The sequence below is a fragment of the Gambusia affinis genome, linkage group LG13 (assembly GCF_019740435.1).
Source record: "Gambusia affinis linkage group LG13, SWU_Gaff_1.0, whole genome shotgun sequence".
Taxonomy (NCBI): Eukaryota; Metazoa; Chordata; class Actinopteri; order Cyprinodontiformes; family Poeciliidae; genus Gambusia; species Gambusia affinis.
In genome coordinates this window covers 19,984,631-20,261,547 of record NC_057880.1, presented here as the reverse complement: position 1 = coordinate 20,261,547, position 276,917 = coordinate 19,984,631, and the positions used below count along the sequence as shown (strand labels likewise).

General features: G+C 38.9%; 9 protein-coding genes and 1 long non-coding RNA gene across 19 annotated transcripts; 4 read left to right on the top strand and 6 right to left on the bottom strand.

The window, feature by feature from the left end:
- The first annotated feature begins 27,426 nt into the window (after window positions 1-27,426).
- On the top strand, window positions 27,427-30,282 carry irf2bp2a (interferon regulatory factor 2 binding protein 2a). The gene is made up of 2 exons (XM_044136608.1): window positions 27,427-28,955; window positions 29,163-30,282. Exons 1-2 carry the CDS (start codon window positions 28,130-28,132, stop codon window positions 29,873-29,875), a joined length of 1,539 nt encoding a protein of 512 aa, XP_043992543.1. The 5' UTR covers window positions 27,427-28,129; the 3' UTR covers window positions 29,876-30,282.
- An 84,242-nt stretch (window positions 30,283-114,524) lies between these two features.
- LOC122842153 (interferon-induced, double-stranded RNA-activated protein kinase-like) lies at window positions 114,525-140,458 on the bottom strand. 4 transcript variants are annotated; one of them, XM_044135770.1, is made up of 20 exons: window positions 140,228-140,432; window positions 136,733-136,862; window positions 136,338-136,396; window positions 136,135-136,251; window positions 135,900-136,032; window positions 135,749-135,816; window positions 135,052-135,201; window positions 134,818-134,950; window positions 134,667-134,734; window positions 134,481-134,571; window positions 133,937-133,986; window positions 133,005-133,071; window positions 132,359-132,414; window positions 132,139-132,258; window positions 131,902-132,024; window positions 131,617-131,812; window positions 131,156-131,290; window positions 130,764-130,862; window positions 130,563-130,625; window positions 114,525-114,660 (listed from the first exon to the last, which is right to left on the bottom strand). In XM_044135770.1, exons 1-20 carry the CDS (start codon window positions 140,332-140,334, stop codon window positions 114,616-114,618), a joined length of 2,010 nt encoding a protein of 669 aa, XP_043991705.1. In that variant the 5' UTR covers window positions 140,335-140,432; the 3' UTR covers window positions 114,525-114,615. The 4 variants fall into 4 exon arrangements, with proteins under 4 accessions (XP_043991705.1, XP_043991703.1, XP_043991704.1 ...); XM_044135768.1 differs by lacking the exon at window positions 114,525-114,660 and adding an exon at window positions 126,203-130,459 and having other exon boundaries at window positions 140,228-140,458; XM_044135769.1 differs by lacking the exons at window positions 114,525-114,660; window positions 140,228-140,432 and adding exons at window positions 126,203-130,459; window positions 138,163-138,515.
- LOC122842158 lies at window positions 114,647-117,098 on the top strand. 2 transcript variants are annotated; one of them, XR_006372501.1, is made up of 3 exons: window positions 114,647-114,866; window positions 116,789-116,831; window positions 116,965-117,098. It is a non-coding gene; the product is annotated as an uncharacterized LOC122842158 (long non-coding RNA). The 2 variants fall into 2 exon arrangements; XR_006372500.1 differs by having other exon boundaries at window positions 114,647-115,165.
- A 5,960-nt stretch (window positions 140,459-146,418) lies between the features above and the next one.
- LOC122842156 (interferon-induced, double-stranded RNA-activated protein kinase-like) lies at window positions 146,419-155,024 on the bottom strand. The gene is made up of 19 exons (XM_044135775.1): window positions 154,593-155,024; window positions 153,294-153,423; window positions 153,057-153,199; window positions 152,861-152,984; window positions 151,837-151,895; window positions 151,263-151,412; window positions 151,028-151,160; window positions 150,883-150,944; window positions 150,696-150,786; window positions 150,166-150,215; window positions 149,546-149,612; window positions 149,030-149,085; window positions 148,810-148,929; window positions 148,573-148,695; window positions 148,289-148,484; window positions 147,538-147,672; window positions 147,014-147,112; window positions 146,795-146,857; window positions 146,419-146,680 (listed from the first exon to the last, which is right to left on the bottom strand). The coding sequence occupies exons 1-19, from the start codon at window positions 154,709-154,711 to the stop codon at window positions 146,567-146,569; spliced, it is 2,034 nt and encodes a 677-aa protein (XP_043991710.1). The 5' UTR covers window positions 154,712-155,024; the 3' UTR covers window positions 146,419-146,566.
- An 800-nt stretch (window positions 155,025-155,824) lies between these two features.
- Window positions 155,825-166,989, bottom strand: eif2ak2 (eukaryotic translation initiation factor 2-alpha kinase 2). 3 transcript variants are annotated; one of them, XM_044135772.1, is made up of 19 exons: window positions 166,749-166,989; window positions 165,660-165,786; window positions 165,434-165,576; window positions 165,220-165,343; window positions 165,044-165,108; window positions 164,358-164,507; window positions 164,135-164,267; window positions 163,419-163,474; window positions 162,905-162,995; window positions 162,242-162,273; window positions 162,123-162,165; window positions 161,963-162,036; window positions 161,712-161,840; window positions 161,448-161,576; window positions 161,155-161,371; window positions 160,425-160,568; window positions 160,231-160,332; window positions 159,864-159,926; window positions 155,825-158,954 (listed from the first exon to the last, which is right to left on the bottom strand). In XM_044135772.1, the coding sequence occupies exons 1-19, from the start codon at window positions 166,853-166,855 to the stop codon at window positions 158,814-158,816; spliced, it is 2,070 nt and encodes a 689-aa protein (XP_043991707.1). In that variant the 5' UTR covers window positions 166,856-166,989; the 3' UTR covers window positions 155,825-158,813. The 3 variants fall into 3 exon arrangements, with proteins under 3 accessions (XP_043991707.1, XP_043991708.1, XP_043991709.1); XM_044135773.1 differs by having other exon boundaries at window positions 161,712-161,834; XM_044135774.1 differs by having other exon boundaries at window positions 161,712-161,831.
- A 184-nt stretch (window positions 166,990-167,173) lies between these two features.
- Window positions 167,174-170,682, bottom strand: gpatch11 (G patch domain containing 11). Its single transcript, XM_044135777.1, has 8 exons — window positions 170,440-170,682; window positions 169,554-169,780; window positions 169,427-169,468; window positions 169,225-169,345; window positions 169,042-169,132; window positions 168,231-168,338; window positions 168,018-168,099; window positions 167,174-167,943 (listed from the first exon to the last, which is right to left on the bottom strand). Exons 1-8 carry the CDS (start codon window positions 170,637-170,639, stop codon window positions 167,888-167,890), a joined length of 927 nt encoding a protein of 308 aa, XP_043991712.1. The 5' UTR covers window positions 170,640-170,682; the 3' UTR covers window positions 167,174-167,887.
- Window positions 170,683-170,773: 91 nt separating this feature from the next.
- On the top strand, window positions 170,774-195,028 carry LOC122842152 (HEAT repeat-containing protein 5B-like). The gene is given in 36 exon segments (XM_044135767.1): window positions 170,774-170,845; window positions 172,625-172,778; window positions 172,865-173,076; window positions 173,610-173,718; window positions 173,812-173,961; window positions 174,727-174,898; window positions 174,979-175,136; window positions 175,390-175,684; window positions 178,107-178,262; window positions 178,346-178,596; window positions 178,678-178,789; window positions 178,875-179,027; window positions 179,684-179,783; window positions 179,861-179,970; window positions 180,059-180,222; window positions 181,345-181,520; window positions 181,648-181,753; window positions 181,828-182,018; window positions 182,761-182,920; window positions 183,017-183,206; window positions 184,637-184,806; window positions 184,893-185,040; window positions 185,464-185,643; window positions 185,727-185,981; window positions 187,108-187,289; window positions 187,389-187,457; window positions 187,567-187,781; window positions 187,783-187,934; window positions 188,403-188,639; window positions 188,759-188,886; window positions 189,631-189,775; window positions 189,856-190,128; window positions 190,204-190,428; window positions 191,400-191,551; window positions 192,147-192,360; window positions 193,993-195,028. Coding segments are annotated over 35 exon segments (6,144 nt in total). The 5' UTR covers window positions 170,774-170,845; window positions 172,625-172,652; the 3' UTR covers window positions 194,301-195,028.
- A 788-nt stretch (window positions 195,029-195,816) lies between these two features.
- On the top strand, window positions 195,817-225,777 carry LOC122842457 (striatin-like). 4 transcript variants are annotated; one of them, XM_044136360.1, is made up of 17 exons: window positions 195,818-196,227; window positions 209,513-209,616; window positions 211,493-211,566; window positions 214,288-214,366; window positions 215,314-215,478; window positions 216,759-216,888; window positions 216,978-217,149; window positions 218,114-218,224; window positions 219,613-219,756; window positions 219,843-219,979; window positions 220,270-220,445; window positions 221,690-221,737; window positions 221,831-221,952; window positions 222,038-222,205; window positions 222,301-222,441; window positions 223,351-223,539; window positions 224,288-225,777. In XM_044136360.1, the coding sequence occupies exons 1-17, from the start codon at window positions 196,015-196,017 to the stop codon at window positions 224,455-224,457; spliced, it is 2,343 nt and encodes a 780-aa protein (XP_043992295.1). In that variant the 5' UTR covers window positions 195,818-196,014; the 3' UTR covers window positions 224,458-225,777. The 4 variants fall into 4 exon arrangements, with proteins under 4 accessions (XP_043992297.1, XP_043992296.1, XP_043992295.1 ...); XM_044136359.1 differs by having other exon boundaries at window positions 221,687-221,737; XM_044136362.1 differs by lacking the exon at window positions 218,114-218,224 and having other exon boundaries at window positions 195,817-196,227.
- Window positions 225,778-227,043: 1,266 nt separating this feature from the next.
- vit (vitrin) lies at window positions 227,044-260,482 on the bottom strand. Its single transcript, XM_044136897.1, has 20 exons — window positions 260,367-260,482; window positions 253,707-253,794; window positions 253,416-253,481; window positions 251,655-251,811; window positions 251,445-251,578; window positions 251,283-251,360; window positions 250,632-250,820; window positions 250,123-250,167; window positions 249,422-249,460; window positions 249,276-249,326; window positions 247,610-247,672; window positions 242,830-242,904; window positions 242,625-242,690; window positions 242,129-242,191; window positions 234,703-234,765; window positions 233,375-233,422; window positions 232,846-232,914; window positions 231,133-231,280; window positions 230,945-231,048; window positions 227,044-229,254 (listed from the first exon to the last, which is right to left on the bottom strand). Exons 2-20 carry the CDS (start codon window positions 253,735-253,737, stop codon window positions 229,076-229,078), a joined length of 1,668 nt encoding a protein of 555 aa, XP_043992832.1. The 5' UTR covers window positions 253,738-253,794; window positions 260,367-260,482; the 3' UTR covers window positions 227,044-229,075.
- A 2,568-nt stretch (window positions 260,483-263,050) lies between these two features.
- Window positions 263,051-270,235, bottom strand: LOC122842477 (visual pigment-like receptor peropsin). The gene is made up of 6 exons (XM_044136399.1): window positions 270,097-270,235; window positions 268,588-268,793; window positions 266,026-266,125; window positions 264,608-264,712; window positions 263,591-263,814; window positions 263,051-263,509 (listed from the first exon to the last, which is right to left on the bottom strand). Exons 1-6 carry the CDS (start codon window positions 270,233-270,235, stop codon window positions 263,051-263,053), a joined length of 1,233 nt encoding a protein of 410 aa, XP_043992334.1.
- Window positions 270,236-276,917: the final 6,682 nt, after the last annotated feature.

Genomic DNA, 276,917 nt, shown 5'->3' with positions numbered 1-276,917 from the left:
AGGAGGTTTTCCCAGCATTGAGCGGGGCCAGGAAAGAGGACTAATGATGTAATTCCCTCAGAGATGACATTAAAATGTCAAAGTGCCGCAGCTGACATCATCCATTTAGCACACATTTTCCTACAACATCTATTTGTCTTCCGCTGCTCCTCTAGCAGAAGCTGGAGCTCCCCGCCCAGCTCTGTGCCTCCAGGCTCTGCTGAGGTGCGCTGCCAGACAAACGGAGGACAGACTACAATCAGACTGTGTCTTCCCCTGCAGCTACGAATGCCTCGCTCAAGAGGACTGTGTTCTCAACATGATATGCGTGTCACGTTGTATTTCCCCATCCTGTTTTAAGGCTTCATCTGACGATAATTTATCTTGTCTTCAAACGCAGGTGTGTTGTCTTTATATCTCTCCAAAGTCATTTTAATCATAGTTATTATCATAGATCATAAATGTAACAGAGTCAAAATGTAATACTTTTCCAGACTAAAACTTCTACGGTGTCTGGGTTTTTACAGCAATTTAAAAAAAATTTAAAACACAAATTCATAATTCATTTAAGACAGATATTATACCGAGATCAGAGCCTGCAAAAAAGATGGACGGATGGATGGATGGATGGATGGATGAACAGTAAGATTGATAAATAAATGAGGACTGTAAATCAAAATTTTTTAGTCTCCATTTTGATCACCAGAATATCTAAATCAAATTCCACTCCTGCCCAAACTGAGTTGGACCCCCTGCAGAACCAAGAGTCCATCTATTATAAATGTTCGTAAAGCAGATCTTTTTGTTCGGGATAAAAAATAATATAAATAAAAGTCCTGAATCATATTTCTAGGAGGGGGAATCTTGACATCTCTCTATTCTTCGGCCCAGTGAGTGGGCAGGCGTAGGTGTCAATAATAGATGCTGGGAGGGAGAGTGAGTAGACGTGAACGGGAAGCAAAGCAGGGGGCTGCGCCTCACTCAATAATGAATCAATTGATCCCCCTGAAGATGATGGATCAGGTTGCCATGACGACGGAGGCAGTGTTAACCAGACCGTGGAGAGGAAGGCTTTACTTCCTAGACACATGCAGTCAGCGTGACGTGTTGAACTTGGCAATAAATGTACAGCGATGATCGAAAGCAGAATGTTTTTTTTTCTTCTTCTTTTAAACGTGAAAACAGAAATGATTACGGGGTGGATTAATGCAGCCAGATGGCTCTCCTCTGCATGTAGCGCAATACCTCCGTAGGATCAGCAACACATGACATCATTCTTTCTGATTTCACCCTGAAACACAGATGTCAAGATGTTGCAGGTGCATGAGATCATGCTGGCAATCATCCCCGCTTTGATTAATCTGAGCGCTCGCACTTTGATGGATGCCTCTGCTCTGAGCTGAATACACATGTGGATTTTTTATTTTGCATGTTGAGCCCTGTGCTTTGAAAAAAGGAAGGTGGTGGTGGGGGGAAAAAACAAAACAAAACAAAACAAAACAACATCAACAACAAAACAAATATGTTTACCGTGTCTGCATGTGTGCGTTCTGTTACCGCAGCAACGCGGCTGATGCTGGGTCCAGCTGGGACCACGTTGCCAAGTAACAGCTGAGTTATGGTAGCGAGGGAGAGAGTGGGTGGAGGGGCTGAGGGAGGTCTACAAAGGAGGCGGCTAGCAACAAAGACTGGAAGCATAAGAGGGGAAACATCTCTTAGGGTTGTGAAAAACAACTCTTCCTTAGGTTGAGACTTTTCGTTTTTTAATAAAAGAGACTGCGTCTTTTACTGCCAGGGAATACGGATACAAAGCAGCTTTGGAGTTTGGGAAAGGCACAAAAGCAAAAAGTCCAAAGCTAGTTTCACAATCAGACAGTTCTTTGGCCTCTGAAGGGGATAGTTGGGGATTTTTGAAGCGAGGTTCTGTTGAAAAGTTAGTTGATTTCTTGCCCGCGCTACATAACTGTCTTGGCATCTCTAGCATAAATTCAGATCAGTTGTTGCAAAGTGGAATATCCTACCAAATAAAATCTGAAAAATGTCAAAGCAGTTTCTGCAAATGCTATTTTTATTTTCTTTTATTTCATTTTCTTACTTGGGGTAGCCAATGGTCACGTACACAGAAAATGGAGGTGGGAGGTGATGCACAACATGTACTGAGAATAAAACAATTTCTTGTCAGAATGTCTGCCTCGTAGGAAGTAAAAAATACTATTTATTAAAACTGCTACGATATATATATTTCAACCAAATTATCCCAGATTACCATGTGGCTAACACAAATAGCTTGTCTGAGTGTGCTCAAAACCAAAGTAGACCATGACAATCACAGACATTGAATATTGTCGCATTTGCAGCCAATAAATTTGACACAGGAAATGGCGGTAGGAAGCAGTGCGTCTTCAGTTCCTGTGTCAATAAATGTCAGCATCTCTGCCCATCAATTACAACATGGAAGAACACTGACACTGAAAAGATTGTTACTATCACCAGGGAGAGAATTAAAATGTGCAGGATGCCGCCCCTCGAGGACCGACTTTGGGTCCCGCAGCTTATGACATTTTTGAGATTTTGTTTGTAAGACAGCAGAAGTCTGTTTGGTCACGACCTACTTAGCGCTAGCTGTTAACATTAGCCTCTAGGACAAACTAGTCTATGCTAGTCTATGCTATAAATGCTACAGATTTTAAAATGCAAAAAACAAAAATAAAAAACAGGTCAAGTGAACAGTATTTTATTGATTTTTAAACTATTGAACATTTAAACAGGATAGATATGATCTCAGTCTGTGTTTCACACAGGAAGATTTTTTGTGGCGCACCACCTCCGACCTCTATTTCCTCTGTAGATAATTGTTTTGTTTTTTTTTTGTATGAAATTGCCCAATTCAAAATTTTATTTGGCTTAAAATAGTTTTGAATGAACCACAATTTTTGTTAGAGTTGTTTTAACCTTAGAAGTTAGATTCAGTTCGATTAATCTGTATTTAGACAAAATAACAGACCAAAATAGTTAACTACTATAGGTAGGATATTAAATGCTCATAACCTTTCAACAATACTTCATTTTTAAAAATTCTGGACTATTTATTTAATGTGGAGACATTGGTTCATTCTTTTATTCCACATTTCAGAAGTGAAACTCCCTGACTGATGAGTCAATGTCTCTGGCATATTTACACACAGACATGAATACTGTGACGCCTTACAGAAACCGAGGCGGGGAACAGGTAGGTGGTTTGAATGTTTAATGGTTTGTGATGCCAGCAGCTGGTCGTGCTTTTCCAACTTCCATTAATATCTTTCCAGAGACAAGCTATGCTCATTAAGGCCTTGTTTTTATGACACACGATGGAAAACAAAGTGGTTCAACCATCAATCCGCTCTGCCAGATTATAAATCATCACCAGCCTCAGATTTTGTCCTCATCGTCTCATCTCCAGTTACGTTGTTTTGGACATATTTGTTTTTGTCTCAGGTCTGCTCGTTAGGAAGACACTCTTTTTTTTTTTTTTGTCTGTCCTCGACTGAGCAGGTTGATTCGTCGCCATGGAAACCAAACTTGAATTCCCTCAGTGCTTCATTTGGGACTAATTGTCATCTCTGAGCAAACACACTTTTCTTGCACTCAGTACAGTAAAATTCAGCTTTTGCGTTTGCTCTTTGTTAAGATACTCTCATGGTTTGCTACTTGTCAACAATAAACCATCGTCCTTAATAAGAGTGAATAAAATCACATGTAAACTTTTAATTATTCTTTTAATATTTGATGCTTTTTTTCTTCCAGTAATACTCTGTATTTCACTCCATCTATATTCCCATAAACTTTGATGAACTTTCCTGTCTATAGTGGAGAAATGCATCCTCAGATCATGATGCTGCCACCACCATGTACCACCACTGTGTTAACTTTGAACACATAGGTTGAAGCATAAAAAATTGACCATGTCTGAGTACATTTTTTTGTACTCAGGCTCGTAGAAAACTTATAGCCAAAAATAGCTAAATTTGTGTTGAATACAAATTCACTGCACCCATTTTTTAGATTTTTGCTTGTAAAAACTTTCCTTCCAGGTTCCAGTTATGCAGTACTTAAAGTTTTATAATATTTTGTGGTACTATTACATCTTTTTTAGGTAACTGGCTGGCTATGACTGCATTACACAGCAGTTATAATCTCACAAACACAAATACTCTTGAAAAACGGTTGTAATATGCTTCTTTAGGACACTAGTCACATAAAATGTTTGACTTGTATCACTAAAATTCATACAATAACTGCATTTAATTATAGTTATTGAAATATGTTTATTGAACAATGGACGAAAGCAGTAAAAATAACAATCCCAACAATACAGTTTCATGAGGTTAATTAATTAGAATTTATTGTGACGACAAGAAATCAAAAATCTTCTCATAAGAAAATTATCACGATAACTGGTAAATGACACAATAAATGCCTGCCACTAGTTGGTGTATCACATAAAATCCTTGTTGAGAACATCTGGATTTGTGCAGCCGGGACTTATAGGTGGAGAAGGAGGCCCGAGACGAGAAACAAAAACAACAGAGCCAACGTGGCTCCACACTTTATATAACAGGCTGCCTGTGGCAATTGTGCAATGCGGTGCAGTTGTCTGGGCTGATGTAAACAGAGCCTTAGTGCCTCTGGAGGCTAAGCCATGTGCCTTGATGCAGCAGTTATGGGCACATGCCCTACTTTCATAAATCAGAGCTGGAAAAAAAAAGAAAAAAAAGGAAAGGAAACGGCGTGTTGGGAAGAGGAGGGGGGATGCCGAGTGAGGAGCGAGCAAGCGAGGGAGGCGGTGATGGCGGGGGGTGGAAAGAGGCTGAACAAGGCTCATATTGATGTTCCAAACACAGCTGCAAGCGTCAGCTGACTGGCTGGCCTGGAAGCGGCCCCAAGCCCTGCCTCCTGCCTTTATCAGCTTACACTGCGACCTTTCTCTCTCCGTTGGAATAGATCCCCTCCACCCCCACCCTTTAAACTTGATGCCCTGACCCCCCCGCCAGCCCAAAGCAGGGCCTTCTACATGTTGTCCACGTGGCTTCGAATGAGTCCGGGCCTCGTCTGTCCTCTCTGACATCTGACTTCTAACCAGGGGGTGCTGGGTTGGGCTGAGTTGGGTTGAGGGGGAATATCTGCAGGCTTCCAGCAACACTAGCTCTCTTTTTGGCTCATCAGCACTTTCGTTTGTCTCACACGGCTTGGTTTTCAGGCCTCGCCCCGCGCTCTTACACAACCCCACCATGAAGTCACTGTTCCTCCTCACGTCCGCACCACCCGATGGCGGAGGATAAAGAGGGGAGACGACGGGTGAAAATGTTTGGGGCAGTGCTGCCAGATTAAACAGTTGTTAAAATGTGGGCCGCTTTTCACAAAATGTGGAGGGTTTATAGAAAGTGTTCAAAGGAAAATTTGTTCAAAATAGATGCCATTGTTTGGCAGAAATCTTTCAATAAAATGCTGTGTTATTACACTTATTGTCAGGGGCTGTCCCAGCTTGTTTGGTGCCCTGGGCAAACAACATCCAGCACCCCTTCCTGCTTTTCAACTGACCATAACACATCATTTAAATTTATTCGTCAGTGCAACACTCTAAATGTCTTTTAATATCTTATTTAACAAACGTGGAAGTGTGATGCAGCAGAGGTTTATCTGAAGCAGAGAATAAAGAAGCTGTGGTCATTTTTACAGTGCTGAAAGTGCAAGGAACTATATGCAATCTATATGATATTGGCAAATATTGGATATAACACCAGTATTATTATCAGTGATCAAGCCAAATTTCCTTATCGACATCCCTATTTAATAGGCTATAAATTTTTTTCCAAGAAGTAGCCTAAAGCAATAGAGTAAAGCAAGCTAGCATAACTTGTGAAGTGATTAACATTGCATAGAGCAATCAACACCTCTTCCAGCTAATGGCTATTTAGTTCGGTTCAAACTGCATCACAAGATCATTGCCTTTAGTAATTATAGTTTTACTTTCCCATGTTTTTGTTTAGTTTTAGAAGAATTATAATCTAAAATAATATACAATATATCTTGCTAAAAACCAAATATGTTATCTCAAACAGCTAAACGCAAACAACAAAGCTTCTGCCGTCCCATATGAAATGCCACCCTGGGCTACCGCCCATCTCAGAAACCTCTACCGCTTATCTTATTAGTTCATTTGTTTTGAAATCTCTAGAATCTGGTGAAGGTGACATCATCAATGACTAGTTATTGGTTAATCAAGTATCACTTTGTAGTATTAATGTAAAACAGAAATGCCAGGGCAACAACATCATTTAAAATTACAAGGCGCCACAAAAAAACTCAAGTTTTATTGTGTTCGGAGTCAATCCTAACGAAAATATAATATAATATCCAATATAATAAAGGACAACCAAAACTGTCTTTATATATGGCTGCATTTCTCAGCTACATACACATATATAGCTGCATTTTGTGCTTAAGTGTGCGGAGAACTTTGCTGAAATTCTGCTTAAATTGAAAAAACACAATTTTGTAATTACAGTGTTTCATTAAATCAGAAACTGGATTAAAATCACATAAGAATAAGTTTGTTCACACAATAAGCCAATAAAAAATATGTTGCATCATCATCCTCCTACCACTTCCTGTTGTCCTTTTTGTCGTTTCCACCAGTAGTAATATCCAGTTGTTCATGATCACATCACTTGTGTGATGCAAAAAATGTGTTTAAATTGCAAATACACTAATTTGGATACAGCCAAAAACTTCATCTCATTTCCATGCTTCCATTAATCAAATTTATTTTTGTAATTTCAATTTGCTAAATTATGTGGTGAATGGAAAGTCAGCTTATGACTATATCTCATGCTGTTAACATGAATTTCATTAGTGGTTGAGGTTTGGGCTGTTTTCCTTGGAACTGGGGGAGTTTTATGTTGTGTTTAGGCTTTAAACTGTCAGTCAGACCTGGCAACCCTGGCTCCTGATACTTTGCAGATACTTGTCGGTTCAGCAGGTCAGGCGAAGTCCTCCTGTGTCGGATTTCTGCAGAGGCAGAGGTAGACGTAAAAGAAGGGGATTCGGATGCCACGCTTAAGCTGACGAGTCAAGTTTGGACATATTTGGAGAGACGTTATGTGAGACGGCTGATGTTAGCGAGAGTTCAGGGGGAGTTTGAAGCAGCAGCTGTTGTCAGGAGTTTGTCCCTGAGGGGCAGTAATCAGCAGAGTCAACTGTCAATCACAGATCTGCACGGCCTCGTGGGCTTTTTCTCAGAAACACGCCTCCTCCGTGCTCTCACACAGCACACCTCCCCTTGATGACGCTCCTCAAGTGTTGCTGGATAGTGTTTCTATGGAAGCTGTCCACCCACACACACTCACACACCCGCACACACACGCCCCCCCCTCCCAACTGTTTGCAGGAAACACTCATCCTTCTCTGGAGATGTCGCTCGCGGCGGCCCATGCACTCATAAATCCTCAGCTCTTTTCTGGGAAATGAAGGGCTTGAAAGATACATGCATACACAGTCACACTGGAAAAGGGTGGAAGGAGGGGTGCAAAAACACAAGTTACCAAGTATATCTCCATCGCCATTCTGACATTGAGGAGGTCAGATTGAATGTCTGCCTTCTCCTGGAGGAAAATAGGGAGGATATTCTTCACGGTGCGAGGATCCAAGGAACTGCGGTCTCCGAGCAGGCCTCAGCAATTGCCAAAAATTACGGGAATGAGATGTGTTTGGCATCTGAGGACAAAGACAGACAAACATTTAATAGCAGCCGTTGCCGGTTTCAAATGTCCATCAGTTCCTGTGCAGACAATGAAAGCCAGCTGTTCATGCAGCTTTGAACTGCAGCTGTCTGCTGCTAGCATGTTGCTTAAAGGTGACCTAATATGCTTCCTTGAATAGTCTAGGCTATGTTTATTGGCTATGCAAAACATGTTCATTACATTTCTTGCACAAAATCAGATTAAAATTTTTTTATTGAAATTTAATTCTAGTCTGTTCTGCCTATTTTGAGCTCCTTTCAGAATGAACAGTTTTAGGGCCTTTCGTCATTTTAAATCCAAATAATCTATTGGTTTTTTTTATTAAAAGTGTCTTCCAACTCAACATTTACACTCAAACATGAAAGTGACTCAAACAGATGTGCAATTACACAACTATACATCGTTGAATAGCATTAGTAGAGCCTCCTGCACAACCGAGAATGCAGCAAATGGTTTCTGGATGCTAAGTGAACAACAAAACACTTGCCTTTTCCAGCAGCCATTGTACATGCAGCGGTAAAATCAGTTTACCAAAAGTGATCGAATTCTTCTTTGGTTGCTAGGTGACGGGCTGATCATCTGCCAATGCGTTGGGATTGTCAGATGATTTGTGACATTACATTCGGAAGGTTTTTGAAACAGCTAATTTTCCACACCAGAAAATGTCTGGGTGGTTTTTTTTCCAATAACTTTGGCTGTTTTTAGAAGAAGTGGAGACCCAAGTGGAAGTACAAAAACAAGCAAAGTGTGAATTGATCGATGTGTGTTCAATCACTGGTTTTGTCAGCAGTGGATAAAGAACCGCTGCAAGATAGTTGTGCAAAGCATTCAAATGTGAGCGGGTGGACTCAGGTCATAGAGACACATGAGTAGGTGGTGAGTCAGATGCTCCTGATTTAGAAACCCTCGAGCCAGAGGCAGCGATGAGTAGAGGTGGCAAAAATGGCTGCGACTCTGAGGCTACAGCGAGGTGTAGCGGTTTGAGGCTCAGAAAATTACAGACAGAGGATGAACGACAGATCTGGGAAGGACATATTCGTAGAAAAAAATTGTTTTTGATTGAGAACTGAGAGAGGAATTAGGAAAATAAATTAAATCATTTCTCCTGTTCGTGATTAAATTACCCGTTGTGTCCTTTCCTCCCACAAATTCCTTTCTATGGGTCTCACTACTGGATCCTTGGAGAACATCTCTTTCATCAACTTTGCTGCTTCTTTGATCATCCTACAGACGATGCGTCATCGGACCTTGGTTGATTTTCCCAAGCAGCACAGCTCAGTTACTTAAAGGGAAGCTTATTAGCATATCACAAAGCGCAGACGTGACTCTGCAAATAAAAGAACACATTAAATCCCCCAATCCTTCAGTTATTCCTATAATGTAAGAGAGAGCAGGTACAACCGAGTCACAGTTTTTACTTGCACATCTGATTTTGTATTCAGCTTGGGAAATTAACATTTTAACAGGCCTTACTCAAGTACTTCCACTTGTACTTTAAAAAATGTTTTTGGTTTTTGGTTGCTTGCACAAACATTGAGAAGTAGCCTCACAATAGCTTTTAAAATCATAGAGCTTGACGTGTCGCCATTTTGTACCTTTATTGTCATTTCGTTGAGTATGACATCTGAGCCAAGTTGGATGTGTGTACCACCTCTTAAAACTTGAAGTAATTTTTAAAGCCCTCAGTGATGTCCTAACACTTCCTTCATCTTGTTCTCGTCTCGTCTTAAAGATTATTTTGTTATTAGACACTTAGATATTTTCTGTGTCTCGTCAGACCTGTCATGTTTTGATGGTATATTTCCGTTTTCATCAGAGGTATCACAGCTGAAGCATCAAACATCAGCTACTGATGAAGCAAACTGTCGAAACATGGCAGGTGTGTCTGAAGAGACATAGAAAAATAACTAAGTCTCTCATTGCAAAATAATCTATATTATATATATAGACACAATGAATTTTATCGATAGATTATGATCTTGTCAACCCTGATTGCTCAACAACTTGAAATCTGATTCATGGAAGCCGGCATCCATTATTACTTCCATAAATTTTATAAAGCTGTGTGACATCTATGTTTCTCTTTTGTGCACGCAGGTTGCTTTGTGGTCATAAACCCTTTGCAAAGAAGTTTGATTGCGGTTGCATGTTATTAGTAGTATAAGTGATTTTGTCAAAATATCAAACTTGACAATCAAAATCGGGTCTTTTGAAACCTTGTTTGATATTTCAATAAAATGACTTTAAACCATGTACAGCAGTTTGGTGGTTTTAAAGTTGCACTTTCACACCCTAAAACCTCAATATATCTTGGTACCAATAACTGGCCCACATGTACCCTCAACCGTGTCTTGAAGATGTAATTTTAAGTGATTTAAATAAATATTTTGTACCAACAGCATAATTATTATATTCTCTTATGCTTATGTAAATCAAATTCTCCAATCAAGGGTCAGAACCACATTGGATGTGCATATGTTGTAAAACATGTCAGAAAATATGTGATTGAATTAATTATAGATTAATTTTTTGCATTCTTATGAGTTTAGTGGATATTTTTGTAGAGCATGTCTAAAATCTTTGAAAGAAAACAAAGTTTTGGATGTTGACACACCTAGCCACAATGCTACCTGACATGCTAATGGCTGGTTTTTCCTGTAAGAAGGAAAGAGAAAAAGTCAAATAAATCAAAACTAGAATTTGAATTATTTTAGGGTTAATATTGCCATCTTTCAGTTAATAGGTACATTTTCTGCACAAAAATGTTGAAAATAGTAAAGAGTTTTAAAGGTGTGTGTGTGTGCCACTTTAAGTTGATATTTGTTTTCATTTTGACTGTATGAAATATACCAGGGTGTACTTGCTAATTTATTGTGAAGGAACGCAAAACCTGTTTTGAGGGAATGCAATATTTATTGCGAGGGAATGCAATAAGCGCAATGGGAAAAGAAAAATCCCATGTCTCCTATAGGGCTCCGCATATTAATACTAAATATTAAAATGGGCAGTTGTGAGCGTTTTTAAAGCGGTTCTCAAGCATATGCAAATTTCAAGCTATTTAAAGATGATTGTGATTCCTAACCTCCATAAATAATGGGAGTTTATGTTTATTTAATTTTTGCACTGCCACCGAGACATTTGAGAGATTTTGTCGTGCTTTCTTGTGTTCTTCTTCATCTCTACAAATGACTGTACCACAAAAAGAAAGCAAACTGAGACACAGTGGTTAACTATATGAGTATGAAGCAGAAGTAGGAAGAGGAAAATTGGGTACGGATTGGAAAGTTAACCCAGAGATGTCAGGAGTGCCTCGTCAGCAGATTCTCAGCTCTACAAGACGAGACTCCTCAGTTATTCTGATTGCGCACACTGAGTCTCACATTGCCAGAAAGATAATAACATCCTTCGCAAATAAGCATCATGCATTTGCCTGCAACTTGATCTGCAAAACAACAAAGCGCATGTCGACTGCTGCCGCTGAGCTTTGATATTGAAGACGCCATTATGAGGCTGTGTTTTTTGGGTGAAGATGAGTCAGCATTATTCTGCAGGTATTTGACAGCAGGAAGGTTGTGGGTTTATCTTCTCTTGTGCAAGCTTTGTGTGGAGAAGACTTTCCCTGAATAATGGATCTGTTCATTGTTGCCGACTCTGCCTCTCTCTCTCTCTCTCTAGGTTTATGCATGCATGAGTAAAATCTTATGTGTGCTTGGGTGCTGCAGTGCAGTGCAGCGTAGAGGGAGCCATTGACGAACACAAAGAATGTGTGAATATATGCGTGCATGCGTCAGCCGCTGACTTTGTGTTCATTCCGCAGTAAATTGATCTGCCTGCTCACTAGACTGGATGGAAAAGGGCCCGAGGGCGAGCGGTGCATCAGCAGATGGGAGAGCCCGCTGTGTTGCCATCACACGGCATTCCTGCTCACTGGGCATGCTCAGAAAGCCACGCCCCACGCACCAGCAACCCCCATTCCTCCCAGGGCCTGTTTGAACCAGTCAGTCAGAGGTGGCAGTGGCTTTTTCTTCTCTTTCTCTTGCTCTTTTTTTTTTTTCTTCCATTTGACCTTCAGAATCAGGCAATGGGAACAGTAGGTTGACAGGAGAGGAAGGGAGGAGGGCTGTTTTTCTCAAAGCTCTTTGGGTAGCAGAGCTGATATGTCACTCATGATTTCCACTCTGTGCTTCGCCTCCGTCACATGCACTGCAGTTACCCAACAGAGGAGATAACGCCCGTTTGATGATTAACGACCTGATAGAGAATCCTCCTTTTATCTCCTATGAAATCATACTTTACTATAGGCAAATGTTAAATAGGGAACATGTGTTGTGTTTACTCAAACAGGCAAATAATGAGGAAGTGAAATCATTTTAGTCACTCTATGCTGCGCTTACGTAATCTCAAGGTTGTTGCGATGTGACCAAGAAAAGGGAATTCAAATCATTTTAGCGGAAGTTTCACACAAACTGCACTTTCAAAGGTGACATCCTACACTAAAAAAGGCGCAAATGTTAGCAGAAGGCTCGCTTTCGAAACTAACAGCTAGCATGTCACATGTTCCCCGAGCTCATTCACAGTGTTATATTTACACGCTTGTTGTTTAAAGACTGAAACCCAGCTATGGTTGGGCCTTGCAAAAACATTTATCCCTTATAGCTTTTTCACATTTTGTCACAATACAACCAAAGCATCTGTGGATTTTATTTCTGTTTTTTGTGACAGCTTGTGCACAGTGTAAATTATGAAGTATAAAGAGAGAAAAAAAAAACAGTAAAAAGTATAAATCCAGCTGTTCTCTGAGGGCCTCAGAGTTTTGCTGGAGAACATTAGAGAACAAATGGCTTCATGAAGACCAAGAAAAAGAGTTTAAAACACAGTTTGGTGATAAACTGATATCCAAAACATGTTTTAAAGCACCATTCAATCTGTCCATGAAGTAGGATATTAAATCAGAAAAGTAGTAAAGAGGCTAATTGTGGCAGGAGCTGCACATGGGAAAATTGATTAACAGGATAAGTATTTGTCATCGACTCCTAAAATTTTGCTTTTATGGGCGAGAGGCAGGACAAAATCTGACCTTTCTGGCCACCCTGGACACGTCCTCAAGAAAAACTTGAAAGGTTAACGAGGTTAACCTTCCAGCAAGACATCGACACAAAACTACAGCCACAGTTACAATTGATACCAAAGTGTATTTTAGTGTCAAAGTCCAGACCTAAATACAAGTTAGAATCTATGACAAGTGTTGAAAATTGTTGTTCACAGACATTCTCCATTCATTATGAAAGCTTCAGCTTCTAGTAGAGTCCCACCCAAACAACTCGCAGCTGTAACTACACCACCAATGTCAGTCTATCACATCTCTAAGCTACACTAGATTTCAAAATGTGACAAAATGGGAAATGGTTGTAGAGGGATGCATATTCTTGCAACACACTTTAAAACCACTGCAGGTAAACATCACAGTATGATTGCAGTTTATGGTTGGCATCATTTTGTGGCTTCTCGCTCTACTGTTGCTTCACATATCATCACCATTTTTCGGTGCACGCTGCCTGCTGACGATGCAGAGATCTGAATCACAGACTGCATTCCTCCATGAGTCACACGGCACTCTGCAAACAAAAAGTCTGAGTTTTTTTTTTCTCTCTCCCTCTCTTTCTCAAATCTAAGTCCTACAAGCCTTCACACATTCTTTGTTTTGCCACCGCGTTCTGCACCTTGTCTGCCTTTCCCCGTCGTCCGCTCTCTTCTCTGACTTGCATGACCGGCTTCCTGTTTGTGTCAGGCCAGCATCAAGCCAATCAGCTGTGAAGGCTGTGATCCTCCTTGTAGCTATTTACTACCCTGCGGTCTGTTTTAAAAAAAGCGGTAAGCAAGTTGTGCTTTGGTGCAGGCTGCTGAGTAAGCAGACATGTAGCGCTCCAATCCGTCCACAGCTGACCGACCTACATGTACACGTCAACCGTTGTACTTTTTAAGAGGCGGCTAGTGTTTGTTTTTCAGTTGTTGAAACTTTTGCGAGTTAGTCATTTGTTGTTTTTTTTCCCCCCCTTCTTGTGCTTCTCACAGCACAGCAGGATCTGCACGCTGACATTTTTTTTGTTTGAAGGCTGGAATGTGCTGGTTTGAAGATAACAAAGCAGCATGGGGCGGTTGTGTGTAAACTTTGGATGAGGTCACGCTCCGCCAACACAGCACACTGTGAGATGAGAGGGGATTTTGTTCTGGATTCTCCCCTGCTGGTGTCATACCTTTTTGCTCTGTCAGCATGCAGTTGTAGCTTATCAAAACACCAAGAATGTATCTTATTGTAATTCCTCAATTAAGTGAAACGCCTGAGAAACAACATGAAGTGGACCGTAAGGAATTAGGTGTGGACTGGTATGAAACTCTTGCTGTTTCACCTTTGGGTGAAAATTTTACGCCATTTAAGCAAAAAAAAAAAAAGTTAACTAAAATGTCAAGAATTTTCCAATTCCTTTCACTCGAGCAAAATGTAACAACTGTTTTCTCTGTTGTTAGAGAACATAACGCAATACACAAAAAAATACCATCCATTGTCCTGATCTTCATAGGGCAACAAGTCCAGTAGCTAGCCTGCAGTCTGCTGCTTTACAGAGCTAGCAGCTTGTACCTTCAAAATAGGTACAAGGTGTACTCACATAAATACTAGCTGGTATAGTCGCTGATATACCCAAAGATATACTCACAGGTGTACTCACAGCTACTCACAGAAATAGTAGCTTGTGTACTGACAAAAATACTAGCCCTATACTCATGTATTCTTGAAGAAATACTATCAGATGTACTTGTTGGTAAACTCCAAGTATACCTGCTTTACTTTATGTAAACTACTGACTCCAGTACTTTCTCTGGCATCTCATTAACATGCATTTCAAGCCAAAAAATTGGATAACTGGAAATATTTGTGGATTTGAAGGTGTAACTGCCTAAAACTGTGGTGTATCTTAAAACTGGGAACCAGTCCATGCATGTACAGAATTTTTCTGTTTAGATATCCAGCTGTTGCCAGATTTCTCGCCGAGTCCAAGCTGTTAGACGGGGAGAAAATATAATCAGGGCTTTGCTGGGGCATTTGAGTTCACAGCGGGCATTACGTGAGGACTAATGCCTAATTCAGCCCCGGCTCTGGCAAATATGCCTGACATTCAGTGTTTACACCGCTCAATGAAAGCTCCCAGTCAGACGGCCCAATAACTTGGCCTGGAATTAGATTCAGGAAGTCATGAGATTTCCAGGTGGCCCGGCTTTCCTAGAATTGTTAAGCAGGGATTTTCAAAGCTTTGACAACACACATTACACTGAAGAGGTCCCTACCCCCTCCTTCCAGTAAGGAATTACATCAGTTGACTTCCAGCACTTGGCAAAACAAATACTGAACATTTTTACATTTTAAACAAAGAGAATGCAAGCGGTTAAATTTTTCAAGAGGAAAAACATTAGAGAGAAAGGGGCTCTACTACGCTTTCATTTGGTAAAGCATGAATAATGAATCTGTCCTGAACTCCTGCTGAACCTTCCGCACCAGCACCAGTCCAGAAATCCGCACCACATGACATCCAACACATACACACACACACGCGCACACACACACACACGCACGCACCCGTTGACCTGTGCAAATTCCCCGAACATGCGAGGCAGCCCTCTACGTGAATCATTATACTGTGCGGCACCTGGCTGCAGTTAGACCAGGGACGTTTTTTTCTTTGATAAACCTGACGACTGTTGGGAAAGGAGAGAGGACGCAGCCAGCCAAGGCGGAAAGATAAACAGAAACTGGTACGGCGGGCGGTTAAAGCTCCCGCCCTTTTTACCAGCTCAACTGTGTGCGTGTGTGTGTTGTTCAATGTTTAACCCTTGTGTCAACAGTGCGCATGTGTCACAACAGCATTGCTGTGAGGCGCTGGTCTTGTGAGAGGTTTCATAATGGGAGCGTAGCTCTGAATTGTTTTGTTGCTGGAGGAGGGAGTCCTGCAGAGAGGTGCAGAATGAAAATGTTTCGTGTTCCTGCATGTTGGGAGCTAATGAGCTGAAAGGTGATGTGCTGAACGTGTTCAGACGGTGAATGCATCAACCTGCTCGCCCACAAATGAGCCACCCCGACTCCTTCCGCTTTTTCTTTTCTTTCTTTTTTTCTTTTGTGAGGCTGTAAATTAGGGGTGTCAAACTCATTCTTATTTTGGGCCATATCAATGTCTCCAAGGGCCAGTTGTAGCAGAATGTATTGGTAAAACCCCGTAAGAACCTGTTAAAAATACTAATAAGCAGCTGTGTCTGCATCTTTTTAAAATTAAATAATATTGAAACAGATCACTTCCTCCAAGACTTTGTGATTTTGTGATTCGTCTACAGTCACAATTACTGTTTTTTGGAACTAATTTAGAAATTAGTTCCACAAAAAAAAAAGAAACGATATTTGCGCTTTTGTATGACGATAAATGTGAGATCAACTAAGACTCAGACGGCAGCAGTAGAAGTAAGAAATACTGCCACCTGCAGGTGGAGGTTAGCATTATTAAAACCGATATTTTTGACAATTTTTGCGGCAAATTTGCAATAAACTCACAATTACGCATTAGCGTGCAAAATTGCACGAAACTCCGTCATCGTGGAGTTGCGATAAACGGCAGAAACTGAATACTTTAATTTGTTAGTAAACCGATAAAACCTGCGTTGATTTTATTGATAAAACAATATTTAAGCACACAAATGCCGTCCTTAAGGTTCTATTTATGCGTCCCACCTAAAGAGTTTAGGCGGCCGGATTGAGTTTGTCATGTGCAGTAAATGGATAACATTGCAAGAGTCATGTGAGAGATCCCATTCTTGAGCTTTAAACTTATGGTTTGGCATTGTCGAGTGGAGAGATTTCATCATGGAGAGCACACGCCCTCACAGAGGAAGCGTGATTTGATCTCCTTTTTTAGATGAACAAATAAAAGTGTTTTGAAGACGTGGGGAGGAGCAGGGCCCGTTGCTGTCCTCCAGGGCAGCCCTGGGTGTAGCTAGACTTGTCAGTTGGTTTGAGAGCGTTTCCTCTCCAAGGCTGTCTGGCTCCTCCCTCCCATTGTGTGTTGCAACGCACCACTGCAAAAACAGAAAACCTCACCAAGTTTTTCTGGACGAGATTCTAACGTGGATATTTTAGTACTCTTGAAATAAGACAAAACTACCTCACAAGGAACATTTCAGAAAGCAACAGGAGCTTACTTTAAGTCAATTATTTCTTAATATTGGTGAAAAAGTATTAGCTATAATACTCTTCCATGTGGAAAAATGTCTTGTACCATTGGTAGATTATAACTCGTATTTTTTCATCAATATCAATTCTTGCTGCAAAGCTACTTGTAAGTTAGTTTTGTCCTATTTTTAGTAACTAAAAATATATCCACTAGAAACTGAACCAAAAATACTCGGTGAGATCTTTTTTCTGTTTTTGCAGTGTGTGTACGTAGGTGAACTTTATCCCTCTTTGCGGAGAGGAAGATCTTTCGAACGATTTGCATGGCGCAAGATCGGGTTACGTGTTTTGTGCTGAACAAAGCAGATCTCATTGCCGGGAGAAAAGAAAGGAGTGAGGTCAACCTTTGTGTGTGTTAAAAACAGCCACTGCACAAACCTGTACGGCAACTACAGAACTACCCTTACATGCAAAAGACATTACCATGACAAACTGGAGTCACACAGATAACATTCGCCACACCCAAATCGCCCTTCGGACAGGGAGGCTTGCAGTCGTTACAAATTTGCACAACACAAACACGCGGGGTCCGTATCGCCTTATCAGGCTCCTCCAAGGGCACTGAACTTTCCCACAGTTCTCTCGCTCCCTCTGCTCTTTCCTTTTTGCATCCCTCTGAGACATTATTGTTGCTTCAAGGCCCTAACATTTGGCCCGTGTGCTTCCCACACCGCCGCTGCAGTCGAACCTGTTGTAGTGACTAAACCATCCGCCATGTGCCTCTCAGGAAAAATATTTGTCATTCTCTAGTCCACAAAACCAGTTTGTCGTGGAAGTTTACAGCAGTAGTGAACGTGTCAGTCCTAAAAGGGGAAGTGTCTATTTTGCTTCTTGCAAAAACCTGGGCTTCAATACAAAAGTATCAGCAGTTTTGTTTTTAACAGACTCATCGAAGCGTACCGGTTTACGATGTTTTTCTTAGAAATGATAAAAAAAGCCAAATTAGCATTAGCTTGAAGGATTTCAGAGTCAACGTAACAATATCTAATGGGTGTCAGTTTGCAGCTTTACTTTCGTCTGCGTGTTTTCCAGTTCATTGTGTTGAATCCTACCTGCTTCCTCATGTCAGTTGACATTCGGTTCCCATTTCTCAAAATAAAAGTTAGCCATGACTCGCTCGGCCTCTTCATTTAGTCTCAGCATGACACCACAACATCTGAATTGTTTGTATCGGTGCAACAGGTTAGGTCAGTGCTTTTTAGGAATGCTGCAGTGCAAGAATAATATTTTTTTACTAGATTGCAAAGCCTTATCGCATTGGGACTCCAGTTTTACCGTCACAGTTTGTCACGTCACACCCATACATTTCAATGTGATACGTAATTATATAATTACATAATGATACGGGGAGTGAAATGTAAATTCCTTGATTCAGTTTATTGAATTTTACTTAATTTTTTTTCTGATAAACAAGTCAATATTTAAATATTGCCACAGATTAATTTCTTTAATTTTCCTGGCTGTAGATGTTAGTAGTGTTAAGACATTTTCCGCTTAGAGTATTACTAAACATTTAGGCATATTTGGTATTTGAATTATTAAATGAACCATTATAAGCTTCAAGTGTTCGCTGACTTTAGCTATTCCCGGATGGCTGTGGTTCCTAACCCCGGCAAATCTTTGGTGTCCATTTTATTCAAGGTGCTTGTCTAAATCTAGTCTATCTGATCGTCTTCCATATTTTTTCTGTGCCTACAAGGTGGAAACAGTATCTCTTATGTCTCTATTTAACAATGTCTTCCTTCTTTTCCATTGTGAAATTGTTTTCTTGACAGCAATTTTCAGAGTTGTCAAGAAAATTTGTAATTCAGTACGCTTATCTCTGTGTTTAGAAAATCGAAGCGTTTTAAGGCCTATTTTTCTGTATTGGATCAGTATTGGCCGATGCTAAACCTCAGATATTTGTATCAGCATACCATGTTGTAACGTGACCAAATGTGGAAAATTTCAAAAGGCGGGAATAGTTTCACAAAGCTCTATAGTTTAGATGAAAATATGAAAATCCTGGCAAGAGCTACAGCAATTTATGCACTCCAAGGACAGAGTCAAAGTTGAACAAAAGTATGGAACTATGACCAATTTGTCTTAGCTCTCCTCAACTTCACATCTACTCAGCAGCACTTATCATCAGCGCTCCATTTTCTATTTTAGACCGTCACGGCCTAGCGTTTCTCTGACGTGTTGCTTTGAAGTTAGATGAAGGGAAGGTGAGACATCATGCGCTCAGATGCCCCACAGACGTTGCGGTTTCAGGGAGTTTATCACCCAGACAGGGAGACGGCGTTCGCGTCCTGCCCCCTTTACATCCTCCACTGCGGCAGGAGACTGAACGTGACAAACAGTCCTCGGCAGCTGCTCAGGGAGCCAGGCCCTGCAAATACCGCAGGCCTGATAATGACTTCCACGCCGTCGTGACAACTTGCACTTTTATGGGAAAGGCGAGGAAGGACGCTTCTGGCACGCTCGCAGCACCGTAGGCTGGAACATTGTCTACAAACCAGACAATCAAAGAGAGGAGGGCAGGAAAGCATCTGTGGAATCTGTGACGCCAACCTCTGCTGATTGATGATCTCTGCTGAGGAGGAGAATGAATTTAGAAGTAAATTGCAGGAAAACCAAAGCTGTACCGCTCTTCAAATCCAACCACAACATCTGTAAGCGATGTGCTACAGTTGCATTATCCACGCTCTTCCTTTATTTTCCCTATGCAGAAGGAGAAGCGACATGCCACCTCTGATCAATTCCCCACAAAGAGAGGCCAGATGAAGTTTTCCAATTAGGCCAGCCTTCGCTATTCTTAGTCTTCCTCACAATCACACATCATGCTATTTGTAATCGCTAAAGCCTTTTGCTTTCAAGGCACCAGAAAAGCAGCTGCCTTTGATCTTCTTCCAATAGTGGCAGCCTAGAAATATCTCCTAAATAAAGGACCTATAAATACACAACTACACAATGAAGGTTTCTAAAAATCTGGCAGTGAAAGACGAAAATATAAAGCAGTTATGTTCCACCTTGATAAAAAGACAAGAAAGGACAGCAACGCAGAGAAGATGACACCCACACTTGAATATATTATGCGGCCTGAAAGCTGAGCCTCCGTTCTGTGGTAACTGCGGCACCGACGGGATGTCAGAGTCCATTTCCAAGCAAAGGAGCTCCAAAATAGACAGGAGATACTGTGAGGGATAGGCGTACTTTGGGAAAGTTTTATTTTGGCTCACAGGAGGAAGTTACATAACCAAGAAAATAAAACTCACTCTTCTGGAATCAATGGAAAGTGTAAGGAAAAAGCTCTGTATTCAGCCAGGAGAAACAATGAGGACACCCCATTAAATATTCAGTTCTTTATTGGGAAATGTTAACATATTGGTATGTAATTCCATGTTTTTAGCTATGAAAATGAAATGGTTGTTGTTAAACAACAAAAAATGAAGCTTGTGTTAGTCACATCGCAACAGAAATGAGCAGAAATAGGAGAAAAAGTAAGGCCTACCCTATAAACTAGCGCTACCTACTTTAGCTGAGAGATCTTTGACTATAACCATCTCCTCTCTTACCCAACTTGCTTGTAGTCACAATCTGTGCTTGATTTTCCATGTCTTAGTTCACAGCCAGTCCTTGGTGGATTTATTGTTTAGTTTTTTTTTTTTTTCACATTTTTCACAGACGGTTTCACATATTCTTGAAGCAACCTCTGAAACAATTCATGCCAGATTCTTTGAAAGAGAGCGTCTGCTACAAATCATGACACGTTCACCTCTGTGCTTCACAGTTACTTTCCTGGTACGTAATATTTATTTCCTGTGAGAAATCTCTTCTGGTGTTTAGACTCATATTTCCAAAGAATATTATTGCAGACATCCTGATCTTTCTCTATGGTATCTCTGACAAATATTAGTGTGGCTTTCATCTTTTTCCAGAAAACAAACACTTCCTCTTTCTTTCTCTAATTGCATAGCTATGAATTTTCATATCAACATTAGCACAAGGTTGCTGTAGGCCATGCAATGACATATTAGCATTTTTGCAGACTTCTTTTATCATGTTGCGATCTGCTCTCAGGGAAACCTTGATGCATCATTAGATGTGGGCATATTAGCGGTTGTTTTTTATGCAGAGCTGAGTAGTAGTTTGTTACATTTACTCTAATTACACTTTGGGGTGAAAAATGTATTTTTAAGAGTGATTTTACTACTCTGTACAATTTACTTCTACTTGAGTAATTTTATTATGAAGTACTGTTGTTCTACTCACTGTGACTAACTCCACTAAAGTCACCAGACAAGTTTCATAAGTTTTAGATTGAAAGAATTTGATTTTGAAAAACAACAAAAAGGCTTGATTTTGTTATTTTGTAATTATTTATATTACTTTCTTTCACTTTAATCTTTAAAATACCAACATATCCACAAAACTTTGTATTGTGATCTGTTTGATTATGTCATTTTTAAACGTTAAATGATTTATGTTTTGATTAGCTACTCCATACTTGAGGAGCCATTTTACCAAATGCTTTTTCTTAAATCTTACTTGAGTACAGTGACCCACCTCTTTTTGTGTCAAAGACAGGGTGGCCCATGCTAGTGGTGCTTTTTTTTTTTTTTTTTTTTTTTTTTTTTTGCACATGGCTGGTGAAGTATTTATTTAACATACAAACACACATAAAGTCCCCTTGAAGCCTGCAAGAGCAAACCAGGTGCAGAGGGAGCACTTCAGTCTTACTGCAGGAGTGGATGTGGGTGACGCCACTACCCTGCTGGAAACTATAAATGTGTTTGTGTGCATGAGGCGTTATGCAGCAGAGTCACATTTTCACCATATTCTCTGAGCCAGTCACACAGCCAGCGCAGCATTCTGAACACAACAGCTGTGACTCAGGATCCAAACCTCCTTTTAAGGGCAACAACTAGAGAGAGAAGTGATAATGCAGCAGATGATTTGGACAGGGAGGTTGTTTACATCAACGCCTGGTTGTGACTGAAAATATCTGGGGGTTTTCCGCCGGACGGGAAGCTATGACGACAGCTAGCTGTACGTGAAAGCTTACTTCAGCTCAAACCTCAGTGCTTTCTGTTCCTGGTTGTCAAACTGAGTCGACACAGCAGCAAGCCACTGAAACTACCTTCTGTTTAAAAATGGAAGTGAAAACAATGATGTTCATTTACATTTTTTTTTCTTTCTGCGGGGATTTTTCCTCTCCTCCCTCCCCCTCGGTGCTGCACCTTTCATCGAGTCGTCTGTCCCCAGCAGAGGCGGGCAGATTAAAAGGATGTGTTACCATCTTGTTTTTTTTTTTTTTTTTCTAAATGGATACACATGTGGCACATCTGGGTCCAGGCCTGACTCATTACTCTCCTTCTTTATGCTCGGTTCTCTGCAGCCATGGCAACTGCTGCATGTTTGGCAGAAAGCTTTTGAAGGCAGTGGAAAAAGAGAGCGATAGAGAGGAGGGAGGGGGGGGGGGAAGAGAGGGAGAGCTCTCAGTAGTTGGCCTACATCCAGTGTAATCATGCCATGGAGCTGAAATGAGGCCTTTGGCAGCACACCAGGTTTCTGAGAACAAAGATGTGAGCTTCTAATGTTGGCGGTGGGGCCTGCTTGGCATCCTTTGCCATTTCCCAGCAGCCCTTGCCTTGGCCGGCTGCCAGCCACCACCCCCCTCCTTCCCTGTTGGGACTGCAAAGAGGATCAGAATAAAGAGAGAGACTTGTTTTTCACTCGCCTCTTGCTCTGGCCAATGACATCACCTCTGCAGCCTCCAGCCCCCAGATTCCAGCCGCCCAGCACATTTTTCCCCTCTTGCCGTCTACCCTCCATCTTATTTCAAATCCACCATTTCAGACTTTTATTAAAACTGACGCCTTAAATTACGCTTTTTGCTGTTGCAACACTGTCCATATGCTGCACATAATTTCTGCTGTCATAATGTGAAATTGATCAGAAAATCAATGAGAAGTATCCAGACTATACACTGACAACAAGACGGAAGAAAGCTCATTATCTAATAGCTATCTCCTCAAATTAAAATCAGTACTCTAATCCTTCTAGCGCAAGCGAGCAGCTAAAAATAGCACCACTACTAGGATATATACGGCAGCTAGTCTAGTCGATAATAACCATGGCTAATTCTAACACACAAAACGATGTGAATTAAGCAAACATTTACTGCAATATAAGTACTTCATGCCCATAATTAAGCACAGTGGAGGGTCTGTGATGCTGTTGTCCTGTTTCTCTTCCAAAGTTACAGGAAATCTTGCATATAAGAACTGTGTGAAGTGAGCAAATATGTGAATTGGCAAATTGGTGCATTGCTTAGCCTATATCACACTATACTTTCATTAGGGCCGATGTAAGGTATGGTAGAGGGCCTGTGATGCTGTGATGACCCCCAGAAAATTTTCATAGGGGTGGCGAGACCAGACTGGCAAAAAATTTAGTGAGGCCCAGCTAAAAAAATAAAAAATATTTATTTATTTGTTTTTTTATTTGGGTTTTACATTGGGGCCATGGTCCCCTCCTGTCCCTTCCTTGGGGACACCACTGTGGTTTGTTGCCAAAGCAAAAAAAAAATCCTTGTTGCATATTGAAACTGTGGCGTAAGATAACTATTTCTTCTACTCAATATGCATGTTTTAACCTTTGCCACAATATCTGTACGTCATATTCACTGTGAAGCATGGTGGAGGATGTGTGATGCTCTGTATTTAGAATGCATATTCTCAGGGAAATGTCATTATTAGAAAGTGCGATGTGTACTCTTGTCCTGTTCTAGCCTCCCTCCAGGTTGGCACAGACGGTTACAGTTTAATCTGCTTACCTCAGTAGTTAATGTGAAAAAAAAAAAAGGTTAAATACCGCACATGTTGGCTGGGTCAAACAAAGAAACAAAGAAACAAACAAAAAAAAATCCAGACCTGAGCTGAAGTGGAAAACTTCACAAAGAATTTACAACGCCTTCCCGGCGCGGTATAACATTTCAGAAAGTGTTGAGACAAAAATAACGTCATCTCATCCTGCCCACGGTGCTGTCACATGCTGGGTATTCCCCTGGCCATCACCTACTGCTCAGGTTTTATTTAGCTCCCACATGTCTCGATCTACAGTCACAAAACGAAGCTAGAGAATGAATTATACAGCCGCTCCATCTGGTTTAGTGGAGGCTCTCATCAGATGGTCACCAGTTGGGTCGCACTGTTCTGGTTTTACTGTATACACGGTTTACATCGCCAGTCAGGGCCATCTGGTCATGTTTGGCTTCCTCCCAGACCTTTGCTGCCTCTGTGATTTATAACAACATTCTTCTTCTTCTATTTTCTAATAATAATAATAATAAAAAATCAGGTCATTTAGATTTAAATGAATTCCCGCATGCCTCTGTCTTGCGTAATAGCTGCTTGGCCCTGCAGCTATTTGCTTACACAAACGTCGACTGAGTGGAAAAGCAAAAAGGATCAAAGCAATAGGCAACAGTTTTCCACCAGTCTCAAGGAAAGACTTTTGTTTATTTTGTCCCTTGCAACAGCTATTTCCCAACCGCGCCGTAAAGGCCCAGCACCACATTCTTTTGTTGCTCACCCAGCGAGGACAGGGAGTTGAGAGAAAGCGGAGATGGAAACATAGCAGTTTACAATTAAACAAAAACTTGTGACAGTTGTGTACAGGGGAATATAACTTCCCTGTGCTCGGTGCAGATAGATCAGGAGCAAAAGTGTCTTACTTTGTTTACGGAAAGCCTTTGAAGAAGGGCCCCATGCCACAGTGCATGATCATGGCCGCAGGCAGGGAGCCAAATGGCCTCATGTTCTGTGTAGATGGGTGAGGCGGATGAGGGTACGTGACTAAACATCTTGCTTCCTCTTTCCAATGTCACATGGACTTGCACAAACATATCCTGCTTTGTGTCTGCAGGTTTCAGACGCATTGCCTCACCCATAGCCCGAGGCTAAGCTGCAACGAGCTGGAATGAGCCCAGATAAGAGACGGCGAGCGAGAAAGAGAGAGAGAGAGCGAGAAAGAGAGGGAGAGGAATCTGAACTGCTGGGACACTCCTCCGGTTCAAACCTACACTTTTACTTCAGGGGATTTTGGCTGGGGTTTTGGTGTCTAACTTGTTTCATGTGACATTTTTCCCCTCCTTTATGTAAAACAGCACAACTGTGAAGCAATTCATCTAAATAAACCTTTCAGGCACATAAATTTGGGAGAAAAACTGACTACTGCTTTAACAAAAACAATAATAGAAGCAGGAGATGATGAATTTCTTGTCTAAATATGAGTCACCTTTGGATTGGGAGGACTGATTCCAAAAAAGATTAGTTAAGAAAATTCGAGGCTAAAGGTTACAAGTTGTTAATATCTTACTGGCATTTTAATTTAGCATAAATAATAATTAATTGGTCTGGGAAACATAGCTTTAAAACATTCCCAGTCAAATTTAGAACATGATTATTTAAAAAAATAGATCTTTTACTAACTGTACTTATAGGCTAAATAAAATGAGATACTTTTTGGATTCAGAACAAAGAAAAAACATATTTTTTTTACATTAAGAAAAGTAAGATGATTTTAAATATATAAAGATTTTATATTTGTGAAAATTGAAGAAAAGAAAGTGCATAGTTTTTCTTATTTTATTCAATTGTTGCCATTCCATTGTGGGTTTTATTTCATGAAAACCCATAAAAACGGATGACATTTTGTTACCTTTATGTATTTATATCTATACATGTTGGGTTTAGTGAGTTTTTTGTTGTTCTTTTTGTTCTAGTTGATGGATTTGCGATTATTCTACAATCTCCATTCTGCCCCAACTTCTGCTGTTTGGGGCAGAAGTTTCCAGAATCCTTGTTGATAAAATAAACACACCCAAACTTCAGTTTGTTATCTGTGATTTACTCCCTGTGAGGGCCGACAAAACAGCGCTGGATCATCTAAAGATGAATCAGCTCCTGCTTTTTTCAGAAAGAAAAACATGGGAAAATTTGCTTTTGACCATTTTGAGGGATGGATTGATATTCATTCCACCATTCAAAAGTGTAAAATGTTTATGAATGGACATTTGATGAGTTTCAAAACCCCAAAATAGAAAAATCCTGCCAGTTTTTATAACTTAGATTATGTTTTAAGTTTCACCCCTTTAACATTTTTCTGTAAATGAGGAAACATAAATTATTTCAGGAACTTAATTTTTAAAATAAACCAGCTGTTCTCATTTATTATCTGCAGCAAAAGATCTTTGGATTCATCTCAAAGTTATTTTAGTGTTCTCCAGAGCAAAACTGTTTGTTTTAACATTCAACCAACAGCAACAGCCTTTAATATCGGTAACATGTCTCACTTCTCAGGGTGCCATTCTGTCTGGGGGCAACAAAGGAATTAAAGGGGAAAAATATCAAGTTGGGTACCAAATGATTTTTCCTGTTGCTTATTTTGGTGTGCAGTCAAAATATATGAGGACAAACTATAACCATGCAACATAGCTGGACCATCAACCTGGCATAATTCGTATTGCTGCAAAGCTTAAGAGATATTTTTTATTGTTTTTATGGAATCTGGACTGCATTAGATCGTCTCTAGTTCAAAATATAAAATGTTACAAATCTGAACTGGATTGTTCTACACTAAAGAATGATTCTTTCAAGCACAATACACAATTGAGATTTAGGTAAGCTTTTATTGTGAAACAACAGCAACAATAAGAAAAGAAGCATTTCATCGTGTTTTTGGCACCTTACATTGAGCCCAGTATGAAATCCAGAATATATAGCTGTGTCCAACATGAATTAAGTTATTTTACGGTGGTTGTAGACTTTTTCTATAGCTGGTTTCAATTTGTGAAAAATAATTTCACTATATATTAATCCAAATATATGTGTGGTGGGGGAGGACCACCACTGCATGCAACTGTTTTGAACTTCCCACTAACTCCAAAAGAAATATGCCAAGGTGGCTGCATGCTAAAGTAAGATATTAACTGCTTACAATCTCTTAACAGAACCTCGCTTCAAAAACTCAGAACTATCCCTTTAATATGTGGGCAGAGTGAGAGTATACTCATGCCGCAACCCCAGTCCATTCAGGTTTACAACACACTGGCTGGAAATCCCCACCTCATGACAAGAACTTCCTGGTTACTGCCTAACGGAGGCGCTTACTTTCCCCCCCTTTTTTATTATTAACACAAGACTAGGTCAGTACTGTCTGCAAAAATGAGCGGTTAAAAACATACGGGTTGTAAAATCTTTCTAATAATCCTAATAATAAGCCCTTTAAATTTACGCTGCTGGAACACAAACGTAGAGTGGAAAAAAAAGTGCACACGTTTTTTTTTTCTCTTGCCATTGGATTACAGTAGCTCGGTTGTTTTCCTTAGGGTCGACCCACCTCATTCATTGCACAGCAGTTGTAGTAGCAGCTCATTGCGTAGAGGCGCTGTGCATTGAGAAAAACAAGCTGCAGCACTTTACAGCCTCCACCGGATAAAGCTCTGAATTCAGGACAAAGCGTATCCCTCTTTGGTATTTTTTTCAAACATCAAAAACGAGTAGGAAAAAAAAATTGTTTTTCCTGTACACTTTCTTCCTATTTAGTAATAATTCTAATAATAACCTGTGGGATTATTTCTCTACGAGTTGGAGGTAGTGAGTTTATTTATTTATTTTTACTATTTATTTATTTTTGGCTGAGGCTCAAGTGATTAAATAAGAAATAAAAAAAAAGTGACAGAGGCTGCAGTACAGTGGGGTAGAGGTAGGGTCGGGGGGATCTGTCGAAGAAATCAAGTCAATAGAAACTGAAGTGGAAGCAGGCGTTTAGCCGTGGTGACGTCGCTGCTCCACATTGAGCCAGTAGTAGAGAGTCAGTGGAGATAGATAGAGGAGCGCCGGAGTAAAGTACACACCGACATGAACTTCTCCCTCTAAAACTTCAGCCTTGTTGCTCTAAAAGCCGAGAGAGGACCAGCTTTTTTTTCTTATATCTTTGTTTTTTTTAATTCGCCTCTTTATTTTTGAACGGGGAGCTCAGAGGAGAGGCACATTTTTGGGGGTTTATTTCTGTTTTTTCTTTCCTTCTGGGAGTGCGTCGACGACGAGCAGCCATGTCGTCCGCGGCGGTCGCTGCTTCTTCCAGGAGGCAGTCGTGTTATTTATGCGACCTGCCCCGCATGCCTTGGGCCATGATCTGGGATTTTACCGAACCCGTCTGCAGGGGATGCGTCAACTACGAGGGAGCCGACCGCATTGAGTTTGTCATCGAGACGGCCCGCCAGCTGAAGCGGGCTCACGGCTTCCAGGAGGGGAGGTCTCCCGGGCCGGGGAAGGCGCAGCTCTCCGGGAAGGAGATCCAGGCGATCAACCACCCATCAGCGGGGGACACCGGTTCGCGGCCACCGCAGCCCCTGGACCGCTACCCGCTGTCCTCCGACCGCCCGCCCAGGCTGGGGCCAGAGTACCAGTCTGGCCGGCAGGCGAACGGCATTCCGGTCCCTAACGGATTTCCCAAGCCCGACGAGCCGCCGGAGCTGAACCGCCAGAGCCCCAACCCGCGCAGGAATAACACGGTTCCGCCGAACCTAGTGCCTTTGGTGAACGGGGGCATGACCCCGGTGCACCCAGTCAACGGCAGACCGGGACAGATGGGGCTCACCTCCGCGCTGGCGGGCGGTAGTCCCGCCGATCTGGGCAAGAGACCCGCGTCGGTGTCCAGCACCGAGCACGACAGAGAGGGGAAGGAGAAACACAGACCGGACAGCCTAACGCAGGAAATCTCCGAGAGCCACAAGAGCCGAGAGCAGGACTGGGGCAAGGGGAAGACTGTGAGGGACCTGATGGCTCTGCACACCTTCGACAGCAGGTTCAAGAAGGAACATGTGGCCATGGCACCAAGAATGAACTACGAGCCCTGCACCCCCCCATCCAAGTCAGGTAAAGCATTTTTCAGGGTGTAAGCACAGGATTAGACTGGCTTTGTTATTATGGAAGACATGTGGTGGGTATAATGGAAGACTGTGCTTTTGTTGTGTAGCTTGTGGTGCAGCAGAAATGCACATTTCTCCTTTGCTAGACTGAATTCTTAGTTTAAGTCTGATCTGTGCAGCTCAATTGTTTTCTTTAACCCTTTCCCACCTCCAGACAGAGGAAAGCACCCCCGCTTGAAGAGAAAAGCATCGCCAGAACCAGACGGAGAGAGCACAGCCCCCAAGCTCAATGGGGATGGACAGCAGTGGTTACCACCGCCCGCCGAGGGACCCAAAATGCCTCCAGTTCCCCCACCAGGCTTCACATCTCCCCCCTCCACGATATCCCCTCACCCCCGCACCACCCCACCTGAGGCCCAGAACGGCCAGTCCCCCATGGCGGCGCTCATCATGGCGGCAGACAACGCGGGTGGGAACAGTTCCCCCAAGGACGGTAACCAGGTCCACTCCACCACCCGGAGGAACAGCAGCAGCCCGCTGTCGCCGTCCTCCATGAACCAGAGGAGGCTGACGCAGAGAGAGGCGTCTGGTGCGGGCACCCCACAGGTGCCAGGCATGGACCAGGTGCACCCCCAAAGCATTCCAGACTCCTCGGTACCGGGCAGCATACCGCTGTGCTGCACGCTGTGCCACGAGCGTTTGGAGGACACACACTTTGTTCAGTGCCCGTCCGTGCCCTCTCACAAGTTCTGCTTCCCGTGCTCGAGGGAAAGCATTAAGCAGCAAGGTGCCACTGGTGAAGTGTACTGTCCAAGCGGAGAGAAATGTCCCCTGGTTGGCTCCAACGTACCGTGGGCTTTCATGCAGGGGGAAATCGCCACCATCCTTGCAGGAGATGTCAAAGTAAAAAAGGAGAGGGACCCTTGATTTTGTCTGAACACTTCTTCTGGGGAGGGGAGGCAAAAATCTGAGTATAAATATATAAATATCACATGCATACCATTCAAAACAAACTAACGGACTTGTACATATTGGACCCAAGGGAAGAGTATACTTCGTAAACATGGTTGTATAATTTTTGATTTTTGAATACATTGTGTTTCTATATTTTTGAAGATAAAGGTATGTACTCATCATAATGAACTACGTTCCTCTTTGTTGATGTTTAACAAAAATTCTTGATGTACTTCTAGGTCTGGTGGCAGTTCCTGTTTAACGTAGAATGTGACTAATGCTACTCTACGAGCACTTGGCAAAACTAAAATGCTTTTAGCTGTACTTGTATGCACTTGTTTAAAAAAAATTGCCAAATACAATTTCTCATCTTGTATGAACTGATTGTCTGAGCTTGCTTCATTTGCGTTATACACTGGGCTGTGGACAGAGAGGACGAGGAGACGGAGAGGGGGGAGGACAGGTGGGTGGACTTGGAGGTGGTGTTGGTGGTGGGGGGGGAGTCGGGACTCTCGGGTCTGACGTGCAGGCTTGTTTTGGCGGCTCGACTTACACTGCACAACATAAGTAGGCGTCCGGTTGGATGACGGGTTCTCTGCACACATTGCTTTTCGTGATTCACGCAGACAAAAACAAGACTCATTGTCCTAAGTTTGCTCCAGTTTTTTTTTTTTTCATGCACCACTGTGATTGATTGCAGAGCACAGAAACAGGTGCCAAGTCATGTTCAGTCAGCTGGGATCTGTTGAGTCAGTAACGAGAAAGTGCATGACCGCCAACATGGCAGGATAACTGTGTTGAGCACCAATTTTGGACGTTTGCTGAAAGATTCTTAGTGTTTACCTCATATTTTCAAGGAAGCATAACGCCACTGCTTTCATGGGTGTATTTATTTAATGCAAAACAGTCAATGTGGATAGTTTCATTCACTAAAATAAAAAGTCTACAATCATTGAAGCCAGTTTGGGTAGATTTGCACTTCAGCAAAACTGAGTGTGATTTGTTAAGTGCGTTGTGCAACTACGATTTATACTACCGCTGATAATGTTGCAACAAGATGCCAAACTCTAGGAACAGCATGCCTTTTTTTGAGTAAACAATAAACCACCCCTGCTGCCTTAGATGCAAACCCCACTCTGAATCTCTAAACACAAATCATTCTGCCGTGAAATGCAGATAAAAAGCGGTGGCTCTACATCTGCAGTGGCAAGCAGGCATTCAAACTCGTCTCTACAAGCAACATTGGACATGCGGGGTGACAAAATGGAGCTTTTTTTTTTCTCCCCTTTGCTCTGGGGAAGCAATCTTAGACAAAGCACTTCTGTGTAGCCAATGCTGAAATCATGGAGACTGATACCTATCAGATAGCAGCACTCTGTAAAGGAGGCAGTTGCGTAATTATTACCACACGTAATCTTCCTTATGTTTAGCAAAGTAGTTCCCTGATTTGCAGGACTAATATGCACCCATACCAACCTCATTTTTTTATTGCTTTAATATTTTGGCTGCCATTTAATCGATGAAATCTGAATATTTCCTGACATGCTTGTTCTGAAGGCTTCTCTGTAAGCTGCATGGTGTCCTGGTGAACTGCTTAATTCGTGGTGTGGACTGAAAACATAGCCTTTGCACCTTATTGCTTATCCAACTTAGCAACTACCGTCCTCTTAACAAGGAAGCATTAAAGGCTGCCACAGATACACAAACAATTCAACCAGTTTTTCCTTAGTTGACATTTTCAAGGCAGTTGTTTGTTTATGCGTCTCTTTCCGTTCTATGGAAAGTTATCTTATCAGTTGGACTTTAAAACCAGGAACACAACCCACTTTGATAAGGGTGACACTTTACTGTGCCAATCTGCAAATCACCACCCACTCTGTATATCACCTCACATGCTGTTACTGATTTGTGTGCTATCCTTTTTTCTAAACTAGTTCAGAGTCTGACCTACCTGTTTGTCATTATATTGCACTAGCCGGCCAAAGTCGACCGGCCGCTTCAGAGAAATAAAGCAGACAAGAGCCAGGTGTGTTTATAACCCGGCTTAAAGTGTGACAGTGAGATATGAGAGGCCGTTTCTGCCCGTGAAGATTTACGTCAGCAGGGTGAATACCTGTTTGCACGGCGGTGATTAAAATAGCCTGTGCTGTATCTAATATAGTAATAACGTGTCCCTGGAAGGAGGGGTGTCATAACACAAAGCTCCTGGGTTGCATAGCTACCAGTACACAACAGATGCTCCGGCACAGCCCGTCGATGCATATCCAGGAAGGAGCAATCAGGAGAGATTTCAGTAAACATCCAGTGTTTGAGGGAACTGGCTACATTAAGTCTGGCTTTAATGTTGAAATAACAAGGCATATCAAGTAAATCATTCCCCTTTTGTCTGTCACTGTACGAGGGCACATTTGTGGTTAATTGTTCATATTGCTTTGTTTCTTTCCTACATCCTTCAGGGATTTTTAAATGTTTAAGCTGCTGCTGAAAGTAGCAAACTTTTTATACGCTCCTGCACTAAAACCTTTTTACCATGTTACCGGGTGCAGCGATTTGCTTCTATGCAGGAATAAAGCTGCATGTAGACGTCAGCTGCTGCCGTCACAACAGTGCAGTTAAACTTTATTGCATTTCCAAACAACAGTATACCACAAAAATATCTAAAGTGCCTGTTTGTGTTGCATTTGTGAGTACGCGTGGGTCGTTATTCACTGTATACTGTGAGTAAGAATACGATATCAGGGTATCTATGCAAAAATTTAAAACAAAATTGTCCAGCTGCTTTATATAAAATGTATATAAACATTATGATCTTAAATAATTATTTGATAAATGAACTTAATTGTTCGCGACCTGCAGGGTGTAACAACACAGATTATTATATCGGACTTACAACCGGAGAAAACTCTGGGATCTGACTGAAAGGATTTGAAACCATTGAGATTGTATCTGAATACTTTAAAGCTGGAACTGTTTAATATCTTGGAAATATCTTGGTGATGATCACCTTTCCTCCCAATCCATGCTAGAGCGTCTCGTTAAATGAATGAGTTTTAGGCCACAGAAACAGGAAGATCGAACAATTATGAAGCTTTGAGATGGTAAACAACCAATGCCTATTCATGAGAAGCCCTCAGTGGGTTTTACATCCACTTTTCTTACTCCAGAGTGGCTGAACACAAAAACAAAAACAGGATTTTAAGTTGCTTGAAACCCTAAATGCTTAAAACCTTGGTATATCTTGATACTGGTAACCTGCATAGTTATCTGCGAGCATCCCTCACTGTGATTTATACTGCCTTTCATCTCGTATTTTCATCTGGTTAGAAGGATTTTCCAAAATGATAAAACATTTTAGAGGTTTTGTAAGAGCACCTGCTTAAAACCTTGGGGTAGCTAGATCCTGGTAAGCAGCAAATGGCTATTTTGAGCGGTCCGCAGTGTGATTTACATTACCTTTGTCTCGTGTTTTCCCTGGAACTCCATTTCTCTCTGCATTTTATTAAAAGGACTTTAAACTGTAGAAGCAATACAACAGAAAACTGTGTCTGTTTAGCAACCGTTTAAAATCTCAGTCTACTTTGATAACCCTATTTGTGACATTTCTTACATGACTTCTGGTAATTTCTCAGGTCTCCTGATGAAAGCACTTAAAAATTAGCAACAGGAGACAATTCAGTTTTCTTTTTTTTTATCCAAACAACAAGGCGAAACAGAAGAATGTGTCTCTCCTTCTGAGACTCCCTCTAACCCCAGACGTTCTTGATCCGGCTGCTGCAACACAAACCCCACCAATCGATTTGTCATAAGAAAACAATTCCTCACAGACTGATTGATTCTCCTGACATAATCCTGAACCAGAGCCTCTCCTAGTAATGGTTAACTCAGCTTGTAGGCTGTTATGTGGTGTTACACAAAGATTTGGTCACATCTCAGAGGTCATAATTGTTGTTTGGAAAGCTCAAGGTACAGTTGTTGCCTCAGTTTTTCCTACAGTTTCATCTCCCATGTATGCAAACACCAATCATGTTTATCCCCTTTGTTAAAAAGCGGCCAACCGTAGCACTAATTCTGACAGCGTATTGGCAGAAAAAGTACGATAAATTTTAATCCTTATGTTACGTTTCAACATGGTCTATAGTGTGTCGGTGGGTGGAGGGGAGCATGAAGCACTCAGTGCAGCCAGCTGTTTCACTAATGAATCTATGTTTAGCACAGTAAATCAAAAGACCCGCTCGTGCTGCAGTAATCCCCCCTGAAAGAGAGCAGATACGCGGACGCGCCAAAAGGAGTATCTGGTCCACATTTCTCCCAGTTGAACCGATCCCGCTCTGTTAATTTTAGACTGGTGTGGAGAGAAAAGGAGGGGGACAGGGGGACAAGGTCACAGCAAATGTTTGTATCGAGGGCACACTGAGCTTTTTCCCCCCTTTCCTTTTCTTCCCTCTCTCTACTTTTTTCATCAATCAAAGCTGGAGTCAGAAGCTGAGGGCTCCTGCGAGACTGGTAATGACGGCTTCTCTCTTCGGCGAGATGGAGCTCCAACCGGCAATTAGGAGGAGCAGGGCTAAATCCGCAGGATGTGTAAAATTTCCCCTCAGATTCTTGGCTCAGTCCGTAAAGGAAGGGAGACGAGGGGGATGAGGGGGTTTACATTCGCCTGGATGTTTACCACGAAGGCCTGCAGAGTTAGGATGATTACAGTGCTGAGTGCCAAATGTGTTTTAACTCTCAAACTCTTGTGTTTTCTCTTCTGTTTAACTGTTTTCCATTTAAAGCAGTGAGTATAAACAAAATAGTTGCCTCTAAGCGTGCCTTGTTTAGCATTTTTGGCATTTTCCTCCCCCTTCTTTAGTTCTTTCTGTGTGTCTTTTTATACACCAATGTGCCATTTTGAGATCCTAATATTTCATTTTTATTCCTTATGATCTAACTTGTGTGTCTGTCTCATCTTTCCTCCCCTTCCTCTTTCTCTTTGACTGGTTGTTACACTCAGCCTGTATTCCCTTCTTTCTGCTGTGAATCGAGTCTGTGAAATGGAAATCAGGACTGAGTCTCCCCCTCTTTCCAGACATCAGAACGAGCCTGTGCCTCCGATGTTTTTCTCAGATCTTGGAGTGCTGCCAAACCTTCTAAGTGGAGCAGGGAGAGAGAGAGCGCAGAGGAAGAAGAGAGCGACAGAATATAGAGGAGGGAGAGGAGGCGTAGAACAAAAAAAGATGAAAGGAAAGAGGATGACAAATGAACAAGGGAAAGAGGCAGCAAGCATGGGACTGATCCAAAAGCATTCGGACCCTGTTTTTATCGTGTTATAGCCGAGCCCAGCACAATCAACACTTCTTTTTTGTGTTTTCTGCTGAGCAACTACTCCTTGCTTCTGGCTCAAGATCAGCTGATAAGATGGCATGCTGCGACTGTGCCAAATACAAAATAGAAAGCAGCAGCGAGTGCAACGCAGGAAAATGTGATGCACATATTCACTTTAACTAATGGCCTCTGCTGGTGCATGCCAGTCAATGTAGTAGGAGTTATATTACCACTTCCAGCTAAAGTTAGACGGAGCTGTCAGAGCGAGATGTGGTATAAGTGAGCATGCCAGCAGCCAGCACAGATTTAATCCCGCCAGCAGGGCATATTCCTTAAGACGGAGTCAGACCCATTGAAAAACACTGGTAAATTTATCCTCGCTGAATGCTTGGCTCAGACGTGTACACTCCGCTCTCAGCTTTGTGCTTATTTTTTTAATGTGTCATGTTGGAAAAAGCATGGCCGCCTGTCCCCGCGCCCCTCTGAGATTATTGTTTAGTCAGCTGAGAGTCTGGATTGGAGGAGATGAGATGTCCTGCGAGGGCCATCTGTGCAGCTGAATAATAGCTCGGAGCCTGAGTGTGCCTGTGTACACAATAACGAGATTAAACAGAGCATTTCAAACAGACTTGGACAGAAATCAAGATAAAGCCGAGGTATGACTGTTTACAGGAACAGGATGCAGGAGAAATGCTTTAGCTGAATATCTGAATTGAAGCTAGCTGCTCTGCATTTGTGTGGACTAATAAATGATTTCACTTCTGGGGCATTTCAGTAGATATGTGGAGTTTTTGCGTTTCTATACATGATTGGATGCCATTCCAAAGGATCAGCTGCTTCCATCCAGATTTTTAGGGTTTATTGATTTGCAAAACAACAAAAGCACCTCATTAAAACACCGGAGTGGTCTAAAGGAGCATTCCAGAGCTTTTGCATTAATAAGTGATTAAAACCTTGGCATACCTTGATGAAAAATAAAACAAATGTCTACTAAATTGAGTAATTTTAATTAGTGGCAAAATTGTGCTTTTCACATTTAGTCACCACAAACACAAATAATTCCCAGCAGCCGAATTCATCTGTCTTGTAAGGGAGGAAAAAGGGTTGCACCTATATATATATATATATATATATATATATATATATATATATATATATATATATATATATATATATATATATATATATATATATATATATGGGTGTTTTTTTTAAAAAGTTATATCTTGTAGCTTTAAAAAAACGTCTGTCACTCCTGTTTTTAGTCTGACATCTTCAGTTTGTAGAAAGTAACATAAAACCGTTGACCTTCAGCAACCCTGGGCTCTCCTCCAGAGATCCTACACTTTGCACTTAAGAGAACCAAACTCAAATATTTTGGCTTTTTTTCTGCTTTGGGAGTACCTTATGTGTACAACTTGCACAAATAAAGCCAAACAAACTTACTGTAGTTTTTTCCCCCCCTCTCTGTCCGTTACATAACTGAGAGTGGGTAGCTATTTCTCCTCTCAGTGCTAATGTTGTTGTCAATCAAAGCTTAGTGGCAGCCGCTGCTCAATCTCCACTCTGAGGCAGAATAAAGCTTTTATCGCCTTTGTTCAGCCTGGCGTGCCAGTCAAAAGAAAGACAAAAAAAAAAGGTAGATTCTGCCATTTTCACCTCCAACTCTCATTCCACCATCTCTCTCTGTTTCTCTTTGTTTTCTCAAAACAATATTCTCAGGAATTGTTTATATTGTCCCCCGGCTGTGGCGCAACTACGTACTTTCTGAAGCGTATGCAGACTCATTATGAACTTTAACTGAAGTGTGGTTAGGTGACAGGGTCCGGGTTGATTACATAATTTACATATGCAACATCTGTTACTAGTAAATCCCAAAAATGCTGACTATGAATATTTTTTGCGCCATCTTTTGGCGCCCCCATATAGGGCATCGCGACGTTTTGCGCCACTGTCTGCCAGCTACGGAGCATTTGAGCTGGAGTTAAGGAGCGAGAGGAGGTCGGGTCAGCAGAGGGGAGAGAACAAGCAGGGCCTCTGTTTGACAGGTGCGCTCTATTATTGGAGCCGCCGACTTCCAGGGTGTTACACAACTGCGTTGCTCTCACAGGTTTATTTAGACTGCCAGCAGAGCCTTCGGAGTATCTGATAACTCGGGCAGAGCTTGTCCCGACAGGTGTCGGAAGGGGATAATGGTACGCTAAATAAGAGAGTGGTTTTTATAGCTCAAGGTTGATGGATTGAAATCTGAGGTGCTTGGAGGCTGGAATTCCTGATTTTAATTTCCTGGTTCTGGCACCAACACAATCCGGGTTATTTGGATCCAGCAGGGACACACTTGTATTTAGCCATCATGACATAAAGTATGCTAATGACAAGTTGCACTTGATATACTGTATACATGTCTGCTGCTCTGTAATGATATAATCACAGAGAAGAAAACAGCAGCTGCTCCCCTCCCTCGTCCTCCTCTTTGGCTGGAATGTGCAGGGGTAGAAAAATGATCCAATGTCATCCGGAGTGATGGAAGCTTCTCCGTTGAGCCAGAGGAAAATGTTCAGGGCTGGGAGCAAGAGCAGAGGAGGGGGCAGAGCGGATATTTCTGGTTGAGTGTGAGTTTGAGTAAGTTTGGGCACAGAGCCAAGCATGCCAATGGAGGGGGAAAAGAAAAGGGGGGACAGGCGGGGGAGAGAGACAGAAAGTCTTTTGGGCTTGCGCACCATCAGCCTCACTAGCACACAGCTGCTTCTGGAAAATTCTGCACCCTGCCCCAGTAAACCACCAGACATGACATGAATAACAAGAATGGCCCCGGCTTCAAACAGTGGCTGCTTTTTGCTTTTTGACATGGGTCTAGCAGACTGGTACAAATGCCCCGGCCTTGCACACAGCGGAAAAATCAACAATGAAGGGGACACTGGGGCACAATGTGGAAATGAAATCCCGGCTTTAGGAGGCTTTGTCTGGACAAGGACATAGTTGACCCTGAGGGCTTTGCAAACGGCCATGCAACAAAATGCCAGCTGATATGTTTTGATGGGGGTTACTTGTTCACCAGCCAGTCACTAATTTGAGAGCAGAAACCCGCCGGATTGCTCTCAGTCAGCATGGAGTGCATAAATGTCAAGTAGAAGAAAAAGGAAATATGGTTTTAGAGCTGTATTTAGAATGTGAAAAGCCATATTTGGGCAAAGTCATCATCTATGCAAAAACTGCTGCTACATGTCAAAACGTTTGTGAAAGTATTCAAAAACTTTTATTCTTTTCCTTTTACTTCATCTGCTACGTGTTATTTTGTGTTTGTTTATTTCAGGGGTCTGCAGCATGTACAACCTGAAGAACTAGTTTACCTCCAAGACAGCCAGGTAAAACTCAATTAAAGCTGCAAATTTCACCTGACATTTAAAAAACCCCCCCAAAAACCATTTGACATTTAGACAAATATTACTTTTGGAAATTTGTGTCCTTTTTAAAGAACCACCATGTTATTTCTACTTTCAATATTTAAAATACAGACAAACATAAAAGAGGATACATATGATTTTTCTGTTGGATGGTAAATGAAAAAAAAAAAAAACAAATAGAAAAGCTAATAAAAAGCTAATTATTTGTACTTTTAGTGGCATTCTTTGCCAAACTCTAGTTCAAATATTGCTGGAAAAAATTTTAAAACTCTGCATTTGTTGTTATCTATATTTATATTCCTCTTTTTTTTAGCCAGAGGAAATTTTCTTATATGCAGCCCCAATCAAAAATATGGTAAGCGAATCTTGTGGACAGTGTGTAAGCACTGTATGATGTTTCTATGCCCAACGGCGACGCAGTTAGTATCTATTCACTAGCTGAGTCACCAGCTACATTTCCATTGACCATATAACTGCACAAATTGGAATTCCGAAAATACATTTGTTTAATGGAAATACGGTAAGTTTTTGAGTTAGGGTACTGTGTTTTTTGTTGTTGTTTTGTTTTTAGCTGTATTGAAATTAGTGTATTTGCACAACTGCAATGGAAAAACATTTTTGCACCACGAGTCAAATGATCAATAACTGGACGTTAATACAGATGGAAAAAAATTAAGAAGACAAAGAGAAGTGGTAGAAGGATGATGACGCTAAATAACTTGTAACGTGAACAAACTTATTCATGTGTGATTTTAATTGCAATAGCAAAATTGTGATTTTCATCAACAAAGTTTTGCACACATTTCTAAAGGAAACACAGCTACTGTTAAATTGGTCAAATTTCAATTGGAAAAGTGAAAACCGAATCCCTGAAATGCAGAAAGAGAGATTACTGAAACCTTGACTCAGTTGTTTCTGGTAGATATCTAACAAAATATGTTCCTGTTTCATTGCTCTGAATGCGTCACCGAGGTCGGCTGAAGACAGCATATGCAACACAAATCTGGCGTCTGAAAGGGCATGTGGCAGCTGGTGTGTGTTGCGATGTTTTTTTTTAAGTTTTTTTACCATCACCAGTCAACACTTGCCCCCAATCTAACCGGCAAAGAACGGAGTGTGAGAGATCTGCTCCACACATGAGATAATGCAGGCCCTTATCCATCCATGAGGCTGTTAACCACAAAGATGGTGTTGACATTTCCCTGCCCAGCCCATGTGAACACACAGTGCCATGCGGGCTGCTCTTAGGCTGTCTGTATCCATGACCGATAAAGGGGTGAGTCAGCCGGTCGTTTATCCTCGTCTCCTCCTCCTCTTCCTCCTCTGCCTGGCAATACATCCCCTTACGCCCCTGTCATCCTCGTTCGCAAGGCCTTATGTGTACATTCAGCACATGGTGGATTGTATAAATAGCAGCGACCGCGTGGCTCGTCGCTGACACCTGACATTTTCATGCCCCAGCAAGCCTCTGATACATTTGGCGCTTGGCATGCATTCTTCTCCCGGGTTTATCCATCTGTTGGTGCACAGCCCAACCCCCTAAGCCAATACTATGTTCCTGTAACGTAACACGAGGCTCGCCTTTCCCTCTATTCATCTCAACATGCAAGCCGCATGGCACAGACTTTACCCCTCCCTCTTCCATGTTTTCCCCTCGCTCTCTCGCTCTCTCTCTCTCTCCCTCTCCCTTTTCCCAACAAATCTACCCCCACTCCGTGCAACAAACACACTTACTCTTTAGCTTTACCATTCAGCCGGCTCGGAGAGCAATAACAACAACAACAAAAAAAAGCGAGATGGGAATTGTACGAAGCTGGGGTGATAGAGCTGGCAAACGACAGAATGTGAGGTTGTGTGCAGCCTGAGATCTTCCTGGCCGCCTGCCAGGTTCCTCCAGCAGAAGCAGAAGCAGCAGCAACGGCGGCGGCACTGCAGCATGTCAATATGGCCGTTGCCAGGGAAACAGGAAGAGCACACACACCAACGCAGTCCAGAGAAAGCCACTGTGAACCCTCTCGCCCCTATATTTCCCATTTGAAAGCACTCGGTTGGAACTGTAGGGCTCTCCAGATCTTCACGAAGAAACCAAAAACTGACTTCTAACCCTGGAGCACGGACATTCGTGATCTGAATTTGACGGCATTCATGAGACATTTCCATTAGTTTTCAGGAGATTTTCCGAAAACTAATGGCTGCAACATGAGAAGGCTCAGCGCCACCATTACAACAAATTACTGCACATAAATCAAGCTAATCTTTTAAAAGCTTATATAATCTTTGAGAGATGTAATTCTGTTTGGATTAAATATGTCCCCTTTGTGGTAAATTTGCTCCTTACACACTTTATTGAGCTGGAAACGGCTCCCTGCGGCAAATGGCTGTGAATTATTACAGGCAGGCCTGAGCTCCTCCGTCAGGCGTTGTGAAAGAATGACCTCTGGTACATCAGGCTGCACTGTGACTCCACAGCAGAGTCGCAACTTGCAACACAAATGACGTTTTCTACTGACCTGAGCCACAATGTATCACAGCAACAACCAGCCAGCCTTGTGCTGCTACAGTAGATGAAAGGCTATTTTATCAGTCTACAACTGGACACTCTTTATCAGACAAAAATAAACTGCAAATATATTTATCTCTCTTGTTTAGTTGCACTTTTTAGTTGTGTTATTTGAACAGTCTGCTTTGTACTCTTTTTCAAACGTATTCTTTCATGTTGAACCTTCAGCATCAGGTTACAACCAAAAAATGTTTTAAGTATTTTATTGCTTTTGCATGTGAAACTATATATTGCTTTCATACTCATGTGGAGACATGGTGCAAAGCTAACATTTATTACCCCCCTAAGCAAACCCTGACAACAGTAAAACAGGACGGTGACCATAAACATACAGCGATACAAGTTAACGGTTTAGATCAGAGCATTTCAATGTTTTGTAATGTGATGGAGTGGAACTGGCTGGCAAGACTTCAATGCTCACTGCCTAAAATAACTGAGCTTTTGAAGAGGAAAGGGGGAAACATTTTGGGCTCTTGATGTGCAAAGCTAGTAGGACATTCTCCAAATGTCTTGCAGCCATAAATACAGCAAAAAGTGATTTTTAAATCACTTAAGGGTGCATTCACACCACTCATGTTTGCTTTAGTCAAACTCCAGTTCATTTGCCTAGAAAGTCCGGTTTGTTTGGGGAGGTGTGAATGTGCAATCGACCAAAAAAAATCAAACTCTGGATACGTGGATGCAAGCAGACCAGAGAGCACTCCAGAAGCAGGAAGTGGACTATAGCGTACGGCATTCTGGGTAAATACATGAGAGTTTTGCGCTAGTGGGAGAAATAGCTTGAAGTTTTTTACTAAAGGCAATGAAGAAATCCTACAACTGCAAAAATCTAATGCTACTCCATTTTTGTTTACATTTTGTGAAGAAGGAAGTTGCGCTCATGTGTTTTTCAGAGATTTTTGTGTCAGAGGTTCTTGGTGCAGTGCCATCACAGGCAAGGAGGGTGAACAGGTTCTTTAAAGTGTTTGGCTCATTTGACACAGTCCAGTGTTGAAAATGTAATAAATGTTGCAATCTTGATCCTCAATCAAGCCAAGTCTGCTGGACTATCAGCTGTGAAAACACTAAAATCTGTGGTTTTAACGACGTTGTACAGAGTGCACAGCTCAATTTTTCTTCTCTTTACACTCATTATTTCCAAAAACTTGATAAAATATCTCCCATATTTGCCTAATTCTTTAAAAATACAACATATTTGATTTTAGACTTTTCCTTTTTCCATTCAGGCAGGGCTTTTTGTGCTGAAGGACAGCTGAAGGACAGCTCTGTCAGTCAGCCACACCTAGCTGGCACTCTTATCCAAGTTTGGCTCCGTCTGTGCTCGTCTCACTGGAGGGGGGAAGGGGTTGTGCCAACTATAGCGCCTCAGTTCTTTTCAGAAGTCTATCTGCTCCTGTGAGAGGTCTAACAGCTGCTGCTGCAGTGTCTGAGCTTGCTCGGGGATGCAGATGAAAGTGCTGATGTGTCCTGTTATTTTAGGTTGCGTGGTGCCCTCGGGGGGCGGGAGGGCCGAGGAATTTTTTTTGGAGGAGACTGGGCAAGAGTGTTTTTGAGGGTGGGATGAGGGTGTGGGGGAGGAGGAGGGTGCATGTTTGCCCACAGGGGATCTTAGCAGAGAGCTTCTCCCAACATGCAACGCGACACTCATTGGCACATGGTGCGTTGGGAATCCTGAAGGACGAGGGAAAGAGGGAGGGAGGGAAGTAGAGAAGGAGGGGTGGAGTTGCTGACAGGGCCACGCTGAGCGACGGGCACAGACACGAGCGCAAAGATGAGACGGTCTCTGATGGTTGGCAGTATTTTTGGCTGCAGAGGGGGGCTGCTGACAGCCTGTCATCCTTAAAGTGCTGCTCAACGATCCACCCTTCACTTTATCTTGAGTTTCAAAGCTCATTCTTGATACTGAAACCAAATCCAGCCGACTCCTATCTTTTGTTTAGCACATTGGCTTCATCAATAGATAGGGTTTGAACTTTAAAGCTGATGTTTTCTGCAGCCATGCAACCTTCAGAAATCCATCATAGCTCCATTTGTGTTGGTACAGTAACAGAAGGAAAACTTAAATCCAGTTCAATTATGTTTCTAAGCTTCTTAAGATGGTTTTGCAATGCTAATTATTGAATTAGTTGTTATTATTCATTAAAACAAAAAAGTAAATATGATGTTGTTTTCTATGAGTTGGTTAGATGCTTTATTGTAAGTTATTCAAAACTATCTGAAAAATCACAACAACATTCTTACTTATTCTTCTTCTTACTTACAGTATATAAGTGAAAAATAACATTAGCGCATTTCTAGAATACAGAAAATCTCCACTGCTAAAAGCTAGAATCCATAAATCCTTGAGTTCCTTTCTAAAAACTTGTATAACTATTCATTTTAATAGTTCAGACGCCAATTGTACCTTAACATGTGTTAATACACACACTGAAAATTGTCTACCACAGAAACTAACACCTGAAATACAGCCAATCAGTGCCAAAGACAATGAATGGTGTTTCTGGATTGGCTGCTTTGCAAAACGTCAGCGAACAGCGTGTCAAGTAGCGATGTATCTGTGAATTTAAGCTTCCGAAGCTGGATTTTCTTTTGGATATTGTAGACAAATCTTTGATCAGGAGGATTTTCCTTGAATAATTTTTAGTTATGTTCCGCAGAAAAATCCTGTGAATATCCAGGAATTCATTGTCATTGTTACAATAAGTAATTCATCATTGTGTATACTTAAACTAATTTTTATGTACGTCTTTCAGGAACATGGGACTACAGATGAAAACTAGCCTTGATGGCTAACTCTGTCATATTATGTGACTCATTTGAAATGAATAAACAAGAATAATGTGATCTGATTTTACTCTGGTAGATGCAGATAGGAATGGAAAGGGATAAATTGTTCCAATTTCATGTTTTGAAACTGTGGTTCACCATAACTCCATGACTGAAGCAAAGTCATGTTTTACTGTTTTTGTGTTCTCCGTTGCTAAACATGAAGATATTTTTCTTCCTGCTTTCTTCTTTAAGCAAAAAGTGACCTCTTCTTCTATTCTTCCACTGTCTTGTTCCTGCGGTTTAAAAATATGATGAAAAGTAAAGAAAAGTAAAAAGAAATGGACTCATTACCTCACAGTATAGTACTGACTTTCAGCACTATGCACGTGTCAGCAGCACTGCTGCATATCAGCAGCTGTTCTGTGCTTGTAATGGTCATGTCAGCAATTACATTACCATTAACTCTCTGCTGGCTGCAAATGTTACCATGGATCTCAGAACAGATGCAACACTTTCATTCCCATTCAGCTCACTGGTGGCTGTAATGTTACAGCCGCCTGTTTTGCAAGGTGTATTAGAGAAATGTGCTAAGTCATTTTCTTAATTACACGTGCCCTTCTGCAAATACGTTGGAAACTGCTTGATTTATTTCGTTGCTGGTAATAACGCTGTCCAGGAATCTCAGTGCTCTATTGTTTTACTTGCTCATGTACAAATGACTCCTGAATGGCTAACAGGGATACTTAGAGGGGCTTCACAAGGCATTTAAATGCTCAGTTTAATGTTATCCTCTCAATCTTTAATTTTTTTATATATGTCCTATCCTAAAGTGAAGAGACAAGTTAAATAAATTTTAGAGAAATCTTACATGTTTTCATCATAGACATTAAAGACTTTACACAAATCCTATTTGGAAAAATATTTCTTCTGTTTTTGGTTCTTATTTCTTAGATTGAATACATTTTTAGATAACCTGACTGAATACAGAAAGCAGTTTTGTAGCAATTGTGAAAAACTAAAAGTTTTCACAAAGGAATTATAAAAATTGGTTATACTTCCTTTGGCAAAAGGAAACGACATCAATCGTCTGTGATAATTGTCCCGCTCTTCTCAGCATAATGCAAAATACAAGCACTGCCTGTTTGACTAACACGAAAATTTGACCTCAATTTATTAAATTGTATATTCTCTAAAAAGTTAAAAAGGTTTTAGATGATTAAATTAAGGGGTAATAATTTGTAGAAAAAAAAAATAGACAGAATAGAAAATTAGCAGTGGACAGAGATCTGTGTGCTGTTGGCAGCTCTACTTCTGCATCTTGATTTATTTTACTCGTCTAAGTGAGAGGAAAAGAGACGGTGAATTCTCACTGATACACCTGCTATCCACAAACGGTAACAATCACCATGGCAACCACGGAGCCTGCATCTCCTGAAATGTGACTTCTACAATGTAAGGAGGCTCTTCAAAATAAGAGCCATCCTTTAAAATGACGTAAATAAATAATAAAACAATTCCAACATTTAAAGTGGTTTTCAAAATAAAGTTTATACAGCCTTTTAGCCGATTCTTTGAAAAGTAGGTTCTACATTCCTAATTAAACACTTTAGGTCCATTACAGGGGTAAATGTTGATCTGTCAAAATAAAGCATAAAGACACTCAAAATAAAAAGTTCAATATTTTAAAGAAGAGATTAGTGTACAAGCAGGTTTCAGATTGTGGTGGAGCTAACCCAGTGAATGGTATGTTAAACTTTCAAAGTAAAGTTTATTCATGCTCTTCAAAATAAAAATCCTTCTGTTCTTAAAAATAATTGTAAATATAAAGAAGGATCTATATTAGTAATTAGCTTCAACACCTAGGAAGAAAATTAATTAATGTGTCTTTCAAAATAAATTGTGTAAAAACTACTCTTCAGGATACCAGTTGGATTATAAGTTATATAGACAGGCTTCAAAATAAAAGCCTCAGTATTTTATAGAGCAAACGGTTTCAACAGTCATTTGATATGGTGAATGGGAAAAGAAAACAGTGATGAAACTGATTTGATATTATTATTATTATTATTATTATTATTATTATTATTATTATTATTATTATTATTATTATTATTATTATTATTATGTTCAAAGTTATGCTCTTCAAAATAGAAGCATAACATTTTTATACTTTAGACTATTTAAATTTTCAGATTTTAAATAAAAAAGGTACACAGTTTTTAAAAAATAAAAATATCAATACAGTAGATTATTGCAAATAGTCTACATAGATGTCAGCCTGATACAAATAAAGTAATTCTGTTTATCTTTCAAAAAATCTTCTTACGCTCTTCAAAGTAATAAAAGTTATATTTTTTATGTTTCAGAAAACCATTTTTATGATTCTGAGAAACACACGTCAAATGGCATCACCATGAACCTCACATTATTTTCCTTTTCCATAGTTTTGGCTGGATCCACATTAGTTTGTGAATAACATGTTTGTTGAGTCAGATGACAAAGCGTGCGATGCCGCATTTATCCTCACAACATTAATCCTTATTTTAATGTATTAAAAGTGGCTTAGTTTGGGAGATCTGAATCGCATGACTGTGTGTAAACAAAGAGCCAAATCAGAGCACTTTGTTATTTTAGCCGCTCATGTGATCAGTGCTACACACCAAAGGTCCGCTGACCGTCTCCCCCGCCCCCGTTCGTCGGCAGACTGACAGAGATAGTCTGTTAGCAGAGAAACAAAGGTCAGATTTCCAGCTCAAAGGACGAATCTTAACCACAGGGAAAAAAATAGGGCTGGAAACAAGCATGCTTTGTTTTCATTTTAACAATCCAGCACTTGTTGTACTGTGAACTGTGATGTCATCATCATGCTTTATCCTCTCTGCGAACCCAAGGGCAACAACTCAGAAATAGTTCTCAGCAGAAGGTGTGCAGTAATTAAAGTGCAGATTTAGATTTTTTGTTGTCACACCCACGCAAGTGTTGCTCACTAAGACGCAGACATATGCGCAAGAAAAACAGAGGTTACTGTTCGCCGGGCTGGTTTTCCCAGAGGGAAGCTACTGGAGCTCCACAAATCTGCGCCATAAGTGTTGTGCTTTCAGAGCATCTGCATGCTTTAAGCCAGAGCCTGAGACAAACAGCAAGGAAACACATAAACGACCCACGGTTAAGTCTGGAAATCAGTGCAACCTTGAAAGCTGCAATGATTCATTCTCACCAGAAACCGTGAACACCTAATGCGACGGATCTTTGATGGTGTAAGTGATGTAATGCTCATGATAAATGTGTCAAGCTTTGGCCTTAGGCTGCTCTGAATGTTCTAGTCCCTGAAGGCTTCATAGGCCAAACGGTCCAAAGCAACCCCATCAATACTCGACCGAGCAAAGCTCCAGATCACCTCAACCGCAGCAATTAATCTTAGTCTCCGAAGCAGGTGACAAGCCTTTATCCAAACAACAAACAATGACGCTCATAGGTGGGGGGCAGATGGTTATTTGGCTGCTCCTCTATCCATCTTTACCTGAGATTAAAAATTCAAACACGCGGGGATCAAAGTGGAATTACCTCGCTAAGCCTGCTGTAACAAAAGGAGAAGTGGGAGATGAAAAGTGGAAAAATTATCTATCTTCTCCCCCTTTGGCAATGTTTGTTAATGTGATTTACACAGAAAAACATGTTGTTTTGGTGACCTTGTTACCATGCGAGTCAGTTTTAATTTACATCACATTTATGGTGGAAGCTGAGGAAAGATGCTGGCAACATCACACGCTCGGTATGAAACTGCAACATCTCCCTGCAGAAGGATTAGCGAGATTATTTTGGGAAACATGATTACTTCCTTCAAAGAAGATAGATGAGAAGATCGAGATTCTCCTGTGCCTTTTGTTGCAGTGAAGCTACTGCTGAAAAAAGGCTAATGTCCTGTTGCATGTGAAGCAACCTCAGAAGCTTTTGGAAACCTTAATCTGTGATCCAGAAACCAGTGGTGATTGAATTTTCCCAGAACCAGGCTCTAAAGCAAAGCTGTTGGCCATTTTGAATTTCACCTGCTTTTAATTTAAGTTGAACAGGGGATCTTGATTATTTTATCTTATTTACCAAAATAAAGGTAAATAAGATACATTATTTTGGTAAGCAATTAAGCAATATTTTAGTTTAATTACTGTAAAGGACTTTGAGATTATAGGCCTGATTATAGTGCTGAAGTCGGACTTTGAGAGAGCAACGCAGAAAAGAATGAGGTCAAACAGCAATAAGCTGAATCAACGCTGTAGCAGACAGTCGACCAAAGTCTCTCTGCACTAATGTGAGAGATGGATACGCGTCTAGTTAAAACGACTGTTTCCACTCATCGCTGCTAAAGGTGACTCCACAATTTGCTGAATCATGGGGTGTGCTTAAATTTTCCACACAAAGCTTTTCCATTTTGACTCCATTTTTGCATATTATCCCAGTGCATAAAAATACACCTGCTTTTGATGTTATTGAGTAATTTGTGTCATTAGGCTATTATTTATGGTGTAATTATGTTTTCATTAAGCAGCGTTTTGCCTCATGTTTGAATTGATACACGCATAATTATTGTACTTTAACCATCAGCTGAAATGCATTAAGCGGAGCGCGTCTTTTTTTATGATTTAAAATTAGGTGCACTGATGACTTTTCCTGCTCCTGATACATTCAAGTACCAAATCTGAGCTGTGTCGTGTCAAACGAAGAATGATGTGACTTTGAAAAGCTGCGTATCAAGGTAGGCTCTGGGATTTGAAGCTTTATGTGAACTGAATTATGTCCTGGGATGAGTAGCCGCCTGACCGGAGGACACTCATAACCCTCTCTGAATAAAAGTGCAGTGGAGCAGAGGTGAAGAATTGCATAACCCGGCGCTGTTTTCTAGATTCTTACCATTTGACCCCATTAAAACGCGATTTGCCGCAATGCATGCAGTGTCTGGAGAACAATCGTTGCAGTGCAGAGTTTCATAAGCTCTGCTTTTCATGAGACTTCTCTGTTCTTACCTCATTCTTGTTTGTGTTTACATAAGCCTGATGCGCAACACTGAATCATCAAACAGCGAGACGAATTAGCCAGAGGCAGAGGTCAGATTGCGCAAAAACAATGACTGAAAGAGTCATCTCCTGACTGTGTCCTAATAACTCCTTCCTGAACAAGTTCCAGTAAGCTTTATCATGACCGAAACTTTTAATTGGCTTTGTCGGCAGCAGCTTTGATCTATCGTCACGAGGGATACGGGTGGTTTACTATGTTTGACCACGGCCGCTGCTGATGAACTTTTAACAGACAGGAAACTGTGGCTGTAATGAAAACACTCTTTCAGCAATATCAGATGGCTTTTTCCCTGCAACTATAAATGGGTTTGTTCCTTGTAAAATCTCAAAACTATGCAGCACTGATTCAATTTGCGCCAGATGAAGTAACTCAAACCAAAAGAAGACAAAACCGCACTGTACTTCTGTGCTTTAAAGCTCCTGCAATAAAACACAACATTAAAGGCAAGTTGTAAATAAAAATCTGAAAAGTGTGGCATGCTGTTGTATTCCTCTGGTATGATATACTTGAATAAACTCCAGAACAAGTAATTGTATTCAGAAGCAATCTAAGCGTGTGTTATTCAATGTTGGCATGAGTCCAACTGTTTTGTCAGTATTAGTCATGTTAACTTTTGCCACTGGCCATGCAAACAGATGAAGGTGATAAGATGACAGGACAATGCAACATTTATCCTTCACTGGAAAACACTTCTGCTGGAAAGCAAAGCACCATGCTGTGGGTACCCTTTTCTTCCACAAGATCTGGGAATATGGTTTGAAAAATTGTATCTATCTATTTTTTGCTTTGAAGAAACCAATAAAGGTCTAATCACAAAGCAGCGGTGCAAAGGTTTACACACAACCAGAAAGAAAATAACTGTTTCCATCTTTAATGTGCAATTCTACCAAAAATACTAACATATTTATTAACGGAAAGTCTGAGCAAAGTTTAACTAATGCTATTTTAATAGTACTAATACTAATACTAATACTTTTTAAAAAAAAATCCCTGTAGACAAAAAGCTGCCTTATTTCAACCCTCCTTTCTAATCCAAAGATATAATAAAGAAGACATAACTAGTACTAAACACTGCAGCTCTTTCAGGACTAATGTTGCTCTAATGGCGGCCATGTCTCTGCATTAGTTTTGAAAAATATTACAATGTACAGAAAACTGATTTTTTTTGGTACCCTTATCCTGACTGATACGTTTGTATAATGACATCCTTAAGTTGCCCATCATCCTTAAGCTCTCACAAAATATTTTACCAAGGTTTGCAAATAAACAAATGCTATTGAAATCCTAATAAGACAGCTGAACTTTAGGGTAAATTTTATTTACTATACTCCATATAGGTGTGTAGCTTAGTGGGGTAAATGCAGAATTATTTTTACAGAATTTTAACAGGTTTGTTGTATTTTGAGTGTCACCAAATCCTACAAACCTGGTATTAGGAAACAACTGAAATGTCATGTTTTTAACCTGCATTAAAAATCTGAAAAATGCTTTGATACAGCAACAAACTCTATAAGATTTTTGTCTCAAAAAAACACATTTTTATGATCCCAAATCGCAGGGATGTCCAGGACACAGTGAAGGATATCGTCCTTGGAAGGTGTCATAACAACCAGGGGATGGAGCTACAGGGGGGCCGCAGACACACCATCTTTCTACCATGAACATGACAAAATACTGTTATGTCAGCGCTCAGAGAAAATAGCAGTATAGAGGAAAATAGAGAGGTGAAACACTGTGTGTAAATGTGTGTGTGTGGGAAGGGGGATTCTGAGATTCTGGCTGCACCTGAGGCATGAAGGAGAATATCATTATTCAGAGCACCACTTTGATGTTGAAACTGGGTGGATCTCAGGGAGCAGGCAATAAGCAGATTTAATTAAACAGCACCAATTCAGCTCAAGTTGCCCCACAGAAAACAAGAGCCCTGAAGAGCCAGTGAATGCCCCATTTAGAGCCGACTGTCCGGAGATAACATCGGATGTAATATGCAGGAGCACACTTCGGCCTCTGTCGCAATTTGTGTATTTTTGAAGTGTGTGAGTGTGAGTCATGAGGTCTCTGTGTCCTACTTTCCGGGCTCCATGGTGTCACTGTGGGCTGGACAGGAGTGACAGATAGAGATGCTCAGAGGCCGGACAAAGACAGGAAAGCCTTGGGGGATCTTATGACAGGTAAACAGAGGAGAGACAAAACTTCATTACAGCTGCAGCAAAACAAAGTGCTCTAAATCTAAAATTAGCACCACAAATCGGCACATCAAACAACATCTGTGCTTTTATGTTTTTGCTCTTCATGTGTCCGCTGTTACAGAGAAATAATACAAAGAAGCACCTTGATTTTTTTTTATTTCTGCCTTGTCCGTCAAGTACGTTTGTGCCTTTTCTCGTATCTACTAAAAGGCAGGAGCGAGGCTCAGAGAGAGAGAGAGAGAGCAGTGATTCTCTAAGACAGTAGCAGTTCAAAGAGACTGTCTGCATAGAGAGAAGCTTCTAATTTTAACTCTGAGACAGAGAGGCTCATGAAACAGCTCTCTGCCTGGCTACAGCTCAATTATTCATCAACACAAGTCTCTCAGCTAAAAAGCCCTCCACGTTATTCATTTTTCCCTACCACTTCTCACATGCTATTTCATTCAGACACAAAGCCAGCCACCTTCGCACAAACCAAACCTATAGTCTATTTAACCTTGAGTTGAGCCAATCCGTGCTTTTCAGAAATCCATTAGTGGTCTGGTGAAGATGTGTCGGAAATAAACGTAATGTGTTGTGAATAAGGATCAGGACTTTTAGAAAATAGTCTGAAGGCAGAAGTTCACGATTGTAAATTTTTATTTTAAATCTACTTCATGAAAATGCCTCCTCACTCCTACTTCCAAAGGAAAAATAAAAAGTTACGCGCACTGCCTTGAAAAAGTATTGAAGTTTATATCATTTTGTCACATTGCAACAACAATCAAAGGCTAATTTACTTTGATAGTGGTAAATAAAGTTCAGTACAACCAACTAAATTCAGAAGTACATAATCTAGCTGTTCTGTGGAAAAATCTCGGTTTGTTAGAGAACATCTATTTTATTTACTCCTCCCATTCCACTAGGGGGCTCTACAGTTTATTTACATTGGTTCAACTGACTTCATGTAAAACCTGCAGCGGACCGGAAGTACGTAGTTCACTCCGCCTTCAGCTGAAGCATGCAAGCAAAATTAACCTTAAAACTATTTCTTACTTAGGTTTTACCACGTGGTGAGTTGATGTTGAATATTGTAAGTTATTGAAAGAAATGTTTCTTTGTTCTACATGCTGTTTTTTGTAAGTTAGCTTTAAGCTAATGACAATGCTAATTAGCTGACATTGTGCTTATGTCAGCTAATTAGCACAATCCTAGATTTTGTTTATTGCACAGTAGAGTTTGATGTTGACGTTTAACATGTTTGTACTGTAAAGTGTTTAAAGGATTTATGTGATTTATAATTTCTTGTTTAAATCAAGCAAAAGAGGTGAAAAATATGCAAATACCGGATCATGAATAGGCAGGGGTTCACCGTAAAACTATAAATACTTTTGCAAGAGGTACGTTTGAACGCTGTTTTGTTGACAACTTCAAATGAATTGTTTTCAGTCTCTCAGGACAGACATCCACACTTGCAGATGAGGACTTTCGTCTATTTGTCCAAAACAATCAATTTGTGATTTGATAAAGCTGCAGGAGCCATCTCAAACAGACCCATATGACCTGAGCTCACTCCACTGTACAAGTTTCACAATGATATATAATGCAGCAACACTCAGGAGGATACAGCTGATCAGCATTTTCTGGACTTAGTGACAGGAAGTCAGCAGATATACCACAAAATATTTCATTATCACAATATTTCAAGCTCAGAAAGCAGCTACGCTTCAAATGTAATTTTCCCTTGCTGTCTTGTTAACTTGACTCAAGCCATGAAGAAACGATAAAGCTAATTCTAATAATCTAACACAACTCACATGGCTGTGACACTCAGAGCAGATGAACAGTGACAGATTCCCGGTCATTAATCTTGATGCACAATCCTTTGAGCGATGTCTTGATGCAACTCTGGGAAATTTTACAACTTTATAGCTTTGGAAGTCACTGGAGGAATTTAACTAAGGACTCAACAGCAGGGATTCAAGAGGATGATTGTTCCTGTAAAGACACCACTTTAAAACTCACCCAGACAGCCTCACAAACTGATGCTGATCTTGCGTTTTCTTGTTGATTAGAGGCTAGAGAGTGAACACAGATAAACATCTGTACCTGCCTGTCTGCTGAACAGTGACAGTGAAGTGAATTTGGAGGAAGTTTCACTGAGACTTTGCTTGAATGCCTTTCATGCTCACCTTGCCAGGAGCCTTTCATTTGTTTTAGCAACAGACAACAAATCAAAGAAAGGGGGTGCATAAATCTGCAGGATCAATAGAGAAAATACAATAACACATCCTCAGTGTTATTGCTCTGCATTAGCCACTTCCCTGAGCATTTGTCATTATGAAAAGTAAGATTTATTATCGATTCTCCTGCCAGAAAAGACACTGCAGCTGAACTTTGTGTTGCGCTTGTTTCAGAGTCGACATCCTGGTCAGATTTAGTCGGGGCTTTGTCTATCTGTGACAGACAGCGGGGGCTGTATATCACGTATAAAGGGAGATAGCGCTGGCTAAAGTCGGCCAGGTGTGGTGCTGTTTGTAGATAAGGCTAAAGAGGATAAGTATAACATCTGCCACGCTGTCTGCAGAGATGGAAGTGATTCCCAAAGTCCATCCTGACTGGATATATGTCGGATTTAGACATGAAATAAAACAGACAAACATCTGAGCTATTTTCTGAAAATCTGCTTTAAACAGTGTTTGTCACAGCTTATCAGCTTAACAGCTGTTGGCTGTAACCCTGTCAAGATTTTGATATCTTAATTTGCTAAGAACCGCAACATCCAAATGTGTAAGAAACTGATAAAATACTAGATGTAAGTAAATAGTCTGGTTTTATTTCATATACATGGAAACAACCATGACCATGCTGAATTATTTCAATACTTTTTAAAAATATAATCTTAAAGGAAGAATAAAAACAACTTGATGTGAAACAACCTGATTACATAAGAGTTCATATCCTTAAATTTGTACATTGTTTTTCATTAAATTTCAGCATTTTATCAGAGCCTATCAACATGACATGGTAATATTTGCAAAAGTTCTTCAGACACTCTTAGATTCTGAGAACATTTCTTGTCCGGATGTGACTTTACAGGTCAGATTTAGTTGTAAATTCCAAATATTTTTCTTCTCTTCAAGTCGATATTCTGCAGATTTGGATGGATGTTTAGACTCGCAATTAGTGGGAGAGTGAGTGAGTGAGTGAGTGAGTAAAGAAATTAAATTCATCCTCATTTTCAGCTTTTGACCAAACAGCTCAAGTATTTTGGCAAAACTGACTGGGATGGAGATCGTTGCATACTTTCATCGACCTTAACACAAAGTCTTGTTCATTTTGAAGAAAATTTATTTTGGGTATGCTGTTCTTTTGATGTGCTGTGATTTTTCTGTGCCAATCTTTGAATTGTCAGACCAAGACATGCTCTTCCTCACTTTTTTGTGATATTTTTCCAATATCAGAATGTTTTCTTTGTAAGGTTTCTGTTTTTCAATTCTTCTTTTAGGCTCAACTTTGGCAGAATATAAGTTTGTTGTTACGTTTGGAACATAACCAGTCCTTGTTGAAAATTTCTGGAAATTTGTTGAAAACATAACATGTTTTCCTCAAGACCTCAGTCAGAAAGTTAAAGACTGGTCCCAAATGAGTCTTCAAATGGATAATGATCCTAGTCTTACAGCCAAATTAGTTGCAATGTTCCCATCCGACTGAGAAGTTATAGTGAGAACTGAAAAGGTGGGAGTTTGATGCGGCCTACAAACTCACACAGTCATATCAGTTCAGTCAGGAGAATTGGGCCAAAATTCCAGCAAACTGTTGTGAGAAGCTTGTGCAGGGACACCCAAAACATTTGACCCAAGCCATATAATTTGAAAAGCAATTCTAGCAATTAACTTGCAGTTACTTATGCAAGCACAGCTAATTTAAAAAGTGTCATGAAGGTGCCTTGGAAATGGCTTCTTAACCCTGAACAAAATATTGTACACACTTCTCATCTGCTGGTAATTTGTTTTGCACTGTGACATGATATGTTATGCTTTGAGAACTTTCAGCCTACTTTTTGTTCTTGTCTGGTGAGTGATCAATGCCTGATTCAAAGCATGTTAATCAAATCTAGTTTAAGATTTAACAAGGGGAGTCGTGGTGTTTTCACACGGGGCCAACTTGTTTTTGAAAAGCTAAACCATAGGTTGAAAACTGCATCTGTATTTCTTCTAATTATCTAGTCATTTGTGTTTTATGATTAGAAACATTTAAGTGAGAAAAAATTTGAAATCTGTAAGAAGGCAAGTATTTTTTCACAGCATTATACATTCTTAATTATGGTAAAATATGTTTTTGCTCGCATTTTGATAAAGATTCTAAATGAATTTTAAAGGACCACAAAGCTTATAGCAGTAACATTTCCACTGTCAAACAGGATGTGGTGATGGGGGTTCAGTAAGATGGTGTCTGTGAACAGAGCCCTTTTTTTCCACAGTGGGAGTAGACTGCAGGACAGAGACAGGGACAGACCACAGGACTGGTTCTCTGGCTGCACGGAAACAAACATGGTTCCCCCGCTTTTCTCAGCTCTTAGCTGTTATCCGCAGCCGTTGGTCTCAAAGTGCTCTGCCAACACCCTTCAGATTCACACATCCATGTCCACCCACTAATTTCTGTTCTCTGACAAGAACATGTAATCTCTCAGACTGCTGACATCATTCGGGCTTGCAGACATTGATGTGTTTTCATGCCTCTCCCTGTTTGCAGTGTTTTAGTTGCTTATCTTGAGTTCTTAAACCCTTATGAATTAGTTTTTTCCTGTAATTCAATGTGAGGGTTTGACAGACACGCAGAAAAGATATCCGAGCAGTGCATCATCTCTTCAGAAGAAGAACGCAGTTCCTGGCAAATTAAGTGTTTGGCTGCAGGCGATGGGGGCAAGAAAACTTCTTTTCTAAAGCCCAAAGACAGTATTAATTATTCACCCTTCTTTGCGCTTGTCTGACATGCTGATCATGACTGGAGGTGTTTACGGCGTGTCTGTAGGGCTGCAGAATAAGCATGACAGGGTTTTTAAAGTCTAATACGTGTGTTGCCAAGAAATTCAAGCCAGCGTGATGCGTATGCTGCCCGCAGGGCTTCCCAATAAATGAGAATAACTCATCTGAAGAAAATGCTCTATATATTCAACCACTCCCATGTGAAGAAAGACAAGGAGATTATCAGGTTCTCTGAAATGGCATCAATGAACATGTCCTCTTAAAATAGGCAGTCCGTACTCAGTATTCAGTAACATTTGAAATGGGTAACAGACAAAGTGTCTTAAACTGAAACCTGTAAAGAGGGTGTTGGCTTTTTTCCTTTGATTACAGGTGGCTCTCTGCCAAAAAAAGCAACCTGAAACTCCCTAGGGCAAAACTTTGAGAGCTCAGTGAGTCTGTTGCAATTCCAGTGAGGTGGGTTTTAGGCCAACTCAAAACAGTCTTCTTTGTTTTGGCAGTGCATAACCTAGAATACCATTGTTTGGTCTTAGCATTAGTAGAGCTTACAACAGCTGTTTGTCAGTGAGTAATGGATAAATGATGATTTCATCTACTTATGTTGAAAGCACCCATGTCCTTCCTGTTCCAGCAGGCCTTTCTGTGGTGTTGAAGTCGAGTCTCAGTGTCAGTGGTCTTGGCGACCCGACGCAGGGAGGGGCGTGCTGTGAAAACTGGCTTCGTGGCGCTTTCCATACTATTTGATTCTAATTATTCCACAGTGAAAAACATTATTTACAAGTAGGAAACATTTAGCAATGTCGCCAATTAGTACAATAGTAGATGCCTCCAAAAATATGCCCAGTGGTCAAACTGTGCAATCATCAGAAAAATAGCCAATAGCTTCAAAACATGTTACTTGCATGATTGTTTTGTAACCACAAGATATTGATACGTTAAAGTCATTAAGCTGATCATGAATTCTATTGAGTACCAACCGCATCACCTAAAAATATTGGAATAGATGACTTTACATTAAATATTGTGAAAATGTAATGAATGCCAAAGTTGAAAAATGTGTCTCAGTTACACCTCTATTGATGCCTACATGTGGTTCAGAGGTAGTTGATTGACTTTTAAAGTGTTTGTTTGGGTCAAATTTGGAACTTTAAGCCAAATTCAAGCTATTTTGGTGGGCTAATTAAAGACAAATACTGGGCAGCCTTAAGAACCCATAACATATATAACCAGATGACCAGTAAATGTACAACACACTATTTCTGAAATGAAGAAATGAAACTGTTGCAATGACCCTGTCAAAGCCCACACCTCAACGTCACTGAATTGCTGTGGTGGGACTTTGAGAGAGATAGCGAAAAACAAATGTCTGAAAGCCTCAACGAACGGAAGCAGTAATGTTACTTCAACGGGTCTAAAAGTCTTCCACAACAATATGAAAGACTGATAAAGTCGAACAGAAAATGTCGACTAAGAGTTAGGACTGGACAATAGATCAATAACATTATATATCATGATAGACATGTGATCAACATCAATAGATAATATGTTTGATAGAATATTCAATCATTTCATTGAACTCTATTCCAGAACTGAATAGCATTGTGGGAGATGTATGCAGAGGAAAGGCTTTCGCTGCTTAACTTCTCTGACCAGCATGGTTGGTGGCATTAATTAACTCACTCACTCTTTGGTTACCTAGCAACTACCTGTTGAGTAACTTATGCATCTACAGTTTATGGTTTTGTGTCATAACTGCTTAAAAATAAACAGTAACGTGCAGTGAAAACTGTGGATAAAACAGGAAGGGCGATGCCACCATTTTGGTAGTATTTCAAATATTTAATACTACCAAAGAACTAATCAATACTTATCGTTACTGACCAGTATAAATTGCTTATATCACCATGCATGTTTCAGCCATGTTGTCCAGCTCACCTCAGAGTTACTGCTAATAAAGATGGTTCCACACGCTACTAAATCATGGGGTGTACTAAGTTTTTCCTATGCCTGCACCTCATATTAACAGAGTGTTCCCCTTGCAGCCCAGGCTGATGTGGCAGTATTATTGATTCAACATTTATCATGTTGTGGTTGCATAACTTTCCCCCTCCTGCTCCACTGTCTTCTAACGGACTCTGAAGCTGTCAAGAAAGCACCACATGGCGTGCTGCACACAGCACATGGTGTCAGTTACAACCGGACAGCACTATCGTTTTCAGCTAACCCGGCGTCTTCCAGGCCAAATCATCAGCATAATGAGAGAAAGCATGCAAAAATGTTGCTGATTTTTATAGCCATGTTGCAGGGAGTCACATGTTTGCAGATTCTGTGTGATTTTAGGTGCCGCTTATACACATGTGACAGTTGTTGTGTGAGTCAGAGGAAGTGGTTAAAACGTGAGAGCTTGTGCCACAGGCTTTAATGACAACACTTTAAGTATTTCTAGAGTTCTGTTTGTTTGTAAGCTAAATGAAAACAAAACTAATGAAAACATGCAGTAATTTAATGCTACAGCATATATATAAGACACAGCACAGTGGATTTCATAAGACGTGCAATATTCACATTTTTTGACAATGCAACAAAATTCAATTTACTTTATTTGGTCTTTAAGTGAAACACAAATACAAAGTAGCAGATAATTGTTATTAAGAGATAGAATACTTTGTGTTTTGAAGAAGAAATTTGATTAGCATCATGCAAATAATTCACAAATCTATCATCAAACACCTTTGAAAATCTTGTTGCACTTTGTAAGTTGGACTTTGATATGGGTTGCTCAAAATGCTTTGATCTCAACCATTTAGAATAGTATATTCTGTTATCCCTGTTCACATTGACGAGCTGCCTCCCCACAGTATGATGTGGTTACCACCATGTTTCACTCAGCCTCATGAGCATTTCTTGTTTTTGCAGTCAAAATGTCCGATTGTGGGTTAATGTGGCCAAAGCATCCCTAAATGACTTGTTATTGTGTCAACAATTACTTTCTTTAGATTCTTTCAGATTTATCTAATACATGATTGATAGTAATCCATCCACCCGAGCTATGGATCTTCATTTTCTAACAAACATTGTATTTATTTTGTGCTGAATTACAGATTGCATTACAGATTTTTTGTGGAAAATGTGAAAAAGTCACTATCTGTCATATGAGATCCAAAAATACTCACTGAAGTTTGTGGTTGTAACAAAATGTGGAAGTATTCAAGGGATGTAAATACTTTGTAAGAAGCTACATGAGGTGAGTTTTATGAGCTCATCTAAGGACAAGTAAAGAGTGAAAGAATTTTCTCGACTCTTGCTAACTATAAACACCAGAGATGAGAGTTTGGCGCACACACACACACACACGCACACACACACAGGGCCTTATTGCAATCAGGACTTGAAAGGCAGGCGCTCAGAGGCGACTGCTGAATACATGATGCGATGCGCGTGTAAATCAAAGCTTGAAAAAAATGCATAATGCATAGTTTGGATAAGATGGACATCATTTGTCTGTGTTCATTTTAAGTCCAAGCACTCAGGGCAATTTAAGCGCTGTGTTTCTCTTCAAAGGAGATCCATTACTTATTGGCAGAAAACCTCAGAGCCAATAAAACGCACTGATGTCCACCTTTATATCCTATTTCCTGTCTAGGCCTCTTTCATGGTTTATACTCGCCTATTAAATTTCAGATCATATTTCAACACAAGGAACTTTTCTGTGGAGCTTCGGTGGAACCTTTAAAAAAAAAAAAATCATTAACAGGATTTGGGGCTGTAGCAGGAATGTTGTGTTGCTTTTAGAGGATAAAAAAAATAAATCAAATAATAGTAACTTGATGTGTCACCTTGGAGATGGCAGCTGACAGCTGTTCCCTGCACAAGCCGCGTTTAATTGGCGGGGAAATTAGCCTGACCTTGACTGCGGCGGCGCGGCGGACGAGCTGCCGCTCTCTGCCACTTCAAATGACATTGTTGTAATTTTCGACAGCAGCAAGCAAACACTCCGAGCATTAATTATATGCTGGAATGTGCTGCGGTGCAGCAGACGAGCACACGTGGTGAATACTTATGTAAGCTGTCGCTCCAGTCTCCATGGCAACGGTGCCTCTTCCGATCTGCCTGGCTCTGAAGTGGGCTGTTTCCATGGAAACGGGGCAGCTGCCTTATATGACGGCTCTCCTGAAATGACTCCTGCTGATAGCGATGGCTCCTCGGAGAGGGAATATGGATGGATGGATGGATGGATGGATGGATGGATGGATGGATGGGTAAATGGATGAGTAGATGAATGGGTGGATGATGGATGGATGTATGGATGGGTGAATTAGCAGACCAACTGATGGATGGATGGATTGATGGATTAGCAGACCAACAGACGGATGGATTTGCAAACCAATAGATCACAGGTGTCAAATTCCAGTCCTGCAGGGTCGGTGTCCTGCAACTTTTAGAGGTGCCTCTGCTGCACCACCTGAATAGAATAATTAGGTCATTAGCGAGGCTCTGGAGAAGTTATGTACACAAGAAGGAGGTAATTAAGCCATTTCATTTCAGTGTTTTGTACCTGGGGCACATCTAAAACTGCAGGACACGGGCCCTTCAGGACTGGAGTTTGACACCCCTGCAGTAGATGAATGAAACGATGTATGGACAAACAAAATTACAAATTAATGGATGAGTTAAATTGACAATTAGACCAATAGATGGATGGATGGTTGGATTGTTGGATGGATGGAAAAAGTAGAAGCTACGTCAACAGCGCCATTGCCCTGCAGCTGCAGTGGTTTTCCCAGCACCATATTGGGAACATTTTGGACCTGACGGGGCGTAGCTCCCCCAGCTCTGAGCCACATCAGTGCTGCGATGATTCATCCGCCTCATGTTGATTCATGTGTCCTAAAAAAACACACTGTGACTGTGCTTTCCACAGAAAAGCTCCTCATGCACCACCATCTGCTGCAACCCTTCATTAAAGAAGAATAAAAAAGACAAGTCAGAGCGATATTGATTCCTGCTTTTACATAATCATTTAGTGAAAGAATATTTTTCTTTGTAACACCTATAATCTCTCAGATCTTGTTGCTAAAGCAGCAAACAGTTTTGAGGTTACAAATGGCTGTTATTCATTATTGTTGTGCAACATCCTCGTATAACCAGATACTCTTCTTGGCGGTCCTAACTGACGTTGGCTCGAACTGCGCTTCCTATTAGCAGTAAAACGGTGCCTTTTTCGGGTTTCGTGGGCGCAGTCTGGAAGTTAGAGAGCGGTTTTAACCCCACAGAGTGTCTCCTGTCTGTGGGGTAATGCAGCCTGCACACAGATTTGCTGGTTGGAGAAAATAGCTCTGACAGTGGCAAGCAGATCAAAGTGATCAGACGAGTAATCCCCTGTGAGTCAGAAGAGAACTAGTGGGGGGGGGAGGCGAGACGTCCCTGCGTATGCGTACGGGGAAGGCCGTAGCATTTATACATATAATATTTTTCCTTTTTGTGCATAATCACAGTTCAGAAGTGTATGATCTTATGATTTTGTTTGTGAGTGTTCAGACAGACAAAATCCTCCTCCAGTGGTTCAGTTTGATCTTCCTGTAAGGTAACTTTGAAGTTAAAGAGTATGTTTTGCTTTGACTGAATCAGAAAATTACCCATTGAGCACTGTAATTTCCCCTCAGCAAGGAGTGCCAGCTGTTGCATATTTAACAGCCACACACTTGCCTCAGACACTTTACTAATTGCTGGATGGCCTTATGTTTCTGAAACTGTAGCTGTATCACTCTTACAAGCAGAGTTATCAAACCGCCGTGACACAGACGTTACTGGTTTGTGGTAATGTGTCATGATGTGGAGTCCCAAGGCTTTAAACGAAAATAAAAAAAGAAACAAAAAGTACAAAACCAACACAGACAAAACGTGCTTCAAGTATGAATTTCTGTTCATAGCAGCTTTCCACATTTTGTCAACCACAAAGATAAACATTTATTTGGATTTTATATTGTAGACCAGCAAAGTGGTGCATAACTATGAAACAAAACAAAATAGTTGACATAGTTTACTTTTTATTTCACAAATCAACATGCTGCCACCACCATGTTGTCCAGAGTGATGAGCTTTTTGCATATGTAGGTAAAGTTGTGTATGTAGGCCAAATGTCATTTTAGAATCGTCTAACCAGAGCATCTTCTTCCACATTTGTTGTTATGACAACGTGATGATGATTCCATGATGGCTGTTGTTTTATTATGGTCTGTTTTAAGTTAATTTTAGAATTAATGTTATGTTTGACATTTTATCTTGCTATGTTATTTTATTGTCTTTTAAATAGCTTTATGTTGTTAAAGGCCCATCTGGGACTGTGGATTGCAAACTAGCTTAGGTTATAAATGTTGTTTTGTTGAGTACTTGTTTATACTTAACACGTGTCCCCATGCAACAAGAAAACAAGAAGAACATTTCCAGGATGAACTGACTCATTTGCCATCGTAAAATGTGGAAAGGCAATCCATTTGTCCTCCTGGGTTAATTAAATTTACATCTATTGTTAAAGTTACTATTTCTACTGGTCCTAAATCAGAGGTCTCACTTTGGTAAATTAAATAATATTTATCAAACAACACTGAAACACAACTAAAGAAACCATCACCACTGAAGGTACTTGCGCATGAATGTGGTTTTTAAAAGATGATAATGACATTCACAGGTGTCCTGATCTAAAACATTTAGAGCAAATCATCTTCTATAAATGCTAAATTTGTAGAGCACGTAATATTTGAGACTAAATTAGACACAGAGGGATTCTATTTACATAGTCGATAACACCTAAAAGCACTGCAGTGGATTTTATTTAGGGATATTGAGGTTAAAAGGGGCTAAATAAAAGTGCAAGATCTACTATTTTTTTCTTTGTGTTTACTGTAAAAAGTTAAAAGGGTGTAAATATGTTTGCATGGCATTACTGCATGTGTTCTGGGGCTTTACATGTTACGGAAATAGTTTTGATATTTTAAAGTGAACAGTGACACAGATATTGTAATTTCTCAAGCCTTTGTTCTTTGGTTTGTTGGTAATGCAGAAATGTCATCAGACTTTCAACGCACTGGAAATTTCACCCAGTGTGCGTGTGTGGTGTGTGTTTGTGTTTGTGTGTGTGAATGTTTGACCTCAGCTCTGAGCATTTTGAGGGAAATGTTTTGGTATGACTCACATTTCCCTCAGTATATTGCGCTCCGTGGGTGTATTTGCCTGCACTCAGCAAATGCTTGTCAGACACCGAGGGCGTTTTAAAGCACAGGTGCAAGTGAAAGTATTATCCATCCAGGCAGCAGAGGTAGAACCGGTCTGAGTAGGATGAGGTGGTTTTTTTCTTCTCTGGGGCTTTCTGCCAAAGAGGAAGTTTTTGTTTTTTTCTGCCCTCAGAGGCGTAGCAGTAAAAATACAGTACAGTTGCACAGATGGCCGTGATGAGTCACATCACGAGGCTTCCTCCTTTTCTGCTGGATAATCCTCATCAATTAGCTCCATTGTCAGCTGGCTTTTCATACTCATAAAAATTGTGCCTGAATGCTCTGCAGCAGTGAATCTAGGCCTGGCTCTTTTGAGTAGCAAGTCAGTCATCGGGGAAAGAAAAGTAGAGGGGTTTTTTTGGCATCGCTTTTTACTCCTCAGCGACTTTGGATGATTTATTTACGAAGCTTGGAGGCATTCAATGCCGTACCCTCCCACCGTGTGCTGTCATGAATAAAGACGTAGTTGCATCATAGTGGTTTTCAGTTCTCTCCAAAGACACACCCAAAAAAGGAGCGTGGGAAAAAAAAAAAAAAAACTGTGCAAGTGGGAAAGGCGGCGAGCAGGCTCTTACCTGTCCCCGTCCTCGTCATTGAAAAACTTTAAGTATTTCAATGAGGTTTTGTTATCTCTGCTGCTGCTTTCATGGTATCAGTGATAGGAACTGGATACAGCCTCATGAGATTTTCTGAGGCGCATTTACTGGAAACACTGTCCCACGCTTGAACAAATACAGACACACAAACAATTAACATGAAAAAAGAAATGTCTGAGTTCAGTGAAGAATAACCGAGCCATGACAGTTTATCGGTTCTTGTATTAAGCTTGACCTTTGAGCCTTTTGTGTGTGTAGAGTGATGTCAAGCACAAAAGGAACAGCAGTAGTAGAAAGCTCTGTGGATCTAGTTCAGTTTAAGGAGAAAGTCGACTATATTTGAACCAAATGTAAATTGGCTTGGATGAAAAAATTTTGGTTTTAAGTGAAAATGGATAAAGACAGGATTTATGGATTTTTGAAGACATCTTGTGTGTGAATGAAAGGGCTGGTTTTCATATTTTTTTCTGCTGTGTGTTGGGTATGCATGTGAAAACACTGTGGGCAACTCTGATGATATTTTGGTAAAATTTCCAAATTCCCAACAATGTTTTAAAGAATCTGTTCAGTATTGTGTCATCCACTTCATAACTCTAAATATTTCAAGTGTTAAATTACAGATAATCAAATTAAGTCCAGATTCCATTAAATAGGAATAAGTGAATCAGATTCCAACTTCAGACGGATCTCCCCAGACTGAAGTGTGTGTTTGGATCTCATTTCACGGATACCTTTTTCTTGGGGGGCTCCTGCCACCCTCTCTCAGAATTATGCCCTGGGCACGAACCATGTCAAGAACCAACTCTGCAAACTCTCCAAGTCAGGTCAAAATAAGTTTCAGTGCTGATACGACTAAACCTCTGTTGACTTTTGAATTCGTCTTAACTTCTCTGAGGTAGCTGGAATAAAGTTTAAGAAGCTGAGGCCAAATACCAAAAGAACAAGCCTACAGCAGTTTCTTTTCTCTTAGCTCATACTTAGAGCTCAGAGTATTAGTAAGTCTTGTTGGAGGGAGGGAGTGTGTAATGCAGTGTGACTTATAGTCTGTCTCGATGTGATGTTGCAGTGGAATCTGTGAATGGTGTGAGCGCATGTGTTGTTGTGTTGTGATTAACACTTACATCATGAGGTAGGTGTGTGACAGAGAAACGCTTCGCTCAACAAGAAATGAGGACACTGCTTCTGTTCGCTACTGAAAGTGGGGCAGCTTCAAAAAACTTACCACATAAGTAAAGGGGAGGTGGATGAACGACGTGTTTTTGTCTAATCCTCCTCTAGCATTAAACAGGATTTCAATTTAAAGAAACTTCTTGGTTGCTGCTGCACTTTCTAAAACAGGCCTTGAAAATAATTTGCAGAACAGTGGCACCGTAGCAGAAATTTTGAGGGCTGTTTCTGTTGATTCAGGGGAAAATCCATTTTACAAGACGCGCAGCCAGCCAAGTGCTCAATTAGTGTTGTAAAAAGAGGGGGGGAAAAAAAATCTTGTTGAAGCAGAGTTGAAATTAAATTTTGTGAATCCTGCCAACTTCTGACACAAGGCAATCAATGACTTCACCGACATATCAAGCTGTGTCATAAATTAAAGTGTTTCGTTACCTACAACCTTGATCTGCCAGAGTGAGGCAATTTCCCCATCTTTGCTGTTACAGACGAGCTGCGACGCTACAGCTGTACTCCTGCGGATATTCAAATAATTGCCCTCTGTGCGGCGTGAGAGAATGAATTTGAATAATGTATTGCGACGGGAGTAAGGCCACTGAGGTCGTAAATTCTGCTGCTAAATCAGCTCAGCCAGGGGAGAGAAGGGCGGCACAGAGGGTTGTTTATAAAATGCCCTTGGAAAAATGAGTCTAATCCCCAGCCAAACCGTAAGCCATGGGGACAGCATTAGATAACCCGCAAGCTGCAGAGTAATGGGAGTAATGAGAGAGATGGAGAAGCAGCGCCAAGACAGAGAGAATACATCCATTTGTTGGCTGGATGCTCTGATTGCTCAGACCATTTGAGACAAACTGGAGCCTGACACAGTGCTGGAGTCCATTTCGTCTGATCAGCAGCAATAAGCACTTTCCACAGCCAGTGAGTGCTCCAGACTGCCCACAGCCATACATTATGCACATGGTGTAAACACTTAAATTATCTCTGCTTGTCTGGCATAAAAATTAGGAACCAGAAATACCACATTTTAAGATCCAACGCAATCGCAAAGGGGACCTATTGTGTAAAATTCACACAAATATTCAGACATTTTTGTATTTCCATTTGGGTCTCTGTTGATTCCAAATCACAGCCCAATTGCCAGGTATTTTTTGATAACAAGTTCATGTCTTTGGTGTCTGGAAAATGAGATGTTTCAAAAACCTCGGGAGCTGCCCCATTACCTAGTAACCCCAGTCCAACCTAACCCTGTCACCTAGCAACCCAAGCTGAACTGCAGCACATTTGATCAGTTGGTTTAACTGCTGTATGTGCTGTTCAATGGCCGCTGGAAAAGACAGGTGTTTTGTTGATGACTTACCATTTAGAAACCACTTGTACTTTTACTGGTTCAGCTTCTGCATTTCAAAGATGTATGGTTGTACAATTGCGCATGTGTTTGCAGCCATTTTTACGGGTGAGTGTAAACATTGAGTTGGAGGTCGTGGCCAAAAGGAGTTTATTTGGATTTAAAGTGACAAGAGGAGACTAAAAGAGTTCATTCTGAAAGGAGATGAAAATAGGCAGCACAGACCAGACTAAAATCTCATTATATAAGAATAATTTTGTGCAAAAATGTAATGAACACATTACTTTAATCTGTTCAGGGAAACATAATATGTCACCTTTAAATCTACTGTTCTGGACCAATGTTAAAAAACAAAAAGAATCTAATCTAAAATGTCTATAATCCAGGAAGAATGATTACTGACTGCATGTTTCAGGACAGAGACTCTCCACCTTTGTTTTCACACTGCAACCAGCGTTAACACCTTAGTGAGTGTCAGCAGTGATGTGGATGATTAATATGTGTGGGAATGTGACTGAGGGTGGAGATAAATCCAGGTTTGGCTGCCGTCACTGTTTTGGTTGAAATTAAGTACAACACAAATGCACTGGCTCCTCCAACACAAGACGGTGCACGCAGTCTCTTCACACAGACACACACATTGGTCTAGCAGGCTTAGGGCTCAGATTCCCCAGCTTCCCTTGATGTCTCATTAGCAGCAAAAACAGGCTTCCTCCTGTTAAGCCAGAAAAATGAGATGTGTTGGGGGTGTAGGCGTGTGTGCGTGCGTGTGTATGTGTGTGTGAATGCTTTGTTAGGGTGAAGGTGGGGTTTCCTGAAGGGTACTTTAGCAGAGCGCAGGTGAGCCATGGAGCATGCTGTCTAGCATGCTGGCTTGGTGACTGCAGTGTTATTGCCTCCAGAAGTGTTCCTGTAAATGAGGACTGCCTGCCTCCATTCCCCTCAGCCTTCCTCTGGCAGCCCATCCCATAAAGCTTGGGTGACAGAGCAGGTAATAAACGGATTGAACACAATGAGTCAGCACTTTAGCCTCCATTTAATTTCATCTGAATGCAGCGCTGACCCACTCCTCCCACTCGTCTTATCCCTTAAAGGGATAGGTCAGGATTTTTGTCGTGAGGTATACGTTAGCAGGTTCCAAGGAGTTAATACCTTACTTATAGGAGCTAATGCTCCTAGGCGGTCCTGGAGGCTGAAGTTAAGGGCAGATGTTGGAGGGGCAAATACCAAATCAGACTTTTACCACAGTGAAACTTTATATTAACGTTTAACATTGTGTCACAGCTTCTTTATGTGGTTATTTACAAAGACAATGATGATTTAGAGGCTGTGCAGCACTTCCATTCTTCCCATGTGAAAGACTGACTAATAACCAAATATGTAAAACTTCAAAAAATAACTATTTAAAAGCTAAGAGGTTTAAAAGCTAAGAGTTCACTAAACTGTTGTAACATTTTTGCTTTTTACAACCAGGCCAATCCAAATTAATTGGTACTGAAATCCAAAACTAACAACTTATACAAAAGGGTTTGATGCCAAAGTGGATTATAACCAGCTTGAAAAAACTCCAGTCAACAAAACATAATTGCACTTTATGCAAACGTTGATGTCAGAACTTTTAACCCATCGTCCCATTTGCCTTGGTTGGTCATTTAAACAGAAATGCTTGATTAATCATGCAAGAAGTGGAGGTTGGAGGCAAAGTACCATAATGATCTACTTATGTCAAACACATCCAAAAATATGTTTAAAACATTAAAAATAGCAGAAGGGTTTAAATTAAACAATTATGCATATTGATTTTGAAAAACATAATAGCATTTTTTCAAATCTTCATTGTTGTAAGATCATGTAAGTTTTTCTTATATTGACGAAGACACAAAATTATGTATTGTTGGTTAGCTCAGTTGGTAGGAGCATGGTCTTCATAAAGCCGAGGTGATGGGTTCAATCCCCACACTGACCAACTGAAATAAAAAGTCTTAATAAAATGAACTCTTCAAACTAGCAGGAGGCTGTATATTTAACCATTATGCACATTAATTTTGAAAAACATTAGAATATAAGCTCTTTACTCAAATCTTCATTGTGGTAAGATCATGTAAGTGTTTCTGATATTGATGAAAACTTAACATTATGTATGGCTGGTTAGCTCAACTGGTCAGAGCCTCTTTCTAAGAATGCCATGCGTTCAATCCCCACATTGGCCAATTGAAACATAAAGTCTTTCATAAGGTCAACTCTTCAAAATAGCAGGAAACTTTAAATCAAACCATAATTCATGTTGATTTTGAAAAACTTTAGAATTGGCTCTGAAATAAAATCAACACTTCAAAATAAAATATTGCTTGAAAATACACCTTTAAGCATATTGATTTTGAAAAACATAAAAGCAATTTTTCAAATCTTCATTGTTGTAAGATCATGTAAGTTTTTCTTATATTGACAAAGACGCAAAATTATCTATGGCTGGTTAGCTCAGTTGGTCGGAGCATGGTGCTAATAACGCCAAGGTCATGGGTTCAACCCCATGCTGTGCAATTGAAACATAAAGTCTTCAAAAAAAAAAATCAGCCTTTCAAAATCACAGGAGGTGTTAAATTAAACCATTCTGCATGTTGATTTTGAAACACATTCGAATTTAACCGCTATTATCAAGATAATTTAAGTTTTTCTTATATTTCGTACAACTCTTCAGAAATTCAACACTTAAATAGGTTGACATACAATTTTTTTTCCCATAAAATTAGCTAATGTTCATGTGACATTATTAATCTCATGTTACATTACGCAGATCTCTGCCTACACCGATGAAGATCTTCACTTTTCCTTATGTAGTTACCTAGTTTTTGATTAATTTAACTTAGACAATCAAGATTTTTAACGACTTGAGGGGAATCAAAGTCCCAGTTGATCCATGAACATTGCAAAAATAATAAATCTACAGAGTAAAGCTACACATACAATGGTAAACACCGCAAAATGGCTGCATATCCAAAGCAAGACACAAATGTGAAAACTATGAAAACACCTAAAATGCAATACAGTTGATACATTTTCTTTCATAAGTGAAGGCACATGGCAATAAAAGAAAAATATCCCAGCAGCTAAAATAATTATTGATTTCCTTCCAGAAATTTCCTGTTTTTGAGACTGGAGTTGTCTTAAGAAGGTGGGAGTGCTATTGTATTCTGAGACAAGCCAGTAGCTTCAACCTATCCTGGATTCAGACTAAATAAAGACACCAAAAGAGTCATCTACTGCAAGTAATATATTAGGTTTAAGAATATAACAGAACCTCACTTCAAATTTACAGAACTATCCCTTTAAGCCTCCCCATTCCACCATGTTTCCCTCTCCTTGCAGCAGACTAAACCTCTCTCCATCCCCTGAGTTAGAACGGGAGATTTTAAATCTGTGGAGATAAGTCAGCCTCACACCCATGCTCAGCCAGTGTCTCCAGCTGGAAGTGAGCGGTAAATCAAAAGTGTGTGCTTCCACCGTATCCTTCCTTTATTATTTTTGGTGTGCAGCCTCCTAAACTTGGTCCTGCTGACAGTGAGTGTTGGTGTTGGAGAGGACAGGAGGAGGAAGAGGCAGGGGCTAAAGTGGGAATGTAGGCCACACATTCCTTTCTTAGGAGCTGTCTCAACACAAGCAAACATTGCTGCCCAACCACACCGAAATTCCACGTAGTTTCTTTGAGTTTTCTTCTTGCTTCACACAAATTTCCCGGCTGTGCATGACTTGCTGCAAACACATTTTTCTGAAACCGATTTGTTTCCTTCTGTTAAACAAACCCATATTTTCTCTTTGTGCTACGTCAGAATAATTATATTTGTTCTCTTTCTGTCATCCAGTAAAGTACATACTTGGATAAAGGGGTTTAAAATGTGTTATAACTCTACATCACATAAGATTCTTTGTCATCTGTTGCCTCAAAATGGGTTATCCTGGCATACTTTCTCTTTTTTCTGTACTCTATATGTGCAATGTCCTCCAAAGGACTTATGCCAATATCCTGGCCTTGTCTTTCCTTCATCTCATTCTGCTTTTTTCTTTCCTTCAATTGCCTTTCTCTCTCTTTCTTTCCTCTTTCTTCTTATTTTTATCTCCTTGCCTTTGTTTCTTATGCAGCTGCAGTACAATAACGGTGTTTGAGTGCAATATTCCAGACAGGACTTTGGTTTAAATAAGCACCCCCAAGGCCATGTAATAACCCAACAACCCCCTCCGTCCCGGTCTCCTTGTCAGTCCCTCAGCGCTCAGGCCCGGTCCATAACACGATCCTCCTCACACACACACACGCACACGCCCACCATCAGCCGCTCATTGAGCCAACCAGCCAGGCAGCCAAACCACCATAGGAAAAATACAGAGCATGGAACTGTGATTCACAGTCCTGATATAGAATATCACCTCCTCCCTTTTCCCTGCTCCAACAGCTGGTTTCCTGGAAGCTAGTTTTTGTGGTGTGAGTTCAGCGAGGGGAAAGGCGGGGGTAATCAAGGAGGCCCTCCTTCACAAGCCTTTTTCTACCTCCCCAAAATGTCTGCTCCAGTCTTTACTGGCAGCTTTTGTTTATGTAAATGCAAGAACAAGAACGGTTGCTAAACATGGCTTGACATAATTTAGGTTATCTTCTAATGACATCAGTCAAGGTCATGGTTTTCACATGCCGAAGGTCCCCTCGTGTTTGGGGGGTGAAAAGGTTGAAGCGGAGGAGGGACTGCTTCTTCCCACTGCTGTCAAAGTTAGATTAAAGATTCCCCGGAGAAAGAACTAAACCTGCAGATGGCTTTACAGTTGATGACTGAAGAAACACTATTAAAAATCATGACACTAATCTTTACAAAATACAAGCAGAATTAGACTGCTTTGCAAAGGAAATTTTAACACTTCAAAATTTACCACATTTTGTTATGTTACAGCAGCAAACTTTAAAATCTTTTGCTGGGATTCAGTGTAGTGGACCAAAACAAATTAGTGCATGCTGTTAGATCATCAGAAAAATGTTTCAAGTTCTTTGAAATACTCCAACTTGTGTTAAGTCTCTTTTACTGTGATGCCTATAAATAAAATCCAGTGCAACAATGTCTATTAGTAAGTGAAGTTCAACTGAGTGAAGTTTAATCTCAGCCTTGATAAAGCTGGTCTGTAAAGGCCTCTGAGAGTTGTTAGAAAACACTTGTGGAAAAACAGCATCATGAAGACCAAAATACACGCTAAATGAGCCAGAAGCAGACAGAAAGCCCATGTTTACTCTGGAGGAGCTGTAGAAAACCACATCTCAGTTCTTCTAACAGGACAACTAATAACTGTGTACTGCACAAGGCTGTTTTTGTGGAAACGTGGCAAGAAGAAAGCAGTTCCCACAAGCCAGGATGGGAAGAAGATGCTCTGCTCAGTTGAGACCAAAGCTGAACTTATTGACCATTATGGAAAGCATAAACCAAGACTGCTCATCACCCTCAGCTCTCTGTGGTTATGGTTTTGGTGTGTGTTAGGGAAACTGATCAGAGCTGGTGTTTAGATGGGTGTAACAAACTGGGAATCCAGGAAGAGAAGCTGTGAAAGACCTAAAAGGCCAGTATTATAAACGTCCCAGGAACAAAGTGCCATTTTATAGCACAATTAAGTGACTATTTCACCTTTAGTTGCTAGAAAAATACTGTGTATATCAAACAAGACTTAAAGTAATTAGGCTTTGTAAATCAACATCTTCAAATTGGGCCTCTGTCTCTATAAGAAGCTCCTGCTCTTTCAGGAAGTCATCACAACAATATGTCTCCATTAAGCTGTTCACATCGTTCGTAGGAGTGTTACACTTAGAAGTAGTTTTCATAATGAGCTCAGCAGATACGCAGTTCTACCAGGCGTTTGCTAATTGCTGCTGCTGCTAGTCTGAAGGAGCCGAGGATCACCCTCCAACAATAAATATAGAGCCAGAGTTACAACGGAAAAACATACTAATAGATCAGAATAGCCCAGTCAAAGTTTTCCATTTAATCTCACTGAGCTTGAGCTATTTTTTGCAAAGAAGACTTGCAGCTATATTGGTTGGTTCTACAAAGAAGTGACTCAGCGAAAGAAATACTTTTAAAACCATGCATCACTTCCCAGTTGTCAACTACTTTGCTTTAGTCTATCATATAAATTCTCCATAATACACATTTAGGTTTGTGGCTCTGAAATGCAGAAATGCGAAAAGGTTCAAGTTATTTGTAATACTTTTGCAACTCATTGTATCCACAGCATTACAAAATAACTTCTCCTCCTATGCACAGTAAGAAAAAGCATTTTCTCAGTTGCAAGTGGAGTGCCCTTAACCTACTTTGGAGAGCATATCAAGTCATATGTCTCCGTGGCCTTTCTTGTCTACACAATGACCCAAGAGTAGAAGAGAAGAATAGGAGCGGCGCTTACTTCCCTCCTGTGCATGAACAGCCTAATTTAGGAAAGCGTGTCAGTGTGAACCTTTGTCACATTGCTGGGCTCAGAATACCCATTGTTCCCTTGATAGAGTCATTCCACTTTGAAAAGGCTTTCAAGCGAGGGGAGAATATCCTGCATCCTGCACCCGTATGGACACATCTGCATTTGTATGCACATACTTCTCAATTCAGCACTCGCTCGCTCACACCTCCACACATATGCACAACATCGGGGAAATTAAGAATGGAAGTGGGCTTAGATGAGATCATGAGTTCTTTGCGTCATTGGGTACATTTGATATGGTCTGCCTGAAAAGCCATCTGTTCCAGGTGGATGGTGCCAGGTACAGTCATCAGAAACAGAAAGCTTCTATACATTACTGTCATGGTGAAAATAATAAAAAAAGAGAGAGCGCTATGTAGATTTATCAGTTTGTAGAGCCACCTTTAACAGCAATAACTTGAAGTAGTTGCTTTCTCTCTGACTGTATCAGTTTCTCATGTCATTTTGGAGGAATATTCGCCAGATCTTCTTTATAAAATATTGCTTCAGTTCACTGGGGTCTGGATCAGTTAGACTGGGCCAAACCAATTCAACGTGATTCTTTTCATTTGCTGTTCATTAGCTGATGTGTTTGAGATCATTGACCCATGGCTTCAGCTATTGGTCAGATACCCTAGAATGCATCCATATTTTGGCTTCGTCGGTCCAAACGATCTTCTGGCAGAAGCTTGTTAGTTTCAATTATAACTGTACAAATTGAGTTATGCTACTTTATAATTTTTAGCCATCAAAGGCATCACAAACCTACTTTTTGTGATGCCATAACCTTTGGCGTTAAGCATGCTAACTCCACTTTTGGATATGTTTTTCAATTAATTATTACATTTTCTAAATTTCTACCATTGATCGAAATTTTATTTCTCTGGCACTATAGTAGCTGTTATTTTTAGCAGATTGGACAATAAGTGGGCAAAGAGAGAAGGAGGGAAAGCATGCAGCAAAGATCCCAGAGTCGGGAATTTAACCCTGGATGGTCGAGGACTAATAGCCTCCATATTTGGTTTAGTCGCTCTACCTCTACCCCACACCCTCCCTGATAGAACATTTACTAAGATTGATACCTTTTAACACCTTTACCACTCATCAAACAGCTTGCAATACTGATATAATCTTTAAACCAAGCGATAAAGCATTTTATACCCTTAATAAACCTTTAGGGAATAGATAAAACCTTTCCTGATGTTAATAAAACCTTTGCTAAAAGTGACAGAACCTTTTGTCAAATCGAAAGAAAGTGATGATATAACCATAGAACATCCTCTATCAACCTGTATAATGTCAACAGAACCTTTTTCAACATTGATAGAGCCTTTTCTGCATGTTAATACAACATTGGATAAACCACTTTTGGCATTTATAGAACCTTTCCTGACATTAAAAAACCTAATTTCCGAGGATAATAGAAATTTTTCTTGCATTGATGGAACCTATTCTGACATTAATAGAGCCTTTATCCATAGAATATTTTCTATTATTGATAGAATTAATGTAAAAACCAACATTATAGAACCTTAGACAGATCCTTTTGCAGGTTTGATTCAACATTTTCTAACATTAATAATATTTTTCTGAAGTTAACAAAGCTTTTCTTAAAACTCAACAACAGTTTTGTGACAGTGATAGAACATTTTCTTATGTAAATAAAAAATTTTTAAGGAGTTACTGAACATTTTCTGATATTGACAAAAACATTTATATATTATAGAATCTTTCGTTACTCTGACATACTTTTTCCTAACCATGGAAACAATATTTTCTGTCGTTTTAACTGTTCACAGAACATTTTCTGATGTTGATAGCTATTGTGAGTTAAAACCGGAAGCTTTAGGTGATTTAGCTTTTGCTAAACTATGATGACTGTATGGGGACAAGAAAAGGTCAAATTTATAACTTTAAAAAACATTCACCTTACAAAGCCCCTCAAGTCATTGTTTATGTAAACCATCTCTTATATGTTAAAGGATTTTTCAGTAAACACAAACATGGCCAGAAGATTAGTTGGAGCACACCAGTTGAATATATGTAGGTCTGTTGTCCAGCTTTGCGTGCGTTTGACTCTGCAGCTGGATATGTGAGCTCTTACATTTGGGTCTGCAGAGACAGAAAAGCCCCTGTGCCTGTCTGCGGTTGCAACAGCCCCCACTCTTTCTTTTGTTTCAGGCTGGACAGGTTCGGGGGGAGGATTAACTTTCCATTTCTCTGATCCACTTTTCCACAGTGTGAATTTGTCACGCAGGTCTGGGAATGTGTGTTATGAAGCTGTGAGACAAAAATTAAGGCCATTCAGGGATAATTTAGAACCTCGTTTCCAAAGGTTGATGTGTTCGGGGGCCTATTTCTCTGTCTTTCAACATTTCTTCAATATAAATTTTACTTCTGGATATAATTTAAAATAGGGAAAAATTTATTTTTGCATTGCTAATACAGGCATACGATATGTTTACAGGGTCTGAGCTGTTTCTATCTAATTTTTTTCATACTGTTCAGGGCTATGGTTCTTCTCTTTCGCTCACCGTTTACGTTTCCCTCTAGATTTAGGTCTTTGTACCTTGAAGACAGTGGAAGGAAGCTGATTTCCGGCCTGCTAGATACCATATGCATTGATTGTCTCAGAAGATTTAAATCATTATTCTTTTGAAGGCCATAAAAATGACCCATTTTCAATTTTCTGTCCAGATTTTTATTTGAAAATGTCTTGAAATTCCAAACATTTACAATCCCACGCAACCCATGTTTCATGCCTAAATCCAAAGCCAACTTCTGAATTGTGTTGTTTTTTTGATCTGTACATAAAGATGAATAAATCAAAGTGTTTTATGCTCTAATGTCAACAGCTTTTGGGAAAAATTGTAGAAAGTTAAACCTGGAAAAATATGAGACTTTGAAATGGAAACTTTATGGAAACCCTGTGTTTATTTCCTTTTCATTTTAAATTCTCGTCATTTCAAATTGCGGTAATTGTTTCCTCCTGCTCTTTTTATGTGTTCTGAGGTCACGCTCTGCAGCCGGACAATGTTTTGTTAAAGGACGCGGGTTTAAGTGCACTACAGTTTATTGCTGCGGTATATCTCTGATTTGCACAAGTTCAGCAGAGCTTCATTCAAACCGCAGGGCAGTCATGCAAAATAGGTGAATCCTTCAGGAGACGGTATTAAAAGCCTCCATCAAGGCAGCTGGAGAGGAGAGAGCTGAGGTATTCCTTTGATGTGGGTGGCTCAGATATTAAATAATTGAGTTTTAGGAGATTAAAGTTTCAGAAGCTAATTTGGTCCTCTCCACGGCCTGTCACTCTGGGGCTTGAAGAGTCTGCAGCCTGCAGACGGCTGGTGAATAAGTGTGACTCACTTCCTGCATGTGGCTCGGCTGGAGAAACCCTATATCTGAAACAGGAAGTTCATCCAGGGCACACTGCATCTCTGACTCAGAGTGAGAAGTGACGCCATTTTTTTTTCTTTTTTATTGTTGTTGTACAAGTTTTCAGGAATTCAATCCTCTGCGAGTTCAAGCAACAAAGAGGCACACAGTGCAGCTTCGCTTCCCCTCCTGTTTCGCTCCATAAACATTAGCCACGGTTTGCTGACAGCTCCGCTGTTATATGGAAAGAAGTTCATCTGCTGATGCAAGAAGAATGCGTTGCTTGTGCAAGCCTGGATTTCAGAGCTATTAAATGGGAGGAGATTCAGGTTGAGCTGCTGCTTCGTGACAGCAGAGGGGGGGGAGACTGAACAGCCCAGAGGTGAAAGCTGGGTTATTTTTGTCTGGAATGTGTCTCTCTGCTGACATTGAAACCTAATTTTCAGGCACCTTGAGGATGACACAAACCAAGTTGCAAGTAATTGATATGTATGAGGGCATATAAAAGCAAGAAGACTGTCCTTCAGGACAAACAACAGGCTGTTTGAAGGCAATGTGAGGACACGGTGGTGAATTACATGTCCTGCCGTCTTCTCTGTCTCATTGGGACCTATTCTGGTGCAGCAACTCTGAATGTCTTCAGCAATGACTCAAAGTCCTGACACAGTAATGGGGAAATAATGGATTCTATCTTTCAAAAGGCTTCAGATTTGCTCGATAAGGCCCGCAGACGTGTTTGTCTCAGTCTTCTCCCTTGCTGTAGCCCCTATGAGGTTCAAACTGTCCTTGGAGCTCTGAAATTTTAAACTCAAAACGTCTGGTTCAGCTGCTCTCCGTCAGCTGCCCTGAACTCTCACCCAGAGCGTTTTTGTTTAAGATTGCCTCGTCGAATTAGCCTTCGACGAGGGAAATGTGTGGCCCATGCTTATGATTATGTATTCAAATCTCCTCCAGTGACATCATGTTGATTTAACAGCCAGAGTGAGTGACATGCTCACAGGATCCCTCCCCAGGTGTGTTCATCATGCCCGGCGCAAAGCTGCTTTCACCTTGGCCAGCAGTATGTTTTGACTGTCAAGAGTCAGGAGTTCGTGGAGGGCAGTGTTGCTATGTTGCAGGGTAAAACAGGATGCCTGTTGTCATGCGGGCCAGAGGGCTGCTGGGATGGTGAGTCAAAGCCCCGCGGTGAAATCGGTTTCTGGAGGAGGACTGTGCTGAAGAACCGGCCCCTGTGGGCCTTTTACAGCATGCTGAACCAGCATTTCTCTCATCTTGCCGGAGGAAAAACAAACACAAACTGAACAGAAACACACCCCTCTGCTGTTTCAATACTAGTTTCTGTCTGTTGCATCACATAAAAAACAAGTTAGCAATGTTAGACAGCAAAGTATGCTTCAGAATGATAGCTTTGAACCTCTACGATGTTCTTTATTTGCTTGTGGATTGCAACACTTCAGCTCAGCCTACTGAAAAACAATCTCAAGAGCTAATATGACGCCTTGTAAAAATATTCTGACATTATTTTTTCCCCACACATTTTGCCACCAATTTCAAAGTATTCTTTTGGTATTTATTGTAATAGCTATTACGTTGACCTGCCAAGGTCTGCATAAATGTGAAGTGAAAGAAAAATATGGAACAGCCTGCATAAGTCTAAACTTAAACCATATTTTACTGCAGTTACATCTGCAGGTCAGTATGTCTAGAGACTGAAATATTTTCCCATTTTCCAGCTTTGATTGACAGCATCTGCAAAAGTAACACATGGAAATGCTTTGATCTAAACTCTTAAAGGTTTTCCTTGGCGCACATGGCGTTTTGCATGAAGGCCAACAATTTAAACTTTGGTTTCATCTGACCAGAGCACCTTCTCTTGTGTCCTCCACATGGCTTGTTGCAAACTCTGAACAGAACTTCTCATGCTCTCTTGTTGCCACTCTTCCATAAAGGCTGGATCTGTGGAGAGCATGACTAATCGTTGTTCCATTAACAGATTTTCCCATCTGCAGTTCCTTTGAATCTGATTAATGCTCTCCTTACCCAGCCTGTCAGTTTGGGTGGGCTGCCAATATCTTGTTAAGTTCACTCTTTCCATTTTCACATGAAGGTTTCAACAGTGATGTGTGATATGATGAAGGCCTGGGATATTTTTTTTGCAAAGTAACCTTGGTTCAAACTTCTCCAAAATGTTCTCCCTGACTGGTCTGCTGTGTTTATTCTTTGATGCTCTTGTAGAAACCATTTAGGATTTCACAGAGCTGCTGGATTTCTACTGAGATTAAATTACAAGCATTCATTACCTATTTAAAGACTTCTAAAGTTGTGCTGGATTTTCTTCAGGTGTGTCAGGGTTAAGGAGGGGAGAATGCAAATGCAGGTCCTTAAACGTCTCAAATTCTTGTATCTAAATTAAGAGCTTGAAACGTCTTAAATTAACTATAAATTAGCCCTCAATATGCTAATTTTGCTTGACATTTTGTCTAGGTGGGACTATTTACTCTTGTATATTTTTTATGCTGGACTTTTATGTCAACGAAAAGTTTAAGTTACACTCAGATATCTTCGTTGTGCCTATTTGAATTATAATCTAAAAGGAATAGGAAAGCATTCTACATGAATTTGTGTACATGGTTGATCTAATCACGTTTTAACATTCTGAGATTTTTGTAAAATCAGAAGTTTGTGGTTTCCATTCTGGTTCAGAAAGTGGTGGTAAGGCACATTAAAAGCTCTTTGCTGGTAAAATTAAAGAAGAAGACTCAAGACCGTTGATGCTACTGCTATCTAGCTATCTTCATACCTTGCTAGCTAAGATTTTTGCTGTCATGGGTAAGTTCAAATTTATTTCTGTAGCAATATCAATTTAAAATTTTATGGTCTTCAAGAAGTCTTAAATGTATGTTGGTGAAACTTGCAGAAATCTTCTTTTTAATTAAGAAAATGTGAAAACCACATTTTCTTAATTGAACATTTTTGTTCAAGAGTAAAAGTGTGTCACTTTTTCTTCTTCTTAACAATTATCTATAAATCTATGTTGACAAAATCCCAATCTTTTGTTTGTGATAAAGAACTATTTCCAGAAAATGTCTTCTACATCCTCTACATTTCATATTTTTGTCTCATAATATAATAAAACAACCAAAAATATTTGTCATTCATGTATTTATTTTATGTCAGTGACCTTTTAATATCCACTAAGAGCCTTCATGCCATATATCCATTAATGCTGCAAAGATGTGTGGTTGTGTGCGGAATACAGATGTTTTCCTTTTTAATACAGTAAAATAAAATAGGATGAAATGACACACAGACACTAAATCTTACTAATTTATTCATAATATCAGTCCAGCCACATTTTAATAACAGTCACCAAGGGAATGTCATCATCATCTCCAGATAAATGCACAATATAATCATTAAGACAACAATTACAACAACAAGTACGGGGGTATTCTTCAGCGAGTAGCCAGAGCTCCTCGGCTGAACCCCGTTTTTGTACACCATGCTCCAACCTCGAAAAGGTTCAGCTCTGTCGTTTTTACCTCCTTCTCTCCACTGAGATAATGTCTTGGCTGCCTCGAGGAATGGTCTCCAGGCTGCACCCTACAGATGAAAGAAACTACTGATGACAGGTGAGGGGAAAAAGGAGAGCAAACACAACCTTGCGGGGCGCGTTTTTTTTAGTGGTGGCAGCTACACAAAAGACCCACAGCTCCGTTGATCCCTCCCTCCCAGGATATGGTGGCCAGGCATGCTGGAGCTCTGTCTGCATCTGTGCTCATGTGCAGACTAGCTCCACTTTAGCTGCAGGCTAGGAGGGAGGAACTGCGGGCAGGGTGTGTCTGTTTCACCATGGAAGCAGGTGGGCAGATTGCTCTCAGAGGTAGGAGGGAAAAGAGATGGAGCAGGTGTTGTGGTGGCGCTGGCTCTCCCTCCCCAGCAACCATGGAGCTCTGCCAGTCACCTTTTATGTGGCAGACACAAAGGAAAGCCATGTAAATGCAAAAAACAGAGTAGCAGTTACTTTCATCATCATGAACATCCATTTTACTCTGGGCTTTTCCTTTCAGTTGCTCCACATATTTTAACAAAACCTTCAGGTCATATGAGTTTACATAGACCAAACCAGGCAAACTGGATTAAACCGTTTCTGCAGATGTTAGCAGATGAGGCTGTTATGCTAAGTCTACTTGTACTTAACTGGCACAGTTCTGGCAGCTCACCGGAAACTAAATCTTGATGGACAAGGTTAAAAAAACCCCCAAAAAACCAACATTTTATTGGAGACATTTTTCTTTCTATTTTTTTTTTCTCGTGCAATTAATGAGACAAGAAATAAGTAGAGGGAAAGTACAGGAGTCCAGCAAAAAGTTTGAATCCTGGTCTAGGGTCTTTCTGCGTGGAGTTTGTTTGTTCTCCCTGCACATGTGTGGATTTTCTCCAGGTAGCCCAGCTTCCTCCGACAGTCTAAAAACATGACCCACAGTGTTATTGTTTCCTCTAGATTTCCTAGATTGCCAGGTATGAGTGCGTTTTCTCACATCTCACTCACTTAATGAGTGAGGGGTGTGCAGGCGCGTGCACAACTATGTGTGTGCGCATGGTTGTCACATTACAACCTCCTACCTCACTGTGTTTATTTGAGGATTTCAGTTGAGAGACCAACACAAAGTAGTGCATAAATATAAAGTATTTCAACATTTACAACTCTGAAAAGTGTGATTTTCAGAGCCCACAACTCTGAAAAGTGTGCTATGTATTTGTATTCAGTCTCCTGTACTCTGACCCATAAATACAATCCAGTCAAATCAACTGCCTGTAAAAGTCCATCTGCGTGTGATTCTGCATGTGATTACATCTCAGTATAAATCCAGCTGTTCTGTGAAAGCCTCAGAGGTTTGTTCAAGAGCATAAAACAATGAACAAAGCTAAAAAAAACCCCACAACCTTCCAAGTACTTTTGGTCCAGTTTCTAGTCCAAATTTCTTAGTACATTTGAAATAAGACAAAACTAAGACATCAGAGCTTGTTTTAAGTCAATAATTCCTTAATATTTATTTTAAAAAGTACTAGATCCTGATTTTGTTTTTTACTTAAATAAGACATTTTTCCCATGTTTTAAGTGAAATGATCTTCCTGTGGAACTAGTACTTTTTAAAAATCAATATTAAGAAATTATAAACTTAAAACAAAGCTCCTATATCTTTCAGAAAAATATTTTGTAAGATAGTTTTGTCTTTTTTCAAGTGTGCTAAAATATTTAAATCAGAAACTATACAAAAAATACATGGCAATATTTTGTTGTTATACAATGAAAAACAATACACCAAGATTTGAACTTAAACTCTCCCTGATCACTGTTCAATGCATCAGCTGAAAGGGGAAGGAATGTGGAACAAATGCTAGACAACTATTATTTTTATGTTCCATAAATCTAATCTTTGTTGGTCTTATTTGCAGTTTACCACAAGTAGTTTGGTCAGATGAGACCAAAATTTTATTTTGTGGCCAATATGCGAAACACCATTACCCTGAACACACCATCCACACACAGCTGACACATGGTGGTGGCTGTGTCATGCTGTGGGGACACTTTTATTCAACATGGACAAAGAAGCTGGCCAGAGTTGATAGAAAATCTCCAAGAGGCTGAAATAGACTGTATATAATACCGTTGTTCAGATCAACACATATGCTCCCTGTTTCTATCCCTAGTTAAAATTCAGACCAAAATGTATTTAGAAAACTGCAGCAAGATTTGAAAATTAATATTCACAGACGCTCCAGATCCAATTTGACTGAGACTGATGTTTCACAAAGATGAATTGCAAAATTTCAACCTTTAAACATGTAAAGCTGTTAGAGACGTTCCCTGAAAGATTTAAAGCTTAAAGAGCTTCTGCCAAATACAAATACAAATCAACACACTGTGCATTTTTATTTAACAATTTTGTAAATCGCTGTTTTCTTCCTCCTCACAAATATGCACTACTTCGTGTTTGTGTGTCACATAAACACTGAAAACTTTTACCAGGCGCTTTAGATGAAAACAAGTTTATGTTGTTTACAGCTGAGCTTTATATTCTGTTTTGAAGGTCATGTGTTACTGAAGAGGGACTGAGACATAAAACTACAAATAATCAACCAAGTATGAGTCGGGAAAGCAGACAGGAAGAGTGTAGCCTGGTTTATTTTTTACACATTAATGAGCTCACACTGTAGTAAACCATTAAGAAAATATCTTGAAATTAAGGCTATAAATAGCGACTGCACAAATGTGCTTAGTTAATTTTAAGACTCAGTGTTTGTACGTGAGGTAGGGCTTGTCGTTTGGCCACTTTCACCAGACAGCAGAGCTTTTTTCTTGCTTCTTTTTTTTCGGTGGTTGTCCCAGATATCCGACAATGTTTAATCTAGGCCAGCTCCACAGCAGGGTAGCCAAGGGGAAACTGAGGAGCCAAGTTAACTAGTTCATGTCACTCATCAACTTATTTTAACAGATGTGGGATGCCTTCAGTGAGACGAAAATAAAGGCAGAAGCTCCCACGAAGCGTTCCCACTTTCAGATACTTTTGACCTGCTTTCGGCTGCACGTTCCCATCCCTGGATAACTCCAACAACTCTAAGCAGCTTACTTCTTTTTTTTTTTTCATTTACATTCACTTCTCCATTGCAGTGAAGGAAGAAAAAAAGGTGGTGGGGGTGATACTCAGGCTTGGGCTAAACAAAGCTGCTGCTGTCATAAGCTATCAGATTTTAATAAGGCATAACCTAGTCCTGGGTGGGCGAGGGAAGCCGCTGTTTTTCTATTTCCTTTTATAGACTGCACCAACATGCCCCCTGGGAGACTGCACGCCATGACTCATGTCTCCAGTGTTTCTGGTCCAGACTCCAACCCACACCCCCTCCCTGTTTCTATCCCTGAACATCACCACTTTTCCTCCCCCGACTCTCTGTAAGTGGCTTCGTGTTTACCATTCCCCTCGCTGTTCGCATTTATCTGCATATTATAATTTCATTCATGAAACCTAAAGTTGTGTCTGACAGCATGAAAAAAAAGGAAATACCAAAAAAAAAAAAAAAAAAAAATGAGGGAGAGACTGAAGGGTTTCAATGAGGCGAGGGATATCTGGTGATGAATGTGATAAGTGAACTGAATCAGTTCCATGTAAACAGTAGCTACAGTACAGACGACGGCCATTTCCCAGAACTGTTGTGGTGAAACGGCAGCGTCAATATGGGGGGATGTCTTTTTTTTCTCTCTCTCTCTTTCTATCTGTCTGCCTTTCCCAGCACAGCAGCCTGCAGGCTTTTTGCCGTCACGTGGTCGGCTTGTCCTTTCCCTTCCCCTTCCTGCCTCTCTGTTTGGTTATATTCCAGTCACGGCACCCCAGCCCAGCCCGCCCCGCCCCTCGTTGCTCTGTTAGGTCACCCGCCTTGTTTGCTCAGATGGAACAGAAGAGGAAATGAAAGCTCTGAGTGCACTGTTAACCCATCCCTTACTCGCTGCTCCATTATTGTGTGCATGCCTTCTAATTTTCCCTGGGCTCTTTCATTGTTTTGATGAGGATTTGCTTCTATGGCAGGATGCTGTTTGTCCTTTTGAAGTGTGCTGCCAAGGAATAATACATTAAAAGATTTGGCATAAAATAAAGCAGCAATTCCAAATAGGACGGAGACAATTTTGCGTCTTGCAAAATTAATTATTACCCATTGAAGGTTTACACGTTTGCCCTTTATCCAGAATAAATGCATTTTAAGTGGATTTTGTGATAGATTATCCCCAAACGTAGTGCATAATTGTAAAACTGAAGAAAAATTATACTTTTTTTCAAATAAAACAATTAGAAAAGTGTTGCACAGTTAATCACCTTTCTTCAGAAATTACTTAAATAGTGAAAATAATTTATGTCGCAGCAGTTAAAAGAAAAAGAAAACCTGAGTTAATATAATAATTGGTTATTAAGGGAAACAAAACTATGCAAATCAACTTCATGAATGTTTTGTGATATCTGGTCCTCTATTGAAGTGAAATATAGATTAAGAAGGCTTCAACTCAGGAGAGGGTTAAATATAAATCCAAACCACACTTTGTGTTTTTCCAGAGAGGTTTGTGGTTGTAATGGGAGATAATGTGGCAAAATTAATGGGGTATGAAAACTTTTGCAGGGCAATAATGTATGACTTCACCACAAAAGTGCTGCGTCAGTGTTGAAATAACATCTTTCCCCAAACATGTGACTGGCTTTGTGTTTGCACACTATCTAAACAACGTGTGCATGTGTGGGCGCACATGTTAGCTTTTTGCTCGTGCTTATCCTCGACTTGGCCAATCTCTTGGTTTCTATGCAACGAGGTCAGAACAACACGGACACCACAGTAGCTGAATGGCCATTTTGGGTAAAAGCTCTCCGCAATAATAAACAGCTTCTGGCACGGAGAAGTTGTTTCCCAGCTGCAGCTCGGAGCCAAAGTACAGAATTAACTCCAATACCGCTGTGGAAAAACATCGCCCATCCAAAACCACATACCTTCTCAGAGGCTTTGAGCAGCTTGTAATCCTTCAGCGGCAAGAGGACTCTCAGAAACACACCAGCTCATGGCTGCCAGGCGAATTACTGCACAATTAGTGTGTGGAATATACAGTTCTCTCTGCTCACCAAAACGGGTGAGGAGAAGCTTTTATTGGGGGTGACAGAATAAATATTTCCCTGATTTCCAATCTGCTGCTTTTTGCCTCCTCTTGGCCACAGGTGTTTGCTGTGTTTGCTGGAAGCTCAGAGATGCCTTTACAAGGGAAGATAAGCCTTGAAAGCACAAAACAGCTGCCTTGAATTTTTCCAGTGCTCCATGCTTATTTTGAAGGAGTTCCAAAAATATTTTGAGCTGTTTAAGAGGGGGGATAATGTGAACTTTATCCTCTCTCTGAGGAAGGGAAGGAAAACAAATATTCCACAATCTGCAAGGTCTGCATACGTGTTGGTTAAACAGTGAAGAAATGCACCAACGTCCTGTGAGTCACTCATTAATTCAAGTCTTTCATCTTGATCACGCAGTGTCGTTATCTCCAATCACTCCGCACACATGTGAGGACGGCTTGTGCAAACTGTCAAGGCTGCAATTTGTGCTGAGTTGTGACTGCAAGAGCTGCGCCGTGTTAGCCTTGCACTGACATGTCATCATGCTGGCCTCGGTGACCAAATACACTCCGATTCGTGGAATAAACGGGAACAAGGGCCACTTTAAACAAATCACTCACAGAGTCTGTTTTGTAATTGAGTCAAATAAACAGGATAAGCTGGATGGTAAACAGTGGGAGGAAGGCAGGGCGGCGCTCAGGCCACTCAGGTGCAGCTCAGAGGGGTGGTGTTGGTCGGCCACCCTGCTGTTGGAAACTTTCCAGCTCTGTAAGTTGGTGAGGAGGAAGGTGAAAGTGGATGACCCAAATGTAGAAAAACAAGCTGGGATGTAGCAAACAAGGAGGAAATGATAACTTAAAATGCATGAAGTATGCAAAATTCACATTTTGTACATTTTTGTACTTTCATTTGGGTTCTAAAAACACCCCATGCGCTTAAATAGGCTAATGTTTTTGGTGTCTGGAAAATTAGCCGTTTCAAAAATCTTCAGCAGGCACTGCCCCTCACCTAGCAACCCACTTCTGCTTTTCAAAGATGCACGTTTGTATGATTGGATATATGATTGCATCCATTTTTATATATGAGAGGAAATGTTGAGTTTATGTGGTGTGGCCAGCAGCAGCTTATTTGGATTTAAAGTGACAACAGGCCATAAAACAGCTCATTCTGATATTAGCGTGACCAAACTGAAATCTCATTATCTAAGAATGATTTTGTGCAAAACATTTAATGAGCAAGATTTCTATTGTCCATAGGTCTGTCCTGGTCAAGGAAGCATAATAGGTCACCTATAAAAATGAAAAACACAAGATTGCACTGCATGTTGCTAGGTTTCAGTTATTGTGAAAATAATGTAATCTTGAGAAATGTATTAAATTATGTGAAGCATCACAATTTTAATCACGCAGAAAGAGTTAATGCCCTTTTTAAATAATTGCATCAGTGCTCTATATGATCAGTACAACAAAACTAATTGTAAACATTCTATGAAGTATTTCCTGTTTGGCTCTCGTCCTCTTTATTCAACAGCAGCTGGATCAGAGGAAGGGCAGAGAGAGAAGAGCAAAACATGCAGCAAATGGCCCGGGGCCCAGGAATCGATCCAAGGACGACGACTTTGAGGACCGCAGCCTATGGAGCGCCTGCTCTGCCACTGAGCCATGCAACGCCCTCCTTTCCTGTTTGTTGTAATATGTGGCATCCTGTTGCATTCTGCGTTCTCTGCACTTCATGCAGGACCTATTAATTTTTACGTTTACTTGTGGATTTTAGAAGGATTATTTCCAACATGGTTTTGAGTCAGAAAGGCGCTGCTCCAAACCGAGGAGTTGAAGTCTCTCTCTCGAGGTTTTGTTCGAGAGGAGAAAAATACTTAACATACACTTGATATTTTTCTGAATTGGCACTAGGCTGTATAGAAACTGAAATGAAACTGAACTGAACTTAAAAATCTAACTTGACTAAATCACACAACCTGTTTTAGAAGTCAAGAGAACTCAGAGGTGACTCAGAGTGGTGGTCTTGACCCAACATTTGAAGACATATTTATTGTACTGTCTGCTGGGTCGTATCTAGGGCGGTCTTCACTCTGCAGCCCTCTCACCCACTTTGTGATCAGTAGGCTGCTGTGACCTGACCAGTTTTACAGATAAACCATCTAGAAAGTGAAGGCTGAAAGCCAGGCTCTGAAAGAGCAGGGCCAGGCCTGGAATGACGCAGGCCCCGGTAAACAGAGAGCGCTGTGGAGAGAGCCACGGCCCCCGGGGCCCCTTGGCCCCTCCTGCCCCTCCGAGCACTTCCTGCGTCTGTCATTCTACCAGCATATCCAAACCCTGATCAAAGGCCACGGAGAAAAAAGTGGGGAAAGAGGAGACAGTGAAGTGAAAAGGGCGCGGGAGGCTGACGTGTACGTTGGAGGGAAGAGGGGAGAAAACAACAAGCTGCTCTTTATCTGACGGAGAGGCAGCTGCTTGGGCCAGGGCACCTGTGTGCCTGCTGCCTCCCAGGACAGCGCCAAGCTCCGCCTCTGAACTCGGTGGTGCCAGAGCCATAAAATGTTGCCAAGGCAACACCCCCTATTCCGACGTCTGAAACAGACAATCTTTCGCCCTCGTCTGAGCAGAGTAACCTGTGGATGATCTGTGAGAAGGCCGAGGTTGGGTTGGCACCACCAACATGACTAATTAAAACCTCCTCCAGGTGGTGCAGCATGTTGCTGTAAAAATTCTTCAAAGTGGATATAAGCAGAAAAATCTGCCTGGTCACCTGCCCTGTTGTATGTTTTTTATATTTTCCATTAGGATGATGGCAATTTTTCTATATGGCTGACATTTTTGAGCCTTTTAAGCCAATTATTTCCATAAGATGTGACACGTTTTAATGACTTGGATGAACTTTATGTCAAATCATATGCTTTCACCAACTATACCCATCCTATTCATACAACTTTAAAAAAATAATATATGGAAAAATTAAATATTTTTGAGTCTCACACCAGTCAGACATGAAGATCTGTCTGACAGTCGTCTTAATGGGTAGCAATAGCTTCCACTAACAGCTCAGCATTAGTGGGGCTAAGATTGATTAGCAAATTAGTGTTTAGTGAATCTAACTTTTCATTTAGCTTTGCACACCACTGGGAGTAACTGCTGTCCATTTTAGTGCAAGCATCCATTACTCCATTACAACCATGGCGGCCAGTTTGGAAAATGTCCACCAGATAAAGAAAAGACAAAAAAATGAAGAAAATATATCTGACGTTTATGAGTCAAAAATATGTAGACTATAATTTGACATCAAACACATTTTTCTAATTGGTAGTTTTAGTGCAAAGAATGTTTTCAGTGACAAAAAAATATAAAAAAAAACATCAGTAAGTATGGGTTCTGTGGGTCCAGTTATGTATGATTTGAAACCAATAATATTGGTCTGCAAAAATACATTTTCCTTGATGACCAAAAAAGGCCACAATGTCTTATTTTTCCATGGCTACTGTTTTTCTAAAAAAACATCAAACCCCCCTGGGAACATCTGTGCTAAGTCAGATTCTTCTATCCGGATGTGAAAAATCTTGCTGATATATTTAACTATCTGTTCCACTGAGTTTTCATTTTTCAAATTGTTCTGTTTATGTAAGCCATGGGAGCAAATCCGACTGTTCGATCATTTGCCTGAGGCTCCACAAAAGTTCTGCAGGACTCCGGAGGTACAACTGTTTCAGTGCTATTTCCCAGGCCAGATTAATAAAAAATACTATCACTGAACACATGCTCTGACTCCATGTCCCAGCAAGGAGGGGGAAACCTATTACATTTCAGCAGGCGAGGTGAGGACTGCTACAGCCTTTTCTTGGGATTGGATGTGTCCTCTCTGTTTAGACTCTCCACACTTACAGAGGGAATAACACAGCCTCACCGACAGAGAGGACAAGCCTTGTGCTTTTAAGCAGAAGTGACATCCCATTCATTTAAGCAGGTCAGGGTCTGATGTCCCCCCCCCACCATCTTATCTTACAAGGCTTAGCTCTGTGAAATGACATTGGCCCAAGTCCAGCACAGACCAAAGCCGAGGCTGAAGCTGGCCTGCTCTGCACCAAAACCACGTACTCAAATACGTTTAGCTGAAAATGGTATTTCTGATTCACACTTCAATATTATGCAATGTGGAAAAACAGCATCTGCAACTTCAATATGTGTTACTTGGCACTTGCTTAATTGACACAATTTTCAACTTGTACAAAATAAAATAAAATACAAATAAAATACTTTTGGGATATATGTAATATATTTTTCCTAATTTTCACAAATTTAGGTCTGGACTTAGGCAAATAAATTCTCTCTATGTGGCATCTGTTTTACAACTAATGACATAAATGAGACCAAGATTAAATCTATGTGGCAAAGATTAAAAAAATATAAGTAACAAAAAACTAAATTACAACTAAAACAAATACGATTTAATGCTAAACCAATATGACTTGTCTTCCACTGGTTTTATTCAGGGGGATCAGATTAAAAAAGAATGAAAATGTGCATCACATATTTAAGATTTCTATCTAAAATAACAACAAACAAGAACAAATATCAATTTCTTTCCACTTCTACTTTTTCTACCAGTCATTCCCTCCTTTGTGTTTTTACTGCTTCCAGTCAAAGACATACAAACAAGAACAAATATCAATTTCTTTCCACTTCTACTTTTTCTACCAGTCATTCCCTCCTTTGTGTTTTTACTGCTTCCAGTCAAAGACATAGAAGTTTGTGGCTTTAATATGACACAATATGACAAAAAGCAGGAGAGATATGAATACTTTCGCAAGTCACTATAGAGCCAACGATGACGACGAGCAAACCCAGCACGTTTTTCTACAAACACAAATCCAATTTCCTTTCGACACATTCTCTTTGTTTTCTCAGCTTTTGTTGTTGGCAAGCAGTGATGCAGCAGGAAGAGGAGGCGGTTGCCATGGCAATCACAGCCGTAGGACTAAATATCCTTGGAGGGAAAGACTTGTGGCAGAGCTGCTCCAGTCAGTTTAATTGTTGGCATAAACGTTCCAATAAAAGCAGACAAAAGCACATGTGCAGAAAGAGTGTAAATGGCAAAGTAGATGCATAGTGGGTATATGTGAACGGCAGAACATGACACAGTAGGAACAAATGACGCTGTGACAACATGTTGTGGGTTCAGTTGTCGCCGGCATCAGTCTCTGCTGCCTGATGGGAGGCTACAAATGAAACCCTGTCAGCACAGCTGTATTCTTAGACCTCTATCCATGTCAGAAGTGTCATCTGTCCGGCTTGTCCGCGTCGCTCCTTTTTGAAGGCTTTACTCTTTCATCCCCTATCGTTTAATCTCGCCCCTGTCCCTGGGTTTTTCCGTGCAGAGCAGGTTCACAGGGATGAGTGTGGTGTGGGAGTGAGGATGATTGATACGGGAGAACATGTGGCAGGATGGAGCAGTGAGGACAAGGAAGCGCGAGGAGATGTAGGCGGCATGTGATGAATGGGTATGGGATGAAATAAGGCTTTTGAAAAAGTAAACGCTCTACCTTGAGGCTCAATTATTTGCTCACATGAACATTTTCTATTTTTGCAGTAGAAGCTGTGACAGATGTTGAACTGGAATGTTTCTAGTTGGAACACTGCTTGCAGCAGCGTTGGTCTTATTTGTACTTTGCTTCATGATGACTAAAAAAAAAATCTGCCCGGGCGAAGCTTGTGCTTCGCTCTGCGTAGTCCATTAATATTCTAGTCATCTCCTGCTTCAGATAAAGGGGAGAGACAGACTTCTTTTGCTCTCTAAAAACACCAGCTGTGCAGAGCCGTGAGACATCCACATATGCACATGAAGCTGTAAACACACCACTGCAGACGCAATAAGATTCGTGCACACAGGCGAACTTATATAATTGAAGAGTTTGCAAGCTGCTCCATCAATATTGCATGGTGTTCATCCTGCATGATTTATCACACACACAGACTTATTTCTCAGAACTATTCGCCAGTTTCACATCGAACCACCTGGACACCATCAGAGAGGAGAAAAGTGGGGGAGGAAGTGAACTCCCGCATGAGCAGATATCACCTATTGTGCAGTCAGGTGGGTTCTGATATGCCGCTGGCGCACCGAACAGTCCTCCCTTTCATGTCCCACTCATCTTCCCCCACCCTGCCTGCCAAATCTTTAACTCTGGGAGTCTCTCTGTAACTCATGAACCTCGCTATCCCTCTGCTGCCAGCCGTTTCTGAAGATCACGTTGAACGAGCGGTTTTATCCATGACAGAGGGCCTTGCAAAAGAACTCATGTCCCTTCACATTTTCTGTATTTTACGTGATAGACCAATAGGAAGTAGTGCGTGATCAGGGAGTGGTTAGGAAATAATTAACTCCCTTAGCGCATTGCAAAGAATATCCACACAATAAAATTCTGGCATAGTTCCGTCCAGGTGAGTTTCAGAGCAAAATTACTCCACTCCAATTGTTTGTTTTCTTGGTTTAAGCATAGTCCTCAAATTTCAATTACAAAACCACTTTCTGATAAATGTTTGGGTTCATTGTTCTGCTGGAACACGTCTAGATGTTGGGTTGAGATGAAAGGCAAGAATGTGTAAATGGTCTCCAGGTTTCATCATGGTGTGAGCCACAGCACCAGCCACAATGAAACCACAACTGTATTTGACAAAAACGTGTTTGAAACCAGCTCCTAGAGCCCTTCAATTAGGTCTCATTCTAATGGCTAATAGCTCAATCTTTGTCTCATCTGGATATTAAACATTTCTCCAGAAGGCATTTAGATAGATTCTAGATGTGCAAAGCTGGTAGAGAAATAGCCGGAAATATATGTAGGGTAGGTCTAAATCTAGACAAAAACTATGCTGGCAATACTTGAACATTGATGCTCTTCAAGAAATTTCAGAGATTGGGCTATTTTACAAAGAAGAAATTTAATATTTTACTCTCTAGATGTTGAAAGCTGGAAGAGACATACCCCAAAATAACTGCAGCTTTCATTACAGCGAAAAGTGAATGTAAGTATTGTCTCAGCAGGATGGATACAGATACACAACTCTCTTTTCACTTTTTCCTTCCAGTTCACGTTTATGCAACTTTATGTTTGTCTGTCTCATAAAATCCTAAATATATCCCTCAAAGTTTTTGGACTTAGCATGACTAAATGTGGAAAACGTTCAAGTGGTATAAAGACTTTTGCAGGGCACAGTCCCCTCTGGGTTTTGCTGGCTCCCTGTCCACCAAAGCGATTAGTCACTCAGTCATCGTGCGGACCAAGAGTCTGGAAGCTTCTGATAGAGGAGCACTCCCAGCCCAAGTGACAAGCTCAAGGACGTTTCTGTGTTGCTCCTGCCATTTGTGGCGGCTGCAGAGAGCGTCCGCCTCCTTTGGGCCGAACCGAGGCAGCGAGCCGTTGAAATTACACGCCACTTGTCGCACCGCTTTTTTCTCTTTGCCCCGACCATCTCCGGCAAAAAGCTAACAGCTTGAGTGTTATCTTCAGAATGATTCACCCCTCAGTTCACATGGACGCAGCACTCCTCTTTCTCCCTGTACACAAACACTCAGCCTCGCCGTTGCTCCGGTCCACCCACTACACACGCCTAAATTTAAATCTGTGGATTCAGCTTTGTGCTTGCAGCTCGGTGCAATGTTGAAATATCTTCTCTATTGTCCCATTTGGTTATATTTAGGATCAGCTGTTTGGGTCTAAAAAAAAGCCACTGCACCATTAAAGTCTATATTAGTAAGGTTGCTGAGCAATACAGATGGCTACCATGTTTCCCAGGAAACAAGAAAATCCAATTAAATAATCCCACGAACCATAGTAACATGTGGTAAACACACCATGGCAGTGCCGTGAGGTTGTTATTCAATCATCAGAAGTAAAACAAACAATTACTGAAGAATGACCCTAATGCAGGAACAAATGAGAATTTATGCATGGGGAAGCGTGGGCCGTGGATGGAAGTGATTCATCGCTGATACTCGACGGCAAGAGGCTGCCCGAGATCCCTGTTCACAAGAATAATGATGATACTGATGAGCCAAGCATTGTGGGGAATTTATTATTTTGCTGTCTAAGTGTCTTTCATGTTTAGGACAAAGCATTTTCCAGGGGTTTTGCATATCAAAGAGACACGAGGGCATTGTTCTGATGAGGACTGATGCGAGAATGTTACCGATGCTAATTAACCGGTGCTAATTGTGCGTCGGAATAAATTATCACAAGGGCTGGTTTTCAGAATTGGTTAATATTTCATCAATTTTTCTTTTTTTTTTTTTTTTAGATGTTAGCTGCGTCTTCTTAGCTGCTGACAGATTGAAGCTGCTCCAGTTACGTCTGTGGAAAGCTCAGAAGAAGTCACACATCCCCTCCTCGTGCATCGCTCTCTCAATATAGATCACCAAACAGACGGATGTGCATTCTTGTCATGTGCCGCAGTCGCGAAGAGGAGTGCATGTAAATGGGATTCATTTGTATTTCATGTAGGACTTGCATCGAAAAGCAACACTATGACTTAGCTGGCTTTTAAACGACTTGATGTATCACAACACGGGAACATTAAGGGACAACTGAATTACACCATCTAGCATAACGTTACGACCGTTTACAGGTGATGAAGAACTCTGATTATGTATTCATCATATTTTCAGTGGCTAGCTAACATTTTGTTTTTGAAGTTGATATGTTGAAACAAGGAAAACAAGGACACTTTTGTAGAATAGTGTTTAACAGAGTGTGGTCTGATCCAACAGATTAGCTACTGTAGCTGAAATTATTGGGTCTAAAGCGCATTTGTCAAACTGAAGACTCGGGGGCCAAAATCTGGTTCACCATGGTTTTTTTATGTGATTCCAGACAACAAATTACATCAATCAGTCCCTCCAGTTTTTCCGTGATTCCGCTTATTTTATTTTATTTTTTGCACTAATGCAAAACAAGTTTATTGCAAATTTTCCAGGTTTAAGTGACTGCTCAGTCCACTTCAGGTGGCAGTATTTCTTACTTGTACTACAATGCTGCCTCATGAGGCAATTAATCGCTATGATTAATCGGACAAATAGCAGAAAAAGTCACATTTAACGTCATACAAGGGTGCAAATATTTAAAAATTCCTTTCAAACATTTTTAAATTAGCAGCATAGAATCTGTGATTTTGATCGAAGAAAATATTACAAAAACAATTGCAGAATCCTGGAGGGACTAATCAGTGTGAAAAGACATTGAAGATCATTTAATTTTAAGATGCAGACCCAGCTACTTGTTAATATCTCAACAGCAGTTTCTGTGAGAGTCACATGTTAATGTTTGCATTTCCATTATTATTATTTCTGTTAATCAAATTTACTTTTTGGGAGCCTTTGAATGGATTAACGACACGGATGAGCCAATATTTGCTGCTTGATGCTGCACAATCATCATGTCTTGACGCCCAGCGCATATTTTCCCTTTTTGGCCGATAGCATCATTAGTGAGTTAGCAGCCAGATGGCCTGTGTACATGTACAGCTGACTCACAGTAACTGGTGGCTGAGTCTTTGCTCCTTGCTGCAGGCTGTTAATCATTCTATTCTGAGCTGCAGTCAGGCGCTTCTTCTTCTTCTTCTTCTTCTTCCTCTTCATCTTCTTCTTCTCCACCAATGTATTGTGTTTAGGAGCACAGCAGCAAAATGACTAAATCTTGTTGGAGAAAAGCCGTGCGGAGAAAGAGATTGCCTCCTCGCCGCCCAGCTCAGGCTGGATATGATAGAGCTGTCCTTGTGATTGGGAGGCTTTCCTCCCCCTCCAACAGCACTCCCTGTCCTCTCACCCCCTATCTTGAGACTGGTGGTGGTTCGTAACCATGGCGACAGCTGGTCTTGTTACCTGCGTAGAGGGAGGGGGAGGGAAGCTCGTGACTTTGAAGCTTGGGTTACCAGCCGCGGTGGATGGAGGGAGGTCGGAGCTGGCGGAGGCGGGTGGGTGCTTCACACAAAGACCACACTGTTCTCTCTGCACATCCATTCACTGCTGGAGCGACCAGAGAAGGAAACAAGATCAATAGCATGAAGTAGTTGATTAGAGTAACTCAATATTACCAGTTAAGTTTCCAGAGATGCTTTTAGAACGACCATATCAGGCGTTCCCTGTTTCTGTCCCTCGTGGAAGCAGACAGAATCATTTGCCAAGCTCCTCGCGCCACGAATAAACTCCTAAACATTAGTCTGACTGCATCACTCCCTGACGTGACATATATTTACCTTAACCTCATTGTGCAATCACAGAGTTTACACTAAAAGTGAGCAGCAGAGTTTACATTACATTAATTACATTAGAGTTACATTAATTGCATGGACAGAAGTGACTGCATATCTCAGTCCTCCGACAAACTAACTTTGAACTGCGCTGAACTCCAAGTTTGTCTCATTAGTTACTCTAATTTGTCACTCCACCTTCAGTGGATCTGCATACACACCTTGCCCTTTACCGGTCTCACTTCAGGACTCCCCTTCGGTCTTTATTTACACAATGACTTATTATTGAGAGGCTGCTTTGCGCAGAGAAGTAATTAATTTTTGACTAATGATGTGCCAGTTGCTTGACAACAGCAATTACATCTTAATGAGTGAAAAGCTTAGTGTCAAATGATTGAGATGCAGAGAGATTGGTGCTAAATCGCTTTTAAGCCCACACAAAAGCCAAAATTACAACAACTATGGGTTAAATACACATTTTCATTTTGAAAATTAACTTGGAGATCATGGTTTTTGTGATGAGCTATGAATATTTTAGATTACCAAGAAGTAGCACGGAGAAACATTTCAAAAGTGAGTTTCTGACCATGAAAAGTATGTTATTTAACCACATTTCTAACTGACTCAGTCGGTTAGCATGTATTGATGATTAAGGGATAGAAACACTGACAAAGTGGACTGATATATCTTTTGACAATCTATATTGGGTTTTGTCTGATGGGAAAAAGCAACAATCACATCTGGGATTCCTCAAAGCTTCATTCTCGGGTCACTTTTATTTAGTATGACCCGCCTTCATAAAATTATGGAGTATCTTCCACAGCCACCCGCAGATAGCTGAAATCCACAAATACTTTGAGACGGCCTCTAAAAACACTTAGAGTTGCCCATTTTATTACTTCAAGCACATAATGGAAACTGTTCTTGTATGACTGCAGAAGCTAGCATCTACATTATGAAGGACATCTTGGAATACCAAAAATATCTATTAATTTTGATAATTTCTCTGAAATAGACAAAATAATTCTATTTCTGGGATAAATAGAGATATAAATAGGTGAATCCATGAATACCGAATCAGAAATAGACTGGAGTCCACAGAATATCTAACGGTAGATGTTTGAATTTCTTCTAGTTTTATGCAGAACAGACAGAAGACAGAACAACAAAAGAAATGTTAACATTGAGGAATCACGTTGACTCAATGAGGCTAAAATCTACAGAGCGTGCACAGAGCCAAGGGATCGTAAAAAATAAGACAAAAATATCAACATCCAAATAAAATTTATAACTAAATCAGCCCATTACCTTTGAGAAAAAATGCAGTATACAGAAAAACAAAACAGAAAAAAGTGGATTGGTTTATTGTAACAATCTCTTTACTAGTTTAGCTGTAGCTCATACAAAATGCTGCCACTTCCTTCTCTGGCTCCCTGTTTCTAAAAGGAGAAACTACAAATGTATTTTTACTAATAATCTGAGGCACTGAATGGCCTTCGACCTAAATCGTTTTAGAGTTGCTTGCCGGCTTGAAGCGTGTTGACCCTCGGTCACTGAGTGTTGCTAAAACTGGATCTAGAAATTTAATTTCTACATTTTCAGCTTTGGAAAAATACCCTGTAAAACAAGGATGAGCAGAAACATTTGGGTGATTTAAATCAGGACTGAAACAATACTGTTTGCAGCAATCTTCAAAGAAAGGCCTATTTTTTACCAGTATTTTATCACCTTATCTAATTGGAAGATTTTTAAAGGTGTGTTTTACAGTTTGCTGTCTTTGACACCTCGCTTCTTGTTTTTAATGTCAGCTGCTTCTTCTCAGTTCTTTTATTTTCCTGTAAAGCTCTTTGAATTGCCTCGTGATGGTGCTCCGCAAAATGAAGTTGCCCTGCTTTGTGTTTTCTGTTGGTAAAAACGACGACTGCAACCACATTCATCCTGGGAGCAGCTGAGCAAATGCTCTCCGCTCTCTCCCTCCTAGAAACGGGGCCGACGCATTCCAGAGATGCATGAATGGGATTTGTTGTTATGATGGAGAGCGGCGAGTGGGCCAGATATGGAAGGGCTGTTGCCATGGAGACCACTCCAAGAGGCCCAAAGCAGCTGTAGACAGTCAGCTGATGCCCATTGGGTGAACGCTTTCAAACACCATTTGCTTACTTCTTTATTTATTTATTTCACTTTCAGCACAGAAAAAGGGAAAGAGAGCGACACAGAGAGAGGGAAAGAATGAGAGAGAGAGAGAGAAAGAGCTTCCCAGGATGCAGAAAATGCCTCCGCCATTTTGTCTCCAGCCACAGCATGAGTGTGTAAAGCTGCGCTATCACGTTTAACCTGGCTTCGTGTGTATTTCGGACACTAAAAAGAACAATGAGCCACTTTGAAGATAATAAAGCATCTTTTTAGTTCAAGGATGCATTCATTTTCAGATTAAATGATCAAATTGTTGCTTTTTGCAGTTCACTGGATTTCAGTTTTACAACATGAAACACCTTTCAGTTCTATGGTACATAGTGTTGACTTAAAGATGTGATCATTTCTGAATTAAAGTGTTTGTTATTAATTGATCAAAATGTGAGCATCTCTATACAATAGGACAGTTTGCTGGTCATTGCTAACACAATGCCAGGAAGGAAAGACATCAGCAATGACCTTAGTTAAGAAAGTCTTGCAGCCCATCAACATGTGAAGGGTTATAAGACTGATTGCAAAGAATTTGAAGAATTTCATTCTTTTCAATGAAACACTACATTCAAAAGTGAAGTATGAGTAAGAAAGATGTGAATGTCAAATTGAGGTCTGATGAAGACTATAAAAACAAATTCTGGTCCGCCAACAAACCTAGGTCTTGGTTCAATTAAAGTGAAATCTGGTGTGATTCAAATGCATATGTGAATGCCAAGCAGACCAGAGACGGATCCAAAAGCAATAAGTGGATTGTTGTGCAGGGCATTCTGGGTAAATACAACCAAAACAAATGCGCACTTCCAGCGTTTGATGGAGAAATGCCTGGTGTCTTTAATTGATAAACGAAGAGAAATCCTACTAAATCCTACTAAAATCTGATGCCACTCTGTCTTTGGTTACTTTTCGTGAAAAAGAAAGTTGCGCCCAGTGTCTTCTTCAGAAGTTTTTGTGTTGGTTCCGTCAGTATTTCTTGGTGCAGCGCCACCACTGGCGATGGGGGGAACAGATTTTTTATTGGTTTAGTTCATTTGATAGCAAAAGCAGCTGAAAATGTAACAGATGTTGCACTTTTGGTCCCCAATTTAACCAAGTCTCCCAACCTATCAAGTGTAAAAACATCCTTAGATTCATATAATTAATATAATAATAAAAAGACTGGAGAGGTTGTACCTTTGTTTTCCTATCTTTCTTTCTGGCATTGAACACATGTGACTGGATGTCTGTGTTGACTTTGCCTATTTTACTCCCTTGGAAAAACACCCCCTTTTCCTTCCTTCGTAATGTAACACTCCACACTAATGTATTCAGCATGTCACTGTGTGAGTCACATGTTGCTTGTGTTAAGCGTCTCTGTAGAAACAGGCCAGGGGCTGTGCAAGCTGCGGTGAATCGGACCTTTTTGGAGCAGATAATGTGCCCCGTCACGTCAAAGAGGACAATGAGATCTTTTTCTGGTCCGGAAGAAAGAGCGTAACCCTATCTGTGGCTTAAATAGAGCGAGATAAAGAGTCAAGTATCAATACTGCTGCTGTCCTGCAAGAGAGACAACGATGGGTCGATGGAGCGTGGGTCGTCACTCAGTTTACATTTGCCGTTTTGCGCAAGTCATGAATGATTTTCTTGCACCATGTGGCATGAGCTTCTGTTATTATCAGGATAAAGCATGCTGCAAGAAGCAGTGGAAGTGACCTGTAGGCTGAAGTCTAGCAAAACAAGTTTTTATCTCTTAGAACATTTACATTTGCAACTGAGTGCATAAAATTGGCACAAAAGCCTGGTAACTTTAGAGAAGATATGATGTTTCAACATCAGCAGTGAAAGGTTGAGGTTTGTGTGTGTGTGCACTACGTTTTTTGATTGTGCTGCAACTAATCCGGTTCGTCTTACCTTGCTGCAGCAGTAATCGTGGGAAAGAATGCAGCTCCTCCACTGTACTTGTTTTCTTTGTGTCGGAGGTGTGGCCGGGTCACCGTGTGAAGTGCTGCCACCGTGTCTCATGACAGATCATGCCTTCCAGGCGTCACCTTTCCGGATTGCGCTGTTTGTGTTGTAATAAGCCAAGACTCTAAACAAACTGGTACAAAGAGTGACTTCATTTGCCTCAGGAGGTTCACAGCATGCACACAGGTTTGAATTTACATTAGTCATTGTGTGCTTAAAGCATGTGAAAAAGTAAATGATAATGAATGAGATTCAAACAAAGGAAAACTTGTTGTTCTCTAAGTGTCAAATATGGAAGATCCCCAACTATTTGTGAATTTTCTGTGAAACATAACTTCAAATTATTTGCATATTTTACTGTAGGTAGGCCTAGATCTAAACAATTTGAAAGAATTGTTACATTTTCAGCTGGTGTGGTTCTCTTTCACGCTGCACTATGCCAAGCGAACCAATCTCTTTGAAAAGATTATTTTTCCCCTTGCCTGTGGTGGTGCTGCACCAAGAACCACTGAAGGAAATGACGTGAAAACCTTTGAAGGAGTGCAAACAAAAAAAGAATAGCGTCAGATTTTAACTGTTGTATTTCTTTTTTGTCACTGATGAAACACCTCAAGTCACTTCTCCTTCTAGTGTTTGTCTCTCGCATTTGTTTTGGTTTTATTTACCTAGAATGGCTTGTGCTCTGGTCTGCTTCCTGGTTTTGGAGCAGTCTCCGGTCCGCTTGGCATTCATATATCCAATCAAACTGAGACCTAGGTTTGTAGGTGAACCGGAGTTTAATTGTGCATTCCCACCTCTCCAAATGAAACAGACTTTCTAGGCTAACAGACTAGACATATTTTCAAGCGGGCTAAAGGCTGGTGTGAATGCACCCTGAATAGTGGAATATTTTTTCCACTATTTGCTAATTAGTGGAATAATAGGCTGTACTGAGTATTATTCAGAGGCTGCACATACAAATGTCTGTTGTGTTGGTCTGTCAAATTAGATTAGAAAAAAATACATTGACATTTGGAGTTGTAAAAGTGACTAAATTGTGAAATTATGGTATGAATACTTTTGTGAGGCGCTGCATAATCAAAGCCCTTCTGAGGCTGAAGATCAAATCTGTTTTGCAGCCTTCCCCTCAGTTCTTATTTATGGAAAAATGCCCCAGAAGGGTAAAACCAGGCCACTTGGCTTAGATTCGGAGCAGCTCCGCCACATTTGGGCCCATTTAAAGCAATGTTTCCCCACCATCAGCAGCTGCTTTCCATCTACTTGCATTTTCCTTGTCCACCGCCCCCCGCCTGCCATCACCACACCCCTCTGCGCCTTCCACCACCACCACCATCGTCCTCTCTTTCTGCACGTCAAACTTGGCAAGCGAGTTTACACTTGGATTTTCAAAGCCGCCCTGTTCTCTGTCAAATGTTGCGTGGCAACATCAAACGCTCTGCCGGACAGAGCCTTCCTGGGATTCCAGCGTGGTGGGCGGATAATTGGAGGCAGGCCTCAGCGGATCTGGCAGATGTGTGATGAGTTTTTACTGGAGCGTTGTTTTTTTCTTCTTTTTTTAGAGGGGGGAGTAGTGAGTTTGTGAGAGGAGGGTGAGAAAGGGGATTTAGAGGGAAAATATAAGGGCTTTCTTTGTTGTCATCCCTGCTCCCTCTCTAAACGCTGGCCACAGGGGCGTCGTTTTGGCCAAGAGAGGTCTGATTGTGGCCATAAACATTGCATACAGACACGATATCTGAACCCAGCATGTGGAATTTGATGCCTTAGGTCTGACTCAGAATCCTTTTAATGCCCCGAAAAAAAAAAAAAATTTCCACATGTCTCGTCTTTGTTTCACTTTTTTCTCCGAAAGCCATGTTTTTCTGTTTCTCTCCTGCAAGAAACACCCAGATAATTACTGGGCAGTCGTCGTTTGTGGTTCTGACTGCGGTTTTGGATGAAGGTCACTGCAGTTGCCGTTAAACTTATCGTTATTGCAGGGATGTGATGGAATGTCTTTCCCTCCCACCCTGGCTTCCCACTGTAAAAGCAGAAATTCAGGACTTGGGTTGTGAGTTTTCATGTCCATCCATCACTGAGCAAGCATAACAGAGAGGCCATCCAGTCCCACCCTCCCCTCCCCACCCCCATCCCTCTGAGACAAGGGTGGGCTCCCATTGAAAGTGCAAGAGGCCAGGGTTCTGTGGAGAGGAAAGACAGGAACAGGCAGGGGCTGAAGGGGGGTTGTGGAGCTTGGGAAATTGTTATAGAGGGATAGAAATGGACAAGGGGGGTTGGGGGGACATGCAGACAAGTTCCAAGACAAAAAGAATGAAACACAGTCCTCCCATGTTTTAGCAGGGTCCCCAGGGTTCATGCAGACAGTATTAGGTTTAATTTTTTTCTTTTTTAAACAGGAACGCGGTGCAGATGTTCTCGAGAGTAGGCCTGCGGTTTCCCTGTTTTCCTCTTTCTGGTTCATTCCCGGCTCTCTGGCGTTGCCAAGGCGCTCCCTTACTCGGTGCTGGAGTTTTTGTTTTTCCCTGAGAGTGGGGCTCCAACAGGAGGGTCATCTCCAGGCCAGCTCCAAATGAGAAATAGTTGGCCGGCTGCCCTGGCGGCCGTACAAATCCGCCCTTTTGAAAAGATTACTGTGCTGCTGCTGTTGCCGCCGCCTCCTGTGGGGCATGCCAGATCTGCTGAGGGGAGAGGAATGTGCAGGAGGGCTGGATGAGGGAAAGTAAGAGCAGACTGAGGAGATGAAGGGGTGGGGGGCAAATTTCATTCGAATTGGTTCAGAAAATTTTGCCATCTTCCTTTCCTCCTCAAACATTTCAATTTCTGCAACACAACACAGGCTGTGGATTCTTCTCAAATCAAACCTGACAGCATTTTCCACTAAGCCATGAGCTGTGCAATAAACTCACCCTCCCCTGCTTGTCTTGTGACTCCCTGGATTTTTTTCTTTCTCACCAATACCCTTCAACTCGCACATCATTCCAATAATGAAACATGCCAGCGGCTGCATCATGATGCGGGGGTCCTTTACTTCAGCAAAGACAGAAAATCTGCTAAAGGAGGAAGGTGCCGAATGAAGGCGGAAAAAAGAGCAAGCTCTAGCAGAAAGTCTTCTTTCTTCCTCTTGTCTGAAAGTGTTTCAGTTTCTGCAGTTCAGTGCAGGCCTTAAACTGCTCCCAACTCAAACCTGGTTTTCACTCAGCCATCAATTGTGTGATATACCATCCTTCATACCTTGATTTTCTTTTGCCACCATGTTTCTTGCACACAAATATCTTCTACACTGCAAAAATACAAAATCTTTCCAAGTATTTCTGGTCTAGTTAAGGGTGCAAATATCTTACTACACTGGAGTTATCAAAACTAACTAGTTCATTTTGCATTCTGCTCACACATATTCATCAATGTTAGAGAATTATTTACTTTAAACAAACTCCTATATTATATCAGTATAAATTATAAGATGGATTACAAAAATTTATTGTTCCACTTGTATTTTACTTATAAGTAGAACTTTTTAAATTAATGTTAATTAATTACTGACCTAAAACAAGCTTGTATATTGAGATGAAAAATTACTCAAGTAAGTTTTGTCTTATCTCAAGTATAGTAAAATATTTGTATTAGAGATTAGACCAAAATACTTGGTAAGATTGAGTGTTTTTGCAGTGTCACGCTCCACACCCATACTGAAGCATGGCGGTGGCAGCACATTGGTTTTGAGTAAAGACAAAAAATATGTTCAGGCAGGAATGTGAAGGGGATTCAGGAGGGGAAAATAGAGCAGAGTAGGTTGTTATTCAGCCTCTTTCAGAAAGTTTTACCTCCTTTCTCTCCTCCTCAAACCTCACAGCAGAGTACAGGTTGTGGACTGTTCTCAGATAAAACCTGGACTTTTCAATCTCTGCCGTGAGCTGTGACACCGTCTCCCTCCCCTGCTCTCTGTTTTTGTTTCTTAGGGACTGGTGATGAATGATCGATTGATAGCGTGAGGGCTCACTGTGGGGTTGCTGCAGGCTATCTCTGCTAAGCTGCTTTGGCCGATAGGCTGCTGACTGTGGAGACTTCAAAGCCAGAGCAATAAAAGTTGATTTGTGGGAGCATTGTGAGAAGCCCCAGACACTTAAGAAAGGTGTGCTTGTCTCCTCTAGTCTGTCACAATCAATACCACCCCACCAACGCTGGGCCTCCCCGTCCTCTCTGTGTTTACTCTTAAATAATGCATCACATTCACAGATACTCCACCACTCACACACAGTATGGAGGCCATCAGCCAGGGCTATGAGGAACAATAGAATACAGCTGTTGAATCTTGGTTTCTATCTTGCAAAGGCATCGTTTCAGAGCTGCCTGACCTCAACATCCAATCCTTTAAGGTTTGGATTACGCAGCCGCCTAGTTGGAGCTCAGATTAAGCCTCTGTAAAGAACGCTATAACAATTAGAGGAACAATGGCAATGAAAAGCTACGCCTGACCTAGGGTGTCTGAGCCGGGAAAATGTGCTTCCTTGTAGCAACATTTCAGGAGGGGAGACATGCGTAAATGGAGTCTTGCAAAAGTAGGACTCCTCTTTACGTGTTTATATTGTATATTTTGTCACTTTTCAGCCATTTTGTGTGGAACATGGTTTTAAAAAATCTACACAAGCACAATATCTGAAAAGTGTGAGATGTTTTTAGACATTTACATATTCAGTGCCCGATTCAAACCTCAGATATTCTTGCTGCAGTGTTAACAAAGCCGTGCTACCTAAATACAATTCAGTGCAATCAAATTAGTAAATACAGTCCACTTGTGTATAGTTTAATCTGAGTATAAATAATACAGCTGTTCTCTGAAGATCTCAGAGGTTTGCTAGTATATATATATATATATATATATATATATATATATATACATATATATATATATATATATATATATATATATATATGTATTACACTGTTACACAGATGTAATAATATATGCCATTTCTCTATGGATCAATTAAAAGTGATGCTAGAAGACACTTGCAATTATTTCTTTCATGCACACCCCAAAGGCTTTCAGTTCTGAAAGGCTCAACAAACCACTGACAGATTTTTTTACGGGTATCAGACTAAAGGGCAGCAAATAAAAAAGCCCACCACACTCTTCAGATACATCTTTGTGAGAAATTCAGAAAATAATGCATGCATTTGCCTTTGACTTCACAGTTAAGCATTAAATTGTTATGGTCTGTCACATAAAATCCCAGTAAATTAAGAAGAACCTTGTGGTTGTCATGTGACAAAAGGATGCTTTCACAAGGCGTCGAGATCACTACAGTGGATTTAATGCTTTGTCAACAAGCAGAGCAGCAAAAGGAAGCACTTTACTTCTATTGTACATCTCTGTTGATCATTTTCATAATGATCATGTTACTGGAGACATGGATAAATGCTGAGTAATTACATCACTCCTCGACCAGAAGAATGTCGGAGCCTCCCCTCAGTGCTGAGCGATGAGCGCTCACTGGGTGGTCCTTATCTCTGAGAGTGAGGAAACAGGGCCAGACCCATAAACAGCCCACTTACCACTGAGGAAGCAACCGTGTTGTGGAGACCACACCCTGGATTGCTGACAACCTTAATGTGTCTAGAATGTTTTGAAATAAAAAAAAAGTTGGATTTGAATTGGGTTCTCAGAACGCCCCTGAGCGAGCGGCACAACAGCCCAGCTTGGTTTGTTTTACAGAACTGGTCTGTTCCAGTAAACATCAGAGCACACGCAGGCACAGTCAGATCCCTGCTATCATTGTGTCTGCTCTGCACTGTGTGTTCCTGAGTCACATCATCTGCTTAGCAACATGCACGCTGGAGAGAACAGGACAGAGCGACGTGATTGGGGGAGACCAGGACCCTTAGGACATGGAGCGCTAATTGCAAAGCTGTTTTCCTCTGCCATTTTTAGCAGATGCAATACACCAGCCACAGAAAGATAGGTTGCATAACTGGGTTTTACAGCAGATACCTCCTCCTCCTCAGTTTTTCTCCCCTCCACTTTCATCTTTTTATGCGCTGCCCCCACCACCATCAAGCTCTTCCTACCTCTCCATCCCTTTTTCATCCTGTCACAAAAACTGTTCCAGATGCTATTTTAGATCACACACAGACAGAAAAGCGAACCATTCTGGTATTTTCACGTGTTTTTACTACAGCCGGGTTAGAAGCTGCTCCCTGTACTTGTGTGTTTTCAGGACACAAATGGAAATCCTTTGTTGATTTGTTTGGAGGCAGTGTTGTTGATCTGATTGGGGTCTTTGGCGGTCCTGAACAAAGAGCTCAGTGTGGACAGCCTTTGTGCTGGAGAGCTGGAAGAACAGTTTCCATATTGGGACAATATGCACCGTGACCTCTGACCCTGCTCAGAGGTAGTGGGTGGGTGAGGTGGTGGGGGCAGAGACTGAGAGAGAGACACACACATCACCGAGGGATTTGCTAACCAGAAACACAAAGCATTCCAGACTAACTACAGCTACACACACACAAAAAAGAGAGGAACAGAAAACATGTTGGCACAGGCAGACGATGCACACATGCACACCAACTGTTACTTTTCACTCATCAGACCTGCAGGCCAAAAATTACACATGCAAGCGTTTTGCTGTCTGACAGGGGTAGGGCAGACTTGGCTGAAGGGAGCTGAGAATGTTTGCAACACGCACACAGACTGGTGATCTCACCGCGTAAGAGAAGGCGGACATGAAGTATTTGTTGCTACGGAGCCAGGAGAGCAGCGGGGGAGCGGGAGGGTGAGTTAATGGGTGATGGGAGGGAATTAGACATAAGTGTTTTATGACTTTTTGTTTTTGCTCTGCACAGTTTCCACATCGGTCCCAGGGAAAACAAAGGAGAGTTACGCAAGGCTAATTTTAGTCAGACCCAATTACAGTCTTGCATGTGAACAGAGGAAAAGGGAAAGCAGCTGTGTGAGTGTGTGTTTCAGGCATGTAAACAAAATATAAAGGGCATTGGTCACAAGTGTCTAAGGAAAAGGAATAAATACATGTCCCTTCAACGTTGAGAAAAGTGCTTTATGATGCCTCAGCCACAAACTTCAGTGTGTTCTAATTTTATGAAATGCAAGAAGCTGAGCTGAATATTGAGATGGAGGGAAAATGCCACATTTCCTGAAAAATATCCAGCAGCCACTCCGGCTTCCTCTCACAGTCCAAAACACAACGTGCGTGGACGGTTGCCTTGGATGGCTCTATGTTACCCTGTGGTGGACTGGCCGATACCAGTCCATCCATTGTCTACATTTGCTTGTTCTTGACGGGTCGCTGTGGGGTTAGTGTCTAACTTCATTAACAGGAGCTAAATCAGTCCTCGGATTCAGGTGTGTTGGAATTGGGACACATCAAAAAGTCGGCCCTCGAGTACTGATGTTTGACATCTCTGAAAAATCCCAAGGAAATAACATTGTTTGTGGCTGTAATAGGACAGAGAGTTATGAATCCTTTTTGCAAGGCACTGTCAACAAACAACAACAAAAAAAGCTGCTTTGTCCTTTCTTTTCATGCATGTTTATATCTGAGTGCATATCCCACAATAGAGGAAAGCTCACTCGTATGCACTCTTCCCATGTCTGGATGAATGAATCTGCCATCTACGATCAATTTCAGAGTGACGTTCTGTGTGCCGAGTGTGTTTTGATGTGTGTGTGCTTGGCTGGCCAGGGTGATAGGAGGACATTCCAGAAATAGAAATGTTTCATGAAAACATCAGAACAGAGAGTCATTTCACTGTAAAGGCTTGTTTCATAATCGCCCTGTAGGAACCCAGGCTTGTCTGTTCCATTCCAGCTCCCATTTTCTTTTTGCCCTAATTCACTTCTGCAACTCGTACGCATTTAACCCACTGTCAGCTCTGACTAGCCCTGCTCCCTTATCCCAGCCTTTTCTCCTGTCAGGTCAGGTTTGTTACAAAAGAGTAGAGTGCACTTTTCTTTTCTATATCTGGGAAGCGCTGTTAACGTAAGAGCCACGATGATGGCTGAGTTACAGTATGTGAGGAAGCAATTATCCTCTGCCCTTTGAGAGCCGGTCAGGAGAAAAGACTACAGATATGAGTAAACAAGGTGGGGCTCTGCAGAGATGCTTTCCAAGGAAGTTTATTTCCCCAGTTGATCAATCACTGAGTCATTCTGTTTCTGAGGATGGTCTCAGGATTTGTGTTCAGCATTGATGGCTGCCAGGTCTCATAGACCTTTGGGAAAAATGATACAGTTCAGTTTTTATGAATTTTATGTAAGAGGTTGAAAATACATCCAATATACTTATATGAACTTGCTCTTATCCTGCCCTAGCTCAGTGGTTATGTTGTCAGCAGGTAAGGCACACTGACCACCTTTCCCTCACTGCTATTTTCTTCTACCACTCTCCATTTATGCATCTTTTGTTATTTGCTGTCATTGCTATTTACTTTTTGAGTTTTTTCTGTGTTTAGTCTTGTCATAGAAGATACACCTGGTTCACCGGTATTCCTCTGTTTTTCCGTGACTTTCCTTTACAAAGTCCTGGCTAGCAACTGCGTAGTCCTGGCGGCACTGTTACTAACCAGGACTTTGTTTTTTCTTTTGTCTTATAGAAAGTATTCCTGCATAAAGCTGTGTCTCATCCTATGATGTAGACATAATTTAACTATAGTCCCCATTAACTCTGCTTTCCGATGTCCATTGGACCACAAACGTTTGTAAAGCATTACACACTCTTTTATCCATCTCTGATTCCATCCTACCATCTCTTGTTCAAGACACCAAGATACTCAAACTCCTCCCTGTGGCTTCACACATGACTGCAAACCACTTGAATGTGAATTGAAGTTCATTTATTGGTGATGGCAACAGAACCACTTCATTTGCATCAACCAAATTGAGACCCTGTTGTTCCTGAACCACACACTCTCATCACTACAATTGTGCCTTAACATTAGGCCAATGAAAACAAAAGCAGAATCAAAGACAATGGAAACCCTGTTGGAGTCCAACCTGCACTGGGAACAAGCTCAACTTTGTGCCAAGAATGGGACATAGTTCCTGCTCTGGGTAGAAAGGACCAACTAGTCCTTGAAAGTAATCCAAATACCTCACACTCCCACAGCACCCCACACAAAATTCCCTGAGAGACAGGGTCATGAGACCTCGCCAGATCCACAAAGCATCTGGAGATGCCACTAAACTTCTATGATCCTTTCTGGAGTTCATTGAAGGGTGAGATCCAGTCCACTTCTCAGCAGCCAGTGTAAATGCAACACTTCTTTTTTCTGGGTTTAACACACATCAGTTCCCTTTCTTAAAAACTGAGTGGAAACATTGGGCTTTGGAGCTTGGGACATCTTGAGGGACAATGGATGTACATCTTTAAATAAAAACTTTCCTTCCTCAATAACTCTGACGTTGGACATGGATGGGACTTTCACCATGCTATCCAGATTCTGATCTATAAAACTGTGGAAGGAGTTGAAGGTTTCACTTTGCAAGAGCATAAGAGTTTGCAAAGAGCTTCTGTGACATCGCCATAATCAATTAGGAAGATGGAAACATTTAGCTTGAGGCATTTTTTCCACTAAAGATGCAGAACAACTTGACTGGATGGAGGGAACAATGGACAATGTCATGTAGTGATGAGAACAATCATATTTCCTGAATCAGAACACTGCACTGAATTCGAGCCTTGGATTGATCTTCTAAGTTAACAGTAACTCAAGATCCATGGTTAAACAAGAATCATATTCGGGTCGTAAAGTGGCCTAGCCAGTCTCCTGACCTCAATCCCAAAGAATATTTATGGAGGTAGCTAGGAGCTTTGAGTTTTCAATTGGCAACTGAGAAACCTAAAGGATTTTAAAACTTTTGCAGTCAGCCAAAATCGCTCTGGAAACATTTTCAAACTTGGTCTTTCCATTTTAAAATTTAATAACCCATTGGGGCACCACATAAATCAGTGATAGCACCATCTACAGAGGCTGCAGTCCTCAACGCAGTTGTCTACAGTTCAATTCCTGGCCCCTGGCCATTTACTGCATATCTTCCCCTTCTCTCTTTGCCCTTCTTCCTGTCCGACTACTAATGAATAAAGACCACTAGAGCCACAATAGCATTAAAGAGTCTGTTTATTTTTATACATTACCTTACAAATTCAGATCATATAGTTATTTCATGATCTGAAAACTAATTTTGAAATAGTATAGCAATTCCCAACCTGTCTCCTCCTGTGTTTTGCCTACACAGCTTGCTCACTGAGCTCAGCTCCAGCCTGCACATCGGATCAATGTAGATCTAGATCAATGGGCTTATTAGAGGTGCAGTTGAGTGGTCGACAAAGCCGATTAGCTGTGTCTCCATGCCACGTCCCCCCAAGGTTGAAGAGAAAAACAGAAGAGGTCACCAGTCACAAGGTCCTTACAGGGAATGGTTGTACATACCTATCCATTCTTCATCCTCCCTACATATATGATTAATGAAGGTGGACTCTGGGAAACCACTGCTCCCTAGCTGGTCGGGCCCATGTAGGAAACCTATTGATTTTTATTCACATTTAGCTCCTGTTTGGAACAATGTTTGTGCTACTGCTGATGCAAACACTTGAGAAGCCCACTTGTATGCTGTAGTTAAAAAACAAAGGTGCTCGCATATACAAAATCTTAGGAACAGGTGGTCGTCTTCCAAAAGTCAGTAAATGGAATAAAGCTTTATTTTGAGACTGACAAGACTGAAAACATGAAAGGAATGAAAGAGAGATTCATGCTTCACAATGATTTCACATTTGAGGTTTTATAACGGTTTGCACTCATAAATTTACTGGCTTCCATTGACAAACTGACCACTAAGTGCTCGAAATAAGGAAGAAATGTTAACTATATGGTTAGTGAGGTGAGAATGGAATAATTAGAAATCATAGGACTGCGTGTTTCATAACAGCATTGAGCAAGTAAGAGATAGATGTGTTTATTTGGAGAAGGGCTACCTCAGACCTTTACGTGCAATGCCCTGCAAAAGTATTCATACGACTTAAACTTTTCTACATTTTGACTTGTTGAAATCACAAACCTGAATGTATTTTCTGGGCATATTATGCAAAAAAGATGTAAGGTTTTTAAATGTCAAAGTCTGGTCAGAGATTCTCAACACAATAATATGTGTTAGTCAAAACTCTTCCTTTGTAGCCCTGGTAGTCTCAAGTGTTTTACAGCTTTAAGCTACAACTACTATGCTCTAGTGAGGTCACGGTGTGGTTAGGGAGATGTCTGTTATTTTGTGCCACTCAGTCTTTTGAATGTACATCAGAAAACTAAACTTCTGTCCAGAGCAAATACTTTACTGTGTCTCCTTCATGGGCTTCCTGTGGTCATCTTTCAACAATGGCTTAATGCTCTCTTTCCATGTCCTGTCAGTTTAAGCAGATGGTCCCATCTTAGTCAAGAGTAAGAAAATATTTTTTAAAATAGCACCTATATGGACAACTTAAATTTAAAACATGGTTAAAAACAAAAATCCGAATTGAATATTTAAAAAGTGCTTAAGGAGAAGCACTTGAATCCATAAGTGTGCTGTTGTTGATTTGTAGAAGTGCTGTGCACTTCACAATTATGCACTACTCTCTTTTGGACTATCACGTAAAATCTTAATAAAATACATGGAGATTTGTGGTCGTAACGTGGGAGTATGTGAAAAAGTTAATGCAGCATGGGAAGCTAAAGATTAATGGACTGTTCTTTTTCTGAGATTCCCTTGTTCTGTGAATAGGAGCTGAGCAATATGCTCTGCGTACTGAAACTAGAAGTCGGAGTAGCACAGCTTTGACTCTCTCCACTTCTACCTCCTCCCTCCCCCAGCACCACCCAGCACAAAGGCCACCTTTCACCGGTAGGCCTGCAATAGAGCAGGGAAATATCTGATGACTAAGAGGCTGTGAACGCCGCTGAACAAACTGTGTGATTAATGAAAGCTGCATCATCAGCTGTCGGCCTTCACCGGAGACTCGCTGGTTATTTCCTCTGCTTAGATTCACCTAAAATAGGGAAACACATTCCTCCTAATGTATAGATTGTTTCCCTTCCAGTGAAGGAAACTCGCGTTGCCGTTACTTCTTTTCTTTTTGTCAAGTCAATGAGGTGTGCTGCGGTGCGCGTTTATTGATCTGGAGCCCTCATGCCTTGTCTGCTGGCTCAGGGTTTATTTGCAGCTGCTGTTACTGGAAATGGATCCCTGGAGCGATCTGGATTCAGCTGATCCAATTAAACGCTGTGAATAATTGATCTGACAGTGAAACTGAGCCCTGTCACATGGGAGGGGTGACATCACCATGTAAGGGGCTGAAAAAGTATTCTTGTGCAGCTGGACTGCCCCGGGTCGTTTGCTCCACAATCAGCTCCCTGTATCTGATTACCGTCTGTGAAGGACACAGAGCAGACCACGAGGACGTAGAGGGGGAGGTTACCGCAGCATTAGAACCATCGGCAAGACTCTGCAAAGACTTACAGCTATTGAGTCTGGAAGCCCACGGGATTATCACACGTTACGGTCTGCAAACCTGAGCCTATACTAAGCTGTTCCAAGAAAAAAAAGAAAGAAAAAAAAAGTAGTTTTCATTTCACACTGCACAATCCAAAGTTAATTATTGGTGAAGAAAACAAATCTGTCTTTGTTTCCTTTCTCACGGTTTCCTTTTTGGCTCTGGTTTTGAGTGAGTGCGAGTTGTTTTGCATTGCATGCTATTAAGGCCATGTGCACAACGTGGTCGCTGCATGGGCCGGTTATCGTTCTGGCCATGATTTAAGGCGCAAATAGGAGCCATCTTTGTCCTTGGCCTTGAGAGAAGCTTGGATTGTGATATCTAATGAAAGGTCGGCTCCTACTGATCACCACCATTACAGCTAGATCTGCATAACAAGTGAGAAAAGGAGGCTGTTGAATGTCCAACATTTTGTTTAAGTTATACTCTAACCCTGGGGCAGGAGTGAGAGGAGGCGGTGGTAGTGGGGTGGGGCGGTTCTTTCTATGTCTCCCCTTGTTTTCTTACATAAAAAAGGGAAAGGGTGTGGGTTCCTTGTTACAGCTGACTCTAGTGTAAAGATTTTGCAGTTTCAGCACTTCTGATCTAGTCACTGTGAGGTCACACAGTGAAATCGTCCGCAGGGCCGCTGTCCACATGGCTGCACAGTCGTCATGCATCACTGTGCAATGTCCAACTAAACCGCATCATTGCTTCCTGATTGCAGGAATCCAATCTTTATCTCTTACCTTATTTTAATCTGGTTGATTGGTATAAACCTTGATTAGTCAATCTGATGTGTATGTTCTGGAGTAAGTTTCAGAACTCCAACCCAACTTTTAACGTAAACACACCTTATTGTTTTCCCTAAAACCTTCACAGCAAATTCAGAACAGATTGCAACTATGCAACAGAAACACTAAAGAGACAATGATTGTGACAAATGTAGAAAAAAAAACTTAAATAACTTCTTTAGTCATCTTAAAAAGTGTACACAACACAACATCCATACCTTAATACAATTATGTCTGACAGGAAAAGGCTCAGTAAGCATTTTGTGGCGTATTTTTACTGTCGTTTCAAAAATAACTTTCTAATCGTCTCTTATTACATTTAAAGATGTTCAGTTCTCCTGATTGTCACAGAAACCCAGAAAAGGAACCAGATGAGTCATTTATTGGCATCTGGCCTCATCCTGTTGGAGTAGGTTTTTCATAAGCTTCTTTCCAACCACAAGTTTTCATCTGCTTGAGGGCTTGAAACAAGAGTGTGAAGCCTTTGAAATCTCAAAGAGAAACTAGAAACTGTGCTTTGTGTTTGTTGTTCTATTCAGACTGGGTTTGGAAAAAATTTTATTTTCTTAATGCTCATGTCTGAAGATCAAATGAAGGATTTCTGGTTTTTACATCTGAGAGCAATTGTGTTTTTTCAGCTGAAAACATTTGGAAACTGAAATTAATTCAAGGGTTTGCAGACTAGTACCGGTAATCATGTTTTTGCAATGCTAGTCTAGTTAACTGCTGCTCTGAGTCATGAAGCTGTTGTGTATTTGTGTTTGTGATTTCCACTCCCTGTGCTTTTAACTAACATATTGAAGTAGTCTTTAAAGCATTAACAGTTGTACAACTAATTCAACAGCTGGGATTTTATTTTCACCAAGGCAACTGAGAACACATCTTTGCACATTGGGAGGTCAGTAAAACCAAATACTGCATGATCAATTATTTCTCTATCAATTTCATTTCAATTTAGGTTATTTATGTAGCAAGATCCCCATAACTACCTTAAACTACTTCTAAAGAGAAAAGGGTCCAATTGCTATTCAGTCAGAGCACAACATGTTCCAACCATACTGTAAAGTTCAGATCTGATTAGTTATTGATTCTGGGCAATTCTCTGAGTCAAACATGCGGCAACAGTGGAGTGAAACTGCTCACTTTGAACAGGTACCTATGGGAGAACATACATTTTGTGACAGCAATAACACAACCAATGACTATCCAGAAACGAGATAAAAGAAGAAATAGATCAAGCATATTAATCAGAAAAGGTACACAAACTTATTGGCAGTACTTTGTATTATTCACTCAACACAGGAAGAGATACAGTATGACAGAGAAGCAATGACTCAGGAGCATTAAAGTACACTGTGGCAATGGCTACCATTGCACATTCATTGTCTCACTCCAGTAAAAAAAAAAACACAGCTATGCACTAAAGCAATGAGTCAAGTACTTGCAATGGGAAATGAAAAACAGACAGTACACACAATAGTAGTAAATAGAACATCCATCAACATATTTGATGCGTACTGATGATTTTGACGATGGTATTTGACAAAACGTAATATTTATTGCTTCATAATTGGTGATGTTTTTATGAAGTAAAGTACTTTAAAGTGCCTTGCTGCTGAAATGTTTCAATACTTAACAATTGCTTCATTGTGAGACATAATTCAATACAACCAGAAGCCACTCATTAGTAGGGACAATAATAAGCCTAGTATCAGAACTAAACAGGGTACAAGCAAAAAAAAAAAACAAACAAAAAAAACAAAACAAAAAAAAACGGCAGCTGGTTCTATGTTGCAAGTCATTGCAACTGGACACTTTGGTCAATAACGTAACCATTTCGGTTGAGTAGACTGAGACAGTGACAGGTCCATCCATCACGCTTCGTTTTCTTTGTCGCCAACATCAAGTGTAGTCGGAAAAATTTCCCTCATCTGTCAAATCATGGAGCTGCAAAGACCACAAATGAGAGGACAGCTGGAGCAAAATCTTTCAAGCAACACACGGACACGAGCTCAACCTCCCAGAGGAAGGTCATACCGCGTTGCCATAGCAATGGGGAACACCAGCAGTATGTTAAGAAGGTAGCCTGGAGAGGAGTCGGCAGGGCGTCTGAACTGGATCTGGCTAAGGAATTTTAGTGGCCTGGCGCGGATGTAGGTTGAATATTAATATATTCCCTCTGAATGAAGCCAGAGTAGCTTTTCCTCTATTCATTATAGCACTCTGATGTTCTGGACCCATTAACATCTGTTAATGCTCAGTACGCACCGCGACACATCCGGCTCTCAGGACAACGAGGGTATTTTTAGACATGTGCTCATTAGTGCTGAGAGATCATTTGTAATGAAGGACGGGGGGAGAGAAAGGAGGCCAGGATCTCAGTGAAAGATGGTATCCATGCTCAAATGTCTGCGGAGCGGGTGGATTTAAACTGGGAGTGAAAAGAGCGAAGGTGAGATGTGAGGGGCAGGCCGCCGGAGGAGTCTGAGAAGGGCAGAGCTATAAAGTGGTCAGAGGAAGGGCAGGGAAATTATGCAGCACATTACGCAGTATGCTTCGAGCTCTCATCCTAAAATATAGGCAACACATGTAACCTCTCACTGATTGCATATGCTAATAGCTGGACTGAATCTATTGTTCCCACTGGGATCAGCATCCAGGCAGCCATCATTCATAAAAGCTCGTCAGTTCTATTAGCAGAGCAGTCGTAATTCAGGATCATGCATGTTATCGATTAATGGACTCTCTGAGAACTGTTCCATTACTCCTCTCTGAAATGATATAAGATCCTGGAGTCAACATGGAACATTTCTCCTGTATAGGTTGCAGAGGTTTTTTTTCTTCATTTTCTATAATAGCATTCTGATTTAATTTGTCGCAGAACAGAGAGTGCTATCTCTTTCTCCAGGTGGAGGTTGGTATTGGATAAGAATATAGTGCTGTTGTCTTGCGAAGAGAACACAAATACAGACCGTATGGCTGACCAGCTTTTCCACTTCCCTCCTCTTGGAGCTCAAACTGTGGTTTTTGTACCCTAATGCAACAGTGCCCCCCAATGGACATGCTGAAGATCACCAAAGTAACAAATACTGTACCTCTGGGCATCTATCCGGGCCAAAACATAGTTAATAAATAAATACTTTAAAGATGTGTCATAAAACAAACAGCGAATTTTGCATGAACACATCAATTCTTATTGAAGCATATTAGTCACTGAATAAATAAAAAAATTGCTGTATTCATAATTTAAAATATTATTATCTGAGCATTAATTAGTTATTTCCAATTTTATTTGCTACAGTCCACTATTATGTAATCATAACTCTTTGATTATTTAAATAGAGCTGGACATTTGAATTGTTTGCATGTAAAGTAATTCCACTTTTAAAAAAAGAAACAAAAATTGACCCAAGACTGAAGCCCCACTCTCTGACTTTAACAGAAAAGGCAAGCAGAGAAACAGAAGAAATAAAAATCTTAAAATTTCAACTGAGATTTTTTTTAAAATAGTAAAAATTCATATATGCTTCGCTTATTTGACTGCATAAAAATAGTTACACAAATAAAATTAAATTAATCAATCATATGTTCAATATACTTATGTAATATACAATTAACACAACATGGGTTGCATGCGTGGGGTCTCTTTGTGAACCCCAACTTTTATCCACAGTCCAAAATCATGACTGTTGGTTAATTGTTCTCCCTAACTTGCCGTTAGATATGAGCGTGTGTGGATGTTTGTTTGTCTGGTGTGTCTCTATGTTGCCTAAGGTGTACCCCATTCCTCACCCCATAAGGTAGCTGATGGATGAACCCAAAATTGGCACAGATATCATGTAAAATCTGACAAAACAGAACTAAAGTCTTAATCTTCTCAGTTATGAACTACTTTGTGTTGGTTTATCATAAAATAAAATCACGACAAAACCCACTTAAATTTGTGTTCATTATGTGTGGAAAAAATGTGAAAACTGTAAAGAGTAACAATGCTTTTGTAAGGAATTATATCTAAAGACTGTATAGTATGCGTATCAGCTCTAATTTATGCTTCTCTCCATCATAAACCCCACAGACGGATGCAGCAGCAAGTTAAAGTTTGCAGAACAAGCTCTAATGTAAGTTTTCTTCCCTGAGCTGTTCTATTACAGTCCAAACTCTTAAATACGCTGAGTGACAGCGTTAGAAAGTTGTCCAAGGAAGTTGCTGCTTTCACAATTTCATCCCCTCGGTTGTGCATCTTTCACTCAGCACTTCAAGGGTCCTGAGGTTTTATCAGGCACAGGGCTGTCAGAAAGCATCCTGCATGCTGATCGAAGCCGTTACAAGAACAGCCAGATGTCAGGAAATAAAAATTGGCTGCAACATACTGCAGCAATAAAACAAGGTGCACTTCACATTGTCTCATAAGTCATGCTTGTAATGGATGAATTCAGAATTTACTCTGGGAAAATCAGTGTTTTACAACAAAATATAAATAGCAAATGCAGACAACAGGATGGCAAGTGTAATTCAGACCACAGGGTGTTAATTTCTGGGAAAAACAGCTCCAGAGGGTGGAAGGAGGAGGACAGATGGCAACGTGGTGAACTGGTTCCCCTACGAGGATTCAAGAAATCCAGTTATGAAATGGCTCTCTGGGTATAATGCCACTAATTTGGGTCTGATGAAGAACACAGGAGCTGATCACCAGCAACGGGGACAAGCAGCCATATCTAACAGGATTTCTGAGAAGCCAGATGTGCTGCAAAATAAATGTAATTCAGCGGTCTTCACTCCCATGAGGGGTTTTAAAAGGACATCTTATCATATTACGGCAAGTACTGAGAGTCCTATACTGTATGAAAGAGTTATTGTTCTGTGTCAGTGCACCAGTGGCATCAATACAAGCTTTTAAAATACTTGAACAGTGTGTTTGAACAGAATCAAAGACTCAGATAGACCTTCCTACCACCAGCAATTCAGGAGAGATTAGCTTGAAATCAAGGATGAAAATGCGTTACCTTTTGTCCATAAGTAAGAATAATAGAAAATGTGTGATGCTTTGGGTCTGTGCTCTGGAAGTAATATCGTAGCATCTGTCTTTTGATCATTGACATACAAGGAGAAATACTGAATAAAAATTGGTGACCTCAGCCACAAACTGAAAAATGTGAGTCACAAAAACAAATAATCACAGAAATAAAACAGGGATACCTTTAAGTGATCAAATAAAGAAAAAAAAAAGGACCAAAACTTCTGGCTCTACAAAAACCTTCACTGAAGTTACCGTAGAGATCAATCAACCTAAAGAGTAGTAGAAGAACAATTAGTGCAAAGGCATGGGGGTGAATTGATCATGATTTCGGCTTGTCTTTCAGCAAGTTGAAGTGATTACTAACTGATTGAAATATCACACATAAGAAAGTAAAAGGCACACAGAAGAAGAGTTCTGTAACACAATGGCGAGCTTTAAAACATTGCTAAAACACGTTGAAAATTTATCAATGCACCTCAACAAGCACTGCAAGCAATAATAATCTTGAGGATATAAATGTGACATTGATATGTTTTTAAGCTTAGGATATGTTTGCTTTTGAAAGTGATACCTCAGACTCCAAAAGCAACCAACCATCACCAACAAATATGCATCTCATTCAGGGTTTTCCCCAGAAAACCTGCTAAGCTCAGTGCTCGGGGTGCTAGGATAGTCATCCAGCTAGCCACCATGTTTTTGAGTTAAAAAATGTTTAAAGTTGACAGGAAATTTGAAAATATCACTTGATAGTTATGTGTTATTGGAAGACTGGAATATTAATACCTAAACACCAACTATAACGTTTTTACAACGGCAATAATGAAGAAAAAACTAAAATAAATAAACAATGCTAAGCCTGGTGACCCACCAGGCTTATAATACACTGAGGGAAACTCTGCTTATTTAAGAATTTGAACTCACAGCATTCTTTCTGCAAGGCAACAGGACTACAAAATAGAATAGATATATCCTTCATTGTCCCACAACAAGAACATTTCTGTGGTATGCATTATTGGAAAACTGGAATATTAATATCTAAACACCAACTATAAAGTCTTTAAAAAGGCAATAATTAAGAAAACACTAAAATAAATAAACAATGCTAAACAACGGGGACATTTCTGTGCAACAACAACAAAGTGACAGGCAACAACTGCAAATAGACTCACACAAAGATGGACTATTTTCTGTATATATAAAAATAGACTAAACAATAAAATACTGTAAAGTAACATAAATATCACGTGGTTCTAAAAACGTACTGCAGTACAGAAAATGTGGTCATTAAAAACATTTTCAAAATGTGCATGTCTATTTGAGCATTAAAAGACAGACTATTTACAACCAGTGACAATGAAAAACAGTGCAATAGTAAAGTTGTACAAATGTAAATACTTAAGTTTTTTGGGAGCAGTGTTGGTTATACTCTAACAGCTGCATGGAGGAAGGACCAATGATAATGCTCCTTAGTGCATTTAGGATGCAGCAGTCTGTCACTGAAGAAGATCTCCAGTTCAAATGCTCCAAAACATATTAAATATTTACAAAGAAATATTTAAAAAACGCTACATTTGTTATCCCTTGATCATCATTATAACTCCAGTGATTCAAAATACACAGTGATACTTTAACTTTTCACTGTTGCTGTGTAGTTATCTGCTATAAAGACAGAATTGGTAACGTTCACTCCTCTGCCTGTTTAAACTGTGACATACTGAATTTTCCCTCACAAAGGCTTCATCCATTTTGACTGGTATTGATTTCTGGTGGCACCAGACAGAGCTGACTCTTTTCAATAAGGATCAATACAAGTGTCTACAAGTAACATCAAATCCCCGGCCCTTGTGATGTGAAGCTCTCAGTACTGAATTTTTTAGTCATGCTCCAAGTATGTCACAAATGATCATATAAGTGGCAGAAATTTCTCCTCTAAGTTTGTCCTCTAAAAAATGGAGAAATCAACAAATTCAACCTTCTGTTGCTAATCCTTCAACTTGCCACCGAGTGCATCTGCTCCGAACATGCAACCATGACAATAATGTGTCAAACATAATGTGCTCTGCTGAATGTTTGATGTTTTCCCCTCCAGGCAACAACAACATAATCTAAAGAGGTGGAAATGAAAAAGTAAAGTGTATTTTAAAACCATCTTTGAAACCTGAAGGGACCTTTCCCCTAAATGTGAACAAACCCACTCAGGCAGAAAAGAGGTTTAACAGCTCTCAAACAGCAGACAGGCGGGCTGATTGCAGAGAGGGAGGCAGAGTGTGTCTGCTTTTAGAGGCTCTGTTGGCTCGAGTGAAGCCAAACTGGACGCAAATCATCTGGAGCACCATCCAGAGGGGTGGGCATGTGGGTGGATGGGAAGGCAGAGCAGATAAAACGAATCCTAAAAAGCTCCTGGCAGCCGAATAAAAACAGCCCCAAAGGCAGTCTGTCATGGCGCGGTGTTCAAGCGCTGGCCCCCTCTTTCTGTTTTCTGACTTTGTTCGTGTCCTGGTTTCGCACGGCTTTCATCTCCCTGCTCGCCTGCTTTCATACGAGCCCGTGTAATCACAGCCGACACAAAGAGAAAGAGGAAGACCTGAATCTGCAAACGTTACACACGTAATCATTTCCGATGGATTCGCTCTATCTTCCTGCTTATCAGCCTGTTTAATGAGCTTGCTTTTTTTCTGTCCTTTTTGGCTCTCTTGCTACCATCACTGCCATCATGTGACCTGAATTTACTGCTATCATTCACGCTACGCCATTAAGTCACCTCTCTTTTAGCCTTGCTCCTCTGTAAACCCTAATTGTTGGCTTTATGACATCCCTTTGCTGTCTTTAACAGCATTTGGAGCAGAATCCATCTCCACAAAGTCATTCTGCAGCAGCAGACTGAAGGAGTTGACGCCTTCTCTTAAAATCAATCAAGAAGCTCATAAAACTTCATAGACCTCTGGAGAAGTGTATGATGGCTCCTATTTAACTTTTATATTAATGGAAGCAGAGAGGAGGATGTGTAGATGCCTCTGTTATTGATTTGTAGCTATATTTGCATGGAATGATGCTTTGGATAATAATTTGTACCAGTATTTGTCAGGTTACACCCACAAATTCTGTTTTATTTGAATTCATTATGAGACTGACACAAAGTTTTGGTGGAGAAAAAGTGAGGTATGGATAAAAAAAATGTTTGTATGTCACGCATTTGTATTCAGGCCCCTTTACTCTAATACTCCAAAAAGGTCACCTAATTATTAAGCTGCTGCAAACACATTAAGTCGTCCATATCATTTAAATCAGAGGCATCAAACTAATTTTCTATTTGGGTCATATCAAAAATCTGAATGTTCTTAAAGGGCCAGTTGTGCCAGAATATATTGGTAAAACCAATTAAACTGTTAAAATATCAATAAGTAGCTGCTTGTTTAAACATTCAATAAGTGCTTCTTAAAATTAAACAATGTTTAACATCTTTTCCCACTGATAAGTCTATCCAGAATTTTTGATTGTGTTTTTTTTTTTTGCAATCACTGATTTTGTGGTGCTAATTTAGAAATACTTCTAAGGAATTTTTACAGTATTTGTGCTAATGTATGACTTTAAATGTAACTCTTCAGTAATCGCTGTATAAATCACGGATTATAACGTGACATCAAGTAAGGCGGAGGCTGCAGTCACATAAATCCAATATTTTTGACCAATTATGAGAAAAACTTTCAGGAAAAAATCAGAAAAAAATGTGGGAATCTGTTAATTTTGTGTGAATTTTGTGGATTTGTGAAAAACTGGAGGGACTTATTGATGTAATTTGGAGTCCAGTGGACCACATCAGAGAGAATGTGTTGACAGAATCAGTACTGGTCATGCACTCCTGAAGCCTGACCTTAATGGAAAATTTGCAAAAACTTATCTGAGGTGCTTATTAAATGCCATGTAGGAGACACAACACACACAGAATAACGTTCTCTGATCATGGAAAACAAAATAGCTTTTTTTGAGCAACATACACGGGATTAATTAGGGGAGAAATTTATACTCCACATCACTCTAAGTACACAAATGAAACAGAGTGGTGGCAGCATCATGCAGTGGGGATGCTTCACTTCAAGGAAGATGCTGGTGGTGAGATGGATATAGTGAATTATATGGCAGCTCCTCCAGACTAGCAGCAGCAAACACCTGGTGGAACTGCGCGCCTGCTGAGGTTACCATACAAACTACTTCTCAGTCAAATCCTTCTAAGTTGATGCGATGAAGGCGGACTGTCCGAAAGAGCAGGAGCTTCTTAAAGAGACAGAGCCCAATTTCAAGGCATTAAATTGCTAAATCAAATTTCTTTTAAGTTTTGTTTCGTACAACAATTTCATAACAACTGAAGGTAACATAATTACTTGACTGTGCTATAAAATGTCAGTATGTGGCTGGGAAATGCATGATATTGCCCCTTTAAAGGGGCTGAAACACAGTGCATGCCATAATGTTAATTTTTTTCAGAGTTTTATGTTTGTTGATCTAATACATGAAATTCCAGTTAATTACATAATGTGAAGATATTTAAAAAATGTCTCTTTTTTGCATGGCGCTGTAATAAATCAAGGTATAAACACGCTACAAAAAGTTTACATAAAGCTATTTTTGCCTTCTCTCTGCATTCACCTTCTGAATTCAGCTCTACGGCTGTGATTGCATCACCTCTCACCTGTCTTTTCTGAAATCAGCACAACAGCTGGCCTGTCAGAAAGTGTCATCTTTTGAAAAAGAAAACAGAGGAGAAAGTGGTTGCAGATAATCTTCAGTCGCACCCTCGTTGCTCTGCAATGAACTGCTCAACTCCAGATGGGTCTGACTCCTTCACCTATTAAAGATTTATAGGTGAGTCTGCCATCGCGTCCCTGACCTTCAGTGCTGTAAGCAGGGGCCTGTGCTTTTAAAACGCTGGTAAGTGGGGGCAGGAAGTTGACAAATGACTTTGCTGGATTTGCCAGTTGACAGTTGGCAGGTTGACAGAAGCAAGAATGCAATATCATTTGCAGTAATTTTACCTGACCTCACAATGTGCAGCGCGGCTCTGACAGCTGCTGCAGATGTCTTGCAGGGCAAAAAACTGTTAGAAAAGCACTGAAAATAATTATTTCTTTTACACACACCATTTTAGGTAAATAGTTCAGCCTTTCTTATATTACACTGGATCTGACTCTATTTTTCACTTTTGATATTTCTTTGGCTTTTCCAGTCAGAATACAGAGACAGCCTATTGTATTGTCATGTATAAATTATAAATATATAATTTAATCAGTGGTTAATCAGAACTAAAACCTGTTTTGCACTTTAATGTACTAAATTCAAGTGTGCATGTCATGTTTACAGCACAGACATGCACACCTTCATACACAGTGCCTTGCCCAGGGGTACACAATGTGCAGCAGAAAAAGGCTAGAATCAAACCTACAATTGTTTTATTAAAATATTTAATTGGGTGGAAGGTTAAGAGAAAGAGTCGTATGCTTGTTGAAGAATCTGAACATTGTTTGTGGCATTTTTAACCTGTGTTTTTATGCTGAAGCTGACCAAAATAAAACATAAAACAACTGAAACAGCAGCTGTGACAGTGTGTGTATCACTGGTAAATAAAAAAAAAGCAACATCTTAGCAAAAACTTTGATGCGTAAGATCAGTACTGACAGGCAGGGCCTCCAGAGAGAGCAAGCTGCTGTATGCGAGAGGTGAAAATGGATAAAAAGTCTCTGCAGAACATTTGACTGATGTGCAGCGATTTACAGCACATTTGATACGGACCATTAGGGATGTCTCATGTGAGATGAGCTTTATGTAACCACAGCATAAAAGGCTGGGGGAGGATTTACTGTAGGTGTTGTAAAAGAGGATTCAATCTCTTCTTCCGAGTACAGCTCAGTCAGGTGGACAAAGAGCTCTGTGCTGCTTTTATAGCTTCAAGCTTCGCCTTCTTCTTGTTACCTGTTGATGCTGAAATCCAACTGCACACGCCATGAATTCTTTACACTTTCTATAAACTGCAGGGATTTTAAAAACCAAGTTTTCGATACAACTTTGAGTTTGTTTTTATTTTATTTATTTCAAACAAATGACAAAAAGGGAAAACATAAAAAATAAGATAAGTAGTCATCCCATTGCCATGCAACTTTACACAAATTGTTCAAAAAGGAGCAGGTAGAAGATAAAAGATTTGATTTCTTGCCTCTCTCACATCAGTCTCCCATACTGTATTCTCATATTAAATTATGTTTAAACCTCCCATTCATTCATTCATTGACTTGGTTTTTAGCCCTTATTTAAAGGAACTCAGTGTTTTAGCATTTTTTGCACTTTCTGGAAGTTTGATCCAGATTTTAAAAAATGCTGAAATGTTTCTAAAGTCTGTCCACAACTACCATACTTGTTTTTTCCAAACAGCTCAATCTTTGTCTCATCTAAAACTTTTCTCTCAAAGGCATCTGGATTGTCCAGCTGACATTTCTGTTGATCCCGAAGGCATCAATTTTGGAGGTTTTTTTTTTGTTTTGGTCAGCACCATGACCATCACTTACACTCCTTAATTTTCTCTACTGTCCACAATGACACTGGTGTTTCAGAGGTTTCCAGCTAAAGACAGAAAACCTTTGTGGGTTTTCCTGAACATTCAAACACATTTCCTTTAATTTGAGGGTGACAGATTGGGGCTTCCTCCAGGTCTTGGAAATGTGTAAACCCAGCTCAATGACTTCTTCTACTGTTGTTTGAGCCGATAACGTTAGCGTCCCCAGTGATTTAAAAATAGAGTGTTAGAGCTGCTGTAAATCTACAGACCTTCACTGAGCTTCTTGGACCTTCCCATTTTTCTGAGTGCTGGTCTGTCCAGTCAGTGCCATCAAACAAAAACTGTTTTGATGCTGCTAAAGAGAAACTACCAGCTGTGTTTTATCAGTTTATTGACCTTCGCCTCTTCAGTTCATCAGAGTGAAACTCCAAACCTCGCAGAAAGTGACTATTCAATGAACCTGAACTAAATCCTGAACGGATAGTATAGTTTTCAGGGTTTCAAACATCAGATAATGACAACTATCAACAGCACAGAGTTAAGTTCAACAAGTCTAAACATAAATTATATTGAAATACTAAAGGAAGGCTAGACAATTAAGGTTTACAATTAATATTCCTAACAAGAATTGTACTCAAGTAATAGCAGTACTACATCAATATTATTTTATTCAGGTCAAAGAAAAAAGTACATTTTACTGAAGATCTTTTTTTTAAAATACATGGTTAAAAAGCAACTCAAGTACTGAGTAATCTCTAAGATTTCTAAATATCTTCAGACAGAGAAAAAAATAGGGTTATGTGGAAATTCTGGTATTTTAAAGATCAAAATAAAAGTAATCCAAGTAACATAATTATAAAATAACAAAATCAGGCAAAAAAACAAAAACATTTTCAAATCAAATCCAAATCAAATTTTTTCAATATACAAAGCTTTAAAAAAAGTTGATATTTGTCTTTGCCTGGTTTATTAATTCAGCGAAGTTACTCACAGAGGGTAGAGCATCCAGAAGTTTTACTCAAGTAAGAGCAGTTTTACAATTTTACTCTGGGGAAATCAAACAGTTCAGTGTCGTAATAATAACTAAGTACTCCTAAACGTGTTTTTTTTTTTTAGTTACTCAGGTAAATCTAACTAGTTAACTAGAAAGTTAATTGTGTACTCTATGATTTCAACGTTTCTTTAGGTGCAACCAGAGAACGAGGACACTATGCAACACATGCATCAGATGATACAGGAATAAAACCCTGAAACCCATTTAGGCCCTTTGAACAGCACTTGTCTTGTTTGCCAAGTGTTGTGGACAGTGGCAGGATGTGGCTGCAGAGAGGTGAAAAGTCCAGGGTGAAAGCCAACAGGAGCCTGGGGGTGAGACGCGCCATGTGCTCATGCTCCAGTAAGTTCCAGTTCACCAGAGGTTAAGTGGGTTTTAGCATAACAGAAATATATGAACAAGCAGTGAAGGAGGGCAGCGCTATGTGACAGCCTCTCATGAATCCTGAATTTTCATTTTGATTTTGAAGCCCGCTCCGGGGCAAGGTTGGTTCCCTAAGACAGACAGAGCAAAAACAAACTCTGGTTGCCGCTTCTGAGATGAGGCTGTGCACTAAGTAATCACTCGCCGAGACCCCGGGGACCGCAGGCAGACTCTCTGACTTGTGAGTCCATTTTACCCCTGGATACATGGTTCATGCCACTGACCAGGAGCTCTGCTTCAGCGCCCACACAGCTCTCAGAGGAAGTGACCTCAATACATCCAATAACCCTGCTCACAGGAGCGCGGCTGCTGCTGAGAACCGGAGACTCACCGGCTTTCTTATCTTAGAGGAGAGGACAAATGTTTGCAAGTTTACACACCCAGAAATACAATTTATTACCAAAAATATTTATCCAGTAATAAAGTGTTAAATTCATCATTTGACACAAGATGTCTTTATTTCTTTTATTTGGATCCACATTAGTTGAAGTTCCCTGCATCTACTTCTCCTGAGGTTCACACATTCAACATAAACAGCTAAAAATACAAAACATACATAGATCACTTAATAAATTCAAAAATAAAACTACAAAAATAGACAAAGACAAACATAAAACAGAGGTCATGGATCAGAACAAATAAATATTACTATAATGAAATGTGTAATATGCAGAATTATATTGATTGTGTGTTTTTTATGTTGTCACCTTCCTAACTGCCAGAAGTGTTTTGTTTTTGCCTCGAATGAGGCTATTTGTCAACAAAAATCCCTTTTGGCAAAAAAAAAAAAAAAAAAAGCTTAGGCCATTATTTTAGGAAGGTGACAATATGGAAAAAATGCACCATAAACATAACAGAACATAAGATTAAGATCATTCAGGATAGTTGTTTTTCTTGTAAACACCTTCTTGAAGCTGGTCAAATTCACTCTCCTGATGTATCTCCAATACATTTTTCAGTTGCGTCAGATAGTGTTTAAATACACAATAACCCCTAGATTTATGGGTAAACCAGAAGATCTGACCAAGATTTGGCAAGAAAAAGATAAAAAATAGGTAAATAGGTATAAACTGCACACATTTTTGGTTCCTGTGTTACTGTGGATGTTAAGGTAGCACTCTGAGCTGCAGGAGCTGATGTGCTCTGATTACCTGCGCCTCACCCGGTGTTTGCGTGATTGTGTGAGATCTGCTCTTTTGCAACTGTGACTGTTGTTTTCCACCGAGATGCTAATCAGGCAGCATGTGCCGGAGGCATGATTAAATGTCACACACACACCCCGTACCCTTTTCTGCTCTCCCTCACTGTGAGCAAACCGGGATCACACTCAGCGACCTGGAGTCTGCACACAGCTCAGCAGAACAACAGCTCCACCTACAGGTTGAGCCATGAAAGATGCTTAGTGTGTAAACCACCGCATCATTCTTGCTCCATCTTCCATGGATTAGATAGTGTAAACTCTGGAGGATATGTGAAAAAATTTATGCAATTCAAGGCACTTCCAATACAATTGCATTAAAAGAGCTTTAAAAAGCTTTCTCAGATTTTGTCCAAATATAACCAAAGTTATCAGTGTATTTTATTAGGATTTTATGCAAAAGACCAACAAAAATCTGTGCAGCATTTAGAAAAATCAAATAAAAATACAGAAAAAAAAAGTTGATTTTTTGGGGCTGCAAGTCTCCAACAGCTCTCTATATCCAGAGATTGACATTTTTGAACATTTTGCTTTTAAAACTGTATCAAGATCAGTTAGATTAGATGGCGATCATCTGTGAACATAATTTTTCAGATATGGCCAAGAATTATTGAACGGATTTAGGTCAGGGCTTTGACTGGACCATTTTAACACATGAATGTGCTTTGATCTTCACCTACTGTAACTGAGGTTGAATGTTTAGGGCCGTTGAACCTCCAGCTCAATCTGAAGCCTTTTGCAACCTCTCAGGTTTTCTTCTAAAATTCCCTTCTTCCTAATCAATCAATCAAACTTTATTTGTATAGCACATTTCAGCATCAAGGCATTTCAAAGTGCTTTACATCAAATCAAACACAAAGATACAATGCAACATAGAATCAACAAGAAAAACACAACATAGTCAGATTCCGTCAATAAATTTGCAATTGATTACGTTTCGAATACAACTCTAAACAAGTGGGTTTTTAGTTGAGATTTAAAGGAAGTCAGTGTTTCAGCTGTTTTACAGTTTTCTGAAAGTTTGTTCCAGATTTTTGGTGCATAGATGCTGAATGCTGCTTCTCCTCGTTTGGTTCTGGTTCTGGGGATGCAGAGCAGACCAGAACCAGAAGACCTGAGAAGTCTGGAAGGTTGATACAACAGCAGCAAATCTTTAATGTAATAAAGGACTCCCACAGCATGTTGCTGCCATCGTTTCACTGTGGTTATCTATGGTGAATTCACGGTGAGATAAGCAGAAATGTTAACTTTTGGCAGGACTCAGTTTCTATGCTCCACAAATCTTTAACAAACTAAAAAAAAACTGTAAATCAACCCGAAAGCTACAGAGCCCCTTAAGGACATGGGGATTTTTTTTTCTTTGTGTTACCTCCCAAAAGTATTGCGTTCCCTCTGAATACTTTCACATTCTCTCGAAATGATGTACTGATTAGTTCATGTGGCATAATTTAATACTGTAACCCTTTCTTACATGGCCATCAAACTTTCTGCTTTTATACAAGGCTTTCGTGAGGTTTTCCATGTATTTTAATATGTCATTGTGAAATATCTGAAGTTTTATATATTTTTCTGTAGGACAGAAATGCACCACAAACCTAAACAGAAACTTTCTGTAAGTAGGAAAGAAGAAAAAGGCATCCAAACTATTTGAACTATTTACTATCGCGGGGTAATAAGTCATCTGACCAGGGCCTGCCCAAGGCATAAGCAAGTAAAGGGATGTTTTCATGTGCAGTTTCATCACAACCTTTCACAAACAGATATGCAGTGAATAAATAGATTTTCAATCATTTTTTTTTTGCACCTAAGAGTTAAGAATAAACACTGAAACTCTTTAAATACATTTGAAATTTTAAATTGACATTTGTGGCTGTACACAAAATAGACCAGCAAATATTGCAGTAAGCATATTATGAGGTAACGCAAAAGTATTGCAGGGTAACGCAAAAGAAACATTTTCTCCCACGTCTCCTTGAGGGATCCGTAGAAATATGACCAAAGAGACAATTTTTAAAGACATTTGTAACATTATTATGTTTCTTAACCATGTAAGTCCTAAAACGGTGAATTTTAGGGTTTACATGGATTGAAAAAAAAATACGGTTTTGACACCTTTATTGAGACATATGAGTTGAACATTTTACAGTCAGTGTCTGATGAATATGTTCTCCACTAATGGTTTGCAGTTTCCTGCTTTTTCTTTTAACACCATAATAACTTAACGCATGACAAAACAGAGGCCCATTATGTAGAAAATTTGATATCACCCCTAACTGTCCAGTCTATTAATATAAGAGATGGATTTTAATTTCTGAGCCCGTCAATATCTGCATCCAACGTCTATTGTCCCATTGATATAAAACTTTTACCAGTAGCTCATAGAATAAGTGTGATTATACAGAAAAGGTGAAATCCCTTTTAGTTTTTTATTTCTCTAAGTTAGCAGGGGGATGCATTATTTGGCAAAGAAAATTATTAGCCTGCCAATATTTGCATGGCCAGTATACATGCAAATATTTGGGAAAAATATTGGTATTTTCCCCAAATATTGTCCTATTGATATGAAACTCATACCAGTAGCTTAGAGGATAAGTGTGATTATGTAGAAAAGGTTATTCCACTCTTAGCTCTTTATTTCTTCATGTTAGCTTTGGGATGCTTTTTTTTTTTGGCAAAGCAAATTATTAGCCTTCTAATATATATGCACCCCCTATCTTTTTTCCCAAATATTGTCCATTTAGCTGTTAATATTTTCTCAAGATTTAATATTATACTTTGTTTATTGAATATGGTTCTAAACCTTGTGTGGGTTTGCAGAGTCTTGTACTAAACAACAAAACTGCAAAACACTGTAGATTTTGACTTAATTCATTAACAGAAAAAAATGGTTTATTAATAAAATTTAAAATCAAAAAATCTTAACAAAGTCTAAAATTTCCAAGGATTACAAATTTTTCATTGCATGCATTTTGTACATTGTTTAAAAACAAGAGCATCGTCTCAATGATTGTTTAACTTTCTGTACATCAAAGTGCGTCATGTTGCTGAAGTTAATTGACTTTCAGAGGGGTAACAGTTTAATAAAAAATGCAGCTTGATTTCTGGCAACCCAACAAGTCCACCTTTAGTTTTTCCTCCCAGTTGTCCCATAGATTTTATAAAGATGCTCTATTTCTAGAGAAGAATAAGGAAACCAGCTACTAAAATGACCCAAATGTTTTTTAGAACAAGCATGATTATTTGAGTTGTAATTATTGCAAGAAACATAAATCTTTTTTTTTTGTGCAAAGTTAAAAATTCCTCCAAAGTGCTGCATGTTGACAACTTTCTCCACAGATCATGTGAAAATAAAGTATTTCCTCCTTCTATATAACCAAACTCTCATTCTTTTGACATTCACACACTGTGTTGATCCAGGTGTTGGTTTGCTTCCTCCAGTTGTTCCTTCACTTGTCTTGCTTTAGGTCGATCATCTGGGTTCTCAGACAGCAAAGATTTGATTATTCGACACTAAAATCAAAAATAGGAACAATGAACCTTGGCTCCATAAAATAGTTTCTGAAATAAGTGCATTTAGTGAATAAATTAGCAGAGAATTAAAAATACAACATACCTCAAAAGGAAATGCCTGTGAAAACTCTTTGGGAAGCTTGTTATTTCTTGCATTTTCCCAAATCTAATAGTAACAAAGTAGTTATGATATAATAAAAGAGAATTAATTTGTTAATCACATCACATTTTAAAGAAAAACAGTGCAAGAAAAAACAGAGTGATTTATTTAATTTTAAAATCAGTCTTTTTGTGAATGACTAACCTTTGCTCTTTCGTGGCCAGTTGAGATTTTCCAAAGGAGTTCAAATAAGATCAATCCCAGAGCAAACATGTCCACCTTATAACCATATTTTTTACTCCACTGTAAAAACAACACCAGAAAAAGTTACTTTTGTAATAACTATATTATCCTTAGTACATAGAAATATATATTTTTGTCTGTCATTTCTTTGTTTTGTTTCTTTCATTTTAGGTATTCAGTTATGAACACATATTGGTTAACCGATTATAAATTAGATTCTTGGTTTTAGTGTTTCCCAGTTCCACTCATTTTTCAGACTGGGAGAATTGATAGATAAGTAAGAAACATGGGTCTAAATTTAAACAAATAATAAAACCAATACTCAGTCAGCTTTAACGCATCATTTTACTTACTTGTTCTGGAGCCATGTAGGTTCTAGTTCCTGGTCCTTCTGTTCTGTCGATCAAGATTTCACTTCCGTCGATAGTGACAAGACCAAAGTCCCCAATTTTCACTTTTCCATTTTTTCCAAACATTATGTTTGAAGGCTGAGCAGCAACAAACAAAGACAGTGATTATATTGTTTATCAAACATCCTGGAACAAACAGGTAATGCTTCATGAAAACCAAAATAAAACTAAATCACAAATTAACCACCACCACTAAACTATGCACAGTTTTCTTCAAGCAATGCACACATTTTTCATGGAAAAAAAGTATTTTCCAGAACCAACTTTCAAGAGAGAAAGTGCAGTAGGAAAAAAATGAAGGTAGAACACAAGCATGGAAGGACACAATGAAGGAAGCACAAGGAAGACATTAGGAAGGTAGGAACCAACCAACCAAACCAGCAGTGTAAAAGCCCACGTCTCACCTTAAGGTCTCTGTGAATGAAATTGTTGGAGTGAATATATTCGACTCCACTAACTATCTGGAGTGCAACTGGAAGACTGTCTGCTCCTCTCTGGGAGTGTGGTAGTTCCTCTTTATTCTTCTCATCAATCCATTTTCGGAGGGTTGCAGAGTTACATAATTCCAGTTCAATAAAGAGGTACTTTTCACACGGGACACTTGCAGGTCAAAAAAAGGCAAAATGTGATTTTACTGTTAACCTGTAAGATTAATTCACTTACATGAAACTAGAGGAGAAAACTCTTACTCTTTTAGTTTCTTTTGGACTTTCTCTTGTTGCACTTTTGATTCCTCCATCCAACAGTTGTAGTATCTGACAATATTTTCATGTTGAAGATCTGATAACACCGTCACCTCTCGCAAAGCTTTTCTAAATCAAAGTAATACAAACACAACCACCCTCAGTGAAACAATTTCACTGTCTGTCCTGAAATCTTTAACCAACGTTTCTGTTTTTGTGCCCAGAGCAGCACTACATACTCACTGTGTTCCAGGAACAATCTTCACTGCATAATCCAGGCCCAACAGTTTTTTCTTCACCATAAAAACGCAACCGAAACCTCCTCCGCCAAGATATTCAAGGATCTCAAAATCTGATGTGAAACTTTAGACATTAAACAGATTGCTTAGGCACAAAGAAATGAATTGGTCTTTAATACTTATTAAAGTTTATATTTTTCATGCAATAAAATGTTTTTCAATACCTTGACTGCACTGATGGGTTACTTGGGTTTGTGATTTTCTGGTTTTCCACGTCATTCTGAAAAAATAATAATGTGTGTATTTTAAATATAGGGATGCATTAATTAAAGAACATTGAGTATTTACACTATATGGAGAGAAATAATCCAAATACCACAACTTCTGCCTTTAGTGGCAATGTCTCCTCATTAATATGAAACTATAACCATAGCAATAAAATCTTTTTCTAGTGAGATTTTATTCCCTATATTCAATAGAACAAAAAACTTGAAATTTTGTATCACTAGTTTTTCCAAATGGTTAAGGCAGAAAATGCATCTCTATCTCTAACCCATATAATAATCTACAACAAGCTTAATACATACATAATAACATACATACATTCATAACTGCATATGCCTCTTGTAGTGTGTTCATTTTGTATAAATACCAATTTCTTTTTGGAGAATATCAAAAAGAAATGATCAGGATGATCAGGACCTTGATTTCTGTCATTCTAAAACTGTTTCAGCCATGAAAACTTTATGCTAGTTTCTGTAAAATGCTTAAAAAGTCTGCGATGTTTGTAACTCTTACATTCATAGGTAACATATGAGTGTCTACATAAGCATCAAACAATGCATTGATAATTTAACAAAAAAGCAAAACCTGGTCTGAAGAATCCGCAGGATCTGATGAACCTGTCATCTCGCCCCGTGACGGCTCAGCAGAATCTCTTTAACAAAATATTAATAGAAATTATGTACAGCGTTCCTGTTACGATTCTATGTTCTACAAGCTGCTTTTAATATACATAGATAAGAAGTGTGACCATAAAGATTAATAAACAGCCATTAACATGCAGCAGACAGCTGTCACAACAATTTCAGTTTTGATTTCAGATACATCATATTGTCATAAGTATTTTCTCACCAAATAATTTTTGTATTGAAGTATATATTGGTACACAGAAGTTGCCAAATTTATTCTGCAAAGTCTCAGATTTCTTGATGTCATCCAAAAACAACAAACATGGACTTATGTCTCAATTAATCAACAGTGGGATATTCTTTAAGGGACAGTGAATGCAGTTAATGTAGCAATGCCCTGAAGGCTACAAAACAGTAAAAATCTAAACAACCTACAGACATGACAGGGTGTCACCATGCCTAACAAAACAAGCATTTATTTGATAGTAAAACTTTGCATTCATGTTTTATATGATGCAAATATTTGTTCTTGAGTTAGTAAAGCTCAGAGTAGCTCCTGGCTTTTTTTTCTAAATGTGTGGTATAGTGGCCTTTACTTGACAGTTTTAGAGGACAGGAAAGGAAGCAGAGGGAGACAACTGGCCGTGAAAGGCCCAGGCTGAGGCCCTACCTACAGTAGCTCCCCAATGGACCAGAGAGTAGCTGGTAGCTCTCTGGTCCACTGAGGGTTGCTGAGGGTGTACCCCTGAGCAACAGGGTACACCTTCGAGTCGATCAGGATGGACCGCTTGCTACTGAAGTAAGATAATGACTGTTCATTCCTACTCCACACATCCACACTAAAACAGAACAATACAAAACAATGTGCTATGTCCTTTTAAGAAGACTTACTGTGACAGTGGTGATGGTGCATTTTCTTCAGATCCAGTTTCTCTGGACATCTAAAATTCACAATAGATTACATTAATTTTTTTCTTATTGTTACTTTAAACTTCACCATTTAGTTTTTCTTGGTAGGAATACATTTTTCCAGTATCTAGAGATAACTTGCAACCTTCACATTGTTTCACTTTCAGTTAATGATATTTCAATCACAAGCCTCAATTTTGTGTTTGTCATTTTATGTGAGACCAACACAAAGTAGTGCATAATTATGATTCACAGCTGAGGTATGCCAACTTGTCGAGACAAGTTTTACTCCTTCACTCTACAAAATAGGAACTACTTTTTCATACCTAATTTTGAAATTCAAGGTTTTTACTCAGATATTTTTTTCAGATATTTCTTCCTAGAGATCAGAACACAATTAGCAATCCAGTCTAAAAAAGATGGCATACATTAATTTACTACATAAATTAATGCATAGTCTTAAGTTATCCTACAGGAAGTGGAGTACTGCTTAAGCTATCAAATTCTTTAACTATGATAAGCAAACCTGGACATTGGAGGGGTTTGAGGAATCAGCAAATATTATTGAGTCACTTGAACTTGTTTCCATGTTGTGTGATGATGACTCATGTGAGTCTCTGAAAAAGAAGACAAAGAGGTGTGTCTTCATGAGAACAGCCATAGTATTTAGCTCTACAACCTGATGGCCGCTTTTTGTCAGGAAGTGTCTTACAGTGCATCTGACGGTGATGATGATGATGCTGCTGCTCCATCTTCAGATGACGTTGATCTGACAGATATCTGAAATGTAAAGGAAGAGTGAAGAACATTCTTGTTTGCTGTCAGCCTGAACATGATTCAGGAGAAACCAGAACATCGTCCACCTTGCTGTCATAGTCTGACTGCTCCTGAAGTACAGACCAGGCCAGCTTTGCTGCATTCTGTTTGGCTTCCTTGGTGCTTTTGCCCTCAGCAACAGGGTACACCTTCGAGTCAATTTTTAATTTGTAGAAAAATCTGCATTAAATAAAAAATTCTCTTGTTATTTACGTGTTCATTTTATTATCAGTCAACAATTTTGGAATATAGTAAAGACTGTTCCAGCTGAGAAGCTTTACTGAAGGTTGTGAGGAGGCCCAGTTCTTCCTTCTTCTATATATGTAGCCACGCAGTTTGTCTTCTGACAGTAGAGGTTGATTATACCAATGAAGTTTGTCTCCATACAGCTGCTGACTTCTGCGTTTATACTCAGGCTGTTTGTCTTTGCACTGTGACAGAAAACATTAACATTGCTGAAGACAATTTAACAACAGCGGTGAGGGATAAAAACTTATTTTCAAAGCCACATGAGTTGATTAAAAAATTTCAAACGTTTTTTTTATCTGAATTGTAACTGAAAACCAGATTTTTAAATTTTTAAAGGGTTGTTTTTGGCTCTCGTGGCCTTTATTTGAAAAATGGTTACACAGGAAAGTGGGTAATGAGAGAGGGGGAAGACAATCAGTAAAGGTCACCGAGCCATTTATTGAGCCTGCGACGGCCGCGTTGAGGACTAAGGCCTCCTTACATGGGTCGTGCTTTAACCCTTCGCCGCCACAGTACTCCACTGAAAACTTGATTTGAGGAACAACATGAATGGAACTTGGAAGCAAATAAGTATGCAACCTCTACAGGTATATGGTAATCACATAAAAGTAACAAAGATGACTCATGTGAGTCTCTGAAAAAGAAGACAAAGAGGTGTGTCTTCATGAGAACAGCCATAGTATTTAGCTCTACAACCTGTTAGCCGTTTTTTGTCAGGAAGTGTCTTACAGTGCATCTGACGGTGATGATGATGATGCTGCTGCCCCATCTTCAGATGACGTTGATCTGACAGATATCTGAAATGCAAAGGAAGAGTGAAGAACATTTTTGTTTGCTGTCGGTCTGAACCTGATTCAGGAGAAACCAGAACATCGTCCACCTTGCTGTCATAGTCTGACTGCTCCTGAAGTACAGCCCAGGCCAGCTTTGCTGCATTCTGTTTGGCTTCCATGGCGTTCTTACCCTCAGCAACAGGGTATGTCTTTGCATCAATTTTTAATTTGTAGAAAAATCTGCATTGAAGAAAAATAATCTTGGTATTTGCATGTTCACTTTAGTACTAGTCATCATTTCAGGAGTATAGTCAAAACAGTTCCAGCTGAGAAGATCCTTACTGTGGGTTATGAGGAGGTCCACTTCTACGTTCTTCTATATAAGTATCACACCGTTGTGTCTTCTGACAGTACTGATCGATTATTCCAATGAAGTTGGTCAGGTTTTTTGTCTTTGCACTAAAAAAACAGACAGACATAATTTCACATTGGTCTAGACACCTTAACAACTATCTTTTTTGTAAGATAATTTATTATTTACTCACCTGATGTCACCTACATTTTTGTCTAACACCTGGTTTTGCTGACCTGGTGAATCTCCAACCTTCAAACAAAATAAGGACAGTAATAACATCAACAACAATGATGATATAAAGTCTTTTTTAGGTGTAATATTTCACTGCAATCAATAAGTATTCATAGTTTCTTGCTCCAGAAACTATGAATACTTATACTATTCCTATATATGAATACATATACTTATAGTATTCATATACTCTGTCATTTTGTTCTAGAGAGCATTCTGACAGGTGATAAAACGGATACATTTCCTTATAACCAATACAGCAATTGACTGTCCTTAAAGGATCTGGATGTATGCAATCTGTGCTGTTTTTAATTCTCTCAGATAGTTTTGTATGGTAAAAAGGAGAAATCTTACTGTGTTCTTATCCTGGTCCTTCTGCAGACATTCCAGAGCTTTTTGGGCTGCAACCAGTTTGGCAATCTTCTTGCTGATACCCTCACCACAGGGGAAAGCCTCGCCACCCAGGACAACTCTCTGAGTGAATCTGTAAGAAAAGAAGTGTTAAATATATTTTTTAAAAAGTGTTTCCAACCCAAAAACAAGTTTGAAATGATTTACCTATACTTAATGTAATTTGTCAAATCGCTTAAACCAGCAGTATAACACAACAGAACTGGCCAAACTGTTAATTTTTTTCAGTTAAGATTGTATAATGTGTGTTTTCATTTTGTTTTTCTAAAGAAATTTATAGGTGGACTCGCTGGTGTTTCCAGATCCTGAGGAAGCAAAACAATGTACCGATGATGTTCCTTTTCTGAAATGCTGTGCTATTTTTTTTTCTTTTACATCAGATTTAATAAGACTTAACTTATAAAATGTTTAAATGGAATATCTTCCCCAAAATCTTGAGGACAATCAAGAGATCTTCTAGCTAAACTGAGGTGAGCTTTTATGGTATTTTTGCTTTCCAGTGGTTTTCATTTTGCAATTCTGTCATACCATTCTATCCTCGTCACTTTCTTAGGTTGAAACTATGAACACTGACCTTATCTGAGGCAAGTAAGGCCTGCTTTGTTTATTAATCTTTTTGTGTACTCCACCTTGTCAAGGAGGTCTTATTTAAATGTTTTCTTGACTGTGAACAGGTTTCGCAGTAATGGGGTCTCCAAGCATGTAGACTTGGATTTTATCTCCCTTTAATAACATGCACCCTTATTTAGCCATCTATCCATCTATTGTCTTCCACTCTTATCCTTAGTGGGGTAACAAAGTGCCTATCTCCGGTGGTCAACGGACAAGAGGCGGGATACACCGCCTGAACGGGATACACCCTAGACAGGCTGCCAATCCATCCCATGGCGCACCTTTATTTAAGAACTGCATTTTGTTTACTTGTGTGCTTTTTTTTTTTTTTTTTTTTTTTAAAGATATGTAAATTTATTATACGATCTGAAAAATGTAACTTCTAAGGTTGCAAAACAGTGTATAAACTCTTCTTGTGTAATACCCTTCAATCAAAACTAGTTGCGTATTTTACTTTTTATAGTAGGAGAAACATTTAATGTCCGAATAAAATCCTGCGCTTAGGAGGTGTGGCTTTAATTTCATGAAAAGATTAAAGTTCATGTTTCCACAAAAAAGATAAGACAACATTCATTTACTAAGTTAAAACTTACAAAATATGTTTTCAACTGAAGTTACGCTACAGTAGACGTAAAGAAATGACTTAATACGAGCATTTTAGTATTAAATATAATCAAACACTGCTATAATGATCCACTTTCGCGCCTCGGGTCAGAATCAAATACTGATTCAATTGAAAAACAAAAAATATGAACACTCACACTTTCATATGATCAGGGCCTACATCGCCAAGGTCCTTAAACTGTAAAACCATGCCATGTTTCTGGGCATAGGCGTATAAATAAGTAACGGCATTCCCAATATCCATTGCAATGACGCAGCAACAAAAGAAACGATATAGGTAAAGATCGTCAAGCTGCGTACTGCGATGCCATACTCCCACAGTTTCTTAAAAGATCCACCTCTATTCAGTAGTTTATATTTTTAAGTTTCGATTCTTTGGTTCGGATACGTGATCAATGGATTCAACTAAATCGGCGGTTTTCAAAGTGTGAGGCGCGCCTCCCCAGGGGGGCGCCAGAGCACTTTAGGGGAGGCGCGGTGCGAGGGAAAAAGTAAACCGGAAAAGCTATCTGCTTGCTGTCTACTGATGTGAGAGAAACGTCTTTTACGCATTACCCATCAACTCTGTGGATTTAGGAAAAGTTGGTACTGTGGGTGCGCGTGGAGCGGGATCAGTGGAAATGTTTCCACCTTAGAGGATGTTTTGGCCAGTGATGTCAGTAACGTTACTGACGTCGGACCACTTTTTTCAGTAAAGAGTAATCTAACGCGTTGCTATTTAAAATCCAGTAGTCAGACTACAGTTACTTATCAAAATCATTTTTGTGTTACTGTGCGTTACTATCTTCTTTTGTTTTTTAATCATATTTCCTCTACGTGTCTTGTCGAGTGACCGACGTCTCTATGCGACAGAAATGTAAACAATGGAGGGAGATGCGCATTTTGTTGGTGGAAAAACTGGAACTATTTTGAGTTTCTGTCGCCAAGTCCGATTATTATAAGCGGCTTTGGGCTTCATTTTTTTTAAAGTCGCTTGCAAATTTAATGAGCGGCGGGTTGCGCCTTTTTGGGCTCGTTTTTGAACGTGAAGTTGCTCATTTGGGTTTGGAAATAAGCAGAGACTCATAATAAATCCCAGAATTTGTCCGTCATTAAGGTAGTTTTACTCAGTCTCTCCTTGTCCATCGTTTCCAGGATGATCCGTCCCGCTGTGTCTTTGTTAATGTAAAGTTAATATATTACCTCTGAATGACGTCGAGCTTCGCGTTGCGCTCCAGAAAACTGCAAACATCGAGACCAATATGAACAGCGCAATAAACGTGAAAACAGCCACGAATAAACGTGTCCGTAGTTGGCAATAGTTATAATGGCAAGTTAGCACCGTTATAATTATTAATATTACGGTAAGTGTCGCAGCCATCTGAGCTGTGGAGCTGCAGGAGAAGCTCTGTGCGCTGCGACATCAAACTCAGGGGCATAACGCAGAATCTGGAGGCTGGGGGGAGGGGGGCTTTAAACACCTTCTTGGAGTTTTCCAGACAACAATGGACCACACAAATTACTCATGTTTTTTATTTTTTGTACTGTTTTTTGTACAATCTCCTCTTCAGTTCAACCTTATCAGTGGAGACACATTGTTGATGTTACCATTATAAAATAAATTACAATTAAGTATTGACAAAGATCAATGTTATTTTCACAGGAGGCGGAGCGTTGTTGTTAGCAGCTGCTGAAAGTAACTAAAAAGTTACTTTTAGTGTAACTTAGTTACTTTCCAAATCAAGTAGTCAGTAATCTAACTAAGTTACTTTTTCAAGGATTAATCAGTAGTCCGATTAAAGTTACTTTTTCAAAGTAACTATGCCATCATTGGTTTTGCCAGAGTGGGGCTGAAGGTGGAGTTTTTACAACTCCACCCCTCCGCCCTCCACGGGGGCAGCAGGCATTGTGCTCCTTGGAGGGGGGCTCACCCTTTCATACTTTGAAAACCCCTGAACTAAATGAATCAAAATGTATGCACTAACTTTATATCGAGCACCAGGGTAAAGGGGGATAAATAGTAATAGGCCTACACTACTTTGAGCTTAACAAGCAGTACAACTTTATAGTACATTATTTTACAAAACACACACATGCCTTGAGATAGAGTTTATTAACTATCAGAAATAATATACTAGGAAACGCAGGTGATTCTCCAGGCTGAAGAACTGGAGAAGTTTCTAGAATAAGGTATAATGAAAATCCCAGTTTGTGCCAACTCACGTTTTAATGTGGTCGGGTCCAGAAGATCCAACTTCTTCAAACTGCCACTCAAGCCGCATTTTATATGCATATTCGTTCAGTATACCTACGTAGTTAACAGAATCCATCTCGAATTAGTTTGGCGTCTGAAACGCAACAGACTGTAAGAAAACAGTCTTGGCCCGTTGTTACGTTCTTCTGTACATGTCAGCGCTGCTTCCCTGGCAGAGGCGTAAGTTTCGATTTCATCATAAACGTCAGCCGTGGTGCCTTCAAATTCAGTATGAAACAGTAACTGCTGCGGTGTGTAATGCATTTATGATTTTAAATAAAAATCTAACTTTTAAAACCAATCGTATATTTAATATAATTTAAATATAAAAAAAAACAGGCTGAAGACCTCTGCGACAGACTGGCGACCTGTCCAGGGTTTACCCCGCCTCTCGCCCGGAACGTAGCTGGAGATGGGCGCCAGCAACCCTCCCGACCCCACTAAGGGACAAGGGTAAACAGAAAATGGATGGATGGATGGATGGATGGATGGATGGATGGATGGATGGATGGATGGATGGATGGATGGATGGATGGATGGATGGATGGATGGATGGATGGAGACTGAAGACCTTGGAAAAGAATTTAAAAAGATGAATGGACAAATAAGATGTAGCTACTGACTTCTTTATTTATAAAGTTTATTCCCATGTTATCCAGAGTATCCAGAAGGTATTCACAGCGCTTGCAAATTTATCCCAAATTGACACAGGCAAACGTGCCCTCTGCCTTTAAGATCTGTTCTGGGTTGTGTGTCCATCTCGAATGACTGCAAGAGTGATTTAGGCCTCCTTTTTATTAGTTATGTTTGACATATCATAAAAATTTTAATTGTGTAAAACCTAGGTAAGAATGAAGGAGAGAGCAATGCCTCCTGCTTGTCCAGCCCATTAGAGGGAAACCATTGATCCCATCCTGCATTGAAAAAAATAACTCTTTGGTTGAACATTAAAAAAAAATCAAGGAAAGGTTTTCCACCTGATTACTTTGCTTTATTTCAGCACCATGTAGTTCTGTTACTCCTATTTAAAGCAAATGTGTTAGGTGAACTTAATTTATTAAGGTTATTCCAATGTAAAGCAATTGTGTTGGCTCAACTTATGTTATTATGGTTATTCTATGGTTGATTCTAAATCAAATGTGTTGGCTGAACTTAATATATTATGGTTATTCTATTAAGTCTTGGCTCAACTTAATTTATTATGGTTATTCCAATTTAAAGCAAATGTGTTGGCTCAATTTAATTTATTAAGGTTGATTTAACTCATTTACTATAGTTGGACCCAATGTAATTTAAAAGAGCCAACCCAACTAATTTGCAATGCTTTGGACCAAATAATTTACTTGACTAAGATTAATGGCAATTTAGTGGAAACCAAATTTTTTTTTTCCCCCCAAAGAGTTTTTGCGGTGCTAGTAGCTCGTATTTTTTTGAGACAGTAGGCAGACAGGGTGAGGACATGCGGCAAAGGTCGCCGGGACCCGGAGTCGAACCAGCGACGTCTGTGTAAGGTCTCCAAACGTGTAGTGTGCTAACCCCCTGCGCCACCACAGCATGCCTAAGAAACCAACTTATGTTACAGTGATACCTTCACACTACTTATTAAATTGATCCAACTCATGAAAATTAAGTTAGCTCAACAAACATGCTTCATGTTGAAAAAAAGCTATTTAATCGTGTGGAAATCCTTTTCATGATTTAATTACGTTAATTCAAAGACATTTGTAAAAAAAAAAAGGTCAAAGACTTTTTTACAGTTCTTAAATGCACTCCAATGCTTGCTTAGGTGTGTGTGCATTCCTAGAAATTATGATGTAGAGTAGATCCAGATGGCAAAGAATAATACCTAAAAATATATAAAAGTTCTTAAATGCACTCTAATAGTGCATTTAAGAACTGCACTGTTATAGTGCAGTACTTAAATGCCAATAGTGCTCTGCAGAGAAAAACTAATATCTATAGTTTAATGTGTAACTAAAACTGCTTTGAAGTTATCCCAGGCGCAAAAGTTATGTCGCATAATCTCTCGTGATCCCCTGATCTTGCTAGACCCTCTTCAGAGGGAAATGAATCTGACTAAATTGAATCACGTTATCTCAACTTGAATATATTATTCAAGTTGAGACAAAAACGATTGTCTCACAGAAGACGTGAACTTGCGTGATGTCCTGTGATCTCACTCGGCTTCAGCACAAGATCTGTCAGACCTAATGAATTATGTTATCTCAACATCATTAAATTTCATAAATGCGAAGTTGCTGAGTTTCTTGTTTATCCAACATGATTGTATCACGTTTTTGTTTGTAACATGAAATTATTTAGTTAAAAGTACATGATATTCTTTTGTTAATGTGATAACTCCCTAAGTTAATTTTTTTTCAGTGTGCTGGTATCAAGTCCAGAAGTACTATCAGATCACTTTTATAAATATTAGTATAAGTAAAACATGGTATGGGGCAGACACCCAATGCTTGCTTAGGTGTGTGTGCATTCCTAGAAATTATGATGTAGAGTAGATCCAGATGGCAAAGAATAATACCTAAAAATATATAAAAATTTAAAATAACTCTCTGTAACTTCTGTATCTGTAACTAAGTCTTTTGAATAAACTGGAAGCCCAGTGTGTATGTGGGCAGAATTAACAACAGTCACAGCTTCGTGAAAAAAAACAGTGCCTTAGCCTGCATAACAAGGCAGGAGTGTGAAGAGTGTGTGTTGTCCCCTGAATGATACGCTGGAGAGTTTTTATGTTATCTATGGATTAGCAAGAGTACCATGCTACACTATAAGTACTGACTCAATGCTTCTGGAAAATCCTGAAGGAAAAGGACCAACTCATCACTTTTTGAACTTCAAGATCAAATGCACATGGGCTGGCAGGTGGATGGTTATCCAACAACACACACCCGCAAGTCCACCTCAGAAGAACTCTAAAAAAAAAATCATAAAAACTAATGAAATGAAGGTTTGGAATGTCTTAAACTCAAATAGAATTGCTAAACCATGACCATTAAAAGTTTGCATACGCTTGAAAAACCTTGTGTGTAGCTGACTTAACTTTGGACAGTGGGAATAATTCAGGGGTGGGCAACCCTGGTCCTCGAGGGCCAGTGTCCTGCAACCCTTAGATGTCTCCCTGATCCAACACGCTTGAATCCTATAGTTGAATCACCTCCTAAGTGCAGTCAAGTTCCCTAGAGTCCTGCTAATGACCTCATTATTTGACTCAGGTGTGTTGAAATAGAGATACATCTAAAAGTTGCAGGAGACCGGCCCTTGAGGCCTGGAGTTGCCCGACAGTAATGGAAAGTACTCACTACCAGCTATCATTGGCAGTTGTGGCTATACATGTGGTACAACCAGGTATTAGAATTAGAGACTGCTTTTTCACAAAGGACCAGATTGGTGTGATTAAGATCTTTGCTTTAATGACTAGTCACATAAAAAAAATGCTATTTTGTATTTACAAGGGTTATTTTTGTCTGAAATTACAATTGATTTAAGCTAAAAGATTGGCCAAGGATTATTGAACGGATTTAGGTCAGGGCTTTGACTGGATCATTTTAACACATGAATGTGCTTTGATCTTCACCTACTGTAACTGAGGTTGAATGTTTAGGGCCGTTGAACCTCCAGCTCAATCTGAAGCCTTTTGCAACCTCTCAGGTTTTCTTCTAAAATTCCCTTCTTCCTAATCAATCAATCAATCAATCAATCAATCAAACTTTATTTGTATAGCACATTTCAGCATCAAGGCATTTCAAAGTGCTTTACATCAAATCAAACACAAAGATACAATGCAACATAGAATCAACAATAAAAACACAACATAGTCAGATTCCGTCAATAAATTTGCAATTGATTACGTTTCGAATACAACTCTAAACAAGTGGGTTTTTAGTTTAGATTTAAAGGAAGTCAGTGTTTCAGCTGTTTTACAGTTTTCTGGAAGTTTGTTCCAGATTTTTGGTGCATAGATGCTGAATGCTGCTTCTCCTCGTTTGGTTCTGGTTCTGGGGATGCAGAGCAGACCAGAACCAGAAGACCTGAGAAGTCTGGAAGGTTGATACAACAGCAGCAAATCTTTAATGTAATAAAGGACTCCCACAGCATGTTGCTGCCATCGTTTCACTGTGGTTATCTATGGTGAATTCACGGTGAGATAAGCAGAAATGTTAACTTTTGGCAGGACTCAGTTTCTATGCTCCACAAATCTTTAACAAACTAAAAAAAAACTGTAAATCAACCCGAAAGCTACAGAGCCCCTTAAGGACATGGGGAATTTTTTTTCTTTGTGTTACCTCCCAAAAGTATTGCATTCCCTCTGAATACTTTCACATTCTCTCGAAATGATGTACTGATTAGTTCATGTGGCATAATTTAATACTGTAACCCTTTCTTACATGGCCATCAAACTTTCTGCTTTTATACAAGGCTTTCGTGAGGTTTTCCATGTACTTTAATATGTCATTGTGAAATATCTGAAGTTTTATATATTTTTCTGTAGGACAGAAATGCACCACAAACCTAAACAGAAACTTTCTGTAAGTAGGAAAGAAGAAAAAGGCATCCAAACTATTTGAACTATTTACTATCGCGGGGTAATAAGTCATCTGACCATAATCAATTAAAGGGATGTTTTCATGTGCAGTTTCATCACAACCTTTCACAAACAGATATGCAGTGAATAAATAGATTTTCAATCATTTTTTTTTGCACCTAAGAGTTAAGAATAAACACTGAAACTCTTTAAATACATTTGAAATTTTAAATTGACATTTGTGGCTGTACACAAAATAGACCAGCAAATATTGCAGTAAGCATATTATGACGTAACGCAAAAGTATTGCAGGGTAACGCAAAAGAAAAATTTTCTCCCACGTCTCCTTGAGGGATCCGTAGAAATATGACCAAAGAGACAATTTTTAAAGACATTTGTAACATTATTATGTTTCTTAACCATGTAAGTCCTAAAACTGTGAATTTTAGGGTTTACATGGATTGAAAAAAAAATACGGTTTTGACACCTTTATTGAGACATATGAGTCGAACATTTTACAGTCAGTGTCTGATGAATATGTTCTCCATTAATGGTTTGCAGTTTCCTGCTTTTTCTTTTAACACCATAATAACTTAACGCATGACAAAACAGAGGCCCATTATGTAGAAAATTTGATATCACCCCTAACTGTCCAGTCTATTAATATAAGAGATGGATTTTAATTTCTGAGCCCGTCAATATCTGCATCCAATGTCTATTGTCCTATTGATATAAAACTTTTACCAGTAGCTCATAGAAAAAGTGTGATTATACAGAAAAGGTGAAATCCCTTTTAGTTTTTTATTTCTCTAAGTTAGCAGGGGGATGCATTATTTGGCAAAGAAAATTATTAGCCTGCCAATATTTGCATGGCCAGTATACATGCAAATATTTGGGAAAAATATTGGTATTTTCCCCAAATATTGTCCTATTGATATGAAACTCATACCAGTAGCTTAGAGGATAAGTGTGATTATGTAGAAAAGGTTATTCCACTCTTAGCTCTTTATTTCTTCATGTTAGCTTTGGGATGCTTTTTTTTTTGGCAAAGCAAATTATTAGCCTTCTAATATATGCACCCCCTATCTTTTTTTCCCAAATATTGTCCATTTAGCTGTTAATATTTTCTCAAGATTTAATATTATACTTTGTTTATTGAATATGGTTCTAAACCTTGTGTGGGTTTGCAGAGTCTTGTACTAAACAACAAAACTGCAAAACACTGTAGATTTTGACTTAATTCATTAACAGAAAAAAAGGGTTTATTAATAAAATTTAAAATCAAAAAATCTTAACAAAGTCTAAAATTTCCAAGGATTACAAATTTTTCATTGCATGCATTTTGTACATTGTTTAAAAAAAGAGCATCGTCTCAATGATTGTTTAACTTTCTGTACATCAAAGTGCGTCATGTTGCTGAAGTTAATTGACTTTCAGAGGGGTAACAGTTTAATAAAAAATGCAGCTTGATTTCTGGCAACCCAACAAGTCCACCTTTAGTTTTTCCTCCCAGTTGTCCCATAGATTTTATAAAGATGCTCTATTTCTAGAGAAGAATAAGGAAACCAGCTACTAAAATGACCCAAATGTTTTTTAGAACAAGCATGATTATTTGAGTTGTAATTATTGCAAGAAACATAAATCTTTTTTTTTTTTGCAAAGTTAAAAATTCCTCCAAAGTGCTGCATGTTGACAACTTTCTCCACAGATCATGTGAAAATAAAGTATTTCCTCCTTCTATCTAACCAAACTCTCATTCTTTTGACATTCACACACTGTGTTGATCCAGGTGTTGGTTTGCTTCCTCCAGTTGTTCCTTCACTTGACTTGCTTCAGGTCGATCATCTGGGTTCTCAGACAGCAAAGATTTGATTATTCGACACTAAAATCAAAAATAGGAACAATGAACCTTGATTAGTATCAGGCTCCATAAAATAGTTTCTGAAATAAGTGCATTTAGTGAATAAATTGGCAGAGACTTCAAAATACAACATACCTCAAAAGGAAAAGCCTGTGAAAACTCTTTGGGAAGCTTGTTGTTTCTTGCATTTTCCCAAATCTAATATTAACAAAGCAGTTATGACATAATAAGAGTGAATTAAGTCAGTTTGTTAAGGCAATGATTCTACATCACATTTTAAAGAAACATAGTGCAAAAGGAAAGATACAGAGTGATTTATTTAATTTTAAAATCAGTCTTTTTATGAAGACTAACCTTTGCTCTTTCGTGGCCAGTTGAGATTTTCCAAAGGAGTTCAAAAAAGATCAGACCCAGAGAAAAGATGTCCACTTTCCGATCATATGTATTACTCTCCTGTTAAAACAACACCAAAAAGGTAATTTTACAATTATTTCTTATCTTAGTAATTAGCTTGTATATTGATTGATTTTGTTTATTTTTGCACAGCAGGTAATCAGTTATGAGCAGGGGTGTGTGCAAAAAGATACTAGGTTGTACTACAACACCTTCTCTTTTTCGTGTGGACAAAAAAATGCCCTTCTGAAATCTTTTAATTTATTATTTGACTCTATATAGTATGTGTTAGCAGAGACAACTCAGAATTAACATATCACCCCAATTTGGTATTCCCTACTCTGGTTGTCCATTTCCTTTGCAATTGATTTTAAGATCTTGTTTTTAGTTTTTAAATGTCTAAGTGGTTAAACGCCTTTATTTTTTTATTCTCTTATACAATAAAAACAACACTTGTGTTAGCTCTAGCACATTACTTTACTTACTTGTTCAGGAGCCATGTAGATTTTGGTTCCTGGTCCTTCTGTTCTGTCGATCAAGATTTCACTTTTGTCAATAGTGACGAGACCAAAGTCCCCAATTTTCACCTTCCCATTTTTTCCAAACATTATGTTGAGAGGCTTAGAAGTGAAAAACAAAGAAAGTGATTAAAATGATTATCAAACTTCTTGGATCAAACAACTAATCCTTTATGAAAACTAAAATTACTAAAATACCACCATACTGAAACATGGGCTAATGATTATAGATGCCCCATGTATCTATGGGACATTTATAGGGGCATTGCCTGATGATTTGTGACTTAACATTCAGGAAGTTTTTGAAATGGCTCATTTTCAAGACACCACAAAATCTGAACTTATTGCCAAAAAACATCTGAATGGTTTTTAAGTACTAGGGCTGTTTTTAGAAGCAGACCCAAAAGAAAGTACAAAAATTGGCAAAATGTGAATTTTGCTCAACAGGTCTCCTTTAAATATTTTGTATAAAATAAGGAAAATATTTTTGAAGTGCCCATCATTGGATTATATGCAGTTTGTTCCAAGCCACATGCACATTTTTTTCTGAAAAAAATTAAAGAAGTTTCCAAATGAAACTTTCAACAGAGAAATTGTGGTAAGAGGAAACAAAATGAAGGTAAAACACATGCATGGGAAATTCCAAGGTAGGAAGGAAAGAAGGAACCTACCAACCAACCAACCAACCAAACCAGCAGTGTAAAAGCCTGAGCCTCACCTTAAGGTCTCTGTGAATGAAGTTGTTGGAGTGAATATATTCAACTCCATCGACTATTTGCAATGCAATAGGAAGACTGTCTGCTCCTCTCTGGGAGTGTGGTAGTTCCTCCTCGTTCCTCTGGCCAATCCATTGTTTGAGGGTTGCAGAGTCACATAATTCCATCTTAATGAAGAGGTACTGTCCACATATGACACTTGCAGGTAAAAAAAGACAAAATGTGATTTTTCTGTCAGTTTGTCAGATGAATTCACTTATGTGAAACTAGAGGACAAAACTCTTACTCTTTTAGTTTCTTTTGGACTCTCTCTTGTTGCACTTTTGAATCTTCCATCCAACAGTTGTAGTATCTGACAATATTTTCGTGTTGGAGTTCTGATAACGCCGTCACCTCTCGCAAAGCTTTTCTAAATCAAAACAATACAAATACAACCACCCTCAGTGAAACAATTTCACTGTCTGTCCTGAAATCTTTAACCAACGTTTCTGTTTTTGTGCCCAGAGCAGCACTACATACTCACGGTGTTCCTGGAACAATCTTCACTGCATAAACCAGATCCAACAGTTTTTCCGTCACCATAAAAACACGACCGAAACCTCCTCCACCAAGATATCCAAGGATCTCAAAATCTGATGTGAAGCTTTAGACATTAAACAGATTGCTTAGATACAAAGAAATTAATTGGTCTTTAATACTTATTAAAGTTTATACTTTTAGTGGAATAAAATGTTTTTCAATACCTTGACTGCACTGGTGGGTTGCTCGTATTTGTGATTTTCTGTTTTTCCACGTCATTCTGAAAAAATTATTTACGTGTGTATTTTAAAAATAGAAAAGCATTAATTGAGAACATCTGAGTGTTTGCACTATATAGAGAGAAATAGTGCAAATACTACAACTTCAGCAGTGTCTCCTCTTTGATTTGAAACTGTATTACTAATGATCTACAAGAGTACATAGAAGCGTCAATGCAGATTATAAAGGTACAGTTCAAATTTGGTATATTAACCACAGTATATACGTCTTACAGTGTGTTTATTTTGTATAAATACTGATTTGTTTTTGCAGAAGGCTTAGGGTGATCAAACCTGGATTTCTATCATCCTGAAGCTGTTTCAGCCATAAAAACTTCATGCTAGTTTCTGTAAGATGCTTAAAAACTCTGCAAAGTTTATCTATAAATGTATGTTTATAGATAAATGAGTGTCTACATAAGCATTAAACAATGCATTGATAATTTAACACAAAAGCAAAACCTGATTTGAAGAATCCGCAGGATCAGATGAGCCCGTCATCTCGCTCTGTGATGGCCCAGAAGAATCTCTTTAACAAAACATTTAAAAAAATTATTGTTCTACAGCGTTCCTATTAAGGTATTTAATAGGAACCAATCATTTGAATTTCTCTTAGTCCGCAACCGACTTTCTCCATTATTATTATTATTATTATTAATTATTAATTATTATTATAGTCACAGTTCTGATTACAGACGCTCTCAGTGAGTGCCAGCTGGAGACATCCTCGAAGGAAGTGGAACCTTAAGGTTCCTATTATGAACCTTAATAGGAAGGTTATTACTACAAGCTGCAATAATATTAGTAGGTAAGAAGTATAATCATGAATAAACAGCCATTAACCTGCAGCAGACAGCAGTCAGAACCATCTCAGTTTTGATTTCAGATATACGATATTGTTCTAAGTATTTGTTAACCAAATAATTTTTGTACTGAAACATATTTGGGTAAGACTGGTTGTGAAAGGCCTAGGCTGAGAATCTTGCTACTGAAGTAAGATAATGACTGCTCATTCGTACTCCACACATCCCAACTAAAACAAAACACAAAACAACGTGCTATGTCTTTTTAAGAGGACTTACTGTGACATTGGTGATGGTTCATTTTCTTCAGATCCAGTTTTTCTGGATATCTAAAATTCACAAGAGTAGATATTTTCTTGTTATTACCTTAAACATCACTATTTAGTTTTTCTTGGTAGGAATGTATTTTCCCTGTAACTACAGTAACTTGCAACCTTCACACTGCTTCACTTTTATTTAATGATATTTCAATCACAAGCTTCAATATTTTCTCTGGAATTTCATGTGATAGACCAACACAAAGTAGAGCATAATTATGATTCACAGTTCAGGTATGCCAACTTGTCACCAAGTTTTACTCCTTCAATCTTCAAAATAGGAATTACTTTTTCATACCTAATTTTGAAATTCAAGGTTTTTACTCTGTGGCCATTTTTCAGATATTTATACCTATACACACTTAGTAAGTCTGTCTCAAAAAGATGACCTGGCTTTGCTTTCCAATGTAAATTATTGCATAGTCTTAAGGTATCCTACAGAGAACAGGCTACTGCTTTAACTATCACACTTTTTAAATATGATGAACAAACCTGGGCGTTGGAAGGGTTTGAGGAATCAGCAAATATTATTAAGTCACTTGACGTGGTTTGCATGTTGTGTGATGATAATTCATTTGAGTTTCTGAAAAAGAAGACAAAGAGGTATGTCTACATGAGTACAGCCATAACATTCAGCTCTACAATATGTTCAGCTGTTTTTTGTAAGGAAGTGTCTTACAGTGCATCTGATTGTGATGCTGTTGCTGCTCCATCTTCAGATGCTGTTGATCCGACAGACACCTGAAATGCCAAGGAAGATTGAAAAACATTTTAATTTGCCGTCGGCTTGAACTTGATACAAGAGAAATCTGAACTTTGTCCACCTTGCTGTCATAGTCTGACTGCTCCTGAAGAGCAGACCAGGCCAACTTTGCTGCATTCTCTTTGGCTTCCTTGATCTTCTTACCCTCAGCAACACGGTATTCCATTGTCTCAATTTTTAATTTGTAGGAAAATCTGCATTGAAGAAAAACGATCTTGATATCGGCATGTTTACTTTAACATCAGTCAGCAATTCAGGAGTAACGGCAAAACTGTTTCAGGTGAGAAGATTCTTACCGAGGGTCATGGGGAGGTCCACTTTTTTCTACAAGTATAAATTCAAGACTGAGGTTTTTTTTCTGGCAGTAGTTGTGGATAATTGCAGCAAACCTTGGCTCCGTAAAGTTGCTGTCTTCTGAGTTTATACTCAGGCTTTTTGTCTTTACACTGAAACAAACAAACACAATTTCACATATGTGAAAACAGCTTAAATAAACAACAGGAGTGAGGGACAAAAAATTTTTTTCAAAGCATTGAGACATCGACATGGATGATTCAGAGTTGATTAACAAACATTAAAACTTTACTATCTGAATGTCAACTAATAACCTATAATCTGAGAAAATCAAAGTGTGGAACATAGATTTTAAGCACTTCCATGTTCTACTCTTTATGTTCCTATTTTACATAATTTTATCTAAGGTATGTATTCTTCTTTATCATTTAACTAAAATCTATTGTGCATTAAATTATTAATTATGCACGGAGGTTTGTGGGAGTTGCACCATATTGTGGCAATGATAATTTATAATTGCATAGTAGCATTCTGAACTGATAGACCTAAAAAGATTATTTACTGTTATTTACTCACCTGAGACGGTTTAAGTTTTTATTGAGCATCTGATTTTGATGAACTGGGGAATCTATGACCTTAAAGCAAAAATAACATAATTAACAAAGAGGAATGCTGCCTGATAAGTATTAGAAAGTTATTTACGTAGAAGTTTGGGGCTAAATAAACTTATATGGTCTGTGGTTTTTTGCAAGGTATTGAAAAACACAGCCTATTATTTGTATCAGAGGAACTATGTGGTGTCCTATTACAGAATGCATCAGTTTGCATATGGGACTGTGAAATACAGTCGGGGTGCCCATGCTGGTCATAATGTTATGCTTGATTAGTGAAAAGTCAATACAAACTAGTGCAAGTCAATTGCTTGTTTCATTATAGATGCTCAGACATCTGACTGCAAATAGATGCATTCAAGGATCCACTTTGTAAAATGTGTTGACCTAAACCTGTTGACCTAAACATCCCCACAGTATAATGCTACCACCACCATGCTTGATGGCTAGTAAAATGCTATGAGGTCTGAAAGCCCAGGATGAATTGATGTTCCATCAACACAGTGATCTCAAACACACATTCAAAATACTCTATGAATGGATAAAGCAAGCAGGCATTTACCTTTGTCCTCTCTCATTATGCTAAAGGGTATAGATTATGGCTATCAGTCATATCTTGGCTAGAAAATCTATTTTAATTATCCCAAAAACTACAAAAATTTTGACATAAGCTTGTTGATGGCTACAATAACATCAACAAGCTTTTGGGAGCATTTTGGAACAAAATATTCATTTTGCTCCAAAATGGACATTTAAACAAATATTAGAGGGGCAAATATGCAAATATTTGAGTGAATAAAAGAAAAAATACTGTAAGTTCAGAAATCAATAAACCCAATTCTTGTTTTAATGAATCTTTCTAGTGTGGCATTACCATCCCACACTAGGAAGACAACAGTTCTAATGCAAGACATACACAAAACTCCCCCCAAAATTTGCATGCTATGATGTTTGCATCTAAATGTCTAATAAACTGTATCACTACTTACCTCTGGAGATGGACTAGTATTTATCATGTTGTACACCACCTTAGCAGCTTCCTCCTTTGCTTCTCTCCTAGATTTTCCAGAGACTTCTGGGTATTCAGTGTCACCCACTATAAACTTACACCATCTAATTCAACAAATGTGTATTTATGAATTTCAAGTGGTTAGTTCATAGCATAGAACTATGTGGTAGACTTACAGAGTTGGATTATGGAGTCCAGGCCGTGCCGTCTCCACTGGTTCTACCTTCACCCTCTTTGTTTGACCGTATTGATTGAGCCAACATATGTAGTTAATGTCATTTTGCCTAGCAGGTGAAGACGTTTCTGCTGAATATTCTGCCTGTCAAGACAACAATTATTCACCATTTAGGGACCAAGATGATTGTTTTGAATTATTGCACATAGTTTTGTTTCGCACAGAAGAGGAATCTTACTGTGTCCTGTTGTTGGTCTCCACAAAGACATCTTAAAGCATTCTGGGCTGCGTTCAGCTTAGCATCCTTTTTGTTTTTTCCCATGCCACTTGGGTAGGGTTTGCCATCTAGGAGAAATCTCCCAGAGAATCTTAAAAAAAAAAAAAAGTCAAAATCTTTTTCCATGTCATTCATTTGTACAGTACTATTTTTATCCATAAGATGATAGAATCATCTGTACAACATTTATAAGAAAAAAAAAATAACACTTCTCAGCCAGCTTTTTATGTCTGGGAGCTGAGATTTTTGTCCTTTTTTCTTTACAATTAGGTCAAGCTGAATAAAATTGGATGGGCAAGCATTTGTGAAATTCAGTTTTCAAGATTTGCAAAAAAAAATAAAAAATTAGATCTCTGCAGGTCCTCCAGAGTTAAAATGGGCCTCATGCCTCTGGGACGCACCTTTTATTAATGACCATATTTTGGAAGGTGTTCAGCTATGTCATATGCCTAATCTCCTGTCTCACACTGCTTTAAACTTCTCCACAAGTTTCTCCATGATGTGTGTTCCTTGGTCTTCCTTGTTTGTCGTCTAATGTTGTCCGACAAACATCTGAGGCCGTTACAGATCATATGGAGCTAGACTAAAATTTATTTAAATATTTGCTTTTTACCAATTAATTAATTAATTAATTCTGAAGGCAGTTGTCCAATATTTACAATACAGCAGTTTGTGATTATACATTCATACTTTCTCCCCAGCAATGTGTAGTCAAAACCTCCACTGTTTGGTCTCAACTGAACGCTCTGTCTTTGTGTGTTGGTCTTCTGGTACTTGAACTTATTACACTAATAGAACTGCACTCCATGCCTGGAGACAAGGCATCTACTTAAATACGTACAAGACAAGTCCAGAAACTATTTGTGTTTAATTAGGCTATAGATACATATAAGAAAACAAACAAACAATTGCTTATTTTCCACTTTTCAGCAATGAGAGGTAGATGTAATCTAAAACTAAATATTATATAGTCTACCTGGGTAGGTTACTTCCCGGGGGCGTTTTATCAAACGAGGTGACATGTTAAAATTCACATAATACTTTGATAAAAACAACATTTAGTACTAAATTAGTGTAACTACGACAGCACAAGTTTGATAAATACCTATTTTGATCATTTATTATATAAATACTGATCTCAGCAGTTAATGCCCAGTCCACTAAACGATACTTATTACCTGTCTTAAAGTTTCTCTATCACAGCCCAAATGCTGACAAATTCCCCCTCCCACATCCCAAAAGAAAAATATTAACACTTACTGTTTATTATGATCGGGGCCCTCGGAGTCAAGGCCTTCATAAAATAAGTTCAGACCACGTTTCTGTGCATAGATGTTGAGATTAGAAATTGCGTTGCCAGTCTCTAAAAGCTCCATCATAGACAGTAAACCGCGTCTGGCTGGTCTCTGCTTCCGCTTCTGACTATATTCAAGATTCTTTTCGATTCAGCTGTTTTGTTCTTTTCTAAGTTTCGATTCTGTCATCCAAGCTGGACGAATCGAAACTAGGCATTACAACTTCCGGCAAAGGGTGGCGAAAAGCGGTTCATATGGAACAATCTCGATGGTTGCAAGACGTCTAGGATTGTGCCTACACCTAGGGCTCCTAAATATTTTTAAAGGTTCCCGATTTTCTCCCTGTCTATCTCTCTCTCTCTCTCTCTTTCTCTCTCTCTCTCTCTCTCTCTCTCTCTCTCTCTCTCTCTCTCTCTCTCTCTCTCTCTCTCTCTCTCTATATATATATATATATATATATATATATATATATATATATATATATATATATATATATATATATATATATATATATATATATATATATATATATATATATATATATATATATATATATATATATATATATATATATATATATATATATATATATATATATATATATATATATATATATATATACACACACACACACACACACACACACACACACTGACTGGCGACCTGTCCAGGGTGAACCCCGCCTCTCGCCCGGAACGCAGCTGGAGATAGACACCAGCAACCCTCCCGACCGCATTAGGGACGAAGGGTGTATAGAAAATGGATGGATGGATATATACATATATGACGGTTTCTAGTGAATGCTTTATTCTCAGCACTAAAAGGTTAATAACATAGTTTTACAAAAATTGTTTGATTGCACTTCAGCCGCTGGTGGCTTGTTGTTTTATGGGAACCAGAGCAGACATTTTTAGGTAAAAATAACAGGAAATATATTTCAATACTCAGTTTTATTTTTTCTGCTTATCACAACTTGGAAAATATTTAAAAATGATATATTTGACTAAGTATATTATTTACCAGTTTTCCCAGACAATTAAGTTCTGCAACTAACATGTAGTCTTTTAGAATTATTAGAGTACTGGGTGGAAAACAAAAAAACAATCCAAGTTTTATCAAAAATTAAATGCAAGTTTTATCACATAATTAACTTCAGATTTTGTAAGTAAAAATTAAGCACACGGAAGCAGACAAAACTCATAAATTTCCCATGGTTTTATTTTCCAGTTTGGTCTTTCATTACAATAAAAAAATGTTGTGATGCAACATCATAAAACTGCCAGAAATAGTATTAAATTGATCTTAAACAAGCTGATATATAAACCCCAAAACATGATTATTTTCTCGCAATGATATTTTTGTTAAAAACCACTCCTGATAAAACGGAATCCATTATTCTCTTTTATCAAGTAAAGTGTCAGACTCAAAACACCTCATCACACAACACATAGTCATGATTAATGGTTATGAATATTCCTCAAAATGCAAGAGCTTATTGATTTGATGTGAGAACATGTGAAAAATAGAGAATGTTTGTTTATTTGTAAAAGTAACAGAAAATTATCAACTGTATTTGAAACTAGAGAAAAATTATTAAATGTATTGTACATTTATCACCTACCAAAGATTTTCATAAAAACTTTCTGAATGTGAGGTCAGGCAACTTGCTTAGATTGGCTTAATTACAATAAACTATCTCACAACGTTTTATTTGTTGTTCATTTGGGTATAATTTAAGAGCTGGGACATTATCTAGAATTTTGTGTTGACATTTGCTTAACTGCTTAAGCTAATTTATATGTAGAGAGGTGTGAGCAGAGCAGAGAGAGATGGGGAGCATCTCTCTCTGCTCCCCATCTCATATTCAGTGGTGACTACAACTCAAACCTGCAGAAATAATTACTATTGTTTGCAAAGCATATACAATTAGTAATGTATGCTGCTTCAATTACAGTATTCCTTTTACACAAAGAAAGTCATTCGTGCAGGCTCAAATATATTCATACACACTTAAAAATACTTGATTAAATGTCCCTAAGGAAGTTGCACCTCAACCATATGATGTTAGTAGCCATCAACAAGCTTCTGGTATAAATCTCTGAATATTTGACATATTTTCATATGAGAAAAGGTAGAGTTAATTTAAATTGGTTAGTTTACTGGCACAAGCCTGAATTGTAAGAGTAATTCCATCATTTTCTATAGCTATTAAGCTATTTCAAAAGGTTAATAATAGTCCTTCTTTATCTTCACCCAAACCACTTTTCCTTTGTGTTTGGGGTATTTCTTCTTGTCTGGAACATCCAGCTCTGACTCCTTGTTGATTTGAAGTCAAGATATAAAAGAGGAGTACGCAAAACCAGTCCTCGAGAGCTACCATGGTGAAACTTTTAGATGTATCCCCTGTCCTACACACCTGAATCAAATGAATAACTGGTCACTAGCTCTCTGCAAAGCTCACTGGCTTATCTAAAAGGTGCAAACACGTAACAAGCGGTGAAACACTTTGCAAACACATAAACAGTGCAAACGCCAAAACATAAGAAAAAAAATGCAACAGAAAACATTTTACAAAAGAAAAGTGCTGCAACGGTAGAATTTTTTCTACTGCACCAAACAGCAAAAACAACAGCAAGTATAAAAATGTTGCAAACTCCACAAAGCAGAAGTGCAACAGACCAGTAGGGGGAGTTGACCACCAAAATAGTATGGGACTCAATTGTCAGTAAAGACAAAATGTTACAATTTAACATTATGCCCAAAACAAGAAAAGGTGCATTATGCTTTGCCTTTTTCAAAATTATACAACAGCAGCATATATGTACTCCAGACTCCAGTCTACTCCAGACTCCACCTGGACCACTTCTATTTTGTGGAGCAAGTTTGAAGTGTTTTATACATGCTGTGGTTCTTGCGGTTTGTGGCACTTTCTCTTTTGCTCCTATTTTCAGTGGTTGCAGCATTTCTCTGTTGATTCTTTTTTTGGGGGAGTCTGTTTGTATGTTTTAGAGTTTGCATCATTCATGTGTTTGCAAGGTGTTTCAATGTTTGATGCAGCTGTGTTGGAGAAGGGATGCATCTAAAAGTTGCAAGATAGCAGCTCTTGAAGACTGGACTAGTTGAGCACCCCGAGTCCATATGGAGTTTCTATTTTTCTATTTTTTTTCCTAATTTTCTATTCTTGTTATTACTGTGTAGTTACACACTAATAATGCATTTAAATACAAAATGTATTAACACAGACCACTAGCAAACCCAGACTCTATACTGACTCCTTCAAGGATAACAGTTTGAGTCAGAGGGCTGGACCCAGCTCGACGAACATGACATGCAGACATGTTTCAAGTGAGGAAAGCAAGCGAACAATAAGCTCTTGCGATGACTTTGACCATCTTAATGATTTCTAAACTTAACCAGGTCTGTGTCAACAAACTAACCAGTTTAAATTAAACTCCACTATTTCTGCAAAAATGAAGATTCAAATATCCAGACAGCTTTGCCAGAAGTTTGTGGATGGTTACAAAAACTCTGTGGTTTAGGGATATCTTTCTAAGAGACATTTGACCAAATACTGGAAGGGGTGAATGTATATATTTGAGTTTGTATGAAAGTGACTGTTTGAATAAAAGAGAATTTAGCAATAAATAAATAGCCATATTTCTAAAAAACAACACTGGAGTTGTGGTTATATTATCAAATCCACCACGGGAAAAACATGATTCAAATGAATCATAAATATCAGAATGAAAGAGATTCATGCAGATCCAAAGTGTATGTGAACTTTTGACTTTTGCTGAATATAATGGACCAAGGACATGTCCACATCAAAAGCACAAATGTGGTTAATTATTTGCACTTCACAATCAGAAAATGTTCTGAGAGTTTAAAGTTTGCATAATGTGGAACATTTTCTTTCACATTCTGTTTTTAATCACTAAACATTTATTTTGCATGAATGTGATTTTGTCATAAAAGCAAATACTTTAAAAAAATTCAAGTTCAGAATTTCCAGGATCTTGTGTTTCAAATGTACTTAAATCGAATCAATAAGCTCAAGCATTTAGAAATATATTTCATCTTTAAAAGAGTTTCAATGCATTAGTTAAAAAAAACTTGAGTCCAACATAAATGGTCACTAAATGAATAATTCATCCTTGTCAGGGCTCCAAATGTGTCTGTGAAGTAATCAGATTACTGTCTTGCTGTCAAGCTGCTTGGTTTTAAGCTCTGCAAGCAACCATTTGTGCTGCTCTAAATCCGTTTTTATTTTACTTGCTTCCGGTCGTTCTTCTGGTTTACCACACAGCATCGATTTTATCATTTGGCTCTGAAAAAAAAAGCACATCAAGAACATGCAGGTATTAGGATTTAATAGCTTATTTAAAGTCTGTTGTAAAACTTTTATTGTCCTGGTTTATTTTAAACATTATGATCCTTGAATAAGTTTCTAAAGTGATTATTTGTGTTAGAATAATTATGTTTTGTTATCATTCTTACATAAGTAGTTACCAGTTTGCTTTTGATTTAAAGGTTTAGTATTCACACCCCAGAGAGGAAGAATTTGTTAAACCATGTGAAAGACGAAACTTGCTTTTTCCCTAAACCTTGAAGCTGCAGCTGCTTCTTATCTTGGGATACTCCTTAAACTGCTGGTGTGTAGAATTTAGTTCGTCCTTGTTTCAGAATAGCCCCCTTCTTTTATTTATCACTCTCCCACATTTCACTCCCGACTCCTTTCTTTTCTCCTGCTTAATAAAAAGACAGGCTCTGCTGCAGGGAGTCAGAATGCATGGTAAACATATTGGAGAAGTGGTTTGCTGTGTCTTCTTCTGCAGAAGCTTGGTTGAAAACCCATAAACGTTGCCTGTGGTTCTCTTTTTACGGTATGTAGGTTTGAGAAATACCTATCAACTTATTTAGTCCTCAATACATTAGTCCCAGATTCAATTCCTGACCACTGGTCACTTGCTGTATAACTTCCCCCTCTTTGCCGTTTTCTCTGTCAGGCTACTAATGAATAAAAGTCACTAGTGTCTCAAAATCTAAATTAATATCAATATTTGGGAGTGTTTTTTTATATTGGTCACTTAATGTATGTTTTTAATATTGCAGATAATTTTGTTGTATACTATGTGCCAATAGAATAAAAAATAAATAAATTTTTTCTTTGTAATCTACCAAATGTCAGCAAAGTGAAAATTAAGACGGCCCATAGATTGAGAGAGTAGTCGAGTACCTCATGAGAGAAATGATGCAGAAATAGTTGAGGAAACTTCTGGTTTCTGACATCAGCCCACATCTGGAAATCAAGTAATAATAAATGAAAATAAAACTGCTTAGTCAGGCTGAAATAAACAAGAAGCAAAACACTTTATAAATAACAGCAAACTCTCAATAAAACAATGCTTCTGCTGCCTCCATAGTTAACAGTGATTACAACCTTCTTTGAGTCGCAAACATCTAATATTTTCTTTGTACAGATTGCAGGAAATACACTGCTGTTTGTGTCTAACTCAAACAAAACTCTGCCAGAAACCTGGAAAAGAGTCATCATCATCTAACATAACAAAGAAATAACTGACGAGACACAAAAACAACCTAACCTTTTCTTTCTCGTGGATAGTGGGTATGTTCCAAAGGACTTCAAAAAATATAAGACCCAAAGCAAATATGTCGACCTTCCGGTCATAAAGCCTCCGTTCCTTCTGTTATAAAATGACACAGAATCAGGAAAAGCCACACAAACCCATTGACAGTTCATGAAATATTTAAGAGACATTCCTACAGCTGCTCTCACCTGCTCAGGCGCCATGTAAGATGGAGTTCCTTTGTAGCCTCTTCTCTCCTTCTGGTTCTCTGCATCATCTTCAATCTCAGATGTGACGAGACCAAAGTCTCCGATCTTCACCGTGCCGTTCCGATTGAACATGATGTTAGCGGGCTAACACGCAGATTCGTGATGCACAGAAAGACATAGTTCAGAATTTTGCTGAATGCACTTATGTAAATTTGATTCCTTGGTTTTCTTTTTTTTTTTACTTGTAAAAATCTCATACATTTTTCTCCACCTTTTTAAATGAGGTTTTTGTGTGTAGAATTTTGAGAGAAACGATTGATTTAATACAATTTAGAATAAGGCTGTAAAATATAAAAATTATGAATAAGGAAGTGCTGTGAATACTTTTCAGATAAACTGTGCTTTTTAGATCAGATAAATTAACTTCATTTTGATCATTTACAACACTTCAAAAACAAAATGAAACCATTAATTTACCAAAACTGGAATAGGCTGCCTACCCTACACAGCCTACTTCTGCCTGCTATTTAGAATTTTATTTGAAAAATAAAACTGCAAGAAGATTTTGTTGGTAATAATCGATTGTTGAACTGCAGTTGTCAATAAAGTCAAACCCGTTGTCTAGATCACAAAATCCCAAGAGAATCAACTTAAGTTTTTGCCATTTTGCAAAGCTCTGTATCACTGTTTACTTTTTTTAGTTTCAGGTGAAACCGACCAGCTGTCTCACCTTCAAGTCTCTGTGGATGAGCATCTCGGAGTGAATGTGCTCGACTCCGCTGACCATTTGCACCATAATATCCACACTCTCTTCTCTTCTCCTGGAGTCTCTGAGGGATTTTTTAGGGTTCTGGATGTTTTTCTCATCTATCCAAAACCGCAGTGTTTTAATCTCACACAACTCCATCTGAATGTAGAGATACTTCGTAGACAGGTCAATGGAAGATCTGGAGAGTAAACAACATAAAGATGAAATAAACACCAGGTTTGATGAGTGAGACCTCCAGAGAGCAGAGGACTCACTGTGAAGAGCTGCTGCTGTCAGTGGAAGGGTCCCAGTGGTAGGCCGTGTCCTCCAGCCAGCAGGAGTGGTACCGAACGATGTTACAGTGATTCAGCTCCGACAAAACCTTCACCTCCTCCAGAGTTTTTCTAATCCAAATAAGTACAACAAACAGGCTACATTCAGAAAACATTACACCTTAATTTGTGTTTTTAAAGCATATGTCTTGGGTATTACCCCCCCCAAAAACCCACTGTTGTTAAGGAAAAAAATTATTGACTCACTCTTTGTAGCGCACAATCTTTACAGCGTAATATTTTCCCTCCAGTTTACGTTTCGCCTTAAACACACGACCAAAAGCTCCTTTATCAAGTTGTTCTATGGATTCATAGTCTGTTGCAAATCTGCTGAAACTTAAAAGCATTAAAAGTTATTATTGTGTTTGAGCTATATAACAGCATATCTTATTTACTCTTACATCTTCTAAGAAAAATAATCTCTCTCTTTGTTTCTTGTACCAATTAAATTTCCATACCTTGAAACTGTCTGAGTTGGCGATTTTACACTCTGAAGATTTCCTCTCTGATTGGGTTTGAAATTTACCATATCCTTAATAAAAGCCACAATGAGGATGTCAGTATTTTGAGAAAGAACCACAGATATGAATTGTCATGGTCACTATCTTTGTTCTCTACCTCTTTACTGCTCTCATTGACATTTGGAAAAATTGCAGCAATTCTGGCAAGAAAAAAAAAAAGAACCATTGACATTTGGTGAAAGAAAGTACAGCTTTACAGTAGGGATGATGGCTTACTTTATTTTAGGCTTCACAACTGGACTTATCACCTTTGGAAAAAGCAGAGAAACAATCATTTTACTAAATATGCAAACTTTCAAAATCCATCTCGATGTTTTACACGCTGGCCAAAATGGTTCAACAAAACACAAAAGTGGCAACTAAACAGTACAAGTCACAATGGCTTAATGTTACTTATAATGGAAGTACCATTAGGGTCAAGGGTGAACAATAAATAAATAGATAAATGGATGGATGGATGGATGGATGGATGGATGGATGTAAGTAAAAAAATAATAGATCGTATATTAACTTACAATGGAAGTTGTGGCCAGTTGGTAGTCATGCTAAAGTGGAAGTTTTGCAAATGTCTAATATTAAGCCAAAAACATAAGCATATGAGAAACCAAAGCATTTGGGACCTCATCATTAGACTAACAACACCAGTGCAAAGCCCCTAAATCTGACAACCAAAAGGGTATCAGATTTTTGTGCTGCAGCTGTTGTTACTGTGCTTCGTCTTATGGTGTGACTTCAGTACTTTTGTTGAACCATCTGGGCAACTGCAGGTTTTAAAAGCTCAAAATGCAAAGCAAAAATATGAGTTGGATAAAAACTTTAATATGTTCTGCAATATGTTCTACAAAGGAAAAACAGGAGCAAGAGAAATAAATAACACACCTGATGTTTGGGTGGGTTTGATGAATCCTTAAAAACAATTGATTCGCTTGTGGCTGATTCCACCAGGCCTGATTTTGTGTGACCAGAGTCCCTAAGGATTGGAAGAGATGCACAATTAGTGCCATGTTCAACTGCAAGTGTAACCATCTGCTGTACGGCTCAGTCGGAATAGCATAACACAAGTATTATTCCAACATCTGAAGTAATAAAAAGAAATCCTAAAAAGACAGCAGTTTGTGTTTGTTGGTAAAAATACGGAAGAATGTAGAAAAGGCCTTTTTGAAGTATAAATTTCGCTTTGAAGTTTTCTTGAAAGTAATATTAAAATCTTGTCCCGTCTTGTTCTCTCAATTTTGTGTCTCATCTTAATACAATCCCGTAACAATGCAATCAGTCCTGTGGTGAGTTTTAAACCCAAACTGAATCTCCTCTTACACTAAATTCATCAGGATTAAATTTAATAAAATGCACATTTTCTTCTAGTATCTTTGACAAAAGCTGGTAGCTGCCTTACAGTGTGCTTGTTGGAGGTGACTGCTTGGCTTGTGTGCAATCATCAAACCCAGCTACCTGAAAACACACAGAATCAAAATGTTATTTTTTCATATAATATGAGCAGACCAATAAAACAAAGATTAAAAAAAAAAACAAAACAGAAATGTTGGCCAACTAAAATGTATTCCCATGAAATGTGTAATAAATGCTTGTTTTGGACTCCTTTTGCATTAATTACTGTCAGTGAAGCATGGATGAGATCAGCTCGTGGATCTGCTGAGGTATTAAGCAATCCCAGATTGCTTTATAAGCGGGCTTCAATTAATCTGTAATGTTGGTTATGTTATCTCTTCTATTCTTTTTGATGGTAGCACATAGATTCTCTATCGAGTTTAGATCAGATAAGTTTGCCAGCCCCTAATCTCCCAAATGGACATTCCTTCACAATCCTCTCAAAGTTATGGCTGTCTATATTCCTTGTGCACATTTGTCTACAAATTGTTTTCCTTCCACTAAACGTTCTGTGAATATCCTTGCATGCAGCATTCTGTGCTTATTTAGAAATGACCTTTTTAAAACTATAGTGATTAAAATTAACTGAAATAAATAACTTAAATATATTACTCTGTATGTAATATAACTGTGTAAAAAATGAAGGAACTTTTCAGTGATATTTTAATTCATTTAGAAGCACCAGAACTAGATCACACGTTAAAAAAACTTAAGTACCGGTACCTTGCTGTCCCAGTCTGACCGCTCCTTCAGCGCAGACAAGGCCAATCGAGCTGCATTCTGTTTGGCATCCTTGACGCTCTTGCCCTCACCAACGGAGTACGGCACGTTGTTAATCAATAACTTGTAGAAAAATCTGTAATGCCCAAAAGGAAGAGACTAATAAGCAAAGAGTTTATTAGTCCGTTGCTATGTATTCAGCTTAAAGAAGTTCACTTAAGCTTACATTGGGTTATGAGAGGGGCCACTTCTTTTCTCTTCTACAAACGTACAGGTGCTCCTTGTTTTCTGACAGTGATAATTGACCAGTCCAATGAAGTTTGTTTCTGTGAGCATGCTGTCTTCAGACTGTAGGCTCAACCGCTTGGCACGATTACTGAAAGACAAAATATTATAACTAATAAAATATTTTACAGTCCCTCCAGGAAGTTGAAATATTAACTAATAGAAAGGCTATTAACTAATCATTTGTATATTTTGAGTTGCAATTTTCCCCAATCATCTCAACTTACCTGCAAATATGACTAATCACCTTTATCTTTTGTGTATTTCCTTCTTTTCTGACCAATCACAGCAACCCGGCTGAATTTTGACCAATCCCCTTAACCATCTTGAAATTGAACTTCCCCACGACATAAATTTATTTATATCAAGGGTGCTATTTCAGAAAAGTACTTGACAATATTATTTGAATTTCTCTTATTAACCATGTTAAAATCTTATCTTTTTTGTGAAGATAAGATTTGTAAGATCATGGCATGGTGTAAATAAAGCTTTAAAAAATGTGCAACTTTTTCAAAAAGGTGTTGCATAATCAGTAATTTTAGGCCACAACAAAATAAACAAAAAAAAATTGTGTCATCCCGGAGGGACTGCTTTTAGAACCAACACAGGGAAAAGCATGAGGCTCACCTGGTATCTGAGACAACTTCCTCATAAGGCAGACTTGATGTGCCGCTGTCCCGATCATCTCCAGTCTGCAAAACAAACAAAAATATACAATCAGAAACAAACATTTAAATTGAATTCAGGAATAAGATATGTTAGAATAAGATTATATTAATAAACTTATGGAACTCACTACTTACATCTAAGGTTTCATTGCCTAATATCTCATGATGCACCAGGCGGGCAGCTTCCTCCCTGGCTTCCTTCTTGGTTTTCCCATAAGCAGCTGGAAACTCCTTGTCTCCCACCACAAACCTACAATACCTGATGCCGTCATGAGAAGAATACTTTTATATAACTTGTACTACTGAGTTCACAACTGTAAAGGTAACTGGATGATGTACGGAGACTTACTGAGATAAATTATTGGGTCCAGGTGTGATTTTCTCCACAGCCCTTATCATGAGCCTATTACTTTGTCCATATTCATTCAACCAACACATGTAATTAGTTTTCACCTGAATCTGAGGAGAAGAAACTTCTGCAACACTTCCTGTCTGTCAGGATTTAAAAAAAAACACACGTTAGTATTTCACATCAATGCAAAAAGTGAAATGTGCATTAATTCAATAATTCTTACAGAAACTGAAGTTTCATCTAACAAGCTTATCAAGGCATTTTTAGCAGCACTCTGTTTGGCTTCTTTCTTGTTCTTCCCCACACCTTCAGGGTATGGCTTTCCATTCACAACAGCTTTCAAAGTAAACCTGCAAAAGATTCAGAAGAATTGGATTAGTTGCGTTAAGAATGTGACTGAATGGTTTGACAAGAAGAACTATAGCTAATTTCTTCACATTTTGGGAGATTTAATGTGACAGAACAAACAGTGCAGGGTGAGTCTGGATTCATTACCTATTCTTAGAGGCACAGCTCTAGCAGATTTGCGGAATAAAAAACCCCCAAACAATATATATATAAATCTTAGTTAAATTTTCACCAAATGGATAAAATGTTTACTGCTGGTGTTATCTACCCAGAGTTTAGTGCCCAATGTTTTATATCTGTTCTCCGTGTGATTGTCTGGTTACTCTCCGAGTACTCCGACTTCCACCCAAAGTACAGAAACATGACTGCTAGACTAATAGGGCTTTCTAAATTGCTCTTAGGTGTGTGTGTGTGCATGGTTGTTTGTAATGTGTGTCTTTGTGTAGCTAAGTTGTACAGAAATTGACTGTATATGGAGAGATCAACAAATTAGCAAATGCTAATTTCTGTGATTTGTGATTTTCTTTCAATAATATCTTTCCTCTTGCACACTCTTCAATGAATACTGATAGTTGTCCTTCAGACACATTCTCCCACTTGAGCTGTGGATCTCGGCAGCTCCTCCAGAGTTTCTATAGGGTCTCTTAGATGCTACTCTGATTGAAAACTATGTCTTTGTATGGTTGCATCTGTTCCAACCTCTAACTATTCTCAGAATAGAGCTACTGAATCAATTAAAACTTGGGAATATTGTTCTATAATTTTAACCCACACATTTCTCCTTGATTTGACTGCTGTGTTCCTTGGTCTTCGTGGTGTTGTCTCTTCACTGACGTTACTGTACAGTATGCATATGTTTTCATAGAGATGAGTGGTTTACTAAAATGATACAATACACCTTGAGTCGCAGGTAGAAGAAAACTTCCAGAATGATGCAAAAATAAAAAAAATCCCACCAACTCACGTTCTAATGTGGTCAGGTCCAACATATCCAACTTCCTCATACTTCAGCTCCAGCCGCTCTTTTTGTGCGTATTCGTTCAGCCTCGCCACGTAGTTTGCAGAATCCATTTTGAATACGATTAGCTTCTGAAGTGCAATAAAATATGAGAAAACAGCCCTAGCCCGGTAACTCTTCTGGTTTCATGTTAGCTCTCCTTCCACGGCAGAGACTAAGTTTCGATTTCATCAGAAACGTCACCCATGGTGCCTTCAAGTCCAGTCTGAAATATCAACTCCTGTGGAGTTTAATGCATTCACTATTTTTAATTAAAAATCTAACTTTTAAAGCCAGCTTTACATTTCTAATAATTGAAATATTTAAAAAGCGACCTAAGAATTTTCAAAAGAATGAAAATAGATTAATATATTAAACATTTTGGCCACGTGGAAGATATTTATTGGGCTCTTTATTTGTATTACCTTTGTAAAAATATGTTTGTAGCTTTTGTAAATTATGAATGCGGACGCCACACAGCTCAAAGGAAGTAAATAAATATAAATCCAGTAGGGATTCACAACGGTTCCAGTTGATGGGACATGTAGTTCAAAACGCCAAAGGAATACTTAGTGTAATAAAAATGCACAAAAAACAGTCATGAAAGGAAGGTAATAATAATGATTTACAGACATGCCCAGTATAATGATATTTAGGGGGAAGAATTACTAAAAGCAGAGATAATTATGTATTTTAAAAAATTTAAACAATATGACCTCTTTCTAAGTAACTCAAATTCAACAACAATTTTTTAACATGACAAAAACGAAATTGCATCAACACAAGATTTCTAAAAAATACTTCTATTATAGCTGCTTTTGAAACACATAAAAGAAATTCCTCCATCATTTAAAAGAAACATTGTAAATGCAACTTTGTCACATTTTTGAAGAAAAAAAACAGACATAAAAACTGACAGTAGATTTCAACAATAAATGAATGTTTCACAAATTACCACTAATATTATCAAATGCAGTTGCTCTAAAGTCTGTTGATTCTGATTTTTCACTGTAACATTGTCTTTATTACGTCAAAGATATTTTAAGAAACAAATATATGTTGCTGTTTTTTCAAGAAAGAAGCTACTAAATGTCTTTTAATCAGGATCATTCGTGATCTGCTGCTGTATCTCCTGGACAATTAGAAGCCAGGTCCTCCTCATCTGCAGAAAGTTAACATATGCATGAGCAAAAGACCATAAAACAGATAGAAATCTTATGATGGTTTCACCCTTACCATTATATGTGGTTCCACACCATAAGCAGTAAAAATGGACTCCTCGTAAATAGGATGTAATAATTTCCAGTTTATCAGAGGGCTGTAAGAGAGACAGAAACACCTGAAGGTAACATAATGGTAAATTTAACAGCAAACACATTAATGACATTGGCAGGGAGCATATATTTCATATGGTAAACACTGGGATTTTATCCTAAAATAAATACCAACATTTAGCTCTGGAATTTCTTCCTCTTCGTCCTCCTCTTCAACAGGATCTTCCTCATCATCAACATCACCTTTGGGCCAATACCAGGGTTCTCTGGGAGCAGTTATGCCCTGAGACGAAAACATACCTCATGTGTAAGAAGGAAACCTACGCAACAATGAAGAGTCACTTTAAGAGTAAGTCAAAATGATAATGAGATTTTTCTTGAAAACGTATTTCCCCTTTTTCTTTTTTTATGCATTCTCACATTATAATGTCTAAAATGAGGGCTGACCAAGGAAAGCATTCAGAGAAACAACCAAGAGGAGCTGCAGAGATCCACAGCTCAGGAGGAAGCAGCTGTCAAAAGTACCATCTGCAAATCTGACCTTTATCGCAAAATGGAAACTTACGTTTAAAAGGAGTTGTAAGAATTTTCATTAGAAGTTTGTCACAAATTATGCTGGAAAAGACTAAATTTCAACCTTTTGGCCTACATACAACAGGATATTCCAACTAGACTGTGATCACACCATTGTGGTGGTGGGACCTGGTGGAGGAAGCATTATGCTGTGAAAAATGCTGCTTTTCAACAAGGAAATAAATTTGTCTGAATTATTTATCTGATGGTTGGAGCTAAATAAAGGAAGAAAGCCTTTCAGAGGCTGCAAAACACTTGAAACTGGGGTGGAGATTTAACTTCCTGTATGACAACAACCCTCAAGATGCAGGCAGAGTTATAATTGCATGATTAGGTCAAAGCATAAGCATATCATTGGCTGTAGTGCGACAAAATGTTAGTGCAAGGAACTTTATACTCAAATTTCTTCTAACCTTCTGATTGTCAAGCTGCTCGCAAGACCGCTGACTCCTCCTCAGGTCTCCTTCAATCTTCCGCTCTTCTCTCTCTGTTCTGACTCTTGACCTGAAGTGCGTTGCAAACACATACAATAAAACAGCTCTACTATAAGTAGGGATTCTCCTCAGGGACATCTTAAATGCTCTTGCAAGCTTCACCTAAAATCCTCCAGAGACTTGGCCTCGTTCTGCTGTTTGGCTCGAACTTTCTGCCGATAATGGTGGAGTTCCTCCTCAGCTTTTCTTTTTTTCACCTCTTCAAGACCAATACCCCCTCTGTCTGATGGATCAGTAATAGAAACCTCAATAAATAACAAATTGTACTCATCAGCACAGTATGATATAAAAATGAACAGCTTACCTGCTTTAATACTTAGAGGAATCGGATCAACCCTTCCTGCTCCTGAAGACACATAAGACTTCATTACATTTGATTCAAGAGCCTAATCTTGATTAAAGACAAAATTATTAGGAAAGATTTTACTTACCCTCTTTTCCAAGGCCTTGGCCAGCCTTGTAACCCATCTTCTGAAGAAGTGCAAAGCCCTTGTTCTGAGTGCTGATGGAGCTCTGTAAAGCTGCTTCTCGGCTTTCCTTCTCCTGCTCCTTGTAGCTCTTCTGACGGTTCTGGATATTCTTCTCCTTTTGTTTTTCCTCCTTTCTGATGGCTTCCTTCACACTCCTCACCATGTTGACTCCTGGCTTCACATCCTGACTATAAACAGGAAAAAGAACAGAAACATTTTGCAGATAATTTCTCTATTAATATTTTAAATGAGCATGAGGGGTGCTTACTTTCACTAGGCTGGTAGCAAAAGAAGAGAATGTGAAATATTTTTGTACTTACAGGAGCTAGACATTTTTACCCAAGAGAGATGTTACTTCAAAAATAATATTACTCAAATAAAAGTAAACAGTATGGTACAAACTGCTAATAAGATATTTTTTTCTAAAAGTTACTTATGTAAATGTAAATAGTTACTTCCTCTGGGGTAATAACGCAGAGATCCTTCTTTTCCCTACACAGATCTTCTCCAAGTGAATTACTCAACTACGATGCTGATTTCAACATTATATTCAGCACCTAACAAACAGGCAGATTTTTCTACATTCAGCTAAAATTCCTGGGATGACAAATAAATATACTATTTTATACCTATATTCTTTCAGCTACAACCGTTTTGTTGAAACCTGTTAAGTGTACTTTTTTTAAATGACGGTAATTAATTAAATTAAATAAAGAAATACTTAATTAATTCTATATTTATCATTTGTATACAACTGAAAATTACTATCATTACAGAGTTTACAATATTTTGCTAGGTAGCTACGCTACATATCTTCGTTATTTCGATAGAAACATAAACTGCTTACATTTTACTGAGGAATGCATCCGACATATAATCTTCTTCCTCGTCCGACATTGCGAATTGCAGAAAAAAAAGTAGTACAATAAAAAATAAAGAGAGAATCAGCTTAAACAAATGCTCGCTGATTGCTCCACCTATGTTTGGTTCATTCGTAGAAAATTTCCGACCATCTACAAGGAACCCACGTGTCAATAGTTCCATCATTTAAAACACATAATTACAGAAAATGTATTAATACACGCCATATATAATTAAAGTTTAATACAAAGCAAAAGATTTAAAACGTTCTTTTGTCAGTTGCGCGAATATTTATCAGTTATGTTAGTTGATTGCATAGTTTCCCACCGGAAGTACTTGTTTGCAACGCCGCTGATATTTGTCGTCATTCATCCTGGATCATCGAAACACAGGTAGTATTTGTATTTTATCGATATTTAGCTTATATATTAGGATGATGCTGTTGATGTCGTGTTTTATAGGATATCTGGAGTTGTGGTAGACTTCAGAAAACATATTAAAGCCCCGGTTAACGCCGTGTTATCGGAGTTCAGCTTGTTCCTCATAAGAATCAGCTAGCTAGCTGAGGTTGCTACAAACAGCTAAAGACTGTCAGCGGCTGTCAAAGCACAAAACAACCCAAAAAATAATGTGTTATTGCTTCTATGCTTAACGTTTATGAAACACGGACGCCATGTAAATGAAGCTGAGTGGCCGAGAAATACTAGACATTTTGAGCTCATTTAACCGGCTTATTTTATTTATAGCCTGTTCAGATCAGTTTATATGACGCCACATCAAGTAAATTTCAAGGTTTAACAAGACAAAGAATGTAGTTTAGGACATACATGAGCAAATTTAATTAAATTCAATCCAATTCATTACAACACGATGCAGTCGCATCAAGAATCATATGGAATAAAAAAAAACTAGTTATAATGCAGTTCAAAGCCTGGGGATCATATAAAACCAATTTGTAAAAAATCTTCAAAGGAAGCCCAGTAGATTGCATTGAATCACTTATTTCATAGAAGTCCCTCATCCTAAGCATGCATGTGGCAACAGAGGGGAGAAACCACTCCCTTTTAACAGGAACCCCCAGTAGAACCAGTTTCAAACTGAGCTGTTGCAAGCAGCTAGGTGTAGAAAAAGCCAGAAGCAGACATAGGAGAAAAAGAGAGAAGCTCTGGGTCAGGAGTTCTCCTTTTGCAAAAAGGAACACAGTGAGACTGCAGCAAAACATACAATATGGAAAAACATTGAATGTTGCAACGATGATGTGACATTATACTGGAGTGTTGACATGGACCAGTATGAGAACTACCACAGCTTTATGATATTACTGTATTTACACCAATGTCTCTAACTAAAAAAGTGAAAAAAATAATCTAATTGCTTTTGTTTAAAAAATGAAAAGCTGCAATTATTCCTAAAACACTGACCCAGTCGCACCCATTGATGCAGACCGGTTGGCAATTTGGTGCTAAAGACCTTTGCTAAGGGCAAATTGACCATTGTAAGAAGAAACAAATTACTTTCTGATTGCAAGACAACTACTCTACTCAATGTTCCACAGGCAACCCAGTTTTTACAATTATAATAATTTTATTTATAACATTTCTGGTTGTTTCAGTGTATTAATAATGTAGAATCAACACTTTCTGCATACATGATGCTCAAATTTTACTAACTGTAGTTTAAAACCAGTGTTATCTTACGAAGAGAGTTGACTGGCTTCCCTGCAGCATGATGCTGCCACTGCCATATTTTATTGTTCATCTTCACACTATGACCATCAATATTTGTTTTTGAACTGGAAAAAAGTGTTGTGTTGTAAAATATAGGAGCCCTCCTTTCACAGTAATAAGTGGGAGGAGAGCAGTACTGCTTTACGCTTTCCTCCATAAAACAGGAGAAAACTCCACTCACTCTGGGCTTTTCTCTGACATTTCCTTGAGATGACTTTAAACGCTTTCATCATTTTGGTGGTTTTGGAACATTAACTTGCTGTTTACCTTGGTATCACTAATGCCTTAATATGCAAGACTTAACAGGGTAGCAATTAACAGAGGCTGGAAGTTGCATAATGTGACTTTTTCATTTTGTTTCATTTTATTTTCTGATATTATAACTAAATTACCAAACAGGCAGAAAATTGGCATTTTATGCTGACAACGTACACTTTCTAGCAGACAAAGGTGGACAGTGTTGATCCTCACCATGGAGCTGGCTCACAGTCTGCTGCTCAATGAGGATGCTCTGGCTCAGATCACAGAAGCAAAGAGACCAGTCTTCATCTTCGAATGGCTTCGATTCCTGGATAAAGTGCTTGTGGCAGCAAATAAGGTGATTTTCCATTGTTAGTGTTGCTTCTTTTTAAGTAATTGCCTTTGCAGGCTTTCGGTGACTTTAATTATGTGCTTGAATGGCAGGTGGATGTGAAGGAGAAGCAGAAGAAGCTGGTGGAACAGTTAACAGGACTGATCAGCAGCGCCCCTGGACCACCAACTAGAAAACTGCTGGCTAAAAACCTTGCTACTCTCTACAGCATTGGCGATACCTTTACCGTGTTCCAGACTCTGGATAAATGCAATGAGATCATTAAAAGCAAGGATGACACACCTGCATACTTACCAACAAAACTGTAAGATACAGCATTTTGTAATATTTACAGTTTATTACTAGCTTCTTGATATTTACAAGGACCTCTTATTTTTTTTCATTACTGCTTTCAAAATTCAAGCACATACAGCTGACCCCTCTCAAAGGGTATTAGCAGTTAAGCCATGCATTAGTCTGCGGCATAATAATTTGTGTTTAAAAGGGAGGATTAAGTTAGAAGGAACAGGTGTTATGTTTTTCTTTCTCATTAATGGAAGATTAATCCTACATTAGGATTTAATAGTGCAGTTTATTTTAATCCTGTGTTTTATTTACATGAAGTTTATTTTCCACATTTAGCCCAATATCTCCACTAACTTTAATCTTTTGTATTAGGATTTTAAGTAATGGACATATCCAAAGCAGTGCAGCTTATAAAGTGGAAGAAAAATTTAACTAACCCTAACTCTGATAAGAAAGTTTGTCTTTATCATATTTTTTTTCCTAATTATTCTTATTCTTTGTAATGATTTTTGCTTGCGTATAGCAATGTTTTGGTTGGTATTTGTCTCACAGTGCTGCAGTGGCTTGTGTTGGAGCATTTTATGAAAAGATGGGCCGGATGTTGGGAAGCTCATTTCCAGACACCATTAATAATCTCCTGAAAGCTCTAAAGAGTGCAGAGGTAACTGAGATATTTTGTTTTTGACATAGCTTAGTTCTTTACTGGAGGGCCATTGTGTAATATCTGTATTATTTATTTTGATGAATTCTGTAGTCCCAAGGCAGAGGAGAGATCCTGCTCAGCCTGCAGAAGGTGCTGAGTGGACTAGGCGGAGCTGCAGCTTCATGTCACAGAGACATCTACAAGAACGCCCGCTCCCTGCTCACAGACAGATCCATGGCCGTCCGCTGTGCGGTAGCCAAGGTTAGTATCTGGAAAACACTTCAGAGAAGGAAATAAAAAAAATTTAATAGCTGTATTCTAACTGAATAGTTTAAAACCACAATTATATGAGAATTCATTCTAACATTAATTTAACATTTAAGTTCTCACTTCAAAAGCGGCCTCTACTAGAGAATTAATAGTGTAACGTGTTTAAAAGACCCAGTAATTTCTTGAAAGCTTTCATATTAACTGTACATTCTATAAACCAACATCACTCTTAATGTTGACATCTGGTCTTGTTTATCAACAAACTACTAAATGCTAAATACAGAAATGAGAGCTATTGGGATCTTTCCTCTTGGCATCTGTTAGACTATATAACAGCGGCCAACAAACTATAAAATACAAAACCTAAGCTGTACTATTTCACTTTATGGGCTATATTTGCGTACCTACAGTTACTACACAAATTTAAAATTTCTACAGTAACTTTCTTAGCCTCGACTCTTGTATAAGGCCATTTATTTACACAGAAATAAAATGCATTGATTTAAAAAGCTGAATGAACATTTCTGTGTTCTCAGTTTCAAACACCTTTCTTAAGATTAAATAAGCAAACTTTGAGTTTCCTTCTCTCTGTGGCAACTTTCAAATTGAATAGTGGTGTAAGTCGTAAGGGCTCTTAAGTATGTTGGTGTATTCACTGATCATAATTAAAATCAGATTAATGAGTTTCTGAATGGCTAGTCAAGCTGAAAACTTATCTATTTACAAAATCTCACATCTTTCTTTTTGCCCGATCAGTGCCTACTGGAGCTGCAGAATGAGGCGGTGTTCATGTGGACAACAGAACTGGAGAATGTGGCCACTTTGTGTTTTAAATCCTTGGAAGGCTCCAACTATGGTGTTCGAGTGGCAGTGGCCAAACTGCTAGGAACCGTCATGGCAACAGCGCTCATGCCCAAACAAGCTGCAGGTACCTGAGCTGGGTCAACAGTACTTTCTATACGTCCTACACAGACTCGTTGTTTCCAGCCTGGTTTTTGTGACTCCCAGTGATGCGTCAGAACGTGAAGCGGGCCACACTGGACGAGGTTCTGGAGTTGATGGCCACCGGGTTTCTACGGGGCGGATCTGGCTTCCTGAAGAGTGGAGGGGAGATGCTAAAGGGTGGGGTGTCGGTCAGCAGGGAGGTTCGAGTCGGGGTCACACAGGTAGGAGGGATTTTTGAGAGGGGAAAGAATTTACGATGGTTCCAATCCATCCGTCCATACATGCTCACTCATGGACGGACAAATTTTTCCAATTAAAGCCTAATTACTGCAGAACGGTCTTCCATAGATTAATAATAAATGTTTGTATTTATGCTTTTGAAAATAGCTAAAGCATAAGAAGGAAAAATTTACATGCAGATGTGAGAATCTGGTTTTTGTCCAACTTACCGGTCGTTCTCTTCTCTGTCCTCAGGCTTACGTTGTCTTTGTGACCACACTGGGTGGTCAGTGGCTGGAGCGCAATTTTGCCACATTTCTGTCCCACGTTCTGGACCTTGTGTCTCACCCGCGGGCCACCCAGACACACGTGGAAGCTGTGTACTCGCGGCGCTGTGTGTCCTTCATGCTGCGTGCCACCTTGGGGGGGTTACTGGGAGAAAAAGCTCAGATTGCCGCCGGCAAAGAAATCTGCCAAGCCATCAGCAAACAAATGAGGGCTGTGGGTAAGGAGGATGGGGGGGAAATATCACGGTTCAGAGCATTGCAGAGTAAGTACTCATCCATTGTTATCATATTTAATTCTTTCTGCATTCACTTTCCAGAATCAATGCATGTTTTGCTTTTGGGTGGACAGAGTTTGCCTTACATGCCTCTCCTTTTTCTAGTTTGGCTTTCTGTCTTTTCTTCTCTAGGGTGACCCTCCTCCTCCTTCTTTCCATCTTTTTTTAACCACAAGCAGCATCATAATGTCAATAGTACCATCCATCAGCTACACAGCTCATCTACTATTCATTCTTCCATTATTTTATAGTCATCATGGCTTTTTGTCTGCCAGTTTATGCTCTTGTATTGCTTTATAATCCCTAAGGAGCAAATAACATCTTCCAACTGTAAACATCTGGCTTAGATCAGCAAAAAAACTGCATGTGCCTCTAAATTTACAGCAAGGCATAATTAGGTTTGCAAGTACACCACCAGATAGTTTCCATTCTCCCTTACACAGCATCACATCAGCGTCTCTTTAAATCACCATTATCTCATTCAAAAGGATGATTCTTACTCTGATTTGCTGTGCAACCTCTTATAGGACATCATGCTGTTGTTAACACAACTTTAAAAAATTTACTTCACTGTTAGTTTTTCTCCAGATGTTATTCTGGGCTCTTTGTTGTTCACTTTACACTTGCAGCTCAAGCTTTTCCAGTCAGTTTGATCTGTGAAACGCCTTAAAACGAAAATTTAAAAAATGTTTGTGGCTAATTGGAAATAAAACAATGAGATCTGGAGCCTGGTGGATTTCTGCCACAGATCAAAAAGCAGCTTTAAATTTGATCCTTGAGACTATTTTTAATCTTTGTGTGATCTCTCCTGACTGTTGTCTGTCTGGAGCTCAGATGATTTCTAGATACTTAAAATGTATTTGATGGTACAACAACAGTTTTTATATATATTTCATATTTCTGTGATAGAAATCCTCAGAACTCCAAACTGTATCACAGTCAAGTTTATAATATTTGGACAATGACACCACAGTTGTTTTAATATACAAATAAAGCATGTTATAATAAAATGAAATGTATTTTAAAGATAACTGAATAATAATAAAGATTAAATGATCAAGCAATTGTAATATAAAGCAACAAAAGATAATAAAATATTAACAATATTCAATATCTCAATAAAATTCAATATTTTCTGCTCAACCAGAATCAAAAATGAGTGAAATCAAAACAATTTTAAAGTTATCCAGTACAACATGAACTGCAATCATATTCAATAAATTAGAAAATATGTTCATATTAGGCTTGTTTGTTAGATTAAGAGTATCTTTTGAAAATTACCGCCTTTTAAGTTTAAACATATTCTTCAGTAAACCAAGTTTTCTGTATTAAAGTATTTTTTATTGCTATGATGTAATATTCAAATCTTACATGAGATGTTAGTTGTAAATGAGCTTCATGACATCATTTTGTGTTTAATCTATATGATGTTTCTTCTAATTAAGTGAGTTACTGAAATATCTTTTCAATAATACTCTAATTTATTGAAAATGACTTTGTATACACAAACAGCTTACCAAAATGACTGGATAGTAATGGTACTTTATTATCAACACGCTAAGTTTACACTAGTGAAGATTGACTCACCTCAGCATGCTGAATGCTTGAATTGACTGATGTGGTTTTCTTGTGAGCACTTATAACCTGTTTGGAGATCATTTAACTTTCATCCAAGATAGTTACACCAATAAACAAAAAGATTATTGCTAGTAAAAAAAAAAAAACTTTCTCTACCTTTATTCTATATTGATAGAGTATCTATATAATACATCAGAATCTTAAGGTGTTGTTTATGTAACTGTTAGAATAATAACAAATATTAACAGTTAGACCAAGATAATAAGAGTTTTTATATACGCCGACTTTCTTGAAAAGATAAAATTATAAATACTTCTGGTAGATTTAGATTTATTATGTTTACATTTACTTTCCTCCTTTAAATCTGTATTTCTTACACCCTATATTGTTTATATGATTATTTTAAAATTGAGACAACATTCTGATTTATTTGGCACATTTTTTCAACTTAAATATTTTTATGTTGCTTGAATACATTTTAATCTTATTAACTTTAAATGCATCTGACAACAAAATGTGTCAGTGTCCAAATATTTCTGGGTTCAATGGTTCAGCCAAATGATTTAAGAGCCTAATTGATGAATGTGTGACAGCAGTGTGTAGTGGTCAGTTAACACTTTTAAGGAGTTTTTCTTTCCAGTTATGATATAATGATTATGATTATCTTTAATAAATCCAAAATTTTCAAATTGTTGTTGATTTTAAGCCACTACATCCATCAATGCTGCACACATTCTAAAGAAAATGATCTTTTTATGAATTTTTAACAGTTAAGAGTAAGCAACAAGCTTGAATTGCTTGTTTGTTTTTGTTTCCTTCTATGTTCCTTCAGAGGCAGTAGTGAACGACATCAGTGGGGAGAACAAGGCAGGGGCAGCGGACGTCTCTGCCAGTCAGCATGTCATGGTGTGCGCCCTGAAAGAGCTAGGCAGTTTAGTCCAGAGCTTGAGTGCCACGGCTTCTCCGCTCATCCAGGAGCCTTCGATTGGTAAAACACACACATCAACATGAAATACAACTTTTGTTCTGTAACTTCGGAGGGAGGATTTATGCAAAATATTTACATTCCAGGGCTTCTGGAAACTGTAACCTCGGTGCTACTGCACCCGAGCATGGCAGCGCGCCTGGCGGCTGCGTGGTGTCTGCGCTGTGTGACTGTGGCTCTGCCCTATCAGCTGTCTCCGCTGCTGGACCGCTGCGCTGAGAGAATCAACAACCTGAAGAGTTCTCCAGAGGCTGTGAGCGGCTACAGCTTCGCAATGGCCGCTCTACTGGGAGGAGTACACCAGTGTCCACTGGGTATTCCTCACTCCAAGGGCAAGGTGTGAAAAGTTTGATTTCTTTCACTTTTAACCGCCTCCAGTGTCTTTAAGTACAAAGCTAAATTATTGTTCGATCTGTAGCTAGTGGTGAGCATAGCCGAGGACCTCCTGCGTACTGCGGCTCAGAACAGCCGGCTGTCCCTGCAGCGCACGCAGGCTGGATGGCTCCTACTGGGGGCTCTCATGACTTTGGGTGAGTCTCATAAAAAAGCTTTGATCTGTTTGCCTTCAGTTTATCCTCCTAAACACCTCTGATCTGTGCTTAACTACATTTACAGGTTCCTCACTCGTCCGCTACCACCTTCCCAAAATGCTGCTGCTGTGGAGAAACGTGTTTCCACGCTCCCAGAAGGAGCTGGAGGCTGAAAAGGCCAAAGGAGACTCCTTCACCTGGCAGGTCACTCTGGAGGGCCGGGCCGGAGCGTTGTGTGGTAAAAACCTCTCCTCTGTAGACTTTCATCCTTCTCCGTTAACTCAGCTTTCTTTGGGTTTATTCACACCAGCCATGTTTAGTCCACTTTAATCCTGCTCCAGTGTGTTTGTGTGGAAAGTCTGGTTTGTTTGGGGAGATGTAAATATGCAATCAAACTCTGATGTGGACCAAAAAGAAAACTCTGGTCCACCTAAAAACCTCTGTGCGATTAACCTTCTCAGTTTGGTTGAAGTGAACTCTAATGTTCACATTCATATTTGGAAAACTGGAAGCAAACTGTAGCGCAGGGCATTCTGGGTAAATACAATGAAAACAAACACAAGAGTCTATTGATAGCAAGAGAAATAATGGCTTGTGGTGTTTTACCAGAGACAAAAGAGAAATCCTACAACTGCTAAAATATGACAGCACCCATTTTTGTTTATATTTTGTGACGAAGGAAGTTGCGCTCATGTTGCCTTCTTAAGAAGTTTCCGTGTAGTTTCTGTTAGTGGTTGTCAAACATTGCATTGTTTGACACAATGCAATGTGAAAGCGAACCAGCTGAAAATGTAACAAATGTTGCAATTTTGGTCCCCTTTCAGATCGAGTCTACAAGACTATTGGGTATTAAAACATCCTTATCTTTGACTTGTTTGTTTCTCTTTTCTGTAGCCATGCGCAGCTTTGTGGCACACTGTCCTGAGCTTCTCACTGAAGACGTAATCCGTAGACTCATGACTCCCATTGAATGTGCAATGACCATGATGTCACAGTGAGTGTAAAATTTCTTCACCATTTGAAGATTTCAAAAACAGAGACATGTGATGATAATTATTTGTTACTTTTCAGGGTCCCTGCCATCACCAAAGTCCATGGTGCTCACCTAAAAGCAAGTGCAGCAATGGTGAGACTCAGGTTGTATGACATCTTGGCCCTCCTGCCTCCTAAGACATATGAAGGTAAAACTGTTGCTTTTAAATAATTCTGTGCAAATGTTGCAGATGTGTTTTTTAAGGAGCTGTTTTAAAGTTTGTAATCTTTTTGCAGGCAGCTTCAATGCGCTTCTGAGGGAACTGGTGGCAGAGTTCACTTTGACCGACAACTCCGCCAACACCACCACCTCGCTGTTGCGCTCTTTGTGTCACTATGACGACAGTGTGCTCATGGGCTCCTGGCTACAGGAAACTGACCACAAGTCCATCGAGGATCAAGTTAGTTTAGATTACCTCTGACATTCCTCCAAAATCCCACATTTATTGACTTGGAAAAGTATGAATATGCTTTTTCTAGGGCTGGGCGATATAGCTTAAAAATAAAATCGCTGATTTTTTCATACCAAATTTGATTTCTGATTTTATTATATATATTTTTTCTTTTAATATATCTTTTTGCAATCCTGAAAAAAAAAAGATTACAAATAAAAGATATTTTCAAAAAGTATTTCTTGCGCATGCTGATTTTGCACTGAACTATGAAAACCCAACGAGTGTTTTGGTGTAAAAAGAAATCCAGATTTTCCTAAAATTAAACCTTCAAAAACTAAAATTTGATTAATTGATAAAATTTATTTATCGCCCAACCTTATCTTTTTATGCATATCATTTCACTAAACCCATCAACTTCAAGGGGTTTTATGCAAGTTGTGTTAATTTATTTGGAAAAACAATTATTGTGTTTTTTACAAATAAAAATTTGAATCGTGTGAGTTGCTGATACATTTATAATTTTTTAATCTGATGCCCCAAAATAAAATTCAGTGCAGTAACTTCCCTTTAAAAGTTACATACCGGTAATTAGCAAATATCATCTTTGTGCACCTGTTTTATTTAATTGTGTTACTAATGCAGTTGTTGTGCAACAGCCTCAGAAATGTGTCAGAGTATTAGTAAAGAAACTGCCTCATGATTGGACAAACAAAACCAGAATTGAGCTTTTTAGCCTACATGCAAAAAAAATGGTGAGATGAGGAGCTAAATAAAGAGCCAACTTGAAAAACTTTGTCCTAGTCAAAATCCAGAGGAAAATATGGATAAACATCTTGAGAAATTATGTTTAAAGACACTCACATTTCAATCAATTTAGCCATTTTACAATAAAAAAGAACAAAAAATGTGAGCCTTCAGGTGTGCCAAGCTCCTAGAGGAAATACTCCTAGGACTTACAAGTGGAAGAAGGTTGTTCTTCAAAGTCAGAAGGGCTAAAACCATACATGCCTACCACACTTTTCAGATTTTACTTGCATAAATTTTGAAAACCAAAGTTTTCTTTGCACTATAGAATATTGAGCCTGTAGTGTTGTTTTTGAATGCTATTGTAACTTTGTTTGTCTTTAGCTGCAGCCCAACAGCGCCTCTGGCAGCGGCGCTCTGGAGCATGACCCCTCGTCCATCTACCTGCGTGTTCCCGTCGGTGAGGCCATTCCTGGGCCTCTGCCTCTGGGCGTGTCCGTCATTGACGCTTCCGTTGCTCTGTTTGGCGTGGTTTTCCCTCACGTCTCCTTCAAACACAGGCGAGTAGTAAAGCTGTCGTATTATACATTTGTAAATTGGTTAAAATAGGAAAACTGTATGGAGGGCTCTTGGTGTCAACTCTCTTACTATTTAACTTTTTCCTGTTGTTTTTATTGTTTTTTTCAGGCTGCAGATGCTAGACCACTTTGCAGAGTGCATAAAGCAGGCCAAAGGAGTTCGACAGCAGGCAGTCCAGCTGAACATCTTTACTGCAGTGCTTAGTGCTCTCAAGGTAAGGAAACAGCCCATGTGTCCTCTTAAAATATGACCATTGACACTGCCGTTAAAATCTGGTACTGATTGAAGGGTTTGGCTGAGAACAAGAGCACTTTGGGCCCAGAGGAGGTGCGCAAGTCAGCTCTGGCCCTGGTGATGGGAGCTCTGGACAATCCTAATCCCATTTTGCGTTGTGCTGCTGGAGAGGCTTTGGGCAGGATGGCTCAGGTGGTGGGAGAGGCCACATTCATCGCCAGAATGGCACAGACCAGCTTTGACAAGTAAGATTATTGTGGAATTTTTCAATATTAAACAGGTATGCAAGAAATTAATCAACTAATGATTAATTGTTGATTAATGGTTAAAAAGATTCAAATTAGCTCAAACTGATAAACTAATAACATTCGCTTAAACCTTCTATCAGTGTTGTAGTGTGGTACCACTGGTCATCCTTAAGTGGAGCGAGTTGATACGGAAACAAAGATGGTGGGTCCATACCAGATCAGGAAAGAGAAACAATCCAAACATAGTCCGGTTTGGGATGCAAAATGCATTTTATGTGATTCTGTTATACAAATATACTTGACAAGCTCCTTAAGTTTTACCTTAATAGCACTCAGTTGAGCTGCATGGCAGAAGAATGTCAACCTCTCATTCAAAAATTACTGATGTGTTACAAAGGAGAGTTGGTGATGACAGAAAAGCAGAACTGAGAAAAGTTGTAATATGATGGAAAGAAACATGTTGAAGGTTGATCTTGAGTTCATGCATTTCATGCAGCACAGCTTTTACATTCCCTCAAGAGCAACCAGACGGTATGAACATCTCTGTTTGTGGGGAATTCTGAACATATCGCATATTTTCTATTTTTATTTTTCTACCTGAGATGCTCCTGTTTTTAAAATGTAATTTTTTTTTAGATTAACTATATTTATTTATGATTAACTCACTAATCAATAACTTGGCTAGAAATCAGTAATGAGAAAAAATCATTTTGTTCTTGTCTTTTTATTGTGACTGAAGGCTGAAGTCGGCTCGTGATGTGGTGTCAAGAACGGGCCATTCATTGGCTCTCGGCTGTCTTCATCGATACGTCGGAGGGATCGGCTCTGGGCAGCACTTGAAGACCAGTGTCAGCATCTTGTTGGCTCTCGCTCAGGATGGATCTTCTCATGAAGTTCAGGTATTACACAGGAGGAGAGGATTTTAAAAACAGCATATAAAATGTTTGTTTGTTTTCAAAAACAGAAATTTGGTTTGTTCCCTCTTCTTTCATCAGACCTGGTCTCTGCACTCTCTGGCTCTTATTGTGGATTCTAGCGGGCCAATGTACCGAGGTTACGTGGAGCCAACGCTCTCCTTGGTGCTCACGCTGCTCCTTACCGTGCCGCCTTCTCACACAGAGGTCCACCAGTGTTTGGGTCGCTGCTTGGGAGCTCTGATCACCACTGTTGGACCAGAATTACAAGGTAAGTCTGGTTAATTATGCTGTATTTCCTGTGTTAGAACAATTTTCTTTTACACTGCCAAAACACAACATCTTGCCAAGTGTTTTTGGTCTGGTTTCTACTGCAAATATCTTAGTCTACTTGTAATAAAACAAAACTAACATACAAGTAACTTTTCAGCAAGATATAAGAGCTTATTTTAAGTAATTTATTCCTTAATGTTGGTGAAAAAGTACTAGTTCCACTGGCAGTTTATTTCACTTAAAACAATACATTTTCCTCGTGTTATGCCAGTGCCAATGGAACAAGACATTTTTCCCATAAGTTATATAATATGGGAAAATGTGACAGCTTTAGATTATTTTACTAGTACTTTTTCATCAATATCAAGATGTAGGAACAAGCTCCAACATCTCATCTTACTGAAAAGGTAGTTTGGTCTTTTTTCAAGTGTACTAAGAAAGAAAACCACAAATACTTGGTAAGATTTTAGGGTTTTGCAGTGTATATTTTGGTCAAAAGATATATTTTGCCAGCAGGTGGCAGTAAAAAAACTTTTAAACATATGTAGACCAGTATCCTAAACTCACCTTTTAAAAATAAATAGCTTTTAATGGGTGTTTTTACTCACTTCTCTTTTATCTCCTTTATCTGGATAAACAATATTGTTAGATCAAGGACTGATGCAGTGAGAGTTTCTAAGGTCTGTTGAGTTGCAAAGAAAAGCTGATCCACTGTAGAGAAGATGAAGATTTGGGTCTATGTTAAGCCATGGTTTTAATTAAAAATGTGCTAGTTATCATAAAAAATAAAAAATGTAACATAAGTAAATGTGGCTGATTTAAGTGTTTGTTGAATGATTATGGTGCAATTTGCCCCTTTCTGCTCTTTGTACCCTCCTATTATGTCCTTGTGTTTCCAATTCTTCCACTTGGTGCCTTTAAATCCATACCCACAGGCTTTTGCCATTGTATATTAGTTTATTGTATATTATATTGTTCTGTGTAGTTTAATTTTTTCATTAGAAATAGCCATAAAAATGATCAAACTACCGTATATATAATTTAATTGCATAAACTTCTCTTAAAAACTATATAAAACGTAACAGACTATTACCTCTGATTACAATAATCCAGAAAACCTCAATGTGATTCTCTTTTGGTTGTTATTTATTTGAGTCATAAAAATATATTTTTTTTCCAACATTAGCAAATGTGCAGAAGACACAGAATTACTCTCAGTTAATAAAAGAGGTTCACAACGCCCCCAGGTGGGATCAAACTGACCCACTCAGGTATTCATCAATAACAAATGAACTAATCCAGGGAACATTGATTGAACTAAGACATAAAGATTTTTATTAGTCCTTCTGCCATCATCTCCAGTTGTCTGCGTCATCTGATTGTTAAAAACAGCTTCCTTCTGGTTTTCTAATTAATTTGTTTCTCCAGGAAATGGAGCAACTGTTTCCACCATCCGCTCGTCCTGCCTGGTCGGTTGTGCCATCATGCAGGATCACTCTGACTCCCTGGTCCAGGCAGCTGCCATCTCTTGTTTGCAGCAGCTGCACATGTTCGCTCCTCGACACGTGAACCTGTCCAGCCTGGTTCCCTGCCTCTGTGTAAGACACACATTTCACATCGCAAAAGAGTACAGACTGCGCTGATTTATGTTGGGATTTCTGACTGTGCTCTGGGATTTCTGCAGGTGCACTTGTGCAGCTCTCACTTATTACTGCGTCGTGCTGCCGTAGCATGCCTTAGACAGCTCGCACAGCGGGAGGCCGCAGAGGTGTGCGAGTACGCCATGAGTCTGGCAAAGAAAGCAGGAGATGGCAAGGACAATACAACCATCAGTGAGTTGGATAAGGCCAATCTAATGGAAAAACACAAAATCTTACCAAGTACTTTGCTATAGTTTCTAGTGCAAATATCTTACTACATTTGAAATAAGACACAACTAAGCTACAAGTAACTTTTCAGTAAGATGTAGGAGCTCATTTTAAATCAATATGTCCTTTTTATTGATAACGTATTAGTTCCGCTGGCAGACTATTACACTTATAATATTGATGAGTTATTGAGTTAAACAAGGTCCTTTCTTGCTGAAAAGCTATTTCAAAGTTAGTTTTGTCTTATTTCTGGTTCACTAAGATATTTGCACTAGAGAGTAGACCAGAAATACTTGGTAAGATTTTGTGTTTTTGCAGTGTTCTGTTAGGTAATATTGGCTCACTGAGATGCTAGCTCTTATGGTGTTATCCTGGTGTGTGGTTCAGATCTAAATATAACAGAAACCGGGTTGGAAGGTGTTCTGTTTGGCATGCTGGATCGAGAGACGGACAGAAAGTTGTGTTCTGACATCCATGACACACTGGGGCACATGCTGTCATCTCTTGCTGTGGAGAAGCTTTCTCATTGGCTCAAACTCTGCAAAGATGTCCTCGCGGCAACAACGGGCAAGTTCCCAGATTAATAAAAAAAAACCTAATGTGTGTCTTTAGAATCATTGTTTCATAAAAACCTCCTTCTCCTCTTTCAGACGTGGGGGGAGCCATGGCATTTGAGGTGGAAAAGGATGAGGAGGCCTCTGAGAAAAAAGACGAGATGGATGACGACACCATGTTCACAGGCCTGGGTGATGATGACAAGTCCAAGCCCTCCGTGGCGCCGCGCTGGGTGACGCGGGTGTTTGCCGCCGACTGCTTGTGCCGCATCATCCTGCTATGTGAGAATGCAGATAAGGCGCACTTTGACCTGGCAACTGCTCGCTCTGCTCAAGCAAAAAATCCCAAAGGTACCATTTTACCACCCTGCTGATTTATACCACCAGTTTTTTGTGGTGGTTTTGCCTGAGTATCTACAGTAAAATGTATTGCCTCTGGGGAGATCTAGGTTGTGGAAAATAGCTTATCCATGTTTGTTTTGAAAAAAGACTGAACATGGCAGGAGATGAGTAAGCAGAACTGGGAGAGTTTTTCCACTGTAATAGAAGGAGGAGCCTGTATTTATGTTAGCTACTCTAAAACAAGCAAGATTCATAGATAATGGATGGATAAAGACTTGGAAAGTTATTCATACCCTATATTTTGCTTATGTTTTGCCTTGTTACAGTTACTAATGTCTTTGTATTTTGGTGAGACAGACCAAACCAAAGGGATGCATAATTGTGAACTAGAAGAAAAAATATGTATAACTTTAAAACAATCTAAAAAATATGGCATGCATTTGTATGAAAATACTTTGTAGAATCATCTTTCCTTACTACTACAGCTGTGAGTCTTTTGGTTGATGTCTCACTTTAAATATCTTGACACACTCTAGGGTCTTTAGGGTGCTATAAGGTGAAAGCACAGATATGACAACATTAGCAAATGTATTACAACTAGTATTGCAACTGGACAAACTAGTTGTAATGCTAAATTCTTGTAAAGCACATGAACGCAGAAATAACAGTAGATAGATTCCTGCTCTCTTCTGGCATCACAGACAGGAGAGAAAGGACATCTGCTGCCTCAGAGGCACTCAGATAATTAATTTAAGTAATTTATTTTATTTTTTTAGATTGTTACCTACATGTTCCAGGAAAGTCTGCTCTACAAAGAGGATATCTCAGGATGGTTTCCCTACTGCATGATTGATTTGATTAAATCAAGACTGCACCTGGCTGTTTCATGCGCAGAATACAAATGCACACCACTCTTAGATTTTTATTTGTAAACCATCTACTATTTTCCTTCCAGCTAATAATGAGTGAATTGCTCTAATAAAACCCATTAAAATTTGTAGTTTAAATTTGAGAATATGTGTAAAATTTTAAATTTTTGCAAGCCGCTGTAATTGTATGAAAAATGCACCTCTGTTGGAGAAAACATTATTTTTCTGTCTTAAAATCAATATTTGGTATTTTCTTGTCCATTCAGGAGATCTATTGGTGCTCCATCTGTCTGACCTGATCCGTATGGCCTTCATGGCAGCCACTGACCACAGCAACCAGCTGAGGATGGCTGGTCTGCAGGCCCTGGAAGACATAATTAAAAAGTTTGCGTCCGTACCAGAGCCTGAGTTTCCAGGGCATGTTATTTTGGAGCAGTACCAAGCCAATGTGAGTTAGAAATCTATCCAGAAGTTCTTTGTTAGTGAAGTTACAGAAAAAAGGGAAATGAGAAAAAAGTGACTTTGTATGCAAATTATGTGCACTTAGGTTGGCGCTGCCCTCAGACCTGCTTTTTCTCCTGATACACCGTCTGATATAACAGCGAAGGCATGCCAGGTGAGACACAATAGTTATTCTTTGTATTCATTTTTAATACTTTGCGCTGTAAGCACACCCTAAAAGGGAGACTTTTAGAGATCTATTTGACCCCAGTGTTTGTCTACAGGTATGCAGTACGTGGATTGGTAGTGGTGTAGTCAGCGACCTCAATGACCTGCGGCGAGTCCACAATCTGCTGGTCTCCTCGCTGGACAAGGTGCAGTCTGGGAAGAGCTCCTCCAGTCAGCTGTACAGTGAGAGTGCCACCACCATGGAGAAGCTGGCCGTGCTAAAGGCTTGGGCCGAGGTGAGCTTCAAAATGACAGAATGTCTCATTTTTCCATGACCTGGGTGCAGATGTGCTTCCTCCAGACAGCCTCATTACCTTAGTGCAGCCGGAGCTGCCTTCACTGAGCCGACTCTGGCTGGCCATGCTGCGAGACTATGCGCTGCTCACTCTGCCTGCTGAGTTCTCAAGTCAGCTCCCACCTGATGGTACACAACTGATTATTTACCAGAAAAATGTATCTGAAATGTTCAATGTTATACATAAACTGGTGAGATTTTGTTTTATTAGCTAATAATTAGGTTTTATTGTTCCATTGAAACTTGTGTTTATTTAATTTTAAGATTTTTCTAACCAGATTTCTATAATAGGTGGATGTCAAGAACCTTGAAATATTGTCAACTTTGCATTTTGATTAAATTTTTTTGTTCTTATATTTTTGATAATTTGATTATGACCGACTTTTATTTAGTGATACAAATTTTTAGCCAAGTCCCCAGTTAGGCTTGTCAGTGTAAAATATTTCTCTACAAAAGAGAAACCTCCATTTATGTACAAAAGATTAAAAAAAAACATATTACTATCACAGCTGGACAAAATGCACTAACTGTGTTGGTTTTGTGATAAATTTAGTTGTCCAAACAAATAATTTCCAATGGATGTGTGTATCTTCATAGGCGGTGCGTTTTATACCCCAGAGACAATAGATACAGCGAGACTCCACTACCGCAGCTCTTGGGCCCCTGTGCTGCATGCTGTGGCCCTCTGGTTGAATAGCAACGGGTTTGAAATTAATGATAACCAACAGGATCTCTCATCGACTCCTTCCAAAGTTCCCAATGCTCTTCAGGGAAGCCCTTCCTCAGCAAAGATGCTGGAGGAGTCGGTTAAAGACAGAATGCATCTTATGCTGGGTAAGAAGTCACTTCCAGCTGTATTCTTCTGTTTTTCACATTCAGCTTGAAGATGTTAGGAAAAAAAGTGAACAGAATTCTGAACTGTTAGTAGAAGATGTCCATGTTCTGCCACTCAGGTGTCAGCATAGAGTTCCTGTGCTTCCCGCGGCCCGAGGAGCCCATTGAACACGTGATGTCCTGCTTGCAGGCTCTGTCGACTCTGCTAGAAACTCCTTGTGCTAAGACACATATGGCAGAGGACCAGGTACGGAAAAATTATATATATTAATGTGTTGAAATAAAATCAGAGGCGTTCCATATAGTCTATTAAGCTAAGGCATAATATTTTTATTTGACTAAAATTAACTTTTTTTTTTCTTCTTCTTATATTCAAAATAACATTTTTTGGAGTTTATAAATACATATATGAGACCACAAACGTCTCTGTATTTTGCAGGGATTTTAAATAGACCAAAACTGAGTAGTTCTTAATTGTGAGGTGGAAGGAAAATGGGAAAATTGACAGTAAAGTTTTCAGAAATAAAAATCTGAAAAAATGTGGCATGCATTTATGTCAACAAACCCACATGAGAAAAGACATTTAAAAATCACCTTTCACCACACCTGCAGGTGCAAGTATTTTGGGGTTTGTACAAGTATAGGGTAGAGTCTGTACTTGTTTGCAACATAACTTGAATGGGGAGAATATATCGTCATCAATCAAAATCAACTTCAATGGCCAAGTTTTTGGAAAATGGCAACGGCTTTTGACTTGTGCCACGTCTTCTTAGTATAAAGATGGGCCTTGACTTTGACATATGCTCCAGATTCTCCAGCTTTACTGTTGTTGGCCTGGATTCTATTTTGGGTATCACAGGCTGAATACAAATGGATGGTTTTAGTAGCTCTTTATGAAGCTGAGTGGAAGGAGTAAGGGAGATGAAGTAATTTACTTTTTTTGCATTTCACACGGCATTTTTGATGAACCGTTCCCTCACCTCTAATGTAGCTGCTGGCAGTGGAGCTCCTGAATGTGCTGCACAGACTGCTGCTGACGCGGGATCCTCCTGCGGTCCAGCTTCAGGTCACAGCGGTGGTGCAGGAGACCATCAGAGCTGCAGTGGACCACCTACAACAACAAAGGGCCAACAGAGGTCAGGAATACTGTGCTAGAGCCACCCAAGTATTTCTGGGATTTCATTTAGGTAACTGTATTTTTTTATTTTTTGGTCAGGCAAAGAAGATGAAGGTGAAAAAGATTCTCTGACCGACCTAGGAGAAGGCGGGGACACAGGAGAGCTCGTACCTGGCAAGTCTCTGGTTTACGCAGCTATGGAGCTGCTTGTGTTCATCCTGGTGCGCCACATACCACAGCTTAATTCCCGAGTGAAGGAGTCACCCAGCCATGCCCCTTTGAGGCCTCAGAGACTACCAGACGAAAGCGCACGACTGGTGGCAAACACGGTCTCCATCCTGGCAGAGTTGCCTTTGCTGTGCTCTCCTGCTGGTGAGACCTGAAGACAACAGGCACAAATGCATCCAGGAAGTTCATTCTAACTTATTGGTATTTTTTCCCTGACAGGAGCAACAACCATTCTTCCTACAGTGCTTTTCCTAATCACTGGGGTCCTAAAGGAAACTGCAATTAAAGCTGCTGACAACTCTGTGCCTGTACCTGTATCAGCCGCTCTGCAGGGCATTAAGACCATCATCACCTCACCGTTGGCCCGGAAGGAGAGCATTCAGACTCAGTGGACCACCCTGGTCAGGAGCAGCCTGGCATCTGTGCTTGAATACTCTCATCCAGGTAAAGCAAACACATAAATGTACTAGGTATGCAAGTTATTTATTGAGTTAATCTAAAGTTGATTGATCTTATCAACTAACAACTAACTGTTTGCTCATAAAGAGGCATGTACTTAAAAACCAAATTTTTTCTCTTGTATCAAGAGTGCTGACTGTCTTTGTGTGACAAAAAAGGCAAAATTTTTCAGAATAAACTGAATTTTCAAAAAGCCTTTACATTTTAGCATTATTTTGTGTCAGCTATATTAAATATATACTATTATAAAATTACGGTTTTCATATTTATTAAATATAACAAAACAGGAACATATTAGGTTGCTCAATAGAAACATTAAAGATGAGAACAAATATGTGAAACACTTACAGAGAGCTATTCATACAGAAGTACCCTCTGTGGTTTCTCTTGAAGGAATGTTAAAACTTCACTCCATGAATTGCAGCTTAACTCACAACAGCCCTCAAAATCAACCTTGCTTATTGGGATCATGTTACAATTTTTCTCTGTTATGCTCTCCATTTCTAGCACCTCATTCATTTTTAAATGAGAAGTTGACACTGTTCTGTTTGACTGCTATTTAGGTAATAACTTAAGGAGTTTATTACCTAAAAACTATTCAAAACAGAACCACATAAAGTACAATTTGCTTTCCACACTTGACTCTGTTTGGACCATTTCTTTTTTTTGTTCTGGAAAAAAGAAATGGCCCCGCCAGCTTTATTTCTGCATTAACTGGCTAAGGGATGACCAGCAGCTTCCTCTGCTGTATAGCAGCCAAAGTACAACACTAACAGGTCTAAGCAGATATTATTAGTTGATCAGCTGGAGCTAATTTTAATCCAATACAGCATTAATCAACAATTAATTGTAAGTTGATTAATTGTTTGCATTCCTAAAATGTAAGTTTTCTGACCATGAGACAACATAAACTCTAATTATTGTGAAAATTTTACCTTGTGGTTTTATCTTTATAGATGAGTCCAGACCTGACATGGATGAAGTCAGTATGTTGACAGCAATAACTCTCTTCCTGCTGTCAGCCAGTAGTGAGCTGGTGGGAGTGATCGTCCTGCAGAAAGGCTGCATGGACCGCTTCCGAAATGCCCTCAACTCTAGTGATCCCTGGGTAAGCAACGAAAAGCACATAAACTATGTCTTGCATTTTGTCACAGTACAAACACAAATTTGAGCTTTTAAGGGAGTTATAAATAAAAATAAAAATCTAGAAAGTAGGGAGGATGTATTGAAAAGTGCATTTGAGATCTTCGAATCTTAGAACACTGTTTTATTACCTAACCTTGTTTTAAACTTTTCCATAACTTCATTCTTGACATGCTTTCTGTGCTCAATGGAAAGGCTGGTGGTTTGCATGTTCTTAACTAAATATTTGACCCTGTACAGGACAGCTGTCTTTAAATTAAATTACACACAGGTGGACTCTATTTACTTGATACTTGACTTCTGAAGAAATTTAGTTCCACTTTATTAGATTAAATGACTAAAGGAGAATAAATGAAAAAATATATATCACACTTTTTGGATTTTTATTTGTAAAAAAAATCATGTTCCTTCTGTTCTCCAATTATTCACACTTTTGTTTTTGTCTGTCATGTAAAGTTACAATAAAACACATAAATTGTGTCTCTATTGTAGCAAAACATGAATTTTTGGAAGGAATCATACTAGTTATTGGTGAAAAAAATTTACTTTGGTTGCCACAGGTTCAGGCCCGGTGCTACCAGCTGCTTTTGTCAGTGTTTCAACACTCCAACCGAGCTTTGTCCACTCCTTACATCCACGCCCTAGCTCCACTCATGGTGGAGAAGCTAAAGGCGGTGGAACGCAGTCGGCCAGGAACTGCTGCTGAGCTGCAGGCTGTGCAGGAGGGAATCAGGGTCCTAGAGAATCTGGTCAGCATGGGCGAAGAGAAGAACAGTGAGTATATCTTTACTTAATGGACCTCTCAAGTACCCTATGTAGCATATACATATTTTTTTATGAAATCATTTAGCCTAAGCTACAGTATGTCTGCCACAGAGTTAAGCCCAGTGCTTCTGACTGTGTGCTCTTGTGCATTAGCGCATTAGAAGCATTAGATTAAATTTAGAATCAAAGCACCGGTTCACTGTCAGTTTTATTATTGATTTTGATATAACAATCATCATTCATTTTCTTCCAGCTATTTAAATGGCTTTTTGGAGGCCTAATAATTCAAAAACTCACCAATTTTTTTACAGTGCTCAGTCATGCGTAAAATTGACATAATTTACATTTTGCAAAAGTTGCAAGAGAAATATCTCAACAGTGACACCTGACAACTTCGAAAATACTTTTCACATTTATCCTACAGAGCTATGAAATATGGTACAATTGTAGAACTTCCCAAGGCCCACAGAAAACTTTTGTGCTTTGCTTGTTCTATTCTGCCATATTGAATAGAAATTGCAGTTTTGACTTATTTTGACCCTGTTTTAGCTCCGTTTTAGGTCTTTATAGTCTCTGCATTGATCAAATTCGTCTTAGGATTTTGATCTGTCATCTTGAAATTGATGAGTTTGCTCATAAGGCACAGAGGATGTAAAGTAAAAAAAAAAATCCTGAGTTTTTGTGCATGTTGAAGGGGGTGTTGCCGACCTCAAACTTACACCACACATCAAAAAATAAACATTTTTATTGCTCCTAGAAGGAAAATCACAGAGGCACAAAACATGTTTTGATTGGTCCTTAGTATGTCATTAACAAAACTCAATAGCCAAATGCTGACATAATCCAAGCTCCACCCCCTGACAGCCTGAAATTTGATATATAAATATAGTGTTTCAAGACCTGCAATAAGTCTTCTGGAGTCATAGTCCAAACTCCACAGGAAGTCGGCCATTTTGGTCCAAAGTTGCCATTTTGTACCTTTAGATGCAAGTCTGAACAAACAGCTTTTGATTTACAGATTTCAAAATGGACTGTTACAGTCTTTAGATGTTGGAGATCAAACGCTATTCAAAGCTTTTTGCTGTATCAAAGCATGGGAACATGGTCAAGGCTCAAAATCTTCGTCATAAAAGACAAAGTTGTTGTAACTACCACACACAAGCTGGGAGCTGTACCAAATTTTCTGTCACATCACAGACCGGCACTCAACACATTCACATGGTCATTTACTGACATCACTTCAGCCCCACACCTGATAACAGGAAGTGTCCTCCTTTTACATACTCACGTTTCAATTTGTCACTGATGACAATGAGCAAGTTAATGTTGAATCAGACCCAGAACAGTGAGTGTGGGAAATTTTAAACAATGGTTTGTTTAAACAATAAGGAGACAAGTCACCATGCCCATATCTGCCATCAGAGCATATCATGACACATGGTAAGACGAGTTGAAAAAAAATCTGAATACCTGAAAAATATAAACATTTTCAAACCAAAAATAATCATCAATGAACACAGAATACATACTTGGGCCAACGTGATAGTCTAAGGTTACGTAAATGGGTTTTCTTAAAGTCTTGATTTTAAGTCATCTGTGCTTATTGTTAATGTTTGATGCATTTGTCTGCTTGTTTAACAGGAGTGCAGCTGTTGGCTCTTCTTGTTCCTACTCTCATCTCTTACCTTTTGGATGAGAATGCGATCTCCTCCGCACCTCAAGTCTCTAAAAACCTGCACGATTTTGCCCTTCAGAACTTAATGCGAATTGGGCCTCTGTATCCAGCTGCCTTCAAGACCGTAATCGGTGCAGCACCTGAGCTTAAAACGCGTCTTGAGTCTGCTATTCGAGCTAATCAGGCGAGCAGCAAAGCCAAAGACGCTGCAAGGCAAACTCAGCCAACTGTGCAAGCTGCACCGACTATTAAACTCAAGACGAGCTTCTTCTGAACACATCAAGATGTACTCTACCCTCTCAAAAGAGCTTATGCTGTCTGTCTTTTTATTTTCCCTGATGACAATGTACTGCTTACCGTATCTGTTATTCATTAAAATTTGTTAAATGTATTATTTATTCTTCATCTCAACTTTGTATTAAACTATCCTTAGTCAAATGGTAATTTGTAAATAGCATCAAAGAAACTTTTGAATGTTCACTTCAGAAAGCTTGTTTTAACATCTCAAGTTTTTATTTGATGAATGTATCACATCCAGACTTGACTTTTTCCCCTGTGATTAATATCATTTAAAGGCTTAGGTTCAGCCATAGTGTTTCTTCACCATTTGATAGTTATGTTTTCTCACAAATGTGATTTTATGTATTTGATAAATTTGTGCAGTATGTCACATTCAGGTCTGCTGATTTCCATCAGTTATGTTTTAGTTTTTAGTTTTTACTCTTAGTTGTGGAACCCAGGAAACGATAGAATAAAATGAGAAGATATATGTATATATATCACTTTATTGAGCCAGATTTGAGATTTTACAAAATTTCTTCAAATGCTGTATTTCTTTAGCTAATAATAGGTATGGGGATATTTTGACATTTAATGTTTTTGTTTCAGATTGCATTAACTGTTTTCCCCATGAAGGAATTTTAACCCTCTTTATTATTTACTACTAGTTATTATGTAAACATTAATTGCTTACTTTATCATTTTTGGGAAGTTTGAATAAAGTTTCTTTCACTCATTTCTGTTTCTTAAATTTGGTCGATTTCACATTATTATAGCTATTATTATTATTATTTATTATGAAAAGCTAGAAAATAATTAACTGAATTGTAAAGAAATGTAATAAAAAATATACTAGAGTAAGGAGGAAGAATGAAGAGGCTCGTAATCCATGATAGTTAAAGTCAAGCATGACGTTTCCACAGTCGGTGAGAAAGCCATGTCATCTGCTCCACTGTGTTTTATTAAGTCCAAAGTCAACACAGCCTTCTACCAAAAAAATTTAAGAGCATTTCATGCTTCCTTCTGCTAACAAGATATAGAAAGAGGATGGTTTAAATAAAACAAACTGGGCTTTGTTCACATGACAGTAGAGCCACAGGCTGATTGCCTAAATCCCACGCCACACAATATTCTGAGAGCTTCTCAATAGGCTTGGATTTCAGTATTACATTTTTTTTCTCTTCATCTTATGCAATAAGAAGAATTTCTGGAAAAATACTTTTAAAATGTTTAACTAGTTGGAAGCTATAATCGTAAAATTAACAGAAAACCTGTCACGTTGGATTTCAACTTTGAAGACTAAAAAGATTTTAGATATTCACATTTGAGAGGTGCCTGTATATATAATATTAAACATTTTATTTTCATTTTAATTATTTATTACTATATATGAGAGTTTATTTATTAAATTGTGACACAATTGACCCTCAATAAATTACCCCATTGAAATAGATTTAGCCACTTCCTGTGAGTATGATATCTGGATAGTCCGGTGAACGAATTGAACGTCCCTATCAGTCCGTTATGGGCGTGGTCTACTGCTGTCGTCACTGGATGACAGCTAGCTGTCAGAAAGTGAGTTCATTCCCCGAGTCGAGTAGACGGAGCATTGTCGATAGTTTTTATTTTTCTTTTCTTTTGCTATTCCTATTGACATCTAAGTACATCGAATCGGCAAGAACGGATCAACCTCTCCACCGAGCCCGGCCATGGACGAACAGGCAGGGCCCGGCGTGTTCTTCAACAACAATAACAACTCTGTTTTAGCCGGCGGTGGGAAAGGACCGCTGCCCGATGGCGACGCTGGGGAGGCGGCCAGAGCGCAGTACAGCATTCCGGGGATCTTGCACTTCCTGCAGCACGAATGGGCCCGTTTCGAAGTAGAGAGGGCACAATGGGAGGTGGAGCGGGCCGAGTTGCAGGTGAAAAACGCAACAGCTTCAGTACACTTCACGTAGTTTTGTCACTGATGATCGTTTGGGTGATTTGTGTGTTTTATATCCCGCTGAGATTCTCTGTTTGATTGTTCTGGTGACCAAGCTAGCTCGTTAGCTTTAGCTCAGTTAGCTAGAGGAGCTGTAGCGCCCCCCTCGCCCCGTTCCAGATGCACGACGGCTGTTTCCAACCTCTTTACGCTCTAAAACATCTAAACCTGTCAGATATTTAGTAGATGTGCTTTAGAAATTACTAATATTAAAGAAATGTCACAACGAAAACCGTAATGACAGCTAACTGCGGTCAGATTAGTTATTGTGTAGCAAAGTAAGACGGATTCCCTTCCTTTATATATTATAGCTAAACGTATTGGACTTCGCCTAAATGCATTCTATATGTTAATTATTAGCAAAAATCATAGAATAAACAAAAAGAGTACACTTTCACGATGTTCGGATTTATTTGGGAGTCGTCTTTAACTGTTCTTGACAGTGTGTGAATCAGGAATCAGGATTGTTTATCAAGCTAGCTTCCATGCTACTGCCACTCCTGAAGAGAGGATACTGTCCTGATGGTCTTTTGTACAAGTTTTCTTCCATTTTATTCCTGTATAAATACAGTATCCTGTGTATTTATACTAAGGCTAACAGATGCTTTATCACGTTTTTCTTCCTTTAATGAAATGATAGAAACTAGTAGTTTTTGTATAATAAATTAGATTGACCTGAGTGATCGTAGTTTGGGAAGCCTGGTTTGGACAGAGGTGGGTGGTAACTCGTTACCTTTACTTGTGCTTTTAGGAGTAATTTTATTACACCATACTTTTTACTTTTACTTGAGTAATATTATTAAGCATTGCTGCTCTTACTTGCGTAAAATCTGTTTGTGCTTCATTAAATTAAGAACAAACAACGTCTTGTTTGTACACAAGCTTTATTGTTCTGTTGTTGTTTTCTATCTGCTGAGCCATTTGTTCCATTTGGAGATCAGTACACAGTACAGTAAACACTATATAATGCCTTTAACCTTTTCAAACATTATCTACTGTGAGTATTGGTTTTCTAAGTTTTATATTGAATATTTTGAATTAGAAAACCTTTTTTCTGCCTAAATTTATTTTAGGATTATTTGTTTGTGGGTTTTCTCGCCGGAATGTACACATAAAATTATGTTTTTCCTTCTGAAGACATCATCAGTTACTCTGTGCTTAAATAGTCCTATGCCAAAATATTTTCTTATTCTTTCTTTAGTAATATCTTGAATGCCTACTTTTTACTTCAGTAAAAATATACTGGAGTAGTGGTATTCTTACTTGAATGCAATCAAACCTTTTTCTATTGCAAAGATTTAGTAAAATAAAAGGGACAAAATAAAAGAAGTGTATAAAGTATCCTGCAATTAGAATTAGAATTAGAAAGTTTCTTACCAACTCAGATGCCAAAACCCAACATGGCTGCAACGTATTCAAAGTATACCTGCAGGAACAAACTCTTCATTTGTCTGTCATGAACGTCTGTTAGCGGTTGTGTTGCTGTGGTGTTTTAGATGCTGAAAAATAAACTGTTATTGTCCCGGTTGTTTAGCACGGGGGTTAGCAAATATATTATTTCCAGACCAGAATTTTACTCTTTAAGAACATTAATTTTATTTGGGATAATAAATAATTTGTGATATTTGCAGTCTTCAAAAACTGACAGCATGGTTGGGATTGTTGTACTTTGAACTGACTAATGAAAGTCAGTTAATTTGAAAACATCATTGAATGCCATTACTATCTGCTCTTTGATGGAACAGCTATTCCAATTAATGTAACTTGTGTAATTAAGTAGCTTCTATAACAATGGGTATGTTTAATGTCATTGTACAATAGCTGAATAGTAGCGATGACCTATGAATATTTACATATTTTGTGTCAAAAAAAGTCTTATCGCCTGTCCCTACTTGTTCTTGGCTCATTGTTAATAACTTTACAGCTGTGTTTTGAAAAGTTGGAAAACCATAGAGTTCTTACACATTGAAACTGTTATTTTTTTTATTTTGTTCTTACAAATTGAAAAACAAATCACAGATCACAAAACTGTGATAAATAACCTTTATGTGCCATAGATTCATATGGTCCAAATTTGATCAATTTAAGTGTTACGGCTATTGTAATGGAGCCAATCTAAAGTAGAATGGATGTGAAAAAGATAAATACTTTTGGAAAATTCAAACGGAGGGCTGCACAGTGGCGCAGTTGGTAGAGCTGTTGCCTTGCAGCAAGAAGGTCCTGGGTTTGATTCCCGGCTGGGGATCTTTCTGTATGGAGTTTGCATGTTCTCCCTGTGCATGGTGGGTTCTCCGGCTTCCTCCCACAGTCCAAAAACATGACTGTCAGGTTAATTGGTTTCTCTAAATTCTCCCTAGGTGTGAGTGTGTGTGAGTGTGTTGTTTGTCTTGTGTGTCTCTGTGTTGCCCTGCGACAGACTGGCGACCTGTCCAGGGTGAACCCGCCTCTCGCCCGGGACGCAGCTGGAGATAGGCACCAGCAACCCTCCCGACCCCATTAGGGAAGGAGGGTGTTCAGAAAATGGATGGATGGATGGAAAATTCAAACCCAGACTAGCAAATAACAGGCTAATAAATGACAGAAATGAAGTTGACAATTGAAACAATTGTTGACTTTTATGTTGAAGCAATAATTAACAGTATTTTTTTTTTTTTACAAATAACTTTTAGCACCATACTACTTGCATAATTAAATAAAAATAAAAGCATTTACCAGTTTTTGTGTTCAATTTGATATGAAACTCTATTCAAATGTCCTAGATGCTAATAAGGCTTCTGATGAAAAAGATACAGAAATATTCAGCTGGAAATGTATAAAATTTTAACATTACTGGAACTTTTTTCTTTAAAACACCATCGAATAGAAAGCCATGTTTAGGTTCAACCTGTTCTGTGATGGACGGAGCATCAGATGGTAATGCCCTACTACTGTGAAAGCAGGTGCAAAGAAAATGCTTTGCACTAATAGTGTCAATCATAGCCTAAACAAAAAAAAAGAGAAATGTCTAGGAAATGAAGTCGGCAAAAATCCGGAGTTTCTTCCCAATGAAGCAAAAGCAATCTATATAATAAATCATGTTCATACAGAATCTTTAACAGCTAAAAATTACAAAGTGCTTCATAACTTCTGCATTGTTTGTACATTGATGACGTATGCCACGTTTTGACTCAGCCTCATGCAGCACTTTCAGGCTGGCTGCTGTAACTCTGCTTCCTGTCTGTTGTCATGAAGTGAGCTTATCAGCAGAGCAGTCGCTGCAGCAGCGGCTTGGGGAAGGCTGCTACTCGGCTTTGCGGGTAGTTTGTTTGTGGCGGCAAAATGGGGCGCGCTCAGTTTAAATTCTTGCTTTTGTCGCACTAAACCCTGACCGTAATTGACTGACTGTAGACCGTTACCAGCGGTTGGCTTTTCTCATTATTGCTCTGTAATCCCTCTAACTCTCCTACTGATCCCAGAAGAGACACATCTTTTGTCTATTATGGAAATTGGTCTTAGTCACCATTTCCTATCTTTTTTTAGCACTTCCTCACAACAGTAGAGCAGGAGCAATGAAGACTGTAAAGCTTCCTTATGGGCCGTAACCTCGGGCTGCCCTTGAGGAATGCTTACATATACCGTACGTCTGTATAGAAGACGTTGGTGAATTAACATTTAGTGATGAATAATGGATGACTACACTGGACATCGTAATGGATGATGCCAAGCAACATTTGTCGTTTTTTTTTTTTTTTGCTCATTACTTCCTGCAGCCACATCCGATGCCCTCCTACTTTGCTACGTTAGAGTCTGAGCTGATGTCTTGTGCTTGTTAAAAGCTGTTTTTCTTTTGAAATTAGTGCTTGTATTGTCAAGAAACAGCTAAAGGTGTCTCGAAGCAGCTCGCTTGTAGAAATGTTGCTCAACCAGCTTGTTAACTGGAGCTGCGGGGGGCCACTCCTCTTTACCAGGGAGGGCACAGAAACCTGTGCCACTTCTCAGTAACTCATTCATGATTAAACCCCATAGGTGTGATCTTTTCTTATCAGCTCACAGGCAAGAGCTGTAACTTGTAGTCGCAACTTTGTCCTGGTGATAAATATTACCAACTTTGCTGAATATTATTGTTTTCTCTAAAACTGAATTGTTTTTTTTTTTGTATATATAAGCATAATCAGTGGTTTTGACACTGCCTGGTCCTTGAAGCTCACTGCTCTGTATGGTTTAGGTGCTTCCCTGCTACAGCACACCTGATTTCAATTGATTTTTGATTAACATTGGTCTAGCTACACTACTTGCAAAAATTAGACACCTTATCCCTGATATATTGACATATTTAATGGAGATAATCCAGTTCAGAGGCCTGGATAAGACAGACAGACCGACGTCGGACCAGCAGAAGGGGGACGCCTCGAATCAAATCTGTTGGTGGTGTGTGGTTGAGTTTCTTTGCTCCTTAAGGAGATAAAGAAGGGAAACAACAATTCGGTCGAGACAAAAGCTCCCTCTGTTGTTAAGGCTCTGTTAATGTTTAAACGTTGGATCTAGAATTAGAATTAGAGATGCAGCAATCAGAGATTTGTGACCTCTTTCTTCTTGCTGGGTTTTGTAAGCTTTGACCTGTTTTGAAAAAGTGACAAGAACGACATTCAATGTGTTCTTTCCCCAGTCTCGCTGTCACCACAAAAGCAATTACTTTAAAACTGGATTTTCTTTTTAAACGTAGAACTTCACATCTTATACCGTCGTTAGTGTCTTGTTTTAGTTTTTATTGTAGCTAGTATTATATATTTATCATGATGACATTCCTACTGTGTGTCATCAGATTCAAGATTCACAATTCTCATTTATTATGATTCAGAATCAATTTAAAATGTCTCTAAATTGATTATAAAATAAAAAAAAAAATCAGCTGGCGTAATTCCATTCAAGCATGGATTAATATTTAAAATTTAATAAATATGACACTTTAATGCCTCTATCTGTCATTCTGATTTGCATAGCAGACTGGAGTAGATCATGAGGATCGGTTGCACAGTTATAGACTGAAGCAGAAATCATTATGAATAATTGTTGTGACTTAAAAATAAAATTTTCAATAGAATCCTGACGCAGTAAAACATTCCCACCCCTAATTTAAAATAGCGGGACATGACCACATTGTTTTTACTGAAACAGTAAAAAGAGTGCAATGAAAATCCAGCTTTTGGTGTTTTACTGATTAATCCCAAGACCTTTTCCAGCCCTGGGTCAGATTACGTCCTGTGAAGACCATCCATCCACTGTGCCTCCTTAGCTCTTTTAGCTTTGGGGAAACCCCTCGCTCCGTGGGGGTATCTCCTTGCTCAAGGCGCCCATAATCAGACACCAAGAGAAGGTTGAAGGTGACTCAGAGTGCAAGGTGTGGATTTATCCTTTGCAGTTTGATTCTCCCTCTTAGCTCTGCAGAAAGCTGCATGGAGCTCTTCCCCCATCATAGTTGTATTTACTTTTTACAAATAGCAAAGCCTGAAGCATAATTATCTCAGCGGTTCAGCTGCGTGCATCAAACCGTGCACATATACACACAGTGGCATTCAGAATGGTAGAGAAGGGAGTCACCGTCATTCCTCGGTTGATACCGTGTCCACCCGCTCGCTGCGGGTTATTCTTTGCTCTATAGCATGCACCTACTTCTTGGCAAAGCTTAAAAAAGGCTCTCATTTCCTGATTTAAAAATAGCACGGTGGAAGTGCTGGTTTGTCACTGTATCCTTGTCCTCAGATAAGAAGTTACTCCAGCTGATCTAAAATACTCCGGGGATGATAGTGAGTAGTTTTAAAAGGGGTTTTCTTGTATGACGGTGCTCTGGGAACTGTGTTGCGAACTAAAGCATCTTTCTCCGAGCTTTGCACCAGAACTGACACTAGAGCCGTTTCACTCTGCTGTCGAGATGCCTCGCTGTCAGCTCGTTAATTCCCCTCTCCTTCCTCCATTCACACATAACAGCCTTCATCTGGTTACGCGGGCATGCCAGTGAGTCGCCTGCCCACTCCGGTTTTAAGCTGATGCACTTGTAAGCTAAAATAGTCGTCCCAGATCTATTTTTGATTTATGTTTTCCCTTTTTTTTCCAGAAAATAATAAATTTTTCATTACTTTTCTTTTAAAAGTTTCACAAAAATGTACCAGTTGGTTTAGGTTGGTGCTCATTGTGATTTCTTTTTAAAGATGGCTGCACAAGTTTAAATGCATGTACAAAAACATTTTTGAAGAAGTTTGTTAGAACCAGCAGCATCTTTGGCATGCATATGTTTATATATTTGTATGAAAGCAAATATTGTTAAAACATAAGATGCTACTCTGAGCTATCTTAATTTATAAGCCAAAAGAAACTTTAATTGCTCTTTAATTTGTACTAAGTCATCTTGGCTTATCTTCCAGTTTAGGGTCTCATCAGTTTCTGTAGAAGCTGCTGTATACAGTGGGTCGAATCATGCCGGGTATTTATAAAAAAAAAAAAAAAAAATCAGTCGTATGTTTCTCTTTGCCCGCAGGTGGGTTGCATAATTTTTTGTTGTCCTGAAAGCTCTTACATCACACCTTTACTTGCACACACTGTGAAGAAACTCTCTCAGGAGCAAAATGAACTTTGTGTGAAAAGAAAATCTATGATTGAATGAGTGGAAATCTATTTGTAGAAGGCAGAACAACGTATTTCTGAACCGTTTCTAAGGATTTTCTCTGGTTCGTTTTCAGTGATGTGCTGGATAGCTGAGAAGAAATCAAACCCGAGTGAGAGCAGCTCACCGTGTCAGCCTGTCTGTCTGAAATCCATTACTTGTGGACGTGAGCAGGATCAAATTTCAGCATTTGAAGGCATCTTGCCCTGTAATCTATTTTGTGGGAGACATACTTTGAACACTGGATTAAACTAAGTAATTCCAGACTATGCCTAAATCACAAAAATAATGAGTCACAGACCAAATTATAACATGTTTAAGTCTTGCATATAATTTATTTAAATGTTATTACATAGTGGACCTCCGCCTGGTTCAGTATTCCCCGTTTCACATATTTTTCTGTGGAACGCAATTCCAAATTATTTCTGTAAAATTAATCTTTTTCTGGATTTTCTTTGTGGAGCACTACAGAAACTGGCACTTTTTTTTTTTTACACGTTATCCATATTTCAAAATATTACTCATTATAAGTTAGACTTATTGATAGCTATTATATAAGGTCCAAATATCTACGTCCAATTCCAGAGTTAAATTCTGCTTGTTACACAATTGTCATCTAGTGGTCACCCAACATGTTGAGACTTAAACACAAAAATATTCAAAATGCCTTTGAAGACTTCTCAATTAAAAGTTACAAATCTGAGTCAAAAATCATGTAATGTAAAGTCATTGCAAAATGTTAAATGTTAAAGCTCAGGATCTCATATCTGCTGGATTTTTTCTCATTTGCAGATGTCACATCAGATGAGAACAAGGAAAAAAAAAAATAAAAATCATGCCCTTCCTTGTAATAGAAAGAAAAACCCTCCAGTCAGGTTCACTGGGAACACGCTGAAACACACATCCACCATTTCATTTTCTCAGATTCATTCTGCTCTTTGGCCGTGGCTGAATGGTTGTAATTTGAAGTTATAAGAGAAAAGAACATGAAATGTAACCAGACCACGGCAGTCTCCTGCCTCGCCTTGTTTTGCAGCTTTCTTCTCTCTGTTGCTACTAGTGTAAAGGCATGCGTGGAATGCACTTGGCTGGTTATCAGGTCAGTCATCGTGTTTCTTGGTGCTCTGTGAGCGTAAAGCGGCGGTAACTGAACGGTGCTTCGTTTGCATTGTAAATATGGGATTTGCACCAACACCCTCCTTTCCTTCTCCCAGTTTGCGGCCAGTGGGGGCCAGCATGTGTGGCCGTTTTGTTTGTGTGGATTTCCCACAGTTGTGAACTTTCTTTTCTGAATGAAGGAAGCGCTCTGTCCAGATTAAATGGACTCATTGTGTCGGAGCAGACGTCTGGATGATGCCGGATATATCTGGTTGTTGGGGAAATTTCGGACTTTGAATTAGTGGTTTTATATAAACTTAGCATTTACATTCTTAATTCTTGTTCTTGTTTTTTGTCTTCCAGTTGTATGAATTAAATGGCTAAACTCAGGTGATAAACATACGTTTCTAGCAACAGGCAGCTTTTTCTTTAAAGGGTTTTATTATAGTAAAAAAAAAAAAAAAAGATTAATAATTTTACCACTTTGCACTAAACCTGTTTCTTCTGGCTGCTTTTCCTCCCAGAGTAGCAGTGGGTCAATGCATCAGAGGGGCCCTTATCCAGCAGAGCAATAATGCAGTCAGTGTGAGGCAGGGAATTAAATGCTTCCTGTGTCTCTTTATGTCCAGAGTTGACTCATTACATTCTTCCCGAGGTTAATGTTTGATAGAAGCGAGAAACCGAGCCAGAGACTCACAGAGCCACACTCTTCTTCTTTATCTCTGACACGGCAGTACGCCAAATGGTTCCCGGTCCAGCGCTTCATCTGGACGAGGAAGTGGACGGTCGGCTCGCCGTCTCCATCGATGCAGACGCAATTTCATCTACAGCTAAAAAAGCTTTCTTATGTGTAGTTTTGATAAAAATCTGGTGCTTATCATTCCAAACAGAAACTACATTCGTTTGGAATGTAGTTTTGATAAAAACCTGGTTCATATTGATAATGTGTGTCATTGTTTGATTTTTCCTACCTTTGCTGCTTTCAGACGTGTCTTTGTGCACATTATGACAGAAGAAGCTGGGTGCGAGGTTTGTAGCACGTTGTTTAGTAGCTTGGAAAATTACTTCCAGGGTTTATGCTGTGTTACATTTGCCTTTAAAAGCTGGAGCTCATTCGTTTGGAATGATGTCACAGGCGAGTCGACTGCGGCGCGAGCAGGAGATGAGATTCTCGATGCAGGATAACCCGTATAAAAATCACGGTGTCACAGGAGGAAACTTACAGTTTAAAACCAAATTGTGATCTAATTGCTGTTGTTGAAAACACCTTCAACTACCAGTGCACATCAGTATTTGGGTTACTTTGTGCTGCACAGAGCTGAAGAAAACTCCAGTCACTCCAGCAATTTCTCAAGATAAGAAAGTAAAGTTACTGCTCTATGCACCAAGAAGTGTTGCAGATAAAATAAATAAAATAGGAATAGTCAATTTCTTTTAAAAATAAATAAATAAAATAAAATACAAAAATTTTTTTATTATTTTTCAAGAAAAAAATGTCATACTGTCTGATGTCAAAAAGTCATATATTTAAGTCAAGAAGGAAAATGTATATGATTTAAATTAAAAACAAGGTATTCTGGCCTTATAAACTTGGACATTTAAGACAAAAATATCAGAAGTTTTCTAAGTTTTACGTGTTCAATTATTCATATGCACATCTGGATATTTTTCAAAGTCTTAGGAGTAGATCTGAGCGCTTTCTATATCATAACATCTCACAGACCACAAGGTTTTGCCTTTGGTCAAGGTAATTTCTTGCTAATTTAAGACAGGTTTATTCTTGTATCTATGTGAAATTTATGTAGAAATTTCTGCATTTTTTTTTGAGGAAAAATTTACTCCAAAAAACTCCAAAACATTTTGTCTTTCTTTTCCTCACAATGGCCCTAATAAATGCTCCACTCTAATTGTAACAGTAAGCTGTCTAACATGTCCACTGATAAAAAATGTAATGGTTCTGAATTGATGTGGAGCTGCTACACAATATAACAGGATTCATCACTATCATAAATGACTGAGAAATATTGAATCAAAGCAGTTATTTAATTTTCCATTCATTCACGCAGTGACTACCTGTAATATGCTGCTCTTGGTCTCCATGTCTGATATTTGTGAGCTACATGCTGAAGCTCATTGAGAATGAAGAAACAGAAAAGATAACATGCAAAATATTCAGCAATATCACATGCTAATTCCCCTAATATCTTTATGCTATAATTTCATGGCATTTCTTACAGTAAATGTCAGAAGTTATATTTTAGTTTGTCTTGCTTCATGTTTTTGAGAAGAAAGTCAGAAATCTGAGTGGTTTTCTGCTGCAGTTATGGTTCTTTGTTTTTGTTTGCTGTTTTGTTTTATCACTTTTTTTGTTTTTATGATGATTGGTTACAAATACAAAATCAGAAGTTGTAACCCAGTACCAGCTGTGTAGAAAACAGGAGTACAGTAACTGACCTACACTTTCAAACGTTAATGGCTTCCTGAATGAAATATCTTCGAACCTAACATGGACAGCTATTTAATTATTTTCAGCTGGGATTTTACTCAAATACAACCAAGAAGGCACAAAAAAATTAAATAAACGTCCCAGGTTTATATAACAATAAACCAACAATTATCCTAATGAGGTTGCTGTTAGGACCACTTTGAGCTTTCAGAAACTCTCCTCCCCTGTGATAATTGGATTTCAGCCTTTTTAGTCAGAGTGATTTATTTGCAGGGACTCTCAAAGTCCAATAAAAACAGTCAGAAATTTCCATGGAGTGGAACAGTTTGATCTGTTCAGGCCTAGTTTCCTATTTCCTTATTGTTGTTCCCTTCCTTCATTTTTTACAGGTGATATACCAACATAATCAAACCCCTGACTCTATTTAACATCCTTTTAACCATTGTATCTGACTTAATATATATATAACCAGTGCCTCTTGATGACATTTATCTGATTTAAGCTCTTCTTATGTTGGCATAGGTTGTTAAAAGGTTGTATTAGGTTTTTAATGCTGCTTATTTGAACCACATTATAATAAACCCAGAGTAAATCCTCATAAACTGGATTGAGTAAAGAACTTCAGGTTGTAGAAATGTGGTGGGTGAAGTGGTGAAAGATCCACTCTGCCTCTCTGCATGTGATCGGTGCCAAATACTCCACTGTTTACTCTGTCAAACTGAGTGCCAGCAGTTATAATAATCCCGGTTGAACTGGAGCTGTTTCAGGAAGGTTGTTCTGAGGGCAGTCCTGTTCACTGAATTGTGATGGTGTTGTGAAGATGCCCATAGTCGTTGGAGGCAGACTGAGCTGCCGTGACTCATTTCTGCAGGCGGCAACTGTTATATGTGTGAGTGCTGTGGAAGTGTGATGCAGCCTACTCATACTGGCACCTTCTGCGTTTTGAAGCAAGCTTAAGGAAATTTGTCTGTTTATTCTCCCTTTAGACAAAGTTTGATTCTCATGTTGATGTTGGACAGAAGCTTGTCTCATTGTGCTTGTTGGTGGTCTTGTCAGATGGATTTTGATGGAGAACAACAGCATACGCTCTTCTTTTTTTCTTTGGCAGCTTTTTGGCTCAATAATGCATGATAATTTTTGAGTGTTAACTGATATTGTATTTTTTTTACTTCTTAAAATCTAAAATTTCCTAAAAATAGTACTCATATCCTTAAATCTTTACACCTTACAACCTCAAACTTTAATGTGTATTTTGGGAATTTTCTCTGGAGGAAAATTTCTCTTTTTTTTCTTCTTTTTTTTTCCACAAACAAAAATCTTAAGCTTGCATTATAAATATATTTCCTGGTATTCAAGTCAATGCTTTGTAGAACCATATTTCACTCAATTATATCCAGATGTGTGCTTTCTCCAATGCAGCTGATTCAAATTAGTTAATTACTTTCTCAGCATGCCAACAGATTCTGCAGAGCTATTAATGTGATTCAGGAGCTTAGAAATGTCTTAAGACCAGCAGAACACTGGCCTTTGAGGACAGTACTCATCTAAACCAACCCGTCGTACCTCTGGCTGTAAATTGAGGGTTGTTGTCCTGCTTCTATCCCAGTCTCGAGTCGTTAGCAGCCCGTAAAAGACAAACCTTTGTAGTGTTATTGTTCCTACATCTTTTGCATGCAAGCCAAAAGTACAAATTTTGTCCCGACCAGAGCGTCGTCTTCCATATGTCGGCTGTATTGGCTACATGACTTGTGTCAAACTGTTTAAACTGGACTTCATATTACTCGGGGTCTTGAGCTAGTGTTTTTTTTCTTGCTGGACCTTTCTGTCAGGTAAAAGTTTGAATCGTTTGCAAACGATCTTCATTATAATCTGTGACTACCGCTAACTAGCTTATAATATCCCCTTGCTAGCTAGCTTTTTTTTTTTTTTTTGCCTTCATCATGAACACAATGCCTGTTTAACAATTTTTGCTACACTTCATTGTATTGCAGCAAGTTTCCCCAACCATCTCCTTTATTTATAGATTTTTCTGTAAAATTAAAAAAGGTGACATTTAAAAAGTCTTAAATTTGACTTCATGCAACCTGCAGATGACTTTCTTTAGGAAAATGACATCAGTTGTCTCAAGTGGACACTTTTTTGTAATTACGTGACTTCTGAAGAAAACTAGTCGCACAAGATTTTTTTAGGAGCAGCATTGTAAAGGGGAGTGAATAAAAGTGTAATATATAGATATCCCCCTTCCTTTTGTTTGTCTGGTCAGTAAAATACAATGAAGTTTGAAGTTGTAATATCACAAAATAGAGAAAAGTTAAAGGAATATAACTACACTACATATTTAAAACTGTATATAAAACATTGTTATTGATTTATTAGGCTTTTATATTTTTGACACAGACTAGAATAGGATGTAGAAAAATAAGATTCAGAGTAAAAAAATCGCATCAAAGTGAAACTGGATGCATGTTAGACATAATGCATCATTCTCTCCATTTGCTGACATGTAAACCTAGTGATTTATGATGGTAATTTTTAAAATCCCTGTGATTCTGCTTTTTGGTAGCTTTCTGCTGCAGTTTGTGCTGGAATGTGCTTTGGAGCGCGCCCCACTATCGATCTAAGTGACCATGCTTCTGTGTGTCCAAGTGTGTGTGGTACCCGGCAATGTAATGTAATGCTGACTCAGACTGAGTTCACTGACAGCTGCTGCCTCTTACTGAAGAGAGACTGGGATTTGAGGAGGGAGAGGGACGACTGGTGTGTGGGAGGGTGTGAGGAGGTAGATTTAAATAGAATAGAACTGATAGGCTTTTTATTTCCCATCATGCCACACATTTTTATCTGAGACTTCTATTTCAGTCTTGACACAAGAGGGTGTTTTTTAGATGTTCCCTGATGAAGGTTTTCTTTGTAGTAAAGGCTTTGTATGATGCTGACTCTTACCTAAAGTGCAAAAACTTGCTTCTATTATTAGAAAACATCCACTGGAAATATTTTAGTGCTGTTGTGTAAGTTGACAATCCTTTTATTTTGTGTTTTCAGGCGCAGATCGCCTTCCTACAGGGGGAGAGGAAAGGCCAGGAGAACCTAAAGAAAGACCTCGTCCGGAGGATCAAAATGCTGGAGTACGCACTGAAGCAAGAGAGGTAAGTGAACCATTAAACATCTGAGCTAGTCTGGTGCTTTTGTGTTCTTTAAATAACCCATTATTACCATCAAAGAAATCTGTAAAGAGATACTAGGCCATTAGTCAACAAATCAGTATCTGCTTCTGAGACCACAACTCCTGTAGCAGCGCATTCCCACTACAAGGAGTGAATGCTGCATGTGAGTGACTTTATTCATCCATTATATTTGTATAGAGAGTAGTGAAAAAGATTTATAACATCTCAATAATCAAAGGAGAAATTATAATTGACATTAAACAGTTATGCAGTTTCTTTTTTTTTTTTTACAAATATTGTGGAATGTTATAGCAAAAACTATGAAGCTCTACTTGTGAAGGTAAATCTGTTAGGCTTCTTTTTTGCACTCAAACTACAATTCTGACTGGTTTAAAAAAAAACAGAAGAAAAAAAGAAATGTTTAGTAAAATAAAAAGATCACTTCAAACCTAAATATGCCAGGGGCATGAATAATTTCAGGCTTAGCTGTACCTGGGTGTTTGTTTATTTGTTGCAGTTTGGGTCTTTATTGAGACTTTCACCAACCATATAACATACTGCATGTTGTCCTGAAATGGTGAAGCCCTGGTTTGACATGTTGTTTTCAAATTCACTGCACAGAACAGCCAATCAGGGAGATCTCTCTGACACACCTGACATGAAGTCAACATGTTAGATTGATTGTAGAAATCAGAACAAAAACATTGAGTACAGGTGGGCTGTTGGACACCTAAAACAGAAAAAAAGATGGGGAGAACTTGTACTTCAAATAGGAGTTCTTGGCTACTAAAATAATTCAGACGGAGTGACTGCATCAACGTTACAGTTACTTTTTGAAAGAGTGTGATTTAAGGCCGTGTTTTTCTCTCCAGTCTTAACCACTCCCTCACTCAACTACATAGAACTTCTTTGTGGGTGATGTTAGAGGTCTGAGACTGTAAATGACATTCATCATGAGGAATCCTACAAATGCAAAGCCGTTACTGACGCAAACGTTGCCAGGCATGTCAGATAAGGCAGCATCAAACTCCACACCTGGAGTAGGGAGTAAATGTAACATGTGTTACATTTACATTACACCACGTGTTTTTGTGAGATCTAGCAGCGGGGAGATTAAACGAATAAAATCCTCAACATAACTGTGTCAACTGAGTTTTTCAGGATGGCTTTTTTTGCCCCGTCATTCCCTCGAGTCAGCTCCAGTTTTAGTTAATGTTTGGCTCTGAGGCACGTCGTCATGGGTTGTTCAGCGTACAATAGTCCTCCGTCTGTGAACAGCCTATTTTTATCTACTTAGCCTCAGTGAGATGACTCCAGGCCTTCCCTCAGGAGGAACCCTTAACCCAGAAATATTACCACTTCTCCTGGTTGCTAAGCAACAGGTCACGTCTCCGAGGGTGTCTTGAAAGCAATTTCAGAAATGGCTTTTTTGAGTGTGGGATGTGCCCTGTTTGAAATGGCTTTAATTTTAATGAGGTCGCTTCCTCTGGATTGTCACAGTGCTGGATGGAGGGGGCTGTTAAGCTAAAATGTTTTCTTCCATTGTCAGTCGACCTCAGCTGGGAAAAACGTAACACTTCCTGCTGATAATATAATATAGCTGTTTGTCGTGCTGTATAAACTTGAAAACTGACTCCAGCAAAATAACATTGGCAGAAATGTTTGTTTGCTTTTAAACTATGTAGATGCCAAAGAAAGGTTGAAGTAAATATATTATGAGACATAGTTTAATAATTATTCATCAGATTTATCAAGTAACAGAAAACAGGGTACAAAGTACAGACAATTATTAATACTTTCCTGATTTTATTACCAGTCCCAAGTTTTCACCCTTTGTATTTTTTTTTCCTGCTTTCAGAGCAAAGTACCACAAATTAAAATACGGGACGGAGCTAAATCAGGGCGACATGAAACCTCCAAGCTACGACTCTGGTAAGTCGACAGAACCTCTAAATCACTGTGGTTGCTGAGCTCATACATACTTGGGATGACAGCATTGTGGCGCATGTAAAAGGCTGCATTCATGTTGGATCTTGTTCGTTTTGGTGCATTGCTTCACAGTGTACTTAACCTTGGAATTACGAAAAAGCAATTGTTGCAGATGTAGAAGCGAAAAAAAAAATGCCTGAGAAATGAGAGTTTCAAGCAAAACGACAGATTGCTAAAGATTTGCTCACCTGAATTAAACTTTTCAGATTTTACTCATCTCTGACACCATGCAGCTTTTCAACTATTTAGTTATTCTTTTTTCTACACTTTGTTTTTGCTCCAAGCACTGAAATGATTATATCTGAGAAAATCGAAAGCACTCCACTGGAAGCTCGTCTTTGTTATTCTTTAAACCACAGAGCTGTCGGCAATTTTACAACATTTATAAGTAGAAAACAGCTTTCATGAAAGGGTTCACTGTTTGCTTTGTGGATTATTTGTGGAGTATTGAGGACATTATTTTTAGAGCTTAAAATTATTTATTTTCTGTACTGTAATTGAGCTGGAACAATAGGTTTAATAAACACAATGAATACTGAGCCATGGTATATTTTTAGTTGATGAACAATAGAAACATGAGCACTATGAGCACAACACCTACTCCTTATTTTATTCTGATTTTATTGGCTCCTCGTGTTCAAACCATCAGCCTGGATAGCGATGCTTCCTCTCTTCTCTGCTCATCTCTATTCATGAGGAATGTTCAAAGTGCAGAACCCTTGAAGTGTTGATGATTTGGAGAAGGTGAAGAAGAGAGGTGTTGGATGAAAGAGGGGGAGAAGAGAGAGAGAGAGAGCTGGGAGGCGTTACTGGTTTGGTGGCTCGTCTGCCAGCCCATCACCCTCTGCGTTAATTCTGACCCAGTTTTTGAGACGTCTTCACCTCAACACTTGCTCTCAGGTCATCTTCTACAATGTAGAATAAAATTTTCTGTTTTTGAAGATTTATTTTTTTTTGGAAGATTGGGATTTTGTTTTCACCATTACATTATATTATATTTCCATAGTTCAGAGTGATGTTCGCCCACACAAGACCTACCTTTTTTTTTTTTTTTTTTTACTTCCCACAAGCGTTTCTACAGCTTGTTTTTATTTCGACTTTGATTTCAGGTCAACTCACAGAAGCAGTTATAGAAATAAAAAACAATTTCTTTTAGATATTTTTTGTCATTTGTATTGTTTACAACTACAATTATTTTCTTGGGATTTTATGTGATAGAACAACAAAATGAAGCATAATATGTAGTTTAAGGGCAATAATATGTGGCTTTGCAAAGGTTAAAGATTAGAATATTTGTCAGTTGCATTTACTCTTATATGGTCGACAAAAATCCAAATTACCTTCAAAAATAAACTGCACCTTCATCTAATTTAATTTTAGTGTAGATGCACCTTTTCAATGAAGTCCCAAGAGGTTTGTTGGAGAACAAGAAGACCAGAAGTCCTCATATCCTGCAACGTTTAAATGCATCCCTTCTCCAACACAGCTGAATCAAATGGCTCATTAACCGGCCTCTGCAGAGATTAATAATATGTTAATAAGGGGATTCAGGTGTTTTGGAGGATAGTACCTTTTGAGGATTGGACTTGGTCAACCTTGATGAAGACAAAAAAAAAACACACCAGATAACTCGGGGATCAAACTGCAGAAATCCACAAATGAAGGAAGCAATAAAAAGTGCTTCGTCATTTGCCACAACACAGAAAACTTGCAGAAGAACATGTTCTGTCAGAGACCGATAAAGACTCGAGACTGGGCCCGAGGTTTGCCTTCCAGCAGGAGAGTGATCCTAAACATACAGCCAGAGATAGTTAAACGGTTTAGAAAATACAAGGTTCTTACAAGGTGCTTGGAGTCTTTGCTTGAATGCTTGAATGTCAATTAGGTGTTTTCAGGTTTTGAAAATTGTTTCTGTATAAACGTTTTTAAACTGCACAGTTTTGTAATAAAATGCAATCTGACTAAACTCTAGTTTTGCACAGGAGGGTGGGCAAAAATGTCCGTTTCCAGATGTAGACCTGCAGCTGTAATTCCAGCTAAAGGTGGTTCTGCAAAGTATTGACTCAAAGGGCGTCTTGATAGAAGTAAACAACACACTTTAGAGTTTATGGTTCTAACAAGACAATATTCGGAGATCAGGTGTTGATACGCTTTTACAAGACAGTCTGTGTTATTTATGATTATTTGCTCCTCGCTCGATGGCTGACCATCTTTGATTTGCGCCAGTATTTCCTTGATGAAGACAAAGCTTGTGTTTCGTTGCTGCTGACATCACTCGTCTTTCTAGTGTTTCATGTTAATCGGGTGGAGCACAGATCAGTCATCTGAGTTTTGACATTACAAGATGTCAGATGCTCTGTTTTACTTCAAGCTGTTGTTTTTGTCACACAACAGTTCATCTGTTAGGATAAAAATATTTGCGATTATGTAAATTTGAAGCGATGTTAGGATTTGGAGTCCCAGCTTTTACAGATTGAAGAGAAAAATGTTTCTTGTTCAACTGGATTTGACATTTGGTTTTAAGTTGGTAAAGAATGTGCATCGTCTCCAGAGTGCAGCGATGCAGGAATGCTCTCACTGTTTGCTCAGTGGAAATAATGTCAGAGGTTTGTTCGTCTTTGTTGTTTGTGAAGCTCTGATTTATGCCTCTCTTCTCTCCTTCAGACGAAGCCAACGAGAACGATTCTTCTGGATCACTTAACAATCAGCTGTCCTGGAAACATGGCCGGCAGCTTCTCAGACAGTACGTACACAAGCTCTTCCAGCCCAAAACAAACCGAATGTGTTTAAATGAAATGAAAAGCTTGAGATCATGGAGCTAAGAAGCTGCTCTTTTCAGGCAAGCAGGTTTTGTGACATTTGTTGCTGGGCCAGCTGTGGCCAAACAGAAGGAAAATTATGGTGAACAGCGCCCTCACATGGGCAACTGCAGTCATCACTAAATCTGTGTTTTCCTCAGACGTTCCCTGTTTGTTTAGAGGGTGGTTATTACATTGCTCTATAAAGTCTGTGAGTTTTGACATCATCCCTGCAGCTTCGCTCCTCATCTGCCCCAACATGCCGGCCGATGAAAGGAGCCATTTTACTCAACAGTCTGTGTGAAGCGACAGATCAATGATGTGCCAAAACACCCTCCCTTCTCAACCCCCCATTCCCTTTCTATTAGTCACTTACTCACTCAGATTGCGAGGGCTTATCCTCCTTCGCTGCGGGGTTTGTGTAATATTTGATAAGAAGCTTGTTTTCCTGCAAGAGAACTGACAGCCTGAACTAAACCGCTGAGACGAACAGACTTTATGAGGAGTAACATGCTTTTCACATATTTTTAGTAAACCCGTGTACATTTAATTAAAATAAACATTTAGAGAACATTTAATTTAAAGCAACAGTATGTAACATTTTACAAATTTGTTAAAACTGTCACCATGTCTATGTCACCTCCACCTCTTCCCTGACCTCATGTAGTCGCTGCTAAAAGTGCTAATGGCGAAGAAACAATTTACCGTTACAGGAAAGTTGTTTATCTGCTGTTATTGGTGGCCTTTCTAACTATCCGCAAGGAGGCACCGTTTCAGGCTTGAGGCCAGAATAAACTTTACTGTGGGCTGCAGATGAAGAGAAGAGTTCAGTTTTGTTCTGGCGTTGCTTATTTCCTCTGGTTTCTAAACTCGCCTTCTACATTGTTTGCAGGTACCTGCAGGAGGTGGGTTATACAGACACCATCTTGGATGTGAAGTCACAGAGGGTCCGAGCCCTGCTGGGTCTCGCTGGCGATGGAGCCGGCAAGACTGGAGAACGGATGAGCATGGAGCCTTCGGTCAACGGGCCGAACTCAACACCAAAGGGGACCAGAGAGTGAGTATACGCCAGTAATCCTGCATCTGTTGAGGACATGCTGTGAGATACGGTAATCAGTTTCAAGGAATCTCAGAGTGCAGAATTCATCCTTAGACACATCTAGATAAACAAACACTTTAGTCTATCTATAGATCTGTTTGTTCTGGGACAGAGCAGAGCTGGACCGTCCCCTCCTGTTGGCTGCAGACAGACGCCTTGCTCATCGCTGTGGAGCTGCAAATGCACTTCATTCTGCTGTATTGTTTCAGTTTAGTTTAGAACAGGTCTTTCCAAGAAGCATCCTCCCATGTCCTTCATGCTTTTCTTTCAGTTTCTTTTTATGTGAGCAAACATATTCCAAAACATCTCAGGAAACTTTGATCTCTGCGGTTTACTTTGCCAACATCTTCCAGATAATTAGCATTCTGCATTTTTTTAATTTCTTTGTAAGAATAATCACATCTATCCAGTCACTTAAACACAGAAGATGTTTGTTATTTCAGATCTGCTTTTAGTGAATTTATCAAACTTAGCTAAACACAGCAGGCGTTTTTAAAGAAGCCGTGACCCAAATCCTGCTCTTATTGTGAGAAAACACAAAAATCTGTAATTTTTTTAAATTGAACTAAAATCAATTGTCAAAAGAGAAATTAGTAAAATTTCTTTGTATTACATTCACAATAATACACACATCTCTACCCTACTACTAACATTTGATGAACTTATATTTAATTAAAATACTGCAGGCTTTCATTAGATTATGTATATATGTTTAATTAAATAGTTTTTTTGTACATGTGGGTTTGTTTTGGCCCATGTGACAAAACATTTGGGCACCACTGTCTTTATGATTCATGAAGGTATTACATTTAAATCTTAAAGATTTTTCAAAGTCTTAAACACAAAGAAATCCTGATTGTCTTTATTATTTTTTTATTTATATATTTTTACATAAGGTTCTAATTTTTTCCTTGCATTATCATAGAATGTTTTAGAGTACAGATATCAAGGTTCAAGTTATCCCATCGTTATAACTGAGGTTTTTCTGACATGGACTTTTTCCATTTGACTAGCACCATTTTCAAAACATGCAACATGTTTTTTTCTAATTTTAAGCATAAAATCAGTCGTGCTTGTTATTGTAGAGGCTAAATTGATAAATGAAACTCTGACTCGTTTATTGCTCGACCATGTTGATGTGTTTGTATAAATAAAAAGCCTTGGGGTCGTGTGAATCAAATCCATGAGCGCTATGTGTTTTGGAAACTGTTTTGATAAAAGTATTTTTGTCTGTGCAGAAAAGCTGAGCTTTCTGACACAAGCGCTGTGCTGGAGGCCTTCAAATTCATCGAGAATGCAGACTTCAGTGATGAAGATGAGGAGGAAGACAGTGACGGAAAGGACAGGACTAATGTGGAATCCAGGACTGTAAGGAACCCGTCTACCTTGTTACGTCAAAACAGTTTAGTTTGGTCCAAGATGTTCATGCAGAGTAAAGAAAATAAACTCTTCCTCAGATTGTGCGAAAGAAGCCCTCATCGTCGTCGTCATCATCATCTCCAGCCAGTATGGACACCAGTGAGGACCCCGACACGGAGGAGGCCCTGAAGGGCTTCGACTTCCTGTCGAATTCTGACGAGATGGACACTTCATCAGAGTCCCGGGGGACCGGAGACGGCACCGACTGGGGTGAGACTGAGACACCAGAAACTGTCACAGAGTCAACAACATGAAGAACTGATGAGAACACATCATTTATTGTTTGATGCAGTTATCTTAAAATGTTTCTAACAGCTTGGTGATGTTTCTGGAGTCTTCATTCATAAATCACGCTGTGGTCATGAACCATGACATTAGGACTGTCTCTGTTTAACCCACAGTTTGTCTTCCACTGTGTCCCCATAGCCAGCCCACTCTGTGTTTTCCACTCGTTTCCACTCAGATCAATATCGGCCTTAAAAAAAAAATACACAGTAGCTCCCAAAAATATTCACAACCCACAAATTTATTTTTTCTCGTTACAACCGTAAACGTCAGTGTGCTTTATTGGGAGTTTATATGATAAACCAGCAAAAGTAATGCATAATTAATGTCTTTAAAACTTTTTTTTTTACAATTGGAATGATTTATCAGATTAATCGTGATGACTCATTTATTGAAATAATGATCAATTAATTTACTAATCTATTAATTGTGAACTGGATTATAAAAACTTAAGTTTCATGTTTCTACTTACAAAAATAAACTGAAAATCATTTTCCTTTCACTTGAGTTGTACACTAATGCGTTTTGTTCTGACATAAACTCCCTATAAGGTACATGGAAGTTTCTGGTTGTAACGTGACAAAATGCAAACAAATTCAATTCGTTAGCAAAGAACTATGTGGAAAAAAATATTTTTTAATGCTTAAAAATCTGACTATTCCTGAAGTTGATTAATTCTTCATCCGACAGTAGTTCTTAACAGAACACAATTCTAGTAAAGAAAAACATATGATGAGAATCTGGAGAATCCTATTAGTCTAGTTGTTTAAAACCCACCAACTCAGTAAAACCTTTGGGCCTGAGAAAGGCCTGCATCTCCAGCTCAGCCTCTCGTCGGCCATGCAGCTCTTCAACAGCCTTTCGGTCTGGTTTTTGTTCCCCTGTGTAGACAAGGACGAGCAGGTCCCCGTTTCTGAGGCCTGGGATGTGGACCCGGGAGTGATAAACAAACTCAAGGAGCAGTACAAAAAGGAGCGCAAGGGGAAAAAGGGGGTGAAGAGTAAGTGCCGATAGACATTGCTGCCTCCTTCAGACTCTTCTCTCTGCAGAGCCTGACTTTCCTGAACTCGATCAACACGCCTCCGATCAAAAGAGAGCATCTTTTTTCATCTCCTCCTCTAGCCGCTCCTTCCTTTGTCTCTCTCTGTTCTTTGTCTTCCAGTTAGTGCTTGCAAATGCCATTAATTCCCCTCCCATATGAAGTGTAATGCTTGATGCATGTCTTGTCTGTTGCATTTGTTTGTTTCCCTTCATTACATCTTCACACCATCATCTCGTCTTTGTTAAATGTTGGCGACTAAGTGACACTTTGTCTCCCTTCTGGGCTTCTAGCCATCTCTACAGACATCTGTTTCTCTGTCTTTGTAGCCATAACAGTATAATGATCTCCATTGATGTCCTCGTCCATCTGCCATGTTGACACTCCAGTAGAAAATAATATAGCTGCTGATATAGATTAACAGCTAATAGAAGCTGTTTTGAGAAGTGACTTAGCTGAGTAATAAGATTGCGCTCAGATTAAAAACTCGCTCAAACCTCGTTTACCAACTGAGAGCTCTTACATGTTTTATGCAGACTTTCCCTTCTTTGATTGATCATGAGATCAACAACATACTTTAACTCCTTTCTTTTTTTCTCAAACTTTTTTCGCTTTTATTTCTCGTCTTATGATCTAACAAACATCATAAGATTTTTCTTCGCTCTTTTGGTGCTTTATCACTTTGGTGTTCATGTGGAGAGACTTTCTAGCTGAAGGGGGTGTTAAAATATCAAAGACCACTGACTGACAAGCACAAGGCTTCCTTTTACTGAACTAAAATTTATTCTTAGAGGCTTGTTGGGACATGTAGTTGGATTTCATGAAGTTTAAACTGAGTCATTAAGTCTCATTTTCAGCAGGTGCATGAAGCAAAATACATAATAGATGCAATAGAAGCAGCCTTTATTGTTCTATAAAGGACAATTCACACGTAACGGTCCAACACATTTCTCCAAATTGGAGATAAAAAAAAGTTCAGTTTGAAGAATCTGAAGGGGAAAATTGTTTCTAATTGTTGTTTTTAGAATTTATTTCAAGTTTAATGTTATGTAACTTAAATATATAAAGACCAAAATTTGTTTTACCTTCAAGCCAATGACTGTTGCTCTCCACAGTTCACCGTTAAAGATAAATGTGCCTCAACTTCTTCTCTACCTTTGCAGGACTCTACTACTGGCCTCCCATCGTCCTCTTTTTACTGATTTTTCCTTTTTCAGAGCTTCCTTCTATATTAATTTTTTCTCTGTTGCTTCAGCATATACCCACCGCTTTCTGGTTATTTTTTTTTTCTTCTTCCACTCCATCCAAACATGTCGGTTGTTTGAACATTGAACCTAACTCGTTAACAGGGCCCAACCGATCTAAGCTGCAAGACATGCTGGCTAACCTGAGAGACACGGAGGACCTTTCTCACATGCAGCCTCAGCCGACCCCCCAGTCCCGGCCCAACGTGCCACGCTTCAGCGAACACGAGGGGAACAGGACAGAAGAAGGTGACTCACTAAATACAAAACACATTTCCCATCCCTTCTGCCAGTTCTTCACAGATTGAAAGGTTTTTGATTTGTTCCTTCCACAGTTGAAGCGCTCACTTTCCCACCCACACCAGGAAAGTCGTTCATGATGGGCACGGAGGAGGGCATGGAGAACGTTCTGGGCCTGGGGGAACTGGCTGGACTCACTGTGGCCAATGAGGCCGACAGCATGGTATATGATGTGAGTGGCATGGGGCAAATTGATGTCACTTACCAGTGTTTGAAACTTCAGAATCACAGGATTTTTTATTTTTATTTTTTTTTTGCTTTTTATTTTATTTCATTTTTTTAAAGTGAGACAGATTCTTGCAAAACACAAACATCATCATTCCCTAAACCAACCGTACAACTGCAGATTTACTTTAAACACCATGAAAATTAACTATTTAAGTCTGCTGGAAGCATTCTTAGTGATATTTATTTGTACGATTGTCTTTACATTTTTGTTATTTTTTATTGTTTTTCCCTCAGATTGGTAACAATAAAGATGCCATGAGAAAAACGTGGAACCCCAAATACACCCTGCGGAGTCATTTTGATGGGATTCGCGCTCTGACCTTTCACCCTGTGGAGCCGGTCCTGATCACTGCTTCTGAGGATCACACGCTCAAAATGTGGAATCTGCAGAAAACCGCTCCAGCCAAAAAGTAAGAAAGCTTCAGCTCTCTATTAACTCACCTTCATATGATGGTTTTTACTTTTCCTACCAAATATGAGCAAAACAAATTCTGTAGCTGCAGCTTTTTGTGTGTGATTATTTGACACTCTTCTGCAGAAGGACATAACCCAGCAGCTCTAAGACTAGAAAAGATGAAATGAGTTTTTTATTTTATTTTTTTATCTCAGCATTGCACTTATGCTGCATGACTGAAACCAATTACAGAAAACAACACAAAAAAAATATTTTGGTCCATAAAATATAGCTTTAATAAATATTTCATTATAATTTCTGCTTGAAACAGGTTACACTAGCGTTATTTCTTTGTTTTATTTTCCTTACATTTTTATTTTTCTTGTCACAAAAAAATGTAAATGACCCAGATATGGTGCTTAAACGTTTGCATTTAAAACTACAATAATGTAATGTAAATAATAATGCAATGCAAGAGTATTAATTTTAGGGGTAAAATGTGAAAATGCAAAATTAATACCTTAGTTGAAAAGAAATGAGGAAAAAAACATAATTATCTAATAAATAATTATGATTGAAAATTAAGACTTGAATTTTTCATACATTTTTAACTAAAGACAAGTTTTAGTGATTAAATATTTCCTTTAAATATTTTTTAGAAGAACTAATCCAAACTAAAACATTCTTTGGGTGAGCACAATTAGAGCCGAATGAATGTTAAAAATAAATGGTCCTATTTTATTAATCAAAATGTTGTTTCTGTTGCATTAAAAATACATTTACCTTGTGTGAAATTGTGAAGGGATTCCAACACCAATCAATGGAAAGTTTCTAAAAAATTTATATCTAGCATTTTTTTCAAAGATTAAAAGGCTTGTGGAAAAAAACATGAAAAATTAGAGTTCCCACCAAAATTTGGCCACTTTTTATTCCACTTGCATCAGAAACAAATGGAACAAAACAAAAATAAAATACAAATAGCATGTTAGTACAACATTTAAGATATAAAGATTATTTTATAAATGTTAAATTTTTTACCTAGCAGTGATTTTATTCAGCCTTTTCTGCATGATTTCAGTTTCAGTCCTATTTGAGGCTCATGTTTGTTGCAGCAAATATGACCCATAAAAAAACCACATAAAACTATATTTTTGTCCCACAGTGGTAAATCAATGGGAGGCTTAATTTTGCTTCAGATTTCAAATATATATATATATTTTTTTTGATCTTTTATTGAATTAATCAACATTTTGTTAGCAGGAGTACATCTCTAGATGTGGAGCCTATCTACACTTTCAGAGCCCACAGGTAAAATACGGCACTTTTATCAATTTTTAAAAATTTTTAGCTTGTGATACAGATTGCTTAATGTTTGCTATTTTATTATGTAAAACACAACAGGGGCGCTGTACTGAGTGTGGTGATGAGCAGTACAGGGGAACAGTGTTTCAGCGGAGGGGTCGACGGCACCATCCAGTGTTGGAACACGCCCAACCCGAACATCGACCCCTACGACTCCTACGGTAACCTCAGCGCGTGTTTCGATTGAACCAGGAGTGATTTTTAGCTGGAAAGCATGTAAAGTGACCGTGGTCCCCGTGTGTTCAGAACCGTCAGTGCTGCGCGGAGAGCTGAGTGGACACACCGACTCGGTGTGGGGTCTGGTGTACAGCAGCGCACACCAGCGCCTCCTCTCCTGCTCCGCCGACGGAACCGTCAGGCTGTGGGACGCCAACACCACCTCCCCTTCGCTTGCAGTATTCAACGAAAACAAAAGTAACAACCGGATTCACATATATGAGGTTTTCTTTTTTATTGTTTTTATTCAAAATTGAGGAATTAAAACTTGCACTTGTTTATCCCTCTGCTAGAGTTGGGAGTTCCGTCCTCTGTGGACCTGGTGTGCAGTGAACCAGCTCATCTGGTCACATCCTTCACAAACGGCCAGATCGGCCTCTTCAACATGGAGACCCGCCAGCTGGTGCTCAGTATGGAATCTAATCTGGAGCCAGGTAAGTTTAGGGACGAGCTGTGCAAGGCATAAACTGAGGTGGGCTGAAAATGTAGAAGAAATCGTTCATGTTGCAGCTTCAACAATCATTGACTCACTGTTTAAATTATTAAATTATTGGGTAATTACATCCATTTGTGTGTAGCCACTCTCCTCTGCACTTCCCACTGATTCGGATCTAGCAAAGTTTAATTTGATGGGGAAATCATTTAAAGTTGATTATGCACTATTAAACTCTTCTTGCTCCCCAAAAAACCTGAAATTTACAAAGTATTTTTTGTCTAGTTCTAGTGTAAACATCTTACTATACTTAAGATAAGACAAAACTAAAAAGTAACTTTCAGTTAGACAAAGGAGCTTGTTTTTAGTAAATAATTGTTTAATATTGATTAAAAACGTACCAGTTTCACTGACAAATTATTAAAACAAGACAGTTATCCCATGTTATATGTGAAATAATATGCCAGTGGAACTCATGCTTCTTTTATCAATATTAAGGAATTATTGACTTAAAATGAGCTCCAATTTCTTGCTTAAAAGTTGTTTGTAAGTTAGTTTTGTCTTATTTCAAGGGTTCTTGCTTAGTAAGCTATTCTTCTTGCACTGTGCAGTCTCGTTTCAAAATGTTGAAAATTATCCATCAAACACTTTAAAAGGACTTTCTTTCAAAAGTTTTTGCAATGGAAATTACTAAGCATGTTTTCATTTGTCGTGCAATTAATAGATTTATTGGTTGTTGTGACAGACCTATTTGTGAATGTCTTTGCAAGACGCTGCCTTTATGTAGTAACTTGTGTTGACCATTGAATCTGTGTCGACTAATGCTTTCTCCGGTTGTCACATCTTTGTTTGGAGTCAGATAATTTTGTGTTTTTCATGTTTAAATCTATTTTTTTTTCCCTTTAACCAGGCACCCCCTGTCAGATCAACAAGGTCCTCAGCCACCCAACTCTTCCAATCACCATCACAGCGCAGGAGGACAGACACATCAAATTCTTTGACAATAACAGCGGGAAGCTGATTCACTCCATGGTGGCCCATCTGGACGCCGTCACCAGTCTAGCTGTGGATCCAAACGGACTTTATCTCATGTCAGGCAGTGAGTATCTAACATCCTCTTCTGCTTTCTTCTTCTGTGGCTTGAATGGTCGACTCAAACCCAGTCTAAAATAACTGGCAGTATTTAGAAAATGTGAATTATTTTCTATAATCATGTGATATAATAAATGTGAAGGATATTAAGTTATATTTATTTACTACACCTCCCTCAACATTAATTGACACCACTGGTAAAGATGTGCAGAAAGCCTTAAAGTATTAAGTATTATTTAGCCTTAAGTTTCCTTGCAGTATCTCAAATTGTACAAGTAGCCAAGCTTTAACTTGACTGCATGCACTTATTTGTTTGCTTTTTAATATTTTCTAGACAAAATAATACATTTTATTTTGGTCAGTGTGTCTAGTGTAGAAGGCTACACTTCTGCTTTTCAAAGATGTAGGGTTGTATAATTGCATCTGAGTGTAAACATTAATTTGGGAGCGTGGTCAGGAGCAGCTAATTTGGATTTAAAGTGACAAAAGCCCCTAAAACAGCTGAACGGAGCTTGAAACAGGCAGGACTGAGCATGCAGAAATTTCATTATCTTAGAATGATTTTGTATAAAAAAGGCAATGAACATGTTTTGTATCTCCCTGTAAACCTATTCTAACCTGTTCAAGGAAGCATAACATTGCTCCTAATTCATGCAAAATATGAAATGTTTTGCATTTTTTTGCAAAACATTGCAAAACATTTGCTAAAAGCCAAATAAAATCTCAAAGCAACTTCCTTCATGTTCTGTCCTCAGGTCACGACTGCTCCATCCGTCTGTGGAACCTGGAGAGTAAAACCTGCATCCAAGAGTTCACGGCTCACAGAAAGAAATTCGAGGAATCGATCCACGGCGTGGCGTTCCATCCGTCTAAATGTTACATCGCCAGTGCCGGGGCAGATGCTCTCGCCAAGGTGTTTGTATGACACGGAGCAACACGTCCCTCCCCCACCACAGCCTCGCTCTCTGACTCAGTCTCCTACGATCAGGGACCAATAGAGACACAGCAGGGGAAGGACAGTCAGGCAGCGAGTCTGGTCCCACCTCAAACTAGCCACTGGTCTCCTGTCGGACTCGCAGACTATGTAGCCAATAGCCTCAAATAGGTTGTGAGGAGGAGAAGGAACTGCTCTGTGGTGTCCCGACCTTCTTCACTCCCCACCATCCAGGCAGGCCTGGGTGTGACTGGCCACAGCGCCCCCTGCAGACAGACTCAAACTTCACCTCCACAGAAAGGAGAGAGGCTCAGGACAAGTGGCAGTGAGGAGCGGAGATGTGAGGTCCCATCTTCCTTCACGCTCATCCCAGATCCTCCTCGGCTAAACCAAGTTTTTCTCCGTGTTGTGTTTCTGAGACAGAAGCCTCCCAGCTCCTCTCCTCAGCTTCCCCAGACTGACTCTGCTTGCTTGACCTGCCTTTATTTTCCTTTTTAAAAACTTATATTGACGAATGTGCCTTTGCTTTAAAAAGGTCTTTAAAAATTTTTATTTTAACAAGCTTGTTTTTCGGGGGCGGGGGGAAGCTGGTTGTCGCAATGTTGTCGGTTTTAACATTGGATGTAAAATTACAAATACTTATAATAAACAAAAATATATATTCAGTCTTAAAAATTTACAGTGCAGCGTGAGTTTGAGTTTTTGTTTTTGATAAGTGTGGTTGGGATGTCAGTTCTGTGTGTTTGGAGGCAGCGCTGGTAGAGCGATACAGACCATTAATTTACATGCCTGTTTCTTAGATTCAAGCCACTGTACACTTCTGAAGATTACACGCTTATGTGTCCAAAGTAAACCATTTTGGTTATATAATTAAAATTAAAGAGACTTGATTCTAGACGTCAACTTTTAGGAATATCTAACACATTTTGGCCAGTTTGCTCTTGTTTGAACTGAATGCTGTGTACTGTATATAGTTTTTTTTTTCTTTTTTTTTTTTTTCCTTCCCCGCCTCAGCTGTGTGGACATGCTTGACTACGATGTGATGTATCATGTCCAGGTATTTACAGTAGTCCAGTGTTTAGCAGGAGATTAGTGCAGTACTTTTAGGACTATTTGAAATGATGATTTAACCAAGAGAAATGTCCTGCAGTTCCAGTTTACTGTAAATCCAGGAGGTTTGAAAGCAAGCAAAGATTAAAAAAGGCAAACAGGATGTTGTACGTGGAGAGTACAGCTTTACATGAGCCATTTTCTCAGTCACTGGTTTGTATATGAGAGTATGTTCGAAATAAAATCTGCTGTAAAATGTTAGTTGGGCTCAGATGTTGGTTATTTTGGATGGTGTTTTTGATTGACTCGATCGCATGAATTGAATTATGCTCAATATCATAAGAACTTTTTTTTAACTTTATATTATGTTATAATGTCATTCTTTCATCAAAAACACACCTGAAATGTTGCTTTGATTCCTACATATACATTTGAGAAATCCTATATAAATAATAACTGTAAAGTTGTAGTAGATTCATCTGATTTACCTTTTAACATTTTTATTACTATCACTACTAATTTGGTCTAATCCACTGAGTTAAATTTTTGAGTTGCTAACTTCATTAAATCACCTTAAGTAATCTCAATTTTAGGCATTAAATTGTTTTTATTTTGACCAGATTCTCCTCTTTAGGTCTTAAATGGGCACTTTGGATTTTCTGGTGAGTTTCTGTGAAGTCATGCTGCATTCGATTTGTAGTCAAAAGTCAGAAATTCATCTTCCGAATCAGAAAAATTGACTTGAAAGCCGCTCCTGAAATCAGACTTCCATCTTGGACTGTATAATTTTTCCAACACCAACTTTGAGATCCAACATGGCCGCTCTTCACATAAGCCATACCCTGAGGTGGAACCGTTTATTTTACAAGACCCACATGTACACACGTGTCTAAATCAATGTTGCCTATTCTAAACTGAACAAATTAAAAGTGGTGTTTGGATGTGGAAAGAAAAGCTTAAAATTAATAAGAGTTACTGCAAATAATTACTACTTACCACTCAATGCAATCCCCCACCTGGATTGCATGGAAAAACAAAATAATTGTCTTCTATTGGTGCCAGAAAGCTTTGTAATTTATTTTCAGAGTGTGAATCTTAACCCATTACTTCACTCACTTTGTACTTGTTCTTCCTCAATTCTTTTTTTTTTTTCTTTTGCTTTGTTCCCCGAGTATGCTTGGATATATAAAGGCACAAGGAATATTTTATTCTCTTTGTTGCAATTTTCTTATACTCTGCTACTTCATTCGAAAGCAAAGTTCTAAGTTGAATACATTTGAAAAGATAATTTCTCATGTTTGGACACTGATATTTTGCTGCATGTGTTGTGCAAATGCTATTATTTTTCGCTGACATTTCCTTTTTGTCCCTCCTTTTTTCTGACAATTCAATGTTTTTTAGACTTTATTGGCAATATAAATATAAATATATATATATATATGTAAATATATATATATATAAATTCATAGTTCCAATCACCTGAAAATAATTATGCCGAGAACCCCCCCCCCCCATAAAAGCATCCTGTTCTGTTCATTTGTTTTATTAAAAACAAAAAATGATCAATTATGTGAACATGACAAGCAAGGCATTTTAATAAGCATATGTACAAACAGGAAAACAAAGGCAAAAAAAATCATAAATACTCTTAAAACTTCAAAATGCTTGGTATATTAGGAGGCGCTCGCTACAGAAATACAAAAAGGGATTAAATAAACTGCATAAAACCCCACTTTTCACAAAAGTCCACATCCATGCTGGTGGTTTGCTTTTACACCCACATAAAAATTAGATAAATAGCACCATAGTCTCTGACTTGAACTCAGATTACATCTCCTGTTAGAAAGATCAAAATACCTCAGCTGTGAAAGAGGGGATCCTCTTCACAGGTAATCATATGAAAGCACCATGTTAACAAGTTTATGAAGTATACGAAGCCATTAAAGGAAATGTTAGGAATGTGTTAGACCTACATATGTCCGCAAAGTTTATTATGTTGGAATCGCTTTCTAGTAACGCACAAAAGGAGTTGCATTTTGACTGCAGTACATCATTGTAGCTTCCTGTTTTATTTCAGTTTCTTTTGATAAACTTAAATAATTACCTAAATTTTGTGTAAGGAAAATCACACAAACTGGCCACCAAAGACTTGACAGTGTTGTTTGTGGCACCAACAAGTGGTGCAATGCAAATGGTTTTCATGAGAATTTACTGTTGATATATTTTAGAATTGATCTTCAAATTCATGAGAAAATACAGTTACAAAAAAAAGTTTACAAATACTCATCATTAGAATGAGCGTGGTATTATTTTGTACCTTTAAAAATGTATTTGAATCGTTCTCACAACAAAGAATGTCAAAGAATTTCAAGAACAAGAGTTGGGTTATAAAACCTGTTTTGATCCTCGCAGGCTCATTAGGGTTAAAATGTTTTATATACAAACTGCCTCAAATATTTTTTTTTTAGAGAATTAAACCTTGCCCACTTGTACGATTGCTTTTCAAACCACGGTCAGGCTTCTGGCTTAATTCTGGCTGGATATTTGACAACTAATTATTCTAAATGAGTTGATTTCCTGATACATGCCAAACCTTGGAGCTAAGTCCAGAATTTTTTCAATACAGTGGAGGTTTGGGCTTTGGAAAAGCCAGTCCAGAGGCCTCAATTTCTCCGTTTCAAAACCAGTTCTGATACGCATTTGAAAAATCTTCTTATTTTAACTACATAAAAAAAAAAAACTTGTTATAACCACCGCTGTCTGTGAGGGGACCATATTCTTCATGTTGGCGCAACATATAAAACTCATGAGAAATTTTGCCATAATAATGAGATACAAAATTTCTCTCATTAGAATGTCAAAGTTTCTTGTTTTAATGAGCTTTGCATGTTGTATTAACAAGAATATTTTCAAGTTTTAACAAGAAACTTTGTGTTAAAATGAGAAAATGGTACTGAATTTATGTTCAAGCTTAAGTGGCAGTTAAACACACATTAAAACTGGTTTGGAAATAATTAAATCACTGAGTGTCTGGACGAGCTCCACCCTCACCACAACTTTGATGAAAACCAGAAAACCATCCAAATTAAATTAATGCTTCCAATTCTGCAAATATACAGCAACAATTTCTACCGAAGCTTATTTTTGGCATGTGGCTGTCATGCAGCTATCAAATGTTATATGTATTTGAACTTTTGTGTATAATTTTGATTACCATAACTAGAATAGAAAAAAATCCAACACAAAATTCAAACACGTGCATTTAATTCTTATGTTTGAAATTCAATGATGCTACTTGATGTAAAATCGGTTCCTTGTGAAACTCTGGCTCATATAACTCATTAAAAGACCCAAAATCAGATGTGACTTTTATACCGGTGATGAGTGTCTGTAAGCTTTTTACTGGAAGTGTAAATTCTAGCCTCTACATCTGTGTGTGTCTGCAGCCCACCTAGAGACGCCATCTGTGGGACCGCAGGGTGAGAACGTTTGCGGTCAGCGTTCTGATAAAGACGGCCCTGATCCAACATGCTCCTCCACCTCCGTCGCACTGACAACCTCAGTTCCTGGGCTGAGAGTTGAACTCCTGGCAGATGTTGTGGATGATCTTGGGGACGTATTTGTAGAGGTTGTCAAATTCATCGACGAAGAAGGAGTGCTCTTTGTCGGGGTCAGTGGCGATGTACTCCAGCTCGTCCTGGGCGGCCCAGGCGATACCGATGGAGTAGGCAATCACACCTGGATCAGGGGAGGAAAACACAGGTTATCAAAAAAGAACTGCATGTGCATCTCTGAAAGCTAATGTGACATTAAAGCCATTTTGCTTTATGAAATGAAGGTTATCGTCACATGTGTTGTAGTTTTTTAAATGAAGGTGCAGCTTGCTTTACAGAAATATTTGTACTCTCCAAATTTCTTTACATTTAAAAGGTTGCAACTTCGACCTATTTTACGTGATAGACCAACACAAAATTTTTCATAGTTGAAAATCTGTTAGGGTGTGTCAAACAGTTTTGCTCATCTAGAGACTAGGGTTGTCAAAATGGTCAATATTTCTATATAAATCAATACAAAATCGAGATAAGCAGGCCTGGTGTCACATTTTCCCACTGCAATCTTAGAGAACTACATTGGAAACACTTGATTTATTAATCATTGTATGATGATGACACAGTCAGCAGATTCCAGAGAGCTCAGAATAAATTAACTAATAGGAAAAGTGCAATAACATTGAATTTTATTAAAGGTTTTGTGCTTTCCTGCCACACAATAACAGCTATTTCGAAGTAATATTCTTCTGAAAACCTTCTAATAATCCACCAAATGTTAAACTGCACCCGAAACTTTAACAACCCCCTCAAAGCCACCCAAGTGGCAGTTTTAGCGTCACCTTGTTCAAATTCTCTACAAACATATCTGCTATTAAGCACCTTTTGGAATCTAATTATTAATCAGTTAATCCAAAGCGTAGTAAACAGATCAGCCCCACACCGTATTGATGTGAAGTTGAGGTAAAAAGGTTGAGTTTTTCACATTTTGATGCTAGAAGTTACAAATTACCAAGTGCACACTAAAGGAATGCTGTTGTTGCATATTAGACAATAAAATGTTTTTTTTATTTAAAAGAGAAATTCAAGTATTCATTTGCATTTTTTAATGCATTTCTAATATTGCATGAATAAAAAATAAAGTCGGCAGAATTTGCCATTTTTAAAAATCCAATTAATTGATTAATCGTCAGAATAATTGATAACTGCATCTGAACAGCGTGATGCTGTGTCAGTGAGATATTTAAAGCTTAGTATATATATTTTATCACAATTTGACGCTGCTGTAAGGTTTCTAAAACATTGAATACAATACAGGAGGTGGAGAAACCATGCATTGGCTAAAGGACAGAGTATTCTGCACAGAGATATCTCTGTACTGCGATGACCTATATTTAGTTTGACAGTTGATTGTTTATGGTCTTTACAATAACAGGCGAGGCTCTGATCAAGATTATAGAACCTTTTGCATTCACACACACTGTTGTACGATTGTGGTCAAACCCAACAAACTGTCAGCAAGCAAAATTTAGCAAACCCTAAAAAGAAATCCAGCCATCAGCTCCAAAATCTGCAGCTGATGAATGCTGCCGCACCAAAAAAAAAAAGCAATAAGCAGCCCTTGCTTTTTGAGAGCTGACCCCTGCAAGCTTGTAAAAAGCAAATGCGTTCTGGTCGCAGGAGAAGAAAAACACGCCTTACTAGAAAGAGAACTGTAATTTAGCTCGCTGGTCTCCTGGCAAATTTAGATTTAATTCTATCCCTGCATGTGAAAATGTGCCAGCGTAGTAAAAACCATGCGATAATTGAAACCCTTTCGCTTTCACACTTGAGTTTGTGAGTTTTTTTTGCAGTTGGCAGCAACCAGCGGGGTCACTCACCCACGTTGGACATGCCGCCCTTCTGCACAATCTTATCTATGGCCGACTTCACATCCTTGGAGCTGGAGTGGGCCCTCAGACTCATCTCCGTCACAGGCTCGTCACTTCAAACAAAACAATAAACAGTCAGTTTATATCTTCTTTTTCCAAACTGGGACAAAATTACAGAAAGAATAGACAGCGTTTACCCATATTGGATGATGCCCATCATTGGTCCAGCCATGCCTACGTTGATGACCTGAGCCACCTCAGCCAGAAAGTCTTTCTGGATCTTAAAACGCCGTTTCCCAATGCTCCAGCTGCCATCCATCAGGAAGGCAAGATCAACCTTGCAATCTGTGGGGGGAAAAAACGGAACACACCTTGCAGATACACACTGCACTGAGGTAGATTGTTGGGTTTTTTTATGTTTCTATGTGAATAAGACTTTCAAACTTATGATAAAGGAAACCAAATATTGATTTTTAAAAACTCTTACACATATTTGATTACATGTTTTTGATTTTAAATTCAGCTGAGCTTTTAAATTTGTTGTCAGAATTTAGTCACTCAATAAGGAAAGCTGCTTTGGCCCAAATCCAGTTATCTAGTTTGCTCTAGTCTATCCGCAAGAGATTATTCAGACAAGCTTCTGATTTATTTTGTCTTTAAAGCCTGACAAAATGGGCAAACAGAAGCCAGAGAGTAATATTCTTTATGAGTAGCATTGGTTTTGTTCTTGCAGCAGCAGCAGCTGCAAACACACCATTGGTATTCAGAGTTTGTCAGATGGTAGACTCATAGTAGGAGAATCTAATTCCTAAGGATATTATATCCTGACTTCTTGGACTGTTACCCTACTCTTGAAGTTTCACTGAATTTCTTTAACTTTCAACAAAACACATTTTACTGTGACTAAGCAGAGTCCAAATGTTTCACAGGCTGCTTCAGCCTTGTGTTTCGGCAGCGAGTAACTTCAAGTATATAATGAACCTACATCAACTTTCTATGCATTTGCATTCTTTCTTTAAGATATATATTATGAGAAAAAAATAGAAAAGAAATACCAAAACTGTGAAATATTTGGGAAGTTTTTGGCTCCTGGCAGCAACTTTGCACTTCTCATATGGCACATGGCTCTCTAGCAAGTACTAGCAGCTTGTTACCTGCAGCCTTTACCACGTTGAGACATAGAACGCAGTGAGTGAAAATGGCTGCACATTACTCAAACTTTTACCGGATAAAAAAGTTCCACAAGAAAAACCTACATAGGACATGAGACTAAATAGTCCTGCCAACGTATTTAAGGCCTGCTTACATCTTTTTTAATGGCTTAAGATATTTTAAGGCTCTAATTTTAGATAATTCAATTTAAGATTTTTTTAAGGATGTGCAAACATCCTGACAGTGAATAAGATGATGCACTGTCATCCCCTGAAGGTCAGGGAACATCAAGTAAAATGGGACTGTGATGGCACAAATAAAGTAACTTACATTTGCATATGGAAATAAAATGTGCCAGAAATTTGAGATTAATCTGTTTTAAAACATCTCACTATTATTTTGAACACAACTCTACATCTACAAGTGTAGATGTTTTTTTCTTATAAAAACAGAAGGTCAGAATAAGCCAGAAATGATTAGATTTACAATTAAAACAGACACTTATTTAGCTCTATACGTGTTACAATTTCTCACCTAGCAGGATAATCTGCACCTGATCCCAGCAGGGACCACCAGGATAAAAAGGACCTTGTTTGAAATGCAGGCGCAAGAAAAACCTCTGAATAGCCAATTATTCTCAGGTATGCATACTTAAAAGTATTATCTGTTTTAATAGGACTGAAGCTAGATGTATGCCTGGGTGCTTGCCACAGATGAATAACATTCACATATTCATAGGTGCAAGAACATCCACATACTTGGGTCTCCTTGTGATGCAGGGGGTTCAGGTGCTCTAGGTAGCGCCTCTGGTTCTCTCAAGCTAAAACCTAGAAAGCAACAAACAGAGAAAAGCTTAAAAGTCAAGATATTTCTGGATTAATTAGCTGTTTTAAATATGACAGAATCCTTGATCTTTTTCCTTTTTATCTTGGCCGTCTTCATGTGGGACGACTGAAGGGAAAACAATCAGCTTAACCTTTCATCATCCAGAAAAATGCAGTTGGGTCTTTACCACGAAAATAAAACACTCAACTAACTAACAACAGACAGCTCAAACACCTACTTTTAGGAAATTACATTGAAAGTTTGAAGGCGTCCTCTTTTTAGTGACCCCAAATGTTTCCAGTCACAAACGTCATGCCCTAAGCCACCATGCCATTTGGCTTTTGTCCCAATTCCCCTCAATTACAGGCCGAGCCAAAACCCAGAGTCTTATCCTCGGATAGCTTTGGTTTGAATCGCACTTATTGCAAAGCTGCAAACTAGCAGCAGTGCAAGCAAACTTACCTGATTCATAGGGGTTTGCATCTTGTTTCCAGGCATCTACTGGCTCCACTGCATGAATGACATTATAGAAGCTGAGCATTAGGAAAGCAGCAAGTTCAGAAGCATTTACCTACTACAGTGCTGTGAAAAAGTTTCACCATTTCAGATTTCTGGATTTTGCTTTTTAGGTGACATTTAAATGTTTCAGAGCGTTAATCAAATCAGATCAGGATAGCTCTAGTAAATAAACAAAGTAGTTTTCAAATTATTATTTCATTTAAAAAGGTAAAAATATCTAAAACAACCTTGCAAAAAAGCTGCAACTTCCCTTGTTAAGTCAATAAATACAAATTTATCAATTGTAAAAGAAGAAGAAAACACTCATTGACATTTCTGTCAGTAAAATATTAATTGAAAACCATCACAGGGTATCGTGTGGTGCAGTGGTTAGAACAGGCGCCCCGTATAAAATGGCCGCCATAAAAGATTTTCAAGGCTAAAATAATGGATGATCAACACTACACACAGGCTCAACTCACATTTCCCTAACAAAACATCTTTATGATCCCCAAGATGTTATGAAACATATTCTATGAACTGATGGAGCTTTTTAGAAGGTGTGCGTCCTGTTAACATCTGGTGTAAGACTAAAAGCTCGATACGGTATTTTATGATGCAGCAGATTCAACCTCCAGCTGATCTCTCACTGAGAAGGCGGAGTTAAACCCAAACTCAGAACATTGCATCATACCAGAAATGGTGCGGTTTGAGTCGCTTTTACAATGGAAACAGACAAAAAGTGTACTGAACTCGTGCCGTACCAATCAGTGGAAATGAGGCATAAATGAAGCATTTGTAGTGACTTAGTCACAGAATGGCATTAAATCCTATTAAGATGATGCAACCTTTCGTATAGTCATCCATGTTGCTGAATTAAAACAAGAGTGGGCCAAAAATTCTCCACAGGAATGTAAGACGCTGCATTCCAAGTGAACATTTGATGAGAGTTGATAAAAAGAATAATACAAGGAACTTTTACTTTGAAAATTATTTTAGTACTGCAGTACCATTGCCATTTTCAAGTTAGTTATGTTCAAAAAACTTTGACAATATGCATTAATATTTAAACATGTTGTGCTTTTGTATCCAAGCCCCTGAATCAGATTATCTTTTTCTTATACTAAAATTAGTTTATTGATCTGAAACATTGAAGTGTAACTAAATAGCAAAAATTGAAGAAATCAGTGAAGTGACAAATACTTTTTCACAACTGCGTTTCAACAGCATTCTGTGCAAAAGCTGCATAATAGTCTTCAAGGCTTCCCTGGATGATCATTATGGCTGCTCACCTTTGCCATGGGGTAAGTGCTGGGGCATTTTGTGGCTGCCTTCTAAGTCAGTGGAGCGAGGGGCTAAAAATAAAGACATTATCAAATATGAATAAAACTGGAACCAAAGAAAACACTAACACTGTGGCAGAACTGCCAGCGCACCCCTCTGTTTAAATGTTTAGCTTGGCTGGATTTCTGGTTGTATTTTTATGGTGGATGCTCCAAATGGTTTCCAGACCTCAGATTTGAATGCCAACCTGTGCCTCTAAAAAAGAAGAAAGCGCAATGTTTGAAATATGAGATTTAGTGCTTTCTGCTGGGCTTTTGTGTCTCATCAGCAGGTCGTACTGCAAGCGAGTTATATTGTTTAATGTGAAGGCATGCAAGTATAAAACAAATGAAATGTGGTTTCCTTTCACGGAGCAGTTAAGGTATTTTAGGTCCTTTCATGTGCAGTCAGACGGAAATTGACCCAACTGTAATATCTGTATATTTTGAAAAAACTAGAGAAGAAACAGGGAAGCAGCCAGTCTGCTTGTGTTTACTGTGAATTACATACAAAAGTACCAGAGGTTGAACCTGGATAAAAGAAAACAAACAGTTTTTTCATCTGCTTACAAAGCTATTCGTCCTTCTTGAATCTTTCCATGTTTTGTCACATCACAACCACAAACTTTATGTGATAGACCCAACACAAAGTAGCGGATAATTGCAAAGCGGAAAAAAGGCTTATATGTTATATTTTTAGAAATAAAAGTCTGTAAAATGTTGTGTGCATTCTTTTATCCTCATTTACCCATTTACCCATTTAATGGCCTGAAATAAAAATCAAGGGTTGCAGCATTTATACTAACGTTAAATCACAAATAAGTGGGCGCTATTATTATAAAAACTAGCCTAACACGAGTTTGCCTAGATACAAATGTGTGGTATAGGTTTTGCATTAAAAAAAAAACACTTTAAAAATATGCATTAGTTGTATTTAAAAGTGTCATGCATTTGAATCCAGACCCCTGACTCAGTAGGTTTCAGAATCACATTTGCTATATTACCACTGCAGGCTTTACCAATGAATGTCTTGTTCCTTTTAGTTTCGGTCAGAGTAAAATCATCCATATTCCAATCATCTCTGTTCGGTTTTTCTGTCTACGTATGAAAATCATCCTCAGAGCATCACGTTGCCTCCACCATGTTCTATTTGGTGTGTTCAGGGTGAAATGCAGTGTTAGTTTTCCTTCACACATGATATCTCTGACCTGTTCAGTATGTTTTTCTGACACTTTATTTTTAAAGTAGACTCCAGACTACTGGGATTTTTCTATGGAATGTCACTCCAAACTATTGGCAGAAAATCTGTCTTTGTAGAGTATATTAAAAATGTATTAAAAAGAACGGGGCTTCCGGGTATGACCGCAAGGTAGAAGGTCGCGTTCGACGCTGCTCCTGACAAGAATCCTGAAAATTCCCTTTTAAAACTCACTGAACGCTACAACCAAGGTAACTGAGTTTGATTTTGGTGACATTATGCCAGGCCCTGGAAGAATGAGTAAAGATAGGTCAAAAATAACTATGCAGTCCAGGTTGACGAACTTCGGACCTCACAACGTGGAGCTTAGCTTAAACGAAGCTAGCAACAAAGTTAGCAAGGAGCAGAGCAGCAGTAAGGGTGTTGACGAAGAGCTAGCAGATAACGGCGGCGACATGAATAACCCACGCGGCGACAAGGCAGATATACTTGGAGCAATTAATAGCTTAAAGTCTGAGTTTTCTGGAAGATTTGATGGTGTCATGACGGCCATAGAAACAGTGAGGAAAGAAGTGGGTGAATGTGCGAAACGTTTGACGCATGCAGAGGAACGTTTGTCTACATTTGAAGACGAGCAACTGTCGCTACTTAACAAAGTTAAGAGCTTGGAAGAAACGAAGAAGCTAATGGAGGAAAAGATAGTCGACATGGAAATGAGATCTCGTCTCAACAACCTTAGATTGGTAAATCTCCCCGAAGGCGCAGAGGGCTCCGATGCCTGTGGATTTTTAGAAAGCTGGTTACCAGAAGTGTTGGAGATACCTGCTCTGAAAAGTCCGCTGATTCTGGAAAGAGCTCACCGCGTTGGACCGAAAAGGAACGCAGAAGCTCCCCCAAGAACTGTAATTATGAGATTCCTTAATTACAATCAAAAGGATCTGATATTCAAAGCAAGCAAAATAAAGACGGATATTCTCTATAAAAATCAACGGGTGAGATTCTACCATGACGTCGCTACGGAGATACACAAGCAGCGCAAGCAGTACGATGGAGTCCGCAAGCGCCTCCGCGAGCTTGGTCTGAGACATGGCATCATCCCTCCGGCTAAACTGGTGCTAACGTACCAAGGAGAAACCTTCAAGTTTAACACACCAACAGAGGTCCAAACGTTCGTCGATCGGATTCAGAAGAGACAGATAAGTGCATCGGAGTGACTGAATAAGGCAACACTGGTGGAATGTAGCGTTAATGTGTCTCTGCTAAATATACCTTTTTGTTAGAGCATCACAATGTTGCATGGTACAGCGTGAAGTTACGCTCGTTATTATTCTGTTGTTTTTTTTATATATATATATATACCTTATACTTCTAGATTCAATGTTCTGTTGTGATGTTCTACCTCTGATACACATACCAGGGACCACCTTAATTATACAGGGACAAATAGACTGCTGAAAATGCGGGAGAAGGTCGAGTACAATACGTATATTTATTTTTTAGTTGTTGGCAGAGGTTAAGAATAGTGAGAATAGATCATAGGGATCTATACTATCTATGGTTGGAAGGAATTTAATGGGAGGGACTAACCGCTTGGTTGGGAACGGGGTTTTGTTTGTTCAAGTAGTTCAGGGATTGTGGGTGTATGTTATCGGTTCTGTTGTTTTTGTTACCCCTCTTGGACATATTTGTGAAGCTACCGCATCAGTGTCCTTTGAGTTGACATGATGCAGGGGACAGAAATTAAATACACATCCTGGAACTGTAGAGGCTTACATAAGACAAAAAAGATCAAGCAAGTCATGAACAAACTGAAAGATTTAAACTCTAAAATAATATTTTTACAAGAAACCCATCTCTTGGAGGAAGAAAATATAAAATTGCGTAGGAGGTGGCGGGGAGATATATATGTAGCTCCATTTACATCAAGAGCCAGGGGCGTAATGACCCTAATTCATGAATCCATTCCGTTTCAGGTGACCAATGTTATTAAAGATAAATTTGGGAGATATCTGATAATCCAGGGGTCCATCCTACAAGAAACCCTGATCTTAGTAAATGTCTATGGTCCTAACTCTGATGATGGTGTTTTTTATACTAACTTATTTCTTACCCTTTCATCGCTGACGGGAAAATACATTATAGGGGGAGACTGGAACTGTGTTCTGGACCCCATTTTGGACAGGGCTTCAGCAGCTTACCAGCCACACAGCAGAAGCAGGGAAACGATTTGCAGTTTTATGAAAGAATTAAATTTACTGGATATCTGGAGACATTTAAAACCTACTGACATAGTCTACTCATGTCATTCAAAAACATTTAGGACTTATTCCGATAGACTACTTTTTGATTTCAAAGGAATTACTCTCAAATATATCTGATTGTTGCTATGATAGCATACTAATATCGGATCACGCTCCCTGTAATCTATTATACTGTAATAACAACCTGTTGAATGACCCTCCCCGTTGGTGCTTACACCAGAAATGGCTGAAGGATGACAAATTTCTTAAATATGTTGGAGAAAAAATAGATGAATATTTTAGTATCAATACCACACAAACTACAGCCTGTATAAAATGGGACGCTTTTAAAGCATGTCTGAGGGGTTACATAATTAGTTACACCGCCTCAAAATCTAAAGAACAGCGTAGGAGCAGACAACAATTGGAATCCAGGATCAAATCACTAGAACTTCAAACTTTTAGAAACAGCAACGCAGAAATAGAGAAGGAATTGCTGTTATTAAAAGCACAATATGAAAAAGAATCTGCAAACAGAGCGGCCTCCAGTTTACTAAGATTAAATCAATCATTCTATGAACAAGGAGAAAAACAAGGGAAACTCTTGGCATGGCAAATAAAACAACTGGAAGTGCAAAAAAACATAACCTCTCTCCTTAATAGTAAAGGGGAAACTTTAGTAGACCCAATCAAGATAAATGAAGAGTTTAGACAATACTATGACAAGCTGTACGATTCGCAAGACACCTCGAATATTCAAGAACATGACTCATTTCTAAATAAGCTAGATATTCCCTCAATAGATGAAGTGTATAGAGAACAATTGGAAGCTGAAATCACAAAAGAAGAGCTGGGTAAGGCTATTGACTACATGAAGGCTGGGAAGAAAGCTGGGCCTGATGGGTTCCCTATAGACTTTTATAAAAAATTTAAAAAGCAATTAATAAGTCCTATCTTTGAGATGTTTCAGGAGGCATATCGCAATGGTGGTCTACCAAAATCTATGACAAATGCCTTAATCTTTGTGCTACCCAAGCCTGGGAAACCCAGCAATAAATGTGAAAACATGAGGCCAATAAGCCTGCTTAATGCTGATCTAAAAATACTCTGTAAATTATTAGCAATTACAAGACTCACTTCCTTCAGTGATACACAGGGACCAGAATGGTTTTGTTTTGGGACGCAAGGTCTGCACAATGTGAGGAGGCTTCTAAACATTGTTCATGGCTTGGATGTAAAATCTGAGCTGCACTGCTTTCTCTAGATGCCGAGAAAGCGTCAATCGAGTCGAATGGGTCTATCTATTCAATATTTTAAATCGTTTTGGTTATGGTGACAACTTTAAAAAATGGATTCACTTATTATATTTAAACCCAACTGCAGAAATATTAACAAATAAGAATGTGTCTAAACCAATTATTATCAAACGAGGTTGTCGTCAAGGGTGTCCTTTGTCCCTTTGTTATTTACTTTAGCGTTGGAGCCTTTTGCTATAGCCGTAAGGGCCCATGAATATATAGCTGGCATTACAATTGGACATGTAGAACACAGACTTTCATTATATGCAGATGACATAATCCTGTTCATTTCAAACTTAAAACAGTCTATTCCAAATTTGCTTAATTTAATAGAGGAGTATGGCCATATTTCAGGGTATAGTATTAATAAAGCTAAATCTTCATTACTATTTTTGGATGAAAAAGAAATGTCCCCGTAATAAGCTCAGAATTCAAGGTTGTTAGAGATTTCACTTATTTAGGAATACAAATATTTTCAAATCTAGATATGATTGTAAAGAAGAACTATGAGTATTTAACAAAAGAAATCACGGAAAGTATTAATAGATGGATGCCCCTTCCCTTATCATTGATTGGCAGAATCAACACCTTCAAAATGAATATGCTTCCAAAAATACTATATTTTTTCAAAATGTCCCCCTGCCGCCTCCTGCAAACTGGTTTGATGATTTTAGGAAGTTATTTGTTGGGTTTTATGGCAAAATAAACGGCCCAGGATTAGATTGTCGCCCTACACTTACCTCATAAGAAGGGAGGACTAGGATGTCCGAATATGAGGTGGTACTACTGGGCAACCCAACTTAGAACTATTAGACACTACTTTAATACCAGAGATGCCCCTCAGTGGACGGAAATGGAATCTGATTCTGTAAGTCCACCTTTGCCTTTATACATTTTTGCTGATTCGGTCTCAAAACTGTTGGGAAGAACAGCTAATCCTATTGTTAAAAATATGATCAAAACATGGTATGACGTAAAGAAATTCATAAAAGAACCAATTATACTCTCACAGTTTACTCCTATATGGGGAAACCAAGATTTTACTCCTGGAAGAGCAGATTCTGTATTTAAACAGTGGGCCTTAAAGGGTTTAGATAAGATTAACGATTTATATCAAGCAAACTCAACTTACATGATGTCTTTTGAGGAACTCAGGCAGAAATTTAATATAGATAAAAAATACTTCTTCAAATACCTGCAGCTCAGAAGCTACATTAGGACAAAAATCAAAGATTTGTCCAGGCCCTCAAAATCCCAGTTGGAGGAAATGGTTTGCAAGTTTAGCAAAAATAAAGGTGCGATTTCAGAATTCTATAGCTTTATGGTTTTGAATTCAACAGAGGACTCAACACGGAAACTAGACGCCTGGAACTTAGACCTGGGAATAAACCTGTCACTGGAAGAGTGGCAGTCTGTCTGTGCAAAGGCTCAAAAGCAAACTGTTAACTCTCGCTTAAGGTTACTGCAATACAAATGGTTAATGCGAATCTATATAACACCAGTCAATTTAAATAGGTACAACCCTAATATACCAGATGTATGCACAAAATGTTTAGAAGAAAAGGGGACTTTGTTTCATTGTATTTGGGAGTGTAAGGAAATTCAAAATTTCTGGAAAGCCATAAAAAGTACTCTGGACCACCTTGTCTCTAAAGTTGTTGCACTTGACCCTGCTTTTCTAATTTTGGGTTTGTACCCAAAAATACTTTGTTTACCAAGTGTGAACAATTGTTGATTGATATATGTCTACTACAGGCTAAAAGACTGATAGCACTATCCTGGAAGAGAACGTCAGGACCAGGTATCAACCAATGGATTAGGCAAATGCTAAAGACTTTGCCTTTGGAACGCATAACATATCTCCAGAAAGGGAAAGGTGATTTATTTGAAGACATTTGGAGACCCTTCCGGAATTTTGTTGAAGGAGTGGACATATCTCACAATGACGACGCCGGTTAAAGACAAGTTTAAAGTCAAAACACAATGAGCAACAAAGAAGCCTCAACAGTGGACTAATTTCTCATGTATGCTTAAAGGAGTATATGCAGATATGTTTCTAAGGGGGTGTTCGTAGATCCTGTTTACTGTACTGGTTATATGGCAGGTGTATATGTAAAACAAAATACAATAAAATTTTTGTTGGAAAAAAAAATGTATTAAAAAATGCAGCCTCGTTGCAATGGGCATGCTATTGGCTGGTGTTTGCAAAACAACCAATTCAAGAGTGAAATTGGTTTTCCTTGATACTGATCGGCTGTTCAACCTAGAGTGGAGATAATGAAAACTGTAGATGTTAGTTTCTGTAGCACACTGCGTATTAATACCTACTCAGGTATATTTGGTATTTGAACTACTAAAATGGGAAGCTATCAGTATTTCTAGAGAGGGTCTAAGTATTCTGGTGTGGTTGTGGTTCCAAACAAATGATCACTTCTGAATACTATTGGTTGCAATAATTTCATTTTTGGTGTAACAAAGTAATGGTGGCTGACGTAAAATCCTAATAAAATAGATTGAAGTTTGGAGGTGTAATGTGACAAAACGCGAAAAAGTCCAAGGGTTTGAATACTTTAGCAAGGTTCTCCCAACCCATTTATTGACACCCTACAACCTGGAGATTTGTTAGTAACCCCAACAAATAGAAATGCACGAACACTTACGGTATGGTCCAAAGCTATAAAGCCAGCGTTCATACTCTGAGATATCAGGCCTGAGATCCCGAGCTGGAGGAGGACGTTACGAAACCCGTTAGTGTGGAGGAAATGTCAGAGGGAAAAAGCACATGTTTCCATGGTTATGATTGGTCAGAAATCCTTCACGACCAGTCGCAGACCAGTGAAAACAATGACTTTTTTTTCACAATTATCACCTCAGAGTACATCTCTTTCACATGCATCAATATCCTGCCCCATTCTGCTTTTTGCACTTCAAAGAAGCCCTCATATGGCAGGCAGATGGCATGTAAACAGAGATTCCCTTGCATGTACGTACTTACACATGGAGTCAATTCAGCACATACATGATCAGCAGATACGAAACTGTACCAGATGCACGAGCGCGCAGCACAGCTGGATACGAGGTGTGCAGTAAAGGTTGTGATATGCACCCACACTGATAACTGCAGCACTCTGTCAGAGAGGAGGTGCATTTACTTACCTGGAATCTCAGGTGTTTCTGTCTCACTCCATGCGTATCCTGAGTCTGGAACTGCATAGCTAACATCTGAGCAGAGAACATTGATGTGTCAGGAACATCCGTAAAGATTATTTCACTCTGGATATGTTTTTGAGCCCATTTGTCCTTAATCTGTTTAAAAACCAACATTTATCTCAGTCTTTGCTGAGGGATTACTGTTTGCTACCTGCTGGTCGTCGAGCTCCTGGGAACCAGTCAGGGCGAGAGTAAGAAGAGGGTGGCCAGTCTCTCCTGGGGAAAGCTGTGCACGGGAGAATTAGAAAGCCGTTTTCAGTACAGGCATGAAGGAGGAACATACTTGTGATCACCACTAAAGTGGTATTTATTAGTGGAGAATGCACAAAATATTCAGAACGACACTAAAACAGTAGACACTCAGTCGCTTTAGGACTTAGTTGGTGCCTGTGAAAACCTACTTTTTTCTTTCCACGTTTTGTTTGGAAAGGTTAAAAAAAAAAGCTTAGTACGAATTTGTGTTTTGTTTTGTAGTGGACATACAGGAAAAAAAAATAGATTTGAAGGAACTGCCAAACGCCCCTCAAAATGCTCTTACTTCACTCTTAGGTTTAGCCAAAACAACCTCTTACTCCACCTCCACAGTTCAAAATATTTACGTCTTTATGACCGAACTGTTATTCTCCGGGAGTCATGTCTGAATGTTTGTGAATATATGTCAAACTATCTGACCATAGTGGATGATTTAGAAATTAAGGAAAGCCATTTAAAAACAAACTAAAGATAGTTAACTTTACATAGTGATTAATGCATCTTTATTCGACTTTATACATAAGTTTGGATGTAAAACAGCTTCCAGGAATTGAAAGGTATTTTGTCTACATTAATAATATATTTAGGGTTGCATGTTGGGCCAGTTGTTGTTAGTGTTAGTTTATTAATTTTGCACTACTTGCTGCTTTATTAACTCATTAGGATTTAATATGAATAATGAGGTTAATAATAAATGTTTTTTAGCTGAAATAAATTTAAACCGGAAAAATGTACAGACTCTTTGTTTCTTTAATCTAGAAAGAATTCCTTATGCTTAAAATCGATTTTTAGGCTGTTTATGATATTATTTTCATAGATTAAAATACTTCAGCTTGCCCTATGTACCTTCTTAGAAGTTGGTCACATGAATGCAAACTTAAATGAGCAAAAAGCAAACTGTCTGGATAGGAAATTTTATTGATAAGTTGAGGTAAAAACCAGAATGGCATAGCTCCCTCTGCAACAACAGACTGCACCATGACTGCACACTTCAGTGAAATCCACTCTGAGGAGGACAGGCAGCTTGCACAAACACACAGCGTTCGGCTTTGAGGTTCCCATACAGGGGCGGCTGGTGAGAAGGGTCTCTGTTTGCAAAGGCAGCCAGCAGCCCACTGAAGCGCGGACGTATTATTATAGACCCAATGTCAAATCAGGAACAGTTTAGATAGCAGGCAGAGATAAAGCCAATCTGCTGCTGTTGACTTTTTTCTTTTTTTTTTACTATTATTAAAAACTGCCTTAAAGGTTCAAATTCAACTTCCTTAGTCATAACTATTTCAGTGATTGCCGAGGTGAAAAGCTGAGAATCCTCCTTTAGGATCGGAGCTTATTTCATATCAGAATGAGCATTGTGCCGTGACACTTGCTCGCACAAAAGACAACTCTGCTAAAAGACATAATCCAAAACACTTACAGCAGCTCCAAAACGTACTTACTTTTCCACATTTTGTCAAGTTACAACTACAGACTTAAATGTTTTCCTTTGGGTTTTACTGTGAGAGAATCACATTGTGGTGCGTAACTGAGAGGTGGAACGAAACGGCAAAAAGGCGTCAGTTTTAAACCATGAAATAGTTTTGCAAATAATTATCTGAAAAGTGTGGTGTACATTTGTGTTCCTGTATTTACGTCTGCAAACTTTGGGCATATCTCCAGCCTTGCACATCTCAACACTGAAACTTCAAACTGTCCTTTCAAAATGTCTCAAGTTCAGTCAGATTGAATGAAGACCATCTAGGAGCATCACTTTTCAAGTCATGCCATAAATTCTCAATTGAATATATATCTGTGCTTTGATTGCAAGACTTTGATATACCCTGATCTAAACCATTCCTTTACAGCTTTTGCTGTAAGTTTACAGTAGTTTTTCAGCTTGTTGTTTCACCAGGAGGGTGGGGTATTCAGATTAATATGCAGTTATTTTTTTTCACTAATTTTCATGTTGGACAAAGAAATTTGTAATTTTGGTCCTATCTGAGAGCACCTTCATCCACGTGTTTGCTGTTTATGTCCCAATCCACGCTACTTTGTGCTTGTCTATAAGATTCGGTTGAAAATAATTGAGGTTTGTAGTTGTATCCCGACCAAAACTGGAAAGCTTCAGTGGATATAAATGCCTTTCTAAGTGGTATAGCGTGATTTCTAACATATTTTCATGCATCTTTTTGGCTGTTAGACTGACATGTTTCATTATGGACGCTAGACTAGCATCATAAGTTAAAGCAATAACACCCAACATCTGTTTTAAGCCGCTAGGTGCAAAAGCTACATAGGAAAATCATTTTTTGAGCTCATAAATCAAAAACTAAACGCCAAAGTAAAAGAAGCATCTGTCTTGAAATCTCCGGAGGCACTGCTTGACTTCACCTTTAAACTCTGACTTCCATCTGAAGGAGCAGCCTAAAGGAATCAGTATTTTATTTTGTAAATCACACATTCATCCCTTGAGCTGAATAGCTGCTTCCTGCACGGATCAAGAGCTAAGCAGCAAAAGTTTTGTGGAAGAGTTTACACTGCCTTTTATAAATCAGATCCTACAATCAGCTGTCATTTAAATAGATATAGCCCTGTCTAATTTTAGGGGATTCATGGCTTTGCATTCCGCAGAAGGAAAAACAGAAGCACATTCCTCGGAGGGCCACACCTTGGCTGGTTTGTGGAGTTTTTCAGAGATTGGACCCATATGCTGCAATGGTTACAGACTTGGGTGCATAACTGGATCACTTGGCGCTGCTCGTTTCAACTCTCTGAACCTTCACTGCCAAAACTCACAACTATCTGCAACTACCAGCTACTTTAAATGACAAACATTTTTACTCCTGCTGGTCTAATTTTTTAAAAAAATTCTAAATCGGTTTCACCTTTGCAGGGGGTTAGAGTTGCGATTAAAAAGATTTCTGATATTTCTGATGAAAATGTTTTGAGAGAATTTACATTAATAATCTATTTGCCAGAGATTGAAGAATTCAAATACCTAATTAATTTACCTGATTGCCAATGAAGTAAAGAAAATAAGTCAAAGGATCCTTATTAACCAATAACCAAATCAAACACTGGACAGAAAGACTAAGTGTAAAAAATTGACTTATTGTTGATTGAACAAGAGTTCCTATTTCTAAATAAGAATTAAACCGATTAAAACCCTTAATGTTTTGGCAATCTGCTTAATCCTCAGATGTCGGAAAAGGTTATTTTAATATAACTTGAAGTTCTCATACTGAGCAATCATTTTAATTTAAAAAAACAAACAAAACTGGGAAAACGTCAAAGAACCACCTCTAGGGCTCGTTTCTGGCAAAAATTTCCACTCTGCATGAATTTAAATTGATTTTTTTCCACCCTGGGAAGTGAAATTAAAAGGCAGTGAGTATTGATGACCCAACAAACCCCAGAAAACGGTCCCTGTCATGGAAATGTGTTTTAGATCGAACTAGACACCCACAATTCTTTCTCTCAGACCACAGTGAATTTCACTGATGCAGGTCTTTATTGAAGATATTTTTCTTAAAACAAACTGTTTGCCAAGAACCTTTCTGCACATTCAACGCATTTTAAATACATACCCATTCCACTGGATAAATGCAGTTTTACATTCAGATTACTGGAAATAAAAATTCAGTTTCAAACCTTCCAGATTTTATCTTTCTTTGAAAAATGAAGCGAGATGGTTAACCTTCCCAATTAGTTCTTATTTTAGTACAGTGCAGCTGCAGATTTAAGACGTTTTGGCTGAACTAAGAGTTCATTTAATCTAATTCATAAAATTCAGCAGGCTGGCTGAACTGGGCAGGAGAGCAAAGAGTATTTGGGAATGAAAGGTCAGAAACCAAGGCGTTAAGATGTTATTTTAGAGCATGGAGCAGGATTATCATCAACGCAATCAAGATGAATCTGAGAGACTAATTGTTTCATCTCCTAGGTGAATAGACGCATTCAGATTTTTCTGTCAAAATCTGAGCATCTGCTTGGATTTGGCCGCATTGTCGGCGTACCACAGACTGTAAACATTTCACTCAGCGCTTTTACAATCGTCTTTACTCCGCTGTTTGATCTGACCCGTCTGCGTCAGCGTGGTCGAGGACTCCAGCTCAGAAAAACTCACCAGAATTCGACTGGCTCGTTGTCGGGGTCCGCTCGGGTGGAGCGCTGTTAAAAGCTGCTTGCAAGCGATGAGAAAAGCACAGATAGGAGAAGAGAAGAGAAGGGTGTGTGTGTGTGTGTGTGTGTGTGTGGGGGGGGGAGAGAAGAGGAAGGAGGGTAAAGCAGAGTTTCCGTTCTGGGCTTCCATCCTCAAATGTGGCCCAGCTGTTTTGCTTTGATAGAAGCTAAAGGCTTTTTTCTTTCTCTACAGAGTGCTATCAAAAACAAAAGCATGTAAGATGGGCGTATTTACAAGCACTAGCTCTGCATCATTTGACTCTTTTTATCTTGTAAAATTAAAATATGACTGGGAGGATGCTCCTGATGACAGAAAACAGCGGTTATGCAGCGAGGAATGTTAGCTGGGAAACTCAAAGGATGGTATTAGTGGTGACCCTGAGGGTGAAGATATCAGAGGCTCCAGAGTGTAAACAGTGGGGTTAGACTTACAGTAGTCTGCTGACGGTGACCTGCATGCTACCTGTACCCGCTCTTGTTTTAATCATGGGTGTAAGTGAGCTAATGAGGAGGCTGACCTGGGCTGACTGGAGAGGATGGTTGCCTCCTGATGGCTGAGCCCGCCTCTGGCCGGCGCAAACCTTGGACCAAGATTAGAAGGAAGAAGTTTTTCAATATAGCAAAACATTGCAGAGTTAATCTGTGCTGATACTTTAATAAAGTATACATTTTCTTGCTTAAATGTTAAATGTTTGTGTTAATTCGCACTCCTTCCGGTAGAGTGTTCAGTTTTTTCACTGAAATTAGCAGATTGCACCAATGTCTAAATATCAGCACAGATTGAAAACACAGAATCTCCCTCAAGTATCGCCACCTCTGGTAAGGATGTGAAAAAGTCCTTAGAATAAATTTATATTTTATTGAGTGAAACTCTTTTCAGCTCAATGGTTGAACAGCCATTTCTGTTTATTTAGTAATATGTTTTGTGTCATTATACTGCCGAGAGACCCACTACCAACCCATTTTCACATTTTCCACTGGATTTTTATTCAAAATGCTAATTTTTTCATGAGTCCATGCTGCCATGAACTTCTACAAAGTCCTGAGGGTCACAGCATCACAGATCCTCCATCAAACTCTGTATGAACAGCAGGGTGTTTGTGTTTCATACTAGACCCAATAGGAGTCTTTGCAGAAATACTTAATTTTAGGCCTAGCTCAAGTCTGAGCTAGGACTTGTCAAATTCTACAGGTATAAGTTTTGATAACAGAGGAGAAAATACTATTTCCAGGCATGCTTCTCAAATAATACTTCTAATAGTTGTTATCTAGGCAGATCGTTGCTACTTGCTACTTCCAGCTCCTTTTTGTGCCTGCTGACAAATGAATAAGGAAACTCCTAATTTAACGCAATTACAGTTGTTGCTTTCTGATTATTGCCCTGACTGGATATGAATAAGATTAAATAAGTACCTATTTCCCTTTAGCCAATTCATTACATATAAAGGTCAACAAACATTTGCTTTTCCTGACTGGCATGTTCTCTTGGCTTTCTTATTTAAAAGTAACTAACATAATGTCACCTTCTAAAATTAATGGACAAAATCACTTTTGGCAAAAGTCATTTTTCTTTTACCTAAATAAAAAAAGAGGTGGTGATTTTAAAAAAATGATGTGGACCATTATTTTAGGAATGTAACAATAAATGCTGGTGTCACACTGTTGCTCTGTTAAGTGGATATTGTTATAGTGATCACAGCTTATGAAACAGCTATATATTTAAATATGTTCCAAATTAGCGACATTAGGCATATTTGGGGTGAATACACACCTGAAACCAGAAAAGGTACTACTATGGTTAGCTACGTATGCTAAACACAGCTTTGAAGTTTGGTTACAACATAAGTTTCTGTGTAATCCACTCTGGTTGGATTCTTCAGGGCATCATTATGCTCTTGCATTAAAAGGTGAATTTATTTTAAGTCCTTACATTCATCTTTACCAGGGGTTCCAATATTTGTGAAAGTTGGAACATAACCCACAGAGCTGAAGATTACACCATAAGCATCACTTCTGATTTGCAACCAGTACAAGTTAAGTAGCTTGGTAGATACTGAACAGAGACGGCATGCAGAGCTTATCTGCACAGGTAAAAAAAGAAAAGTGTCTGAGTGTTAGTGTAAAAGAAACAATTGTGTTTTTAAAAAGCAGAGGTTAGTAGGTTGGATTTTTGAGTTGATTTACCTGCACTGGCACGCTGTGGATACCTGTTTGGGTAGGAGCTACCTCTGAACACTGAAGAGATGGTTTGATGGTTTAGTCAGACTGGAAATGCTTTGTGTGTGATAATTTTTTCAATAGCTGGAACTTCTTGAAGTGTATTTACCCACCTTGGCTTGGACTCTTTCCTTGGGCACTCTGTGACTGTCCTACACCAATCACACAGTTCATTGACAAAACATTTAGATAAAAATGTATGTTACAAACTGTAATGATTTTACTGGTTGGTGTTTTTTTTTTTTTTTACAGAAAGCTACTTGTTGATAAATATGGAAGATACCATGACCTTCCAAACAAAACAGGTGATATTTCCAAAAGCAGACTACTGTAATGCCATGTAAAGCCTTGTGCGCCACACTTGTCGTTGCACTAGTATAACTTGTCACAAGCAGTGACTTTTTTTCTGTTCCCCAGTTAATGAACTGTGTTGTGTGATGTCAGTAGCTCCACACTAGCCGTACCATTGTCTTATGGAGCAACAACTGAAGGGGGCCCAAGAATGATGAGGTACAGGTCAGCTGTATAGGCCGGTCCAATTGAAACAGACAAAAAATGTATACCAACCCGTAGCGTGTTGCTCAGTGAAAACAAGCCAGTAGGCACATTTAGCAGATTACTCCACATCAAAATTATGCGCTGCTTTATGTTGGTTTACCACATAAAACCCCAATAAAATGCATTAAAGATTGTGGTTGTTGAGTGAAGAAGTTATTTTTGCCAGGCTCTTTGTAACCCAGAATACAGTATCACCACTGTAGCACCTCATGCTATCCCTCCTACATACAATTATTGGCTGCTTTGCTTCACTTACTTGAACTTGCGGCAGCCACATGGGCAAGGTACGGGTGACTGCTGCCTGGATGGAAGAAAGACAAATGGTGTGCCGGTGTGGAGAGAAGGAAGATAATGTTACAGAAAATGAAAGAGAGAGGGAACGCTCGGCAGCCTATTTGGCCCTGTGCCCATCTCATTTGAATGCATACCTTGATATACGGTGGCACTGTCTACTCACCGTACCTGCACTGCCATCCAGAATGACGCAGCGTCTCAGTGATTGCGTTTTTATTCAATCAGTGATGAAAGCTACAGTTAAAACAGTCTACACTGCATTAACTTCATCACAGACAAGCAGTAATTGCCCCATAATTGCAGTTGTAATTGCCCCTCATCATCGCTCATTGCAGAAAAAGAAGGCTTGTTGCGGCAAGCTGCAAGCTCTGATTATAACTGATTATAAGCTGCTAATGCTGTGAGTTAGACAAAACGAGGCAGGCTGCTCGTTTACCTTTTTAAACGTTTTTATCTGCTTGTTTTATTCACCTGCGTCCCTGATTTTATGAACTGCGGCCCGGGCTTTGGTGGTCGTGGGTAGTGGCAGAGTCATAGTGGTTGTGGTGGTGGTGGTGGTAGGAGCAGTTGTGGTTGTCGGTTCAGGGGTTGTTGTGGTGGCTTCAGGTGCTGTTGTTGGCGGCAGCGTTGTGAACGCAGCTAATTTGGTGTCTTTTGGACCTGGAAAAAGAGAAGAAATGAAGGCGGTCACAAACGAGGAGGATGGATGAGAGCGTCTACTGTGTAACCTGTTTTGTAATACATTCTTGTCATTCTTAGCAGACTGCAGCAATCCAAATCCAGGTTCAGCATGCCAGAGTCAAGTGTGGGGATGTTTCTCCTGTCACCTTTTGACCCCGAAATATACCAGACAAAACAGGTGGTTCTAACGGGTTCATAACAAATAGATGGAAAGAGCATACTGCCTTTAACATTTAATATATTACTGATTAATTGATTACCAAATTATCCATCCATCCATTTTCTGTACACCCTAGTCCCCAGTGGGGTCGGGAGGGGTGCTGTGCCTATCTCCAGCGAGACAATTCAGGCGAAAACTAAATATAATACATTAAAACTATGCATTATAGTTTTAATGCATAAAACTATAATGCATTATAAGTGTGAAGATGCTTTTCCTACCTGTCTTCACGTATGTTGGTCTTGAAGGAGCATAGTCCAGAGTGGATGGGTAGATGACACCTCTCTTTGGCTTCCCAACTGTGACACAACAGATTCAGCTTTTATTCAACAAATTTCTTCTAAACAACTGATTTTCAAAAATATTTAATACTGCATAAGTACCTAAGACCACAAATGACTCCCTCCACTTGGGTAGAGACAGTGACCGCACCCCGTTAGAGTTGCTGCCTTTGTAGACATTCTGCCCGGCCATCTTCCTCACAATTACTTTCCCCCCTGAGTTTGTGATGACTCCACTGTGCAGACAACATGTTTGTCAAATAAAACCATCATGAGACTCTTTTGACAATATTCATTTCCCAGTCCACACACCTATGGATGGCTGCATTGCAGATGCTGGAGATGGAGGCAAAGATGCCTGTCCCGTAGACCTGCTGCTTGGTTTCTTTACAGTGTGCTGGGCACTTGGCAATGAACTCTGGGAGGTTAATCTTCCCCGCTCGGACGTCACACTCGATATCCGGAACAACTGGACAGTGGACAACAAAATACCAGAAAGATACAAAAAGAAAATCAAATCACTTTACAATAAAGTAGATATTTCTAGGGACACGTGGCATATTTTGCTACATATTAGAATCACTACCAACACAGAATCTACAGAGCTTAGATAAGCTGCATCACAATATAGCTGACAGGTGAGGATGAAGGTGACAAGTGAGAAATCAGAATGATTCATTTTGATTTCCCTACTATTTAATTTTTTTTTGGGGGGGGGAGGGTTAAATGATCAAAAACACTCGAGTCACCAGAGTTACATGGAAGAGCACCAAACAAAACCAAACCCATCAAGCTCAACTGGAATCTGAGGCTGCCCACATGGACAATAAAAATGTTTCTGGCAACAATAACAAGAAGAATGCTTGAAGGAATAAGGATGAAAGCTTTACTGTACTGTCAAGCACAATGGCAGCAGCATCATGTTCTAGGGCACCCTCCAAGCGGGAGTATTAATTCATCTTCTTTGCCTCCAATCTATATCTGAATGGGTCAAACGTTGACACATTTAGGTTTTACAAAAATGTTCCGAAACACACATTAAAAATAACTTTGGTTTCCTGGAAAAAGAACAGTTCAACTGCATCATTAAAAGCCGAAAATGAACCGTGACATGCCTGGCTGTGAAGACTGCATCTGAATTGGACTATAAGTTGCTCTAGAACTGCGCATCTCACAGTGGCAGCATGTTGGAGTACCTTTGTCTTTTTGGTTGAACACTTATTCCCTGTGGTTTTAGATGCTGTGAGGTAGAAAATATTTTTGCTCTTAAATTTTTACATTCAGACAGTTGTGGAGCATAGCAATGACAATAATGTATTATTTTTTACAGCTGGGAGCAGCAGATTAGGAGCTCAGAAGTTAAGATAAAACCAGAACTATGATCCCAGATCTCAGAGGAAATGATGCATTGATGAAAAGAAGGACCAAAGAGCAGAGAGAAGAAGAAATATCAAACCATTTCTTTTATCAATCATAATGGGGAAATATCAAATCCCTGACTACAACATCTCTGTGGTTGATAGAGATTTAAAGCGGAGCAGCATAAGCAAATGATGTGGATTAGCAGTGATTGGCAACAACTGATGGTGCCATCCAGGATGTGTTACTGTGAATATAGTCTCTGTTGGTTTGATATTGACTTGTTAGCCTGTCATGACAGTCATGAGACGGTCATACAACAACAGTCTTCAATCAGAGGCCTCTTGAGATTTGTTACAAGACTTACTGCTACTGGATATCCTTCCTGCCCACAGGATTACCATCCACAACAACTCTTTCAAGATAATGATTTGAGTTATGACATTTAATTTCCCTTTGGAATAAATGAAATATTTTTTAACTGAAAAGAGTGTTTATTTGCATTTCATTATTTTACCATAAAGGCGTTTGCAGCAATTCTATTGCCAGTAAGTACCAGATTTTCTCTAAACGCTTCCAGTGGACTGTAATCGAACTCAGATGGAGTTATTACTGCACCTTCACCTTCCTGTGAACCTCAGAAAATTGGAACACATAATAAAACCTGAAAGGTTTGAAGATTATAGGCTTTTGGCTGCTGATGAAGATGATCACCTTGCTTTGGTTTCTTGTTCTTTAATCCATTAGGCTTGGCCCAGCATGCCCAAGACAAGAGGAACGCTGTGGGTGAAGAAGAGGGCGTTTGACATATTAGCAGGCACAGAAACATAATCATCAGCTTTTTTTTCTGACCGCAGAATCTCTCAAAGAGAAAAGACGATGCTGCTCGATGGTGTAAATTTACTGCTATCTGATTTTTATGGCGATATGAGACACTGTAGACAAAACTGAAACAATTTAAAACAGGGATATTAGTGTAATGGAATAGGCAGACTGCTTTCTCACCGTAGAAGACGACAGTAATGGATCTGATCATGGTGAAGGATGTTCTGGTTCAGCAGCTCAGCCAGATGTTCTTGAATTACCGCTCCACCTTACAGAGAAGGGGAATGGGGCAAATGTTTACTTTTGTCTTCTAAGCTCATGTTTTCTTTGGGAGTGTAAAGAAAAAACTCAACAAACTTTCTAGAAAAAGAAAATCTTCATGTCTGGAGATGCAATGATAAATCTGCTGCAGCTAGAAGTTTCTGCTTGACAGAAAAAATATATTAGTTTTATTCTGATCAGTGCACCACCATATGCCAGTGGTACCAGGTAATGCTGACCTCAACACTCTTTGGTGTGGAAGTTATTACTGTGGGAACAATGGCCGAAGTTGGTTGCTTTTAGTATAAAGTGTAGTCAGAGGTAGAACATGTATACAAGAACCCATTTTAAAAGAAAATATATTTCACAGGTGTTAAGTGGTGTTAATTCAGACTCTAGAAGTGACTGGTCTCATTTCAATCCTTCTCCATTTATACTTTTTCAGTTTTGGTCATTTCGTACACTCTTGTGCTCTCTTCCGTTCCTTTTGAAGGCTGATCTCAGGTATATTAGAATTGCTTTCTCGCAGTTTCCTAGTGAAGTAAAGAGAATAGTGAGAAAGTGGGTTTGTGTGCATGCACATGTGCATGTAGGTATGTTGTGTGGTGTGTTTGTGTGTGTGTGGTGAAATATGGTTTATAGCTACAAGGAAACATAGAATTGGACATTTTTTTATCTTTTTTTTACCTCTCGACTTGACTGCTGGGTCTAATTGACCAAAACAGTACCGATGTAAAAAGTAGATGCAGGGAGTGGAAGGGTTAATGGACATCATCTAAACACATATTCTAATTTATTGAATGTGACTAAATAATATTGAAAATGGCATTTTTAAAATAAAATGCAGCTAAAAATGTCTTTAATAACTTTTTAACTCCTTTTTTAGAGTTTTATCATCTTTTGAGAGATGTCTATCTCATTTCCTATCAGAAACAACTTTTTAGTTGTGCAACAAAATCTAAATTCGAGCATATGAGTGATTTTGAGCCCAATTGTAACTCTACAATCTTCCAGAACCTCAGTGAACCTAAATGTGAGCAATTTTATTTTAAGTTTAGACTTCTTTATTATTGTTCACAAGACTAATGGTGCTTTTATTTACTTGTTTATTTATTTAATGCACTTATTTTATTACAATATTTTATAACTTTGTTTTTTCCTGGTGAAATTGTTGTTATTATACACAATTAAACATTGAAAATCAATAATACAAGACTCTAAATAAAAACATGTCACCTCAGAACTATTTTATCTGAGTTTAGAACTTGTTTTACAGGAACTGCTTTCTCATATGCAAGCGATGTTGCTTCTGATCATGATAAAGAACGATTGCTCAAGGCAGGAAGACTTAAAATAAAAATATGTTTTATCAGGGCAGACTATAGCTCTACAAAAATTATAGATTAGGTATACATCTTTGATCAATGCATCTTCAGTTATTCTGCAGGAAACAAGACCAAACAAAGACCTCCTGCAGCCTGAAACCACCCTGAGAGCCGAATTGTACTCAGAATGACCTGTTTAGCATGTGTCCTATTATAAGTCATGTTGTTGCACTTCAAAGGACAGTCATTTAAGGTAAAGACAGTATTTTAGCCAATCGCAATCTCACCTTCAAACATATGAGATAAACAGCCTAAAGAAATCCACCCGCTAACATCCATGCAATCAGCTTCATTAGAGAGCACACAGACATAATCTAATGAGGAAGGAATGGAGAACTGCCCTCAGATGGTTTATGCGCTTTAGCGTGACAGCCACATAAATCTGGATCCTGCTTAGAAATACAATCTGTTTGCGGCCAGGAGAAAACCTCCCTCAGCATCTGTCATTCAGAAGTCACACAGATGTAAGAACATTAAGCACACTTGTAGAACCATGTTTCATGTTAGGAAGAGAGTGGCTGAGGCTTTGCTCCATGCACCAGAATGTGTCATTATAGTTCTATTACTGCACAGCAAATCATGAACACTGACATACAGCAAGGAAATGCTTCACCACACAGAGTCTGAGAGTGAGAGCACCTCTTGAAAGACTGGCTTCATGTGTGTCCCCCATCAGCAAGTCCAGCTGATGTTTGCTTCATGCAGACATGGATGCTGATGCTTTGAAATATTTGTTACAGCTGTTCATAGCACCATGAGAGAACTACAGAAACATTTTCTTAAGGACTTTACTGTTCAATTGCTCCTGCTGGCAACTAGGGCTTAAATGATTAATCGGATTAACTGGAGCATACAGACTAAAAAAAATATTTGCTGAAAGAACACTATGTTCAAAGCAGCAAAACTGTATAAATAATATACAAATTTTACATTTAAGATAAAAAAAACAGCCTTTGTCTGTAAATATGCCCTTTCCAGAATTCATAAAGTGGCATAATTGCGTCGGGTCATTGGCTTACAGCATTCACTCCTGAATGAGGATGAAGCAACAGAAGAAAGTCAATTGCATTGAGTCACTGATTTGACATTGACTCTGGAGAAACCTCCAACTGAATTTCACTCAGTACGAGCAACCTGGGGGGTCTGAACCAAATCCAGGCCTTATTTCTGTGGTTGAGTTCAGAAACCTCCATTTTTTGGCCATGATTCACATCTTATGACCTTAGTCCACCTTCTCAAGTTGATAACCATGGCCTTAAACTTGGAGAAGCTGACCTTCATCCTGGCTGCTTCACTATGTGTAAAAACCTTAACTGTTCTCTAAAGATGATGGTTTAAAGACACCAGCATAACTACATAATTCACAAAAAGGTCAATACAAAAGATCAGAGCCTGAGGTTTCTGAACCAGATTCATGATTATGCCTAAAAGTCCTTCAATTCCACAAACAGGATCACTGATACGGCAGAGTCCAACCACACTTGGAACAATTTTGTGCTGTGAATGTGCAGCTTTAACCTTGATTTCACTGCAAGACCTTCATAGCATCACTGCTCTAACCAATATTCCACCACCTCTTCAGAATGCATTGAGGAAAATAGTTATAAGTTTTCTGCAGCTCTACAAAGCACATCAAGAGCGAATAACCAAACTTCCATGAGTCTCTTAGCAACTTTTCAAGGCTACTGGCCTGTTAAACAAGCTGGAGGTAAAACACACTGCTCCTCCTGAATTTGACGTTTGACTAGAGTAAGTTTTTCCAGGAAGGGTGAGAACTGGGATTTCTGAGGAGTTAAAACACAGTTTACAAGTGAATGAACCACAAAAACCTCACAAAACCCATTAACTGCAACTTCATTAACTGCAGACCAGATGCAGCTTCTATGATGCGTACAAAACAAAGAAAACATAAAGTTAAAAGTTGACGACAAATAATGCAAAACTGGAGAGCAGTAAGAGAATGCAGTAGAAAAAGGAGAGGCCCAAGCCTATGGCAGAATAACTAATAAGGTCACTCAGGATAACTTAATCTAAGCTAAATGTGAGACATATGACAATTAAACAGTGTAAAAGTAATTTATTACAGGGATAAATGGCAAGTTTAACAAGCACCCAATAAGCTGTACTGAAGTTGTGTCTGGTTTGAATTAATTTGCTGAATGCTTGGGTGCATGTAAGGTTGCATTTGCTGCGTGAACCTTCAGGATCTGCTCTCCTCAGATCCTGCAGGAAACCCCCAGGTTGTTCAAAGAAAACATTTTCTCTTCGCATAATTACTCAGAGCAGCCGCTCTTTTGGCACATAAATTACGTAGTCTGAAATTATTGTTATTTCGTTACTGTGATGTCATCCTTCTCAACAGAGGTGCAGCTCAGCCAAATTAATGCTTCCTTAGAAGCAATTACTGAAGGGGGCTCTACATTTAAGAAACCCTGGGTTTATGATTCCCTGTGAGGCAGATGGGGGTTCAGGTGAGGTCTGCTGTGCTCCTGTCTCGTATCGCCAGCTCTCTAGATGCACATATCTGTTCCAGCATGTTCACACTCTGCTGCTATCCACTGTGAGGACAAATTGCAGTCCTTTTTTCTGTAGCAGTCATCTGCATACCTGTCAAAGCTAGGTACAGTGGAAAAAAACACGTCAGTTCTCACAAATGCTGTAGCGGGTCATGTTTATAGTTTCCGACAATCACTTCATACATACTAATAAAAGTTGGGAAATACTTAGGTTTTCTCTTTTTTTTGGATTGGGGGGGGCGGACCAGCAGAGATTTCAGGGAGTTTCACTATGCATGCACTGCACCACAAGGTGACTCGTTGCATAAGCTAATTGTTTTCTTCTTTTTTAAATTCTGATGTTAAATTGCTGCAGGTTATACAACAAATTTAGCATTAAAACCCAATAACAACATCCATCCCAACATGTGTCAGGTGGGGAAAATGTGTGATGAAAACTAGAATTGCATATCAGGGTTATACTGTTGGGATTCTTTTTATCAACAAGGAATGTGATCAGAGCTGATGGGAAGATGGGTGGAACGAAATACACATGAATCCCACAAGAAAATGTCTTGCAGAGGTTCACCTTCCAATGGAAATTACATTACAGTGACCCCTACCCTCCTATTTGCAGTTTCACTTCTTTGTGATTTTTCTGTGAAAAGTACCCTCAAATTATTTGCAGAAAATCCACATGTAAATTTTTTCAAAGAGCATATATAAGATATTCTTGGGATATAGCGCAATGCTACTTGCCATACTACTGGCGAGCCATTTATTTTCCTTGGGGATGATTAGCTGTACCTCAAAGAGTGGAGATGTGGAAGACTATGATGGTTTCTACTCTTCATACTAATGCATGTTATTGAAAATTTTATGTTTGAACAAAACATAACTGTCTTAAAATAGACAGTTGTCAGCGTTTTTTAGGAAGGGTCTCCGGTAGGGGAGTACCAATTTATCTGTGTCCATTTTCTTAATTTTGAGAGATCAGGGATAGGCTGATACTTACATATAAAGCCAATATTATCCACCGAGATTATCTACCTCAGCAAAGGTCTAAAAATCAGCCATTGTCCTCTTTCACTGTTAGCCCCAACCTGTTGCAGTTAACAATAGTCACCCCACTTTTGCCAACTCAGCAACTTTCTTGCTATATATTGGCATTAGAAAAAATTTTAATTGACAGGTCAGATTTTTTTAACAATCAGAATCCAGCGATCAGCCAGAAAACTGAAATTGGTGCCACTCTGGCCTCATAAATTCACAATAAGCTGTGATCTCTAACCCCCATGAATACTGATAGTCTTCTTTAAACATACAGCCAAAGCTATCGGAATGGCTAAGTGTTAGGATGGCCTAGTCAAAGTCCATACCTGAGCACCATTGACAATCAGTGATGGGATTTGAAAAGAATGGAAAAATAATTCATGTGCACCACAACCTTAAATGGTTTCACAAAGCTCAGATTTTTCTATACAAATGCCAGTTTTTTAGGAAAAATCAGAAGCTTCAATGTTGTGCCTAGCAACAGAAGTAAAAGAAAACAGAACCCATATCAGGCAGGTGTTCCAAAGGAAGCTCCACTGCAAACAGGATGTCGACAATATGGGCTGGGAGACCACACATGCCTTAAAAAGTGGTTGTTCATGATGAGCTCTAAAAACACACTGTGGGCAATTAAAATTGCATGTTTCAACGCATTAGTGTAATCTCTCCATGCAGCCTAACTCTAAAAGTGAGGAGTTGTGTTCCCCGCTTGGCATAAACATTAATTTTCTGAAGTGGCCAGTGCAGATGCATTAAGGGTTAATAGCTGGGAGGGATTGGGAATTGTTTCAGAACTTGGTAAAACTCTGTTTCTGGGAGGAAGCAAGCCTGAAGCCAGGCTCTTTACACACATGACCAGGGAGTGTTAAAACCCACCATTCACAAGAGTCAGTGCTGTGCTCCAAACATTTTTAATGGACCAAAAAGCTGCAATAACAAGCAGAAAGAAAGTCAAACTCCAGCATGTCTCTACAGGGTCACTCCTGCTGCTGCTTCTGATACACGATTTGTTTATTGAGTTCCACAGGCTGAATTATTTTAACTCTTGGCAATCAGCTCAATGCAAGCTACAGCTTGTTGCTGGACATGTTAAACTGAGACCACCTGCGCTAAATCATCCTGCTTCAAAACAAGAATACGAATCAGGAGAATGTATATCAAGATGTCAAGCCTAGTTAAAGATGAAAAGTTTCCTCTCTGTTAGGCTACAAGTGGAAATAACTTAAAATAAAGTTTCAGGTGAAATCATAGGAAAAATAATGATTTTTTATTTTATTTTTTTTGTAACTTGTTATAAGTGAAAGTATGTAGTGCACCGCATACTGCAGATTGATGTCATGGTGAACCAAAACCAAGGCAGCTGTAAGTTTATTTAAGCAGTATGTATATTTGAGCATATATTTCACAATAAATTATTTACTAAAAATGGCAAAACTTCCAGTCATTATAATGAAAAATCCCCAAGGACTCGCATCATTGAGCAATTGCAAATCGATTCTCTGACAAATGAACTAATTATGCATCATTTAGCAAGTTAATAATTCACTCAAGCCACACAAATGCCACAGAAACCAGCATGCTGGAGTTGCTTCTCTCAGCTCCCTGTTCAAAACCTCCTCCACGTAGAGCAATGAAGGAGCCTTTACCTGAGGAGGTAATATAATCCCGTCCGCGTTAAAAACGTAATCCCATGCGGAATCCTTTCCTGGTATTCCTCCTCTGGATGAACCGAGGAGCAGCGATCCTTCCACCTGGAGTTTCACTTCAAACTGGATGGCTATGCTGATTAGAAGCGGAGAGCAGGATGGGTGCAGAGTTGTTCCCCCCCACCCCTCGTCCTCCTCCTATGGTTTGCCCGTCCCACTTCACGGTTTTTCACCCCGCCACAGATCAGCGCGGCTGTGAGGAGAGGACTGGGGTAGCCTGCAAAGGTATTCATGTCCTCTCACGCTTTGTCACGTTAAAACTGCAACATCAATGGATTTTATTTGATAGTCTAACACTAAGTAGGGATTCATTACAAAATGGAAAATCTGAAACGTGTGACAGTTATCTGCATTCCAGACCTCATGTTTTACTGTGCAACAGTCACACTCATTATAAATCCAGCTGTTCTGTGAAGGCTTCAAAGGTTTGTTAGAACATTAGTGTACAAACACCTCCTCATTCGGAGTGCCCCAAGTTCCATGTTAGGTCCAGTTCTGTTTTTATTTATTTTTTGCTGCTAGGGTTGATATATACATATAAAAAAAAACCACACATGGCTTTTCATTGCTATGCAGATGATCTTCAGATATATCTACAACTTAGTCCAGACTCTAATGCCTGGTTTCCACTCCGTGGGTTGGTGCGGTTGGGTTAATCTAGGTTGAATATGTATCTTTTTATTTACGTACTTTTATGTATTTAGAGATTCTGAATATTATGCTGAACTCCCTTTTTTGTATATACTCAGTCAGATCTTTCTGCTCCTCATACTGTCAGTGCAGTTTTGTTATTCAACTTATTCATTACTGATGCTCGATAAATAAACTTTAACTGACTTGACTTGATCAAGACCAAGGAACGCAGCAGACAGGTAAGGGGTGTAGTTGTGAACAAGTTTAGATTAGGTTAAAAAACAATATTTCAAACTTTGAATATCTCACAGAGCTCTGTTCTGTCCACCATCTGAAAATTAAGAGTATAACAAACTCAAACTCACTAAATATGACCAGCCAGGCAATGTGAATAAGCATCTTTTGGCAAAGTTTGCCAAAACAAAGTCAAGTACGAGGCAAACTTTGAAACTTCTCAGATCCTAATCCTAAATTAGGCTTTCTATAAAAGAGCCAAATTGTGAAAGCTTGTGAAATTAGTAATTTCTGTTCAAAGTGCAACTTACAAAATAATTTTTTTAAAGTTTCACTTTATAAAATGAAAGTGCAACTTTAATGTGCACTTTAAAGTCACACTTTAAATACATTGGAAAGACAGAAAACATGATCTAAAACATCTCCCAACAGGACATTTACCAAACTTTTCAACAGTAGAATAGAGCATGACAAAGGGCATAAGTACGAGGCAAAGGAACAACTAAGTGGTTCAGAGATTTAAGCTTTGAAACTTCCTAGATCCTAATCTTAAAGGGAATTGAGATTTTCTATAAACTGTATTCCCGATGAAAGCTTGTGAAACTTGTAATTTCTTTTTAAAATACAGCAACAATGGAAGGATAGAAGAAATCTGTATGGGGCAAATACTAAAAGCTATTGCTGGTTACATGCTTCTAGTCTAGTTCCACCATACAGGACAATTAAGAGTTGTTTTGCGAACACATCATCCACGGTCACTTTGGTGTTAATGACCTTTTGTCCAGCTATTGTAGCAAACCCTACCTCTCCTAACACCTGATACACGATATCAACCTTACATGACTCCCAAATCCTGAGCTATAGTTGGTTTATGCAGACTGTTGGCGCATAGGGTATTGTGGATGCTTCCCTGCCATTTGAAGCTACAAGTCTGAAGTACTGCTGTAAAAGAGCTCATTGTGTGTGCTATTACAGTCTCTGCAGGAGCCACTGGGGAGCTTTATTCAAGATTAGATCCCTCTGCCCCAAGTAGACCAAGAGGGCAGACTGAGTTTCAGGGTTATTCATTTCTCTTACACCCCTGCCATCTCCTTGACAGGTTGTAAACAGAGAAAATTTGCAACTCACAGCTCTCTGGACTGGATTTCCTATGAAAACATAACCCCTCTGCTTCTGACTTTAGCTGGCCAACAGAGTGACGATGAGACTAATGCAGATGTGAAACTGCTCATCTTTTTGGACACTGTGTTATCTGCAGCGTATATGTGAGATTAGCCTGTGAGCACCCTCGAGGGTGCACTGAAAAATAGCATCAGATACTTCAGTCAAGTCAAGGATGGTTCAGTGGTTCCAGATGATACAACGGATCTCATGTCTCAGCACTTTACTGCTTCCACATTTCATGGATTGTTCCAAAAAGGATTTAGGTGGGCCGGTTGTGCTTTCCTGGAAAGGTCGTGGCCTGTAGTGCTGGTATAATTTATTTACAAGGTAAATGCCACACTAATTAACTGCAAAGTAGTTTTAATTAGTACCAGGAAAGCCATCCAAGTCCACTGGTCAGTGCATAGGAAACTGCCAGTTCAAACTGATGTACTGAAACAAAAATAAAAAATATAATTTGAGCCTTCAAAAAATTGTTTATTAGCGCACATTCTGATGACAAACATGGGTACATCTGTTTATGAAGATGGGTACGATGAAGAAAATACAAAAAACAGTCAATCCCACCCTTGTACTCCTGGTTTAAAACAGTCTTAGAGTCTGTCACTCCAATACTCTGACGTTTCAATGTGTGAAGGCACATTGATGTGGAAGATCTCAGGAGGAGTCTCAGGAGGACTGTTGACCCCTGAGTCGCTGTCAGGGTTGGACCCGTTTGGCTCTCCTGCCAAATATTTCACCTCTGGTCTTTGGGCAGGAAGCGGTGGGTTTTGGAGCAAGTTCTCAGCTTTTGGTTTGATGTTTCTAAAGTGTTGCAGATGCACCACTTCCCTGCTCTCTGGAATGCACGGAAACAGCTGTGAGACCTCTTTGCGAAATCTGGAGCTCATGCCAAAGTATATGAGAGGGTTGTAGAAGCTGGCAGACTTGGAGAAGAGGCGGGTGACGATGCTGGTGGTGCTGGGTACGTGGAAACCCCAGGCCGACCACATGGAGACAACCGCGTACGGTGACCAGGCCATGATGAAAGCAGTGCAGATTACAATAGAAATCTAGTGGAGAGCACAAAAGATCACTATGGTTTCCTTTTAAATTCTGCAACCAAGAATTTCATGATTCTACTTTTGACTTACCCTCGTGACATCTTTTTCTATCTTCCTTTGTCGCGCAGAGAGAAAACCATCAGCCGACATTGCATTTGTGCATTTTACAGATTTTATAATGGATATGTAGGAGAAGAGCATGATGATCACAGGGATGAAAAAGCAAAAGATAAGGATAGAGATTATGTAAGACTTGTAGATGGTGGAATAATTGGCTTTGGACCAGTCCACCTCACAGGTGCCATAACCCCGATCTGCAAAAAACAAGATGCAGACAATCATGCTATAGCTCAGTAATAATTACAGATGAACTGATATCCTCTTTTGGTGTTGTTGTTATTCTAGTTTGGTTTGAATATGGACCATACAGGAACTGGTTATTATGACCTCTGGACATTTTGTGCTTTCTCTTTTGTTGTTTCATACCAGCCATGCTTTAGTTCCTTCCTACTGTGGTAATGTTTCATACCTGGTTTAGTACTTTAAAGAGCTCATAATCCTCATTGAGAAAATGTCTTTATATTTCTCCAATTAATTTGATCTAGCTTTAGGAAATCCTTCATAGTTTTTTGTTTTTTGTTTTCGATCAAGGATCCTAATTTGTCATATTTTAAAAATATATATGTTAGTGACTTTTGGCCTTTAGTGAAGAGCCATTTGACAAGAAAGAGGATGGAGAGAGAATGGACCGACATGCAGTGTCTGGCTTGATACCATGAACTGAACACAAGAAAACCATCTCGAGGATTATATCCTCTGTAAATGCTACCAACTGAGCTACCAAATGCCCAAAAGTCATATTTTATATGGGTTGAGCCAAACAAAAATCAAAGGAAAAGAAAGAGGGAAAAAAATCCCAATTAAATAAAATTAGAAGTGAGACTCAAACATTTTTAGTTTTATTTGTCCCTAAAATACCCAACTACCAAGGAAAACTAAAAAGGAATATGGCTAAGTATATTGATAGAAAACAGTTTTGTACAAAATTGACTCAAGTGGGTACAAAACAAATATTATATTTTGGTGAAGTGTCAAACTGGAACAGACCTGTGTAGCTGCCCCATCCCAGGAGTGGCGCGACAGACCAGAACAGCGCTCCAGTCCAAATGAAAATTAGGGAGATTGCGATGGTGTTGATGCTGATGCAGTGTGCTGCAAAAATACACAGAAAAAAGAAAAGGCAATGTCAAAAAAAACAATACATAGTTTATGAGTTTGATTTTTAGTTCATAAAGGTTAAATGTTTTTGGCAAACAGAAACAGTGAGAGGCTTCGAAGGAAGGAAATTCTTGTTACTTGTTATGAATGTCAGCATTCTCATTGACATTTGTTGAACAATGAAGTCTTTTATTGGCAGCCTTTACCAAACACTTGTGTCTGAAAAGGACATCTGTTGGAATGATATTACACACATTTTTGCAATCAGAGGAAACTATTTAAAGGCCAACCTTTTCGTTGCAGTTCGAAAACATATTTCAGAGCTATGCTACAAGGAATTGCAAATTCATATAGACATTTCAATATTTCATCACTAACTTTATATTTTATAAATTTTAACACAAATCTGTGCTTAACTGTTAATAGAGAGTAAGGTTCCCCATGTTGTTTAACATTGTAAAGCTATAAAAAGAGTCCATTTTTATTTGCTGAGTCAATACTTTGAGGGAACACCTTTAATCCAATCAGAGCTGGAAGTGTTTTTCTTTGTCTCTCAAACAGATTTACAAATGTAAAGACTGAACTCTTTGCCCAGTCTTTTTGCAAAATAGTTGAAGTGAGACTGAGAGGATCTCTGAACAACAAATTGAAAGTCTTCCTACAGATTCTCAATCAGATTTAGTGCTCAAAGCTTTTCTTGCAGGATTTACCTTTGTCCATCCTGCAATTAACTGAATGAACTTTTACACATTTGACAAAATGTGTAAAAGTTCAAGGGATATAAATACTTCTGTAAAACTGTAAGTACAGAAACTGAGCTTTTTGTAGCTTTCACACCAACTCACCTCACATACGTGGTGGTTAATTTGCTCCTTAGATTGTTTAAATTGCTCTATTCAGACCTCGGTTAGTCATTTTCAATGGCTATATTATGGCATATAATGCAACTGGTGATATCCCACACTTGCCACTAATGGGCACAGTTTACAGTCACAGCGTTTTAAAAACAACCGCCAACTACGTAAAATCAGATACAGTTTTTCACCCTCATTTCTATGTAATTAGGACATTCTTTGACATTCGGATGCAGTCTCAAAAAAAGGAAATGTCACCTCAAATTGTCTTAATGACATACTGGAGAAATATAAATGGAATGGCTGGAGACGAATGGTAGTTATTTTCCTGGCTGAAAACAGAAACAGACTTTTCTGTCAGAGAAGGTCAGTGGAATGAGAAGGAGGGCAGTCATGATGGTAAACAGCCCTCTTTGTGTTTTCACACTTGCACTCTGAGAAGTTTGTTCTGACCTTTTTGCGGGTGGCATCCCTTGATGTATCTGGTGACGCTGATGACTGTTAAGGTGTTGATGCTCACAAGGCCAAAGAGCAGCGTGAGGAAGCCGTCTACCTGGAAGAAGATGGACACAGGGGATTTATTGCATAACATCATTACAGTGTCTTCACCAGACAAAAGATGGGGCCAATCTGATCCTTCCAGACCCAATATTTACATCATTCTTTAATCAGATTCAACTGTAGGTCATAATTTGGTTAATTATTCTCCCAAAGTTATATTGCAGTGCACTTGCTTTTGCTATATTTTATAATCTTTTTACATCGTTTAGCCACTTTTTGTTCCATTGCATTATCTTTCAGCTTAATAGTTAAATATTTTGATTGTTACACGTGAAATGTTTTGAATCTGTGTTTTTTGTACTGCCTGTTTTGGACAGAACATTTTGCAAAGAGATCTTCGATATCATTAAGTACTCTCCTAGCTAAAGAAAAGTTAATAAATAAAAAAAGCTAAAGCTCACAGCTAAACAACTCCAGCATATTTAATAAAATACACAATTTTACTATAAATATTATGAATACATATCTGTCCATGCATCGATGTCCGAAAAGAAGAACAATTTTTCACTTTCACTAGTGAAGCATTATGGCTTTCGCTATAATAAGTGGATTAAGGCTCCTTTCATCTTCTCGCTCTGTTTCTTCTTGATGACACATAAGCATCCTGCATGGTTTTGCTGTTTTACTGTACGACCTTTCTCTTTTAACATGAACATATTTTAGTTTAATGGTATATAAATCTCGCTAAAACAGGACATTTTTTTTTTGTTTTAATAAGATTCCACTGTATTCCTGCTCTGGTAAATAAATGCTTCAAAATATGACCTTATCAAAAACGATATCAGCAATTGAGGTGACGATCATCCACAAAACAAATTATTTTCTCACTCTAACACATTGTTATTTAAAGTAAGCAAGTTTAATGACCATGAAGAAATCGTTCCCATATTCCTTTGACCTACATGTTGATAACATGTTGATGGCTAAAAGAAACATGACAAAATAACTTTGTCAAGCTTTGTTGACATTTTGGTATAGTATATCTACTTTATTGACACTGTATTGCACCTACAATCAGCTTTTTAAAATTTTTTACTTTCTTGTAAAGTCAGCTGTACATCCCTCGTTTAAGTTAAATATTCAGGTTGTTCACCTAAGATGAACAGAAAATGTGAACTGAATTGGATGATAGATAACAGAATTATTGTGATGTATCACACAAACTGCACTCATCAACTTTTCCCGCCGATAGTGTTGATGTAAACTTTGGTTTACATATTGTTTATGTATATATCTCTGAATTACAGACCTTTTTGAAAGGTGTTAGTGTTTCCATTTCTCTCAGAGTGTGCAACACCCGGCTCCCTGCTGGGTCACTTCCAGGTAAATCACCTCATTTCAGGTCATTTGCTAATTACTATCTTGATCTTCCTTTGTACTAATCCAGTTACATACACTCATCACAATTTTCTCACTCGCTCTGGTTCCTGGGGTTTTAATTCAAAGCTAATTTCTTGCACATGTAGGAAGAATCAAAAGAGAAATAAATGATGACTGTACTGTTTTTGGCTGCATGTTTGGCTCTGTGAAGCCCAATTCGGCTTCCTAAGGTTCAAATACACCAAGCAGGCTGGGGTTTGTTCTGGTCACATCACGTTTCGTGCAGTAATCTGCTTCTCACATGCTTGTTCACATGCTCTTTCCTTTTCTAAAGTGTTACTTTTAGAGTATACCCTTATTTCTAATTTTGACTACCACTCCCATCTCAGCTCACCTCTCAGGGGAAGGTAAGATAAGACTGCCACGCTACAGCTTTTCAACACCTTGTTTTTCTATAATTTTTTAGGGAGTTTTCCTTGACGTTCCTGCACGGATCCCAACTTTCTACCAGAGCTAGCCTTGAGCAAGAAAAATACCCTGCTTGAATTCCAGGCAGAAGAATGACAACAATTTAATTTTGAGCTGTGGCTGCGAGCGGATAAAAAAAACACATGGCTGAATGGTGGACTTCACTGCTTACACAAATAAAACGTGCTTTTAAAATTAAGTTTTTAGATGGAAATTGCAATTGTGTTGAAAAAAAAAGAACAAATGATTAAAATATGCTAAAAAAAATCAATGGGAAAGCTCCTAATAGTTCTCCATTTGGTTGTTGAACTGGTACTAGGAGAGTTTTGCCCGTTTAAAGGTCTCCAACATGCTAATCTTATTACAGATTTAACCTCTAGCCTAGCAAGTACCAAAATCCCCTGCAGATGCATGAGCACACACTTGCACGCATACTCTATTCACGGTAAAACCTCTGCTGTTTTGTAATGCAATGAATTAACTGGAAAAAATAGACAATGCACATAATGTTGTTTACAACTCAGAACATTGCATGATAACATTTTACCTTTTTAATTTCTATTAAACATCATCGCTATACCACAGCTTAAGATTTAACAGAAAAAAATATCCTGAAAACAAAGAATTGTTTGGATTATTTAGCGTTTGTTTTCACATTTGGTTTACCTGGCAAGTCCAGATCCATGTGATCAGATACCCGTCATCTTTCAGGATGTTAAATATTTCCAGAATTCCCCGAGAGTAGCCAAACACTGAGATGCTGGCATCAGAAATGGCGAGGTTGAAGGTGAAGAAATCTGTTGGTTGGAGTAAGGCCCGCTGGCGGTACAGGACAAATATCACCAGACTGTTTCCAAACCATGAAAGCCATCCTGCAAAGAAGCGATATCAGAGATATTTTCAAGACTATCTTATCTGACAGTGCAGATAAAACTAGATTGGTAAAATATATTCAAATATAGATGATGTTCAACAGAAAAGTTACACATGGTCTAATGTTTTAAAATGCAAAATATAATCATTTGTTGGTGTAGTAGTTGACTAGCAACAAACCACATCATGATGAGCTGTACTTGCATAATTTATACAACATAAATTACATTTGTGTACATTTTACCATGAGCATATTTATGCTATGGGTTTTACAGTCAGATGATGTTACAGTAAAGTACACAAACTGCATAATAACTGGAACATTAATATTTATAATTGTTGTATATTTACTTGATGATTTTGATGACATTTGACAAAATGTAATGTTTACTGCTAGTTTCATAATTGGTTACTGTATAATGTTTTATGGTTATAAGCACTTTGAACTTTACTTGTCAATATTTTTTATATTTATTCTCTTATTGTAACATTTTGGGAATTTTTAAAAATTTTTTATTCATTTTTTAAATCATGATTAGTCATAACTTTAAAAATTGGTAATTATGATAATTTGTACAAACTTGCATTGTTGTATTACATGTTCGATACCTGATTTGATTCTATTGATAAGCTGTAAATAATTTGCAGTTCATTGACATATTTCGTCTCTCTCAAGTTGTAGGAATTTTTTTTGGAAGGCGTTTCTGCAAATGTTTTTTTAGGCACATCATCTAATCCAAATCCAGAGATAGGAGGCTATGCATGTCCAAAACCCAGTAACAGAAGAAACCAGTAATGAGTGATGCGACCAATGTAAGCAGAAAAGCTGACTATTGCTCCTAAACAGCTCATTCTGAGCTGTTTAGGGGTTGTTTTAAGAGAAAGACTTAAATTTGTTTAAATTTGTTATAATATTTTGAATGTTCAATCCTTTTTTTCCAGGAAATTTCCCCTCTCAACTGTAGAAGTAGCTGAAGAGTAGATTCAGTTTCAGTATCTTCATGTGATCTTTTCTGTCTCTTTTTCCTAATGTAAATGGTTTATGTTACACGTTAGTGTGATTAATAATAAATCAGTTCTTGATTACATTAGATATTGGTTCCTGTTGTTCATACAAATAAGCAGATATCCATATTTTTGATTAATGCTAAACAAATCTTAGACTAAAATGCATAAATATCCACCTGCTTGTTTAAATGTTTGTTTGAATTTTTTCAATGAGAAGGAAATGATTCATCTTTCAATACATGAATGCCTGCAGAATAGGAACCTGTCACTAAGGTTAGACAGTCTTTGACTTACCCAGCACTATCAGGTAGACTCCAACGATGGTTTCTCCTTGTTCAGAGAGAGGAGCCTCTGTATGCAGAGTGCTGAGGTTATTATTCCTCCATGGAATATTCACCACCTTTAGTGGAAAACCCTTCAGCGTTATTTCCATGGTCTGAACTTTGATGCCTTGGCATGAATCCTTCCTGTCCTCGACGACAGCTTTGCTCTCCACTGCTTCCTGCAGATACTGTCGTCGTTTACCAGTAGGGATGACTGGCCAGTTGGTTTTAAATCCAGCTTAGACACAGTCACTAATACCTGCCTGCTCATTTGTTCCAATGTCTGGACTGGTAATCCTATCTATTTCTTACAACTAAGAAGATAGGGATTTTGGGTGGAAATCCTTGTCAATAGCAATGTATCCAGTAAGCCTTGCAGAGTCACCTGATTTAGTTTTAATTAGGTAAAGAACCAGGATTAATCAGCGGCAATCAAAGGACATCTGTAAAGTTTAAACAGAAATTTTGAGCTGTTGATCAAATCCCAACCTACCACTGTTTTTTTTTTTCATTTCAACTTCATCATTTGAAAAATTAATCCATTCCAACCTCCCTAGCAATATAATATCTCCACGGTTTTCTCATTTTCTTTCTGTTAACTTCTTTATCAAAATTACCTTGATCTGGTTAAGCTTCTTTATAAACTCTTGGAGTACATAGCATGTTTTCAACTCATTGCAATATCCTAAATTTAGAAAAGAGAAAGTAGAAATGTACCTTTTTTACTTTAAAAAGCATAAATGAGATGATAGCTGCATAATAAACCAGGTGGAGTACCTAGACGCATTACCATGAATGATCAGATGTGAAAGTAAATTTAATTTGACTCAACAGCACCTGCTCTTGGTTCAGATGGACTCATTTTAAAGCAAGATGTTTACTTATCAAAATGTTCTTAAAATGCAAAAATCTTAGGTGCAGCCCAAAGTATTTACCTTATTTTTTAACATTTATTTGCTTTAATTTTAATTTCATAGTAAATAGGAGCACAAACATATAAAAATCACTAGAGAAAAGTGCACCTTGTTCATTAAGCTGGACTAAATATAGACCATTTTTAAACGATGACCTCGTATCAAGGCCTTATTGCTTAATGTAGACTAAGGTTACAATCAGTTTCTCCCCAAAATGTGAAAACTATAGGCCTTTCTTAAATAAAGTATAGATTAAATTAAGTTTATTATGTACATTTTTTACAGCTTTAATGTTACACATATCCTGTACTATTAACCTAAAACATAAAAAAATAGTTAAAGAACCAAAAAAAAAAAAGAAACACAAAAGTCTTTGGTGGAAAATGACAGAAAACATGTCAGGTGAACAGTTGGAACATCTAGATCTTTTTTCACATTTTGTCTTTTGTGACAACAGAGCTGAATAAGTGTATCACATGAAGAGGGCAGTGGTGATACACTATTCTTCAACTCACTGATAGAGTTGAAGAATATTTGCAAGGGTGACTAAGCCAATCTCTGAGTGCTGAACTACCAAAGAAGACTGAATGCTGAAATTAAAACATGCTGCAACCATTTAAGGATGTGCACACGCAAGCAAGCAGAATATATGTTACATTAAAGGCTGAAAAAGTAGAAAAAAGTGATTTATTATGATCTTTACGTCACAAAAATTTCACATTTTAACGGGGGTTAAATTATCTTTTTATACATCAAAATGAAGACTAAGCCTCATGATTGGACCTTTATTAAATAAAGCAATACGTTGACGAACATGAACAGTATATAAGCTTTTGATTCTTTAAATCACTCAGAGCAAAATGTTTCTGTACTTCAGGAATACGTCCTGTGTAGCTGCATGGACCCCATGCGCCGTCTTTCTAGACATATATTTAACTTCTACTAATCAATTCCATTTATATGAAGCAATAGCGGCAGCGACTGTACTTCAACTGTGACGGAGCTTTGATGTGTCATATGATGAGGATTATCCATGTTGTGCCAAGTTCAATGTGCACTGATGTCACTGCTGCAGCATCTGGGACTTCAAGGATGCAGTATGTAGATAACTACTACATGATGTAGATAACTACTACACTGAAAAAGATTAAATTCAGCTCATTTTATCCAAATGAGGCCAGACATTTGTTATTGATTGAAATACTCTTGCAAGCTTAACGTTGCAACACATTTCCCCTCCTCCACTCGTCTCTTTACAGTGAGCTTCTCTGTGGTGGAGCATCTATCGAAGTGGGAACCTGAGCCACCGCCCTCCATGTGCGTTTAGCTTACAGTGCACACCTTGTCTTCCTGATCACCCCGCCACAGAGCAGCTCTGCTGGCCCTCAGGATGTGGAGGGAAGGGCTCCTGCCAGATGCCTCAATGCTTCCGAGTCCTCCTCATGAAACGCTTTTAGTCTCTGAAAGTCCGACGTAGCCAAGAGGAAAGCGGGGCTCGGACCCTAATTGTCACCTGTCCAGCAGCTAACAAGGAACCTAGTCTCTGCTCATTTAAAGGAGAGGATTCTTCATGACTCAGCTTAACCTCTGCAACCAACAAAAACAAAATTTCATTCAGGATCTTCTTTATTTTTAGGTTAAAGTGGACAATGTGGTGATGTTTATGCAAAAACCTCCTACCTGACATCGCTGGGCGCTAAGGTGTGGCACCTGCTGTAGTGAAACCTAGTCAAGAGATTAGACAGTTTGGCGACAAGAGGTGGATTTCATGTTGAAGACAGCTGCTACTTGGCTTATGCTGCAACTAAGTGAAGAGGTCAAAGGTTGAGGAAAACCCTGCATTCAGCAGGTGCTAAGTATAACAAAACATCTGTCAACAATTCACTCAAAGGGAAGGTGTTGCAGTCCTTATGTTCACTGGAAAAACAGCATGCCTTATTTGACAAGAGTGGTTTTCAAAGCTTAGCACAAAGGAGTGACATCTGCAGAGCTTTGTAAAAGTTTTCTCATTTTATTACATTTCACCCACAAGTTTGGGTGTTTTTTATTGGGAGAAAGTAGTGCATGTATTTAAAGCGGAAGGAAAAGGATGCATGGTTTTAAAATATCAATTAGAATTAGAAAATTACAATTAGAAATTTGAAGTGCATTCAGCCTCTATGTTCATCAATTTTCAAGTTTTGCCAAGATATAAGATCTTACTGACTGTGAGAGTCACTATTGGGTAAACTTCCTATAAAATTCAAATTTAACAATTATGAACTATTTTGTGTTGGTCTTTTACACAATTAACCCTCAATAAAACTATAAGTTTTTGGTGTCATAAAGCTGAAAATGTTTATTAGGTATTACTACTTTTGCAAGACACAGTATATTAGTCTAACCCTCTCCTGTGTATTTTGGCATTCTCTGTGTTCACAGTAGGCCACTGTATTATTAGGCTCATGATGATTGCTGTCTGAAGCAAAACTCTCAAGGAAAGCCTGCTGTTTTCTAGATTGAAAGTCATGGACACATGTACTTTTGTAAAAGTGTGTGTTATAGGCCAAGGGGCTGTCTGAGGGCAACAAAGTCTCTCTTCACAGAGGACATGGACCACGTCAAAAGACCAATACAGGATCTGCTTTTAGAAACAAGTCCACACACTCTCTCTTTCTTTGTCACTAATTAAGAGACACAGCTACTGCTTGTCCGAAAGGTGCATAGAGTATTGAGCTAAATGGCCTGCTTGTCATGTTTGAGGTCAGGCTGCAATACTGCTAGCTAGGAGAGTTCGCCACCATAGTCCTGAGCTCCACCAGAGAGAGTCTGAGACAAATGTTTGCTCAAAGTGGAATGCTAATGTCTAGCTTTTTCGTTATATCTCTATTGATATAACGATCATCTATGTTGAATAAAGACATTTTATTCAACATAGATGTGCAAACTGCAGGCTTTCTAGGACTTTTTTTTTCTTTTTTTTTTTCCCCCTCCAGGGGGTCTTTTTGTGGGCTCTAGTGTCCCTTATAAAAGTAGGCTGACAGGAAAGGAAGAGGGAGAGGGGGAAGACATGCGGCAAATGTCGCCGGGTCCGGGAATTGAACCCGTAACGGCCGCGTTGAGGACTCAAGGCCTCCAAATGTGGGTCGTGCTATCCCCTACGCCACCACAGCACGCCCAAGGCTTTCTGGGACTTTATTCTTGGGACTGGACCCATGGAAGAAAGTTAATTTTTTTCACCTATGAATAATTTCTCTTTTGATTTGATTACTCTGTTAAAATAGAAACTGGCCCATCACTTCACAGATCCTCCACCATGCTTAACAGTGGGAGTTAGTTATTTTCTCTTTTTCACTCAAGACCCACTTGGTTTTTATGTTTGCATTTTTATGATGGTGGGACAGAAAAGGCTTTGGTTCTGGCGTCACTTCCAAATAGCAGACTAAGATGCAGCTAATGTCTATTTGTATGTATTAAATCCCAGAGTTGCATAGTTGAGACTCGTTGTAGTTGCCTACATTAGATGTCACACAAGTTCCCTCCCTTTTAATTATTGTTATGTTAAAAATTAGCTTAAAGACTTTTTTTTTTAACCAATTTCCTGGCTCAAAAAAGTAACCAACGTATATTATTTGAGTGTCAAATTTTCTTATATTCCCTATTTTGAAAAGTGATTTTGGCCTTTTTTGACATTAATTCAGTATAAAGTTACTATAAAATCTGAAGATACCCTGACAAATTTAAAAAAACTAGAGTACTGCTTAGAAGTATTTTTTTTAACTAAAGTAAATAAGACATAAAAATTTTGTTCAAAATTAAAGATTGCTAATGTCACCAATTTTTTACTTAAATTATAATTACATTTTATCTTAGTCATGATAATTTTTCAAAGGTTTTGGCCTATGAGAACAAAGTTCTTTTTTTTTTATCAAAACGAAGTGAATGTTTCATTGTTCATGAGAAAAATGTAACCTTTTGTGTCAACTGGAATATTTGTGAATAAATTCATACATCTTGATTGATAGAGATAGGCACCAGCTGCCGTATGAACATTCACGGAAAAGTAGATATGGACGATGGATGGAAGTTCATTTTCTATTCTACTCATTATTTGATTTATATTTGATAAGATACATAAAGATCCATGCTTTACGAGTGAGGGGAAGAAAAAAATCATGCACTTGTGGAACAAAGATAGACCTTTCTTTTATGCTGTGAAAAGTGCAGTAGCTTTGCTGTTTCTATTTCCCTTTCACTATTATAACTCTGTGGTTCAGTATGTTTGCTTAACTGCAAGATATTAAAGTTTTGGTTCTGTCATCAAGGAGAGCTTTACAAAAAGCAGCAGCTTTTCATAGGCAAAGTCCTGCAATCTTGTTCAAAACAGCTTATAATGACCTCTGAATGGTGTAGCATGCATACAAAATCAAGGGGAAACCAAAGGTAATGTAGCTTGGTTCTGTGGCTCACAATCTCTGACTCTGAACCACATGCAAACATTTATTTGGGCTCTCTGACCTGTTTGCTGTTTCTGCTGCTCATTCTGTTTGTCTAAGCGGTGGCTTATGCAAGCATATTACACTGAGGGAATAGTATTAGACTTTACCAGACTTCACCCAGCCATCCAGGCATCAACAGAAAATATTACACTAAAATATGGTTGGAGACATCTGAAAAAACCTGTATTTCTTTATTATAGCAATAGTGTTAAAGCAGCAGTAATTGGAACTTTAGAGATTTTGAATCAGGCTACATTTTCTGTGTTTCTGAGTGTTTGCACTAAAATCCGTGGTGCCTGCAGCACAGCTGAGAGAGTAAGAGGAGCTCTGTGCATCAACTTTCATTTGCCGATAGAATTCTTTGCGCTCTGACACGGTAAATTTCCTGAGGGCTTATGGGGATCAACAGGTTCAGTGACCCTGGACTTCTTAGGAGCTGCAGCTGCAGATCTGTCTGAACATCTTAAGGGAAGCAAAGCTGTTCACCGACATGATGTGGTGTGGTGTATAGATGTCTTTGTAAAGGATCAAAAGATATGAACAAACTTAAAATGTCACATGGTAGGTGATGCCTCATTATCCTCTCCTCTAGTAAAAAACCTGTTAACCTTCAGGATCATAGTATGTCTATATATAATAGTACTTGACACAAACCGGTTTGGGTTTCAGTAAGAAGAAACAACAAACATCTGACAGAACCCTGTTGACTAGTTTCAGAAGGTTCTTAAAGATCCAATTTAGGTCTCTCTATTTCCTAAATGTCAAACATGGTTCTGAATGCTGCTATTTCTGCTGTGTTGAAATTTTGCTATAATTTTAAAATAACAGAAAAGATCCATTTGACTACAATAAATCTTGTCTTTGAGTGATTCCTGGATTTGTTTGTAGTTTCTGCTTAATCTCATTCAGAGTCATAGAGCAGGGTGGCATGACAGAGTATGTTAGATGAACTTTACCTCATTCAGGCAGAAAGCAGAAGCAGTAGATTTTAAACTACTGCTTCTGCACAGATTCTCAATTAGATTCATGCCTAAACTTTGACTGGGCCATTTACTAAACCATGTAAGATTGTGTTGAATCAAGCAAAATAGATATTTTTAGACTTGGTTTTAGAAACATAAGGCATGCACAATGTTTTTTGTGTTTTGTTTTGGATTTTCTTCCACGTTTGCTATCTCCTCTTACATAGTTCGCAGCAAACTGCAAAGAAGAGGGGAAAAGCTCTGTGAGATGATCCAAGCTTGAGATATTGTTTTATAATTTAATACCACTTTAAACTTGCCCACATCTTTTTCTCTAATCTGGCAGCTGTGTTTCTTGGTCTCCATGATGCTGTTTATTCAGACCTTCACACACTAGATGGGTGTATATCCTGAAATTAAATTACAGACAAATTCTAC

Bases quoted from the DNA above. Each gene is read 5' to 3' on its own strand.
- irf2bp2a (XM_044136608.1), top strand. From the start codon at position 28,130: ATGTCGTCCGCGGCGGTCGCTGCTTCTTCCAGGAGGCAGTCGTGTTAT. The intron at 28,956-29,162 runs GTAAAGCATTTT...TCCCACCTCCAG, and splicing joins CACCCCCCCATCCAAGTCAG to ACAGAGGAAAGCACCCCCGC.
- LOC122842153 (XM_044135768.1), bottom strand. From the start codon at position 140,334: ATGGATTCTGTTAACTACGTAGGTATACTGAACGAATATGCATATAAA. The intron at 136,397-136,732 runs GTAAGATTTCTC...TTTTGTTTGAAG, and splicing joins AGGACCAGGATAAGAACACA to GTTGGAGATTCACCAGGTCA. The intron at 132,025-132,138 runs GTGAGTATGTAG...ACTTTGATTTAG, and splicing joins AAGATTGTTCCTGGAACACA to AAAAGCTTTGCGAGAGGTGA.
- LOC122842156 (XM_044135775.1), bottom strand. From the start codon at position 154,711: ATGATGGAGCTTTTAGAGACTGGCAACGCAATTTCTAATCTCAACATC. The intron at 149,613-150,165 runs GTAAGTCCTCTT...GTTTTGTTAAAG, and splicing joins GAACCATCACCAATGTCACA to AGATTCTTCTGGGCCATCAC. The intron at 148,930-149,029 runs GTATTGAAAAAC...TAATGTCTAAAG, and splicing joins AACCCACCAGTGCAGTCAAG to CTTCACATCAGATTTTGAGA.
- eif2ak2 (XM_044135772.1), bottom strand. From the start codon at position 166,855: ATGGATTCTGCAAACTACGTGGCGAGGCTGAACGAATACGCACAAAAA. The intron at 164,508-165,043 runs GTGAGCCTCATG...TTTGTCTTTCAG, and splicing joins GAAGTTGTCTCAGATACCAG to TAATCGTGCCAAGCGGTTGA. The intron at 162,274-162,904 runs GTGTGTTATTTA...CTTTTTCCAAAG, and splicing joins CAAACCCACCCAAACATCAG to GTGATAAGTCCAGTTGTGAA.
- gpatch11 (XM_044135777.1), bottom strand. From the start codon at position 170,639: ATGATGGAACTATTGACACGTGGGTTCCTTGTAGATGGTCGGAAATTT. The intron at 169,781-170,439 runs GTAAGCAGTTTA...TCCTGTTTATAG, and splicing joins GATGCATTCCTCAGTAAAAT to TCAGGATGTGAAGCCAGGAG. The intron at 167,944-168,017 runs GTAAGGGTGAAA...AACTTTCTGCAG, and splicing joins GTGTGGAACCACATATAATG to ATGAGGAGGACCTGGCTTCT.
- LOC122842457 (XM_044136359.1), top strand. From the start codon at position 196,015: ATGGACGAACAGGCAGGGCCCGGCGTGTTCTTCAACAACAATAACAAC. The intron at 220,446-221,686 runs GTAAGAAAGCTT...ACATTTTGTTAG, and splicing joins AAAACCGCTCCAGCCAAAAA to CAGGAGTACATCTCTAGATG. The intron at 221,953-222,037 runs GTAACCTCAGCG...CCGTGTGTTCAG, and splicing joins CGACCCCTACGACTCCTACG to AACCGTCAGTGCTGCGCGGA.
- vit (XM_044136897.1), bottom strand. From the start codon at position 253,737: ATGATCAGATCCATTACTGTCGTCTTCTACG. The intron at 234,766-242,128 runs GTAAGTGTTCGT...CTTTATTTTTAG, and splicing joins TTATAGCTTTGGACCATACC to CCCCTCGCTCCACTGACTTA. The intron at 229,255-230,944 runs GTGAGTGACCCC...CCCCTGATCCAG, and splicing joins GGGCGGCATGTCCAACGTGG to GTGTGATTGCCTACTCCATC.
- LOC122842477 (XM_044136399.1), bottom strand. From the start codon at position 270,235: ATGGAAATAACGCTGAAGGGTTTTCCACTAAAGGTGGTGAATATTCCA. The intron at 264,713-266,025 runs GTCAGAACAAAC...GTATTTTTGCAG, and splicing joins GGGATGCCACCCGCAAAAAG to CACACTGCATCAGCATCAAC. The intron at 263,510-263,590 runs GTAAGTCAAAAG...GCTCTCCACTAG, and splicing joins TAGAAAAAGATGTCACGAGG to ATTTCTATTGTAATCTGCAC.